General features: G+C 43.8%; 2 protein-coding genes across 3 annotated transcripts; both read left to right on the top strand.

The window, feature by feature from the left end:
• Positions 1–65,281: 65,281 nt before the first annotated feature.
• On the top strand, positions 65,282–103,702 carry CPNE1 (copine 1). Of its 2 annotated transcripts, none has more exons than XM_066587215.1 (16): positions 65,282–65,417; positions 84,430–84,558; positions 87,170–87,349; positions 88,889–88,963; positions 89,470–89,541; positions 90,426–90,509; positions 91,781–91,870; positions 93,690–93,788; positions 94,002–94,088; positions 94,314–94,373; positions 94,723–94,856; positions 96,713–96,767; positions 98,880–98,931; positions 99,177–99,310; positions 100,422–100,658; positions 102,156–103,702. In XM_066587215.1, the coding sequence occupies exons 2-16, from the start codon at positions 84,430–84,432 to the stop codon at positions 102,270–102,272; spliced, it is 1,605 nt and encodes a 534-aa protein (XP_066443312.1). In that variant the 5' UTR covers positions 65,282–65,417; the 3' UTR covers positions 102,273–103,702. The 2 variants fall into 2 exon arrangements, with proteins under 2 accessions (XP_066443312.1, XP_066443313.1); XM_066587216.1 differs by lacking the exon at positions 93,690–93,788 and adding an exon at positions 93,549–93,644.
• A 19,722-nt stretch (positions 103,703–123,424) lies between these two features.
• On the top strand, positions 123,425–247,179 carry LOC136588664 (fer-1-like protein 4). Its single transcript, XM_066588059.1, has 45 exons — positions 123,425–123,649; positions 144,299–144,354; positions 147,772–147,860; positions 150,364–150,463; positions 154,215–154,306; positions 157,407–157,451; positions 161,220–161,375; positions 161,600–161,657; positions 163,124–163,255; positions 164,708–164,770; positions 166,276–166,360; positions 168,119–168,275; positions 168,624–168,807; positions 170,013–170,199; positions 176,116–176,483; positions 176,932–177,040; positions 179,414–179,615; positions 182,008–182,128; positions 182,246–182,346; positions 182,879–182,966; positions 186,454–186,570; positions 196,308–196,460; positions 198,011–198,194; positions 199,317–199,441; positions 208,130–208,264; positions 210,312–210,512; positions 210,768–210,881; positions 213,335–213,496; positions 214,375–214,543; positions 216,905–217,002; positions 217,341–217,466; positions 218,578–218,626; positions 219,564–219,661; positions 221,594–221,725; positions 221,803–221,913; positions 225,722–225,849; positions 227,793–227,963; positions 228,969–229,123; positions 231,429–231,607; positions 233,832–233,917; positions 234,991–235,089; positions 236,431–236,672; positions 238,555–238,835; positions 240,826–240,926; positions 241,987–247,179. Exons 1-45 carry the CDS (start codon positions 123,571–123,573, stop codon positions 242,165–242,167), a joined length of 6,069 nt encoding a protein of 2,022 aa, XP_066444156.1. The 5' UTR covers positions 123,425–123,570; the 3' UTR covers positions 242,168–247,179.
• The last annotated feature ends 8,649 nt before the right edge of the window (positions 247,180–255,828 follow it).

The following is a 255,828-nucleotide window of genomic DNA, read 5'->3' as shown; positions in this document are numbered from 1 at the left end:
TTTTTTTTTAAAAATGCTGGCCATGTGGAGAAATAAACTATATTGCCTTGTCATGTTCCCTGCGGCTCCAATGCTGCCGTTGCTTTCTCCCCCTATTTTCACCAGATGCTACTGCAGCTTGTATGGTACATCACAGGCTGCTGCAGCTAATCATTCACCAGTGGGGAGACTGCTGAGGCTTGTGTTTGCTGGAGGGCACAGAGTGTTGCAGCCAAACAGGTTGACTGTAGCCTGTAAACAGCACGTTGGTGGAGTGAATGGAAAAATGGCACTGGAGCTGGGATGTGCGAGTATAGTTTGTTTCTGCATGGCTGGTACTCTTATATCGATGTATCCTCGAATTGACGGGATCCCTGCTGATCAACTGACTGAAGAGGCTGCAGCACTTGGGTCACATTGATCCGTTACATGGCCTGAGAGCAGCTCTGTCCCCTTCAAGCGGATACAGTAGCTCTGTCCCCGTCAAGCGGATGCGAAGTATGTTGCTATGCCTCAGAATCACGAGTGGTGGACCCCCATTGACCAACTATTGATGACCTATCCTGAGGATAATGTAAAGCTACAAAAGGAGCACTATTTTATGAAACACTGAGATATAAAGTATCAACAGTTTAAATAATCGCAGTTGCTGTGTCCATGCACAACAGAGAATTGTCTGAGCAAATGGCCTGGCTGTAGCTCTAGGACCACTCAGAGGGCTTTTAATTTTGTATTGCGCTGAAGAGGTCACATGCAATGTGTTGCATACCACAAGTAGGCAAGTATAATGCCTAGTTTAGGAGAGAATAAAACAGCGTTTTAGGGCCATTACAGCCCCCTTTCTCATGTCGCCTACTAAAATGAGGGTTTATACTTCTTGAGGTGTGCACTAATCGTCTGGTGTGAGCCCCCCCTCCCGGGAATAAATGAGGTTGATTTATACCCTTCAGTACCGTTTCAAGGTATGTTAGGCTATCCTTTGCTGCATGATCCTTTTGTTGGTGATAACGTACATCCTCCTACAATGGCCGGGATAGAAGATGACTGATCCCAGCTGTATATCCTCTTGGAAGCCATGCTCATCGGCGTCTGCAGCATCTAAAGATGTTGAATGAAGTGGGTGCATGCCCATTGCTGATAAGGTTGCCATGGCAGCATAAGGCCTCCCTCATACAGGCATTTTTGTACAGCGTTTAATGCTGCCTTTTCAGTGCTGTGCTAAACACGGCAACGCTCCCATTCATTTCAATGGGGCTGCTCACACAAGCGTCAATGTTGCGCATTGACAGCTATGCATGTTCTATCTTTGGCAGTTTTCAGCTGTGCATCTCCTATTGAAATGAATGGGCAGAGGTTTTGACGCTGCCGAAAACGTGGCACAACTTGGTACTGTGTTCTTGACAGCGCTTAACACAAGCACTAGCTACACTACATGAAAAAAAAGAATCAATACCTATCTGGGTCCCTGCAGCTGCTCTCCAGAGATCTGGGCAGGCTTCTGGGCACTTGTCATCGCCGACAGAACGTCTTTTGCTAGTGAAGGGGTTTGAAGACCCCGCCTCCAGCAAGAGATTGTTCTGATTGCCTAAGCCAGCACTGGGTGCACCAATCACAGCCATTCAATGAATGACTGTGATTGGCTCAGCCAATCGGAGCTTTTTTTTTTTTGATAAAGGCACGGTCTGTTGGCTTGACAAGTGCTGGGAGCTCCGGATGACAGCGGCAGGGACCAGACAGCAGCAGGTAGGTGTGTACAACGCTAATTGTGGTACACCGCCTCCATTGATTTCATTGGGGCCTTGCAGACTAGCGCTCAAATGTGGCATTTTGAGAGTGGTCTGCTTTTATTTTTTTGTGCGTTTTAGCACTTAACACACCTAATCACCCATTACCATGATGGGGTGCATTAAACTCTGTATCGTTCGTTTGAAAACGCTGGGCGAAATTGCATGTGCGAGAGCGGTGTAAGGGTTCGTTAAGACGAGCGGATTTCTCATTTGAACAAGCGAGGTATGGTAGAGGTCACTCATGCTGCCTGTTTATACGGACAGATAAATCGTTGGCTCATTCAAACTAGACATCATTCAGTTATCATTCACTGTATTAGTGAATGAGAACAACTAAACGATAAGTGAACGAGTCAATGATTATTTTTAGTCCTGCGTAAAATTAACGGCAAATGAAAAGTAAACGCAGTCACCAAAGAATTGTTAAGACTGAAAGAGTATAGTTTGTTTTCACCTGTTTAAATGTTTTATTATGAATAAGCTTTTTGTGTATTGAGGACCTTTAACAAAAGTCCTCCATATCTGCCGTGTGTAGGCTTTAAAACGACTGAATATCCGAGCCAACTAATTGGTCTAAAATATTTGTGAGAAGGGGGGTGTACACCAAAATAAAATAATGAAAATAAAAATTCCAAAGTTAACTTTTTTTTTTCTTTCTCGCTCCCAAAAAAAGGAATAAAAGTTAAACCCTAAGTAAATGGTACCTATAAAAATGAGTGCAAAAAGCAAATCCTCATAAATTCCTGTTGACTGTTTTACCTTCTCATGGCTTAGAAGGCACTGCCTCAAAGATAATTGATAGTGTTTCTATTGTGCAAAACTATAGTTTTGGTAGTTAATATAATTTATAACACACGTTAAACCCTGTAAAAACACAACCCCAAAAACCAATATTGGAACTCCTGGTTGTTTGGGGTTTTTTTTCTTCTCCACATTTCCTCTACCCCCACAAAATAAAGTTTTACAATGCGTTCCACGTACCCTGAAGTGGTGTAATTAAAATAATTCAACTGACAAGAAATGAGCCTTCCTACAGCTAGGTCAACTGAAAAAGTAAAGTTGGGGGTTCTCAGAATATGGTGAAAAGCGGCTGTGTTCTTAAGGCCTAAAATTGCTCCTCAAGGGTTCGCTCACATGGGCGAATGTCGTTTGTGTATCACTTTGGTGCTAAAAGACCATTTATTTGTTGGCCAACTTTTGTTTTTTGTCACGTGTGTAGTATGCATGGGAAAGTGCAAGAATATTTAATTTTTTTGTGTGTATTTCACACAAATATAGGCTACAGGGATTGAACATATGCAGGAAACATGCATGTGTACTATGTATTTTATGCACAAAATATGCTGGACATGCGTGAGCTAAGGTGTTAGTGTACTAATTATTGGCAGACTGCCTTGCTTGTTTAGGGTCCTTGTCTTATTGGCTGCCTCTTCATTGCCCACTTTGGTTCGGCATCATTTTACATCTGCTGCATTGATACTTTCATTTTGAAGATTACACCACTTTGGGCTTTTTGGTTCTTTAAAGGGGCTTTCTGAAACTTAAAATCTGGTGAGAAAACAGGTGTGTGTACAAATAGATGGGAGAATACAAAAAAATCCCTTTTTCTAAACTTCCTGTCAGCTGCAGCAGACAGTCTCCAGCCTCTGCTGGAGCAGCGGGCCATTTAAAAGGTTGCTAGTGGTTATTTCTTTGTCTGGTCCACTTGTCTGCTCTCTTGCCAAATTTAGAAAATCTCGGACCTTTTGTTTGGAAAAAGTAAAATGTTTCATTCCAACATAAGAATCTCAACATCTAGTGATTTATTCATCCGTTTAAATTTCTGGTGCTTTGAAGTTTGCTAGGCAATGTTGTTGGACGGTAGTTCTTGACTGTCATCCTATGTGCACACTTTTGAGGGTTTGCCTGATGGGGAACTCATTTACCGATTCTTATCTAGCAAAAAAAGTTCCTTCAATGCTACGCTAAAGCTTTTGTGATTGACTTTTACACTTTGCTCTGTGTTTTATTCGGTGACCACTCCTTGAGATTAAAAGAATGGAGCTAAAGTTTTTGGCATGTTTACAATGTTTTTCAAGTTATATCTGCTGCAGTGATGAAATTTTCTCATCGAATGGTGCGAATTTGCTAAACTTTTAGCTGCATAAAATCCAAAGCAAAATGGCTAAGTGTGAACACCTAACTCTGTAACACATACAGAGCAATGGTATTATTGTATCTTGACGCCACAGGGAAAACTCCCCACTCACACCCCTAGCTCCCGATTTGGTGGAATAGCTAAAGGTCCTACAACGTGCCAGAATGGTTGAGGGGCTGAAGCGGTGTCCCATGTAAGTGAGCGTCCCTCCCTTTCTCTTACCCGCCGCTGTGCTGCACCTCTCTTACCCGTCTCCGTGTCACCGTCCTGCCGCTTTTGCCTCCCTGCTCCAGGGAGCTGCGATCTATGTGCCACTTCCCATGACTATGTTGGATCCCTTTGTCTTATCCATGCAAGTGAGTGGGCCGCGGTCCTGGACCGTGCGGCCGTGAGTGTCTCGCCGGCGGCAATGTAAAACTAACATTATTAGGTGGGGATCGTGGAGTGATGGGGTGGCCGCTTCTGGCTCGGCCCCGGAGTCTGCTCCTGGAGTGTGCGTCGCCAGCTCTGTGCCTCTGCAGCGAGCCCTGTTGCATCCCTGCAGCGGGCTGAAAGTAACATCGGCTGGGAGATGGAGGGGGCGGCGGCGCAAGACAAGACTCTTCACACTGAGGGGTATTCCGGCTTCTGGGTCGGTGCTGAAGAAGCCCCTTGGAGCTGCTGCTGCAGCGGGAGCTGCTCTATGCCTTTTCCAGCTTTACAGGACCTACAGCCCAGCCTGCTGTGCATCCAATCAACATCAGGGGGCATCACCCCCTGTCAACCTTGGCTCCACTAGGACTTCCTGCTGGCATCAAGATACAATAATACCCAGGGCAATAACCTCCAGCATGGAGGACACGAGAAGTACAAAGCAGTGTAGATGTGATTCTAGTAGCTGTACCAACCAATGTCTGTGTGAGTGTCTCTCCCTCCGCCTTTCCCTTACCTGTACTCCCCATAAACTTCTATTGGAACATTAACCCTTACTTGCCCCAACTTTCGGTAACACTTGACGATGGGCAGTGGACGGCAAATTGGGAAGGGAGACTCCTAGAAGCTAGCACTTTAGAGATCTTTTTCAGCACAAAACTCAATTTTAGATGACGAGCAAAATCAGAAATCAGTTTATCACAATGGCAATCATATTAACACAAGTTGTTTGCGTCAGTGAACATTTAACCATAGAACATGCTTCTGATGAGCAAATGTGTCAAGGTTCATAAACCAGACTTAACATGCCGAAGACTCATGTTTAATAGGCCGCCTAACCAACATATTGGGTTTAATGGGAATTTTGGATACCGGTGAAGGACCTTAGAGAAGTCAGAAGCATTTGAAAAATGTTTGTTTTTCTTCACGGTTCTTAAATTGATATGATTGAGTCCATAAACTGGTTAAGGTATTTGTTACAAATTAAAATATTTTCTGACTCAGGCGGGTGTTTGCTGTGGGTTTATTATGTTGAAAATAATTTTAACTATTCAACTGCATTGTACGAGCTCAACTAAATCGGTCTGACATGGGTGTTGTTTTTTTTAACCACTTAATGTTATGGCAGAAAGCACCAGAAATTGAGCCTGCTCAACATATAGTGGGTGGCAGCTGTATATTATAACTGACACCCTGATGCCGTGGCTGGGATTGAAGATGACTCCAATCTCGGCTACTGTATTTATCCGCTTAGATGCTGATGGGTTTATTGAAGGTTCTCGGGCAGGGCTTAATAGGATAATGCTGACAGGCGCAATGCACAAATAGTGTTACCATATTTATTATACAGGGTGATTCAAAAGTCTGGGCCACCCAGCATATCTTCTGAACAAAACAATACAAGTAGAAGACTTTGTAGAACACTTGAGGCCCATTTACACAGGCATATTTTCTGATGTGGCATTAAAATGCCCCGACTTTGGAATTTTGGGGGACCCGAATGGTTCTACCGCAGTGAGGTCACTGTTTCAAGCAATATTAAAGGCAATCAAAAAATCATATGTACTTAAAAATGGCACCAGCTGAAAAAACAGGGCATCCTGCAAAAAGCAAGCCTTTATACAACTGATATAAAAATAAGTTATAGCTGTTGGAAAATTGCTGAAAATTTTTAATTTTTTCCCCAAAGATTTTATTAAAATAGTGCAGCAAAAACAAAAAATGGTAGAATTCGAGTTTTTTTTTTTCTATTTAACTCCACTTAAAACATTTTAAGTTACTCAGTACATTATATCGCACATTATATAGTACAACTTGTCCTGCAAAAAAAAAAAGCCTTCAGACGGCTATTTTGATGGATAAATAAGAGTTATGATTTTTTGCAGAGAAGACAAAAAATGCTGTGTCCGTTGAAATCTGTAGTGTCCTGGACACTAACAGTTTTCCTGAACTTCTGAATCCATTTCTTGACCGTTCTGTGTCTTCACTGGTTGTCTTCCTGGGTGTTCTCGATTTTGAAAGCCTCAGTCACCTCCCATGAACTTTGTCGACTATCCGAATCGTCCTGGATTGTTAACGAGCTCTTCTCGTACCTAAAAGATATGTGATTACTGCTATCAATACCACATAATTCAACATAAAAACTTTATTACTCAACATATCTGTAATTCAAAAATGGTTGCAGGTATTGGAAAAATGGCTGTACCTATCAATTTCTGATTAAATTCTACCTTTAAATAATGTAGTCTAGAACTCCTTTTTTATTGAAATTTCTTGGACTGAATGGAAGATGGCTGCCACCAGGGTGGCAGCCAGGCACCTTCAGAGTGCTAACATTCTTTTATTCCACCAAAGATATATTCTGGATGGCCCTGACTTTTTTTTTTTTTTTTTTTTAAGTACCATGTACAAGGGATCACATGATAAAGTCTGCCAGTGGAACAAAAAACTAAATATTTAACTTTTTTCCAAATTTTAATACTGTAAAAAATATTTAAACCTTTTTAGTAGGAATTTTCCAAATAACTACTCGGCAAAATTCCTTACAAGGTTCAATTAATGGAAAAATAAAGCTAGGATTCGAAGGCTGGGTTCACACAGCTCTGATTTGCTGCAGAATTTCTGTGCAGCAAATCCGCCCACAGTTCCTAATCTCAGGATTAGCCAGCTATGTGGACGAGATTTTGCAAAAATCTCGTCCACATGGGTTGGCCAATCCGTCGCGGCAAAGCCGTATGGAACCAGCGATGCGGTGCAGAATTGACAGCCACATCATGTCAATTTTTTTTTTTCTTGCGTTGCGGCCTCACTCCTTTTATCTTAGGAGAGAAGGCTGCAACGGAATGCCAACGCCCAAACCACTCCAAAACCCGCTACGAAATGCCGCGGGCTTTGAAACTGCGGAAATCTTGCGGCTTTTCGGTGCCGCCAAGCCGCAATATTTCTGTCCCATGGGATCCCAGCCTAAAGGCTCATTCCCACAGTCTTATGCGTAAAATACTGTGTGGCCCATGCATCGCTTTGCCGATGGTGAGCACTCTGCATATTTCATGCATGCGGTCATGTGCAGTGAGAGTTTCTTTTTTCTTTTTAAATTCCCCGCAATGTCTCCTAGCTTTGCGTATGTACAGCGTTTAATATGCATGTAATATGTAGTGAAATAAAACGTGATATATTATTTTTCCCCATGCACCTATTATACGCATCGTAGATATGCTAATGTGAACAGATCAATGAAAATCAATGTACTTCCATTTGACTACATTCACCGCATAATACATGGTGAAAATACGTTTAGCGGAATGAACCCTAAGAATATGGTGGCATAAAGTAATTTTTCATTTTATAATTTTTTTGACCCGTTCTTTATAATGAGTGCATGTACATGTGTGATTTCCCACACGCAGTGATGCATGAGAAAAATGTTACCAGTTCCAATTTTGGTGTAAATTGCCTATCCTTCCTTATGGGAGCATGGGGGAAAAAAATTGCATCGCTCTCACCCATACATGTAAGTTTCCTACGAGTGTGATACGTTTTTGCACCTCTAGGAAATGTTCAATTTTCGCTCGTGTGAAGACAAAGTGCAGCGCTGTGATTCTCACAAAACGCCTTGCACTCGCATAAACATCAGGGCTTTGAAAGTGTGATAACTGACTGATATTGGACTCGCTCATTTAAATGTACCATAAGATTGATATCTGAAAGACGCACTTAGATGTTCCAAGAGTAACGAGAGTGGAGAGCTGAAGCAACATATAGTGCCCATATCAGTCAGTGTGGATCTTTGTAATATTGGGATTAGAAAGATTTTCTAGAGCAATATTTTTCAACTCCAGTCCTCGTGTACCCCTAATTTGAGGTGGTCCTATATTGAGAGAACACATTTGCAAAATTTTAATGCACTGACAATCTCCTCACCTGTACAATACTAAAGCTATCCTGGAAACTCAACCTCTTTTGGAAGTGAACTTTTCCAGGCCTCCTAGTTGATCTAAGGCTTGGGTCACATCATCTTATAACCTATAAATCGGAGAATAGAACTTGGGACAGAAGTGATAAGATGCTGTAACTTTCTCTGTCTGAGGCTGAGGCTCATTTCACAGTTTTAGAAGTGCTGCTCTATTGTGAAAGCTGCACTGTGGAATTGCTTTCCTCTTGGACAAATTAGATGGTGGTACCATATTTCCACTCACGTGCTCTGATGGGGCGCACACAATGGATTGTTTATGGCATACAAGCACTTTTTGCTCAAAGGCTCTTTGAAGGGAAGATGAAAAGCGGAAGCTCTGGAGTGGAGTTTCATCCTGCGTTAAACTGGTTTGTATTAGCAGAGAAATTGGGACCTATTTAGATAAGTAGGTAAACTTTAAGGTTGTGCTCACAAGTTATGGCTGTATGCTGCACAGAACGGCTTTTCGGTGTGGCTTTACACTTTTTGAGATCTAGATTAAACCCCAAGAAACCATCTGAGGTGGTCTAATTTCCCATTGCTTACATGCTGCCAAAAAATTAGCATTGACAGTGTCCCCCAAAGGTTTTTTTAATTTCCCCATCTTGAATATACACATTGGGACCAATTACATATGAAGTTATCTTATTAGGCCTTGTTCACATGGGTTACAAAATCATCGCTATGTTTTGTAGCCTGAAAGACCCTATTGGAAACCATGGGCTTCACCATACAGGGGTTTTTGTTATGCTGAATTATTTTTCCTATTACTATATATCAATTTGCTCAACACTGCCTGCTCTATAACACGGATGTCTGCAGTTTGGAAAGCTTTGAGCTGACATTCCCTTAACTTTCCATCAGATGCAATGCCAAAGCCCGCCAGTTCGGGCACAAAGTGTTAATTAAAGCAATCTGCAACCAACTTAAGAAAACTAATATAATTTTAATAGAAAATTAAGTAAATCTGATACTCAATACCAAATGCCATTGTCATGTAAAAAAAATTAAAGTTATGAAAACTGTAAAAAAAAAAGAAGAGAAAATCTGAAATCATGAACTACAGATCCACTGGAAGGCAAATCACTCGACATTTTAAATGTTGTTCTTGAAGCATAGTTCACACCCCATATTTGCATGGGATAGGCAGATTGCGGCCTGACATTTTTTGCCCTCAATTTTATTTTCAGTTTCAGCCTCAGCTCCCTGCGCCCAACAACTAATTTTACTATTCCTCATCATTAATGAGGTGTGATAAACGCTAAAAAATAGAACAGACTCCGGTCGAAAATTTGTAGCTCTGGAAAGCGCTGCGATCAAGTGGCTGTCTGAGAGCCTCCATTGAAAACAGTGGGAGTGTTATACTGTAATAATTCATGGGGGGAAAAAGCCCCCTGTGTGAGGGAGCCCCAAGTCCAATTTCGGTGGTTCAGATTGAGCATCGAAGTCTTTTTGGAGATAATGGGGATGTTTGTTCTCTTTCTTGGGTAGGAAGACAAAATCTCTTCAGCTTGTTTTGGAGATCAGTGGGCATTCCAACGGTTTTCATGCTTCTTTGTGATAACTCTTTAATCATCAGTTCATGGGCCAATTTTTATTTTTTTATTTTTTTTTAGGAATAGTCTTCTGCACAATGGTTCTAATTGCTGACTGATGTAAATGGCTTGTGTGTTGGCAACCCTGGATTGACTACCTCAAAGTCCCAGGACTGTGTCATTTTATCTCAATTTCCACAAATTCTGCATTGGAAACCAGCTCCAGTTAGTTACTATCCTTATACCAGCGGATGCTGATCCTTGATGACCTTTGTTTTTTATACCCTTTGTCACCCCTTCCCAATAGTCCGTACTAGGAGTAAGATGTTGGATTAAAAACTAGTGTGTTTTTAAGATGGCAATAATTGGCCCCCTGTGTGGGGACGTAACAATGTTATGCATTTGTACCACATTTGGAGATGTCCTAATAAAATCTGTTGAAACTAAATAACTTGAGTGTTGAATAAATGAATAAAATAATTTTTTGATACATTTTTAAAATGCACACCTTCAAAAATATGACGTGGGCTGCATTCACACGAACGTATATCGGCTCGGTTTTCACGCCGAGCCGATATACGTCATCCTCATCTGCAGGGGGAGGGGAGGATGGAAGAGCCAGGAGCAGGAACTGAGCTTCTGTCCCCTCTCTGCCTCCTCTCCACCCCCTCTCCGCCCCTCTGTACTATTTGCAATGGGGAGGGGCAGGGGTGGGGCTAATTCTCGGAACTTAGCTCCGCCTCGCCTCCTTTCATTGCAAATAGTGGAGAGGAGGTAGAGAGGGGGTGGGAGCTCAGTTCCTGCTGGCTCTTCCATCCCCCCCCCCCCCCCCCCCCGCGCAGATGAGGATGACGTATATCGGCTAAGTGTGAAAACTGAGCCGATATACGGTCGTGTGAATGCAGCCCACAGGCCCATTTACACCAGCAGATCGCTCAAACGATGTTTTGAGTGACAGCTTTGAGCGATCATTTTGCATAAAGTATTAAGTAGCTACTCAGCTAAAGTACCAATTAGGTGTGTAAATGAAGCCTTCACTGAACGCAGTTAATAGCTAACTACTGATAAAAATGAAGGACGATTTTTAGGTTGGATTGAATTTAACGATGAGCTAACAGTGCCCGAAAAGCGCACGATGGGTGCTCGTTTACACGCACCGATTATCGCTAAAACGATAGCCGATTTATCTTAGTTTTTTGTTTTGTTTTTTTAAAGCGATCTCGTGTAAATAAGCCTTCATTCAGGTGCAATGTGCTTGGCAGATCAAAACTCAAATTCTCCTGGGAAAGATCGATGAGACTAGACACAACGGCCGCCAACACTGCCTAGCGTGGGAAGACTAAACTAAAATGCGCACGCTGTGCATGACAAATCTATTGCGCCTGACAAAAGGTTAAAGCTGTTACGAGTGATCTCAATAGCACCCAATAGACCCTGTTGGCTTATAATGGGGTTCTTTGGCTACTATTATATCATTTTAGAACAAGAAATACAGCTGTGCTGGTTTTTCCATTGAATTTGACGGAATCTGTCACGGAGGCTCCGACATTGATGTTAACACCTAACTCCTTCACCACTCTAAGTTACTAGCAAAATTTACCACAAATTCCATTACCCTTAAATCGCCCTTTTTAAAGATATGTAATAAGAAAGAAAATTGGCAAAGAGGGAAAGCATTTTGCTATTTTGACTGAGGACACCGATTGATTTGGAAACTCCTCGTTTTGCCCATACCTCTTGCAAATAACTATTTTTATGTGTAAGTGTAGTAGTATAGTTTACATATTGATATCCTCTTCATAAGAAATGTTTCACAGCTTAGCAAATAACAAAATGTTCAGGTGTTTTTTAGCTCTACAATGTCCTTCACCATTTCCCCAGCATGTAGGGCTCTTTCCATCTTGGCTTTTCGTGGCTGATCTAGGCAAATTCAGAAGCTCTGTTTTGGCCACTTGTGCTTGGCACAGCTCTTTTCGCATAGCTTTCGCTGAAGTAAATGGAAGCTACAGAAACTGCGTGCTACACTGTTTCCTTAACTTGGGAAGTTACGGAAACTGTGCCAAGCGCTTGGCTCTGTGCGCAGGCTTCGGCTAAGTGGCCGGTAGTCTTGGCAGCAGTGTCCCAGCTTGGCTATGGAAAGCTGAAATGGTAATACCCCTTTAAGTTTTCATGTATGTATCTAGCTTTTTCATGCTAGTCTTGACTGTAGTATACAGTAATTGATGTAGGAAAAATGAATTAACCCAATATGCAGTGCATTAGCGAACAATCCCTCTTGGGACATCTACTGGGATGTTAGGAGTGGTGTGGCTACAGCCTTGTCGAGTCCTGCTCAGGGCTTTAACGCACCTTACGGCTCAGGACCAGTATGATGATGTGTGGAGCTGTTTTTAATGCTTTATGTAGATTATATATAAGCTGTAAACTTATGGTCAGAGGTGAACGACGGTTAAAACTAGTTTCTGGGGAAGTCCTGCTGTGCTGCAGAACCGATAGATGTATGTATAATTGTCAGAGCTGGAAACTGCTAAGCAGGTATGCAAATGCTAGAAAATGAAATATCCAGACAATCCTTTTAGTAAATAATGTAGAGCTGGCTCTTTGCTAGATCCAGCGGTCAGAGGAAAATATTCAGTGGTCCATCTCTAGAATAGAGGAGTCGTATTAATGACAAGAACTTCAGCTGCTTCTCTTCCCAGCCAATTGATGCAATGTTGCAGTTCTAAATGTTTGCCATTGATGACCTAAATTCAGTGAGGGGACTAATCCTAATGCCCCTGTTCAAATATATGCTTTGTTGGATCTGTACAGAGCCAAATTGGCATCGGGCAGCCTCCTGAACACCGAAGCATAAAAGTAGGCCATGGACATTAGGCTTTTTTTGTTGATAAATCCTGCTGACTTTGACTGCATCCATTGATGATCTAATGTCTGACCAGACTCCCTTTTTTCCATCCATTCAGTTTTTCACATTACTGTTTTACTTAAAGATTGAGCAAACCTGTCCAATGCTTCTATACCCAAACTGTGCAGGATCCATTATATGGCAGATTCTATCCTGGTCAGTACAAACCATTGGGCATGCTGAAATAATATGGAGTCATTTACCCTGCTGTCTGAGTTTAGTTTTTATCTTTTTTAACCTCCTTGTACGTAACTTTGTTTAAAATTAAAGTTTTTAACAGTGAAATGACTTTTTGGAAGGTGCAGATATTAGGAATTATATAGCAATCCTATGTTTCTAAACAATTATATCATCTTCAATGCTGGTTGTCTTTTACTGTTGAATTCTGATGACCTGTATGAAGCAAAAAGCTTTTGCATTTTTGGAAACTAGTATATCCAGTGACTTTTTGAGCATTATATTTTTGGCACATTGCTGCATTGATTTCTGGGGTTTTCACACATCTAGGAATTGTTTGCTAATCACAACAAAAAAAAAATGCATCTCATCATTGTAGTTTGGAAATGGACTCGGAGTCAAGTCAATTTAGTTTGTCAGGCACCAGTGGTATCCGTTGTGTGACATCAGCTATGCATTGTGGTTTCTGTCATAAAACATGATGACTTGACCCTTTTAAAAAAACAAAAAAAAAACTTTTAACCAATTCCTCTGTTAGATGGGTTTTTTTTTTATTGTTCTATAGCGCATACATATTCTGCTGCACTGCACATTGCTTACATTGGTCCCTGTCCCCATTGGATTGTTGGTGGAGACCAGAGTACCCAGCTGACACCCATGCTGACCTGGGAAGAACATACAAATGCAAATGGTTGGATTTTGAAGTCAAGAACTGCAAGCCACCAATGCTGGCCACTGAGCCACTGTGCAGTTTTACTGAACAAGAGCTCCACCCACCTCGGAAGTCACTTTTTAGCATCTGTGATCAGTATGTAACTGATCTCCAGTATGCTGAAAAAAGCTATATGCAATTGTACAGTACATTGTCTGACGGGCTCAATCATTGTATAATATATTGGGATTCTCGCCATTCAGGACTGGAAGACTATAAAAGCAGTTTGCAGCACTAGTGCCATCGCAAATTCCAGAAACCTGATAAAAGCCATTACAAGCAAGTGGGATCCATCAGGAATTGTTGGGATTTGTGCAAGAAATTGATTGATTTAGTTTGCAAAACAGGACAGCTATGGCGGGTCAATCATGGATCTGCTTTTGACAGGAAGCCACAAAACCACTTTAAATAGAGCTGTATAGGGAGAGAAGAGGTCTAAGATTGAACCAGCTATAATATTTTACTCTCGAAAATGCATAATTCTCCACTACTTAGCACAGCAAATGTTTACTGCCCAATGATACAATGTATTAAGTGAACAGTCTCCTTTTTAAGGTGCCTATACACTTTCAATATTTCTCTCAACTCCCCTATTACACATGAATGCACAGTTCTGCTGAGCAGCGTGAAGAAAGCCTCTGCCAGACAGCTTTGGCAGCAGCTTATCACCACAGGGAGATACATGCTTGGTTCTCCATATCCCTGACAGGGGAGAGTAGACAGGCTCCCGTACACATACTAGAGGCAGCTAGTCTTTTTTTTAGAAGTCAATGTGTTGAGTGGAACTCGTCCTATTGTGTATGACTGTCTTTGTTTTATCTGTATCTCCCTCAGTTATCGTTTTGTATAACCACTCCATACGGGTCATAGTGTCATTTCAGATACAAAAGCAGGTAGGGATAAAGTAGAACAGATATTTTCTTAATTGTTTGGGGGGTCTTCTGTGTGATTAAAAACTATCCAAAAATGGACTAGATAACGACTGCAAATCTTTTCGACCCGGTGTATGCTGCTGTTGTGCGAGTCTGGCCCAAGCCTCTGCTCTGTAGTTGGTGTAAGCAGGTTGACAAGTAGTGCAAATGCTGTAGATTCTCCACAGCAGAATTGGCTGATAGAGACCCCAGTTGTCTCAAACATGCGATTTTTGTCTTTGGATTGTTATAAGGTATAATGGAATGGATTGCATTTTTGCGTGTGTAATTCTAAAAAGACCTCCAGGAGATATGGGAGTATGTGTGACGTTCATGGTGTAATAACAATTGGACTTCTGTGTTTTATTTGCTTTACATGATTCATCCTGCTGGTTCTATTGGTTGAATACTTTTTGGTTCTGCATTATTTTTCATTTTTCCACTTTTTATATTGAAACAGGTCTTTTATTACTGAAAAAGCTGGTGTCTGGTTTTATCTCAATTATCTTAATGACAACCAGTTTTAGTGACAACTGAGTTATTACAAGCTTCTGCTTTTAATGTGTAGTATTCATAATATTTATGATGCAGTTGATCCAATAATGAGTTCTATGCGTCTATTGTACGTGGCTTTACAAATGGACGGGGCTACATGATGGCATTGGACGGTGTTCTTGCTTATGGCTTTTACAATTCCTATTTTAAAATTTTGTAATGAAGGTTTATGGGAGAAATATGCATTTATGGACCATATATATAAAGCATGTGTTTTATTTTATGTACTAGGTGTAAAGAATATCTGACTGCGTGGAAAAGCATGTAAACATGGCATGCAAGTTATCTGCAGCAATTAACATGTATTCAGCTTTTTTGTCTTCTCAGTTTGGTTTAGCAGTTTGTGTTGATTCATATAACCACATATTTAAATGGTTCATCTTATTTTCGGTTGGAGCTCCTTTGATACTCTTGAGTCAGGCTTCATGTCCACGGCACATGCGGATTCCGTGCATGCAATCTGCCCGCGGCCAGTGAGCCATACTTACCTGATTTCCCCGGCAGTGGCGTCTGCGTGGATCCCTCCACTTCCGGGTTCGCTGTACTGCGCATGGTCCACACGTCTCGCCATTGGACATTTGCAGTATAGTTCTAAATCTCCTGCTTGTGTCTCCATGCAGTGTCAGCTGCACTTGTGCCATGGATCGGTCGGCTTCTAATGACTTCAATGGAGCATGCTGCATTTTGTTTTCTGGACCAAAAGGTCCGCAAATTAAATCTGCATGCTTTTAATCCGTTTACGGACACCCATGGTTCTTTATGGATGGCTTGATTTGCGGATCTCCTGCACGGATTCCACAAATCAAATTTGCCCGTGGACATTCGGCCTTAGTGGTTGACCTATCAGCACAGCCCCTGGCATATATTCTATTAAAGTAGATTTTCCCAAAATTGACTATCCTCTGAATAGGTGATAAGTCTGATTTGGTGGGGGTCTCACTGCTGAAACAGTGATGGCGCATGCGTGGGCTGACTGAACTAGCCAAGTGCTTGTACTCTGATATTTCCATCAGCCCCACTAAAATTAATTTTGGGAATACCCCTGTAAGCACATGAACGCTATAAAAGATGATCGCCTGGCCAAGGAAGCGCTGTCTGTTTCATGATAGTGGTGACCATCATCTATCCAGGTTTGACAAGTGGCTTCCTTGTAAGACGGTGTTGTCAAGCTTACAGTAATAAAATTGTCTCCCTGCATCAAGACACTAGAGGTATTTTAAGAGCTCAGGCAGGACCTGTTCACGGGGGCCTAAGTAAAAAAAAATAAATAAAAAAATTTACGATTTAGGAAAAAATTGAGTTAATAAGAAAAAACTTTTTCTTTTTCCCTATAAAATATCTAAACTACTAAACTTGAAATATTTCATAATCCCTCTACCTAAAAGTCCAGACTAACAAAATATCACAATATTTAACCCGCACAATGAGAGACGTAAAAAAAACACAATTTTTTTTTTTTTTTTCTTTTTTGCTATCCCGGCTCCCCCAAAATTTGAATAGTGATCAAAAATACATGTTTCCCAAAATGGTAGCATGGTAATAAAAACTGCAGTTCATCCCGCAAAGAATGAGCCCCCACATGGCCCAATTGCCAAAAAAAATAAGTTACGACGACTGAAAGCAATTTGTGTAAAAAAAAATAAAAAAAAAAATGTTTACTTTTGAAAATAGAATGAGATTAAACTGTATAAATTTGTTATCCCCTAATTGTACTGACCCATACAACAAAGTTTATGTTGTTTTTAGGGCCCATTCACACGACCGTGATTTCACAATGTGTTACAGACGCGATGAATGGAGTCAATGAAAGTACATAGACTTTAATTGACCCATTCATATTGGCATGTAAACACATGTGAAAATGTATCACGCCGTGTGAGCCATATACTTTTGTATGGGTTGTGTATGGCCGATGATACCTATGCAGCTCCACTATAAGACAGAACGGGAATAAAAATAAAGACAAAAGCCACACTGCTCATACCGCCTGTGTGAGATATGCAGTCATGCACAGTGCACTCGCTGCCATATGCGATAGCTGGCTCTGCCCCGGCACACACAGACCGGTAAAGCGCTGCGTGACCCACGCAGAGTTTTACGCATTCGGTCGTGTGACTAATCCTTTACTGTACCGTGAATGCTATAAACAAAAACTCAAAATTGTGTAATTCTATATATATATATATATAATTTTTTTTTTTTTTTTTTATTTAATTTCTCCCCACTTTAAAATTATTTTTTTCTTTACATTATATATGATAAATGGTGCCACTAAAAAATACAACTTATCCCGCAAAAAAAAAAAACAAGCCCTTATCCGGCCATGTCAATGGAAAAATTTAAATGTAATGGCTCTTGGAAAGTGGAGATGAAGAAACAAAAAATATAAAACCTGAAAAAATCTCTAGTCCTTTAGTGGTTAACATTTATGTAAATGAATCTACATTTTCCACTTTAACGTTACACAACACATACACAAAACCTTGGATTTCTGCTTACTGACTTCGCTTTTATATTAGTCACAGTGGGGCTTATTTGCTATTAAAAAATTGACGCAAGTATTAGTAGCTAGCAATGAAATTAAAATACCTAATAATAATTTTCTCTCCACAATACCTGACAGTGCGTACAGAATGATCATTGAATGGTGACTGAGATTGTTTAATTTAACTCCTTAACAGCCGTCCATTCATCTTTTGATGATTGTCGTGAAGTGACTTTAATTTGCAGTGCTGTAAAAAAAAAAACTGCATTAGAAGCCTTGCTCGGATCTCCCACCCCAGGAAAAGCAGGTGCTTAGCTGTCTGATAACAGCTGGGCACTTGCTCTAATATAGGAGCCGTAGAGACCTTCAATTCCTGCTTTTTAACCCTTTACATGCCACAGTCAGTGTGACCTCAGCTTGTAAAAGGCGGACGGGGGGGTATTATTGTATCTTGTCACCAAGAAGCTAGGGGTTTGACAGGGCAGGGATGCAGGAATGCCCCTGTCACACCCCTAGCTCCTGATTGGTGACTTCTGTAAGGTCCTTGAAGGGCCTATAGCTGCAGCCTCTGTAGTGCTTGTTGCCTGCCGTAGAGGGTTAGGTTAAGGGGTTAGTTTTCCAGTTAGGCTTACATTATTAAATGTAAGCCTAATAGGAAAACTAACCCCTAAACCTCTACGGCAGGCAAAAACCAGTACAGAGGCTGCAGCTGTCCCTGGGCTTCCTAGGTGCTCGTGTGGCCATTGATTTACCCCCCGCTGTGATGGCTGTGAGCTTCCTCCCCGGCCGAAATAGGCCTGGTGAGTAACACATGGGGTCCTGTGTCCGCGTGTGTGAACCGCCGCTTCTGTCTCATCCGGCGCTCGCCCTGTTGCCGTGGTCGTCTGTAGGTCTAAGGACACAACCTGCAGTATAGAAGAGGCCGTCGCTCTGGGCTCTGCCGCCGCCTCTGTGTTTTCTGGCACTCCCTGCCTCGGCGCTGTCTTCATGCCGTGGCAGTGCCCCGTGTCCTCGGGCACCTCTGCATGTGGCGCTCCCTGGCTCGGCGCAGTCCTTCTGCACTGTCTCAATGTAGGAACGCGCCCCCCCCCTCCAGCCAATTACAAGCTGGGGGCGTTAATAATTTGTTTGACAGCTTCTACCTTGTCACCACCCTTAACTTCCAGTGGTGACAAGGTGCAAGAAACCTGACAGAGGGAAGGGGCTCCCTCCCTTTCTCACTCATTGGACCCCCTTGATGTGATCGCCGAGTCCCAATGGTTTGCTATGGCACGGTGACCTATGAGGCTCCGTTTCTGGCTGACCTCATAGGCTTACTAATACACTACTATACCAATGTATAGTAGTGAATTAAAAGAATGAAAGAAGATGCATATGCAAGTAATCCAGTGGTCTAAAATAAAAAGTTAAAATATAAAACAAATGGTACTTATGGGTTATCTGTCACCACTTTTTTTTAATATATAACTTTTTTTTTTTTTCAGCTTCAGCCTAGTAATGGATCTTTGGGATCTCCCGGGAACTGAAGAGGAAGCAGTCCACCCACTTCAAGATAAAGGAATCCTTCCAAATGATAAGTGCTGCAAAAATGGCCATCGTATGAAGCTCTATTTCGGTTCCAGGATATCTTGGAAATGTAACACTACGAACTGTAAGCAGCACATTCGTCTCCGTAACAGAAACTGGCTCTCAAACTTCCGTCTTGATTTAGTTATTCTTCGTTTCATTTACGCCTGGTGCTGGGAAACATGCGCCCTAAAATGGTGCGAACGCGAATTGGGAATAATTGCGTTGTCGACTGGAATAATTACATGAGAGGTTTGTCAACAGCCTAAAAAAACGACAAAAATCCAAGATTGATAGTGAAGGAATGGTAGCTGAAATGAATGAGTATAGTTACAAGGAGTAGGAACAATGCTGAGCGCATTTTACCACAACAGTAGATCTTTGGAGGAATTTGCCACAAAACATAAGAGTGTTTCATTGCCCAAGTTTCCATCCGCTCTGTTTCAACTCGCTGGTCTGACATTGTGGAAAACCTCGTAGAAGATTCTATCATGGCTGGCGAGGGTATAAAACAGAGCTCGAAGTGGCTGACTTCCAGCATTTCAAGGTTAAGTATCAGTATAATGTCAATGCGATCTTGCAGGCTCTTGCCGCATTTATACCACCTGAATAATATTATACACTTTAATGTTTTGGAGAAATAGTTTTAGAATTTTTTTTTTCTTACAGATCGGTGAAACATTTGGGAAATTTAAGTGGTGACAGATAACCCACAAGTACCAAAAAAATTAGTTAGAAATAAAAACTACAAAACCCCACCACTCCAGTGTGCGTAGAAAAAAAAAATTTTTTTAAATCACATGTGGTATCTCTGCATTTGTAATGCTCCAGAGAAAATTATTTAACCCACACAGCGCACAAAAACACAGAATAGAATGTGATCAAAACATTGCCTGGATCAACAAATGGTACTAATAAAAAGTACAACTCGTCCTGCAAAAAGAAAACCTCATGTAACACAATTGACTAAAAGAAAAATGTTAGGGGTCCTTGAATGCAGCGATTAAACAAAAAATACATTTTCACACTTTTAAAGGGAAAAAAAAAGTTATATAGAAATTTGGTATTGGTGTATTTATACGGGCGTGTAGAATGAGTTTAAGAAACCATTTATACCGCACGGTGAACGCCGTTAAAAAGATGCCAGATAGTTTAGATTTTGTTAGTGTTGCCTTTAGAAAAAAAATTGAATAAAATACAATCAAAATGTTATATATTCCAAAACGTTGACTAAATAAAGACTAGAGTTCATCCCGCAAAAAGCAAGCCCTCATAGAGCTCAGTCAATGGAAAAATAAAAATGTTCAGGCTCTTGGAATGCGGAAACACAAAAGCAAATATTTAAAAAAATATACATATAAATTTTGTGTACACAAATGGCAAAACCTAAAAAAAAACTTGCTGCCAGAATCGTGCTGATCCAGAGAAGAATGTTATCACATAATTTAGTTTTTTTTTCCCCAACTGCCCTAAAAAAAAAAATTAATAAAGCTTCTACAATACATTTATATGTACCCAAAAATGATGTCATTAGAAAATACAACTTGTCCCGCCAAAAACAAGCCCTCATATGGATATGTCGACGGAAAAATTCAAAATTACGGCTCTAGGAATAGGACAATAAAGAAAGCTGAAAAATTAGTTGGTCATTAAGGGGCAAAAGGGCTTCGTCAGTAAGGGATTAAATAAAGTAGTTGCAAATCTTTAAAAAAAAAAAATTAAATGCAATCTTGGTAGCTAGCTGTCGAAACTAGACCTAAAATGTTCCACCACAGCAGTATACCACGTGTTCCTAAATTCTCTTCTATGGAAAACCACATTGTGGTAATGTATATACAGTGGGGAAAAGTATTTAGTCAGATACCAATTGTACAAGTTCTCCAACTTAAGATGAGAGAGGCCTGTAATTGACATCATAGGTAGACCTCAACTATGAGAGACAACATGAGAAAACACATCCAGAAATTCATTGTCTGATTTTTTTTTTTTTTAACGAATTTATTTGCAAATTTTGGTGGAAAATAAGTATTTGGTCACCTCCAAACAAGCAAGATGGGTCTCACAGACCTGTAACTTCTTCTTTAAGAGGCTCCTCTGTCCTCCACTCATTACCTGTAGTAATGGCACCTGTTTGAACTTGTTATCAGTATAAAAGACACCTGTCCACAACCTCAAGCAGTCACACTCCAAACTCCACTATGGTGAAGACCAAAGAGCTGTCGAAGGACACCAGAAACAAAATTGTAGCCCTGCACCAGACTGGGAAGACTGAATCTGCAATAGGCAAGCAGCTTGGTGTGAAGAAATCAACTGGGGGAGTAATAATTAGAAAATGGAAGAGATACGATACAAGACCACTGATCTCCCTCGATCTGGGGCTCCACACAAGATCTTACCCCATGGGGTCCAAATGATCTCAAGAACGGTGAGCAAAAATCCCAGAACCACACGGGGGAACCTAGTGAATGACCTGCAGAGAGATGGGACCAACGTAACACAGGCTACCATCAGTAACACACTATGCCGCCAGGGACTCAGATCCTGCAGTGCCAGACGTGTCCCCCTGCTTAAGCCAGTAGATGTCCGGGGCCGACTGAAGTTTGCTAGATGATCCAGAAGAGTATTGGGAGAATGTCATATGGTCAGATGAAACCAAAGTATAACTGTTTGGCAGAAACACAACTCGTCGTGTTTGGAGGAGAAAGAATGCTGAGTTACATCCAAAGAACACCATACCTACTGTGAAGCATGGGGGCGGCAACATCATGCTTTGGGGCTGTTTCTCTGCAAAGGGACCAGGACGACTGATCCGTATACATGAAAGAATGAATGGAGTCATGTATCGTGAGATTTTGAGAGCAAACCTCCTTCCATCAGCAAGGACACTGAAGATGAAACGTGGCTGGGTCTTTCAGCATGACAATGATCCCAAGCACACCGCCAGGGCAACGAAGGAGTGGCTTCGTAAGAAGCAGTTCAAGGTCCTGGAGTGGCCTAGCCAGTCTCAAGATCTCAACCCTATAGAAAACCTTTGGAGGGAGTTAAAAGTCCATGTTGCCCAGCGACAGCCCCAAAACATCACTGCTCTTGAGGAGATCTGCATGGAGGAATGGGCCAACATACCAGCAACAGTGTGTGCCAACCTTGTGAGGACTTACAGAAAACATTTGACCGCTGTCATTGCCAATAAAGAATATATATCAAAATATTGAGATGAACTTTTGTTATTGACTAAATACTTATTTTCCACCATAATTTGCAAATTCATTAAAAATCAGACAATGTGATTTTCTGGATGTGTTTTCTCATGTTGTCTCTCATAGTTGAGGTCTACCTATGATGTCAATTACAGGCCTCTCTCCTCTTTTTTAAGTGGGAGAACTTGTACAATTGGTATCTGACTAAAAACTTTTTTTTCCCCACTGTACAATGGATATAAAAAGTCTACACACCCCTGTTAAAATGCCATTATTTTTTGTCCTGTTTAGGATTCATCTTTATTTATTTCCACCTTCAGTGTGACCCGCTATCTGTACAATTCCATTGCAAAAGAAATTGAAATCGTTCAGGGTGAAAAATTAAATCTAACAAAACTAAAATTATGTGGTTGCATAAGTGTGAACAACTTCTTATATCTGGGGATGTGTTTGCGTTCAGAATTAGCCAATCACATTTAAACTCATGCTAAATAATATTCAGCACTCTGCTGCCATTATTTACAGTGATTCTGGTGTACTCCATATAAAGTTAGGCTCTTCTGCTAGCATTTTTCAGCACAAGCTGTGGTCCGAAAAGAACTTGCGACACATCAAAGGGATCTGATGGGGTAGAAATTTTTTTTCCAAAGCATTACATATGCCATGAAACAGTGAAGACTGTCATCCAGAAATACATTAAATTTGGTACAACAGTGACATTACCAATAACTGAACGTCTCTCAAAAATTGATGAAAAGACTAAAAAAAAATTGGTTCAGGAGGCCACCAAGAGGCCTACAGTCACATGAAAAGAGCAGCAGGAACTTTTAGCAAGTCCTGGTTGTGTAGTACATATGACAACCATCTTCTGTATTCTTTACGTATCTGGGCTATGGTGTAGGGTGGCAAGATGGAAGCCTTTTCTCATTAGGAAACATCCAAGCCCGGTTATGTGTTGTCAAAACTTTTATATCAAATCTGGCACAAAGCTAGTACAGCGCATCACCAAAAGAACACCATACCACTATGAAGATGTTGCAGGCAGCATTATGCTTTGGGGCTGTTTTTTTTTTCTGCTGCTGGAACTGAGGCTTTAGTCAAGGTGGAGGGAATTGTGGACCGTTCCAATTAATCCTTTTTTGACACAAAACCCTCAGGCCTCGGCTAAAAGGATGAAGAGTAGAGATGAGCGAGTATACTCGCTAAGGCACATTACTCGAGTGAGTAGTGCCTTAGCCGAGTATCTCCCCGCTTGTCTCAAGATTCGGGGGCCGGCGGGGGAGAGCGGGGAGGAACGGAGGGGAGATCTCTCTTCCCCCCCCCCCTTCCCCGCTCCCCCCTGCTTCCCGACGCAACTCATCTGTCACCCGCGCCGGCCCCCGACTCTTTAGAGACGAGCGGGGAGATACTCGGCTAAGGCACTACTCGCTCGAGTAATGTGCCTTAGCGAGTATACTCGCTCATCTCTAATGAAGAGGAATTTAGCTTTTCAGCATAACAACCGCCCAAAGCATACCTTCAAATCAAAAAAAGGAATGGCTTTGCCAGAGGAAGATGAAACATTTTGGAATAGCCCAGACCTGAATCCTATTGAAAATCCATGGATTGACCTGAAGAGGGCACTGCACACAAGATGTCCTTGCAATCTGACAGATTTGGAGCACTTTTGCAAGGAAGAGTGGGCAAAGATGGCCAATTCAAGATGTGCCATGCTGATAGACACCTACCCAAAAAGACTGAATGCTGTCATAAATGCAAAGGGCGCATCAACAAAGTATTTGTCTTAGGATGTGCATAGTTACGCAACCACATTATTTTAATGTTTTGGGTTTTTTTGCTTCCCCCCCCCCCCCCCTAAGAGATTTCGGTTTAGTGTTTTTAGGGGAATTGTACAGATAAAGGGTTACATTGAAGTTGGAAATATATCTGAAAGAATTCATCTTTGTTGTTTTTCTTAGCAAGACAAATGCATTGCATTATAACGGGTGTGTAGACGTTTTATATGGCTGTAAAGCTGATGATTGCATTTACTTGCGTGTGCTTTTATGTTCGTGTCATTTGGGAAAAAATATGGCAAATTTACGTAAACAGAAGATAGTGCAATTAAACAAAGAGCTGCTTCCCATTTGAACAGAAGAGTAAGCCAGTGCCTGAGGGAGTTTTCCATATACAAATGTCCTATTTTCACCTAGAGAGGTGCATGGGAGCAGATTGACTGCATCTAACTTGGCATGCAAAGCTAGCACTGCCTTTTAGAGAAAACAGAGGTAGCTGCTTTATACAGACCTTCACCTTAGGAAATGGATAGTATGTATATGCATGAGTTATCTGCTTGTGTAGTACAAGGAATCAAATATTTTTATGATGGGTCACAGTTATGTTTTTACAGATCTCCGTTGGGATTTTCTTAACGTGTCATTCCATAAACAACTTCTTTTGAAAACGCACATTCCAAAATGAGGTTACCTCTTACAGGTACGTTAGATGATGTAGGTAGATATTTCTGTAATAGTCTGAATTTCTATTTTCAATATTTATATACTGGAACTATTAATAAAGTTTGTTTTTTTTTAAATACTTTTTTGTCTGAGTATTCTGTATCTCTGTGTGGTTGTCTTCACTTGTGCATATCAAACTACGAACAACCACTTGTCAGTGAGTATATGGGAGTGCTTCTCATTCTCCGCCTCTGGTGATGTCATTGCTCTGCTCCCTGGTGACGTCATCGAAGGTCCTATAACATATATAAAACACAGAGCCTGATCGATAGAAGAACAACAAAAGTTAGGGCTCTTGAAAAGGGAAGGGGAAAAAAAACAACAAAATGAGAATACATTATGCTGTTAGTCAGTGAGGGCCTATCATAGAGAAGAGAGATTTCTTTGATGGGTAGAGATTATTACTCTTCAGTTCCAGGCTTCTACTGACCAGCCAAGCAATAACCTCTAACAGGTTTTATATAGTTAAAAGACAAACATTCCATCCACAATTCCAATTCATTTTTGCATATAAATGTACATAATTTGTATTTAAACACAGGACAGATATAATACCCAAATGTCTTAGTCTGGGTTCACATGGGACGGATTTGCTGCACAGAAATTCCGTGCGGCAAATCCGAGCGCGGCTCCTAATCCCAGGAATAGCCAGCCATGTGAATGAGATTTTGCAAAAATCTCGTCCACAGGGGGCGGCCAATCTGTTGCGGCAAAGTGGGAGCCAAAGGAGCCTTGGGTGATACTCTTTTAAGGCCCTTTTACACACAACGATTATCACTCAAAAGCCATCTTTTGAGCGATGATTGTTGCTTATAAATGTGTGCACTTTTCGTTCATCGCTGTGTTCAGCTCCGCTTAACCCTTTCCAATCCACTGTCGGGGCTGTCCCGACATAATCATTTTTCTCTATAGCTCCGATGTCGAGACAGACCCGACATGCTGTTTCTGCACTGCCTCCTTCCCCGCTCTGCTGCCGGAGGCCACCCGACACACTTGCGTGAATAGGTGAGCTGGAAACACCACTAAACAGCGCTGGATTCTTCATTTACTGAAAGCCAGATGTTCCTTCTCCTCTGCCCTGCTGGTCTGTATTCTCCGGCAATACAGGAGGGAAGAAAGAACATGAGTGCAGTCAGTAAATGAAGAGCCCAGCGCTTATCAGTGCTGATAGTGAATGCCCGAATGTGCTTCCCTCCCCCACTCTGCTGCTGGAGGACACCCGACACACTTTTATGTCAGTAAGTGAGCTGGAAACAGCACTGGACAGCGCTCCATTCTTCATTTACTGAATCCCCCCGCCCCCCCTTCCTGTTTTCGGCTCACTTACTGACAAAAGTGTGTCGCGTGTCCTCCGGCAGCAAAGTGGGGGAGAGAAGCACATTCGGGCATTCACTATCAGCACTGATAAGCGCTGGGCTCTTCATTTACTGACTGCACTCATGTTCTTTCTCCCGTCCTGTATTGACAGAGAATACACAGCAGCAGAGGAGAAGGAACATCTGACTTTCAGTAAATGAAGAATCCAGCGCTGTTTAGTGCTGTTTCCAGCTCACTTACTCACTTAATAGTGAGCAAAAGAAATGAGAAAGGGGGAAGGAGAGAAACCACCTTTTACTGTGAAACATGTCACAAGTAGAGATGAGCGAGCACCAAAATGCTCGGGTGCTCGTTACGCGGGACGAAAATTTCGCGATGCTCGAGGGTTTGTTTCGAATAACGAACCCCATTGAAGTCAATGGGCGACCCGAGCATTTTTGTATATCGCCGATGCTCGCTAAGGTTTCCATTTGTGAAAATCTGGGCAATTCAAGAAAGTGATGGGAACGACACAGCAACGGATAGGGCAGGTGAGGGGCTTTTCTGCTAGAATTTTTCAGACTTTTTCTTAGTTGCATTTTTCAGCACAAGCTGTGGTCCGAAAAGCACTTGCAACACGTCAAAGGGATCTGATGGGGTAGAAATTTTTTTTCCAAAGCATTACATATGCCATGAAACACAGTGAAGACTGTCATCCAGAAATCCATTAAATTTGGTACAACAGTGATATTACCAATAACTGAACGTCTCTCAAAAATTGATGAAAAGACTAAAAAAAAATTGGTTCAGGAGGCCACCAAGAGGCCTACAGTCACATGAAAAGAGCAGCAGGAACTTTTAGCAAGTCCTGGTTGTGTAGTACATATGACAACCATCTTCTGTATTCTTTACGTATCTGGGTTATGGTGTAGGGTGGCAAGATGGAAGCCTTTTCTCATTAGGAAACATCCAAGCCCGGTTATGTGTTGTCAAAACTTTTATATCAAATCTGGCACAAAGCTAGTACAACGCATCACCAAAAGAACACCATACCACTATGAAGATGTTGCAGGCAGCATTATGCTTTGGGGCTGTTTTTTTTTCTGCTGCTGGAACTGAGGCTTTAGTCAAGGTGGAGGGAATTATGGACCGTTCCAATTAATCCTTTTTTTGACACAAAACCCTCAGGCCTCGGCTAAAAGGATGAAGAGTAGAGATGAGCGAGTATACTCGCTAAGGCACATTACTCGAGTGAGTAGTGCCTTAGCCGAGTATCTCCCCGCTCGTCTCTAAAGATTCGGGGGCCGGCGGGGGAGAGCGGGGAGGAACTGAGGGGAGATATCTCTTCCCGCCGCAACTCATCTGTCACCCGCGTTGGCCCCCGACTCTTTAGAGACAAGCGGGGAGATACTCGGCTAAGGCACTACTCGCTCGAGTAATGTGCCTTAGCGAGTATACTCGCTCATCTCTAATAAAGAGGAATTTAGCCTTTCAGCATAACAACCGGTGAGCTGGAAACACCACCAAACAGCGCTGGATTCTTCATTTACTGAAAGCCAGATGTTCCTTCTCCTCTGCCCTGCTGGCCTGTATTCTCCGGCAATACAGGAGGCAAGAAAGAACATGAGTGCAGTCAGTAAATGAAGAGCCCAGCGCTTATCAGTGCTGATGGTGAATGCCCGAATGTGCTTCCCTCCCCCACTCTGCTGCTGGAGGACACCCGACACACTTTTATGTCAGTAAGTGAGCTGGAAACAGCACTGGACAGCGCTCCATTCTTCATTTACTGAATCACCCCCCCCCCCCTTCCTGTTTTCGGCTCACTTACTGACATAAAAGTGTGTCGCGTGTCCTCCGGCAGCAAAGTGGGGGAGAGAAGCACATTCGGGCATTCACTATCAGCTCTGATAGGCGCTGGGCTCTTCATTTACTGACTGCACTCATGTTCTTTCTCCCGTCCTGTATTGACAGAGAATACACAGCAGCAGAGGAGAAGGAACATCTGACTTTCAGTAAATGAAGAATCCAGCGCTGTTTAGTGCTGTTTCCAGCTCACTTACTCACTTAATAGTGAGCAAAAGAAATGAGAAAGGGGGAAGGAGAGAAACCACCTTTTACTGTGAAACATGTCACAAGTAGAGATGAGCGAGTACCAAAATGCTCGGGTGCTCGTTACTCGGGACGAAAATTTCGCGATGCTCGAGTGTTCGTTTCGAATAACGAACCCCATTGAAGTCAATGGGCGACCCGAGCATTTTTGTATATCGCCGATGCTCGCTAAGGTTTCCATTTGTGAAAATCTGGGCAATTCAAGAAAGTGATGGGAACGACACAGCAACGGATAGGGCAGGTGAGGGGCTACATGTTGGGCTGCATTTCAAGTTCCCAAGTCCCACTATTAAGCCACAATAGCGGCAAGAGTGGGCCCCCCCCCCTCCCAACAATTTTTACTTCTGAAAAGCCCTCATTAGCAATGCATACCTTAGCTAAGCACCACACTACCTCCAACAAAGCACAATCACTGCCTGCATGACACTCCGCTGCCACTTCTCCTGGGTTACATGCTGCCCAACCCCCCCCCCCCCCCCCCGCACGACCCAGTGTCCACAGCACACACCAAAGTGTCCCTGCGCAGCCTTCAGCTGCCCTCATGCCATGCCACCCTCATGTCTATTTAGAAGTGCGTCTGCCATGAGGAGGAACCGCAGGCACACACTGCAGAGGGGTGGCACGGCTAGGCAGCGACCCTCTTTAAAAGGGGCGGGGCGATAGCCCACAATGCTGTACAGAAGCAGTGAGAAATATAATCCTGTGCCACCGCCATCAGGAGCTGCACACGTGGGTATAGCAATGGGGAACCTATGTGCCACACACTATTCATTCTGTCAAGGTGTCTGCATGCCCCAGTCAGACCGCGTTTTTTTATAAATAGTCACAGGCAGGTACAACTCCGCAATGGGAATTCCGTGTGCACCCACAGCATGGGTGGCTCCCTGGAACCCACCGGCTGTACATAAATGTATCCCATTGCAGTGCCCTGGACAGCAGAGCTAACGTCAGATTAAATGCAGGTGGGCTTCGGCCCACACTGCATACCCCAACCTGACCGGGGTTTTTAATTCATAGACACAGGCAGGTACAACTCCCTATTGTGAAGTCCCTGTGGACCGACAGCATGGGTGGGTGCCAGGAAGCCACCGGCGGCACATAAATATATCCCATTGCATTGCCCATCACAGCTGAGGTAATGTCATGTTTAATGCAGGTGGGCTTCGGCCCACACTGCATGCCCCAGTCAGACTGGGGTTCTTTAGAAGTGGACACATGCAGTTACAACTCCGTGTGGACCGACAGCATGGGTGGCTCCCTGGAACCCACCGGCGGTACATAAATATATCCCATTGCAGTGCCCAGCACAGCTGAGGTAACGTCAGCTTTAATGCAGGTGGGCAAAAAATTAATTGGATTACACTGTAGGCGAGGGCCCCAAAAAATTGGTGTACCAACAGTACTAATGTACCTCAGAAAAATTGCCCATGCCCAACCAAGAGGGCAGGTGAAACCCATTAATCGCTTTGGTTAATGTGGCTTAATTTGTAACTAGGCCTGGAGGCAGCCCAGTTAAAATAAAAATTGGTTCAGGTGCAAGTTTCAACGCTTTAATGAGCATTGAAACGTATAAAAATTGTTTACAAAAATTATATGACTGAGCCTTGTGGGCCTAAGAAAAATTGCCCGTTCGGCGTGATTACGTGAGGTTTCAGGAGGAGGAGCAGGAGGAGGAATATTATACACAGATTGATGAAGCAAAAATGTCCCCGTTTTTGATGGTGATAGAGAACGATGCTTCCATCCGCGGGTGCAGCCTGCGTATTGCTTAGGTATCGCTGCTGTCCGCTGGTGGAGAAATCTGGGGAAATCCAGGCTTTGTTCATCTTGATGAGTGTACGCCTGTCGGCACTGTCGGTTGACAGGCGGGTACGCTTATCTGTGATGATTCCCCCAGCCGCACTAAACACCCTCTCTGACAAGACACTAGCCACAGGACAAGCAAGCACCTCCAGGGCATACAGCGCGAGTTCAGGCCACGTGTCCAGCTTCGACACCCAGTAGTTGTAGGGGGCAGAGGCGTCACGGAGGACGGTCGTGCGATCGGCTACGTACTCCCTCACCATCCTTTTACAGTGCTCCCGCCGACTCAGCCTTGACTGGGGAGCCAGAAAGCTGTCAAAGGCCTTAGAGAGTGTTCCCCTGCCTGTGCTGTACATGCTGCCTGATCTCCGCGCCTCCCCTGCTACCTGGCCCTCGGAACTGCGCCTTCTGCCACTAGCGCTGTCGGATGGGAAGTTTACCATCAGCTTGTCTGCCAGGGTCCTGTGGTATAGCATCACTCTCGAACCCCTTTCCTCTTCGGGTATCAGAGTGGAAAGGTTCTCCTTATACCGTGGGTCGAGCAGTGTGTACATCCAGTAATCCGTTGTGGCCAGAATGCGTGTAACGCGAGGGTCACGAGAAAGGCATCCTAACATGAAGTCCGCCATGTGTGCCAGGATATCTGTACGCAACACATGGCTGTCCTCACTAGGAAGATCACTTTCAGGATCCTCCTCCTCCTCAGGCCATACACACTGAAAGGATGAGATAAGCAGCATGGGTACCCTCAGCAGTGGACCAAGCTGTCTCTTCCCCCTCCTCCTCATCCTCCTCATGCTCCTCCTCCTCCTTAACGCGCTGAGATATAGACAGGAGGGTGCTCTGACTATCCAGCGACATACTGTCTTCCCCCGGCTCTGTTTCCGAGCGCAAAGCGTCTGCCTTTATGCTTTGCAGGGAACTTCTCAAGAGGCATAGCAGAGGAATGGTGACGATAATGATTGCAGCATCCCCGCTCACCATCTGGGTAGACTCCTCAAAGTTTCCAAGGACCTGGCAGATGTCTGCCAACCAGGCCCACTCTTCTGTAAAGAATTGAGGAGGCATGACTCCCACTGGCCAACATGTGGAGCGTAGAGTTCCACCGTGTGGGCACGTCGCACAGCAGTCGGTGCACTGGCAGATTAAACTGATGTTGCAGGGTGCGCAGGGTGGCAGCGTCCGTGTGGGACTTGCGGAAATGTGCGCAGAGTCGGCGCACCATTCCGAGCAGGTCTGACAAGCGTGGGTAGCTTTTCAGAAAGCGCTGAACCACCAAATTAAAGACGTGGGCCAGGCATGGCACGTGCGTGAGGCTGCCGAGCTGCAGAGCCGCCACCAGGTTACGGCCGTTGTCACACACGACCATGCCCGGTTGGAGGCTCAGCGGCGCAAGCCAGCGGTCGGTCTGCTCTGTCAGACCCTGCAGCAGTTCGTGGGCCGTGTGCCTCTTATCTCCTAAGCTGAGTTGTTTCAGCACGGCCTGCTGACACTTGCCCACCGCTGTGCTGCCACGCCGCGCGACACCGACTGCTGCCGACGTGCTGCTGCTGACACATCTTGATTGCGAGACAGAGGTTGCGGAGGAAGAGGAGGAGGGTGGTTTAGTGGAGGAAGCATACACCGCCGCAGATACCACCACCGAGCTGGGGCCCGCAATTCTGGGGGTGGGTAGGACGTGAGCAGTCCCAGGCTCTGACTCTGTCCCAGCCTCCACTAAATTCACCCAATGTGCCGTCAGGGAGATATAGTGGCCCTGCCCGCCTGTGCTTGTCCACGTGTCCGTTGTTAAGTGGACCTTGGCAGTAACCGCGTTGGTGAGGGCGCGTACAATGTTGCGGGAGACGTGGTCGTGCAGGGCTGGGACGGCACATCGGGAAAAGTAGTGGCGACTGGGAACTGATTAGCGCGGGGCCGCCGCCGCCATCATACCTTTGAAAGCCTCCGTTTCCACAACCCTATACGGCAGCATCTCCAGGCTGATAAATTTGGCTATGTGCAAGTTTAACTCTTGAGCGTGCGGGTGCGTGGCGGCGTACTTGCGCTTGCGCTCCAACACTTGCGCTAGCGACGGCTGGACGGTGCGCTGAGAGACATTGGTAGATGGGGCCGAGCACAGCGGAGGTGAGGGTGTGGGTGCAGGCCAGGAGACGGTAGTGCCTGTGTCCTGAGAGGGGGGTTGGATCTCAGTGGCAGGTTGGGGCACAGGGGGAGAGGCAGCGTTGCAAACCGGAGGCGGTGAACGGCCTTCGTCCCACCTTGTGGGGTGCTTGGCCATCATATGTCTGCGCATGCTGGTGGTGGTGAGGCTGGTGGTGGTGGCTCCCCGGCTGATCTTGGCGCGACACAGGTTGCACACCACTGTTCGTCGGTTGTCTGCACTCTCAGTGAAAAACTGCCAGACCTTTGAGCACCTCAGCCTCTGCAGGGTGGCATGGTGCGAGGGGGCGCTTTGGGAAACAGTTGGTGGATTATTCGGTCTGGCCCTGCCTCTACCCCTGGCCACCGCACTGCCTCTTCCAACCTGCCCTGCTGCTGCCCTTGCCTCCCCCTCTGAAGACCTGTCCTCAGTGGGCGTAGCAAACCAGGTGGGGTCAGTCACCTCACCGTCCTGCTGCTCTTCCTCCAAATCCTCTGTGCGCTCCTCCCTCGGACTTACTGCCCTTACTACTACCTCACTGATAGACAACTGTGTCTCATCGTCATCGTCCTCCTCACCCACTGAAAGCTCTTGAGACAGTTGCCGGAAGTCCCCAGCCTCATCTCTCGGACCCCGGGAACTTTCCAAAGGTTGGGCATCGGTCACGACAAACTCCTCCAGTGGGAGAGGATTCGGAACCATTGCTGCCCATTCTGGGCAGGGGCCCGAGAACAGTTCCTGAGAGTCTGCCTGCTCCTCAGAATGTGTCGTTGTAATGGAGTGAGGAGGCTGGGAGGAAGGAGGAGCAGCAGCCAGAGGATTCAGAGTTGCAGCAGTGGACGGCGCAGAACTCTGGGTGGTCGATAGATTGTTGGATGCACTTTCTGCCATCCACGACAGGACCTGCTCACACTGCTCATTTTCTAATAAAGGTCTACCGCGTGGACCCATTCATTGTAAGATGAATGTGGGGACGCCAGAAACGTGCCTCTCTCCTAATCCCGCAGCAGTCGGCTGCGATACACCTGGATCCGGAGCTCGGCCTGTGCCCACACCCTGACTTGGGCCTCCGCGTCCTCGGCCGCGTCCACGTCCTCTAGGCCTACCCCTACCCCTCAGCATGGTGTATTACCAGTAGTGCAGAAACAGAACGCTGTAATTACATGTGCCGTTTATTGGCCTGTGGTTGGAGGCTGACTTCGCTTACGGAACGCACAGCAGAGCCAGGAAAGAATTTTGCGCAAGCCTGCTGTAACACTTAGCTGGCTGCGTATGAATTAGGACAACTACCCACAGCAGAGACCCAGTACACTGAGGACGGTCACAGGCAGCCCAAATAGATTTTTTTTCCAAAATGTTTTTGGAAAGGCCCACTGCCTATATACACTAAATATGTCTTCTGTCCCTGCCTCACCACTACTGGCCCTGGACAATGTAAAATTACTGCAGACTGTTTCACTGTGGACAGGAATACAGCGGTGATGTAACAGGCAACACAGAGCCAGGAAAGAATTTTGCGCAAGCCTGCTGTAACACTTAGCTGGCTGCGTATGAATTACGACAACTACCCCCAGCAGAAACCCAGTACACTGAGGACGGTCACAGGCAGCCCAAATAGATTTTTTTTTCCCAAATGTTTTTGGAAAGGCCCACTGCCTATATACACTAAATATGTCTTTTGTCCCTGCCTCACCACTACTGGCCCTGGACAATGTAAAATTACTGCAGGACGCAATGCTCTGCACGGCCGATATACAAAAAAAAAAAAAGTGCAACACTGCAAAAAGCAGCCTCCACACTACTGCACACGGTTAGATGTGGCCCTAAGAAGGACCGTTGGGGTTCTTGAAGCCTAAAATAACTCCTAACACTCTCCCTATAGCAACTCCAGCAAGACAGCACTTTCCTTGAACTATGTCAGAATGCATCTGTGGCGAGCCGCGGGAGGGGCCGATTTATATACTCGGGTGACACCTGACCTCGCCAGCCACTCACTGCAGGGGGGTGGTATAGGGCTTGAACGTCGCAGGGGGAAGTTGTAGAGATGAAAGTGAAAGTAACTCGAACATCGCGTGGTGCTCGTTTCGAATAACGAGCATCTCGAACACGCTAATACTCGAACGAGCATCAAGCTCGGACGAGTACATTCGCTCATCTCTAGTCACAAGTCAAAATAAATAAAAACATTTTAATTTATCTAAAAGTGCTAATAAAATCATTAGGTTAATTTATTTGTGTGGTTTTCTATGTTATTGTTCCAAGTAACCCACCAACCTCTTTCCCGCACAAAATAAATTGGAGCTGGGAAAAATGCACATGGCAAAAAAATTGGATTGGAAAGTGTTAAAATACGTGGCCCCTGATTAGATGGACTGCACGCTGAGTTCTCAGCGCTGATGACCTTCTTTAACAGCTGCTGTCCCACTGGAGAAAAATAGCAATCTATTTAGAGAACAGCCCACCCCTTGTTCTCTAAGTATATGCAAATGAAGCTAGTCAGCTAATAATGGGCTGATTAGTCCATTAGTAGCTAATGCAAAATGAGCGCTCAAAACTGTCAGGATTTTGAGCGATCATCTGTGTGTGTGTGTAAATGGGACTTTAGTTTGCAGATGATGATTCTACAAGAATATCCACTCCCTATGCTAAGGAGAATTGTATGGTGCTTACTAGATTAATGGTTTAGCATTCTTCATTGGCACTAAAGTGTTTGCTAGATCATCCTAGGCTTAATGTCCAGCATTCTTCGCTAGCACTGAGAAGAGCTTGCTAGACTAGCTATCTAAAGCTCTATAAGAAGTTGTCTTTCTTGAATTGAGTGATCAGGTGTTATCAGCAGAGCTGGCTGTTATCACAGCTGGCTGCACTGATAAGATTCTCTCTGCCTGTGTCCCACTGTTCACAGCAGGGCACAAGCAGTAAACGAAAAGAACACTACAGCTGTTTGCTTATGCAAAACAGCTGTATTGTTTGGCAAGAGATAGCGGCAGTGTCCCGCTATGCCTGCATAGCTCTATAATAGCTACTATCCAGTATGCAAAGATGATCGCTCAAAACTGTCACTCAAACTGTTTGAACGACTTTTGAGCAATCATCTGTCAGTGTAAATGGGGTATTAGGTAGGCCGGTCTTTAAGTATCCATAATCCCACCCTCCCTTCATGGGGGCTGGTCCATGCTACTCAAATCAGTAATGATCTGTCAGTACAGGGCTCGCTCCACTCATCTTTCGATAGTAGCGGGGGTATGTGCATGTGCACTGGGTGACTGTCCGCGGCAGATTGCAAGTGCGTCATCCCCCTCTGCTTATGGTATGGTAATCAGAATTTTGCCTAGATACTACACATACCTTGATTGTATCATGTGGAAACATATAACCTTTTCCACATCAAACCGCAAGCTAACGCATGCGCTCTAAATATCTCTAAGAGGCAATGATATACAGCATTAGATACATAGCTCTGTCTGTGTGTCATACTTGATAGAAGTACAGCACAATATGGCATATATTTATATTTCAGCACTGAGAAGTGATACCTTGGGTTGCGAGTGCCTCAGCTTGCGAGCTTCTTGACTTGCGAACAGGCTTTCTCCCAAATTTTTGCTCTGATTTAAGAGCAAAAACTCTGGTTACAAACTTGCTTCCTCATTGCAGCAGTGCTTTCAATGGGGCCGCCGCTGCTGCCGGCGGCCTCATTGAATGCAACAGGCCGACGACAACCCCTGCAGGGATTTTGGGGGAATGGCTTTAAATAAAAGCATTCCATGAAAATCATCCCTACCATGTGAAAAAAAAATATACTCTCCTCTCCACTGCTGCCGTGGCTCAGTCGCGTGTAGCTGCTTGTTCTCCCTGCACTGCTCTGAAGTTCTTTCGTCAGGTGAAAAGAGCTGTATCTGATTGGCTGAAGACTGAATGAATGGCAGCCGAGCGTTGCTGTGATTGGTCATAGTGCTCAGCCAATCACAGGCAGCACTTGGCCATTCATTGACTGCAGCAGACATAAAGCTGTAGATGGCAACATAGGTAACTATTAGTCACTGAAGTAATCCCCTAAAAATTAACTTTTATTAATTTGCTTAAAATATGATGCCCCAAAGACAAACGAAACGAAGAAAACGTAACACACACAACGTAGATGTTTTGGTCTGATGGACTAGAAGAAACAATTCTAACAGTCCTCTGGAATAAAAAAAGGGGATGTATGCACAAGGCTTATTTAATGGGGGAACCGGTAGAGATAGTCCCCGTGATATGCAAATAGATGGGTCATACAAGACCTGGGTATGATTTATATGGGTAACCGATGGTGTAACACTAGAGATGAGCGAACGTACTCGTCCGAGCTTGATGCTCGGGCGAATATTAGCGTGTTCGGGATGCTCGTTACTCGTAATGAGTACCACGCGATGTTCGGGTTACTTTCAGTTTCCTGTCTGAGACGTTAGCGCGCTTTTCTGGCCAATTGAAAGACAGGGAAGGCATTACAACTTCCCCCTGTGATGTTCCAGCCCTATACCACCCCCCTGCTGTGAGTGGCTGGGGAGATCAGATGTCACCCGAGTATAAAAGTCGCCTCAGATGCCTTGTGAGATAGCTGAGGGACAGTGCTGCTGGTGCCGGAGCTGCTGTAGGGAGAGCGTTAGGAGTTAGTGTAGGCTTCAAGAACCCCAACGGTCCTTCTTAGGGCCACATCTAACAGTGTGCAGTACTGTGGAGGCTGCCTTTTGCAGTGGTGCACTTTTTTTTTTTTTCCAAATCGGCCGTGCAGAGCATTGCGCCCTGCAGTAATACTACAGGGACAGAATTGTGTAGGCAGGGCCAGAAGACATATTTTATTGATTGAATATACGCAGTGGGCCTTTCCTTGAAAAAAAAGGGAAAACATTCTATTTGGCCTGCCTCTGACAGTCCTCAGCGTTCTGGGTACGTGTGTGGTGGGTGGAGAACGTAAACAAAAATCATACGCAGCCAGCTAAGTTTAACAGCAGGCTTGCGCCAATTTATTTCCTGCCTGGGAAATCACCGCTCTGCTGTAGTTAATAACTCTGCAACACTGCAGTTCTGTGACACATTTGCAGGGCCAGAAGACATATTTATTATTGATTGAATATACGCAGTGGGCCTTTCCTTGAAACAAAAGGGAAAACATTCTATTTGGCCTGCCTCTGACAGTCCTCAGCGTTCTGGGTACGTGTGTGGTGGGTGGAGAACGTAAACAAAAATCATACGCAGCCAGCTAAGTTTAACAGCAGGCTTGCGCCAATTTATTTCCTGCCTGGGAAATCACCGCTCTGCTATAGTTAATAACTCTGCAACACTGCAGTTCTGTGACACATTTGCAGGGCCAGAAGACATATTTATTATTGATTGAATATACGCAGTGGGCCTTTCCTTGAAAAAAAAGGGAAAACATTCTATTTGGCCTGCAGGCTTGCGCCAATTTATTTCCTGCCTGGGAAATCACCGCTCTGCTGTAGTTATAACTCTGCAACACTGCAGTTCTGTGACACATTTGCAGGGCCAGAAGACATATTTATTATTGATTGAATATACGCAGTGGGCCTTTCCTTGAAAAAAAAAGGGCAACAACTACTATTCTATTTGGCCTGCCTCTGACAGTCCTCAGCGTTCTGGGTACGTGTGTGCTGGGTGGAGAACGTAAAAAAAATCAAACGCAGCCAGCTAAGTTTAACAGCAGGCTTGCGCCAATTTATTTCCTGCCTGGGAAATCAAATCACTGGTAATACAGCATGCTGAGGGGTAGGGGTAGGCCTAGAGGACGTGGACGCGGCCGAGGATGCGGAGGGCCAAGTGAGGGTGTGGGCACAGGCCGAACTCCTGATCCAGGTGTATCGCAGCCGACTGCTGCGCGATTACGAGAGAGGCACGTTTCTGGCGTCCCCACATTCATCGCACAATTAATGGGTCCACGCGGGAGACCTTTATTAGAAAATGAGCAGTGTGAGCAGGTCCTGTCGTGGATGGCAGAAAGTGCTTCGAGCAACCTATCGTCCACCCACAGTTCTGCGCCGTCCACTGCTGCAACTCTGAATCCTCTGTCTGCGGCTCCTCCTTCCTCCCAGCCTCCTCACTCCACTACAATGACACATGCTCAGGAGCGGGAAGACTTCCAAGAACTGTTCTCGGGCCCCTGCTCAGATTGGGCAGCAGTGGTTCCTCTCCCACCAGAGGAGTTTATCGTCACTGATGCCCAACCATTGGAAAGTTCCTGGGGTCCGGGGGATGAGGCTGGGGACTTCCGGCAACTGTCTCAAGACCTTTCAGTGGGTGAGGAGGACGATGACGATGAGACACAGTTGTCTATCACTGAGGTAGTAGTAAGGGCAGTAAGTCCGAGGGAGGAGCGCACAGAGGATTCTGAGGAAGAGCAGCAGGACGATGAGGTGACTGACCCCACCTGGTTTGCAACGCCTACTCAGGACAGGTCTTCAGAGGGGGAGGCAAGGGCAGCAGCAGGGCAGGTTGGAAGAGGCAGTGCGGTGGCCAGGGGTAGAGGCAGGGCCAGACCGAATAATCCACCAACTGTTTCCCAAAGCGCACCCTCGCGCCATGCCACCCTGCAGAGGCCAAGGTGCTCTAAGGTCTGGCAGTTTTTCACAGAGACGCCTGACGACCGACGAACAGTGGTGTGCAACCTTTGTCGCGCCAAGATCAGCCGGGGAGCCACCACCAACAGCCTCACCACCACCAGCATGCGCAGACATATGATGGCCAAGCACCCCACAAGGTGGGACGAAGGCCGTTCACCGCCTCCGGTTTGCACCGCTGCCTCTCCCCCTGTGCCCCAACCTGCCACTGAGATCCAACCCCGCTCTGAGGACACAGGCACTACCGTCTCCTGGCCTGCACCCACACCCTCACCTCCGCTGTCCTCGGCCCAATCCACCAATGTCTCGCACCGCACCGTCCAGCCGTCGCTAGCGCAAGTGTTTGAGCGCAAGCACAAGTACGCCGCCACACACCCGCACGCTCAAGCGTTAACCGTCCAGATAGCCAAATTTATCAGCCTTGAGATGCTGCCGTATAGGGTTGTGGAAACGGAGTCCTTCAAAAGTATGATGGCGGCGGCGGCCCCGCGCTACTCAGTTCCCAGTCGCCACTACTTTTCCCGATGTGCCGTCCCAGCCCTGCACGACCACGTCTCCCGCAACATTGTACGCGCCCTCACCAACGCGGTTACTGCCAAGGTCCACTTAACAACGGACACGTGGACAAGCACAGGCGGGCAGGGCCACTACATCTCCCTGACGGCACATTGGGTGAATTTAGTGGAGGCTGGGACAGAGTCAGAGCCTGGGACCGCTCACGTCCTACCCACCCCCAGAATTGCGGGCCCCAGCTCGGTGGTGGTATCTGCGGCGGTGTATGCTTCCTCCACTAAAGCACCCTCCTCCTCCTCCAACGCAACCTCTGTCTCGCAATCAAGATGTGTCAGCAGCAGCAGCACGTCGGCAGCAGTCGGTGTCGCGCGGCGTGGCAGCACAGCGGTGGGCAAGCGTCAGCAGGCCGTGCTGAAACTACTCAGCTTAGGAGATAAGAGGCACACGGCCCACGAACTGCTGCAGGGTCTGACAGAGCAGACCGACCGCTGGCTTGCGCCGCTGAGCCTCCAACCAGGCATGGTCGTGTGTGACAACGGCCGTAACCTGGTGGCGGCTCGGCAGCCTCACGCACGTGCCATGCCTGGCCCACGTCTTTAATTTAGTGGTTCAGCGCTTTCTGAAAAGCTACCCACGCTTGTCAGACCTGCTCGTAAAGGTGCGCCGGCTCTGCGCACATTTCCGCAAGTCCCACACGGACGCTGCCACCCTGCGGACCCTGCAACATCAGTTTAATCTGCCAGTGCACCGACTGCTGTGCGACGTGCCCACACGGTGGAACTCTACGCTCCACATGTTGGCCAGGCTCTATGAGCAGCGTAGAGCTATAGTGGAATACCAACTCCAACATGGGCGGCGCAGTGGGAGTCAGCCTCCTCAATTATTTTCAGAAGAGTGGGCCTGGTTGGCAGACATCTGCCAGGTCCTTCGAAACTTTGAGCAGTCTACCCAGGTGGTGAGCGGCGATGCTGCAATCATTAGCGTCACCATTCCTCTGCTATGCATCTTGAGAAGCTCCCTGCAAAGCATAAAGGCAGACGCTTTGCGCTCGGAAACAGAGCCGGGGGAAGACAGTATGTCGCTGGATAGTCAGAGCACCCTCCTGTCTATATCTCAGCGCGTTCAGGAGGAGCAGGAGGAGCATGAGGAGGATGAGGAGGAGGGGGAAGAGACAGCTTGGCCCACTGCTGACGGTACCCATGCTGCTTGCCTGTCATCCTTTCAGCGTGTATGGCCTGAGGAGGAGGAGGAGGATCCTGAAAGTGATCTTCCTAGTGAAGACAGCCGTGTGTTGCGTACAGGTACCCTGGCACACATGGCTGACTTCATGTTAGGATGCCTTTCTCGTGACCCTCGCGTTACACGCATTCTGGCCACTACGGATTACTGGGTGTACACACTGCTCGACCCACGGTATAAGGAGAACCTTTCCACTCTCATTCCCGAAGAGGAAAGGGGCTCGAGAGTGTTGCTATACCACAGGACCCTGGCGGACAAGCTGATGGTAAAATTCCCATCCGACAGCGCTAGTGGCAGAAGGCGCAGTTCCGAGGGCCAGGTAGCAGGGGAGGTGCGGAGATCGAGCAGCATGTACAGCACAGGCAGTGCAACAGTCTTTAAGGCCCTGGACAGCTTTATGGCTCCCCAGCAAGACTGTGTCACCGCTCCCCAGTCAAGGCTGAGTCGGCGGGAGCACTGTAAAAGGATGGTGAGGGAGTACGTAGCCGATCGCACGACCGTCCTCCGTGACGCCTCTGCCACCTACAACTACTGGGTGTCGAAGCTGGACACGTGGCCTGAACTCGCGCTGTATGCCCTGGAGGTTCTTGCTTGTCCTGCGGCTAGCGTCTTGTCAGAGAGGGTGTTTAGTGCGGCTGGGGGAATCATCACAGATAAGCGTACCCGCCTGTCAACCGACAGTGCCGACAGGCTTACACTCATCAAGATGAACAAAGCCTGGATTTCCCCAGACTTCTCTTCTCCACCAGCGGACAGCAGCGATACCTAAGCAATACGTAGGCTGCACCCGCGGATGGAAGCATCGTTCTCTCTCACCATCCAAAACGGGGACATTTCTGCTTCATCAATCTGTGTATAATATTCCTCCTCCTCCTCCTGCTCCTCCTCCTGAAACCTCACGTAATCACGCCGAACGGGCAATTTTTCTTAGGGCCACAAGGCTCATTCATATAATTTTTCTAAACAATTTTTATACGTTTCAATGCTCTTAAAAGCGTTGAAACTTTAACTTGAACCAATTTTTCGTTAAACTGGGCTGCCTCCAGGCCTAGTTACCACTTAAGCCACATTAACCAAAGCGATTAATGGGTTTCACCTGCCATCTTGGTTGGGCATGGCCATTTTTTTCTGAGGTACATTACTACTGTTGGTACACCAATTTTTTTGGGCCCTCACCTACAGTGTAATCATAGTAATTTCTATGTTCTTCGCCTGCACTCATGGTACAGAAAGGTGTGTGGGGTTGGCCTACACTTTAGCTACATAAATGTAACTGGGGCCTTGTCTATACTGCAGCTACTGAAATGTGAAAGAGACTGTTATCTCCCTAAACTGCTGCAATGGGAATGTTACTGGGGCCTGTCTTGAGTGCTACTATTACTGAAATGGAACTAAGACTGCGCTCCCCCTATACTACTGCTAGTGATATGTTAGTGGGGCCTGTCTCTAATGCTACCGCTGAAATGTTAATAATTCTGGGCTCTGCCTATACCGCTGCTAATGGTATGTCACTGGGGTGTGGAAACAGAGGCTTCACAAAGACATGATGGCGGCGAGGCCATTTCCCACCAACGCTGTTACTGTTAAGGTGCATATAACCACGGACACGTGTAGAGGACACATAGTGCCTCCAAAACATCCCCCTCCTCCTCCAACAATGAAAACATTCTTGGCAAATACCTTTGCATTGGTCCGTCTGGTGGCAGTCCAAGAATTTCACCTTTAACGACACAACAAGAGAGCACCACCACCATCCCCCCACCACGGCCCACTTAATCCTGGCCACATTCCGAAAACCAACTACATAAAACCGCGCTACCAGGTCCGCAGTCACCACCACATTACCACCAACGAGGTTACTGTTAAGGTACATATTACCAGTCAGACTGGGGCATGCAGTGTGGGCCGAAGCCCACCTGTATTAAGCACCACATTACTACCTCAGCTGTGTTGGGCAATGCAATGGGATATATTTATGTACCGCCGGTGGGTTCCAGGGAGCCACCCATGCTGTGGGTCCACAGGGAATTATAAATGCATCTGTTTCCACTTCTAAAGAACCCCAGTCTGACTGGGGCATGCAGTGTGGGCTGAAGCCCACCTGTATTAAGCACGACATTACTACCTCAGCTGTGTTGGGCAATGCAATGGGATATTTTTATGTACCGCCGGTGGCTTCCTGGCACCCACCCATGCTGTGGGTCCACAGGGAATTATAAATGCATCTGTTTCCACTTCTAAAGAACCCCAGTCAGACTGGGGCATGCAGTGTGGGCTGAAGCCCACCTGCATAAAGCACGACATTACTACCTCAGCTGCGTTGGGCAATGCAATGGGATATATTTATGTACCGCCGGTGGGTTCCAGGGAGCCACCCATGCTGTGGGTCCACAGGGAATTATAAATGCATCTGTTTCCACTTCTAAAGAACCCCAGTCTGACTGGGGCATGCAGTGTGGGCCGAAGCCCACCTGTATTAAGCACGACATTACTACCTCAGCTGTGTTGGGCAATGCAATGGGATATTTTTATGTACCGCCGGTGGCTTCCTGGCACCCACCTATGCTGTGGGTCCACAGGGAATTATAAATGCATCTGTTTCCACTTCTAAAGAACCCCAGTCAGACTGGGGCATGCAGTGTGGGCCGAAGCCCACCTGCATTAAGCACGACATTACTACCTCAGCTGTGTTGGGCAATGCAATGGGATATTTTTATGTACCGCCGGTGGCTTCCTGGCACCTACCCATGCTGTGGGTCCACAGGGAATTATAAATGCATCTGTTTCCACTTCTAAAGAACCCCAGTCTGACTGGGGCATGCAGTGTGGGCCGAAGCCCACCTGTATTAAGCACGACATTACTACCTCAGCTGTGTTGGGCAATGCAATGGGATATTTTTATGTACCGCCGGTGGGTTCCAGGGAGCCACCCATGCTGTCGGTCCACAGGGACTTCACAATAGGGAGTTGTACCTGCCTGTGTCTATGAATTAAAAACCGCGGTCTGACTGGGGCATGCAGACACCTTGACAGAATGAATAGTGTGTGGCACATAGGTTCCCCATTGCTATGCCCACGTGTGCAGCTCCTGATGGCGGTGGCACAGGATTATATTTCTCATTGCTTCTGTACAGCATTGTGGGCTATCGCCCCGCCCCTTTTAAAGAGGGTCGCTGCCTAGCCGTGCCAACTATCTGCAGTGTGTGCCTGCGGTTCCTCCTCATGGCAGACGCACTTATAAATAGACATGAGGGTGGTGTGGCATGAGGGCAGCTGAAGGCTGCGCAGGGACACTTTGGTGTGCGCTGTGGGGGTTGGGCAGCATGTAACCCAGGAGAAGTGGCAGTGGAGTGTCATGCAGGCAGTGATTGTGCTTTGTTGGAGGTAGTGTGGTGCTTAGCTAAGGTATGCATTGCTAATGAGGGCTTTTCAGAAGTAAAAGTTGTTGGGAGGGGGGGGGGCACTCTTGCCGCTATTGTGGCTTAATAGTGGGACCTGTGAACTTGAGATGCAGCCCAACATGTAGCCCCTCGCCTGCCCTATCCGTTGCTGTGTCGTTCCCATCATTTTCTTGAATTGCCCAGATTTTCACAAATGGAAACCTTAGCGAGCATCGGCGAAATACAAAAATGCTCGGGTCGCCCATTGACTTCAATGGGGTTCGTTACTCGAAACGAACCCCCGAGCATCGCGATAATTTCGTCCCGAGTAACGAGCACCCGAGCATTTTGGTGCTCGCTCATCTCTATGTAACACCCAACAAAAAAATCAATTTAGCATATCTAGCCTCCAGTCTACCATCTGGGCTGGAGAGGCTGCCATGCTCTGTATTCCTCTACCTTGAGAGGCATTATTTAGGACCTATTTAGGGTATTATCTCTGCTACATTAGGCCTTATTGAATCCTGTATGCCTCTAGCTATTATCTTAGTTTTAGGTAGTGGTAGTATGAAGGGCAAGGACCATTGTTACATTAGCCTAGTTATCTAACCTGGGGCTATATTTGTCCATTCCCTTAGTACTAGTAGTTCTAGGAGGTGCCACAGCGCTTGAAGTGACCACGTAGATGCATCTAAAGTGATCTCCCCCTTAGCTGTTGGGCACACTCCTATATACGTGGCTTAGGCTACATTCCTTCTTTCAGAACTTCTTTTCTGGTTCGAGGGCAGTATCTAGCGTGGTAGGTGCTTCTCGAATACACCAAGAGAGAACATATACAGTTTTATCATAAATGCACACTGCTCTTTGCCTTACTTTCTCCAAGCAGTATTTGGCAGGAGAGATAAGTACTTGATTCTACACGTTTTTGCGCATCTATGATAACGTTCCTGATGAGTCAATCATATGATGGAAACGCGTTGAACATATAAAATTTAATATTTTCTTCGTCTGAATCAAACCTGCGGTTTCTTTCTGAACCTACTGTATCTACCCTCTGCATAGTAGTACTTCGATTGATAATCCTGCTGTATAATAGGATATAATAGAATAAAATCAGCACATTCATTTTGGATAGATGATTTGGGTGTTCATTGTTCAGGGACATCAATAAACCCTAATTGAGCATCACATTGGAATTTGGCCATTATCATTATCAATCAGCTACCACTATATTTTGCATTTCTTGGTCTGTTTAGGTACCTCTAGATATGCTAAATTGATTTTTTGTTGGGTGTTACACCATCAGTTACCCATATAAATCATACCCAGGTCTTGTATGACCCATCTATTTGCATATCACGGGGACTATCTCTACCGGTTCCCCCATGGAATAAGCCTTGTGCATACATCCCCTTTTTTTTATTCCAGAGGACCGTTAGAATTGTTTCTTCTAGTCCATCAGACCAAAACATCTACGTTGTGTGTGTTACGTTTTCTTCGTTTCGTGTGTCTTTGGGGCATCATATATTTTAAGCAAATTAATAAAAGTTAATTTTTAGGGGATTACTTCAGTGACTAATTTTTCCGTCTTCGGTGACCCCTCTGCCGCAGTGATTTGCAACATAGGTAACTAACATTGTAACCGAGGCTAGTTATCAATCAGCATTTGGAAATGCTTAACTAGTTCTAGTAATTCACTACCATCTAGTTCTAATGACTAGAAGACTGAAATCTATTGTGTATATATCATATGGGAATATACTAGTAGCCAATGAAAGGAGCTGTCACAATATGCCTAATATTGTCGGACACCATTTGGGGAATAATGTGGAGACATACATTGCATTGCATTACATAAATACACGTATTTCCATGAATAAACAAAACTACCCTTACTGTGTACACAGATGATAGAGCTTTGTCCCTACATATACCGGTATATTTTCCCTCATATTGGATCAGACCAATCACACTTAGTTTGGGTGAACATCCATAAACCCATACTGTGTTAATATGGTCTTGTAATATGGACATGTACAAGATTAATAAGTTAACTTTTAGTTCTTGTTCGGTGATTGACCTAGTTAAAGTAATTTTTGCTGCCCCTGTGATTTACTAGAGGTACTACAATAGTACAGAGAGTTTGTACACTGTTCACAAAGGTATTGGGGCACCCATCAATACTGTGCTGTCAGGTGAAGGGGATATGCAAATAGGATGTGTGGGCACTAGACAAACAGACCCGCTCAGGAAGTCTCCTAGGCCATCGGAACATCCATTAGCACCAAATTCATCTGTAAGGAACTGCATGGAAAGGGTCAACATGGACAAGTGGCTGCACATAAGCTCCACAGATCAGCAGTCGCCTGCGAAGGTGTTTGCAGCATCCTTGTACTGTAAATGAGTGAAAGCAAGTGCTGTTGCTAGCTGATTTACAGTACACCATCTTAAAAGCAGCTCTTCAGACAACCGCCACACCCGGCCATCCGATTCTAAGTGCACCATCCCCACAGTGAAGTTTGGAAAAGTTTCTGTTATGGTGAGAAGGGTTCAGCTAGGAAGTACAAGGGCCATTAGTTATAGTGAAGTCTATTTTCAATGCTAATGGGTACAGAGATATTCAGGATAATGAGGCATTACCTACCTTGTGGCAATACTTTGATACAGGGCCGTGTCTCTACCAACATGATAGAGCACCATTGTAACGATCAGGTGCAAATTCTGAGCCTCTTATTGTGACCAGTGCAGGCTGGTAGTGTGGTCAAGGGAAGCCAGAGGTTGGTACATGGGTAGTATCAGTTACGTTACAGAGGAGCAGGCAGGTAGCACAGTCAAGGGGAGCTAGTGGCCGCTACATGGGTAGTACTGGTGGTACAAAGGAACAGGCATGTAGCGTAGTTGGGGGAAGCCAGAGGTCTGTTTATGTGTAGTATCAGTTACAGTACAAAGGAGCATGCAGATGGTGAAGCTTGACTATAGGTCTGAAGCACAATAATCACGCAACAAGTAAGTGGAAGAGACAGGCTTTTATAGAACGTCTATACTCGGAGAACAGGGTGGAACCAAACGGGAACCAAGGACAAGGTCATGTAGGGAAGCTATCCATGGGGCTGGATAGCTCAGCAGGTAGAGCCACAGGCTGGAGAACAGGAGCTCCTGGGTTTTAGTCCTGACAACCATGTTATACCACGTATAACCATGTCAGTGGTGAGACTTGGTTTGAGGAGCAGAATTTCTGCAAACTTCATTGTTCAGCCCAAAGTCTGTATCAATCGCATTGAGCATCTCTGGGATGAACTAGAATGCCATATCCATACATGCCGAACACGCTTATCCCCTGCATCACTATCTCTGAAACGCTGCTTGAGCAATGGAGGCAAATCCCTCCACATATCTATCAGAATTTTGGTGGAAAGCATGCCTTGGTAGGGTTACTGCAGTCATTGAAGCCAAAGGTGCCCCAACACTAGTGAAAAAATGTGAATAAAATCGAATTTCATTGACTTCTATGTGTGTCCCAATACGTTTGTCAACATGGTGTATACAATCCTGCGCATGAGGCCTTACTCCAATTGCAAATATGTGCATTTTCCACAGAAAACTTTCCTTCTGCATATTTCGATGACCTCCTTTCTGTCGAGAAAAAGTCAATGAATAATGAACACAATACATATCTAAAAACAATACATTGGCTGTCAGCAACAACTCAAAACGGCACAGACCTCATCTGCATGCTAGTAGAGAATAGCAAGGGATTTTCTTAAAGGGGTTGTCTCGCGAAAGCAAGTGGGGTTATACACTTCTGTATGGCCATATTAATGCACTTTGTAATATACATCATGCATTAAATATGAGCCATACAGAAGTTATTCACTTACCTGTTCCGTTGCTAGCGTCCCCGTCGCCATGGATCCGTCTAATTCTGATGTCTTCTGGCGTTTTTAGACGCGCTTGCGCAGTCCGGTCTTCTGCCTGGTGAATGGGGCCGCTCGTGCCGGAGAGCTGCTCACTGCGTCGTCATCGTAGCTCCGCCCCGTCACGTGTGCCGATTCCAGCCAATCAGGAGGCTGCAATCGGCAATGGAACGCAAGGAAGGAGAAGAAAATCCACGGTGCACCATGGGAGAAGACCCGCGGTGCACCATGGGAGAAGACCAGCGGCGCCATCTTTAAAAGAAGAATAGAAGAAGCTGCAGAACGCTGATGCAGGTAAGCGCAATGTGCTTTTTAAAAACTAACCTATGCTTTCTTTTTAACAGGGCAGAATGCGGGGGTAAGTGAAAAAAATTTTTTTTCGCTTTCGCCGCGAGACAACCCCTTTAAGTCTGCCATTCTGGTAAGTACATGTAAAACTGCAGTGTCAATCTGAAGGTTTTTTTTTCCCTGTGCTGAACTTAGGAAATGTGTCTTAAGAAAATGACCTAGTGTATAAGTCACGTTTATAAAACATTTTGGTGAATTTTCAATTTCAATGTTATGTTAAAACAATCAAAATCCTGCAATTTTTGTAAACCTAATAACATGATCCTTTTCTGTAGATCAAACTTTTCAGCAGCCATCTCATTACCGGTATCCTTACAGGCAGAGTTGCAATGAAAGTTAAAGGAGATGTCCCGAGGCAGCAAGTGGGGTTATACACTTCTGTATGGCCATAATAATGCACTTTGTAATATACATTGTGCATTAATTATGAGCCATACAGAAGTTATAAAAAGTTTTTTACTTACCTGCTCCGTTGCTAGCGTCCTCGTCTCCATGGTGCCGACTAATTTTTGGCCTCCGATGGCCAAATTAGCCGCGCTTGCGCAGTCCGGGTCTTCTGCTGTTCTCTATGGGGCTCCGTGTAGCTCCGTGTAGCTCCGCCCCGTCACGTGCCGATTCCAGCCAATCAGGAGGCTGGAATCGGCAGTGGACCGCACAGAAGAGCTGCGGTCCACGAAGATAGAGGATCCCGGCGGCCATCTTCAGCGGTAAGTATTGAAGTCACCGGACCGCCGGGATTCAGGTAAGCGCTGTGCGGGTGGTTTTTTTAACCCCTGCATCGGGGTTGTCTCGCGCCGAACGGGGGGGGTGTTTAAAAAAAAAAAAACCCGTTTCGGCGCGGGACATCTCCTTTAATGCTTACACTAATATATATGAGGTTCCCAATAAGTGATGGTCACGGCTCATCTCCTTCCCGCCCAATTACCTCTGCACAGGTTACAACATGCTCACAACACTCCCATAGAATTTGAGTCTCCTTAACTCCATTGTTTCTATGGTCCAGTTCATGCTGCTGCTGTACAGAACAGGAAGTGTCTGCTTATTATTAATCACTAGCTTACCCGTCGCGCGTTGCTGCGGAGACAGACAGACATACATACATTCGTTTATATATATAACCAATTACAGCGCAGCTTTTATGTTACCTCAGTGGTATAATATATAACAACCAATCGCAGTGCAGCTTACATGTTACCTCAGCTTTATAATATATAACACCCAGCCACAGCGCAGCTTTCATGTTACCTCAGCAGTATAATATATAACAACCAATCACAGCGCAGCTTTCATGTTACCTCAGCAGTAAGAGAAATAACAACCAATCAGAGCGCAACTTCTATTCTGCCTCAGCAATATAAAAAATAGCAACCAATCACAGCGCAGCATTCATTTTACCTCAGCGGTATAATATATAGCAACCTAACACAGCTTTCATGTTACCTCAGCAGTATAAGAAATAGCAACCAATCACAGCACAGCTTTCATGTTGCCTCAGCAGTATAATATATAGCAACCAATTACAGCACAACTTTCATGTTACCTCAGCAGTATAAGAAATAGCAACCAATCACAGCACAGCTTTCATGTTGCCTCAGCAGTATAATATATAGCAACCAATTACAGCACAACCTCCAAGTTACCTCAGCAGTATAAGAAATAGCAACCAATCACAGCACAGCTTTCATTTTACCTCAGCATTCTCAATATCCAGCATTGGCTTGTAAAATGTTCGGCGGATGCATCATTTTGTAGTTGAACATGCTTGCTCATAATGCCTTTTGCTTTCGTGCTTGAGATGGAAATCAAACGATCTTTGTCTGGGGGGCATAACTGTCGACAATGCTCACACGCGCGGCACCTATCGTAGAATAGTTGTACTGTGCCAGTAATCTTTCCAGGAGTGTACTCAACAACTTCCCAAAGTTTCATGGCGATTGGATGAATGGTGTAGTAGCGTATAAAGGACAAACAGACATTCATTTTTATATATATAGATGACATCAGGAAGTGAGAGAATTAGATTCCGTACGTAAAATTTGGACGCTAATTCTTTTGTGCTAGAATTGAATAATCGAGTTGGGATCCAATAACTTTTCCTATTTATGACATAATCAATGCTCGTGCCAAATTTTAAGTTTTTATGACATCGGGAAGTGAGAGAATTAGATTTTGTACGTAAAATTTGGACGCTAATTCTTTTGCGCTTAGAATTGATTAATCGAGTTGGGACCCATTAGCTTTTCCTATTTATGACATAATCAATGCTTGTGCCAAATTTCAAGTTTCTATGACATTGGGAAGTGAGAAAATTATTTTCTGTATGTAAAATTTGGACGCAAATTCTTTGGCGCTTAGAATTGAATATTCGAGTTGGGACCCATTAACTTTTCCTATTTATGACATAATCAATGCCCGTGCCAAATTTCAAGTTTCTATGACATTGGAAAGTGAGAGAATTAGATTCCGTACGTAAAATTTGGACGCTAATTCTTTTGCACTTAAAATTGAATAATCGAGTTGGGACCCATTAATTTTTGCTATTTATGACATAATCAATGCTCGTGCCAAATTTCATGTTTCTACGACATCGGGAAGTGAGAGAATTAGTGGCAATGATGGAAATCGAACGATCTAACGGGGGGGGGGGCATAACTGTTGACGATGCTCGCACGTGCGCCATTTATCATATGATAGATGTACTGTGCCAGTAATCTTACCAGGAGTGTACTTAACAACTTCCCAAAGTTTCATGGCGATCGGATGAATGGTGTAGTAGCGCATAAAGGACAAAGAGACAAACATACATACATTCATTTTTATATATATAGGCTAGCTTACCCATTGCGCATTGCTGCGAAGACAGACAGACATACATTCGTTTTTATATATCTAGATAACAACCAATCACAGCACAGCTTTCATGTTACCTCAGCAGTATAATATGTAACAACCAATCACAGCGCAGCTTTCATGTTACCTCAGCAGTAAGAGAAATAACAACCAATAACAGCGCAACTTTTATTCTGCCTCAGCAATATAAAAAATAGCAACCAATCACAGCGCAGCATTCATTTTACCCCAGCGGTATAATATATAGCAACAAATCGCAGCACAGCTTTCATGTAACCTCAGTAGTATAAGAAGTAGCAACCAATCACAGCACAGCTTTCATGTTGCCTCAGCAGTATAATATATAGCAACCAATCACTGCACAGCTTTCATGTTACCTCAGCAGTATAAGAAATAGCAACCAATCACAGCACAGCTTTAATTTTACCTCAGCATTCTCAATATCCAGCAATTGTCTTGCAAAACGTTCGGCGGATGCATCATTTTGTAGTCGAACGCGCTTGCTCGTAATGCCTTTTGCTTTCGTGCTTGAGATGGAAATCAAAGATCTTTGTCTGGGGGCATAACTGTCGACGACGCTCGCACACGTGCCACCTATCGTAGGATAGTTGTACTATTCCAGTAATCTTCCCAGGAGTGTACTCGGCAACTTCCCAAAGTCTCATGGCAATTGGATGAATGGTGTAGTAATGCATAAAGGACAAACAGACAGACATTCATTTTTATATATATAGATGACATCAGGAAGTGGGAGAATTAGATTCCGTACGTAAAATTTGGACGCTAATTCTTTTGCGCTAGAAATGAATAATCGAGTTGGGATCCAATAACTTTTCCTATTTATGACATAGTCAATGCTTGTGCCAAATTTCAAGTTTTAATGACATCGGGAAGTGAGAGAATTAGATTCCGTACATAAAATTTGGACGCTAATTCTATTGCGCTTAGAATTGAGTAATCGAGTTGGGACCCATTACCTTTTCCTATTTATGACAATCAATGCTCTTGCCAAATTTCAAGTTTCTATTACATTGCGAAGTGAGAGAATTAGATTCCGTACGTAAAATTTGGACGCTAATTCTTTTGCGCTTAGAATTCAATTAAGTTGGGACCCATCAGCTTTTCCTATTTATGGTTCAAAAGTTTTTTATTTTGTCTGTTATGCAAATACGAAAGTTACAAAGTTGTGGTATCATTTTCATCAAATAAACATTTTTACATTAACCGAGAGTAACTTTCTTTGCCTGACCTTTTTTCTTAAAGGGGTTGTCCCGCGCCGAAACGTTTTTTGTTTTTTTTTCAACCCCCCCCCCGTTCGGCGCGAGACAACCCCGATGCAGGGGTTAAAAAAGAACACCGCACAGCGCTTACCTGAATCCCCGCGCTCCGGTGACTTCTTACTTACCGGTTGAAGATGGCCGCCGGGATCTTCTCCCTCCGTGGACCGCAGCTCTTCTGTGCGGTCCATTGCCGATTCCAGCCTCCTGATTGGCTGGAATCGGCACGTGACGGGGCGGAGCTACACGGAGCCCCATTGAGAAGAGAAGAAGACCCGGACTGCGCAAGCACGTCTAATTTGGCCATTAGACGGCGAAAATTAGACGGCAACCATGGAGACGAGGACGCCAGCAACGGAACAGGTAAGTGAATAACTTTTGATAACTTCTGTATGGCTCATAATTAATGCACAATGTACATTACAAAGTGCATTAATATGGCCATACAGAAGTGTATAGACCCACTTGCTTTCGCGGGACAACCCCTTTAAACAGACTATTTAAGCATTAACCCCTTAGTGACGGAGCTTTTTTGCTTTTTTTCCATTTTTGTTTTTTCCTACTCCCTTTTAAAAAATCGTAGCTCCTTTATTTATCCATTGACGTCGCTGTATGAGGGCTTGTTTTTTGCGGGACGAGTTGTATTTTTCAATGGCACTATTTATTGTACCATATAATTTACTGAAAACTTTTAAAAAATTCTTAGCGGAGAGAAATGGAAAAAAAACCCGACATTCCACCATCTTTCGGTGCGTCCTGTTTCTACGGCGCACAAACTGCAACAAAAACGACCTGATATTTTTATTCTATGGGTCAGTATGATTACTACGATACCAAACTTATATAGTTTTTTTTTTGCTGTAGTACTTGTATTTTTTTTTAAAGATATTTAATTTTTTTCAATTATTTTCTGCGGTCATTTTGTGCGCGCAATAACTTTTTTACTTTTCTGTCGACGTAGTTGTGCGAGGGCTCAATTTTTGCGGGATGTCCTGTAGTTTCCGATCGTATTGATTTGGAATGCATACGACTTTTTGATCGCTTTTTATTGCATTTTTTCTGGAAGACAGGGTAACTAAAAAAGTGTATTTCTGGCGTTCTTTATTTTTTTTTTTCGGACGACGTTCACTGTGCAGGAAAAATAATGCACTACTTTGATAGATCGGACTTTTACGGACGCGGCGATACCAAATACATATTTTTATTTTATGATTTAGATTTTTTAATAATTGATATGGCAAAAGGGGGGTGATTTAAACTTTTATAACTTTTTTTTTTTACAATTTAAAAAACTTTATTGATCTTTTTTCTTACTTTACTTTGAAGTCCCCCTGGGGGACTTTAACATGCGATGCTTTGATAGCTCCTGCAGTATGACGTAATGCTGTAGCATTACGTCATACTGCTTTTTTACAGGCAGTCTATCAAGCCACCCTGTGTGGATGGCTTGATAGGCAGTCTGCTAAGGCAGCCCTGGGGCCATTCATTAGGCCCCCGGCTGCCATGACACCTGCACGACTCCCCCGATCACACCGCGGGGGGGCCGTGCGGGACCGCCAGACAGCGTTCGGGGGATTTAAATGCCGCTGTCAGAATTGACAGCGGCATTTAAAGGGTTAATAGCCACGATCAGCCGAACAGCCGAGCGCGGCTATTGCCCGCGGGTGTCAGCTGTAATAAACAGCTGACGCCTGCGCTGTATGGAGGGAGATAACGGCGCTACCTCCCTCCATAGACGTCCTGCAACAGCAGGACGTAGTTTTACGATAGCGCCGTCACTAAGGGGTTAACATTAACTATAATTCTATCAACATTTATAGCTTGTAACTCTTTAATACTTTTCTAAAGTCTCTGGTTCTAGTTACTGATTGGTTGAGATAAGAGAAGGAGTAAAATTTAACAAGTCTAATATGGTAACTTCCTATGAAGAAAATTGTGGAAATAGAAAGAGGGATAGGGAGGGTTGGGATGTTAAGAATAGAAAGGGGAGGAGAGGGTTGGTCGGGGGACGTGAGAGAGGGGAGGGGGGGAGGGAAGTCGTTTCGCACCTCGAGATGAGGGTTACGGTTCAAGGTCTAATGGTGTCGGAGGGGTTATTGACTGTATTTGTGTTGGGGAGTAACCCTCTTTCGAGCCATGGGTCCAAGTCACGTGAGAAACGGAACTGATTCCACAACATCCATGTGGCTTGGTGTTTGTCAAGTTTCATCTCGTCTCTGGCACAGAGCTCCTCCATGTATTTTATGTGATCTAACTTCTCTAGCCACATTAGTCTGGAGGGGGGTGTTGGAGATTTCCATTTTTTAGGGATTATCAGGCGCATTTCCAGGATGAAAAATCTCAGCAGGGAACATTTTGACTGTGTCAAGGGGCCCGGGAGCATTGACAGTAATGCGATTTCGGGGGTTAGCTGTATTTGGTTTCTGCTAACTGCGGTGTAGAGGGAGTTGATTTCCCGCCAAAGGGGACAGTTCAAAGGACAGCCCCACCAGATGTGTGTGTTCCAGTTCCCGTCATACATCTCCAGCAGGTATCCGGATACTGGGGGAATATCTTCGCCAGTCTTGCTGGTGTCTGATACAATCTAGTCAAGATTTTATAATTTAGTTCTTGTAGCTTGCTGGATATATTCATTTTGTGGGTTAAAATATAGGCCTTTGCCCATTACTCCTCTGAGGGTGTGATATTCAGTTCACCCTCCCACTCCCGCTCCAGCACTCTGTTACAATGTTGTGTGTCTTCAATTAAGAGCATCCGATATAGATGTGAGATTTTGTGATGATCTGTGGGTGTTGAAATGCATAGATTCTCGAAGGGGGTGGTGGGGCGCCTCAGCTGTTGTGTGTCCCCTAATGAGCCTACATAGTGACACAGTTGTAGGTACTGAAACCACGCTCCGGGATGGGGCCGCTGCTCCCCCACCATCTCATGCAACGGTTTAATGCCAGTGTCGGAGATCACGTTTCGTACTCTTGGGATTGTGTTCGTGATCGTGTTAGTTAACGTGGATCCCTGCAGGAAAGAGGGAGCATCTGGATTTCCTACCAGGGGTGTGAGTGGGCCTGGCCTGTGGATCAAGCCCGTCTTGGTTGCAGGGCCTATCCAAGCCGTCACCATGTCTTCTATGAATGGGGATAGTCCCAGCCCTCTATGCTTCCCCTTGCCGGGTAGCCATATAATCCCTTTGCCTTGAAAATGCGTCATGTCTTGCTCCGTCTCCACCCATAGTTTCTGTGATCTACTGTGGAGAAGATCGAGTATACGTTTGGATAATGTCGCTTTATAGTATAGGGTTATGTTCGGGACCCCCATGCCCCCTGACTCTCTTGGGCTGGTTAGGGCTTCCCACCTACGCCTAGGTTTGGTACCTCCCCATATGAAGCTCATGATCACCTTCCTGACCCGTGCCAAAAATGAGCCCGGTAGGGCGATTGGAACTGTCTGGAGGATATAAAGGAACCTCGGAAGCGCATTCATTTTTACTGTGCTGATCCTTCCGAACCACGATAGGTAGAAAGGTAGACGCCCTTCCACCTGTCAAAGTCTGACTCTAGTTTAGTTAAGAGAGGTGTGTAGTTTTTTGTAAAGAGTTTGTCTGGGTCCGTGGAAAGTACTGTTTCCAGATATGTTATTTCTTCCGATTTCCATTGGAATGGGAGAGATGGTTTTAAGATCTCGACTTCTGTGTTTGGTAGAGTTACATTGAGGATCAGTGATTTGTTTAAATTGACTTTAAAGTTGGATAGTCTACCAAATCTTTTAAATTCTTCTAGCGTGTTGGGGAGTGCTATTCTTGGGTTTCTTATATAGATCAGTAGATCATCTGCATATAGAGCTACCTTATGCTCATTTTCTCCTGTTCTAATTCCTTGCAGATTGGGGTTTGTCCTGAGTGCACTTGCCAGCGTCTCCATTACTAGGATGTACAGGGAGGGGGACAGGGGACAGCCCTGCCGGGTGCCGTTATGGATACTAATTGGGCGTGATAGTAGGCCGTTAACCCTCACACGAGCTGAGGGGTCTCTATAGAGTGCCATCACCCATTCCATGAACCTGGGACTGAGGCCGGTGCGTTATAGGGTTGCCTCCATGAATCCCCAACTCACTCTATCAAACGCCTTCTCGGCGTCCACCGAGAGTAGGCACACGGGCTCCCCGGTTTTGCGGGCCCTAGACATAAGGGCCAATGTTCTTATTGTGCTGTTCCCTGCCTCCCTCCCCATGACAAAGCCCACTTGGTCCCTGTGTACCAGCATCGGGATACATGTCTGGAGACGCGTAGCCAAAATTTTTGCAAATATTTTCGTGTCTATATTTAAGAGGGATATTGGCCTATAGCTACCACAGGCAGCTGGGTCCTTACCTGGTTTAGGTATTACGGTTATTACTGCCTGTAGTGCCTGGGCGGGGAAGGGGCAGGTCTTTGATACAGAGTTAAATGCATTAAGCATCAAGGGGGCTAATTTTTCTCCCATTAATTTGAAGAAGCGTGGGGTATAGCCGTCGGGCCCTGGGCTTTTGCCATTTTTGAGGGAGTGGATCGCTTCTTTTATTTCCTGGAGAGAGATGTCTTCCTCCAGGGCCTCTTGTGTGGTCTCTGATATCCTTTTGTGATAGACATAATAATTATTTAGTATAAAATGTCTATTGATTTGTATAAACCAAATGTGTTATGCTGTTGTAATGACTTTTAGCTCTGGAGTTTTAATGGACACACACACACACTCTAATCATGGTATTTACTAGACAATGGGATGGTGAAGGATGTATTATGTAATGTTAGCTAAGTACATAGGGATTGCACAAGAAGCCTCTAAGAGTTAAGGGCCATAGTGTTATGTGTAGATCTGTGTTCAATACTGAGTGTTTACCTAGGCCCCCTTCCACTCCTCACACAATCTATTTAAACAATGATTTGTCAACTACACAGAATTCCTTAAGGTTGTCTGCATGCTAAAGCAGACAAAGTCCACACTATGGCGGACGTGAGGAAGGGTGGGTAGGGAGGCGGGAGATTCTATATAATCCAGCGAATAAGAATATATATATGTTACTGATGTAATCTGTTAAACGCCCATAAAGGGCAGGTGTTATCCTTTCCAATAAAAAGGCCTGTCTGGATGTCTCTCCCAGGAGAGCCATTTTGAGCATGAGACTGATACCTCGTGTTTGACTTGGTCAGTGTGCGCATACTGCTTCTACACAATTTGGAAGCTACAAAATACCCCGAAACCTGCTGGAGAAAACTATAATCCAGATCACTTTTTTGGGCGTAATTATTTAGATACTCGTCTCTGTCTTGAATCAAATCTTTATTTTGTTCCCTGTATTTGTCTGATAAATTGTACAGGTTGTGGTAGTAGTTATAAAAATTGTCTATTATACCCGTATTGGTGTGGGTCAGTTGTCCCTCTGGGGTTTGAGTTGCGAAAATATATGTCTGAGGTGCTTGGGGATTCAGGGCCCTGGCTAGGCCTCTGCTGCATTTGTTGCCATACTCGTAAAATTTCCCGTGGGCTCTATCCCGTTGACATAATGAAATCTGGTCCATAAGGAGGAGTATTTTGTTTCGGGTGGCAGATATTTCCGCTGTCCTGGTGTCTAGGGTTGCTTTTTTGTTTAGGTTCTCTAAGTGACTTAGATGGTCAAGGAGACCTTTTAAGCTCATACTTGTGTAGTTACTGTTCCTGATTTTGGGAATTTAGTTGGCCTGAAAATGTGTCTCTTGCAAGAGAGCTATCTTAATTTAGTGTCTATGGAGGTGGTCCAATATCTGTCCCCTCTTGGCGGGACTGTTCATCCCCCTCACGTTATATGTGCCAAACGAGATGTCGTCCATTTGTAGCCTCAGTTACTGCTGTTGCTTTTAGGTTAGGTAGGGGTTGTAAAGGTAGCTTCGGAGGGGAGAGGGGAAGGGTAGGGAGAAAGAGAGAGCTGGGGGGGGGGGGAATAGAGAAAGATAAAGGTGAGGTTTTGTTTATCAAACCTTATGCAGCTAGAGACAGCTGCAAGTGACTTCTTGGTGAAGTGTTAGCAATAATGCTAATAGTCGCTGTGTTAAGCGACGGTTCACCCTGGGTGGGAAGTGGAGGGAGGTCGGCAAGAATGGGGTCGGTCTCAGGTCATCCTTCCCCCCAGAGTGAATATGAATAAGCTGAGCTACCCACAAGGGGTCCTTGTTGTGTATGATTCCTTCGAATTTTTGGCGAGCTTAAACTGTAATAAATTCTGAGTCAAAACTTTAAACGAGCGTAAACAAAATAATCAACGGGCAAATAGTGTCATCAGTAGTCCTGAGCTATTCAGTTGTGGGGTGCGGGCCGCTGGTCAAAGTCCTGCAGCTATGTAGGTCATATGGAGTGCCGTAATGCGTTTTCAGGTGTCTGCTACGTGCCCTCTGCGTCGATCACGGCGATGCTTAGGTTGTGCTGTTTGCCACTGGTCTTTGGTCCTCTGTGTGAGTAGGTTCGGCATTGTGGGCCAGTCTGGGAGATTGATCTGCGGGAGCTGAAATGTTCCTAAGAACTTGGGCAGATCTCCTAGTGAACGTATTGTGGATGTTTTGCCTTCTTTTGTGGCCGTCAGGGAGAACGGGAACCCCCAGCGATATGGTATGTTATTGTCTTTAAGTGCTGTCAAGAGCGGTCTCAGGGCTCCTCTGAGCCGGAGTGTATGGCGCGCAAGATCTTGTAGTATAATTATCGGTCTGTCCTTATGTAGGAGTTCTCCCTTCTCCCTAGCGGCGCGCAGGATTGCATCTTTTTCTCTGTAGAAATGAATTCTGCAGATTATATCCTGGGGCCGTTTTGGATCTGTTGCTCTGGGTCCTAGTGCCCTATGGATTATGTCCATCATGATGGGGTTCCCGGGTGAGCGGCCCAGGAGTTGTGAGAAGAATGTTTGTGCCCAGTCTTCTAATTGATGACCCTCGATTTCCTCTGTTAGACCTCGGATACATAAGTTGTTTCTTCTATTTCTATTCTCGAGGTCATTGAGATGCATTGTAAGATTGTGGATCTGGTCTGCCTGATGTTGAATGGCCTGCCTATTTGATTCGAGTATAGCTGTTTCTTCCTGGGCTTCTTCTACCTCTATGAGTCTGTGGCCCATTTGCTGTATATCTGTATGTATCCGCCCTAGCGCTTCTTTGTTAAATGACTCAAATCTGGCGAATAAGGCGTGTAATTCGTCTTTAGTGGGTATGGACATAACGCACTCTTTCCATGCATCATTTTCCTCTCTGCTTGCGCTTTTTGTGTTTGTGGTGCTTTCTGGGCTTCTGTAGGGGCTTGGGTCTGGTGAGATTGACCACCCCGTAATGTCTGCCTTCTTGTTTACTTTGGGGACTGCTTGTGGTTCCCTGTGGGGTGTTTTGTGCAGCATGAGTGTAGGTGGGCTGCTGTGCCCTTTACTCACTGTTTTGCTGCTCTCTGGCGTTGTTTGTGGGGTCTCTTGGTCCTCATTGCCTGCTTCTTGCTGTCCCCTCTGCTCATCTTCTCCTGATGATCTGCCTGTCAGTGAGCGCTGCAGGGGTGAGTGCTGCTGTTCTATCTGCTCAGCAGGGAGCTCCACTCTACGTGTGCTCTCTGGAGCCGGCGCCATCTTTATCTTGTGAGCTCTCTTCTGTGGGGTATCGGCGCTGTGGTCCGCTGCTGCCGCTCCCCTCATCGCTTTTGTCTGCGGGGGTTGCGGTGGTGAGCGATGCTGTAGTGAGCCGGCAGCCTGTGGGAGGGAAGTCTCGGAGCTCTCTGGCGCCATCTTGCTCTTCCTCACATGTGGCCCCGGCGCTCCGAGATAGCGTTCCATGCCGCTTTTCTTCCTGCTCTCCACCGGTGCCTTAGCCTCTGCTGTCGCCCGCTTCTTTGTCTGGCTCATTTGTGTGACTTTCGGCGTTTTTCGAAGGTAAATGGTGATTTCTGGGGGAGTTCTGACCGGGAGCGCTCTCCTTATGCGTCCTGCTCAGCCATCCGCTAGCCACGCCCCTGTCAGCTTTTCCTATTTATGACAATCAATGCTCGTGCCAAATTTCAAGTTTCTATGACATCGGGAAGTGAGAGAATTAGTTTCAATGATGGAAATCGAATGATCTACGTGGGGGGGGGGGGTGTAACTGTCGACGACGCTCGCACGTGCACCATTTATCATAGGATAGATGTACTATGCCAGTAATCTTCCCAGGAGTGTACTCAACAACTTCCCAAAGTTTCATGGCGATCGGATGAATGGTGTAGTAGCGCATAAAGGACAAACAGACAGACAGACACACACGCATACATTCAATTTTATATATATAGATAATAATCATAAATTATTTTTTCCACAAGTTTCCTGATTACACATTCCCTTTAGGCTAACTTCACACGGGCGAGGGCGATATCGCACCGTAAATTACAGCCCAATATCGCTCTTGCCATCCATGTGAAATCCCTGAGGATTTGAGACAGTTTCATGTGTAAACAGCGTTGCATCACTTTGGGGATGCAGAGAACCTCCACCGCGGCTGATAGGTTCGTAGAGTTTCTCCCATTGTTTTCAATAGGTGACCTTGCATTGCGTGCATCTAGCATGCAGTGTGATGCTGCCACCAGCCCCATTGACAATAATGGATGCTGCGATGCGAGAACATGCAGCATGATAGAACGTGCCGTGATGTGTTTCCCGCATAGCATTGCATCACGGTACCATGCAGGGAAACATCGCTCATGTGTATGAACCCATTCAAAAGAATGGGGTTCATAGTAGTGTATCTCGCAATCTCATGCAATTATAATGACCATGTGAAGCTGTCCTTAATGGGTAACACCTCCATGAAGACAAGTAATATAGGACATTGCAGCAAGCCCTAAAACCTTACAAATCTTAATACACCAAAATCTGGAAAAAAAACCTAGTATGCTAAGTTTCTAATAAAAAAAAAATAAAAAATCAATGAAACCAAAAACAACCAGCGAGCTAAAACAAATTTTGACCGGCAGCTAAAATCTGTCCTACAGGTGCCTAACACTTAGGTTCCAGGCTTGCCAAATGGTCTCTAGTGTGACTGAGATGCTAGCCATGTTCCAGTCATATTTTAAGGACATCCATTGCTCTAGACTGGTTTATAGGGATGTGGATGTAAATGTATGTTGATGGGATTTCACTTCCTGTTTTGAAGGAAGAACGACAATCACTATTAGATAAACCATTGTTACTCAAGGAATTGGACAATGCCATTTTTTTATGTGCTGAGAAAGAATCACTTCTCCCTTCTATGTAAGAGGCAATAATAGTTGTCCAGCCAAAATCAGAAAAGAAGTTAATAAGGTTTTAGCTAAAGTATTGGCCAATAGGCTTGTACAGGTGATCTCTCAGGTAGCTCATGATGACCATTTGGGTTTTATGCCCAATTAATCTACTTTCATAAATATTAGACTATATCTTAACATGGGACATGAAACAGATGGTTGTCGGGTGTTCCTCTCACTTTATGCTGCCCAGGCATTTGACAAATGAATATTATGTTCTTCATTTGAGTTGGGGAGGGAATACCATAGGGTTGCCCCCGATCCCCCTCCAGTTTGCTTTTGACTATTGAGCCTGCTTTTTTGGTCCTCCTCTGAAATAGTAGGTCTGCCTGATAGAGAGCGCGAGGAAAGAATATATCTGTATGCAGATGATATATTGCTATATACAGGGTATCTTGAAAAGTCAATAGGTCCTATTATGTCTATAATTACAAATTTTGGTGAAAGGTCAGGATTAGAGATGAGCGAGTATACTCGCTAAGGCACATTACTCGAGCAAGTAGTGCCTTAGCAGAGTATCTCCCCTGCTCCCCGCCGCAACTCACCTGTCAGCCGCGGCGGTCCCCGAATCTTTAGAGACGAGCGGGGAGATACTCGGCTAAGGCACTACTCACTTGAGTAATGTGCCTTAGCGAGTATACTCGCTCATCTCTAGTCAGGATTGATTAGGGGAAAGTTATTTCTTCTTCCATTGGACTTGATCCCAGCTAGTCTGCAACTGGATCATACCCAACTTAAAAAAGTTCGGGAATTTTAATATTTAGGTGTTAACATTTCACCCAGGCCAAAGGAATACATAGAAAATAATCTGACCCCTTTGATGGAGAAATTCATCAGTGTAAACTGCCCATGTCTCCTAGTGGGTGTGCTAGTGCTCTCTAGTGTTGATTCCACTACATAATTTTTACAAAATGCAAGGAATCTTCAGAGACTTAATATGTAAAAATCCTAAACTAGAATCGAACCAGAAACGTAGAGAGGTAAGACTATGGGGGGACTCTCTGTCCGTGACCTTTTGTTTTTATTTTTTGGTTTCTCTACTGCAACATATTTAGGGCTGGGTCAGCGATCTAATAAGTCTTGGAGCTACAATGAGGCTGGTGGCATCTATGATAAGATACTAGGATCCTATGGTGGTTTTGGAGATTGGTGTAGTGGGCTGAAGCAAGCGATCTTACCCTACAATTAATCTAATGGTGAAAGTATGGAGTGAAGTAAAGGATGGATTTTATGGTTGAATGAAGTACATACTGTGGCTAATTTTGTCTCCTTGAGTATGATCTGCCCAATAAATGTCTTACAATTTTTACAATTGGGGCATGCATTTCAAACTTGGGCCAAGGCCAAGTCCATTTCTATGGCAATTTTTCCTCATCCATTGATGGATTATATGACTACAGCAGGGAGCACAAAGGGGGCAATTTCATATATTTATAATCCGTTAACTCTAGGTGTTAAGGTCCATTTAAACGGGACAAATGTCTGGGCAAATGATGCCCGACACTCGTCCCTGTCCTCGCTCCTATGCTGTTGCATGGGAGCTAGTATTGCTGGCTCGCTCACAGAGCAGCCAGCAGAGGGGCGGTGAGGCTGCAGGAGATTTCTCTCCTCGCTCTCCCCCGACCCTCTCCTCTGACTTAACATAGCGGCTGTTCAGTACTGAATGGGTGCTATTTATACTGAGCGATCAGCTCATCGTCCATCGTTTTTGCTGAGTTTTTACAAGAGCGAGTATGTGCGGGGATGAGTGTCGGGCATCGTTTGCCCGACATTCGTCCAGTCTAAATGGGCCTTTAGAAGTAAATGGGAGTTAAGGTGCACACACAGATGATTGCTCAAAATTCATCAGAAACTGACAGTTTTGACTGATCATTTTGCATTAGCTACTAATGGGCTAATTAGCTCATTAGAAGCAAACTAGCTTCATTTACATGTATTAAGAGAACAGCGGGTGGTCTGCTCTCTAAATACATCACTATTGTTCTCCAGTGGCACAGCTGCTGAAAGAATGTTATCAGTGCTGCCCCTGGAGAACTCAGCAATCAGTCGTGGATTTTAAGCTGAGCTGAACTTAGCGATGGACGAAAAGTGCACGGTTAGTGCATGATGGGCACACGTTTACACACAACGATGGCTTTTGAGCGAATTTTGAGCTATAATCATTGTGTGTAAAAGGGCCTTTAGACTTGGGGCCTATATCTGATAAACAATTGGATGGTATCCTAGAAAGAGTAGTCTTGTTATGTGAAGCTCAGCGATCGTCTCAATTATATTTTCGGTACAGAATATATAAAACTCCTTTGACATTACACAAAATGGGGGTTAGAGAAGACTCTAGATGTCCATCTGTTGCACATGGTATGGAAATGTACTAGTGGGTTGGGAACATTTTGGTTAAAGCTCCTGGATCTTATAAAAAGGGTATTTGTTATAGGTATCTCAGCTGATCCAAGAGATTGCCTATTGAGGATACTAGATACTATTAATATGGATGATTATACAGCCTTGGGGGTTCATATAGAATGCTGTAAGAAGCAAGAAAAGCCGTAGCTGCCTACTGGACCTAGTCTAATCCACCAACTATAGGAGAGTACTTGTATATTTCAAAAATGAATAATGTAATTGGATTAGAAAGAGGATACAGTACTTGGGTAAGGTTCGTGGTTTTTTGTTTGTGTTGTGTGTAAATGTTAAGTAAAAATGAAAACTATTAGGCTGGGTTCACACAGGGCGGATTCCCGCCGGAAATCTCACGGTTTGGCCGCAGCAAAAACCGCGAGATTTCCGCCGGGAGAACTGCCGCGGAAAAACCCACGGCGGCTTTGAAGCGGCCCGGCCACTCGCTCTTCTGCTGCGGCCGGCGCTCCCATAGAGGAGAGCGCGGCCGCAGCGGAAAGAAAAAATAAATAGACATGCTGCATATTGTAAAGCCGCGGCTGCGATCGCTGCAGCTGCGGTTCCTGCCTGACTTACCGCAGCGGATTGGCCGTCCCGTGTGGACGAGATTTCTGAGAAATCTCGTCCACATGGCTGGCTAATACTGAGATTAGCGGCCGCAGGCGGATTCGCCGCGGCGGAATTCCGCGGCAAATCCACCCTGTGTGAACCCAGCCTTAAGATTATCTGATTTAAAAAGAAAAAAAAAACAGGTCCCAAGGATTTCTCCTGCCTTCGGGCTTATTTACATGAGCGTATATTCAATTACATTGCATATGTGCGGTGTTTATACGCAATGTCACTAAGTGACAGAGCAGGAGATTAAAAGAAATAAGGAAGACTGTGCATGCCAGCGTGCGTGAGATATTGTCAAGTGCAGTGAACTATTGGTGCCATATGTGGCGATACGCCAGCTCACATAGTGGAAAACGCTGTATTATACATGCAGCGTTTGCAACCCACTCATGTGAGCCCGACCTTAGTGACATTTAAAGACATATCATTGCAAAGGGAAAAATCAACTCAAATGTCACTGCCATCAGCCATATTTACCTATATACTAATGCAAAGATATAAGACAGCAGGTATACACCACTTCCCAATATTTACAAGTAGAAAAGCTTAAAGTTAGGTCTCTCTTGGTAGCTTCTACTTTGCTTTCTGCTGTCATGATTGCATGTAGGTTTCCTTACAGGGTCCTGCAGTAAAACTTGCCATCCATTTTCCCTGCTGTGTGTATGCAGATACTGGCTGGTTGCAGCAGTGCAGAAGGGTGTAACCTGGGTGTGACTGACAGTGCAATCATCCACTTCTGTCTGTGCAGAAGAAACCGCCTCTTCCAGGGAGGAAGGTGCCTCACCCCTTCCAGAAGCAGCAGTGGAGTAGTTTTGTGCGGTTTCTGATAGTAAGGTAAGAAAGCACGCTGTAAGTCTTCTTTATTCTTATTTCTGGTGGTTTAATGATCTTTTCATTGTGTTACATGGGGTTTAGGTCCAACATACTGCAGTCCCCACCCTGCTCTGGTTTAAATTATGTGTCTGTTTTTAGCCGGACCTTCCTAATCCTCCTCATTTTGGATGTTCTTTCTGTTTTTACTTAGCTCTGTTACTATTGTATGTGTTGGCAAACAAAGTTTTGCATTAACCTCTTGTTGTAACTTGCTTACTTTTTCCTGAAACATTCTTGCTTTTAACTTGCATCTTCTGCTCATTGTAGCGATTTGTAGGCATATGTTGCCTGTTTATGAGCCTGCACTCATTTGTTATGATATTAAATACACTTTTTGTGTTTATTAATTTGATCTATATTCAGAAAAGCTGGGTAACAACCAATGTACTTGTGTAAGGCCTTCTACAAGGCTTATCCTCCCAGTTTTCCTAAAGTCTTGAGTGGTAAAGCTGCCTAGTTATGCAACGTTCTATCCCCGTTCCTGTGCTCCTGCAAAACTTGTAAGGTTTGCCATTCAGGAGTTTGGTAAAGCTGGGTAAGGAATCAACAGCTGTATTGCTAACCATATTGGTTGTCACTCGGCTTTTCTTGATGGTGATATTAAAAATATTTTCAGTAGTTTTTTTTTCTTTAGCAAAGCCATATAAAGGCTATTAACTCCTGCAGAGTTGGCATGATTTTTCGCATCTGGCAGAGAAACTTGCATCAAAATCTGAATATCTTGCATATGGATTTTGTCACAGATTTGCTGTCAAAAAGCAAAATTTGTAGCCATTTAAATAGATTTTTCCACCACTTGTGAAAGCATGCTAGTACGCGAGTCTTAGGCCACACTCGCGCACACACCATCTGTAAAACGCCGCTTTTATAGCATGTTCGAGGTTATATAACGCACCCCATCATTGCAATGAGTGATGAGATGCGTTAAAAATCGCTGAAATGCACTAAAATAGAGCAAGCAGCGTTAGAAATGTCACACTTGTACGCTCATCTGCGAAGCCCTATTAAAAACAATGAAAAACAATTATTTTCCTGCACATTTCCTAAGCAAAGGTCCCCATAGAAGTCTATGGGAGGTGCACAAATATGCAATGTACTGTGCAATTCCATGAAAATAAACATATCGACCTCATTAGCTTTTAAATTTGGGTGTTGTGTGCATATGTGAACAGGCCTTTCTTGCGCAAGAAAGTACAGAACACTGTGCCAATAAACCTCTTTCATGCGCAAATATGTTGCGCTTAAGTGTACGCATTCGCACATACACCCGTGGGAAGGAGCCCTTACACTAATGATTTACCACTATCTACTATACTCCACTGTAAAGTTAAGCCTCCTTCACATGGCGTATTTGCGCTCCATATTACGTGAGAGCTGAAACCCCCTTGATTTACATTGAGTTATTTATACATCCGTTTTGCACAGCATGGCCTATTATGGATTGATATAGTCCATTAAAGTCAATGGCACTGGCGTACGGTGAGGGGAAGCAGGGGTCGCAACGGCGACCCGGCCCTTGAGCTGAGGGGGCCCAGGGGACCAGCGCTGTCGGCTGCATGATGGCTGAGAAGGGAGGAGGGAGTGGAGAGGAGGGAGACAGGAGGCAGCGCCACAGGTCGGCAAGGGCAGAGGGGAGGGCTGTTACACGTGGAGTCGGCAGCCAATTACAGGCTGCAGACTCCCATGGCGCGCGGCCCTCCCACTGATAGGCTGCAGCTGTGAGTGGTCACAGCTGCAGTCTATCAGTCTCTGCCGGCCAGCGATTACCAGGGGAAGGGGCTAGTGCTCCTCTACTCACCTCCGGAGAGCTGGATGCACAGGACCTGCAGGAGGACCTGTGGCTGCAGATCACATGACCAGGCTCTGGTCATGTGATCAAAGGACGGGGGACTTTCCATTACAGGCTGCCCAGAGACTGCTGCAGAGGTGAGTAGAGAAGGAATTGTAATTATATATGTATAGCAAGTATAAGTTATACCAGCTGTATATATATATAATTATATACAGGAGATACACAGGTTACACCAGCATGGGACATACCACTATATACAGGGATATAGGGGGATATACATCCTGCATATAGTGATATGTACCATGCTGGTGTAACCTGGAGCTCTCCTGTATATAATTATATATGTACAGCTGGTATAGCCTGAATATATACTGTATATAATTATATATGTACAGCTGGTATAGGTTATACCTCTCCTGTATATAATTATATATGTACAGCTGGTATAACCTGGGTATATACTGTATATTTGAACACTTTACACACAACTGAAAAATGCATCAGAAACCTGCATGCAGTTTAAAAACCCGCATGTACTGTTTGAATCCACGTGCGGTTTATAATACTGCATGCGGCTTTTGGATGGGATTTTAATTGTGGTTCAAAAATGCAACAAAATCCATGAACACAGTGTTAGGGCGGCTGCACACGACCGGGTTGGATTCTGCATGCGGGAGCCCGCGGCGGAATCCAACCCTGTGCCCCGCTGGTATCGGCGTGTACCTGTAATTTCTTTCTTTTTTCTGTACTGCAGATGGTCCACAAGGCGAGCCGTCGGACCCGCGCAGTACAGTTTTTCTTCTTTTAATCACTGACTTTCCAGCGCCGTCGCCTGGTGCCTGTCGACTTTTCTGCAATGTCAGGGCAGCGGGTCGCACGGCTTACATTGAGTTCAACGGAGGCAGTCTGTGCAGAATCTGCACTAAAATACAGCATGTCGTGATTTTTCATCCGTGAGCGGAAAACCACAATTGCTTTCTGCTCGTGTACAGGAAAAAACGCTTTTTCATAGCATGCTATGGGCGGTACATGCTGCGGAATCCGTAGGCGGATGCCCGCTCCATATTCCGCAATGCAAATCCAGCCGTGTGCAGCCGGCCTTAGGCTAATTTCACACGAGTGAGTCTGATATTGGGAAGTGAATCTATGCCCCATATCGCACTCGCCAACGTGTGCTGTGCACATTGATGTGAGGGGTTGTTGTGTTAAAATCAGCTCGCATCACATCATCATATTCTCATGCGATGCAGAGAAAAACAAAACATCGCTCCTGTGTATGATCGTATTCAAAACAATGAGGTTCATATTCATGTGCGATTTGTGCGTCTTGTAACGCACAAATCTCGCGCAATTTTTGCAGCCGTGTGAAAGAAGCCTAAGACATTACTAACGGGTTTTTACGTAGTCAAGGAAAGGAGTCCTGATGAGAAGGCTTACGCCAAGGGGCTACATCATGTTTGTAAATTAGCACAGTTTAGGTATAGGTACGGGTACAGATGGAGGGGGAGGGGGGGGGCCCAGCTGAACTTTAGCACCCGAGCCCCTTAGCCTTTAGGTACGCCCCTGGTCAATGGGATTGCGCAAATCTGCATGATATATACATATTGACTGTATATTTAATGCATGAAATCAATGGGTCAGCTCTGTTTTTCTATTTGGGCGTGTGAAAAATGAAATGAATATGGAACAACACTGCATATTTTACAGACCGAAACTGAATACCTGTGTGAACCCTTTTGCTGCAAATGATGAGCAGCTAGACAACTAAGGCCCGTTTACATGCAACGATTATCGCTTAAAATTTGTTCAAACGATCACAGATGAGCAATAATTGTTGCTTGTAAATGCGCACATCGTGCACTTTTCGTCTGAATGATGATTTTAAAGTGAGCTTAAAATCTATTGTTCAGCTGCAGAGAGATAAAATATCTCTCAACAGACATCATGCTGTGCTCTCAGCGCGAGCCAGGAGATTACATTGTATTCTGCTGACAGCCCTTATGAGAACAATGCAGCTGTGTGTGGAGCTCATCACACATGCTGGGCTCTGCAAACAGCTCCCAGAAGCCCTTTTACATGCAAATGAAGATGATAATGGACATCAGTGTCCATTAACACTTTATACAAAATGATCTATAAAATCAATAGTTTTAAAGATTGTCTTTGCATGTAAACGGGCCTTTACGGTAAAATACGCACTGCAGCCCTGTACTAGCATTCCACAGGGAATATAGCAGCAATTGTATTCCCCATGGAGCGAAGGACCTCTTCACAATCAATTAATTTTGGGGAGGAGCAGCAGGATGTTACTTTGGATACGAAGACCGAAGTGAACAAAAGTATACAATCTTTTGCATCCCAAACCCCTGTCCTCATGACTCCCCAGCAGGTCAGGGTTTCCATAATATAACACAGGTGATGTAATTATTGTCAATCTATCAGACATCGCCACAGGTGTTTCTATTATACAATATTCTCAAATCATGCCTTGTTGGGCCGTCGTGAGGTTTGGAGTTTGGGAAACGCTGGACGAGGTTTTCACAGTGTAAAGCTGGATTCACGCGGGCGAGCGCAATATTGGGCTTGCCAAAAGACTTTTTTTTTCACGCCGATGCAAAGCATTTTTCAATCAGAAATGCTCCGCGTTGCTTTTGTGAAATTTCGATCTTCAGGCGCGCGTTTCACGCGTGTCAGAGTTTCACAAGTGTTTCTCATTGAGCAAGTGCTATGTGATGTCTTGTAGATTCTTATTGAAAATAATGGGCAAGGCGTTCCAAGAGAATGCCAAAGATAGAAAATGTTGCAATGATTTGTCTTTTCCTCGCAGCTTTGCTGTAAAAGACAAAGAAAATCGTTCATCTGAAAATATGCTTATTCAAAAGAATAAAGTTCGTATATGTGCGCGTTTTGTGTGTCTCGCAATGCACAAAACTCGTGTGAGATTCTCGCCCGTGTGAATGTAGTCCAAAAATGCTGTAACACTAAGTTCATTCATCGCAGATATGCTGTGAATTTCACACCGAACTTCTGCAGCAATGTAGAGTAGCATGTAGGGTTATGGGGCTTTAACAAATGTTATTCACTTAGGGTATGGTTATACGATGGAATTCGCTATGGAATTTTCTGTGTGAACTTCGCCTCTGAAAAACTACGGCAAAATCCCCGCCTGTCTGCTGCGGATCCACTTGTGGATTTAGCCCGGTCAATGGGCAAAGTCTACGTATGGAAAATCGCATTTTTGCATCAAGGAGTAAAATACCGCTTTTTGACATGGAAATGAGAGGAAACTAATCTGAATTCCGCATGTGAATTTTGCACATTGAAAGGGCTAAATCCGCGCTCAGATCCACGGCAGAGAGGTGCAGATTTTATGTGGTCTTTAGCGGTGGAATTCGTCACGGTAATGGAGTTTACAGGTCTGACAGTCACCAACCTGTGACGTACGGCACTTAGTAAAGACAGCAGGGTCTATTTATCTGCGGATCCTGCAAGATGGAACCCAAACCATACTCTGTTTCTGACAGGTGGGTCAGTGGTGGCCTCTTTATTTTGGGGTTATGAATCGATTAAATGCACCAAAATCTACAAATACACTATCATTGCTGATTCAAAATCCGTGGTGAATTCCGCCATGTGAACAGGCCCTTGCAGTAGACAAAATCCACATTGGTAAAGTCATACCGTGGATTTCAATATCCGCTGCATGCTCTATTACAGAAACGGCGCAGATTTTCACTGTGGAATTAGTTCTTTAGTTTACAGTGCATGAATTCCATGGTCAAAATCCGCATCACTAACCACATGTAGAATTGCTCTGCGATGTGCGCACTTACCCAAGGTGGCAATAGCTGCAGAATTTACTCTTTGTATGGCAATGAATGAAATCTGCAATATTTTTGCAACAGTGCGTACTTCGGATTTAAATATGCAGTAGATTCTAGGAATGCTGTGGATTTTTATTGTGCTGCGAATTGGGTTTTTGAACTTCCATTATACTGTACTTTATTCCGCACTCCACAACCAATACCCGATGTCTAGCCACCACCTGCACATCTGCAATAGAAATCTGTCAGACCCTTTGGTAAATCCAATGTGTGAACATACACTTAGGCTGGGTTCACAAAGGGTGGATTTGCCGTGTAAATTCCATGCAGTATTTCGCTGCAGCAGACCCGCCTGCGGCCGCTAATCCCGTGATTAGCCAGCCATGTGGACGAGATTTGTCGAAAATCTCGTCCACACAGGATGGCCAATCCATTCGCGGCAAAGCCGGCAGAAACCGGCGCTGGGGAGCGGATTCCCCGGCCACAGCATGTCAATTTTTGGGGTTTTTTTTTCTGCGGCGGCCGCAACAGGAAAGCATGTGGCCAAGCCGCTGTAAAACCCGTGGCTAGGTTCCTGGCGGAAATTTTGTGGTTTTTGGCTGTGGCAAAACCGTGAGATTTCCGTCAGGATTCCGCCCAGTGAGAACCTAGCCTTCGACTTTAAAGAAACTTTGTCATCTCCTCCAAGCTCCATAAGCTAAAGTAATTGGCTCCTAGAAGAAGGCATGCTGAGTCCTATGAGGTTGTTGGGTCGTATTTACACGTCTGAGAGCGAGTTGTGCCAGAGATTGTCGGGCACAACTCGCAATGCACATGGCTAAATTGACCCCATCATCTGGATTAACTCATGGTTGGAAGCTTCTTCAATCCAGTGTAATGCTTTCAGTGGGAAATGTGCTTTCTGTGATATTTCAGAGGCATTTTAAAAGGTAAAAGAACTAAAGTAAATTTTTGGCATCTCACCAGCATGGAGAGAATCACATAATTGTTTTTGGAAAAACATTTCAGGAATGTATTAGCTACTTGCTCAGGAGAGAAATGTATCTTGCCCCTCAGCAAATGGCCATGTCAGGATCAAATGAAGAACTTAAGAAAAATAAAATCAGATATAATTTCCCAGTATAAGACGGCCAGCAGAATACTCATTCAGCTGATTGATAGCCCACCGTGCCCTCCTCCATATGCATGCATGCATGCACCACTCATGCACAGTAAATGCTTGCCTGGTCCCATTAAAATTGGTGGTTTCGGCTGATTTGTTTGGCAAGGGCGAGGCCACATGTGGTGGTGGCATAGTTTAGTAAAACTACAGTGTTTTGTTTGCCAAAAAATGCCAATAAAACCACCGCAAAGTCATTACATGTGAACCCTCCTCTAAAGGGGTTTTATATTGATAGTCTAAGGATAGGCCTGGTCCATATGTAATCCATCAGTGGAGCTCCCTGATGGCCTGGTCTCAAGCCACTCCAGGCTTCTCATGTAATCTTATCTTAGATGTATTCTGCTGAAAGTAGCTGAACCGCAGATTCTGGGGATGTATGTTTATACTTGCCTTCCCTGCCGTACCCCGGTGTTGGCGCTCAGTGCATTGCATTGAGTGTAGCGGCCTGTTAAGTAGCCCTCTCGTGATAAGTTTAGAATGGGAGGACTACTTAAGGTGCCACAATGTAAAACTGACTTCCTCGGACTTATCGAGTTAGCTACTTTGAGCCCATAAGCCTAGCTCACAGTCTCTTGATCAACTTTGATTTGATGAAAATACTGAGCTGTTCAGGAAGTTCACAGACAGATTGCACATTAAGCAGCCTGCGATGTATGAGAATATATGCACACTGCAGGAAACTAAGGCCGATTTCACACAGCCGAGAATCTCGCTCGACTTTTGTGCGTTGGAAGACTTACAAAACTTTGTACAGATATGAACTCTGAGTCTTACACATGAGCAATGTTTTCCCTCACTGCAATGCGGCAAGGAAAAAATCGTGGCATGTTCTATTTTTTTTTTTTTAGCATTCCTCGGACTCCATCGACCATTGATTTCAATGGGACATTGCATTGATACATCGCACGGCTCTCACATTCCGTGTGATGTGCGATACAAGGTTTCATTGAAATCCATAGGAAACACTTCCGATCCACTATTGCACCTGAAATTTGCCCAAGAGGAACATAATTTCACAGATGGGATGCAAGGCGTTTTTGGTGGAAAATCGCCTTGCATGCACGGGTAAAACGCTGACTTACGAGTGCAATATCTGGCCAAGTTTCTCAGCCCAATATTGCACTCACCCCTGGTGTGTAGGTGGCCTAAGGCTATGTTCACGTGTGCATTAGGGGATTCCGTTTTCCTGCTCTGTTATGGGAGTAGGAAACTGTATCCCTTGGCCAACGGACCCCATTGACTACCTTCCGCCCTGTCCGGCATTTTATAGGATGAGCAAGTCCGTAGTGTAGATGTGACTCTTTTTTTTTTTTTCTTTATAAACTAAAAAGAGGTATAAGGCCTCTTTCACACGGGCAACAGGTACATCACCGCAACAAAATCACAGCGGTATTGCTGCGTTTTCTTGTGGCGATTTTGTGGCAATACAGAGTCGCACGACTTTGTAGCGCTCTTTTGCTGGGATTTTTGGGGTGCTTAAAATGTAAGCCCTACCCAGAAATTAAGCCCTGGCTACCTTTAAAACAAAAACAAAAAACAATACATTACCTAACGGGCACTGTTTGCTCCATCACACTTCTCCTTCTGAAGCTTTGACACACTTGTCTGTAGTCCTCAGCCAGCGCTTCCTGGTGAAAGGATTCAAAAATCGCACCTCCCAGGAAGCACTCGCTTTGATTTGCCTAAGCTGCAGCACTCCAGAACCGAGTGCTGCATTGATTGGCTGAGCCGCGGCGCTCGAACCAATCAGAACCAGCGCTTCCTGGAAGCAGGATTTTTGAGCCCCCTCACCAGGAAGCTCGGGCTGAAGACTACAGACCAGTGTGCCAAAGCTTTAGAAGGAGAAGTGCAGCAGAGCGAACAGCGCCTGTTAGGTAATATATTTTGGGGGGTTTTCTTTTTAATGCAGGTAGGGCTTATTTTAGGGACAAACAGGATTCCCTACTGTAAAAGTTGCATCACATGAAAACCGCAATACAAATGGTACTCTGTGGATTCACTTTCTAAAATATAACCATTGTGTCGCTGATATACATTGTTATAGCATGCACAGAACGAGAACTGTATGATTGAGGTGTATTATTTAGTACTACAAAACAGTGTGAAAGTATTAATTATCTTACCAGGTATAATGTAAACAGAATATATAAACTTCAGGGCAAAGTTTAGGCGGTTTGTTTGTCCTGTCATGTTGCAATAGCTTCACTGGAGTACGCCTCAATTTCCCTTTAATGCAGTTCATACTAGAATGAAATACGGTGGACAACTTGGAAATAACTAGTCCTCATGACTGTATGCCACAATGTAGATGACAGTAAAATGACTTGTCTCCAATTAATATTAAAAGTTCATGCTATCTTGGTTATCACAATGCGTGGGGAAGACTAATAACGGTATTTGCAGAGTTGTGTTCAATGTCTACTTGGTCAATAAGACTAGGATGTGGCACACAAAGGCTATTTCTTGCACAGCCCATGAGAAAATAAATGTGGCTTGTAATATTGCATGCCATATTATGTATTCTGTACTCATTGCTTCTAGGGAAGGACATAGAGTCTCATAGTGCACCATAATGGGTACTCTGTGCATATAGCGATGTCTTTATAGAAAGGCTGTCTGTTTACATACATTCCCTGCCCACTTGTGCAAACAATCATCTCTGTGTGCAGCAGGTCAAAGATAGTTTCCTGATGCCACAATTTTGATGCACAGTATATTATAAAAGGGGATGGCCGCCGGTGGTTTAGAAAGTTCACCTGCAGCTGATTTGTTCCAGAAACCTATGGTAATCCATTCCACACATCTGAATGGTATTCTTCATTCAGTGACTGGTTTTAAAGGGAACCTGTCACCTGCCTAAAGCACCATAAATTGCCTGTGTGAAAGGTCCTCAAGGATGTATCCACACATACCGGTACTAAAAATGCTGTGGATTTCCCATGTAGATCCGTGCTCAGAAATCTACAGCAGAATATAGTGCCAGCAAAATAGATGAGATTTTTAACTAAGTTGAACAGATATCCCGATTTAGGAGAGACAGTTCCTCTTTGGGACCCTGTGTCCTGCTATCGCCAGGGTCCCAAGTGGGACAGCCATTTGTCCTGGTTTCAGGATGTCTGTCCCATTTTTTTTTTTTTTTCCCCCCGCTTTCGGGATGCGGGGTCACCATTAAAGTGATTACCAGCCAGGAAGCCGTGCCTCCCCGGCTGGTAATCTCACTGCTGCGCCGCTGCTGGATGCACACATTTGACAGCAGTGTGTACATCCGGGATCTTCCTCCCCTGACCTCTCATCTTTGGTTCTGCAAGAAAAAAGAAGGAAGGAGGTGCTGGTGCGGGAGCACACACTTCCGTTCTCAACAGTGCTGAGAAGAGGAGCAGCAGCGGTGCTCTGAAGACCGGGAGTGGAAGTATATGGTTTTCAGGGGGTGGGTCTATTAGTACTGGAGCTACTGTGGGGTCACTGCTACTACTGGCACTACTGTAATAGTGTCCCTTATATCAGCATCAGTAGTAATAGTATTACTACTGAGGCCACTGTGGGGTGGGTCACTATTACCACTGGGGTAATGTAGGGGGTCACTATTACTACTGTGGAGGGGGGTCACTATTATTACTGGGGCTACTGTGGGGGGCCACTCTGCACATGGCAGCATACCTCTAGCTGACTTAGGGTATGTTTACACGTGGTGAAAATGCTGCAGAATGTCCGCAGCAAAAATTTCTGCTGCAAATTACACAGCACTTCCGCATCCAAAACCAGGCAAAATCCATATCGTTGGTGCGGATTCTGACTGGAAATCAGCCGCATATCCGCAGCTGATTTCATACTATGCGGCACTCCCCCCTCACCTCCTGGGATCCTGTTCACAGTGGCCTGGTCAGGTGCAGCGCCGCTGGTCAGGTCAGGCCACTACAAGTCGCTGGGGAGGGCTGACGACGGGAAGTCTTCAAAGGATGTGATGGGGAATGCCACATACTATAAAATCGGCTGCGGATACGGAGCTGATTTCCAGTCAAAATTCGCACTAATGGTGAAGAATTTGACAGGGTTTTTTTTTTTTTCTTGGATACAGAAATGCTGCGAAATTTGCTCCCTGGCTTTTTTGAAACGGCCCTGGACATTTTATAATGACAGAGGTAAAATCTTGCCATGGATAAGGCACCCATGGCTTTTTTTTTTGTTTTTCATTGATGGAGCGGTGTAAGGCTGAGGTCACATGGGACAGAAATCCTGCAGAATGCCTGCACCGAAAAACCACCAGACTTCCATGGGATAAGCGGTTTTGAAGCGGCTTCACCGCCTGCATTTCCGTTGCAGCCATCTCTCCCCATAGAGAGGAGAGAGGACGCTGCAGAAATGGAAAAAAAAATTGACATGCTGCGTCTTTGTTTTCCATGCTGCATCTACATTTTTGCGCGGCTTGGCCGTAGTGTGTGGATGAGGTTTTTGCAAAATCTTATCCACTTTGCTGGCTTTACCGGGCCAATTGAAAGCAATGGGAGAACATTGCAATCTCCTGTTTCCTCGCAGGGAGTCCCCTCATCACTGAACACCCTGTCCCTGATGTCACAGTATTCAGTGATGAGTGGACAGCAGAGCAGGAGATCACGATCTTCTCCCATTGCTTTCAATGGGGCTGGTGCTGCAGCATCACAGGCTTGAAAACATTGCAAATGAGAATGGAACCATTGAAGTTTATTGGTTTCATAATCATGCGTTTTCACTCCCTCTCGCAACGCAAAAAAATAGCCGATTTTCTTGCCAGTGTAAAGGAGCCCTTATGGTAACATAAAAATAAAGTACACACCAGTACGATTGTATGAAATGAGATGTAGAGATATCTTTAAGGGTGGGCTCACACCTACACCGGGGTTCTGCTTACCAGCTCCATTTAGGAATATCTGTGGTTGATTGGCTCTGCCTCAGGACTGAGCTGAACGGTCCGCTTGACTATAATGGGGTCTATTCAGTTTTCACTTGGCTTTTAGATGGAAGAAAAGGTGCTGCATATTGCGCTTTTTTACTTCAGGCACTTTGATCTGGAACTGCAGTGGGACTTCCGACCGGACGTTCCAACACAGATGTGAAACCACCCGAAGTCCTGAATGAGGGAGGAATGAACAAGACTATTATGTTTAGATTTTGGAAAGAGATCCTAACACCATGGAACAAGACAAGTGATTGGTTGAAGCCTAACGTACAAATCTCATTTGAAAATCTTCAGTATAAGAATAGCAAATCCTAATAAAGACAGAAAGAGTCCTAGTAAAAGAGGAAAAAAACACTTTGCAAATGGGAAAAAAATGTGAGAAATGGTCCTCCTTTTTTTTTTTTTTTTTTTTCCCCCGCCCAGTTCTGGATGGAAAGGTGGGTGGTTTGTGTTAGTACATCTCGCTAAATTATTTTTTCTTTCTGTGTGATATTTGATTTTAAAAAGGATATGCAAAGTCACTGGGCAACAATTCTGCATGCTGTCACATCTCACACTAGCATAATCCTTGTTAAGTTATGTAAATTGGCTTCTGTGGAAACTACGGTATCTTTAATTCTGAACTGGTTTTTCTGATCCCTACCACTTTTACTAGTACCAACATGCCAAAGACACAAGCGCTCGCATCACACATGGGTGATCTTATGGTAAACTGATCATGAGAAAATTGTTCAAGTAGGTGCTTTGTGTTACTCTGAGTATTAATGGGAATTGGTATGGATACAAATGATCACTTCTGTCTGCTGAAGTATTGGTCTACGGTTAGCTTCAAGCCTCCTGCCCATTGTCCTACTGGTTTCCGAAGAACATATAAATTCTATGGAGCCATTATAGGACAACTATAGTCCTCTTGGGAATCTTCCAGTTCTGATGTATGCTTCTAATTCCATTTATGTGTCAGGAAAAGTACGATCCCGAAAATATGGCAGTACAATGTGACCCTTTGACTCCATAGTATGGTGCCTCAGAGGCTTCAAGTACCAAAGCCTTCGAGTAGGGTCAGAAAGTACAAGAGTGCATCTGCAATTGTGTCCATCCTTGATTGCCAAGCAGAACTATTTAGCCCTTCCTAGGGGTAGTTTATGTAAGAATGGGTTTGCACGGGCTAATTCTTGTTTCAATAGTCACTGGAAATAGTTGCTACAGCAAGTTGTTGGCCTCTGAACATCTGCTCATATGCTCCTTTTGGATGAGGCTAACGTGTTCTGACTCGTGCAGTCATAGGCCGAGGCATCGGGGCTTGTTCAAATGAGAATCGATCAGGCCCTGTGTAACCGAGTACAGATACTGAATGATTGCGGTATAAACTGACTGATAAGTGAACAAGCCAACGATTGCATAGAATGAGCAACAGACGAAAAGTGACCCGTTCGTCGTTGGCTAGTGTTTAAACTGAACCATTATCGTTCGCCTTCACTTGTTTGAACATTTTTTTTTACTTTAATCGTTCCGCCTTGAATCGTTGCGCCTGAAAACAGCATTACGGACTGATGTTCGCGGTTGCTGAAGCGCGCACCTCTCTGTAGAGTTTATTAGTCATTAAAAGACTAATAATTGCCTGTTCACACCGGACGATCATTTAATCAACCAGCAGCTATCTCTTTTTTCTCTAGGCACACTCAAACAAAATGACTCTTGGCGTTCTGTGCTCCTGGCAGCTGTGTAGTAAGGCTACTCTCACACGACCTTCAAACAGCGTGCAGAGCTGCGTTTTCGTGTGAGTTTTTAAATAGTAAAAACGCCGGCTAGCTAGTGAAAGGTGTCTCAATTTTTGTTTTCCCACCCGTGGGCATAGCAACATGTGTAAAAATAAAAATGCGTAAAACGTAGTATTAGGGCTCGTTCACAGGGGCGTATTGTCACCTCGTATTACGCACGTGTGTGTCCCGCGGTGAATGGAGTCAGTGAATGTCTACAGACTTTTATTGTTGCATGCACACCTGCGTGTGGACACTTCGTATCAATACGCAAGGGAAATAAATGGCAGCATGAGCCCTACAAGCAGTATGAGCAACGTATGATACGCAGTCCATACGCATTTTTATTTATTTTTTAAAGGCACACAGCGTATGTCGGTATGCGAGTGGTACCCGGCCATTCGCAGTGCACTCGCAGCTCCTACATGGTCTTTGCCAGCTCCTGCCTGCAGAGTGTATGTGGGAGACACTGCGGGTGTACCCACAGCTTTTTATGCATACACCCTTGTGAATGAGCCCTTAAGTGTGCAATTGTGTATTTACTGCGTTTTTTACGCACTCCATTCATTTCAATGGACGATGTATGCAGCACTAAACCTCCATGTATTTCAATGGGGCCTCATGTAGCATGTTCTATTTTCTGCATTTTAACATGTATATCCCTCACAAATCACCTATTTAAATGGGGTGCTTAAAAAAAAAAACCAAAAAAAAAACCCCACTGTCAATACGCAATTGCATGGATAATACTGCGTTTTACTGTATATTTTATGCAGGTCGCTATGCCACCCGGAGGGGGAAAAAGTTGCCGTCGGCTTGCTTGTTTGCATTTTTGCGACACAAAAATACGCTGTAAATCGCATGCTAATGCGCATAAAAATGCAGCTCTGCAGGCAGTAAAACACTGCGCCAAAAAAATGCAGCATTTTTACATACGGACATGTGATTTTGGCAGAATCTGGCTCTCGTAGCAATGGCGTCCGCACTTATCTGCTCCGTCGCCGTCTTTTCTGTACTGCGGAAGGACCCAATGGGCTCACTGTCGCACATGCGCAGTAGAGATTTTTTTTTCCTTTTCAAATTTTTTTTTTTTTACCCTGCACTGTTACTAGATGACGACGTGGAATCTGCGGCCGGTCCGCAATGTTCATTGCGGATGGGCCGCGAGTTGGGCGGCTTTCATTGACTTCAATAACCGTAAAGTTATTTCTAGGACATCTTTTCTAGGTGTCTAAGAAATATCTGATATATATCGCCAAATTGTATTTTCTTCACCACTTCCAGCAAGAGGTGCACAGAGGCTGTGCCATACCACAAGAACTGCTAAAGGTAGTCCCTGTGCCTGCTGTATAACACACCAGTCAGTGGAAGAGCCGCAGCAAGATCTTGTAAGATGCTGAGATTTGTGACAACATATATTCGCTGTGGGCATCAGTGTGGTTTGATGCTGTAGTCAAGATTCAGGAAATGCAAACATTAAAGATTCTGTATTTGCACACCATCCTGTGGTATACATAAGACTACATGTGAATCGGTTTACTATTTACTTATGTAGTAGTTAGACATTTATTCAAGTTGGGTAGCAAATGTGAGTCTCTTACAAGAAGTGGCAACACATTTATGCACATCCATTGCTGGAATTGGCATAAGCAGCTCTTAAGAAATGTACCAAATGACATCAACTAACGCTCTCATAGTTATATTCATATCAAAGTCCTTAAGATCTTCTTTTACAAGTTTAAAAACATAAATAAATTCTGTTCAGCCATAGCGGTTTCATAAAAAGTTGGGGTAAACCACCCAGCTTTTCTTGACTCCAGGAAAGTAAACTTGACAGAAGACATTATAAAAACTAATTACAATCAGAAGATATGGAAGGAAATCTGCTATTTACTTAAAGGGGGTAGGGCTACACTTTTGACCACAGCACACGTTGTTCAAAAAGATTGCTACGTTGCGCCCTAATGTAAATGAATCTGGTAGCGTTGTGATTCGCAAATGGCTGGGACTACAGGGCCATTTACACGCAAAGATAATCTTTCAAATGATTGAACGTTTTAGCAATCTTTTTGCATAAAGTGTTAATGGACACTAATGGCCATTAACATGTTATCTTCATTTGCATGTAAAAGGACCTCCAGGAGCTGTTTGTAGAGCCCAGCATGTGCAAACAGCTGCATTGTTCACGTTAGGGCTGCCGGCTGAATACAATGTAATGTCCCGACTCCCGCAGAGAACACAGCATGCGGTCTGTTGAGAGATCCTTTATCCAAGTTCACCTTAAAATTATCATTCAGACGAGAGGGTGCATGATTAGCATTCGTTTTTGGTCATTTGAACGAATTTTGAGCGATAATTGTTACATAAATGGGCCTTTATGCTTACTGTAACTTGTGAGTCACAATGAGACTGCATTGATTTACATTAGGATGCAATTGTAGTAAGGCCATAGTGCAATCTTTGGCCATGCGACTTGTATTGCTGCCAAAGTCGCTGTGTACCTTTTTTAACATTATGGCAAAATATGCCCTAAATGTCTGTTGGATGGGAACTTTGCATCTATTTCTTCCCTATCCTGTCTGAAGTGGCTGTTCTACACTGTTTCCATAGGTCCCATTCACTTCTACGGGAGTTACAGAAATGGTACAGGGCGGCCACTTCAGCTGTTTCTGTAATCCTGGCCACTGGTAGCGCCGGTAGTCCCACTGTCTTTCTGGATATAAATATAGGTTACAGTTCTAAACTCGCATCAATTAGATATTTCTGTGCAATGATAACCGTATTGAAACATGACTGTGTATGCAAATGACTGTAATTGATAAGTAATATTACTGCCTCTGGGGTCATGTATTCATTAGTTATGCTGGCCTAGTGTACCACCGTGACAATAGTTTTCATTGTCCGTCCTCTTCTGTTATTACACCACACCTTGTACTATTTCCGTAATCCTGTGCAAATGCTTCTTCAGCACACATGGCCCAAATACAAAAGCGGCATTAGATTCACTTTGTGGACATGAGTCACGGTAGGGGAATGTGCTGGGAGAAGATACTGCAGTTATCGGATATGCTGGAATGAGCAGGACAGTAGTAGCGGGCTGTTAACGCTCCTCCGATACATTGTTCTTGGGCTCCACTAGAAGGACATGTTTGGTGATATAAAAGTATACTGTGGTCTGATGAACATCCGTGTCCTTGTAGCGTGTGCTTTCAGAGAATTCGGACTACTTGCAGCATAGAATACTGTAGAATGGCTATCAAGTGCTTTCTTTTGTTCCCTACACACTGTAGTGGAGCGACACCTCATGAGGCTTTTTATTGTAAGGAAGCTAAAGTTACATTTTGAGTTAAAAACAGAAACTTTTTTTTTCTCTGTCCAGTTAGGCTCTTGTTCGGCCCTTCCATTGCGGATCAGGTGTAAAATCACAGGTAAAATGCACAGCTTGCTGCTCTGCTTCAGCTGGTAAAAGTCCTTTGGCATGTAGTGATTGATCCAGGGATTAGTCTGATTGCCATTAGGGAGTCGGGAAGGAATTTTTCCCCCAAAAGGGCTAATTGGCTTCTGCTCTTGGGGTTTTTGCCTTCCTCTGGATCAACAACACAGGAGGATAACAGGCTGAACTAGATGGGCATTGTCTTCATTCAGCCTTACGAACTATGTTACTATGTAAACCTGACGGACCCCTAATAACTGCCACGAACAGTGCTCAATAGACCCCATAATAGTTGAGTTGTGGGTTTATCCTTCTGTTGTCATTGTTCGGCTCCTATGGCTTGAGGTACCTTTTACATAAGCGCCTATCAGCCATCCCACGAACTATCGCTCCAATGCTTCACACAGGAACAAAAGGCGTTCTGTGAATGGAGACTGAGCAGGCCGGAAATCGTTCCAGCCCGCCCACATCCAATTACCATGAACAGGCAGTCATTTATAGTTGAACGACTGCCTGTCTACACAAGCTGATTGGGTTTTAGTTGTGCTAAAAACTAAGTGACTCTGACAAGTGAGTGATTTCTCGCTCAGTGCCATGTCGGCGGCTGCGTGTACATAGGATGATTGCCCAAATTTGCGTTTTTCAGTTTTAATCACCCCATTAAAAAGGTACCTTAAGGCCTCTTTCACACCAGCTACAAAATTGCCAGATTTTGTAGCAATGCGACATCACTACAAAACGCATGGATGTGCAGCTCATGGTTTCCAATGTTTTTTTTCTCTCCTCAGTACAGTTTCCTACTACCCAAATTATTTGATTATAGCTATAGAACAGATTTCACATCAGTGTTATGACATTCCCATGATAAAAACTGAATAGGAAAACCGAATGACAGCCTGGGTGAAATCTATCCTATGACAGAAACAAATGGCACTCAGTGGACCCCATTGACCACAATAGAGTCCGTCAGGCTGTTCTCTTGCCGCGTGGCATCATTTTTCCTGAACAAATCAGCACAGCGTTCTGCACTGGTTTGTCTGGGATTTTGTTCTGGATTTGCACTGGAGGCTCCAATGTTGATGTGAACAGAGCTTTAGATTCAGTTGATCTCCTACTTCAAGAATCTTGAATTTTGGGGGGTCCACATGATATGGAGCAGCTGTAACTAGATTATTGCTGGAACTGAGCGGTGTCTTCATCCAGACCTTTCTCTTAATGTATCAATTTCACTGTTTTCTAGAACATCTAGTAGGGAATTTCTGCAGTTGATGTGGTGGACAGAGCTCCGATGACACCACAGGACTGACAATTAGGTTGTCATGTGCCAGAGAAGGCATCTAAAACCCCAGTACAATCTAAACTCTTGACCATAACCTCGGCAAAGATGGAACTTGTGAAATAGATTATATAGTTATTCTTTTCATAGTCTTTAAATTGATACAGATACTTCTGAATTTGGGCATTAAATGCATAAACTTCCTATTCTTGATTGTTGTATAGGCAGTATATTTGACTTTTATGAATAAGCAAACTTTTTCTCCTTTGTTCCATGCTTCCCCTTGGAAACGGCATTACTGCGTTTTGAATGGGTGTTTTGTTTTTCTTTTTGTCGGTTATTAGACCAATTTGGTTTTGTATTTGCCTCAGTCAGTGGATCTCAACATTTCTAGGTGCTTGCTTGTCAATTTTCTGTGTTTCCTACTATGAGCCATTTTGGTCTGCATAATAGCGGACTGTATCAGTCATATTCCCACCATAGTAAGTTATGGTATGATCTGTGGGGGTCCACCGATCCTCAAAATGAAGGACCCTACACTGCAACTCTCCCAGCAATGTACTGTTCCATTAATGAAGCAGTGTTGGACCTCCGTGCAGTGCAGATTGCTGAGACTGCAATCTCGGGACTGTGTGGATCCTGACAATAAGTGAACTCCTATGCTCCGGTTCTAAGCCACCAAAGGAACTTCTACATGTGTGTTTGTGACTGCTCTATTTATCAGCTTTACTCTTCTTCAAGCTTTGTATTTTATGTTAAGTTTTACTCAAAAACTATGGTCTTCCTTCTTTTCCAGATGGCTCAGTGTGTCACCAAGGTCCAGTTGTCCATTTCTTGCTCAGATCTCTTGGATAAGGATATTGGGTCCAAATCAGATCCATTATGTGTCGTTCTCCAAAGCATTGGTGATGGAAAATGGTCAGAGGTACAATGTAACATTTTTCATTATAATGTCTTACAATGCATGTGTGGAAAGATTTGGGCCAGAAAAGCCTCTACAATAACTCTAACCCCGTGGGTTTAATAGGAGCTACTAAACTGACCCCTAGAATGCAGAACAATATAACTTTGCAAATCGTATAGAAGACCGGTTTTACACAAGCGTATTACGGATGCATCCCTGCGTCTGTAATATGGATGAGTGTCCTGGCCCGACCACAGGTATCCTGAGCCTTATAGATGCCTATGATGCTGGGCTGTCAGGCCGGGACACTTGTGTGAAACTGGCCCAAGGGCTCCTTCACACGGGCTATTTTGCACCTGGTTGCTTGTGCAAACTGCATCTATTAAAACCCATTGATTTCAATGGGTTCCCTCACATGGATTGTTTTTGCACATGAAGTTCGGTCACTCGAAAAAATACGCAACATGCTCTATTATGTGCATTTGCACAACGGAGGCCCCATAGGAGTCTATGGAGTTCGCAACAAACGAAATCGCACACGGAACTGTGTGATTTTTTTGCGGTGTTAATTGAGAACTCCGAGGAATAAGTCGTCTTGCCCGCCTACTAAGACAGCGGGCCCTGTCTGTCCCAACATGGTGTGGTTATGTCTGTGCCTATATGAAAAGGTCCGGCAGTGCAAAAAAGTACAGAAAAGGAGCGTGGTTATGCTCGCGAGAGGATGTTATAGCGCTGCATTCGGAGCACAATTGTGTCACGCTCATGTGAAGGAGCCGTAAAGGAGAATAAAGGTGCTTTGGGGTCAAGTCACGTAATCTTCTTGATACTGATTCTATAAGAGGAATTGTTGAAGAAAGAAAATTGCCATTGTAGGAAACTTTTATTTCCTTCCCAGTCAATGAATGGGGGATTTATGAGGACAGACTTTTGCCAAAACTGACCAGCCCGCTGTAGTAATATAACAGAAGACACACTCACCTTCCTTGTTCCCCTGGTCTTCACTTCCAGGTGCAGGTAGCTGGTGATGACCTCCAGCGCCATGTGACTGCTGCAGCGATCAGTGCCTTCCTTCAGCCAGTGATGAGCTGCAGTGATCACATAACAGGGGGTCATGTCATCTGCACCCGCCTCCCGAATGTGTAGATTACTGGGGACTGAGGGTAGTGGATCGGCAACAGCAAGGAAGTTGAATGTCGTCTTCTATATTACTAGAGCAGGCTAGGCCAGTTTGGGCAAAAAAACGTTTGTCCCCAGATAAAACCTTTCTGGTGCTTTCAGACAGACGGAATTATTCTAGATTCCACCTGTAGATTTTGATGCAGAATTGAAATTGCTCGGATCAGCAGGCAATTTAAAATCTGCAATGAGACTTTGTGGGTTTCAGTGTGCAAATTGTCAGTGGCAGTATAAGCTGCAGATTTTGGTGTGGAATGTGGAATAAGACCGCCCGTGTGAAAGCACCCTTTAAGAGTTATCTCATAAAGGCCTTTTTTTTTTTCATTGATTTAGTTGACAATTTTTATTGTTGACTATAGCTCAGTCCACCTATATATTTCAGCTACTGCACAGGAAGTGAAGCGTTACCCATTCAAATGAATGGCTGACCATGTATTACATGGATAGACTGTCTGCTAAAGCGAGAGCTGCTTTTACATAATGTGTCTCCATGCTGGCTCACAGTGGGTGTCCTACATGTTGGTCCATGTCCCCTATACCCTTAGTGCTACTTGATGCTTGTTTGGGTAAGCGCTACAGATGGAGCCTCGCAAAGCAGCCAAAACCCACACTGGCTTTAACCACAAATCAGTGTAGCTTTCAAATCATGATGACCATGTGGTGGTTGTGCAGGTAAAATGGCAGTAGTATTCATAAAATACACCATTTTGAAGTAAAACTGCATGCTGGCGAGGCAGCTGCCACTTGCCATTCCCTTTGGAGACCATTCTTGCACATTCCTGACTTAACAATTACGTTGCTGCTAAATGTTTCCAGTTTTCTCTGCTTGTTCAGTGTCTGTACAGAATAGTATTTGCACAATGGGAGGAATTCATAAAAACGTTTACACCAGAATTCTGGCATTAGGTTGGCAATATTTTAGCGCAAATTTTTTTTGTGCTTTTTATGCTGCCCCCTGAGAAAAGTGGGCATGGCTTAGTGGGAGGAGGTGGGGCAACCTGTCGCCTGTCAAATTCGCTCTAATTTGTCATGCATCAGAAACTGGTGTAAATTTATGGTGCAAATCTATAGAAGGTTTAGCCTGCCGTAGAGTTCAGCAAGTGGTGCACTACCAGCCTGAGATCTAAGAAGTCTTCTGCCTCTTATTATAGTTCACGCATCTTGGTCGATCACTTATTTAGGACCGGCGCGCCATCCTAGATAAATGTTCCCCATGTGTCTTGGGGGACATTGCAAATTGCGTTTTTATAGATGTTCGGTTGAGCAAAGATATAATTTATGTTTTAGATAAACTGTAAAATTATGTTCAAAGGGAAATCCATTATTTTATGCTTCAGGGTTATATTTTATCCAGAACTTTAAAGTCCTACAAAGCTCTTGTATTGCAGGAATCTTGCTACAAATCTTCTTGGCTGGCTTAAAAAGTAGTAAATGTTGTTTTCTATTTTCTCTCTAGTTGTCTCGAACAGAGAGGGTGAAGAACTGTCAGAGTCCGGAGTTCTCCACAAAACCTGTCATTGATTATTACTTCGAGAAAGTACAAAACATAAAGTTTGGTGTTTATGACATTGACAACAAGTCTGTGGACCTGAATGATGATGATTATCTTGGAGGGTTTGAGTGCACACTTGGTCAGGTATGAAGTTCTATGTAACCTTACAATGATTTGACACCCCCACCGCTAATCTTCACCTACTCCATTTCCATAGACCGACCTTGAAAGTTTTAATTGCATACTGCTTTCAAATCACATTGGCTCTTATCACAAGATGGACTTGAGCTAGGGCTACACAGGTGACACGGCCAAAGATCGCAGTGTAGCCCTGAATCTCACAATTTAAGGCTTTATTCAAACGAGCGTATATCGGGCATGTTTTCACAGACAGACGATATACGCTACTATCTGAGCCATTGGTTTCCAATGCATTCGTTCACACGGGCAAATTTACGACGTGTAAAAACATTGTGCCGTAAAAAATGGAATATACGTGACCGAAATACGGGCAAGCTATTATACGGTGGGTAAAAAGATAGTTCTGGTTTCATCTTTTGACCGATACACAACGACGGCCCCCATAGGCTCCTATGAAAGCTGTAAAAAAAAAAAAGGGGCAGGGGAAGGCATTTTTGCAGCGTCCAACACTGCCTCTATGTAGGCATTTAAAGTCATTCCGAGGATTTATGCTGAGCGTTGGCTTTCCGGGTTCCGGTTTTTTTTTAATTTTTTTTTCAGTGGTCCTGGTCGGCTGAGGATCACAGGGATGTATGCTTCATGACAGTTATAGTATAGCTAATAGGTACACAATGCAATAAACAGCACTATGTGCCCATGACGTAAGGAATGATTTTTTTCCCACTGGCAGTAAACATAGGGTACTGTTAAATTACTGCAAGCAGAGATCATAGACTTGTAAAGTTGGAAGGGACCTCCAGGGTCATCGGGTCCAACCCCCTGCTCAGTGCAGGATTCACTAAATCATCCCAGATAGATATTTTTCCAGCCTTTGAACAATTCTATTGAAGGAGAACTCACCACCTCCTGTGGTAACCTGTTCCACTCATTGATCACCCTCACTGTCAAAGTTTTTTTTCTAATATCTAATCTGTGTCTCCTTTCTTTCAGTTTCATCCCATTGCTTCTAGTCTTTCCTTTTACAAATGAGGATAAGGCTGATCCCTCTGCAGTGTGACAGCCCTTCAGATATTTGTAGACCGCTATTAAGTCTCCTCTCGTTCTTCTTTTTTGCAAGCTAAGCAAAGAATAATCTCTTCTAAAAACTTTAGACTAGATTTTTCTTAAATCTTGACCTTCCACTCTCCATCTCCAGGATTTTTCCCAAGCTGCAACCTGCCCCCCTTCCTCCCACTGCATCCCCCTACATCTCACACAAGCTAATACACTTCATATCTGTATAGATATTGGCTGGTGACTGCTCATACTGCTTTATGCATCGTACCCAATTTATATAAGAGATGGATGGACAGTAGTACAGAACAAGCCCTTGCACCTCTTGTGTCACCCCTGTTTCTTCATAGGACCCTCACTCTATTGTTCACATTGTCTGTTGGCTTAATATTTTATTTTGTCCATGTTCCCATTGATTTGTAAAGTGTTGTGGAATGTGTTGGTGCTACATAAATTACTATGTAACATGTTCTTGTAATGTACTTTTAGATTGTGTCCAATCGCAAACTGAAAGGGTTACTGGAGCTGAAAAAGGGAAAGCCTGCTGGGAAAGGAACAATAACTGTAAGTAGTTTAGGCATTTGTACTTGCAAATCTGTTTTAATGTAACCACAGATAATGGATGGTGAGCCGAGTCTTTTATGTGCTTTTGAATGCAGCTTTTAATGCGGCTGTTGGCTTGTCTCCCAGTGGTGGGGGTCATCAGACTCTTATCTTACTGGGCCTCCTGGCAGCTTAATAATTGCTAGAGGAACACTACAGTTAAACACTAAAATACTCCATTAGGGAGCATTCATATGTAGTGGATTTTGGTGCAGATTTCACCCTTTCATTTCAATTCTAATTGAAGGGATGAAATCTGCTGCAGATCTGTACGAAAGCATGCAACAAAATCCAAAACGAATCGTCTGCAACCAGCGTTTCAAACCTCTTGTTGCAATACATTGTGAGGCTCGATTTCAGTTCTTGCTGTTGGTATGATTAGTTGATACAAGAATATATCTGCATACTACTAGAAATGTGTTTCGGGGTTCTTTTGTGTTATAATTTGAAATTTCCCCTCTTACTAGATCATTGCTGAAGAAATCAAGGACACTCGAGTTGCAAATCTTGAAGTAGAAGCTAGGAATCTAGATAAAAAGGTATCTATCTAATCCTCCTTATGAACTGAGATGATAATAAGCTGATTTGAATTGAAGCAGATGGCCCTACTGATTCCAGTGCCACACGTGGTGTCTACTATAATCAGTAGAAGGAAAATAATACACTTGGATGTTCAAATGAATTTTGTACAGATACTCAGTTAAAGGGGTTGTGCAAGTTGAGGAGAATTTTTTTTCTCTCTCCGTGTCGTGTTCTAGAATAACGAGGTGCTATACAATTGCCTATTTAGATGCGCCATCATTCTGAGCTTTCCTTCCAGGCTTTGCTTACCTGGCCGCAGTGGTGATGTGGCCTTGTACACAACTGGCCTCTGCAGCCAATCACTGGCTTCAGGTCTAATGCCATAAACCACTAAATTATCTGAAATGGTCATGTATGTATATATGGCCACACCATAACTACAGCATGTTAGCAAAGTGAGGTGGGGAAGACTGGAATGATGGCTCTGTGGTGAAATGTGAGGGTCCTTAACCTAATATTAGAAGTAGCCTCTTCTCATTTTTATTTGATCTATGTGAGATCTTTTCCCAAAAGGTGACCGCTATTTGTAGGGAATCTAATTCAGAACCCCTCTGGCTGTATCCATGTTTCAGTATCTAATGACGAGATACAAGCTAGGGTCCGTTTTTTCAAAAATACTAAACCTCCACTGTTTTCACACACATTTTAATGTTTCCATTACGTGGACTACCACATTTCTCACAATAATGCTACTACAGAGTTGGCTTCCTGGTCCATTTTATACATTACAAAACTTGGAAATTGGCATGCTAACATTTTTGTTCTTTGATTTTTTTTTTTTTTTTTTATTTAAAAATATTTGCATTCTTTTTAACTTTTTTGCTTTGTTGACCCGCTATAGGATTTTCTTGGCAAGTCTGATCCATTCCTGGAGTTCTTTAGGCAAGGAGATGATGGATCCTGGCAGTTGGCTTACAGATCAGAGGTACAGTAATGTGTCCGCTCTCCCTTTCTACCATTCTGTTTCTTCATACAGACCCTCATGTACATTAAATATCTGCATTTATACAGATACATTATGCAATTGTCTCATGATAATGGCAACTGCCCATGTGTATCACTTTGGAACCCCTTTCCAAGAGTAAGTGTTCTGGCATACTTAAGTCACTTATGCAATGACATTATTTGCCATTCATCTAAATAGCCACCAAGTAATATGTTTTCTGACTAAAATGCCATGCCTATCCTTGCAATCTCAGCAGTAGAACCCTTTCCAATCAGCTCTTTATTTTGGGGTGGAAAACGCATTGGGGATTCCTTGGAATTACTCAAGACCAACACATGATATAGTAGAAGTAAAAAAAATCTATCCTTGCACTACTAGTACAGTGAAGGACCAAATACTAAAAAAATGTTGAAAAGTTATGACTTACTTCACTGAGGGGGATTAGACTACAGCCAACTCCCCCTCAAGTCCAGGTTTGCCAGAAAGTGGAGAAGGAGGATCATGTCACAAGTCTTCATCCAACAGATTTATTTGGCAATACACGGCAGTTTACATATACATATAGTACATGCACTGGCTATAATGGAAACTCGTTTCGGGGCGTACTATGCCCCTTTTTTAAGCCTTACACAAGGGGATAATTTATTCACATTTCTAGCACTGTGTTCCTGATAATTTGTCTCATTTAGATGACGTACTGGGCTCCGTGGGGTCAGCTAGCGGTGTGGGACGCTATGCATTCCATTTGCGATCCACTTTCTAAACCAGTGTCATCCCCCGTCCAACATTTAAGATTTCTCTGCATAGCTCCGATGTCTGAGGAGGGATGACACGTTTCTAATACTATGCAGGACAGTCCTCTGTAACAAACCTATGCAGAACAGCCTCCGACATCGGAGAGCTGGCCTGCATACTGTTAGACACATAGGTCGTCCCTCTTCCCAAAATAAATAGGAACTGAGAAGTGTGTGGGTAGCAGGGAAATTGAATTGCAAAGGATTAATGGAGATGCCAGGAGCGATACCTCTGATCACCCGAATAGCTCTGAATAGGCGTTTTGTCTGTAACTGGAAATTATCAGACAAAAGAAAACAAATTTTTCCTGTCCACCCCCCCCCCCCCACCTCTATGCTGAAATCTGCTAATCTCATCGTTCTTGGTATGCAGAATGATCCTATTATAGTTTTTGCTGCCAAATTATCCATGAATTATGTTTTACTCCAATGTACTTAAACATATATTTGCTATAGGTTATCAAGAACAATCTCAATCCCTGCTGGAAGAAGTTCAGTGTTTCCCTGCAAAGCTTATGTGGCGGGGACTTGAGCAAGCCCATCAAGGTAAGTACTAGCCATACTTGGTACTATTTGGGCATTTCACCAAGAGTTATTTGTCAGGGTGGAACATTTGGAGGGAAGGGGACTGTCGCATAAGGCTAGTTTCACATGGCCAAGAGCTCAGGAACATGGTGTGTACCCGCGGGTGCGAGGTGTTTTTGTATCAAACGCCTCCCATCACTTCAGTACAATTTCCTCGGCAGTGTGAAGGGGCCTAAGGGCTGCATTCAGAATGGAAAATCCAAAAAATGGGACCCATAGTTCTCAGGCAATGAAGCATTATTAGGAAACAATGCTAGACTTCAAAACTCTCCAGAAGCAGGTTAGAGAGGAAAATCAGTCTGGTTACCAATAATAGAGTTCAGCACTTAGGCATTAAATGCACTGAAAATTCAGACATTTGCGCACCAAAAGTCCCTATAGAAGTCAATGGGGATGAGTACATGCATGTGCAATACACCAGGAGATGCATGCAACTCTGTAATTGCTCAGGACAAAGAACATATCTGGAACTCATTAGACAAATTGGCCATTCAGCATAGCCTAATATTTTTTTTCATGCGCCCTGCAAATATGCATACGCTCACCCTAATAGGGGATCTGTCAGTGTGGCTACTCTGATGGCTTGGTTTTCTGCCCTTGTTTTTTCTCTGTCAACCCACCTTCACTGAGAGACCACCCACTGAGACATGGGGCCCATTCACATCTGCAACGAGGCTCTGTTAGGGCTTTCTGTCTCTCTGTTCTGTTTTTTTGAACAGAGCAATGGAGTTAAAATAAAAATAAACTTGCCCTCATTTTTCCCCATTAATCTCTATGGGTTTAAAGAAAACAAAAACTGAGCAGATAACTTAGCCTGCAGCGCTATTTGTTCAGTCAACACAGAAGCAGAACCTAATAGTAGCTGGAAGCTTTCTATTTACGTTCCTTTTTAAATTTTGTTTTTTCGAACACCCATTGAAATCAATGGATAAAAACAGAACAGAGACTGAAAGCCTTAATGGAAACCTAACATAGATGTGAATGGGCCCCAAGACTGCAGTTTCTAAACATGGTGATACGTAGAGGCTGCAGTAAACAAATGGTGCAGAATTTTTAATTAAACCCTATTTCATAAATGATTGTTAGTCTTAAATACATGCAATCAGGTGGAAAAAAGTGTCCGCCAAAGGTGTTTATAGCATTTAGTGAAATTTGGCAACTCTGCTCAAAGAATAATTAGGGCTAATTCACCTTTAATATGGAGCCATGCATTTTTGCACAGGCTCCTTTTGTGTTCTGTTTACAGAAGAATTCATCCAATACCTCTGTAGATATGGAATCTGTCAGAGTACTCTTCTGTATGACTCAATATGAAAACTTGAACATATGGAAATACACCAAATACTTCATGCACTTCTATGGAGGCTCCATAGAAAGCAAAGTCATAGTACTGTATAGTTTTGTTCATCGGGCCAAAATAAAGTTTAACTTGATGTGTGTAATTGCTGTAGACTGAATACTTTGCTTTTTAACTTAAGGATTGTGCAGGTTAAAATTTAAAGGGGTTCTTCAGGTCTAAAATAAATAAAAAAAATAGGTAGTCCTCCAATTTTGTTTTTCCTTAGAGCTTGAAAACCCCTTTAAAGAAAAAAAAATAAGAAAATGAGTGCTGAGGTTCACTAATGTGTTTTAATGTCAGGTCTCAGTTAGCGATCATGATGACAGCTCCAGCTCTGATCTGATAGGAGAATTCGAGTGCATCACATCCAAGCTGCTGGGAGCTCAGGAGCAAGCGGTGAGCCCGATAACCTCTTCTCACTGCGTACCTTTCTTCCTCTAGGTGCACTGTTCTGATTATGATAGCGATGGCTCTCATGACTTAATAGGGATATTTGAGACTAACTTGTCTCAGCTACAGAAAGCAGGAGGAGGTTCGCCGGTGAGCTGTTAAATATTTTTTCTCCTAATTTAATCTTTGCTGCAGGGCCACTGGGCAGTCTAATTACTGCTTTAATTCTTAAATCTTCACTTAATCATGCAAATACGTGACTATCTCTGATTTTATGGTGCTGGTTTAGCATTTGCGTAAACTCAATAAATGCATCTTGTTATTTAGCTTACTAGAGCTCATTGGAATCCCATTTTTGTGTAGGTGGAATTCGAATGTATTAATCCCCAGAAGAAGCAGAAGAAGAAGGGTTATAAGAACTCTGGGGTTGTGCGGGTCAAGTCGTGCAAAGTAAGTTAATTTTATCTGTTCAACTGAGGAGATCTGTGGTGTCCGTTGTATCCTCAAAAATGTGCTCCGTAGTACCTGGTATTCTACACTGAGGAGGAGTGTACTATATTGGACATTACATAAGTGTAAACATACCAGATGGAATATTTCAGGATGGCAAGATATGGCATAGTGATTTTTTTTTTTTGTGCAATTCCACTTTAACCTCCTATTTTCCCTTTTTAGATAGATGTAGAGTATTCCTTCCTGGATTATGTGATGGGCGGTTGCCAGATCAACTTCACAGTAAGTAAAGTCACACATATAATCGGTTTTAAAATGTAACTAAGTGTTTTAAAAACCTTTTGTCATAGTGACATGTCAAAAGTTTTGTAGAGTTAGGCAATGGCAGCAACAGCGGTGTATCAGAGTATAAAATACGAAACTTTATTGCTCCATGTTAAAAAGAACAGGCAACGTTTCAACCTTGCGGTCTTTCTCTAGGCTTGAGAAACGGCACCTCTTGTGTCCTTGGGTATTATCATGCCTTATTGGTGTATAGTTCCATATGTGCCACCCCCAATATCCTTTAGTGGTTTGTTGATCGTTCTTTGTTTATGTTTCAGATGTGTGTTTTTGTTTTCTCTCTTTTTAGGTAGGAGTTGATTTCACTGGCTCCAATGGGGATCCCAAGTCCCCGGACTCCTTACACTACATCAGCCCAAATGGTGTCAACGAATATCTTACCGCAATATGGTGCGTGGGTAACGTGGTTCAGGACTACGACACGTAAGATTCTTCCCTGCTGCTTATGATTCACTTATGTCTGCCTTGTGTCCTTACAAGAGATTTACACCCAAAATGTATTAGGCAAAAAAAAAAATCTTTTATATAGTTATGGCTTGGAAAAAAATGCAATGCAGTGATAGATAAACAAACCAATAGAAAAAAAAACATCTCAAAGGGATTCAAAGCTCTGTTCCCAATTATATTATATGTAAGGGTAGGGTACACCGACTCAAAATCACAGTTGGTGGAAAGTTATTGACTGCCAGTAAGCTGGCTGTAGTTGTGGCGCTTTTAGACAGAGTGAGAAATCGTTCACCCAAGTGAATGAGCAAACTATGTCAAAGTTCGCTCATTCAGTTTAAACACAGATAAATTACTTTTATTAGTTTTTTTTTTTTTTTTTTTTTTTACAGGCTCCTTCAGTTTACTGTATAAGTGAATGAGAACGACTGAACAATCTGTATTTATACTGAATGATTAGCGAATGAGCCAACAATGATTTTCATGTTTGCATGAGCGAATGAATCATTGTTCGATGATTGGTTGTGTTTAGGCAGAACGATTATCGCATAAATTCGAATGATCCAGCAATTTTCATTTTTTGACAATTGTTCCTTGTTAAATCTCCTTTAGGGCTTATTTAGACGACCGTATATCAGCTCTGTTTTCACGCTGAGCCGATATACGGTGTCTTTGTCTGCAGGAAGGGGGGAGGATGGAAGAGTCAGGAGCAGAAACTGAGCTCCCGCCCCTTGCCACTATTTGCAATAGGAGGGGACGAGACGGGGTGGAGCTAAGTCCCGGCGCTTAGCTCCACCCCCGCCCCTCCCATTACAAATAGTGGTGAGGGGCGGGAGCTCAGTTCCTGCTCCTGGCTCTTCCATCCTCCCTCCCCTTCCCGCAGACAAGGACACCGTATATCGGCTCGGCGTGAAAACCGAGCCGATAGAAGGTTGTCTAAATAAGCCCTTAGCAAGCTACTTATTTAAAGGCTCTGTTTCAAATAACACATCTGGACTCCAAAGAAAATGGAGGGATCCTGGACTTAACCCCTTAGTCACAGGGCCTATTTTGGTCCTAAGGACGTGACTATGTTTGAGGGATTTTTATCTCCTCCTTTCAAAAGCCTATAACTTATTTTCATACAAGGCCTTGTTTTTTGCATGGGTTGGTTTTTCCACTATTGTACAAAAAACTTTGGGAATTTTTTTTTTTTGCATTGCTGCATTCAAAGTCCCAAAACTTTTTCATTTTTCAATCGACTAGGTTCTGTGAGAACTTTTTTTTCTTTTTTTCGTTGTGTGATGAGCTGCAGTTTTTATTAGTGCCACTTTAGGGTACATATGGCTTTTTTGATCACTTCTATTGCATTTTTTGGGGATGCTAAGTGAACAAAAAAAAAAAACTCTTGCTCCTACTTACTTTTTTCTGTGCAGGACAAAAAAAAAAAAAAAAATGTGTAATTTATTGTACAAGTTGTGGGGATGCGACAATGCCAAACGTGGGTTTTTCATTTTTCAAAATGTACTTTATGTCCCTCCTGCACCTCCCACGCTCCTTTTTTGTTTATGCTTATGTCATGACTCTTGGTTAGATTAGAAGTAAATCACTCTTTAAAAGTTAATTTAATGGCCAAGTACACAAATTTTTCCAGTTTATGGTTAAGAAGGCAGGCCATGGCCACATTTTAACACCTGCAGGTTGTTTGTGTCTTTTTATATTCTTGATATTGGGCTTTATAGATGATTATGCATGAGTTATAATCCCTTTCTGATTTTTCTGCTAGTGTCTCTCTATTTTTGTACGTGAACTAGTTTTGTGTGATATTAAACGCTGTTGTAATATTTTCTATTTAGAGACAAACAGTTCCCAGCTTTTGGGTTTGGAGCCCAGGTCCCACCAAACTGGCAGGTACGAGGCTTTAGTTGCTTACTAGAGATGAGCGAGCATACTCGCTAAGGGCAATTACTCGATCGAGCATTGCTCTTAGCGAGTACATGCCGACTCGGAAGAAAAGGTTCGGCTGCCGGCGGCGGGGAAGAGCGGGGAGGAACGGAGGGGAGATCTCTGTCTCCCCTTCTCCCCCCCTCCCCTCCCCCCTGCTCACTGCCGCAACTCACCTCCCACCTCTTAATGTAATTTCCATCATTTGCAGATCAGAGGTGACTAGAGATGAGCGAGCATACTCGCTAAGGGCAATTACTCGATCGAGCATTGTCCTTAGCGAGTACCTGCCTGCTCGGAAGAAGAGGTTCGGCTGCTGGCAGCGGCGGGGAAGCGGGGAGGAACGGAGGGGAGATCTCTCTCTCCCCCCTGCAACTCGCCTCTCACCCGCACCAGCAGTCGAACCTTTTCTTCCGAGCAGGGAGGTACTCGCTAAGGACAATGCTCGATCGAGTAATTGTCCTTAGCGAGTATGCTCGCTCATCTCTATTGCTTACTCCATTCTTTATAATACTGTACTCGAGATTGTATTTATCTGTTTTGCATGGCATTGTTCCAATGAAAAGGTGTTCTGACATTTTATATCTTATGGAATATTAAAGGGAATCCGTCAGCTCAAACCTGCTGTCCAAACTGCGGGCAGCGTGTTATAGAGCAGGAGGAGCTGAACAGACTGATATATGGTTTTATGGGGAAAAATTCAATGTAACTTGTGTTTTTATTCATTTACATCTCTGTACATTCTAAACTGAACAGTCCAATGGGCGGTCCTATCAGTGACGGACAGCTGTGTATGACTGTACATACAGGGTAGCTGTCAATCACTGATAGGACCACCATTGGACTGTTCAGCTGAAACTAAATAGAGGTTTAAATGAATAAAATAATAATACTGAATCTTTCTCCATAAAACTATATATCAATCTGCTCGGCTCCTCCTGCTCTATAACACGATGCCTGCAGTATGGACAACCTGTTCTAGCTGACAGAGTCCCTTCTAAGACCCCCTATTACATAGGGCAACCGAGCAGGTCAGGCATGTGTCCTTTCTCCATTAAAGTCTGTACAGATAGTCCCCTACTTGCGACTGTTCGAGTTACAAACTTCACTACATACGAACAAAATTGTCCGCGATCGGACAGGCATTCTATCAAGCCGTGCTATAGGCACTCTGCATAGGCAGCCCTTGGACCTTTTTAGAAGGACCCCCGGCTGCTGTGGCAACCTCACGGCAACCAGAGCAAGACCCCCAAACAACATGTGCCGGCTGTTACAGCCGACACCTGCCAGCAACAACTCCGATAAGCCGTGCTGCTCATCGGATCTGTTAACCCTTTAAATACTGCTGTTGATTCTAACAGCATTTAAAATGTTAACAGCTCTAATGAGCGACACGGATTATCGGAACTGTTGCAAGCGGTTGTCGGCTGTAAGAAACAGCCGGCACCTGTGTTGTATGGAGCGGGATCCACCCGTGATCCCCCTACATAGAAACATTTGTTCGGACACACGAACAAATGCACTTATGAACAGCTTCCTGGAACAGAACCTGTTTGTAAGTAGGGGACTATCTGTATGTCACAGAAACTGCCAAACTTGTTTTTTTTCCCTTACTCCCATAGACATACAACTGAATGTTCCTGTAAAATAAAAATAAAAAATTAATAATTATCTATGATTTTTTTTTTTCCCTCTGTTTCTAAACTGACTGCCTGAGTAAATGGAAATCGTTTGCTTGTTTACTTGGGCGAATGATAATTGTTCCCTGTAACAGCACCCTAAGAGAAGGCCTTAAATGCATCAAATTAAAAATGTGTGCCATCCTCTTTTTGGTGTAAAGTAGGCTAGGAAGAGGAACGTTTTTAACAAGTTGCACCATTTTAATTTACCAAAATCTGCACCACCATAAAAATTATACAACTTTTGAGAATAATGATAAACTTCCCCCATTTTATTTTATTTTTTGTGTTACTGCACACTTAAATCTTCTGTAGCAAGATACGTCCCACCATCAAGACTCCTTGATTCTTTTTGAGCTCAGTCTTAATACATTGACTCCAAGCTGTATTTAATTTTCAGGTATCTCACGAGTTTGCCTTAAACTTCGACCCCAGCAATCCTTATTGTGCAGGTAAGATGCTTGAATGTATACTCATAGGAGCACAAGCCTCTTCCAACAACACATTTTACGAGCTTAAAGTACAGATGTAGCTTATGTTTAACTTGACATTTAACAAGCTATAATAACTTAGTTTACAGCATTGTAGTACATTGTAATTATCATGATGCGCAGGTCATGTTAAGGTTTGCTACATCCGTACTTAACATTTAAAAGTTGTTTTCTAATGCCAATTTATTTTTTTTTTTTCTTATCAGGCATACAGGGCATTGTGGATGCATACCGTCAAGCTTTGCCACAGGTCCGTCTATATGGACCAACCAACTTCTCACCCATTATCAACCATGTAACCAGGTTTGCGGCTGCTGTTGCACAGCAGAAAACTGCAGCTGTGAGTATAGCTAATTAAACAACACTTGCAAAAAGTTAGTATTTTGAGAGTTTATACTTAAAATGGTTTGTTTTCAATACCTGCGCCGCTCGTCCATTCTTTGTGTCTGGTAGTGCAGCTAAATCCTATTCACTTAAATGAGGATGAGCTACAATACCATTCACAGTCAATAGATAAGGCTGGCAGGGTCTCTGGGGAAAAAATCTAAATTGCCTTTCTTTATGTACAAGTTGGAGATGAGCGAGCATAGTCGTTAAGGACAAATACTTGAGCGAGTATCGTCCTTTTCGAGTATCTGCCTGCTCGTCCGCAAAGATTCGGATACCGGTGGGGGTGAGCGGTGAGTTGCGGGAGTGAGTGGGGAGGGGAGAGAGAAAAAGATCCGCCCCCCGCCAGTACCCGAATCTTTGCGGACAAGCAGGCAGATGCTCGAAAAGGACGATACTCGCTCGAGTATTTGTCCTTAACGACTATGCTCGCTCATCTCTAGTACTAATCTATGTGTATCATATAATCCAAATGCTACCTGAAAGCCTGCTGCTTTTAATTGCTGTTGGCAGGGTGGGATGCTTCTGCAGACCCTTTTGAAGTAGTTATTGTCTATTACCAAGGACACGCAAATGTTCTATTGCTTGAATGTTTGCGGAATACCGTGGATCGTCCATGTGGGTGACTATCGTGGATTCCGCAATTCATATCCGTTCGTGTGAGACCGGCCTTTGGACACTTTCACACGGCCGAGGAAATTGCATGAGATTTGTTTGCTGCGAGACGCACAAATCTGAACCCCGTTCTTTTAAACGCGGTTATGCATATGTACGATTTCTTTTTTGGTTTTTTTTCCCCGCGACACAGGAAAAAATTGCGGCATGTCCGTGTTAAAAAAGCATGGTTTGTTTGACTGTATAATGTGTCTGTGTGAAGTCCATGAATTAAACTGGCTTGATACATGCCCCTCTGAATTGAAGTAAAATACCTTCTCTTCAGCATTAGATGTTTGGCCAAATCTAATTGTCTCCAGACTCTCAAAATGAATTTACCTTTTAAAATTATGAATAATGTAAGATTTTTCCATAGATTCTTCATTAATTTTGCTGAGTTTTTCCCCCAGCAATACTTTGTACTCTTAATCATCACTGATGGGGAGATTACAGATCTTAATGACACCAGGAATGCCATTGTTCACGCCTCTAAGCTCCCCATGTCTATCATCATCATTGGTGTGGGAAGTGCAGATTTCAAAGCCATGGAGTTCCTTGATGGAGACAACGGAGTTCTGAAATCTTCAAGCGGGGAGCCTGCTGCCAGAGACATCGTCCAGTTTGTGCCATTCAGACAATTCCAAAACGTAAGTTGAGATTTATCGTCTTAACCCCTTCCAATCCAATTTGTATCCTGGTTTTCCTAGGGGGCTTACTCTTTTTCTGCCGTTATACAATGGCGCTATCTGCTGGCTAAAGCCAGTACTGCATGAGGTCACACGCTGGATAGGCTCCGACAGCAGAGAGGCTGGCAATATACAGTAAGAGAACTCCGACAGACGTCTTCCAACATCGGAGCTGTACAGCCTTAAATGATAATGTCTTCAGATGTCAGACAGTGGATTGGAGAGGGTTAAGGCCCTCTCAAACGGAACGAGTAACAAACTTTCAATCAAGCAAAAATGAATGATAATTGTTTTGAGTAAAATCAGCGAACAATAAATTTGTTTTTCGTTCATCGCTCCTTTTGTGCTGGCATAAAAATCCTTGTTGGCTCATTCACTAATCGGTTTAAATATCGATCATTCTCATTCACCTATACAGTGAATGTGAACGATTTTGCGTTTGAACAAGCCAACAATGTATCTGCGTGCATGAACTCTGACATCACTCTCTTAAACAAGAAATCGGCAGGTCTAAATTAACCCTGAGTTCTAATATATTGGTTTATTTGCTCTTTTAGAATTTTGTAAGTGTTTAGCATCATCTTCCAACATTGTACAACCAAAACGGAAATTTAAACCATTGACATAATAATATGAGCATGCTTTTGTAGGTATGGACTTTCACAACATGATGTAGGATCAGCCTGTTGTGCCATTTTATATGGGATTCAAACGCCTACAGAACTACTGTACAACCACATGGGCCCATAATGTACCTCCTTTATCTCAATTTTATACTGGGATTTCTAATTTTGCATGTATCTGAAAAAGTTTCCCTCCTCCCCTCCATAAGAACTATTCATAATTATGGTACCAGAACTAAGCCACACTATTACAGAACCGCAATGAAGCTTATAACGTGTATACTATACCAGAATCAAGATCAGTTTACAAATGCCTAAACCTAAGCATGGTCAATAAATGTGGTTCCAGAATCAAGCTTGGTAGAATATAGTATTAGAACAAAGCTTGTTACAGAAATCTTGTATCAAAACTAAGCTCAGGATATACACAGTATCATAATTAAGTTTGGCAAATAGTGTATCATAATAAAGCATATTAAATACAGTACAAAAACTAAGGCTAGGAGACTCTTATAACCCATGTCAGTTGTATATGTACCTATGGATACACTTGACGTATGTACTGGGAGCATACATAAAATGCGTGGTGGGAATTCGGCCTCGGAGATGGAAAAAGAAAATTGGCATCCAATGACTCACGGGTGACATCTTGTTTAATTTGAGATGTCGTATTACCCATAATAGTATTTTGTTAAAGACACCCAGAGCCCTTTTTTAGAAGGGACAGATTTATGAAATACATGTATATATTAGTTCCTCTCCTACCAACAATGAAGTTAATTTTCCATGTTGTCGCCACTTTATACAAATCTGTCTCTATTTCCTCCTTCTACAGGCCCCACGTGAAGCACTTACTCAGGCTGTTCTTGCCGAGATCCCTAAACAACTGGTCTCTTATTTCAAATTTTTGGGCATGCCCCCTGTGAATCCCCCACAGCAGAAAACTGCATAGAAATACGGATAACCCCACATACATAAGGAGCTGCTACAACCAGAAGAAGTTGCCATACAGAGTCTATCACCTTCGTCTGTATTTAAAGACTCTCCTCAGAATATGATCTGTTACTCGTTTGTTCTATCTGAGGTGGCAGGACGATCTTCAAGCAGTCTGTGAACTTTCCTAATGACAATCCAACACTGAAGCGGCGGAGCTCCTGCCTTTTTTGCTTTTCTTCTGCTTTTCACAGTGTAGTATTTTTAGTAGATGCATCTCATGCTCCAGTTATTCTATAGAATAGGTGTCAGACATTCCACAGCCGCAGGAGACCAAGAAAACCTCTTCTATGCCAGTACATCTTCCAGTTTGATTCCAGGCTGTGCCATTTATGACGAGAGGACTACTTTAGCAAGTACATTCAGAAATTAACATAAAGCTTTTCTGTGTAGGAAAGGTAGGGGCATTCCTATAATCCATATGACACCAACCTCATTGGCAAGAACCACAATCCAAAAAGTATTAAAATAGGAGATTAATTTTCCAGTTAGCGGTCTGTAATAAACGCCTAAAACATGCCTGACTGGTTTATGATATCGGTTTACTAAAATCAAATAGAATATGGATACTGGACTAAACAATAAAACTCTGTAATCCTTCAGATTAGGAAAGGATTTGTTTGTACTTTGTGGTCATGCTGAGGTTTTTATGTAATATCTGAAAAATGGCCACATGATCGCCACGTGTGAACAACGGCTTGTGGCAGCATTTTCTGCTATGATACCCCTATTTAGATGGTATAATGACTGATACTTTTTGATGATCTAAAGAATATACTTGCTGTATATCTTTAATGCAATCTGAAAACATTTGTATTTAAGCATGTCCTAAGAATCCCAATATTCTGTAGTGATCATTAATGAAATGCAAATAATGGGCAATCAAAACTTTAATTCCCCTTTTGTAGATGAAATGAATGAAAAATTAGCTTTGCTTAAATCTTTGATCCTCATGCCGCTAAAAAAAAAAATAAAAAAAAAATTGTTGAACTTTTGAATATGCAGAAGTAGAAGAAAACTTCCTATGCTTGCTATGCATTGGCTTGTGCCTTTTTCCTCGCTTTCAGGTAATAGACTGCACTTTTGGGGTATGCTTTGTGCCTTTTTGCTGTCAAATGATCTCTTGAAAAAAATTTGTAACCCTTCTTGCTTTTCCTTTATAGTCATGGGACGTATATATAGTTATTGCCACTTGTTTAAATGTGTCAAATGTACCAATACTTAGTGATTTTATTATTCAAGTTCACTTAATACTGTCATCTGGCACTAGACTTATTAACTAGACTGCGAAGAATAAGGAATTTTTTTTTCAATTTTGTAGTATCCTAATATTGATTTTGTGGTATTTTTTTCATAGAATTGTTCAATAAAATATTTAAATATAACAAACTGTGTGTTGGTTTGTAGAGCATACAAGAAGAATACTACTTATGACTCTCACGTTTCTATATAAACACAATATCATGGTGTGCCGCCGCTGCTCACCTGCTTCTGGGGTTGCGGTCAGACGCCACCGCCTGTTACATGCTCCACACCACCGCCTGTTACATGCTCCACACCACCGCCTGTTACATGCTCCACACCACACCTCTGCTTCGGCTCACTTTCACTACTCTGCCTGTATGGCTCATGTGCCTTCCCACCCACTTTCTTAAAGGGACGATGCATTCTTCCTATCCTGTCCCCACCAATCACCAGCTATTTTCTGCTATATTAGACATCCTCCCCTTATTGTGAATGTTTAAGCAATTGATCTCATTAGCCATTTGTGACAAAGCCCCTGTTTATGTAATCTAGTTCTGACCCTTGCCAGATTCTGACTATCTTGACTTCTGTGTTCCCTGACCTCAACTTTTATATTCTGGATCTTAGTGCTTGCTGCCTGCCCTGACCTTCAGGCTGGATCTTGTTGCACCTTCGCTGCCAGCGCTGACTACAGCCTGTTTCTCCACTACAATTCTAGTGAGACGTTCAGGTACTGCGCCTCAGCCCAATGCATAGGCGGCAGCCACATTACCAGGGCTATCTGTGTGTAACTGCTTGTGGACCCCTCAGCAAAGACTGTATCCGACTTAAAGGGTTCAAGTGTGAAAACCAAAGTTTCCTAGGTGCTGCCACCTTAGCCCAAAGTGAAACCAGTGTGGGGCAAGGTGGATCCATATCTGCCTGCCTGACACACAGTGGTTTATCTCTTACCATGAACATTGTGTACACATCTACCAGTTCACGCAAACCTTGTTTTAGTGTCCATGTCTTGTCTTTAATGTAACTGCAAAAGGGAATCGGTTCTTCCGTTGCGCAAATAAACATGGAATTTCCACTAATATAAACTGTACATATAATTTATGTATTGCCCCCAGTTTAGATCTTGAAGAATTTATTTAACCTCTTGGTTTTTTAGGGATTTTCATCTCCACTTTTCAGAAGCTTAAACTTTTTTTTTTCTTTTCCAATCAACCGGACCATATGAGGGCTTGGTCTGTTTTTTTTTTTACGGGTCTCTTGGAAAGGCTGCATTGCCGTTATTATGTTATTGCTCCCTAAAAACTTTTTTACTCCGCAACCTACCTGTGGTTATACCTAATACGATTTTTAATCGAATGCAATGCCTATTAACACATTATATTTGGTGCAACCAAAGGGCAAGGATATCCTCCAAAATATTTTCTCTCCGCCCTTCACAGGGAGGCCTAGGCTGCCCCTAATAATGCATTATTTTACCATCTAAAAAGCTGATGGCTGGACGACTTATCCAAACATTGGATCCAGATTGAATCCAATATCGCTGGGTAATCTGAAGTGTCAAACCGATTATGGGTTTCCAGATAGATGTGGGAAATTTCTTAGTCCATCCCCCCTACAGTACCTGCAACAATGTACATCTGGAAAAAATATCCTTTCTTCAAATTATCAACATACTCCGTGATCCAATTTTTAATCTCTGATATAAACCTAGACACATGGCATACCAAAGGCATCACCAAGGTTTGAAGATTTCTTTGAAGAACTAGCCCTGAAACCCTTTACCCAACTAGTTGAATCATGTTATTTACCACACAAAGAATTCTATAAGTACCTACAGCTATGACATTTTCTCTCGTCATTTGCTCCCCTGGCCACAACCTTACTCCCTAAATGGGAGTCCTTTTTATGTAACACTGGAATTCACGCTAAAGGCATTACTAAAGCCTATATAATGTTAACATTGGAAACTTTTCCATCTACCCCCCACTTTCAAAGACCTCCAAGAATCATTCAGTGCGGACAAGTGGTCATTGGCATTTCAACTCAATCTTAAAGGTTCCTATTGTATAAACCACTAGAAAGTTTCTGTACAAATGGTATTTGACTCCCTATCGTTTAGCCAAAATTTCGTCCCAACACTCAAGTGTTTGCTGGACTGCAATAGGATGTGTCAGCAGCACTCACCACCACCACATAAGGGAAGCTCTGAAGGAGATGCACGCTCAGTCCAAGATCCTGACCCTGGATCCTATATCAATGCACGTCCAAATAATTGTTGGCTGAGTAGCAAATATGCGCAATAAGCTGGTTCACATCCAACGGATGTCTTTATTGAATCCACACACCAACAACGTTTCGGCTACCCATGTAGCCTTTGTCAAGTTACATGGGTAGGAACTTGACAAAGGCTACATGGGTAGCCGAAACGTTGTTTATGTGTGGTTACTAGAGATGAGCGAACGTATTCGTCCAAGCTTGATATTCGTGCGAATATTAGGGTGTTCGGGATGTTCGTTATTCGTAACGAACACCATGCGGTGTTCTGGTTACTTTCACTTTCCTCTCTGAGACGTTAGCGCGCTTTTCTGGCCAATTGAAAGACAGGGAAGGCATTACAACTTCCCCCTGTGACGTTCAAGCCCTATACCACCCCCCTGCTGTGAGTGGCTGGGGAGATCAGATGTCACCCGAATATAAAAGTCGGCCCCTCCCGCGGCTCGCCTCAGATGCCTTGTGAGTTAGATGAGGGACAGTGCTGCTGGTACCGGAGCTGCTGTAGGGAGAGAAATAGCAGTTAGTGTAGGCTTCAAGAACCCCAAAGGTCCTTATTAGGGCCAGTAATACCTGTGTGTTGGCTGCTGTTAGCAGTGACTTTTTTTTTTTTCCTCAAAATCGCCTCTGCAGAGCGTTGCACCCGGCATTAGGGACAGAAGTGTTGGATAGGCAGGGAGAGTGTTAGGAGTGAGTGTAGCCTTCAAGAACCTCAACGGTCCTTTCTAGGGCCATATTTAACCGTGTGCAGTACTGTGCTGGCTGCTGTTAGCTGTGCTGCATTTTTTTTTCTTTCTCAAAATCGCCTCTGCAGAGCGTTGCACCCGGCATTAGGGACAGAAGTGTTGGATAGGCAGGGAGAGTGTTAGGAGTGAGTGTAGCCTTCAAGAACCTCAACGGTCCTTTCTAGGGCCATATTTAACCGTGTGCAGTACTGTGCTGGCTGCTGTTAGCTGTGCTGCATATTTTTTTTCTTCTCAAAATCGCCTCTGCAGAGCATTGCACCCTCCATTGATACTACAGGGAAAGAATTGTGTAGGCAGGGCCACAACACAGTTATTATTCATTGAATATACGCAGTGGGTCCTTTTGGTGTAAAAAAAGGGAAACGAAATCTATTTGTCCTGCCTCTGTCCGTCCTAAGGGCTGTGGACACGTGTGAGCTGCGTGTACAACGTTAAAAAATCAGACGCACCCAGCTACGGTTTACTGCTGGCTTCGCCATTTGCTTTCCTTAATTGGGAAAAAAATACCTGCTCTGCCAGAGTTAATAACTCTGCTACCCTCAAGTTCTGTGACACATTAGCAGGGACACAGCACAGTTATTAAACTTAGATTATTCATTCACTAGAGGCAGTGGGGCCTTTCGTTTTCAAAAAAGGGAAAAAATTATATTTGGCCTGCAGTCTTGCGCCAATTTATTTCCTGCCTGTGAAATCAAATCACTGGTAATACAGCATGCTGAGGGGTAGGGGTAGGCCTAGAGGACGTGGACGCGGCCGAGGACGCGGAGGGCCAAGTCAGGGTGTGGGCACAGGCCGAGCTCCTGATCCCGGTGTGTCGCAGCCGACTGCTGCGCGATTAGGAGAGAGGCACGTTTCTGGCGTCCCCACATTCATCGCCCAATTAATGGGTCCACGCGGGAGACGGTTATTAGAAAATGAGCAGTGTGAGCAGGTCCTGTCCTGGATGGCAGAAAGTGCTTCGAGCAACGTATCGTCCACCCGCAGTTCTGCGCCGTCCACTGCTGCAAATCAGAATCCTCTGTCTGCTGCTCCTCCTTCCTCCCAGCCTCCTCACTCCACTCCAATGACACCTGCTCAGCTGCGTGAAGACTCCCAGGAACTGTTCTCTGGCCCCTGCTCAGATTGGGCAGCAGTGGTTCCTCTCCCACCAGAGGAGTTTATCGTCACTGATGCCCAACCATTGCAAAGTTCCCGGGGTCCGGGGGATGAGGCTGGGGAATTCCGCCAACTGTCTCAAGAACTTTCTGTGAGTGAGGAGGACGATGACGATGAGACACAGTTGTCTTGCAGTCAGGTAGTAGTGAGGGCAGTAAGTGCGAGGGAGGAGCGCACAGAGGATTCTGAGGAAGAGCAGCAGGACGATGAGGTGACTGACCCCACCTGGTTTGCAACGCGTACTCAGGACAGGTCTTCAGAGGGGGAGGCAGGGGCAGCAGCAGGGCAGGTTGCAAGAGGCAGTGCGGTGGCCAGGGGTAGAGGCAGGGCCAGACCGAATAATCCACCAACTGTTTCCCAAAGCGCACCCTCGCGCCATGCCACCCTGCAGAGGCCGAGGTGCTCTAAGGTCTGGCAGTTTTTCACAGAGACGACCGACGAACAGTGGTGTGCAACCTTTGTCGCGCAAAGCTCAGCCGGGGAGCCAACACCAACAGCCTCACCACCACCAGCATGCGCAGACATATGATGGCCAAGCACCCCACAAGGTGGGACGAAGGCCGTTCACCGCCTCCGGTTTGCACCCCTGCCTCTCCCCCTGTGCCCCAACCTGCCACTGAGATGCAACCCCCCTCTCAGGACACGGGCACTACCGCCTCATGGCCTGCACCCACACCCTCACCTCCGCTGTCCTCGGCCCCATCCACCAGTGTAGTTCAGCGCACCGTCCAGCCGTCGCTTGCGCAACTGTTGGAGCGCAAGCGCAAGTACGCCGCCACGCACCCGCACGCTCAAACGTTAACCGTCAGCATAGCAAAATTCATCAGCCTTGAGATGCTGCCGTATAGGGTTGTGGAAACGGAGTCCTTCAAAAGTATCATGGAGGCGGCGGCCCCGCGCTACTCAGTTCCCAGTCGCCACTACTTTTCCCGATGTGCCGTCCCAGCCCTGCACGACCACGTCTCCCGCAACATTGTACGCGCCCTCACCAACGCGGTTACTGCCACGGTCCACTTAACAACGGACACGTGGACAAGCACAGGCGGGCAGGGCCACTACATCTCCCTGACGGCACATTGGGTGAATTTAGTGGAGGCTGGGACAGAGTCAGAGCCTGGGACCGCTCACGTCCTACCCATCCCCAGAATTGCGGGCCCCAGCTCGGTGGTGGTATCTGCGGAGGTGTATGCTTCCTCCACTAAAGCACACTCCTCCTCCTCCTCCTCCTCCGCAACCTCTGTCTCGCAATCAAGATGTGTTAGCAGCAGCACGTCGCCAGCAGTCGGTGTCGCGCGGTGTGGCAGCACAGCGGTGGGCAAGCGTCAGCAGGCCGTGCTGAAACTACTCAGCTTAGGAGATAAGAGGCACACGGCCCACGAACTGCTGCAGGGTCTGACACAGCAGACCGACCGCTGGCTTGCGCCGCTGAGCCTCCAACCGGGCATGGTCGTGTGTGACAACGGCCGTAACCTGGTGGCGGCTCTGCAGCTCGGCAGCCTCACGCACGTGTCATGCCTGGCCCACGTCTTTAATTTGGTGGTTCAGCGCTTTCTGAAAAGCTACCCACGCTTGTCAGACCTGCTCGTAAAGGCGCGCCGGCTCTGCGCACATTTCCGCAAGTCCCACACGGACGCTGCCACCCTGCGCACCCTGCAACATCGCTTTAAGCTGCCAGTGCACCGACTGCTGTGCGACGTGCCCACACGGTTGAACTCTACGCTCCACATGTTGGCCAGGCTCTATGAACAGCGTAGAGCTATAGTCGAATTCCAACTCCAACATGGGCGGCGCAGTGGGAGTCAGCCTCCTCAATTCTTTTCAGAAGAGTGGGCCTGGTTGGCAGACATCTGCCATGTCCTTGGTAATTTTGAGGAGTCTACCCAGGTGGTGAGTGGCGATGCTGCAATCATTAGCGTCACCATTCCTCTGCTATGCATCTTGAGAAATTCCCTGCAAAGCATAAAGGCAGCTGCTTTGCGCTCGGAAACGGGGGCGGTGGAAGACAGTATGCTGCTGGATAGTCAGGGCACCCTCCTGTCTATTTCTCAGCGCATACAGGAGGAGGAGGAGCATGAGGAGGATGAGGAGGAGGGGGAAGAGACAGCTTGGCCCGCTGCTGACGGTACACCGGCTGATTGCCTGTCATCCTTTCAGCGTGTATGGCCTGAGGAGGAGGAGGAGGAGGAGGAGGATCCTGAAAGTGATCTTCCTAGTGAAGACAGCCATGTGTTGCGTACAGGTACCCTGGCACACATGGCTGACTTCATGTTAGGATGCCTTTCTCGTGACCCTCGCGTTGCACGCATTCTGGCCACAACGGATTACTGGGTGTACACACTGCTCGACCCACGCTATAAGGAGAACCTGCCCACTCTCATTCCCGAAGAGGAAAGGGGTTCGAGAGTGTTGCTATACCACAGGACCCTTGCGGACAAGCTGATGGTAAAATTCCCAGCCAACAGCGCTAGTGGCAGAAGGCGCAGTACCGAGGGCAAGGTAGCAGGGGAGGTGCGGAGTTCGAGCAGCATGTACATCCCAGGCAGTGCAACAGTCTTTAAGGGCCTGGACAGCTTTATGGCTCCCCACCAAGACTGTGTCACCGCTCCCCAGTCAAGGCTGAGTCGGCGGGAGCACTGTAAAAGGATGGTGAGGGAGTACGTAGCCGATCGCACGACCGTCCTCCGTGACGCCTCTGCCACCTACAACTACTGGGTGTCGAAGCTGGACACGTGGCCTGAACTAGCGCTGTATGCCCTGGAGGTGCTTGCTTGTCCTGCGGCTAGCGTCTTGTCGGAGAGGGTGTTTAGTGCGGCTGGGGGAATCATCACAGATAAGCGTACACGCTTGTCAACCGACAGTGCCGACAGGCTAACACTCATCAAGATCAACAAAGCCTGGATTTCGCCAGACTTCTCTTCTCCACCAGCGGACAGCAAGGATACGTAAGCAATACGTAGGCTGCACCCGCGGATGGAAGCTACGTTCTCTCTCACCATCCAAAACGGGGACATTTCTGCTTCATCAATCTGTGTCTAATATTCCTCCTCCTCCTCCTGCTCCTCCTCCTGAAACCTCACGTAATCACGCTGAACGGGCAATTTTTCTTAGGGCCACAAGGCTCACTCAAATAATTTTTCTGAACAATTTTTAAAAGTTTCAATGCGCTTAAAAGCGTTGGAACTTTAACTTGAACCAATTTTTCGTTACACTGGGCTGCCTCCAGGCCTAGTTACCACTTAAGCCACATTAACCAAAGCGATTAATGGGTTTCACCTGCCCTCTTGGCTGGCCATGGCCAATTTTTTGGATGTACATTAGTACTGTTGATACAGCAATTTTTGGGGGCCCTCGCCTACAGTGTAATCAAATTAATTTTTAGCCCACCTGCATTACAGCTGACGTTACTTCAGCTGTGTTGGGCAATGCAATGGGATATTTCTATGTACCGCCGGTGGCTTCCTGGCACCCACCCATGCTGTGGGTCCACAGGGAATTATAAATGCATGTGTTTCCACTTGTAAAGAACCCCAGTCTGACTGGGGCATGCAGTGTGGGCCGAAGCCCACCTGTATTACGCACAACATTACTACCTCAGCTGTGTTGGGCAATGCAATGGGATATTTTTGTGTACCGCCGGTGGGTTCCAGGGAGCCACCCATGCTGTAGGTGCACACGGAGTGTAACCTACATGTGTCCACTTGTAAAGAACCCCAGTCTGACTGGGGCATGCAGTGTGGGCCGAAGCCCACCTGTATTACGCACGACATTACTACCTCAGCTGTGTTGGGCAATGCAATGGGATATTTCTATGTACCGCCGGTGGCTTCCTGGCACCCACCCATGCTGTGGGTCCACAGGGAATTATAAATGCATGTGTTTCCACTTGTAAAGAACCTCAGTCTGACTGGGGCATGCAGTGTGGGCCGAAGCCCACCTGTATTACGCACAACATTACTACCTCAGCTGTGTTGGGCAATGCAATGGGATATTTTTGTGTACCGCCAGTGGGTTCCAGGGAGCCACCCATGCTGTGGGTCCACAGGGACTTCACAATAGGGAGTTGTACCTGCCTGTGTCTATGAATTAAAAACCGCGGTCTGACTGGGGCATGCAGACACCTTGACAGAATGAATAGTGTGTGGCACATAGGTTCCCCATTGCTATGCCCACGTGTGCAGCTCCAGATGGCGGTGGCACAGGATTCTATTTCTCATTGCTTCTGTACAGCATTGTGGGCTATCGCCCCGCCCCTTTCAAAGAGGGTCGCTGCCTAGCCGTGCCAACCCTGTGCAGTGTGTGCCTGCGGTCCCTCGTCATGGCAGACGCACTTCTAAATAGACATGAGGGTGGTGTGGCATGAGGGCAGCTGAAGGCTGCGCAGGGACAGTTTGGTGTGCGCTGTGGGGGGGAGGGGGTGCGGTTGGACAGCATGTAACCCAGGAGAAGTGGCAGCGGAGTGTCATGCAGGCAGTGATTGTGCTTTGTTGGAGGTAGTGTGGTGCTTAGCAAAGGTATGCCATGCTAATGAGGGCTTTTCAGAAGTAAAAGTTGTTGGGAGGGGGGGGGGGGGCACTCTTGCCGGTATTGTGGCTTAATAGTGGGACCTGTGAACTTGAGATGCAGCCCAACATGTAGCCCCTCGCCTGCCCTATCCGTTGCTGTGTCGTTCCCATCACTTTCTTGAATTGCCCAGATTTTCACACATGAAAACCTTAGCGAGCATCGGCGAAATACAAAAATGCTCGGGTCGCCCATTGACTTCAATGGGGTTCGTTATTCGAAACGAACCCTCGAACATCGCGGGAAGTTCGTTTCGAATAACGAACACCCGAGCATTTTGGTGTTCGCTCATCTCTAGTGGTTACAATAAAGACATCTGTTGGATGTGAACCAGCTTTTTGCACCTATTGGCTGCTCAGCCTACAATTATTTGCAAGTGTTTGCTGGAGATGCCGCAAACAAATTGGTTCACTGATACATATATGGTGGTCATGTAAATTTCTTAATGCTAGGTGTACTTGATCCCATAGTAGTTTGTTTGATTCTGCATATCAACCTTAATTAGAGCCCAGGTGTGGCCCTATTATCATTGGTCATAGAAAAGTACACTGAGTAATGCATTGTTAGTTTTTTTTTTTAATTTTTAATCATTTTTTTCCTATTGAACTTGACCCATTCTTCACAAACCACAGAGTGACCTACTATGGTCAACACAACCAAATATATACATAATTGAAAAAGGAGTAATCATCCGGCTACCATGGAATCTATTATTGCAACTGTATCTACATGCATAATGTAGTAAATAGGATAAAGTAAGTCCTGACTCCAAAAAATGTTGACCAATACAAACAAGATCCAAGTCTCATTGTATGTTGGATTATAAACCACATGTTGACTTACTTTATTGTCTATATTAGAGCTGTGGACTAAACTGCATAGTGTATAATAATCTATGCACTAGGTAAATATTGTACTCTGTATTACATTTGCTCTCCTCCTTTGGAAAATTCAATAAAATACTTATTTACAAAGTCCCATAACTTTTTTTTCCCATCAATGCTGCTCTGTGAGGGCTCATTTGTTTGCATGACGAGCTGTTCCTTTTATTGGTAACATAGTGGAGAACATACAGCTTTTTTGCTAACTTTTTTAATGTGGGGTTTTTGGAGGCTAAATGAACAAAATAAGTACTTTTGGCTCCAATCTTAGTCTTGCTTTGGTTTGTTTTTTTCTTTTTCCCTTGCAGTTTTTGCCATGCAGAAGAAAGTGTGTTCATTTTATCATAAGGTTGTTATGGTACCAAATGTTTTGGGTGGGTTTTTATACAAAGATGGGAAAGTGTGCAAAAAGTGTTTTTTTTTACTATTTTTTATAAATTTTTTGTTCTTTACTGCAATGCATTATCACTTAGGCTGGATTCACACGAACGTATATCGGCTCGGTTTTCACGCCGAGCCGATATACGTCGTCCTCATCTGCGGGGGGGGGGGGGGGGAGGATGGAAGAGCCAGGAGCAGGAACTGAACTCCCGCCCCCTCTCTGCCTCCTCTCCGCCCCTCTGCACTATTTGCAATAAAAGGCAGGGCGGGGCTAAGTTCCGAGAATTAGCCCTGTCCCGCCTCTCCCCATTGCAAATAGTGCAGAGGAGCAGAGAGGGGGCGGGAGCTCAATTCCTGCTCCTGGCTCTTCCATCTTCTCCCTCCCCCCCCGCAGATGAGGACGACGTATATCGGCTCGGCGTGAAAACCGAGCCGATATACGTACGTGTGAATGCAGCCTTACAATAACAATCACAGGCTATGGCAGGTCAGAAAGCCATTGTCTGGTCTGATTGCCATGGCAACCCATCAACCCTCCAGGATTCCATAGTAGAGGGCCGATGAACTCGCACAGGGAGCTCACTCCCTAAATTAAATTGTAGCATGTAAGGGGTTAACAATGGGCATCAGGGTTCTGACCGATCTCTGCTATTGCAGCAGGCGGCTCGCTGTCAGTTATAGGTGCCTCCTGCTGTGAGTTGGCGCATGCTGACTTCTGAGCCCATGCCTTCCACAGGACATAAAGTGTCCTGTTACATTAAGTACCATGGCCATAAACTTATGTCCTGTGGCATTAATGGGTTAATAAAATAGACACAAATTGAAAATCAATCCTAATTGTATGTTCACACCATGTCGACTGCGCTGTGACTTCTAGGTTAGTCTGGGACATGATGTGCCTGGCACACATGCATGTTTCACTTGGCCTTGGCACTCGAGGATTAATCAGCCATTCTGCTCTTTAGCTGCTGACATGACTGATAGCTCAGCCAGCCAGTTACTAATTACAGTAAAACCTCTAGTTTTGTTGGTAATCCGTCTGAAAGCAATCGGCTAAACTTGACACCAATGAAACTCGAGGCAATTCTTTCCATAGGAATTAATGTAAATCCAATTAATTCATTCTAGACATTCCAAAAAACACACCAAACCACACTTTTGTACAACGTTTAGCGCTGCGCTAAACACTGTACAACGCTCCCATTCATTTCAGTGGGTCTGTTCACACAAGCGGTTTCAGCCCTGAGTCGCCCATTGAAATGAATGGGCAGCGGTTTCAGCGCTCTCGAAAACGCTGCACAACTTGGTACTGCATTTTTCGCAGCGCTAAACGCTCTAGCTACACTGCCTGAGAGGGAAAAAAATCAATACTCGCCCTACAGGTGCCGTCTGTGAGCCGAGGACCGCTTTTCGGACCTCTGTGCAGGCTGCTGGACACTTGTCAAGCCGGCAGAGCATCTTGCTAGTGATGGGGATTCAAATCCCCCGCCTCCAGCAAAAGATCGCTCTGATTGGCTGAGTCAGCTGAGTGACAGCCTGCTCGGCCAATCACAGCCAGCACTGGATGCTCCAATCACAGCCATTCATCCATGAATATTTAGCAAATGTTAACTTGACACTTAATGTGTAATGATAACTTTACTGTATTATACTGTGCTGTACATCCAAGTTCTCACATTGTGCTAGTCATGTTAAAGGGGTTATCCAGGCAGCGCCCTATGGGATACACCGGGGTCAGAGCGGAAGCACTGCTGCTACCCCTGTGTAGTGGCTGGTGCTTGTAATTGCAGCCACAGTTCTTATTGAATTCAATGGGAACCCAACCTGGAATCACAAGAGCAGCTCCCATTGATTTCAGTGAGAGCTGCGCTTGCAATTTCGAGCCCCGGCCACTACTCTGGTGTATCCCGGCAGGCGCTGCCTGTCTTTGTTGACAGAATTCAGTGGTGGTCTGTCTGTATACACACCTGACTGTCTCAAGCTGTATACTGCTGAGGTCAGCAGTTGGCTACAGTAATGTGTGTCTATACAGAATGTCACAGCTGTAGCCAAATAAAGACTGCCAGGGCATAAAGCGATAAGTATGGCTTAGGGTGGGCTTACATAGGACGACTGTCGAGTGCTTAGCCATCTGACAGTCCTCCTAAAAATTATTGCTCCTATGCTTTCACAAGGGATCAAAATTCGCTCAGTGAATGGAGGTGAGCGCACTGGAGATCTCTTCCGGCCACCCGCCTCCACAGTAAAAAGGCGGTCGTTCACAGATGAATGACTGACTGTTTACATGGCCTGATAGTCTTTTGGTTTTTATACCTCCCTAAAATGAAGGATAAGTGAATTAGTTATCATTAATTGTTCAATCATTGGCCATGTTTACACTGAACAATTCCGTTTTGCCCGATCTAACAATTATTTGAACGATAATATTCGTTTTGTGTAAAAGGGACCTTGTTTCTTTTCTTTTTTTTTTTTTTAACTCTCTGCTGTCCTCTAGCCAAGTTTACTATAACTTTGAGGTGTCCACCATCAGATAATTTACATTTTTCGCAATATATTATAACTAATATAGAAACATTTCCTATAATTTTGTCAATCGCTATGTTTTTGTTTAAAACTGTTCGCCATAAAGCCGTGAGGATACTTGACTTGTGTGAAACTGTATTATTTTGGTAGAACTGTTACTATTTGTCTCATCTTCTTGGATTAAAGAAGCAAAAGTAGTGCAAGCAGCCAAAACTAGTGTATTTTGGAGCTGAAATATAGTCCTGTGAATCACCCATTCCTCTAGCATGCATTATTTTTTACCATCTTGATGCTAGGTGGCGCTGCTCACCCACACTACAAATCAGTACAAGTAACCAGTACAAAAAATGCCGGGTTGCAATCCTGAGTAGGATACGTAAAATGCGCATTGTTTGATTTCCCTCGTGTAGAAAAGTAAAGGGAATTTGTCATCATAAAATGACCTATGTATATCAAGTTTTTGCTTTTTAGTTGTTTTTTTTATGTCACATTCCTTATTTAAAGCCTAATAGTCTGACACGTCCTGTTCTATGGAGAGAACTTTTCAGAAGCCATCTCCTCATCATCACAGGCAGGATTACAATGAAAGTTGACACCAGGGGTGTAACTATAGGGGTTGCAGGGCATGCAGTCACTACCAGGCTCAGGAGCTTAAGGGGGCCCAAAGGCCCCCTGTTACATACCAAGACACCAGTATTATAAATGGCACATGGTAGATAGGGGGCCCTGTTACAGATTTCGCATCGTGGCCTAAGGGCTCTTAGTTACACCTCTGGTTGATACCTATAACTAGCTAACACTAGATCCGCAATTTACCACAGATAATGGTCACAACTTACCTCTTCTCCCTCCATTAACAAAGACTTCTGCACAGGTCATGCCCACAGCACTCACCCATAGAAGTCAATGGATGCCTTTCTGTCCAGTGGGTCTATAGCACATGAGCCCCTGTAAGGCCGGTGACACACTACTGTAGTTCAGCCTCAGTTTTGTGTCCTTAATATGGAAGTGTGTCTTGGCCTGACCCTGGGGCTCCTGACCTAAACTCCAAACATCATAGGAACGTATGATGCTCCGAGTTCAGGTCAGGAGCCCCAGCGTCAGGCCAAGACACACTTATTAAGGACACAAAACTGGGGCTGAACTACGGTAGTTAGTCACTGGCCTAAAGCATCTCTCAAGTACTAATAACTACAGCTCAGACAAGATGGCAGGTCCCATAGTTATGTAGAGGAATAGAATAAACAAAATCTACAATTAGAAAGTGAAAACAGATTAGAAAAATGGAAAAAAAGATTCACTATCTGATTTTCAACTAGTAAAAAAATACAGGTGATACGTTTCTTTTACAGCAGGCTCTCTTGTAACTTTCCATAGCTTTTGCTAGATTCACATTAAAGAAGAAACGGTGCATTGTACCTTGAAATGTATGGCATTATATTGGATGGTGCCCTGTACATCACTTTCTTTTGGAACTTCCTCTTCCCATAAAAAAAATTGGCCTAATGATGCCATATATGGTTGCATTAAGACTGCTATACTGTACCCCAAAACACTTCCAATGACCTAAGCAATCACAATAAGCAGTTTTGCTACCATTATATACAGTTCTAGAATATACCATGCCGTGATGAAGTAGCCATAAAAGCACACCATGAAATGCTTAAATAATAGCAACATATAGTGACCAAAAAATACTGTCGTACAGTGGTTAAATAATATATAGTGGTCTAATAGCAATGAAATAGATTGTGTGACTATTCAGGCTGGCTCTGGTTAGATGGATGGTGGTGGCTTTTTTTTAACATAACATGTATACTGGTTATTCTCTTTGAGAAGACCACCGCTTTTCAATGCAATTTTGGGTGGTCGTATCAAAGAAGTTTTAGGCCTCGGTCACACGACCGTTTTTTGGTCCGATCTGCAGACGCGCTTGCGATCTGCAGATCTATAGACCAAATGCATCCCAATGGAATCGGTCACATGTCCGCTTTTTATGCGGATGTGCGATCAATTATAGGACACAACAATTCGCAGAACGCACCTATCTGCGTTCTGCGCATCCCTGTGTTCTATATATGCGCTCAATGGGGCCGGCGGCAGCAGCGCCGACCCCATTGAGAACATATACTTAAAGATCATTCTCCTCTGTTACAGCTGTGGCAGAGAAGAACGATGTTCGCCCATTAAATTCAATGTAGCCGGTAATACAGCCGGCTCAATTGAAAGCAATGGGATGATGGCAAGCACTAGATGAATTTTTGGGGAAGGGCTTAAAATATAAGCTCTTTCCTGAAAAACATCCTGAAAATGTGTAAAAAATTTTTTTAAAAGTATACTCACCTTTTCCCTGCAGCCGGAGTTCAGCCGCGTCCGGCCGGCAGTTCTCCTGAACTGCTCTGTGTAGTATTCAGCAGGCGGGGATTTAAAATCCCCGCCTGCTGAATGGGCTGCCTCTGATTGATCACCAATCAGAGGCAGCTCTCACTCACCCATTCATGAATTCAGGACGGGTGAGTGAGTGCTGCCTCTGATTGGCTGAGCGCAGGGACCAATCAGAGGCAGCTCTCAGCTATTGAATGACATTGAAATCCTCGCCTGCTGAATACTACACAGAGCAGTTCAGGAGAACTGCCGGCTGGACGTGGCTGAACTCCGGCTGCAGGGAAAAGGTAAGTATCCTTTTTTTTTATTTTTACACATTTTAGGATGGTTTTCAGGGAAGGGCTTATATTTTTAAGCCCTTCCCAAAAATTCATCCCGCGCTCACCGGCAGCCTATTGCTTTCAATGGAGCCGGCTATATTGCCGGCTCCATTGAATTCAATGGGCGAACATCGTTCTCCTCTGCCACAGCTGTGGCAGAGGATAGCTGGCAGTGCGGGGCGGTTTCACTGAAAACGCTGCTAGGTGCAGCTTTTTCAGCGAATCGTTGGCCCCGTTCACGCGATTTGCAGATGCGCATCCGTTATGCAATCCGCAAATTGTGGGAAAAAACGCCCGTGTGACCGAGCTGCAGAGCACAATGCCACAAGCTGTGACAATGCGCTCTGCCTGCACAGTCCCACAGAGAACAAAGCAAGGGCTTTGAAAAACCAGCAGAAGATATTGCCGATATGCCGGCAATCTCCTGCTTTGTTTACAGGTTGCCATAGAGACCATCGGCTTGTCAGAAGCAATGACAAGCCGATGGTCTCTGTGGCAGGGAGAGCTTGGTGCTTGGCTGTCAGAGGACAGCTAGGTACCTGCTCTTACAGCAGAGATCAGAGAAAACCTCTGATCTCTGCTGTGTTAACCCTTTACATGCTGCAGTCTATGTGACTGCAACATGTAAAGGGCTGTCACTGCAGCATGTAAAGGGCTGTCACCATCGGACCCCCAGAATGTGATCAGGGGGTCCTGATGGGTCCCTGTGGAAGTCCCCTAAAGGGACAAAAAAAAAATTAAAATTAAAAAAAAAAGGTTAAAAATTATTTTAAAAAAAATTACAAAAACACTTGTCTTCCTTTGCTTTGTAAAAAATCAAAAATACAAATCACACATGTGGTATCCGTGTGCGTCGTAATGACCCAGAGAAGGAAGTTAATGCATTATTTAACCTCTTAATGACATGGCCCCTTTTTTTCTTTTTTCCCCATTTCTTTTTTTCCTCCCCCCTGTTTAAAAAAAATCACAACTTGTCCCGCAAAAAACAAGCCCTTATATGGCCGTGTCAATGGAAAAATGAAAAAGTTATGGCTCTTGAGACGCAACTGCAAAATTAGTTGAAATTCAATGATTAGACCATTTTAAAAAACCTGCCCTGGTGGGCACGACAGGGTGGTAGGAAACCCGCCACTCAAGGGGTTAATACACTTCTCCAGTTGTATGCAATATTGTGACCCAAGCTCATATTTCTTTGTAGACCTTGGTGTGTCCTCCTATGTACTTGTGGGAAAGTGTTAAGCACTATTTGCAAACTATCAGCAGTGTGGGCGTGATGTCATAAAGATCTTAAAAGCAGAAAAAGTAATGTGTGCACAGAAGCAGGTATTCAACCATCCAGCGGCAACGTGAAAGCTCACCCATGGAGCTTAGAATCCCCAGAAAGCTGCATTTGGACATTATAGGATCTTTCAATACGAGAGCTGTTTCCAAGAGCTTTGCACTATTTGCAATATTTTGGAGTTAAGAAAGTTGCAAGTTTTGGTGCACACAATTTTTGTGCTTGGCACTTTTTGACCAGTAGTAATGAGCCAGGTTTAGTGGCGTTAGGGGGGGCATGGCTAAGAGTTATCTGGTAAATTTATTATGTTTTAAGATAGAAAATGGCACAAAAGGCAGTGCAAATCTATACCAGCCATGAGTATTTTCTGCACTGCAAGATTCGCCACATTTATTATGCTGGTCATGTGTAAAAATAATAAAGTAGCCTTCACTCACCAGTCCTGGTTTCCTACGGCTCCAGCACTGCCTCTTCAGTCACCCAGTGAACAGAACATCACAGGCTGCTGCAGCCAATCACAGACCTCAGCGGTCAACGGCAGGAATGTATGAACATACACTTTGGGAGCTTTTAGGTGTTAAATGGAAGTCATCAACATAATGCAAGCATAGTTTAAACTGTATATTTAGTGCCAAGGAAGATATTCGATCCCATTCATGGCAATAAAGTAAACATATGGCTTATTCACACAAGTGATATTCTTTCACAGGTTTTGTGCGATGCACACAAACTCAGACAAATATTAAATCCATTCTTTTGCATGGATTCATTCACACAAGTGATTTTTTTCTCGCAGCATGTTCTATCTTTGGGCGTTCCCATGGAATGCCCCGCTCATTGTTTACAATGGGACCTTAAAAGCCATCGCATGGCGCTTGAATGCTGTGAGATGTGCATGCGAGTGCGATGTGATGTTCCCCAATGAAGTCAATGGCAAACACTTATGATCCTATCGGCATGCAGATCGCAATTTCTCAGAAGCAACGTAATTTTGAATCAAAAACGCTTTGCATTGCCGTGAAAACCGCACGATTTCTCGCCCTAATATTGAGCTTGCCCTTGTGAAATTAGCCTAAGGCTCATACAATAATAATATGGTCATGTATATGAGCTGTAATAGTTATATTATTGCAGCAGCACGCAGCATATCTACCACTCAGCCTCTGACCAACAATCCCCCTATCTTTGGAGGACATTAGTAAAGACAGATATGCTAGATGACTGCAACATGCGCAGGTTACAAGTCATTTCAGTAGATGAGTTAGCCAGGATCAATGTACAAGAAGCCAATGATATTATAGCCTTGTCACAACAACTAGACTAGATGTACAACCCCGCTCAGGCTCTGCATATAAATGGCTGATGTGATAGAAGACTGCTAGACGAGAGCCGTAGCCGTCTGACAAATAGTAGTTTAGAGGAACAACATCTGTGAGCAAAAATGAGTGAAACAGTTCAGCGGAAGTGTAATTAAATTTCCTTCAAACTATCCACCATACAAAAGGTGATGAGATTTCAAAGTGTAGTCTTTACTAATATACCTGTCACAGTACACCGACCATGCCGGACCAGGACAGGGTGTCGTAAACCGGATCTCCTATTTTGGTGGTGTATTTCATCTAGTTCATTGCATGCATGCTTTCATCTATATCCTATCCCTTGTTTGTCTCTGCAGCAAACATCATCCCTATTTTCAAACTAGGGAAAGTCAGTATCACTCCAGGTTCCTGATGTAGGGTCGCCCTCATCAGGGCAAGTGTCCCATTTTTACTTAGGGTCAGATTTCCAGTTCCTCAACTTTTTGAGTTTGTTACTCATAGTTTTGTTCTCTACATTAATAAATTGTGTGTCTATCTATCCTTCCAATCTGGACGATGTTTTTTGCATCCAGCTCAGACGTAACAATAATTTAGTAATCTTCCCTTTATTACCATCCCTGAAGGCCCATGGTAAAACCACTAATTCAGTTTTACTCATAGCCACACTCTTCTTATAAAGTTATATTTCAACCAAGAACAAATGGATGTACTTTACCCATAAAACAGAGGACAGTAAAAAATGAGTCATACTGTCACTTATCGCTAGTGATATTCTGCCACGGGGGACGAGGGGGGGAGTGCTGACTTGTTTCAGCGGTGAGCCTATCTAACACATAGGCTCACCGCGGCAAATCGGGGCATGCCGTGATTTAGATCCCGCGAGCGGAGAATTGCTATGATTCTCCGCTCATGGACGTCAGCGCTGCGCTTTCCATAGCAACGCTATGGAAAGCTTCACACAGCGTGATCCACCAGCGATTTATCGCCGGTGGATCATTGTCTGTGGACATGCGGCCTTAGGCTGATTTTATACAAGGTAGTAAAGCTCGCCTCGCACAAATCGGCATGTCTTACATTTGGTGTGAATTTGTTAATGGAAGATTTTATCCCCATGTGTGAAAGCACTCTTATTATTAAGCAACATTGGAAATTGTGGGCCATTGTTTCATGGTGCATTAATGACTTGGGAAGTTTGTGCTAATCCAGGCATAAATAATGGTCCATTTACATGTAATGATTATTGCTCAAAATTTGTTCAAACAAACAAATTTGAGTGATAATCGTTCAGTGTAAACACACACAAAAAAGAAATCACTCACTATTCAATTCACGGTTGTTTATCGCTGACTTTCAAACTTCTCGTTGCGTGTAAACACTCCCTGCTCAGCGCTTCACATATGTATGCCTTACCTATGTGTGAGTATAAGGCCTTGTTCACATGAGCGCTGTTTTCGCACATTAGAGGCGTGTGAAAAGATCACATCTGAATAGAACCAATAGTTTCCGATAGAAGCGTTCACATAAAGGAATTTTAGACACGCAAAAAGCTTGCACCAATCAAAGATAGGACATGGACTGCAAACTCGCATCTAAGGTCCGTGGTGCGAGAAAAGATAGGACCTGACCTATCTTTGGTGCGTGCTTTCCATAGAGTCCTATGGGAGCTGGATAACACTCAACACGCACCTCCGATCGTGTGAAAATAGCTGGACTTCACCCGTTCACGTGATCTTTAGTGCACTATAGCCGCGGAACCATTCGGCCGCGGGGATTCCCCTTTCCTGCTCCCCGAAAAGAGCAGGGACGCGGAATCACCAGTGCAGATGTGAAGCCACCCTAACTTGCCCAGATGAGGCTTGAATTGCCAAATTGGATATTAGCATTACACTGCTGAAGAAGGTATGAATAATGCTAAGGAAAGATAATCTGTGTACATATAGTGCTGTATGAATGCCTGCACCAGAGTGATAAGACGGGCAGCCCATGAATGAGGTGTGTGGAACCTGCTCTACAGGTATACTGTGTTATGAGGAACTTGCAGAGTCAGTATGTGACCAAGGCACAGCTGCATGGGGTGAGAGGACACGGCTTCTACATGCAAGAGGTCTACCCTACACCTTTCAACGCTGGAATGATACTACCGTAAATTACATTTTGGACCTCTATATGTTAAATTTTTAACCGAGGGTACCATGGCCCTCAGCGTCAGCCTAAAGAGGGTGACCAATCTCCCAGGCAAGCATGAGAGGCAAGCGACCCTAACCTTTAGAGGTAAGTCACAGCTCTACATCTAATATACATTACCAAGTAGCCTATATCTGTCATGGTAAATTACATATTTATATACCGTCTCTAGTCCCTTTCTTTCTCTCATTTATTCATTTCTAGATTTTCATTGATTTCTTTTTTTTCCAAATTATAAACCACACAAGTATTTCTGTTAGATGTTAAAAAAGATTATAGTGAAAGGTTTTTGAGATAACCAGAAAAAAAACGGCATTGAAAAGTGATCTCTTGGGGCGGTGGCCTTTTCAAAGTATATATAATATATGGTGGACCTGAAATCTGTCACAGGAAATCTGGTCTGGATTAGGGGCTTGTCTTCTAAAGAATGGTCTACTGGAGAGGTTTCTCTATACATAAAGTCTTATCGAGGATGAGGTGGGAGATCTCAACTATCATTTATGGTTGTTTTCTATGGGCTAAGTTCCCGGCCCAATGCAATAAGCTCTGATCGACGTGCAGGTTGATGGGCGATCGGTTCATTTTCTTTTACACTGGCTTAGCTTATGGGGATGACTGATCACTACTATGGTCATTCGTCCCTATAGCCTTGCTGTACATCTCCCCGTTCACAGAGGGAGATATACTGTTGATCAGCAAGCATTTTTATGCTCACAGTAAGTGAATGATTAGCCGACGAACAAGCGTTTGCTCGTTCATCAGCTAATCATTGGTCCCTTTACACAACCCGATTGTCAGGCAAACGAGTCTTCGGAGGAATATTCGAGCACAATATTTGGCACGTGTAAAAGGACCTTAATGCATACATGTAGTAATGACCAAATTGTATATTTTCATTCTCACAGTTTGTAAAACATACTGTCTGTGAAATAGGTACCAGTCAAAACTCTCCAGTGTGATTAATGAAATATATAGGGTATTATAAGAGTCAAATGCAATCTATTGCTGCTTGTTAGCACTGTTAAAGTAGCCCTCCGGTCCTGGACAAACAAAGATGGTTGCCCTGCTTCTCTGACTACCTGATGCACATGGTGTATTAGTATGCTAACTGACCTCTGTTTAGCTATGCAGCTAGGTGAAGACGTTGCTAAGAAGCTGCTAGCAAAAACCATATTTACCTAGCAGCATAGCAGAAAAGGGCGTTTCAGCTGTGCCTGCAGTGCCCTAACTAGAGCTGGTGCAGACACAGCTGTTCCCATTATAACATTGTAATAATAAATCTTTGTTTTATTAACCCCTGCGCTGGTGTTATTCTCCTGGCGCTGCAAAAGGAGAAGCTGTTTTATGCTGCAGACAGCTTCTCCTCTTTACAGCGCCCACTCCCCGCTAGACCCGATGCACAGTCTGTGTCTCATTGCATCAGGTGGTGACATATTGTGCTGTACACCCTATGCAATGAGGCAAAGACAATATATATCGAGTTCGGCGAAGAGTGGGTGTTGTGAAGAGGAGAAGTTGTCTGCAGAGTAGAAGAGCTAGCTTTCCTTCACGGCATGCCACTGGAGACAGAGCCACCGCTGGAGAGGAATAACACCAGCATAGGTGGACAGAGCAGGAGGGCAGGGAAGGCTACATGGTGAAAAATTAATAAAATATGAAATAAAGATTTATTAATACAGTGTTATAATGTAGATTATTGAAGAAATTAGAAGGCAGCTTCCAAAATTGCACATTTTGGAAGCTGTCTTCTACTTTCTGCAGTCTTTGATGAGCTACATGGTTGAGTAATCAGGATTATTCCCACAGAGGAGGCATGCATCCATGTTCTTCATAGGTTTTCTTACTTTATACAGTGTTATAAAGGGAACAGCTATGTCTGCAGCGGCACTAGTGAGAACAGTGCAGGCACAGCTGGAGCACTCTCTTCTGCTATTCTGTTAGTTGAATACAGATTTGTCTAAAAACTTCCAAGCAATGTCTTCACCTAGCTGCATAGCAAAAGAGGAGTTTTGAAGGGAAAATGTAAAGACTAGACTAATAAAACATATTGCAAAATTGCTTAGAATCGCCTATCCTTAACATTAAAGAAAAAAAAATTAATTGACAGTTACACTTGAGAGTTTTGTAGCCCTAGTGGTAATCTGTACATCTACAATGACTAAAGATGTCCCTTGTTACCTTCATCCACATCCTCTCCCTTCTGAGGGAACACAGTGTCATTTTTATTTTTTACTATCTTACTATATACAGTAGAAATACCTAAGAAGTTGTGTCAAAAACACAACCCTTATTCATATGCCCTAATAGGCGTAAGAAGAAGCATACGTCACATAACAGGATCCGTCCCTCGGGACCCCTCTCTATAATCTAGAATGGAAAGCCACTCTTTAAGAATGGTTTAGTTAATATACAAATGGAACCAGGAAGGGAAGGGTGGATGGTAGCAATAGCACTGTGTGCACCCAGCCTTATTAAACACAGAATCTTTGATTGCATAGCTTTTCACCTCTTTCAGGTTGATGTTTAATGTAGTATTTGGCAGTCACTGCATTGTGGACAGGTCTCAGCCTTGCTCATATGCAGTCTGCAATTTATCCATACTATTCTTTACATAACTGTTCACGTTACATCTGACTGCGAGAGAACAGCTATTTTCAAGTTCATCCACAAATTGTCATCTGGATTGAGGTGCAAAGTCTAAATTGACCACTCCAGAGTATTGACACTGTTGTATCTTAAAGTGTACCTGCATTTAAACAGAAAAATGATGATATGCTTATAGCATAGACTGTGCTACAAAACTGTTTTTATTAATCATTCGATTGGTTGATGCTGCTAAAAGCTTGTGGTCCATGCTTGTGGATATTCTTACCTTTGTAGTTCCCGTCTTCAGTATGGGATCCAGTGCTATAGGATCATACTGCTTATTACAAGAAGAAAGGTTTCAAGTAATTAAAACAAACTATTATGCTACTTTTGTCATGGGTAGTGATATCGCAATGCTGATTCGGGATACAATGCAACAGAGGGAGTTACAGAAATATGCAAAATGTATTTACGAACAAAGAAATGCAAGTAAAATAACAGTATCTTAACAAGTAAACAGCTAGCTGTAGTTAGTGACAGGTAAATCTACAGCAAACAATGTTAGGATTAATAATACATTAAGCACAAGAAGAAACAATAATGCTTTGTACTTAGCATGAAATAATAACAATGCTGGCAAAACAATATCAACTTCGGTATCAGTCTCTGGGATTTTCAGGCTCAACTCTTATTATTATGACTCAGTCCACACCCGAGTGCTCAAACCCAGAAATTGCACAATGTTAATGTCCACAATGTTAGCCCTTCCTATAGCAGACCTGCTATTGTATTGTCCCTGTGCGGCTTTACTGATGCTGGCCTCACGACTTGGTATCAACAAACTCTGTGCTGTCCACTTTGGTCCTGATCCATTGCTGTGCAGCACAGTGCCACACACCCTCTGTCCTCCAGACTTCTCTTCTTCGTGGATCCTAGTGTTTACCCAGGCAGTACCGCAACAACTCAAACAGCCCCATTCTTGGCAGCAGCAGCTGCTCTGCAATCCATTGCATCTCTTTCTAATGGGGCTCCCACAGCACCTACTGCTCGCTGTCAATGCCCCTTGCACTATTTTTCCTGTGGCACAAAATAAATTCCTTTTAGAGGGCACCTGCAGGGTGCTGAGAAGGTCTGGGTTCCTGCAGGGGGTTTGGGACTTCTTTACATAATGCTTACGGCGCTGCAACTTTCTAGCACTCCCTAAGCCTAAATCTTCCTCCATTCACCCTGAAAGTGCTGCATGGCCAGTCTCTCTTTCACTCTATAATAATAATATTTATTTATATTGCGCCAACATATTCCACAGCGCTTACAAAAGAGGGAAAGAACAGATGCAAAAAACAAAGATATGTAAACCACTGTTACATGTAGTAATTGATTGATGGAAACAATAGGGGTGAGGGTCCTGCTCCAACAAGCTTACATACTACAAATAATGGGGTGATACAGAAGGTAAAGGGGCTGGAGATGTGCACGGTATGGCGAGGTGGAGAGTGTGGGATGCTATACACATTGACAATGGTCAAACTTAAACCGTATAGTGGCTGAATCAGTATGACTGGAGGGGGTGGTTGATTACGGCTAGCAGGGATTGCAGTCAGTAGGACAGGGAGCATGTTATCAGGTGGAGTAAAGAGGGGTTTGGTTTAGGAGATATGGTATGCCTCCCGGAAGAGATACGTTTTTAGAGCACGTCTGAAGTTTTGTGCGTCAGGGGTTGCCCAGATAGTTTGGGGTAGCGCGTCCCAGAGGACTGGTGCTGCTCTGGAAAAGTCTTGGAGGCGGGAATAAGAGGTTCGAATTAAAGCAGCACTTAATCTGATTTAGTTAGTGGAACAGAGGGCGCGGACTGGGTGGTGAATTGAGATGAGGGAGGCAATGTAGGGCAGATCTGTGCTATGGAGAGCTTTATGGATGAAGGTAGTGAGTTTGAATTGAATTCTATATTTGACGGGCAACCAGTGCAATGACTGGCACAGGGCAGAGGCGTCCGAGTAGCAGCTGGATAGGAAGATAAGCCTAGCTGCTACATCCAGGATGGATAGGAAAGGGAAGAGTCTGATGTCAGGGAGGTGAATCAGCAGCGAGTTGCAGTAATCGAGCCGAGAGTGGATGAGGGCAACAGTGAGCATTTTAGCGTGTCCACGGTGAGAAAAGAGCGAATTCTTGCAATGTTCTTGAGGTACAGCTGACATGTTCGGACAAGAGATTGGATGTAGGGGGTAAAGAGAGATCAGAGTCGAATATGACCCCAAAGCAGCGGGGGTGCCGTCTGGGAGTTATGATGGTGCCACATACTGAGATGGAGATGTCAGGATGAGGTCGGTTAGTAGAAGGCGGAAACACCAGTAGGTCAGTTTTTGAAAGGTTCAGTTTTAGGTAGAGGGAGGACATAGTGTTAGAGACAGCAGACAGGCAGTTGGTGATGCTTTGGAGGAAAGGTGCAGAGATGTCATGGGAAGAGGTGTATAACTGGGTGTCATCAGCATACAGATGGTACTGAAAGCGAAATCTCCTAATGGTTTGTCCAATAGGGGCTGTGTAGATGGAGAAGAGGAGGGGGCTGATGACCGAGTCCTGGGGGACCCCAACAGCAAGGGGAAGAAGAGGAAAGGTAGAGCCAGCAAAGAAGATGCTAAAGGAGCAGTCAGATAGGTAGGAGGAGAACCAGGAGAGAGGATTTTCCTTTAGGTCGATGGAGCAAAGCATATTGAGGAGGAGTTTGTGGTCAACAATGTCAAATGCTGCAGAGAGGTTGAGGAGGATCAGTAGGTAGTAGTCGCCCTTCAATTTGGCTGTCAGGAGGTCGTTTGACACTTTTGTAAGGCTGGTTTCTTTACTTTACTCCCCTATCTGACAGAAAAGGGCGAAGCTTAAAATAGCAAAAGCTGCCACTCGTCAAATTGGCTGGGGGCAGTTACAGCAAGAGAGGGGAGCGGGGCATCACACCCCCTCTTACACTTTCACACAGGCCAAATGGCACTGCCACTTTTTAGTGTCGCTAATTTCCATGGAGCAACACTGTTTTGTTTTTTCTTTTGTATTAATTTTTGAGGTTTATAGCAAAGAGGTATATGCTAAGTACAAAATAATGTGTTTACAGTATTATCAAACAGTATTCCAAATTAGCAAAATGAAAATTCAATTAATGTTGTTCTAAATGATGAGATCTCTTAGATTATGTCTTCGTACAAGAGATCCCTAATTCAATAATAGCCTGGCCAGGGCCAACCTGCTTAAGGATGAAGAGGACGGGAAATCGGGATGACGAGAAAGGGGGAGGGAGGAAAGGGAAATCCTGTCTCATGGGGTTAGTGTCTGGTAGAGGAGTACATGGCTATTTAGTTGTGTTTTTACATGGTAACTTATACAGTGTTTTGGGGACCACTATTTTGGGAAGGAAGGGTATAGTTTATCCATGGTGTCCACATTTTCTGAAAACCTATTTTCGACTATTGATGTTAATTTGTCCTTAATTAAATGCCAATCCATTCAGCGTTTTACTGCTGAGAGTAGCCTTTTTCCATGATTGGGCGATGATTTGTTTTGTAGCTAATGTAGTGGCCCAGAAGGTCCTCCAGGATAGTCACACAATCATCAGTTCTGTAACACCTAGCTATGTGCTCCTAGGAGACATATAAGGTGCTGTACATCGGAAAAAAACTGTTTTCCCCTCTCTTTACAAGGTAAAGCCAACTGCTTGGCAACCGCTGGCTGCTGATTGGCTGCTTGTCATCCAAACCCTGATTGGTAGAGGGGAATGGTGTGAGAGTCCAGAGCGGGAAAATAGCAGGGTGAGGCAGGATGTTAGGGGGAGGTGTAGAGAGAAAGTGCGGAGGTTAGGACAGGAAGTGAAAGAGGAGTTTGAGGGAGTTGTGAGGAGGCAGTTGGAGGAGGAGGACATGAGAGGAGGTGCCGAAGCATGGAGTTAATCTAACGTGCTCCAGTAGGAGAAGACGAGTTTTCACAAAGCTTCCTAACTAACTGCAGTGTGGAGGATAAAGTGTGGGACCCATCAACACAACAGTGAGTTGCACGAGCCCCTGTTTATAGGGAAGCCAGGGAAGTGTAAAAAGGCCCATTACTAAAATATCTTCAGCAGCTGCATAGCAATGCCAGAGTAACCCAACAGATAACTAGGACTGTGGGAATCCTTCTGATTTTAATGCAAATAGAGAGAGAGAGAAAGCGTTGAAATTACAAATTATCTTACCTCCTAAATGAAAATGTGGAGCAACGCTGATGTCTACTGTAAAGCAATACCACTGCCATTGCCGATGAACTGTACCTGTTGTTTTTCAAACATTTTCCCAAAAGCTGAAGTAAACTGTATCTCCACATCAAGGCTACAAGGACTCATGTCAATTTTTTCTACACTCATTCTAGGAGTCCATTAACATAGAGATTCTGACACATGACAAACCACTGTTAATAATTGTTGAGTGTAATAACCCTTTTTGCCACTGTGTGCGACCGAGCCAGGCATCTTTGCCGCCATTGTAGGGACAGATCGCAGCGCCACCCGTGACATCCATCTTGTTCTCCTGTGGTCTTACCAACATTTGCGTGCTCCGCTAGAATGCTGCACTAGGAAGAAGGAGGATATTAGTTTCCAGGAGGAGCAAGACTGTTTTTGGTGGAAACTACTGCAGTTTTCTGATGCAATTTTTTGCTGCATGGCTTCTGCAGGTGATCTAAGTTCTTTCAACTGGTTTTAGTACATTCTTAAGTAGAACAACCCACTATTGCTGCTGGCGCCGCTCTGGGGGGGGGGGGGGGGGGCACTATTAACGTTGGCGCTGCTCTGGGGGGGAGGTCACTATTACCGCTGGCGCCGCTCTTGGGGGACACTATCAATGCTGGCGCTGCTCTGCGGGGTCACTATTATAGCTGGCGCCACTCTGGAGGGTCATTATCAACGCTGGCACTGCTCTGGGGGGGCCATTATTAACGCTGGCGCTGCTTTGCGGGGGTCACTATTACCGCTGGCGCCACTCTGGGGGGGGGGGGGTCACTATTAACGCTGGCGGCGCTCTGGTGGGGTCACTATTAACGCTGCTGATGCTCTGGTGGGGTCACTATTAACACTGGCGCCACTCTTGTGGGGGGTCACTATTAACGCTAGGGCCGTTCTGGAGTGTTCACTATTACCGCTGGGGCCACCCTGGGGGGTCACTATCACTGCTGGAATATGTTTACACGAGGTGGAAATGCTGCAGAATGTCCTCAGCGGAAATTTCCGTGTCAAATTCCACAGCATTTCCGCATCCAAAAGCAGTCAAAATCTGCACCAAGTCTAATTTGAAACAGCCTTGTCCTTTTAAGAATGACAGATGTAAAAATCATATGTCGTGATAAGCCCCGCCCCCTGTCGTGTTGGCACTTTACGATAAATAAGTGGGTTTTTAGTTGCAGTTTGGGCACTCGGTCTCTAAAAGGTTCACCATCACTGTCCTAGGGTAAGATCACTGTAGAGATTTGTTTTTACTTTGATTTAAAAGAAATATTTTTACTTTTAAACAAAGTAAAAAATAAATAAATGCAATGTAAACAATACAACATGAGAAAAATTTAGAGATGAAGATTTATAGTCTTTGTATAAACAGGTTTGCCTCCTGGGCAGGATGGTTACAGAATGGCAGAAGTGTAACACAGGCATTGTCTTCCTGGTCTATGTGCGCAGTGAGACAGATAGAGATCTGCACAGGTGGCGGAAATGTTTGAGCGTTAAGGAAGAACACATAAAAGATATGACCCATGTAAAGCACCTGCTCAATCTCTGCACTAGTTTCATTATCCGATCTACTAAATGTCTGAGATTTCTAGGTGAAAGCCAAAATATGATTCATCCAGGAAAGAACAACCCAACTAGGCTAAAAGGTATTTTTATGACCTTTCCTTAGCACCTACCTGAACTGGTCATATTTCAGAAAGGTGCACACCTATGTATAGGTGAAATAAAAGCAAAGGTAAAGCAAAACACAGAAAGGGATAAGTATAATAATAGTAGAGGTAAAAACATATCAGTCAATCAGATCCTGCCTTTGTGGCTAATACATACTAAGCTCAAAGTGAGTCTTTCGTGAACGTCATCTATGTGTGATCGGTGAGGGTTCAAATGACCACTGTCCGCACAGTGATTATCCTAAGCACATATCTAGTAGTGTGGTAAAGAGTAAAAATGTATGTATGTGTGTGGGGGAGTTTAGTGGTGTTGATGGTCACTCTCATATGTACAGGTGGAAAAAGAGACAAAGCAGGGATTCTGATGACCAACAGTAAGCTTTACTTGGCGGCTAACTCAGTGATACATTTACTAATTGGAAATAATTAGGACTTTACTTGAATTTCACAACTGAATTCATTACATTGAATCCAATGCGAACTGCAACTGCAATACCACAATGGGCCACTGTGCTACGGTCAGCACAATGTACTTCCTGTGCTTTCCACAGTGATAGCAGCATCAGTAATCAGATAATTGGCAGGGTTCCAAGGGGTGGACGTAAGGACAAGTCATCAATAGAAAATCTAAAAAAAAAAAGTCTTGGGCAACCGTTTAAGTTTAAGCACAGGCCCCTTGTATATGGTTACATATCTTAAAAATGCACTTATTTATGCCATAGGCCACTCTAGTTACATACAGTCTCTCACTTTACACAGACCTCTCGTGGCTTTGTAGAGACATGACACATTATTCAGTGTTTTAACACTCATAGTCCTTGCAGTGGAAGTCTCTCTCACTTTGTTAGCAAAGTGGAAGAAACTGACCTGAGGCATCTTAGCTTCTATGGTGACTATCTGGGCATACTCTTCTGGACAGGAGGCTCCAGGGACTCCTGCACAGCTCACGATCCAGCGAGAATCTGAATGATAGTTGTTCCATATAAAAGCGCCCTCATACTTTAGCCTTTAGTTGCACAATACACGGTTACACTATACCATTCCCTAATGGCTTCAGCTGAACTACCCAACTCTACAGCATTTGTTGCATACTCTGTGACATTTGCATGCTACACACATATTATTAAAGGCATTCCTATCACACTGCCTGCAGCTAAATACGTCTCATCTATTACTGCAGGGGCTTTCCTACGATACAATGACGTCTGCCTAATACAGTCTATGTATAAGGCATGTGTACCTGACGCTCTTATCGTTTAAGGACATTTCTATTTAATAAACTCTAAGCATGAAAACATGTCTCTTAGTATATATGTATATACACTCTTTTAAAAAAATCAAACACCTAGGAGTTGTCATTTTATTGCAAAACTCTGCTTGTAGTTACATCTCAGCCAAATATGCCAATGATTAGAGTGGCAGCATGATTAGATAAATGGTCTTGCTACCGGAGGTCCTAAAAGTGGTTCCCCCCTTGGCCTATAAAAGGCTCTCATAGGCTCCTTGTATGTAGTGATCTCTTCTTCCGCTTGTGTAGGGCTTGATGACCACTAGACATGCCTTTACAATGCAATAAAAGACATTTTGCCCAGTTAACGGCATCCATTACGTGTACTGTCTTTGACACCCACTGTCGCCGCCATTTGCAGTGGTGTTGCGAACGACAAAACTTAACTACTACGGTGGGTTGCCTTCAGCGATGAATCCAGGTTTAGTTTGGGTACTAACGATGGCTGTGCAGTGTATACCTGTCTTGAAACCTATCAGTGAGCGCCTCAATCCTGCCTTTGCTGTTGATGTCCTGACCGCCTAGACCATCACACTAGCACACTGCCCCTACTGCTGCTGTTATGACCTGGGGGGGGGGCATCGGATATGACAGTCAGTCAAGTCTTGTAGTGATATGAGGAACAATAACAGCTCAGTGATATGTTCAGGACATCCTGCAGCCACTTGTGTTACTTTCATGGCGGCTTCCAAGAGGCATTTTCGCAGTAAGGTAATGCTCGGCTGCACACACAAGGTTGTCCCAGGAATGCCTCCACAACATTGCCACACTTCCGTGGCTTGCCTGGACATCAGATTTTTCACATCTTGTATCCAAGCTAGAGGTGGCCCAACAGATTACTAGAGCCTCCATGTCTGCCTGTATTACATATTACATTCAAGCTAGAGGAGGCTCAACAGGGTATTAGCGCTTCCATGCCTGTCTGTATCATAGCTTGCATCCAAGCTACAGGAGGTACAACAGGGTACTAGAGCCTCCATGCCCCGCCGTATCACATCTTGCATCCACGCTAGAGGTGGTACAACAGGGTACTAGAACCTCCATGCCTGCCCATATCACATCTTGTATCCAAGCTAGAGGCAGTACAACAGGGTACTAGAGAGCCTCCATGCCTGCCCATATCACATCTTTTATCCAAGCTAGAGGCAGGCCATCAAGGTACTAGAGAGCCTCCATGCCTGCCCATATCACATCTTTTATCCAAGCTAGAGGCAGGCCATCAAGGTACTAGAGCCTCCATGCCTGCCCATATCACATCTTTTATCCAAGCTAGAGGCAGGCCATCAAGGCACTAGAGCCTCCATGCCTGTCCATATTATATCTTGCATCTAAGCTAGAGGCAGCGCAACAGAGTACTAGAGCCTCCATGCCTGCCCGTATCACATCTTGTATCCTAGCTAGAGGTGGTACAACAGGACACTATAGCCTCCATGCCCACCTGTATCACATCTTGTATCCAAGTTAGAGGCAGTACAACAGGGTACTAGAGCCTCCATGCCCACCCGTATCACATCTTGTATCCAAGTTAGAGGCAGTACAACAGGGTACTAGAGCCTCCATGCCTGCCCGTATCACATCTTGTATCCAAGTTAGAGCCAGTACAACAGGGTACTAGAGCCTCCATGCCCGCCCGTATCACATCTTGTATCCAAGCTAGAGGCGGTATGACAGGGTACTATAGCCTCCATGCCTGCCCTTATCACATCTTGTATCCAAGTTAGAGGCAGTACAACAGGGTACTAGAGCCTCCATGCCCGCCCGTATCACATCTTGTATCCAAGCTAGAGGCGGTACAACACGGTACTAAAGCCTTCATGCCCACCTGTATTACATCTTGTATCCAAGCTAGAGATGGTACAACAGGATACTAGAGCTTCCCTTCAAGGGGTCAGTTTTGCTCTGCTATTGTAATCACTCACTTATATCAACATTACAATCACACAAAGTTTCATTCGATTCCGACAACTCCTTCTAGGTGCTTGACTTTTTTAAACCATGAGTATACCTATCCTCCATTAGCATACACTGACTCTGTCTAGCTAATTATCAGTAAACATTTCTAACATTAGTCCTAGTAACTAGCAGCATTACTCACCTTTACGCCAACATTCTCTGGAATTATGACATTATCCTGTCAATAGTAAACATTCTATACATTCTACCAACCTAGACCCGATCGAATGTAACAATTTTGTCATTCACAGGGTTAATTTTTTTGGCCCCCTTATACATATAGTGTCACTCATCATCACAATATACATAGGTATATCCCTCTGAACTAATCCAGGTAGACCTACACAATCTTTCCTCTCTGTAAACTGCTGCAGATGTTGGGTTGGATTTGCAGGAATCACCCCTCAGAGGTGAAATCCGCACTGAAAATCTGCAGTATAAATTGACCTTCTAATAATCTCATCCCCAGCATTGCTACTGTAAAATGCTGCATAATTACTGCATGCAATTCTGTAGCATTTCTGCATAGATGAGGGGCTGCCAGTTTACACAGGCCGATCGTCGTTGATTTTATGCATGCACAAACTGAATGAGGAACCAATTATTATTGTTCATCGTTGAGCCGCTGCCAGCTTTGACACGATTATTATTCAGATTCCCACGATCCAGCAAGAACCGAAATGCTAATCATTCTGTGTAATTGGAACCCTTATCCTGCACCTTGTGCAAGTAAGCAGAGAAGAGTCATGAGCTGCACTGTAGAGGTAACCAGACCCCGTTTCTCATGATAGACAGGAGGATTTTTTTATTATGGGAGATGCATCAAGCTGCCTATCATGAGAAAGACGTTGCGGTTATCTCGACAGCACATGAAGCAGCATGACTCTTCTTGGCAGGGTGACTCTTCTCTGCTCATTTGCATATAGCACTAGATAACTTTGAAATGTAATTTTAGACACACATGGGCTCATGAGGACAAGAGAAGGCATTAAAAGGGATTAGTATTTCATCAACTGATGGCCAATGAAGTTAAATTTGAGGGTGAAATGATGGTGAAATTTTCGCTTGAAGTATTTTGCAAGTATGCCCTGCTTTATACTGGTGGTTTTATACCTTGTGTCACTACGTATAAAGTCGATTAGACACAGCTGTGTAAGATTATAAAACATCTGATTATTACAGTTCCTCGGCAGCCACAAAACTCCTGTGATTGATGTGTATTGCTCGAAGCATCGTTGTTTCCTTCGGAATTGTGTGCGCTCTATGGAACATTAGGGAAGATTAGTGGATGAGTCAGGTTTGCAACTGTAATTAAAATATGAGGCACTCGCAGATAATGATCCTTTTATCCAGCTGCTTCACATAACAGTATAGGAAATAACTCAGATGATCCCTAATGACTTTACGAAATTAAATGAGATTACGTCCCCTGATTGCCTGGATTACTAAAAGCATCTGCAAGTTTTGTACTGGAACTATCCGAGCTTTACATTCAGCATATAGGTATGCCGACCATAATTGGATCAAAATATGCAGAAGAAAGTCATTTTCTTCCACCTCATAACAAAAATTATGCAGCACACCAAAGTGAGACATGCAATAAGACTTGACGTCTCCTCTGTGTCAAGATTGAAAGCCCAATTCTACGAAAAACCCACACTGGTCCAGATCAGGACATCTTTTTTTTTCCCTGGGGCGGCCCCGACAGATGTTGTGCTTCCTCATAGCAGAAGCTTGGGAATTGAGTTGTCAGAACTCAGCTCTATGCCAGGTTACTGCCTGCATAAATTAGGACTTGAAATTGCAAAAAACAAAAGAGCTGTGTGGGAAGCGCTGCCCGGTAGCAGGAGAATGGAGTTGTAAAGGGGTAATGAATGTTGGCCCTGGAGAATGTTTTATTGTGTAAGTGCGACCTCTAATTGTTGTGCATTATTGTGGTTTTCCTGTATATTTTGTATAGTGTTATGATATCTTGATCCTAATCATTGTGGTGGGTCATTGGGGAAATCAGGACGTCTGGGGCACACAGGTGTCATGAATACATACACACACACTAGGTAGGCATAGTCTATCCAAGGAGTTGTCGAGGTGGGAACTCAGCTGGGTGCTATAATAGGCTCTCCGCAGGCTGGAGGCCAACTAAGAAGGACTAATTAAGTATTTACTCCTCTGCTCATCCTGTTCTGGTATTTTTGCTCAAATTAATCACACTATGTCTGTGCCTTTTTATATGTATTTGTGTATGGTATTATGAAGTAGGGTTACTTATGGCAAAGGCCTATTTTTTCTCGCGCATAGTAATATTGGGTGAGAATCACGCTAGTGAAAATGAAACCATTGAATCAATGGCTTCATTTTGTCACGTTTTGCCGGTGTGATTTTCTCGCCCGCAAAACGTGACAAAAACGCAATCATCTGTTTAAGCCCTAAGATTGCACTGTATTTTATTGAGAAACTTTTTCAAACTCGCACAATGGCACAGAGTTTAAATAATTAAAAAAACACAAAAAAAACCCGGTTCAGGCAGTAATACGCTCCACAGCGGGGAGTTTATTAGCGCATGCGCCAACCTGTTTAGGCTCTAACACATAACTAAATATCTGCACCAAAATCTGTGTCAAAATCCACATGTAACACTCGAATTTTGATGGGGATGTTGCCTCCTCATTTGAAAAGGTGACATCTGTATTGAAAATGTGCAACATAGGTTGAGATGCTGCATATTTAGGATCCGCACTACAGGTCAATTTACAACATTTCTTGAAATTTCATCCATACTGTTAGTACTGTAAAATACTGCTAATTTTCCGCTGTGGAACATCTGCAGCATTTGCGCTACATGTAAACATAAGTTTAGGCTATTGCTAGTCCTAGACGTTTTATCTCAATACAAACAAGTGCTGTGATATCCCCATCTACAGGAATATATAGAGTAGATGCAGTAATTGCGGCAAAATTGCTGCAGTAAAGTGAGTTACTAACGATTTAGTTTAATTGCTAAAAGCTGGGATTTTGGAGCTATTTTAAAACATAGTTGCTACTTTTTTCCTCAGAGTATAATGAGAATTGCTTGCAAATCTCTCTTTAACCCTTTCCAATCCAATTTGTATCCTGGTTTTCCTAGGGGGCTTACTCTTTTTCTGCCGTTATACAGCGGTGCTATCTGCTGGCTAAAGCCAGTACTGCATGAGGTGACACGTTGGATAGGCTCCAACTGCAGAGAGGCTGGCAATATACAGTAAGAGAACCCCGACGGACGTCTTCCAACATCAGAGCTGTACAGCCTTAGGGTGCATTCACACGAACGTATATCGGCTTGGTTTTCACGCCAAGCCGATATACGTTGTCCTCATGTCCAGGGGGTAGAGGCTGGAAGAGCCCAGGAGCAGGAACTGAGCTCCCGCCCCCTCTCTGCCTCCTCTCTGCCCCTCTGCACTATTTACAATGAGAGGAGGCGGAACGGGGCCGGGGCTAAGTTACGGGAATTAGCCCCGCCCCCGTTCCACCTCTCCCCATTGCAAATAGTGCAGAGGGGTGGAGAGGAGGCAGAGAGGGGGCGGGAGCTCTGTTTCTGCTCCTGGGCTCTTCCAGCCTCCCCCCCTGCACATGAGGACAACGTATATCGGCTCGGCGTGAAAACCGAGCCGATATACGTTCGTGTGAATGCACCCTGAAATCATAATGTCTTCAGAGGTCAGACAGTGGATTGGAAAGGGTTAAGTTTTGGATTACTCTGTAGAGTCTAGCCCAAGGTTGGAGCACTTTTATGCGTGCCAAGGTTAAAAGTTATCCCTTATTCATAAGATAGAGGATAACTATCTGCCTGCTTGGACCCCAACTGATCATGAGAATGGGAGTCCTCAAGGTTCCAAAATTAAGTTCAAACAATCGATTATCTCCGGCAGTCCATTGAAGTCAATGAAGTGATCATGCATCCTTGTCTACTGCTCTATTCATACAGTGGGAGATGAGATTCCCTCGTCATTGTAGGGGCTCCAGCAGTCAGATTAGGTATAACATTGAATCTTGATACAACCCCTGTGAAGGTATTGCCTCTCAAAGACCCTTTTTTAAACAGTCAACGCGGCTATCAGCTGCAAGGATAATTTGGCATTACATGCTATATAGGCTTTATTCCCACAAGTGTATATCGGCCATCGTTTTCATAGGAGCCCATGCAGCGGCCAACATATTCTGGCCCAAAAGATAGTTCCAGGACTATCTTTTGGGCCTGACGTAGAAACACCCGGCGCTATATTGGCCAGCTGGGCGCTTTTACGTTATGGTAAAACAGCCAAATGATCTGATGCTTTGGAATACAATGCATCAGATCACAGCGTATATCGGCCGACTGTGAAAGCGGCCGATATACGCTCGTGGGAAAGAAGCCTTACATAGAGGATCGCTGTTCTGGCTTCCCCACTGCAAATCTCAGAATCAGCAAAGTCTCAGTAATTAAGGTCACTTATTAGGAAGTTCTTATCTGTGAATAAAAGTTTAGATGTTAGGCTGCATCTACAAGGGTGATTTTCTCGCAATGCGACAGCCATGTTTTGTAGCCTGCTACAAAATCGTGGCATGCTCTATACAACGGCAATTTGCGATTTTTTTTTTGTAGCCCATGTTTTCCTATGGAGCCTTCCTATGTGTTGCATCGCATAAAAACGTGGTTTTCGTGCAGTGCAGTGCAAGTCCTACCATAAAATCCCTAGCTGCAGTAAAAAAAAATAAAAAAAAATACATCAGCTCTCTGGCGCTAATAGGTTCCGGCACGGGTCTTCTCTTCAGCCCGAGTCTTCAGTCTCCTGCCAGCCTTTCCTGTATTGGAGATTGAACAAAATCGTGTGTACGTAGCAGCGATATTGCCATCGCCCGTGTGAAAGAGGCCTTATTCTTTTGCTACTCAAACATTTTTTGCAATTCGTTGTGCAACCTTCATAAGAAAGTATGTATCTATGGTAGTGCATGGTTCTAATGGGTGGGACTGTATACACAATTCCAGGATAAAGCTGGCCATACACATAAGATAAAAATATCTAATTGCATAGGGGCCTATGACTGTCATGGAATGGGGGAAAGGAGAATCTGACTTGTTGAAATACATCCTTTGGCTTGCAGGACATAAACCCTAGCCCGATGTGTTTTATTCCCTCTCTACAATGAAAATTACAAGCCAGTAGTAGACTTTGGCCATATACAGGAGTGAGGTAGCCGGCGTAGAACACTTTAGCCTGCATTTGCTGACAAATTATAATTCTCACAGTTGCTGCTTGACATCTTTTGGCAGACTGTTTCTTTCTCAAAAATGTTTAATAGCAAGGTGACATGTCATTGTCGGACACTAAGGAGCGGCTGTCAGCATTTTATACGGTGCACAGCACATCCCATCATAAAGACGGCAACTGTGTATTGATTTATATAAAGTCTGTCCCTTCACTGGGGCACCACCAAGTCACAATGCAACATGTCAAGTTACTAAGAAGCCATTATGTACCAATGACATCGCTTAGGCACTTTAATTAGCAAGGGACAATTGAAATTCTTCAGTAGGCTTTTATTGCATAATTTGTACACGCCAGTTTCAATGGGAAACTCTCCAGTGATTGCAAACTGTGATACAGTCAGTTAGAATATCCTCCTGCACTTCAAGAAGGTAACTGATGACATTGTGTTCTGCAATTGTTTTTGTGCAATTCTCTATTATGTTCTATCCCTTTAACCCCTACCTGCTTCAGACTTTGTTATTTTGTCATTTTGTTTTTTAATTCCCCGCTGTCAAAAAATCATAACTGTTTTATTTGTCCCCTGACATAACTACATGAGGGCTTGTCTCTAGCAGGATGAGTTGTATTTTTCAATGATACCATTTAATGTACCATATAAATGGTCTAAACATATAATACATATACCATGTATTGGAAAACTTAAAAAAATTTCTAAGTGGGGAAAAATGAAAAAAAACTTGATCTCAGCAGTAAGTCCCACACGATCATCAAGTTGTCCCCTATCCTGCAGAAAGGGGATAACTTATAATTGTGACCCCTCCAGGGTCATCTGGTCCAACCCCCTGCTCAGTGCAGAATTCACTAAATTAACCCAGATAGATATTTGTCCAGCCCTTGTTTGAACACTTCCATTGAAGGAGAACTCACCACCTCCCGTGGTAACCTGTTCCACTCATTCATCACCCTCACTGTCAGAAAGTTTTTTGCTAATATCTAATCTGTGTCTCCTCCCTTTCAGTTTCATCTCGTTGCTACTAGTCTTTCCTTGTACAAATGAGAATAGGTCTGATCCCTCTGCACTGTGAAAGCCCTTCAGATATTTGTAGACAGCTATTAAGTCTCAGTGGCCTCAGTACTAATAGTGTCCCCTATATCAGTCCCAGGAGTAATAGTGACCTCCACAGTAGCCCCAGTAGTAATAGCACCCCACCTGAAACCCATATACTTACCTCCTCCTTGTGGTCTATAAGTAGCTGCTCCTCTTCTCGGCGCTGCTGCAAGCGGAAGTGTGTGCGCCTAGTTGCCTCCTCCCTTCTCCTCTCCTCCTGCAGAACCAAGGAGGAGAGGTCTGAGGAGGAGGATCCTGTGTGCAGGATCCTCAAATGACAAATTGGATTGGAAAGGGTTAAAGCAGCACAGACCTGATTGAGCTATACTCACTAATGTGGGAGTCTCAACATTCCCTAGAGACCATATTTAGTCATTGTATCCGCATTCTTGTACTCTTATCGGTAAAATATAATGTATTCATTTGTAAGTGTAAAGGCCCTTTTACATCGGCCAAGAATCTCACAATTCCCGTTTGCCCGAGCGGACGAGCTATTGATGCCATCACCAGCTTGTCAACGCTTGTGCAGTCACAGGCATAAGTCGTTCAGTGTTTAACATTTCTATGTGAAACACGAACAATCAGTGTTTAAACTGCACGATACGTACAACGTACACGAGCCGGCGCTGGTTTTTATGCTGGCTGAAACTGAACGATGAGCAAGAGCTTCCCGATTCTCATTCATCGTTGGCCTACATTGAAAACTGAACAATTTTCATTCGGTTTTGCTCATTTGAATGACCTTTTCAATGATAATGGTTCCGTCTAAACAGGCTATTAGACTTTTGTAGGATTTATCACTTTTTACAAAATTAGGTTTTAACCCCTTAATGACATGGCCTATTTTGGCGTTGAGGACCAAGCGATTTTTTCGTATTTTTCCATCTCCATTTTTCAAAAGCCATAACTTTTTTATTTTTCCGTGGACGCGGCCGTATAAGGGCTTGTTTTTTGCGTGGCGAGCTGTAGTTTTTATCGGTGCCACTTTTGGGTACATAGACAATATCGTAAAATTAAAAAAATTTTTTTTTATGATAACATGGAGATAAACCGCATTAATTCTGCCATAGATTTCTTTTTCTTTTTTTTACAGCGTTAATCATGCAGCATAAATGACACACAAAAGTTTTTCTGCGGGTCGGTACGGTAACAACGATACCAAAATTGTTATATTTTTTTAGGTTTTTACACTTTTTTGCAATAAAACCCCCTTTTTTTTTGGAAATCTTTTTTTTTTCTCTATAGCTGCATTCAAAGTCCTGTAACTTTTTTATTTTTCTATGTACGGAGCTCTATGAGGGCTTATTTTTTCGAGGCGAGCTGTAGTTTTTATTGGTACCATTTTGGTGAATGTACGTCTTTTTTGATCACTTTTATTGCACTTTTTGGGAGGCAAAATGCTAAAAATTAGCATTTTGCCTCTGTTTTTTAGCTTTTTCTTTTACGCTTTTTGTCGTACAAAATGAAAAGTGTGTTCAACTTTTTGTACACGTCGTTACGGACGCGTCAATACCAAATATGTGGGGTTTTCATTTTTTTCCCCTTTTTTTATGCTAATATTAGAAAAAGCATAAAAAAGGGTTTTTTTTACATTTTTTTTTTACATTTTTCTTTTTTTTACATTTTTCTTTTCTTTTTTTTACACTATTTGAGTCCCTCTGAGGGACTTGCAGCACTGTGCCTATGATCGCTGTCATAAGGCATGGCAGAGCTACTGCTCTCCCATGCCTTATCGCCTATACAGCGATTATAGGCACAGGCAATACAGGACGCCAGTGTCTGGCGTCCTGTTGCCATGGCGACAGGCCGGGCTCTCGCGATGACATCGCAAGAGCCGGCCGGAGACACAGAGGGATCGCGATCCCTCTGTGAACTCTTTCCCTGCCGCGATCTACTTAGATCGCGCCGCAGGGAAGGGGTTAACAGCGGGGGGCGCATCTCCGATGTCTCCCCGCTGTTGCAGCGGGAACGCCAGCTGTGAGTGACAGCCGGCTCCCGCTGCGGGATAGCTCGGGATCTTATGTGATCTCGCGCTATCCCCAGGACGTACCGGTACGTCCTGTTGCGGGAAGTACCAGGCTCCCAGGACGTACCGGTACATCCTGGAGCGGGAAGGGGTTATGGCAATTGTGCCGCAATAAAACACCGTCCGAAAATCGCGACCGTGTGAAGCATTGGATTCCAATGAATTTGTTCAGATGGGCAATTTTTGGGAGCGTAAAATCATCCGCATGGAAAACATAGCGCACACGGTGCGCATTCCGGCTGTCTGCTTTTGGGCTGACCGAAAAAGATATATTTGGCCAGAATATGGCAGCCGTTCCCATAGACTCGTATGGGAGCAGCTGGAAAAGGGAGGTGGGAGGGAGTTTAGCAGCGGCTCTGCTAAACTCCCTCCCTTTCTCCACCACTTGCTGGCTGCTGGCAAATGTAGGTGGCGGGATGGGGTGGAAGTTTAGCACACTAGCCCCCGCTCTGTCGTTCCCCCTTCCCTTGCCGGCTGTTCTAAATGTCTTGGCGTGACAGTAGCTACATATTTTGTCCATTTGTCCAGTAATAACATTTGCATGTTGATCATAGTCCTTGTGAGGACCATATTGAAACCTTTGAGCAACAAATACCTTGCCTCCCTTGATGCACTGACTGTTTCACTCTCTTTTTTTACCCTAAAGGTTTTACTCATAAGACCACAAAACTCAATGCTGGATCTATAGCAGATTTTGGTGAGGTAAGTCTGTTATTTGCAATTGCTTACAGGAAAGCCTTTGCCTTGTGTAAAATGGAACTGAAGCAATGGGGCCTACAATCATCAGAAGACAAAACAGTCACAAAATAACCCTGTGCAATCTGCCTTCTACCATATTTCACTGTAATGCATACCAATCATTAAACTGTAACTGCAGGGTGGGGTCTCATTAAAATCAATGCTGGCCACTACACAGCGGTTGGAGTAGCAGCTTCTGCTCTGTAGCTCTGTGTAGTGTGGCATCGACAATGGGCACCCAATCAGCTGATTGGCCAGGGTCCCTAGTGGTGGACCCCGGCAGATGAACTATTGATGACCTATCCTAAGGATAGGTCAATAGGAAAAACTTGGAAAACCTTGTGGGCTACCTAATAAACTGGGGACTTGGGGGGGGGGGTAATGGTTCATTACTCAAAACCATTCAGAGCAAGATGGTCACTTTCATTTTTTATTACACATTAGATGAAGGACAGTTGGAATCTGGTTAGCTATTATCCGACACCCCAAATATTTCTTTGTCACAAGCCAAAGAATTTTTTTTGTGAAACTTTAGTATTAGCAATGCATACAAAGCATTGGGTAATCCTTTGCCTTAATGTAAGGTTAAACAAAGGCTTAAGGACTCAGGTATGTCATATACATCACTTTTGTGCCAAGCAAAGAAAGCTTTGAACTCGTTTCCTCTTTGAGGACTGTGATGTTTTCATGTTGTAATGCTTTCTTTGTTTAGTTGGGTAGGTCAAGAATGACGGCGCTGTAAAACTAAAATAGCCTCCAGCGACACTCCTTGCACAGTCAGAGAAGTTCTATTTGGGCTCGTTCACATCTGCAATTGAGGTTCTGTTCAGAGCCCCATCACAGGTTTCTGTTAAAATCCAGTATAAAATATATGCATTATCCTGTAAATTACCATAGAGGATAACAGAATCCAGACAGACCCCCATAATAGTCAATAGGGTCTGTCTGGTGCCGTTCAGGTCCAGTATGAGCCGGATCTGGCATTTCCAGTTTTACTGTTATTCGGCTCCAAGGCAGAGCTGAACAACAGTACTACTTAGCACCAACGTGAATGAGCCTTAACCCTTTCCAATCCACTGTCTGACCTCTGAAGACATTATGATTTAAGGCTGTACAGGTCTGATGTTGGAAGACATCCGTTGGGGTTCTCTTACTGTATATTGCCAGCCTCACTGCTGTTGGAGCCTATCCAACGTGTCACGTCATGTAGTACTGGCTTTAACCAGCATATAGCGCCGTTGCATAACGGCAGAAAAAGAGTAAGCCCCCTAGGAAAACCAGGATGCAAATTGGATTGGAAAGGCTTAAACCCTTGCTCAGCCGGCTGCTCTCTTTTCCAACTCCGTGGTTGCTTCTTTATATCCGTAAAGAAAAATCAATATTTCCCATGACAATAAAATCTATATTGCCGGATCCTACTGTTCCCCGAAATTGTTTTCCAATCCAGCCACCTATGTTTGGCCAGTGTGCAGCTACCAATGTAACTGTGAGATCAAGTATATGTGCTATTTGATATAGGTTTAACAGTTGTCACTACAAGGAAATAAGTTAGAAGGGAATGTCTCGTTTTAAGTAAATAAAGCTTAGTCCTTCAGTTCTATGATGAAAATTTATACAACTTTCTTATATACTTTGAGGTCCATGTATGAAAATTAAAAATAGACAAGAATAATCTTGAACGGGTTTTCCGAGTTATTGATATAGCTTTGGGTTCCCTGTGCCCAAAACTATATAAAATCAATATACTTGCCGTGGTGCCGGACTGCCACTTTGGCATCTGAAAAGTGACATCACCCACCAGAAAGCCTTGTGATGTCCCATAAACATGTCATGTGGGCTTCTAATGTAGAAGCCCCAAGGCAGATTTACAGGATGTAACTGATAACGTCCCTGTTCGACCTCCTATTGGCCATATCAGTCATGTTCGTAAACAACCCATGTGACCGCAGCAGCGTTTGTGTAAAAAGAAAACCAGAGCAGCGGTAAACAGCAGTGGGGAAGGGGAGTATTTTTTCTTAATAGACAATGGATTCCCCCCAGGGGCGTAACTATAGAGGATGCAGGGGATGCGGTTGCACCCGGGCCCAGGAGCCTTAGGGGGCCCATAAGGCCTCTCTTCTCCATATAGGGAGCCCAGTACTATGAGTAAAGCATTATAGTTGGTGGCCCCGTTACAGGTTTTGCATTGGGGCCTGGGAACTTCAAGTTACGCCTCTGGTTCCCCCCACTCCCACCAATGTTAGGAGTAGTCAGAAACCCCCATTTTTAAGATCTCTGTTTTCTATCAAAGCTATCATGTAGCATTCTTGTTTTCCCTTAAACTTATCATAGCTGTCCTTTTTCTACAATTGTATCTAGTGTAGGTAATCGTTCATGAGTTATGGAAAAACAGCTACCTCATTTAATAAAGGGTAACTAAATATTCCAAACACTTTTGATATCTCATAGTGACATTTCTCAGCACCCATATTACAAACATACAGATAGGGTGTAACAGCACACAAGTGCAAAGAAATATGAGCAAAAGCAAATATGTCATGCAAATACATTCACTACTGCTACGGTGTATCTGCCAAAGATGAATCATTTCAGATTTATCTCCATCTTGAATGTGACCCGTTATCTGTACAATCCCATGGAAAAAAAGGAAATCTTTTAGGGTGAAAAAGAAAAATTAAAATAATGTGGTTGCATTAGTGTACATTTTAATAAAGTTCTGAAAGTCCATCTACCCCTACAAGGCAACCTCTTCATACAGGACTCTATCTCTAAGGGTGGCTTCACACAAGCGTGTTTTGGTGCGTACATAAGTGCGCACCCATGTATGTGCAAAAACACGCATGAATGCAGGTCCGTGCATTGTTTCTAATTGAGCCACAGCTGCTGCTCCATTGAAAACAATGCTCTGCTGGCACCCCTGCATTGTTTTTCAGGGAAGGGCATTACATGTAAGCCCTTCCCTTAAAAACAAAGATTTTAGTGTAAAAAAAATAAAATAAAAAATAAACTTATCCTCCGCCGCTGCCGTGTTCCCCGCGGGGATGAAGATGTTTCCTTCATCCCTTCTAGTAAAAAGAATTCCCTGCTGCTACATCTGTGACAGATGCAGCAGAGGAATTCTTCAATTCTCTACCGCAGCTGTCACACGTCAGCTGCGGTAGAAGATTCTGCTGCTGGCACCCTGTCAATTGCTTTCAGGGAAGGGCTTTAAATATAAGCCCTTCCCTGAAAATCCTGTAAAAGTGCTGTTAAAAAAACAAAAACAAAAAATCCTCTCGCTGCCTGTGATTGGCTGAATGAAATCCTAAAATAAGAAATAATATGATTGAACTGCATACACAGCATGAAACTCTAATGCAAAATGGTTGTATTTCTATGCAGCATTTTCGTTGGCCTCACTATGGGAAAGTTGAATATGAGGAAGTTCTTACAGTAAAGGTTTACAATTGTAGCAAGGTTTTCTCCAACAGGTAAATTTCCACTCTACCGTATAATTAATATTGATGAAAGTGTTAAATAGGTTTACCTATAACTTTCAGTCCTATCTTTTAAAAGGGTTGTACCAGAATCACAAGGATTGGGGATAATTTTCTGATTGGAGGGGATCTCACTAATCCCACCGATCTTGAGAATAAGGGACCCATGTCCCTCTCTGCCTGTCATCATGGGGTTGCTTCTCCCCTCGTAGTTGTGTCAGGGTGAATGGGGCGCTGGCTGAGTATGTGCAGTCGGCACGCCACTCATTTCAATGAATCTGACAGAGATACCCAAATGCTTGCTGCCTGGCTATCTCCAGCAGGTGCATTGAAAATGAATGGATCGCCAGCACACTTGGGTGACCAGCACTCCGTTCAGTCCCTTCCTCACTACAGGGGGTGCAGTAAGCTAGCAGTGAGGATGAAAGGGGACATAGGACCCTGTTCCTTGGATTGGCGGGGGTCTCAGTGGTGACACCCCTGCCGATCAGCAAGTTCTCCCATATCCTGTGGATAGGAGATAGCCTGCGATTCTGGTACAACCCTTTTAAGGGACGATCCCCTGCATAGTTATGTTTTCTACTGATCCAATACATGTAAAATGAAGCAAATTTGCAAACAATTTTTGCAAAAATCTATCATTTTAGTTCTACGGATTTTGTGCAGATCTATATGTTTCTATTGTATCTCTTTCATTTTAACTCAAAATCTTATTAACATACATTGAGTAAATTAGCAAAAAGTAGAAGACAGATGGATGGGAATAGGAAACAGCAGTAAGCTTGTAAAAAGTTAATCAGCCTGTAGAGTGAAATGAACTTTTGCACAATTCTTTATGACAAATAACACTGCTAGAAATATGAGAGTCCATTTGAAATCTCAATTTTTGGCCTCTTTCCATGCACAATTATTCAGTTGAGCAGTTTAATTTAAATGTATTTCATACTGATGAGACAGATAGAATAAGTTACTGCTCAGGGGATGAAAAATGGTGTGAGAGGAAAAATTCCATTTGCGAAAAAAAAATTCTTATTCCAAGTTTCCTTATGTTTCAGTATTTCTAACTTATTTATTGTAGATAAAACAGTACTTGACAGGCTTTTTGCGGTGATTTTTTTTCTAGTTTGTAAAAAAAAAAAGTCAAGAAATTCTTGGGTGCTCTACAAGATTTTTTTGTAGCAATTTTTGGTCAATATTTTGTTCCTGCTGATTTTCTTCACTATAGAAAATCAAAAAAGAATAGGTCAGCACGCAAAGCTTCCATAAAAAAAAACAACTTTTCTATATTTTATTACAGTTAAAAAGATGTTACAGTACAAAAGAGATGAGTATCCAACGTGCAGCAGGCAGGCGGAAGGAAGGGATGCAACATTTGATATATGATTTTGCATGCATGCAGTTTTTGAGCATATACTTAATTCTATCAACTTGATATGTTGTATGCCTTCCTTCTGCCTGTCTGCTGCACATTAACACCAGCCTGAGGGCTTAGACTAATGTGTTTTTCTCCCCTTATGCGGCTGTGACTGTCACAGCTGCATAACGGGACAAAACAAAACCACTGAGTTCAATGGTTTCGTTTTCAATAACTCTTCTCTCAGCCATTAATACTACGGCTGAGAAAAGATAGGACCTGCCCTATCTTACCCACACATAGTGAATACTACATGTGGGAAAGATAGTGCAGGACCTAACTTCCTACGTTTTTCTTTTTCAAACTCCTGCACTATGGAGTCGAAACGTTGCTGCCTATTTTATGTCTGTAGAAGACGAAAGCACATCCCAGTTGGGAAGATTTTGCACCTCTAATGCTGCCAGACATCCTTCTTTTTAAAGGCACGAAGTTTGAACAGCCAGCGAAGGGGAAGAAATTTACCCCATTCAGGCACAATTACGCTTCGTGCCGGCGAGCGTTGTTTTTCATACTTCCGACTGAAACTGCCCTAAGGCAGGTTTTCGTAGTTTTTTTTAAACAAAAAACAGAAATGGAATCAGCAGGAAGCAGAAGTATAGGTCCTTCTTTTATATTCCCCACTCCTTTTGAACCTACTCTGATTTTTGCTAAAAAAAAAAAACATAAGAAAACATGAAAAACTGCTCCAAAACCTTGTTCTAGCCTGTATGTGAAATCAACCTCAAGTTGTTCAGTTATGACCAAAAGGTCATGCAGGTATGGCGTCAACCATTAATTTAGTAAGCACCATTTATGGTAGGAAGATGAGCTATTGCTTCATCCCCTTCCGTACAACATTGCCTCACATGAAATAAGACTTCTGTGAGGCATAAAGTCCCCTTAAAGGTGTTGGTTTGGTTTAATAAAGATGTGACCTGCTGCCAGTACACTGGAATTCATGGGCCTAGCCAAAGGCCATAGAAAAGATCTGACCTATATGATCTAGTATTTAAAGAGGGGGGAGTGAAAATACATATATAACATGGTGTAAGCTTTTCAGAAGACATTTTTTTAAACTGCACCATTCTTGCTGTTCAATTCTAGATTATTGGGAAAATTGATAATCAGTCTTCAGCATCTCCCAAAGAGTGGCCGACTCATCCTTACCGAAGCTCTAGTGGACAAGAATTACAGCATAACTGGGGTAAGACTTGGGTGATATAAGACAATTCTTGAAACATGTCTACATTTGGGCAGGCAAAAAATACAACTCATAATCATTGTCATTGGTTACACGGATAGGACGTGTTTCTCATAGCAAGCAGATTATGGGTTTTACATCCTTTTCTGCACTTAAAGAAGTTTCCACCTAAGGGTCCTTTAACATGAGCCGATTCTCGTTTGAATGAGCGAGTGACGTCATCGCTGGCTCGTTTATTCTAATGCAGCCTGTTTAGATAGGCAAAGGCATCGTTGACTGGTTCAAACGAGAATTGTTCAGTATTTCACTGTATAAGCAAATGAGAGGCACTGAATATTTGCAATTTAAACCGAACAATAATGAACGATCTAACGAGCCTGCATAAAATGAACCACGAACGAAAAGCAAATGATTCTCGTTCGTCGTTCAGTCGTTGGCTTGCGTTTAGATTTGAACGATTTTTGGAATGATAATTGTTCTATCTAAAAGCAGATAAGGCCGCCTGCACACAAACAGATTTTTGCTATGAAATCCACGGTCGGCGTCCACACCGCAGATCCGCACCAAATGCCGTTTGTTACATGCTATGGAAAAACGATTCTTACTGCACACGAGCGGAAGCAAATTTCGGTTTCCACTCATGGAGGAAAAATCACAGCATGCTCCATTTTTGTGTGGATTCTGCATGGATGGCTTCCATTGAAGTCAATGGAAAAAATTGAAAAAAAAAATTGTACTGCCCATGTCCAACAGCGAGCTATGCGGATCATGCGCAGTACAGATGAAAAAAAAGCAGGTATGCAGGGTTGCCGGTAGAGTTGAGCGAACGTACTCTTCTGAGCTTGATGCTCGTTCGAGTATTAGCATCTCTCTCTCTCTCTCTCTCTCTCTCTCTCTCTCTCTCTCTCGAGAGAGAGAGAGAGAGAGAGAGAGAGAGAGAGAGAGAGAGAAACACGAACACAGAAAAAAAAAGAAGGGTTGGCAACCGGCGGGTCCCATACAAAAATGTTTGAGTCTCCCATTGAAGTCAATGGGGTTCATTACTCAAATAGAGCTCTCGAATTTTATGAAAAGCTCGACTCGAATAACGAGGACCCGAGCATTTTGGTGCTCGCTCATCTCTAGTCGCCGGCCATGGTCAGGACCCCATTCTGCTGTGAGTTCCCACTTGCGGAATCCAGCTCTGCCGTGTGCATGCAGCCTTAAGCTGTCTAAGGTAAAGTTAAAGTCACCTGGTGCAAGCACCGAGTCATGACTGACTCTTCGGGTGACATCAGATCGTGACGTTTTCTTGGCAGACTGTTTGTGCGGGGTGGTTTGCCATTGCCTTCCCCAGTCATCTTTAGCCCTCAGTAAGCTGGGTACTAATTTTACCGAAAGATGGAAGGCTGAGTCAACCTTGAGACGGCTACCTGAACCACCCGCAACCTTAAGGTCATGAGTGAGAGCTTAGGACTGCATTCTGCTGCCCTAATACTCTGCACCACACGTGACCCTCTAGGCCTCATGCACACGGGCAAATTGAGCAGTGGATTCCACGCTTGTCAGCAGGCGCAGGAGATCCACTGCTCAATGTGCCTATTGATGTGTGTGGACAGTCCTCTCTCCACGCACACCAGCGGATTTTATTTGCGGGCGCTACGTGCCCGAAATAAAATCGCAGAATGCTCTATTTTTAGAGCGGATACGCAGGGACAGCTTCCATTAAAGTCAATGGAAGCAGTCCCTCCCGCGGCACTTCTGCAATGAGCATTGCAGAAGTGTCGCGGATCCGCGTCATTGCCTAGGCGATGGCGCGGTGTCCTCTGTACTGCGTATGTGCACCGGGGTGCCAGCAGCACATCCGCATACAGAAAGAAGAAGACTTCTGACAGGTATGCAGGGTTGCAGGCAGCAGGCACGGGAGGATTCTGTGTGGGATTCCCCACACAGAATCCGTGCGTGCCTGTGTGCATGAGGCCTTAAGCTGTCTAAAATATACCATTTTTAAGATCCCTGACTTTTGTTGCCATTCCAGTGACAGCAGCAAGAGTTAATTACCATCCATTGCACACCGTGTCCTACAGACAAAGCCCTAGGGACTGTCTCTTTCTGTGATGACTAACAAAGTCCCATGACTCACTGTTGATCAGCTTTTCACTTACGCATAGCAGTACAATCACATCATGATCTTACCTGTTTCTTGCTCAACAGTAATTTTCATAGGCCTGTTTCTGGTCTCTTTTGATTGTGGCATATGGTTATTGTGGGGTATAGTTTTATTGTGGTACATTCTTCTCTAATTTATTTCATGGCTGCTCGGAAGCATAAAGCTGGCAACAGAAAATGCAACAGTATTGTCTTACAAAGATGTAATGATGTCTTAAGTAATGGACAAGATTCTTTACTACCTGTTTATCTAGTCTCGCTTCTTCCTCAAAAGATAACGAGAAGGAACATATGGATTTATTGTAACATTGAAACTACCTGCCTAATATTGTGTAGGTCACTCTCAGGCCGCCAAAACAGCTCTAACCTGTGTAAACAACGACTCTATAAAACTTCTGAAGGTGTCTTGTGGTATCTGGTACCAAGACGTTAGTAGCAAATCCTTAAAGTCCTGAAAGTTGGGAGCCTCCAGAGATTGGACTTATTTTTCCAGGATATCCTACACATGCTCAATCAGATCAAGATCTGGGGAACTTGGAGGCCAAGTTATTCTTTGTCATGGTCTTCCAACCATTTCAATCATATGCTTTATCTGGCTACTTCCATTAGGGAATACTGTTACAATGAAAGTGAATACTTGGCATGCAACAATGTTTTGGTAGATGGTACATATCTAACTAACATTCACATCATGTAAACAGAAAGGTGATTTATCAGACCAGGTCACTTTCTTCCATTACTCCATGGGTGAGTTCTGATGCTCACGTCCCCATTGTAGATGCTTTGCTTTTGGCAATGGACAGGAGTCAACATGGGTACTCCGCCTGGTCGGACGTGCCACAGACCCATATGCAGCAGGTTGCAATGCCCTATGTGTTCTGATACCTTTCCATCATAGCCACCAGTAGCTTTTTAGCAATTTGTGTTACAGTAGCTCTTCTGTGGAATTTCAGCAGGTGGCTAGCCTTTGCTCCTCATGTGTTCACTGGTTGTCCTTAGTTGTTCACTGGTTGTCCTTAGTTGTTCACTCGTTGTCCTTAGTTGTTCCCTGGTTGTCCTTAGTTGTTCCCTGGTTGTCCTTAGTTGTTCACTGGTTGTCCTTAGTTGTTCACTGGTTGTCCTTAGTTGTTCACTTGTTGTCCTTAGTTGTTCACTCGTTGTCCTTAGTTTGGCGACGTTTGCTAGGTACTAACCTGACTCATCTAATCATTACAATTTTACCTTTGTTAAAGTTTCTCCAAACCTTATACTTGTTATTCACTTCACTTGTCACTGGTTTAATGTTATGGCTATTCCATGCATGCCCAAAGATACGGTAAGGGTATATTAATATACAGTGTTTTTGCAGCATTTCTGTCAAAACATTTTTCCTGGATTTACAGAAAAAACTCTACATGTGAACCCTAGATGTATAAAATATATAGATATACTCTGTAATTTATAAATGAATATCAGAAATTATAGCTGAAATGTTGTCTTATGTTCCATTTTTTTACTATACATATATTACAGTTCTCTTTATTACACTATAGGTTTAAAAGGCAGTAAATCCCAATAATCTTTGTGTATAACGAATGTCTCTTTAACTTGCACCCCTCTACTGCAGATTAATGTTGAGTTGGATATCCGTTATCAACCCGCACAAGGTGCAGTTGGCGCATGGGTTGGAGATGACTTTTTTGCCGCAGTGGAAGATAGGTAAGATGGACTTTGGATTTCTTTATATTACAATACATTTAATGTCAATGCCCACCATTTGCAGATCAGAGGTGACCACTAGAGATGAGCGAGCGTACTCGCTAAGGCAAACTACTCGAGCGAGTAGTGCCTTATGCGAGTACCTGCCCGCTAGTCCCTAAAGATTCGGGTGCCAGCGGGAGAGAGCGGGGAGGAACGAGGGGAAATCTCTCTCTCACTCTCTCCCCCCTGCTCCCTCCTGCAACTCACTGCTCTCCCCCGCCGGCACCCGAATCTTTAGAGACGAGCGGGCAGGTACTCGCATAAGACACTACTCGCTCGAGTAGTTTGCCTTAGCGAGTACGCTCGCTCATCTCTAGTGACCACTAATGGACAATCACATTCCACTGTAGTCTGCAGGAGGTTCAGGAATATCCTAGTGAGCACTCTCATCTGTTTTCATATCTCCTGTTCACCATGGAAACGGACTGTGGACATTGAAAATTGGCTCATAGTCAGCAGAATGAGCATTTAAGGACAAAATACAGTGCTGTGTAAAAGTTTTAGGCAGGTGTGGAAGAAATGCTACAAACAAAAAATGCTTTCAGAAATAGAAGTCTAAATAGTTTTCCGGTCAATTAATAAAATTGACTGAAACAAAAGTGAGTGAACAAAAGAGAGATCTAAATCAAATCAATAATTTGCTGTGATCACCCTTTACCTTCAACACAGCATCAATTCTTCTAGGTACACTTGCACACTATTTGTGAAGGAACTCAGCAGGGCAGTTTTTTTTCAAACATCTTGGAAAATTAAGCACAGATCTTCTGTGGATGTCTGCTTGCTCAAATCCTTCTGTCTTTGTATGTAATCCCAAACAGACTGGATGATGTTGAGAACAGAGCTCTGTGGAGCCATATCATCACTTCCAGGACTCCACGTTCTTCTTTACGCAAAAGATCGTTCTTAATGACATTGACTGTATGTTTAGGGTCATTGTTCTGCTGTGGAATACATTTGGATTCAGACACCTATTTTGAAAATAAAATATTTGCGCACCTGCCTAAAACTTTTACACAGTACTGTACATTCCCCAGGCTGTCATTTACCCACCATTATTTTAAAGCTAAACATGACCCAAGCTCCATTCCCAGGTTAACAGCAGTTACAGATATGTTTTACAGCAGCCTCATAGGCCATGGACACAATGGACAGGAGGGAACCTATTGACTTCTATGGCAGAGTGTTCTAGACATGCTCTGTGACCTCTGTAGGGGTCATTTTGCAGGGAGGGGGAGTAGATTAAAAAAATCATGTTATTTGTATAGCACCAACTTATTCACCAGTGCTTTCAAGTAATTTATTTATTACCCCCCACCAAGCCGAGTACTCATTTTACCGACCTCGGATGGATGGAGGGTGAGCTGTGACCTATTATGAATGGTGGATGCTTTATTATCTATATATAGGTGTTACCTTTAATTCTAATTCTACCTGTGGTGATAATGAGACGACTACTGAAAAATGTTGTCTACATAAAAAGAAGCCTATCATTTGTCTTAGTGGTCAGTGTGAAAACTGTAGATTTTTTTCTTTATTTTTATAAATATAGGTCATGACATCGAAAATAAAAAAAAATCTTTAAAAATATGTTTAACACAAGGGTTTGATTTATACAATAGGCATTCCATTTAACAAATGACAACACAGCATAAAATGCTATAAAAAGAAGAATCATCGATGATTGACTAGTTCAGTCCCCTGCTGACACTCTGGTGGTCTTTGCTTATTTTCCTGCAGTGATGACACTCTATGGTTCCTTATGACCTCTGTTACCAATCACAGACTTCAGAAGTCTCATGCAGGATATGCGAGCATCACCGCTGATGTCAGTGATTGTCTGTAGCGGTCATGAGGATGTAGACCACGCCATAGCTGCAGCAAAGACCAGTGGGGAATACCAGAGCATTGCACCACAGCAGCGGGGAATTCTACAAGTGGGCAATGATGTTTTTTAATACCAATTCCTGAAGTTAGGTCAGTTTCTTCAACTCCCAAACAACCCTTTAAAGCAACCCCCTGGTCCTGGACAAAAAAAGATGGCTGAAGCGTTTTTTCTGATTACCTGATGCACACTGCGAATTAGTATTGATCATTAGTCTAAGACACTTCACCTGCTTTGATTGACCGGTGGCTCACATGGGCAGTACTGGCCAGTCACAGCAGCATGTAGTGTCTTAGACTACCCATGCGTACTAATGGACAGTGTGCATCAGGTAGTCAGAGAAATAATTCAACCATCTTTGCTTGTCAAGGACTGGAAGGTCACTTTAATCTTTCGGATGATGACTAGATAAGGCTCTGTTCACATTACCGTTCAGTGGTTCTGTCCAGGCTAACGTTATAAATGGTGAAAAAAAAATAGTGCAGCATGCTCTGCTACTTTTACTGGTAAAATAATGAAAACCATTACAGAAACCAGATGGAATCCACTATAGTCAATGGGTTTCATCAAGCACCGTTGGTTTCCATTATGTGACAGATACAGCATGCTGTTTTTGTTTTTTTTTCATTTCTCTCTCACTTGGAGGAAAAGAGCAAAAATATAACAGAAATGTGAACAGAGCCTTATATAGACAGATGTACAGTTTCTCATTACCAATTTCCTGATTGGCTGGAATCGGCACATGTGACGGGGGCGGAGCTACGCAATGACGCATACAAGGGGTGGAGCCAAAACGCCGCTGCTGCCGAGCCGAGCCGAAGGGAGAAGACCCATCTGCGCAAGCGCATCTAAAAAAGCAAGAAGACACCGAAATTAGACGGAGCCATGGAGACGGGGACGCCAGCAACAGAGCAGGTAAGTGAATAACTTCTGTATGGCTCATATTTAATGCACGATGTATATTACAAAGTGCATTAATATGGCCACACAGAAGTACTTAACCCCACTTGCTTTCGCGAGACAACCCCTTTAAGCATATTAAGATTCTAAAGCAATAGGAGACTGGCAGCCTGTTCCTACAATTTCAAGGCACACAGTAGAGTTTTATGACTATTTCAATAAATGCTATACGATGTTCGTTAATATTACATTATAACACTTATTATGTTTTGACAGCTCTGCACTGATTATTCGAAATGTTGCCTTTCAAGATGAAAAGGTGTAAGTATGGTAATAACCTCAGTAACAAAGTTTTCCTGAATAGTATGGCCTGTCCATATAATACCATATTTTGCTACGGCAATCATGAATGGAGGGGGGGTAGTGACTCCTGATGTACAGCAATTAGCTTATTGTCAGAACAGTTGCAATAAGTGGTAGAATTAGTTGTCATTTATGTAACTTCCATTCCAAAAACACGTGTTACACTTGATCTGAATGCAAATTACCTAATCTGGATCAGACTTAATTTATTGTCCTAAAAAGACACAATAATCTAACGCACCAAGAAGGGGGTAGATGGGGAAACCTGACCCTAACTTACCAATGCGATTAGACGCTACCTAAAAGCAGAGCACTCACCCTGATGAGGACGACCCCACATCAGGAACCTGGAGCAACCCTAACTCTCTAGTTGGAAACACGGAATATAGCAATAATACTGTATAATAATAGAGTTAGATGTTATTCAAGCACTCTGTGAACAAGATGGTACACCGCTGCATAAATAGAAAAAAGTCAGGAGATAGATGGAAATTCACCCCAGATTACACTGAAGCCAGACAGACTTATCTAAACTGTATAACAAGACAGGAGCCGCCAACTAGACGAGAAACACCTTCATGCTAGAAGTATAACCAACATCCTCTGTGAGGAGGAGCCAGAAAAAATGTGTAAAGACAAGTGCCGATTGGCTGCCTGGGACACAAACCTCCCAGCCAACCAATCCATCCACACCACCAGAGAAGAGTTCAGGTCAGCGTCCAACGCTAGAATGACACTGGGCATGCACCGGTGCGTAGATCATATTGGTTGGAGCTGACACCATGACGCACCCTGGGCCCAATCCAACATGGCCGGTGACCTGTGACAACATGCACATGTATGTACAGTAAGTTTTAGTACATGTTATAGAAGTCTATAAATCACATATCTACTGTTGATGAGGAGATCGCTTTCAGGGTAAATAGAAAGCAATCCATTGAGAGAACACTAATGAACAGAGATTGTAACATATTGTCTTTCTGCTAAAAGGTACATATGGTCTCAGTTCTTTGCGTATTATTGATGACTACATGCAATAAGTAAATATTTTCACATAGAGATCAAAATAATATTGCTTCAAATATAATTTAACTATTAGGCTTCCTTGACGCACTTTGTTTCAGCTCTTTTGCATTGCTTATAAATACCATGAATTTCCACGGTTTTTAACAAGTGTTTTGGTGACACTGTGTTGTTATAATTGTACTATGCTTTTTTCTAGTGTTCGTTATTTTCTATAGAGAAGTCTAGGGAAAAAATGCCAGAAAAATTGTCAGACCTGTCACATGTTGCATTTTGAAAAAACACAAACCCAAAACATTAAAAAGCACCATTAAAATGTCACAATTTGGCCCATCACCACAATGGTAGTGCGTTTCATATTTCACTCTCATGTAACGTCTCACTGCAGCTTATCCGGGCAAGCAAAAACACATGAAAAACTCCAGGAAAAAAAACGCCATGTGTGAAACCACTTTTACAATGTTGTTTAACTCTTTCCAATCCACTGTCTGACGTCTTCCTACATTCTGATTGAAGCTTGTACAGCTCCAATGTCAAAAGACATCCGACAGGGTATTCTTACCGTCTGTTGCCAGACACTCTGCTGTTGGAGCCTCGCTGGTGCACTCACACTGGATTTAGCCAGCAGATGGCACCGTTGTATGACAGCAAAAAGAGAAAGTCGTTTAGGAAACCCTGAATCCAAAATTGGATTGGAAAGAGTTAAAGTTTACTGTTGCAGTACGCCAGACAAAACCAGCCTACAGGTTTGTGGTGATGTCACGATGTCAGCTCTGGCCCATGTGACTACACTATCAATGCATGCACCCTGTCATTCTGCGCTAGACTTATACACATCATCACTGGTGTGGGGCTAGATTGATCGGCGGTTCTCCAAGCCAGCCAATCAACTGTTAGTGTTGTACATTTATGCCAGCCCCTCCGCTCACATGGTGCCAGTTATTCCTCTGCACGGTGGGTTCTGGTCCGGTCTGTGTCCTCTTGGTGTCATCTCATTTTCAGTTAAGTCCCTAGTGCAAGGTTAGGCTTAAGTGGGGCTTTTGGTCCTTTGGGTGTTTATTGATCTGGACACAATTTCTTGTCCAGACTATTTTTGTTTCAGTTATTCAACACTTGTTCAGCCATCAGCTATTCCTCCAAAATCTCAATCACACATGCATACTCCATTCAGCTGAGCCTTCATTTACACACAATGAGAAGAGGGGAATTTGCTGCTGTCAGACACCTCTAACACCTCTAGCAACTACTTATCACATGTGAGAAAAAAGGATTGAGCTTGTTAAAATCCAAATGTACCCAACCCTAATTTCCCCTGACATTGGCCATCACCACTGCCCAATACACATAGGGTAGGTGGCCAGTCCCACTCTATTTGGAAGGTTTGGCTACATACATAGTGTGTCTTTACATATGTCTATCTAGTTCAGTCTATTACGCACCGCCTTCCCCCGCCAATGTCGACCTAGAGGAAGGCAAAAAACCCTATGAGGTAGAAGACAATTTTCCTCCCGTTAGGGGAAAAAATTCCTTCCCAACTCCAATCTACTAATTAAGATAGCTAGAAACAGATCATGGGAGAAATCTTTGTATTGTCCCCTTATATATTTATACATAGTTATTAAGTCACACCTCAGACGTCTTTTTTCTAAACTAAATAACCCCAATTTTAATAACCTCTCTGGGTATTGTAATCCACCAAATTTATTAACTTACTTGCCCGTCTTTGAACCCGCTCAAGCTCTGATATGTCCTGCTTGCAGACCGGTGCCCAGAACTGTACACAATATTCCATGTGTGGTCTGACCAGTGATTTGTAAAGAGGAAAACAATGTTCTCATCATGTGTATACAGTTTACTAAAATTCCCAAGTCCTTTACCATGTCAGTGTTCCCCTAGTGGTTTTCCATTTAGTATGTAATGGTGACATGGATTTTCCTCGCCATAACCTTACATTTATCAGTGTTCCTTTTATCACTATCAATAACTTTGCTTTTATTTGAATGGCCACTTTAGAATCTAATATTGTAGGGGCAATTTTACATTTCGGGTTGAAACATTCTTTAATTAGAAACGACTAGAAGCACATCCTAGACAACCAGTGTCTGGAAAAGACAACAAAGTAACAAAAATAATTAAGCTGTACAATACCTGCTAATAAAGGCAATACAGAATATATTTGGTATGAGAATTACAGTGACCGTAATATGTGAGAATACAGATATTTAACAGGATTTTTCCATCTTGACTAACATGGCCATGATGGGACTCTGCTCTATATGAGATGGCTAGTTGGTTAGGATGATTGGCCTTGTAAAAATCCAAACAGCTGAGTACGGTTGGGCTTTGCCGTTTTTGTCCGTTTCATAGCTCTTTGCATAACTTCCATTGACTTCTGTGGGAGTTATAAAAACAGCATAGCAAAGTTTGCTGGGCTGTTTCTGTAATCCTAACCATGTACTGCTGAGCTGGGGGTGGTGGGAACCCAAGCTAGAGATATGGATAGGTCATTAAACTCTGAGATGAGGATACCCCTTTAAGAACGAAAATGATTATATTCAACCTGTTTATTACCTACAATAACAGGCAAATGCTTCATCTCCAAATGCCAAAAATATTGTTAATACTAAATAAAAGTTAAAGTTAGTTCATCTCCATCTAGATTGCAGCTGGTATAGTATTAACCATCATAACTATTGTTTCCAGGGTGATTACAGAAGAAGAGGCTCGCAAAAAAGATATTGCTGCTGTACGCATAGGAAAGAAACTAGTGAAAAACTCTGAGGAGGATGATGATGATGACGATTCCTATGACGAGACTGACATAGAAATTTCTGGGGTCAGTTTTACCCCTGTTTTGAGGTATGCAGAAACCAAGATTTATAAAGGTCATCCTAAGGATGTATTTACAATAAAAAACAGAATCAAACTAAATTCCCATGCCTGGGAATCTCACTGAATTTACTAGAAAACTCAAATTCTGACTTTACAATGACCTCCCTGCTGGTGGGATGATTGATGTAGACGAGAATCTTATGATATTAATCACATCCATAATCACTTTTCCTTCTGCTCATCTTTTACAGTCGGTGCACAGTTGCTGTTAGGGATTTAGCAGGGAATCCTAAGCCAAGACACTTCCAGGTATGGGAAATGTAATAGTGCAAGTTTCTGTTTTGCTACCTATCTCCCATGGACATCCTGTCTACCATGATATGCTCTTTTAGTCTCGGAGCTTTGCAGAGGAAACTTGCAATATAATGTGTATTTTGTAATTATTCTTACTCAGTTTTTTAAAAAGAAAACGGCAGCTTTTGATGCAGTTTTTGAACCCACAACCAGCTGGAAGGAGAACTATAAGTCATTCCTTTAAATTTCTCATTCCTTTTAGCTCCAAAAACTGCATCAAAAACTGTGTATGTGAAAGCACCATTCGGGGAGCACTTGTCAGTAGAGTATGGGCTATGTAATGTAAAAAGTCACTGACATAGGCCATAGGTCATATAGACATATCAAAAGTTGTGATTAGTGAGGACCCAGGCACTGACACCTTCATCAGTCTTTACAATTAACCCTTTCCAGTCCAATTTGTATCCTGGTTTTCCTAGGGGGCTTACTCTTTTTACTGCCGTTGTAAAACGGCGCTATCTGCTGGCTAAAGCCAGTACTGCATGAGGTGACATGTTGGATAGGCTCTGACAGCAGAGAGGCTGGCAATATATAGTAAGAGAACCACGACGGACGTCTTCCAACATTGGAGCTGTACAGCCTTAAATCATAATGTCTTCTGAGGTCAGACAGTGGATTGGAAAGGGTTAAAAGGATTCTGTCATCAACTTCATGCTGCTGATGGTAGCCAAAGTGGTACAGTGCCCAGAGCCATCTGGATTCTGTCATCAGGTTCATGCTGCCTGAACCACACGCAGCATGAACCCATCACCGGGAGGCCTGTTACCCCTGCGGCTGCATGCAGAGTGACAGCTCTGTCCCTATACCCAAGCATGGACAGGAGCGATTACTCTTCATGCAGTAGGCTGGGAGAGGTCGACGTGGTCCACCCCCCCTTAGTCTGTGACTTGGAGCTCAACTCCGAATAAAACTTCAAGTATATTTATTTCTGAAATGCCGCAGCATTTCTGAATAAAACACCTACAAGGGCAACAGGCTTCCCCCAGGTTCATGCTGGATGTAGTTCAGGCAGCATAAACCTAACAAATTTGCTTTGGGCACTGTGCCACTTTGGCTACCATCGGCTTTTCTTGGCTGTCTTGACTGAGTAAGCCACGAGGGGGGGGGGGCAACGGTGAAAAAAAAAAATAACTCAAAGAAATATATTTCAATTTCATATCATTTTACATAGTTAAGGGGGTAGTAAATAGCTTTTCCTGCTAGGTTTTCAATATAAATCAATACACTGTATTTTGCAGAGAGGGGCATTGCTCCAGGGTGTGTGTGTGTGTGTATGTGTGGGAGGGGGGGGGGGTTAGCAAATTTCTTTGTACATTCTGAACTCGCAGAATTTCTGGAAATTTCATTAACACTGGGTTCAGCATTACAATTTAATAAAAAGCATTTTATTATATTGTTGACCAAGGCACATCTCTTTAAAGGTTACAGTTACAATCATACAAGCTCAGAAACTTGTTGGAGTAAATATTAATCCAGTGGTTCATGTGAAGGTTGGGGATGAGAAGAGACACACGGTAACCCAGAAGTCAACTAACACTCCCTACTATAATCAGGTAAGCGAGAAGTCTTATAAACTAGCATTTTTCATTCTTCTATTCTCATTTAATATTCCACCAACACATTCTCCTACACTGGACACAATACACTCCAATAAATCTGATCATTCTCAGTAAGAGAAACCAAGTAATCTTATAGATATGATACCTTTTAATGGCTAACAAAAATACATGATGTTATAGTGAGCCCCTCCTCAGGCATAGGGAAATAGATTTGGGTGGGACAGATATATACTGTGTGTGTATATATAGTACTAATTTGTACTTTAAACAATACCAGACAAGATGAGCAGAGAAGTAAATACTTAATCAGTCCACTGGCAGGGAATGTGACAGTTTTATGATCTCTACATTGGTGCTAGGAAGTGACAGGCCTGTGTGTTATCTCTCCTTCATACCTGCACATAAGGAAGATGAAACAATACCTCTGCAGCGCCACCTATTGGATGGCAGCATTCCTTCAAATCAATGTATGACTTTTTACAAAATCTTTAAAACAATGATTGGGAAAAGCACCCCTTCAGGGCGCCCCCCCCCTAGGGACAGACAGTACCATTTTCCGACCTACCCACCCCCAGGCATCCCCACACAACCCCTGGGCACCCTCCCCAAGGACACCCCTATTTACCTCCTTCAGATCATTCATATTCTCCACTGATGCCAGAACCCCGCTCTGAGGTTCATTCCATTCTTGAGAGTATCAAAAATGGTCATAAATTTATACTCCCAAAGAAATGACATACATAAGTATGTGAAAAACCTTTAGATAGTTTCTAAAAGGTACAACTACATGACTGTCAGAGGCTTCCGCTGACACTTGTAATTTGCCAGTAATTGACCGGCTGAACTTGCAATGCAGCTGCACACTGGCAATTAAAAGGTAAATCATGGTACAGGCTCTCATGTAATAGCACCCTCGGGGACCTTTCACATGAGAATAGGCTGGTGGAGGCACTGCAAGCCGTTGTTATTTCCACACCAAAATCCGTAGGCTACCTGCATATTTTAATGCAGAATCAAAAATGGCCTAAAACCTGCCTGCAATTTTGCATCAATATCTGCACTTAGACCTGTGGATTTGGTGTGTTCTGCAGCGTAATTCCATCCTGTGTGAAAGGTTTCCCATAGTTTTCACAAGGCTTATTGAAATAGACACGGTCAAGTTCTGTAATATTTGTTATGCACTAATACTGGCATAATTTATGGTGCAAAGCTACGCCAGCTGATAGCTGGCAAGATATAATATCCTGGCACATGGCACATGACAAATGTGCCAGACTGATTAAGAAGTATGCACCTCCTTATAAATTTGGCACATCTTACTCTAGCACATTTTATATGGAGAGGTATATGAAACTAACTTGCTGATTGCCAGAACTAATTAAGAAACTAATTATTCATAAACTGTTATCTGGTTTTTCTAATTCAAAGTATGTTTTCCCCCAATAGTATTTCCTGTTTGAATTCCAGGAGCCACGTGATCTTGTGTTTGATAAACTGATAGAGATATATGTAAGTACTTCTTATTTAAAGATTGTTTATCTATTATCCATATCAATTCATTAAGTATATTTTCTTAAAAGCATTGTGTCAAGATGCACAACTCATTTGAGAATAAGGGGCTTGGGTCCTGATCTCAGGATACCAGGCAAACAGCTGATTTTACTTGGGGAAGCCTGATATTTTCTATATTTCAGATATTTAAGGGAAAATGTAATATTTCAGGATGGTAAATCTATGAATAGCCATGGCCGGCCTTAGCTATGTACCACCTGTGTGGTTGCACAGAGCACCCACCATCAGTGGGTGCACCAGACAGATGTAGGCTGGCCTCAACTGTTCCAACCAGCAATACGTTTTTCTTCCTCTGTGGATCAGCGTGTTGTGGAGCTACACGAATCATCTTCCTCCTGGCTCTGCTTCCTGCCTTCTGATATTCCAAAGCACCAGAGTCACCCTATTGGCGCCCCCACAACACAATTACTTAATTCTGCTACTGTATTTATGTTATGAGCTTGGTTCTGGGGCTTTATTTATGTTATGAGTTTGGTTCTGGAATTGTATCTATGTACTGAGGTTGGTTTATGCTGTATTTATGTTGTAAGCTCAGATCTGATGTTGTCTGTATGTACTGAGCTTGGTTCTCGTGCTGCATTTATGTTATGAGCTTAGTTCTGGTAATTTATGTTATAAGCTTGGTTCTGGTACAATATTTCTTTACCAAGCTGCTCTGGTGTGGGTATGCTGTAATCTTACTGCTCTCTACACAAGCAGAATACAGGTGGGCTGCTTATCAGTACAATATATAGTGTGTTTTTTTCTTATGGAGGAGGGGTGGAAGGGGTGTCAGATGAAAAAAAATTCCACAGGGTGCACATTGATGTTCAGCAATATCCTATACAATAACCTGAATAATGTTTATGTAGGTTGTATGAATCACTGGATATATTTATGAACGTTCTTAAATAGAGATGAGCGAACGTGCTCGTTTAGGACAATTACTCGATCGAGCATCGCTTTTTTTGAGTAACTGCCTACTAGGGCGAAAAGATTCCAGGGGGAAGGGGGGGGGTGGAGCTGGGGGTAGCGGGGGGAACAGGAGGGAGCTCTCTCTCTCTTCCCCCCCCCCACTCCCCACCGCAACAACAGGGCGCACCCGAATCTTTTCACCCGATTAGGCAGTTACTCGAAAAAAGCGATGCTTGATCAAGTAATTGCTCTAAACGAGCCACACGTTCTCTTATCTCTATTCTTAAAGGAATATTTTTATTGTCTTGAATATATAAAATGGTAGAAGATTTTTTAATCAATTCAATTAATTCAGTTAAATTATTGCAAAAGTGCACAAAGCCGCTAAATTGATGCAGTTTGCAACAACCTTGCTGTTGAAGCCTAGACTTCCTCATGTCTGACCTACTTAACATCCACATTATAGACCGTAATGTAGAATAAGAAATATGTTTTTCAAGAACTGAGATTTTGTGGATTAACTATTTAAGAATCTGTTTTCTTTGAAGGTTGTTCATTCCAAGAAGATTCCATTTCTGGGCTCCCGTCTTGGGACATTTAAAATTGATGTGGGAACTGTCTATAACCACAAAGGTACAGATATGGATGTACTTTATGTTATTACGGATTATACTTCTAGTCTAAATATAGTCCAAGTAATAGAATGCTTAAACCAGTGTTAAATTTAATTTTTTTTACTTATACCGCATTTTGTGACATTTTTTTTAGCAGTTTTTCATTTGATTACTTCATACTTCCTTTGATCTTTCAATTTACCTGCTTTTACACAGTTTTCCCCAGAATTTTTCAGAGAAACATCATTTTACTAATATACTATTTGATCTTGAAGGATCATAACAAAGTAGTGCCAATATTTGGCCATAAATACCATAATGACAGACCATGTGACTGAAATTGGGGCTTAGAGAGAAGAAGGTGCCATCCCTGTTTGGTCCCATCCCTTTAATGTGGGGTGACATGAGCCTGTGTATGTCTCCCATCACCAGAGGAAATGTATTGTTAGCAGGCCAGTGGGTGGGGAATTGGTCCAAGCCTCACAGAAAGGGCTTGGAGGGGAACACAGATCAGACCTTTTTTCTGGGGTGTCAAAATCCAATACCACAACGAGGAGCCCAGTTTGGTGTTTGCCATGGGCTTCCTCTTTTCTGTGCACACCACTGGCGCTTAATGTATGCACTCCTCAGAGATCACTACTGTTATGGGCCTGCAACGTCTAGTTCTCATATTTAAGCAGAAATCGTATGAAAAAATTTTTTTTACATTTTATTTTGATAAGTCTCCTGTGCAAACATTTGTCCATATACATTAGATATAGATCAGCCAAACATTTCTATTTTATTACAGCCAGTGATGATGGCCGGCAGCCCTTCCTACATTCCTTGTTCACTAGTCGTGGCTGTTGCCTTTCTTCAGCTCTCAGTTGCTGCAGATGCCGCCACATATGTCATAGCTGGGCTCTTGTCACTGCCATCTGTGGGGTGTATATGTGCTCCCCCCTTCGCTTAAATTGCCAACATATGCACCCTACCTTTCCATCCCAAGCCAATTCAGTTGTTGGTTATCTAAGGCATCCTCCACCCAAGTGGGTACCTGTGTATTTAGTTCAGGCTTCTGAAAAGGTGCCGTTGTATCCTGACCATATTGGATCTGTGCCTCATGACCCAGTTTTCCCATCTTTTTCTTTACTTTGACCATAATATATATGTTTGCTTCCTGTCCTGACTCTCTGCCTATTTTACACAAGAACTCCCTCTGTCCTAATCCAAGCTTTATTATATATCAATTATGTCTCTACCTGCTCCACTGTTCCATGCCACAGTGCTCCTGACCTATCAGTGTCGCAGAACTGCAACTACCCTTGGGGTAATGGCCTGGGGGTCCCTGCAGCAAAAACCAGATCCCAATTGTTGGGGTTAAACGGTGAAAGCCAGGGGACTCTAGATTCTGCTATTAGGAGTAGTCCACAGTCAGATCAGTCTGTGCATGGTGGGTTCACAACCGCTGTTGTGTCAGATTTTAGCTGGACCGGACAATAACCAAACGTGTATGGGGGCCTCCCATCTCTTCCCCGATGGCAAATGTTGGGGGAGATAAAGATTAGGCAGTTGGATTTCACCTGCTTGATCCTTATGTTCTTGGCTTTCTTTAACCTCTATATTCAAAACACATGCCAGATTGGTGGAGTGTGCATATACCTGGGGGTGTCAGGCAAAACAGCTGTCTGAAATGTAGGAGTATCCTAAATTGTAGAAATTCTTCTTAGAGACTCTTGAAAGATTTTATTTTTTAACCCATAACTCAAATTTCATGATTGGTCTTCATTCTCTCCAGATCATAGATTTCTGCATAAATGGGCAGTTATCACAGATCCAAAAGACACCCGAGCGGGCATAAAAGGGTTTGTAAAATGCAACTTGTCTGTATTAACAAGGGGAGATTCCACGACAGCTCCTCAATCTACTGGCAGCCAAAATGATGATGTGGAAAAGTAAGTGTAATTTACAAATATCTCCTTGAATATCAAAAGCCATTTTGTATTGTCAAGATTTTCTATTGCTGCTAAATATGCAGTGCCCATAGTTTGTATAATCGAGAACAACAGTAAATCTGACAAGCCAAACATCTCCTTACAAAAGCAGAAGGAACTGTAGTCAAAGGGCAATGGCCATAAATGTAAAATCCTGCATAACCTCTTAAGTAATAATTATAGGTGTAACCTTGACTTTTATGTAGCAAATTCAGAAGAGAACCGAAGATATGCAAACATTATGATATAACCAAAAAATGCAAATAACCTCTTATTGTTGTCTACTTTGTGTAAACTTTATTTCTCTAGAAATTTGCTGCTTCCCAAGAGGATTCCAGCTGAGAGGCCATGGTCAAGACTATGTGTTAAAATCTACAAGGCAGAGGGACTGCCCAGTATGAGTGATGGCATTATGGGCAGCTTCTCCAAAATGATGGGAGAGAAGAAAGTGTTTATTGATCCCTACGTCCAAGTTACATTTGCTGGACAACAGGTATATAACATTACATTTACTATGGCTCACATATGACTGGGCTTAATATATAACACAAAGCTATGCAAGACACCTTATCGGATAGTCTGCTGTCAATGGACCATATATAATGTCAGCATCTAAAAAATACCTTACAGAGGCGCTAACTTTTCAGACAATTTATGCTCACCTAATAGCTCATGTTATTCTAATTTCTGTAATATACTTTCATTAAAAATGTTGTTGTTTTACAACTGTACATCAAGTTTGAAGTGGCTGCCGATAGGGGCCTCCCTTCCAGCTCCTCTGCAATCCACTGGCTGTTATTATGTATTAAAATTCTGTAGTTATTGAGACACTAAGATGTGGGGGAGGGGCTATCTTCACATGCTGCTCCCTTGCACCCACTTGCTAACATACCTGCAGACCCTGTGTTTGCACTCTCAACAATTTCTGACCCTATTGCTATTATAGCATCTGTGTGTGTGTGTGTGTGTAAATATATACACACATTATATTGGCTTTACTATTTGGCAGAGTATTTCTGAATGCATGAATAATCCTGGGAGAGCAGAGGGGTTGGCATTCAGATACTGTCTTCCTGCTGCTTGGACTAGAGGCAGAGCAATACAGCATGGGAAATCAGGGAAAGGAAGTGCAGGACAGTGAACTACTGCCAGAGTGGTAGCCTTGTGACATGCCCTCTGCCTGAAAGTGGATTGAAAACAGCAGGACAGCAGAGAAATGGGGAATATTACCTGAAAATAAGAACTTAAAGACATGAAACAGGGTAAAAACAACAGGAAATGAGTGGGTAAAGAAAACCTGGTATTTAATAAAAAAAAACTTGTTGAAAATTTATAGAAAAACAGAAATCAGCGCCTACTCACTCAAAACAAATTTCAAAAATGTGAGATACTTTTAGCACTCACCTAGTGCTCGGCCGGACCTCCTGCCTAGAAGGTCCACCGGCACCCTGTATCCTAGCAGGCTTATAGCGTTCCTGAAGTCCTGAATCCGATCTCCGGAGAGCGTCAATGGGATTACAGCCGTGAACAGGCTGTGCGCATATACGTTGTTGAAAATTTAGGTATACTTTAAATGCTAATATTTTAATGGAAATTTAGACTAGTGGTAGCTTACATTATAATTTAGAATTAACTTAAGAAATATCACAAGATCAGTAGTTTTCTAATTATATTTTCTCCTAACGTTTTAACTTCTAGGGAGAAACGTCTGTAGAAAGTGACACCAATATACCTGAATGGAATGAACAAATTAGTTTCATTGAGCTTTTCCCACCCCTTGTTCGTAAAATGAAGATTCAGGTCCTAGATGATGCTCATATTGGAGATATTGCTCTAGTCACTCATTTTATTGACCTTCAACAGATATCGGACCCAAGTAAAAATGGTGAGACTAAAAACAATTCATAACATTTAACTTATACAATATATAAAAATTACATATACAGTAGTTCTTGCAGGTCTGTGGCTTTGTTTTAACCAGGCCAAGGATTGTAAATTGTCAAGGGATTATGGCATAGGGCCTACTGTTACGCCTCAGAAAAAATAATACAACCCTAATTCAAAAAAAGTTAGGATGCTGTGTGAAATGTAAAGAAGAAAAGAATGCAATAATTTGGAAATCTCATATAACCATATTTTATTCACAATTGAATGTAGAACACACATCAGAATTAAAAAGTGAGACATTTTTCTATTTCTTTTGAAAAAATCAACTTCTTTAGAAATTAATGGCAGCAACACATTTCTAAAAACTTGAGAAAAGGGTAACAAAAGGCTAGAAATGGAAGTACCGGTAATTCTAATGAAAAACAGCTTGAGAGTCAATTTCCTACTAAGTCACTGTGTATAAAAAGAGCATATTAGAGAGGCACAGTAAAGATGGTCAGTGGTTCACCAATCTGTGAAAAACTGTCTGAAAATTGTGGAACAATTTCAGAAAAATGTTCATCAATGTAAAATTGTGAAGACGTTGAATATACCACCATATACAGTATACAGTGGGGAAAAAAGTATTTAGTCAGATACAAATTGTACAAGTTCTCCCACTTAAAAAGCTGATAGAGGCCTGTAATTGGCATCAGAGGTAGACCTCAACTATGAGAGACAACATGAGAAAACACATCCAGAAAATCACATTGTCTGATTTTTAACGGATTTATTTGCAAATTATGGTGGAAAATAAGTATTTGGTCAATAACAAAAGTGCATCTCAATACTTTGTTATATATCCTTTATTGGCAATGACAGAGGATAAAAATGTTTTCTGTAAGTCCTCACAAGTTTGGCACACACTGTTGCTGGTATGTTGGCCCATTCCTCCATGCAGATCTCCTCAAGAGCAGTGATGCTTTGGGGCTGTCGCTGGGCAACACTGACTGTCAACTCCCTCCAAAGGTTTTCTATAGGGTTGAGATCTGGAGAGGGGCTAGGTCACTCCAGGACCTTGAAATGCTTCTTACAAAGCCACTCCACCATTGCTCTGGCAGTGTGCGTCGGATCATTGTTATGCTGAAAGACCCAGCCATGTTTCATCTTAAGTGCCCTTGCTGCTGGAAATCACACGATACATGGCCCCATTTATTCTTTCATGTATACGGATCAGTCGTCCTGGTCCCTTTGCAGAGAAACAGCCCCAAAGCATGATGTTGCCACCCCCATGCTTCACAGTAGGTATGGTGCTCTTTGGATGCAACTCAGCTTTCTTTCTCCTGTAAACAGGACGATTTGTGTTTCTGCCAAACAGTTCTATTTTGGTTTCATCTGACCATATGACATTCTCCCTATACTCTTCTGGATCATCCAAATGCTCTCTAGCAAACTTCAGTCGGCCCCGGACATGTACTGGCTTAAGCAAAGGGACACGTCTGGCACTGCAGGATCTGACTCCCTGGCAGCGTAGTGTGTTACTGATGATAGCCTTTGTTACGTTGGTCCCAGCTCTCTGCATGTCATTCTCTAGGTTCCCCCGTGTTGTTCTGGGATTTTTGCTCACCGCCTTTGTGATCATTTCGACCCCACAGGGTGAGATCTTGCATGTAGCCCCAGATCGAGGGAGATCATCAGTGGTCTTGTATCTCTTCCATTTTCTAATTATTGCTCACACAGTTGATTTCTTCACACCAAGCTGCTTGCCTTATGCAGATTCAGTCTTCCCAGTCTGGTGCAGAGCTACAATATTGTTTCTGGTGTCCTTCGACAGCTCTTTGGTCTTCACCATAGTGGAGTTTGGAGTGTGACTGCTTGAGGTTGTGGACAGGTGTCTTTTATACTGAAAACAAGCTCAAACATGTGCCATTACTACAGGTAATGAGTGAAGGACAGAGGAGCCTCTTAAAGAAGAAGTTACAGGTCTGTGAGACCCAGAAATCTTGCTTGTTTGTAGGTGACCAAATACTTATTTTCCACCATAATTTGCAAATAAATTCGTTAAAAATCAGACAATGTGATTTTCTGGATGCGTTTTCTCATGTTGTCTCTCATAGTTGAGGTCTACGTATGATGCCAATTACAGGCCCTTCTCATCTTTTTAAGTGGGAGAACTTGTACAATTGGTATCTGACTAAATACTTTTTTCCCCCACTGTATAATACCATCAAAAGATTCAGAGAATCTTGAGAAATTCATGTGCACAAAGAACAATGCCAACAGTCAATATTGGATGCTTGAAATCTATGAGCCCTCAAGTCGCACTGCATTAAAAACAGGCATGATTTTGTAATGCAAATCACATGATAGGCTCAGGAATACTTTCAGAAATCATTGTCTGCAAACACAGTTCGTTCTGCAATCCACAAATGCAAGTTAAAGGAGATGTCTCGAGGAAGCAGTTAATTTTTTTTTTTGCCCAGTCCCCCCCCATTAAACATACATTACTAAGCCCCCCTGTAAATGACATTTCTAGCTGGTTCGTACTTACCGTTCCAGCGTTTCAGCAACTTATAAAAGTTTCCTCAAGATGGCCGCCGGCTCTTTCCCCGTCGCTTGCTGTAGCCCGACGTGCGCGCTCCCGAGACGCCGCCAGCTGTGTCTCCATGGCAACCGGACGCCCCGCAGCCGCCGACCAGACGCCCACCGCCAGGCAGCAGGTAAGCGGCGCTAGCCCCCGGCTCCCCAGCGCTAGACCCTCAGCCCAGGTGAAGGCCCCGGAGCCCAGCGCTAGGTTCCGGAGCCCAGCGCTAGTTCCCCCGGCCTAGCGGCAGCCCCCCCCGGCCTAGCGACAGCCCCCCCGGCGCAGCCCGGCGCAGCGGCAGCCCCCCCCCCCCATCGCAGCGACAGCCCCCCCATCGCAGCGACAGCCCCCCCGGCCTAGCGACAGCCCCCCCCATCGCAGCGACAGCCCCCCCGGCCTAGTGCTAGTTCCCCCATCGCAGCGACAGCCCCCCCGGCCTAGCGACAGCCCCCCCATCGCAGCGACAGCCCCCCCGGCCTAGCGACAGCCCCCCCATCGCAGCGACAGCCCCCCCGGCCTAGCGACAGCCCCCCCATCGCAGCGACAGCCCCCCCGGCCTAGCGACAGCCCCCCCCCATCGCAGCGACAGCCCCCCTGGCCTAGCGCTAGTTCCCCCATCGCAGCGACAGCCCCCCCGGCCTAGCGACAGCCCCCCCCGGCGCAGCGACAGCCCCCCCGGCGCAGCCCGGCGCAGCGGCAGCCCCCCCCGACCCATCACTTACCTGGGAGGCTTCTCGGGGCTGCTGGGCTGGGCTGGGCTTCTCCGCTGGGCAGCTCCAGTTTCTGCACCTTCCTCTAACAGAGGATGGTGCAGAATGGCCGCTCCAGCGCGCTCCCGAGCAGTGACAGCTCGTCTGCGCATGCGCAGAAGAGCTGTAGCGGGGAGCACACTGAAGCGGCTCGTGCTGAATGGAGAAGACCGGACTGCGCAAGCGCGTCTAAAAAAGCAAGCTGCCAGCGAATTTAGACGGAACCATGGAGACGAGGACGCTAGCAACGGAGCAGGTAAGTGGAATAACTTCTGTATGGCTCATATTTAATGCACAATGTACATTACAAAGTGCATTAATATGGCCATACGGAAGTGTATAACCCCACTTGGTTTCGCGAGACCACCCCTTTAAAGCTGCATCATGCAAAGAAAAAGCCCTATATTAACACAATCCAGAAATGCTGACATCTTCTTTGGGCCAAAGCTCATTTAAAATGGATGAAGGCAAAATGAAAAACTGTTCTGTGGTCCGATAAATCAAAACGTTAAATTCTTTTTGGAAACCACAGATGCTGTGTCCTGCGGACTCAAGAAGACAGGGATTGTCCAGCTTGCTATCAAAAGTCTGCATCACTGATGGTATGGGGTTACATGAGTTCCAATGGCATGGACAGCTTACACATCTTGAAAGACACTATCAATTCTGAGCAGTATACAGAGGTTTTAGAACAACATATGCTCCCATCCAGACAATGCCCCTTTCAGGGAATGCCTTGCATATTTCAGTAACACAATGCTGAACTACATTCTGCATCTATCACAACAGCATGGCTTCACAGAAGAAGGGTCTGGGTGCTGAATTGGCCACCCGCAGTCCAGACCTTTCAGAAATAGAAAATATTGGTGCATTATGCAATTAAAAATCTGGCAAAAACAACCCAGGACTGTTGAGCAGATTGAATCTTATATGAGAAAAGATGGGACAACATTCCTCTCCCAAAACTCCAGAATTGGTTTCCTCACTTCCCAGACATTTACAGACTGTTGTAAAAGAAGAGGGGATGCTAAACAAGGTTAGACATGGCTCTGTCCCAATTTTTGTTAGATGTGTTGCTGCCATCAATCTCTAAAGGAGTTAATTTTTCAAATGAAATAGAAAGCTGTCTCACTTTTCCCATCTGATATGTTTTCTGTGTTCTATTGTGAATAAAATATGGCTATATGAGATTTCCAAATCATCACATTCTTTTTTTCCTTTACATTTTACACAATGTCCCACCATTTTTGGAAATGGGGTTGTAAAATAAATGGAGACTACTTTACTTACTATTGAGGCAAATTTCTAAAAGTCATTAACTTTAATAGTCATACTTTTGACATAAGTGATAACAATGAAAATGTATAGCTTTATCTTCCAGAAGCTTTTAGCAAATGTTTTAAATCAACAGTTTAATGTGGCATGAACTTTAGGTCTTGGTAGAAAAAACAGATAATTAAGTAACAACAGAAATGATAGATACATAAAATATAGTATATTTCCAAACAAGGAAGCATTTCTTTCTTTACAGTCAAAAAAAGATCAGCAAATGCAATAGGATACATATTTCAAATACAAGAACCTTACTCAGGTCTAGAAATGAGCGAGCACGCTCGGGTAAGGCTGATACTCGAGCGAGCATCGGTCTTCTCGAGTAACTGCATACTCGTCCGAGCAATTGCGGGAAGGGGGGGGAGTGAGAGAGATCTCTCTCTTCTTCCCCCCACTGCCCCCCCACACTGTTAGTTTATTGCGTTATCTGCGGCTATAATCAAGCCGCGGGTAGTGCAGTGAACGCTTTACACAGAGTTGATATGGAAAGCACAGCCCCCTGTCCACAAGCGGAGAATCATAGCAATTCTCCGCTCACGGGATTCAAATCGCGGCATGCTGCGATTTGCCGCGGTGAGCCTATCTGTCAGATAGGCTCAGTGTGGAGACCTGACAGATCTTCCCCCTGTTCCCCTGCAGCAGAACATCACTAGCGATATTCCGTCATGGCCGTGGACAGGGGGCCTAAGTTCACATCAGCGTTTTGTTCTCCGTTTTTGTTTCTCATTCTAAGAGTAGAATTTAAGGGGGTTAAACAAGTTTTTCAACTTCTGGCTATATTCATTTTAGTTGCTATTAAAATAAAATGTATCCCTTTCCTGGTACTTCTGAGATTAGGAATAGAGGGATTCAATAACAGATGGTTAGAGGGGATGTCCAGTTGAAAATAGTAGACTGGTGAGGGTCTGCGACCTATATTGTCAGGTACTGGCAAAACAAAGTTTCTGAAGTGGCTTTCCAGTGTTTGATTCATGGGTGTCAGACCCATAGGAACTCTACTGGTTGTCGGTATCAGGGGCCCCTATGTTTTAATAATCAGCAGAGTTCCCAGAGATCGGACCACCTGCGATCAAACACTGATTGCCTGTTTCAAGAATAGGCCTTTAATGTTTTAGCTTTAGAAATCGCTATTAAATAGTTTAAATCTTTGCAGCGAACGGGAAATAAACAAAGACAAATGACATTGTATTGGATAACATTTGTGAATTACTAATATGTATCATCCACACAAATGTATTTATGGATTAACTCTACGATGTATTATATTTAGCTGGCTTCAACCCAACATTTGGACCGGCTTGGGTTAACCTTTATGGCTCTCCGCAAAATTACACCTTGAGAGATGTACACAAGGATCTCAATGAAGGTCTTGGCGAAGGAATATTCTATCGAGGTCGCATCCTTGTGGCGGTGACTGTAGAACTATTTACAAACAACATGATTCAGGAGAAGAAACCTCTTCAAGCTCTCAAAAATGCTTTCAGTAAGCTGAAAATGAAGAAGAAAAGCAAAAGGTCAAAGGAAAAAGAGAAAGAAAATGCGACTGCTGAGAGCGCTGAAGACGCAGAAGACGAAGAGCAGAAGGAGCAGCCTAGTGCTGTAACAGTGGAGGTGGATGATATCCTACCCTTGCCAGAGGTATCTATGCAAGACACATATTTGGAAAAGCCCTCCAGGCGGGAAAAAAAAGTTCTTTGCATCCATTTGTAAAGTACATCAAGTAAAAGATTACATTTCCTTACCAGGCACTTTTCCGCTCTGTATGCAAGCCTATGAGATGTTCCTTATGGGTCTAATAGGAATGTATAGAGAAACTGACTTCTGATTTAAAGGGAACCTGTAAAGTGTCTGGTACAAGAACTGCCTTCGCTATCTGATGTACTGTACTTTCCAAATGGGGCAACAATGAAGAATTTTACCAGAGTGCTTCTTTAAGCTTTACATTTCCTAAGCTTCATTATAGTAGAGCACCATAATTACTCATAATTCTACATCTTTATAGCTTATTATTATAGTTTAAAACATTGAACATCATGGTCCTTTATATAATAATTTTTGCATTTTGTGCCAATTGTTTGATCTGTAGCATGCATTAGGTGTTAAGGAAGAATTCCTTCTATTTGGAGTACTGTTTGAAGTTACAATGATTGACCAAAGTATTGGGAATAAGCCAGTGAAGTTGGAGTTTTCCATAGGTAAGTCTGTATGTAATCTCGTTTTTACTGCTACTTCAGTATTTTAAAGACATTTACACAAGTTCTATACAGAACTGAGAGACTAGACGTAGACATAGCTTCAGATTTCCACTCCGTAACCCACATATATACAAGCAGATTTTGGTGCAGAATTCTCTGCACCTTTAGGTGAGTATTGCAGAAATATTCAGCATGTGTGAAAGGTCCCTAACATTGTCCGTTACTGCTCTAGAGATAGAACAACCCCCCCCCCCCACCACTAATTTGTGTTATGCCAGATGGAATGATCAGATTGGCAAACATTAAAGGAGTTTTCCCATGCTCTAACATAACAAATAGGCTTGTACTCACCTCTCTCTCCGCTCCCGTTATGTCCCATACCGGTGTCCAGTCCTCCGCTCCTCTTTTGTTTATAGGCTGCAATCTTGCCTGGTATATCGGACCTTACAAGATTTGAAACCAATAACAGAGCTCAGCGATCAAGCCCTGGGTACTGTGATTGGTTGCAGCGCTTGTGACGCTCTGTATATAGGCTGGGGCAGCCATAAACATGATGTCAGAGGGTAAGTGGCATTGGACATAGAGGGAGTGGAGAGGGGTGAGTATTGCCTATTTTTTATGTTACAGCATAGGTAGCTGGTTATACACAAATTTCACAATTTGGTAAACCCCTTTAAGTTTTCCTGTCTAACAATGATGGCCAGATTACATCATAGCAAGACATCATAGCGTAAAAAAAACCCAATTGCCTTCTACCTGGAAGATAGTTGTCTTCTTAAGGCCAGTTTCAGATGAGTGTATTGTAACACGTCCATAATACAGATCGGTATTCCAGCGTTACTGAGAGATGACACTACAACCATGTCATCAGTATTTGATCTGTATTTGCCTCTGCATATTTTATATTCTACTGGCCAAATAATGATCTGTATTTGCACAATAGAAAACAATAGCATTATAGAGGCAAAAAATTGGCCATGCTCTTTTTTTAAAAAAAATGGCCGTGACAAATACAGCCACCTTAATAGATACATAGATTTACATTAGCTCTGTATTACAATCTGCTGAACGCAGACCAAATATGAAACTAAAATACACTTGGCTGAAACCGGCCTAATTTTGTGGTTGACACTAGAATTGAACGAATCTACTCGGTTTGGGTGTTTTTGAACTCGAAAAAAAAGATTCGGGGGGCGCTGGGGGTGAGCGGGGGGTTGCAGAGGGGAGTGGGGGGGGAGGGAGAGAGAGCTCCTCCCTGTTCCCCACTGCTACCCCCCGCTCCAGCACGCTGCCCCCCACCCCCCGAATCTTTTCGTCCGAGTAGTGAGTTACTCGGAAAAAGTGGTGCTCGAGTTCAAACCATCCGAACCGAGTAGATTCGCTCATCTCTAGTTGACACTTAAATTCATGTTGGCCATTCTGCCTAGCACCTTTCTTATAATAACACATATCCACAGTATATTCATGCCGGGTTCCCATGTATCCAGCCATCCTGCTTTTTTCATTTTAGTAAAACACCATAGGAAAACCGATTTCAAAACTAATCCCATAGTTTTCTATGGGCTCATTCATGACATCTGGTGCATCAATTTTGATGCTTCCTTTGTAAAATGTTGCATGCGGATGCCGGATCAGTACATGAAATGCAGACAAACGTCATCAATTATATCTGCCCCCAGCATACAACAACTAACCAGACTCTACCAATGTATGTGAACCCAGACTTGACAAAGACCCGTGTAACTTGGGGTTGAAACGTTGTTTGTGGGCACAATAAATATATCTGTGTGATATAATTCCCTGGAGTGCTGCTCTTCTCCTTTCGGTGTGGCTTTACATTACATCGGATCCGGGATCCAGGATCTTGTTGGGCGTGCACCGTTCATTCAGAACTATCCTTCCTTTCAATACAAGGTGTCGTGTGTGCTGTGACCAATTGGCTATTGTTTACTACGTTTACTATGAACCCAGCATTAGATATCTATTAGAGATGAGCGAGCGTACTCGGATAAGCACTACTCGTCCGAGTAATGTGCTTTATCCGAGTACCTCCCCGCTCGTCCTGAAAGATTCGGGACGCGCTGCGGAGCGGGGAGCTGCAGGGGAGAGTGGGGAGGAACAGAGGGGAGATCTTTCTCTCCTTCTCTCCCGCCCGCTCTGCCCCGCTCCCCGCTGCGACTCACCTGTCAGCAGCGGAGCGCCCCGAATCTTTCATGACGAGCGGCGAGATACTCGGATAAAGCACATTACTCGGACGAGTAGTGCTTATCCGAGTACGTTCGCTCATCTCTAATATCTATTAATAGTATTGGAGCTTTTAACAGTCCGCTTATTTATATATTTATTTTGTATATTTGTGTTTTTTTTGTATAGGGAACTATGGAAAAACTGCAGAAATAATCACAAAATCGTCTAAGAAGAAAGGGGATGCAGTCCCTGAAGAGCGTCAGGGTCTGCTTGATGCAGGTTCAGAAGATGAACTCAGTGTGGAAATGGAGGAGGAACCAATAAATAATGAACAGAGGAACAAGTCTGTAACCCCGCCTAAGAAGCCAGATCATACAGAACCAGACGAGTAATATAAGCTTATAACACTTCATATATCGAAATGTACAAAGCTTTTATTACAGTCAAAAGAAAAGCCTTAATTATAGAACAGTGGTATTTTTTCTTAAAAATGTAAAAAAAAAAACTAACCAAGACCTCTAGCCAAGTCTGTCTTATCTGCATTGGCTGCAAGAAGCCATTTCATGCTGGGGAAAACCTGACTAGCGCTATGATCATTAGCTTATATCACGTATCTCCAGTTCAGTGGAGTCCAATGTTTCATACACCAGTCTTAGGGCTCATTCACATAGGCATAGTGTACCTTGGTCCATAAATATGTAGCATATTGCATGCATATTGCAGACAGAAAATCGCCTATTCCCTGCGTATTTTGGACATTCTTTTTTTTTTTTTTAGTGTTTTTTGTATGTGTAAATGCTGCGTATTTCCGCATTCAGAAACCATTGTTTTAATGGGCAATTACGCAATAAATACACGTTTCATGTGAATTCACTGTGTTTTCACTCCTTTAGACCATTTGGGTGTGTAATATGCACCAAAATAGGACATGCTGTTTTTTTTTCCTCACACGACCAAAAATTGCGTAAATAATACACTGACAATAAATACACCCATTGAAAGCAATGGGTTTTACACAATCCATATTTACGCTTGTGTGAATGAGGCCTTAATTTTACTTGCACTGGAGTATGATGCAGCTTAATAAATTAGGCACATCTCTGGCCTCCATGCTACAGTCAGTCCAATGTAGTTCAGCTATGAGCGGGTGTAGATTTCAGCTACTATTTATGTCAGTTTTTAGTACTGAATGTTATGATTCCTCCTGTTAAGCCCCCACGGTTTTCAGCAAACAGGCAAGCGCAGCATAAAAATTTGCAAATCTTTATGCACACTACGTATGCACCAAAATTTGTGATTTTCTTCTGCCACAATTCTGGGGCAAAACCAGTGATAAATAGCCCTTTAAGGCCTTAGTCACACGGGCTTTTTTTTGCACGATTTGCGCATCGCATGACGGATGCGCATGCGCAAATCGCGTGACCGGCGCCGAAAAATCGGCCGAAAAAACGCCCGAAAATCTGCTCCTAGCCGCGTTTCATTAGAAACGGGCCGGAGCTGTCCAGCGCATTGCATTCAATGGAGCCGGCAATACAGCCGTCTCCATTGAAAGCAATGCGCTGCGGGCGAGCCCGGGATGAATTGTCAGGAAGGGCTTAAATATATAAGCCCTTCCCTGCAATTCATCCTAAAATGTGTTAAAATAAAAAAAAATTGTATACTCACCTTTCCGCTGCAGCCGGAGTCCAGCCGCAGCCGCTGTCAGTTCTCCTGAACTGCTTCTCGGCACTATTCAGCCTGCGGGGCTTTAAAATCCCCGCCTGCTGAATGAGTTGCCTCTGATTGGTCACAGCCTGACCAATCAGAGGCAGGTTTCACTCACACACCCATTCATGAATTCATGAATGGGTGAGTGACTGCTGCCTCTCATTGGCTCAGCGGGACCAATCAGGGGCAGCTCCCGTTGAGCCAATGAGAGGCAGCAGTCACTCACCCATTCATGAATTCATGAATGGGTGTGTGAGTGAAACCTGCCTCTGATTGGTCAGGCTGTGACCAATCAGAGGCAGATCATTCAGCAGGCGGGGATTTTAAAGCCCCGCCGGCTGAATAGTGCCGAGAAGCAGTTCAGGAGAACTGACAGCGGCCGCGGTAGAACTCCGGCTGCAGCGGAAAGGTGAGTATACAATTTTTTTTTATTTTAACACATTTTAGGATGAATTGCAGGGAAGGGCTTATATATTTAAGCCCTTCCCGACAATTCATCCAGCGCTCGCCGGCAGCCCATTGCTTTCAATGGAGACGGTTGTATTGCCGTCTCCATTGAATTCAATGGGCAAACATCGTTCTTCTCTGCCACAGCTGTTACAGCTGTGGCAGAGAAGAATGATTTGTATTCTATATGTTCTCAATGGGGTCAGCGCTGCTGCCGCCGGCCCCATTGAGCGCATATACAGAAGAGAACAGGAATCGCAGATCGCACATAGGTGCGATCTGCGATTTCTGTTCTATAATTTATCGGACGAGTGCATAAAAAGCGCTCATGTGTCCGATACCATTGCAAAGCAATGGTTTTATAAAATCGCCGGACGCATGCGCATGCGCAAATCGCGGCTAAAAACGCCCGTCTGACTAAGGCCTCAGAGTTTGTCACTGCACGGCTGTGGTGGTGGCAACACAGAAGCAGGTCTGGGCTGATGTCACAATGTCAGCCTGGCCCATGTGACAGGTTAGCAAGAAGTAATATCTGTGTGTAGCCCCCATATTGCAGTGACATGTATGCATGAAATAAATATATATATATCCATCTAATGCCACAAAATGTACTTATCTATCTGCAGTTCTTACTACTATATACAATTGGGCACTGACAGACCTTGTGTGCATGTGTGGAGCTACTGGGAGGACCACAGCTGGAGGTTGTACAATTCTAACTGGATAGTGAAGATTGGTGAGCGTTTGGTAAGCATAAAGCCCCGACATATACCTCCTCCTCCTGTGAACATGTTTTTTAAGAAACAAAATCCCCTTGAATGTACGTCTTTAGTCAATTAATGAGTCTGTAACAATTCCTTACAGGATCGTGGACTTGATGAGGTGGAGAAATTAACAAGAAGACCTAAATCAAAACCAGAAATTCGTCTGAAACAAGTTCTTGAAGAATTTGTTGCCGGTTGCAGGTATATGATTTTTGTCTAAGTTACGTGAACTACATAGAAAGGGGTCCCCCATAGTGAAAAAACCTCACCTGCTTTCCGCTCGTCACCCACTGGTGATGTAATGTTTACAGGTTGCAGTCAGCCCACGATGTCCTATAAACGTGCTGCTGGAGCCAATGACAGCGCTCGGTGATAACTGCTGAGCTCTGTCATTGGCTGCAGCAGCCTGTTTATGAGACAGCTCAAGCTGGTTGCAGCCCGTATACATTACATCAGCGAGGAGATCTGTCTACACCGGCGGGAAAAGAGTGGGTAGCGGCGAGAGAGGAGTAGGAGCTGATTTGTTATTTTTACCATTGGGGACCCCTTTACTTGCAGTTTACATAACTCAGGCAACCTCTTTAACTTTTACTTCCGACTCAATAAAAACTAAATTTCATAGGGTCTATGAGCTCTATTGCTTTTGGCAATAATTGGTTAACATTCATATTACATTTTTTAATGAAATGCATAATTTTTAAAGTTAATTTTGTTTTCCACATGTTACTTGCAGGCAATTCTCTCTCAATTGTGGAAAGAGAACCATGGCTCGACCCAACAACCTAGATCGATGCAGGATGAAATCTCTTCCCCACAACATTGTAAGTCTCAGTTTCATCATATGCACACCATCCATATCAATAATTTCCAAATCCAGCATTATTAGAACAACCAGACTTCTGTCACATTAGGTACGACTAGTCTGAACAACTAGAGTTGACAAATTTCAGAACACAAAGCTAAACTGGTTGCAGGTTTTACAGATCTTATTGGACTGACTAATAATATTAGTACTGAGTATAATGAAATACAGAGGACCTCATGGACAAGTAAACTAGCACCAGCCAAACCAGATCGGTCCTTGAAGTGGAGCACCCACCCTGAAAAGGGTGACCTACTACGTGAGAGAAATCGGAAATAAGTTCAAGACTAAATGGGGGCTACTATACTAACCACTAACCTTAAAGACTAAATAGACCCGAAGTACTAACCTGACTGAAACACTACTTCTGGACACTAAAGTAACCATGAACAGTACTACAGGAAACTCCAGCACAGCTCGTGGCCAGAGCACAAACAGTATAACCAGCGCCCTTAAAACCAAAGGGACAGCTTATTTACTTTACAATTGCCACTGATAGGCTGACTCCGTTAATAGACAACCCAGGCGGCCTATTAGCACTGGTACCAGAGGGAGATGTTACTTCCTCAGTGTCCAATGCTGAAAGACAGCACTCATGCTTCACATGTGAGAACCCAGGTGTCACGCCACTATTGGCACTGACCAGAGGTTGATGGATGAAGGCTCCTTCAGTGTGGCGAAGGCTGCCAACACAACGTGAATAAACTTTGTAACAGAAACAAACGTCATGTAGATATTCATATCTGGTCTGATTATTCTAAACCTATTGGATTTGGAAATTACGGATATGGATGGAGTGCATATGATGGTGTATACCTTTCTATAAAAACCATCCCTTTTTGCAAAAGAAAAGTTAGAAGCGTGCTGTGGCTTTTTCTATAGTTATATGTCGGGGATGAATAATCCTACAATTAAGCACCTCATGAGCACAGTTTCATTGTGTTGCGTCAGGCTCCATTTCAGGCATAAAAAAGATTTCAACCTCTCTAAAAAAAAAATAGTCAGTCAAAGAAAAGTCAACAGCTAAACTAAAAAGGAAACAAAAAATAGGACAGAAAGAAAGCAACTTCTTATCATTAGAGATGAGCGAGCGTACTCGCTAAGGCAAACTACTCGAGCGAGTAGTGCCTTATGCGAGTACCTGCCCGCTCGTCTCAAAAGAGTCGGGGGGCGGCAGGGGGCGGGGAGAGCGGAGAGGAACGGGGGGGGGGGGGGGGGGGGGAGATCTCTCTTTCACCCTCTCCTTCCCCCCGCTCCCCCCTGCTCACCGCCGCAACTCACCGCTCTCCCTCGCCGGCACCCGAATCTTTAGAGACGAGCGGGCAGGTACTCGCAGAAGGCACTACTCGCTCGAGTAGTTTGCCTTAGCGACTACGCTCGCTCATCTCTACTTATCATCACATGCAATCTATACAATATTTTAAGAGCGGCGCTGCTAACTAAACTCGATTTTTCACATTTCTTTGTTAAAGAATGATTATTCTTTTTAAAAGCATGTCAATCTCAACAAAATTAATTGGCAACAAGAGTTTCAACACATTAATAAGCAGTTAAGTGCAGTGTGTGAAGGATCTGAGTGTGGGTCAATAGAACTGCGGGGGTCCGAATGCTAATGCCATGATACAGACAATAAAATGTACTTGTAGAAAACCAGCCCTACTCCGTATATGTACTGTATGTGTGTGTGAATATATTCTTTAACAGTCTGAGAGACTAATGTACAGTAAATCAAGCCACTTCATTTACCTCATAGAAATGTTAAATTTTTGGCATAGTCCTAGTCTTTTTTTTCTTTTTAAGTGGACAACTTATATAAAGGAAATTACACTATCCTACGGAAAGTAATTGGACACCTGAGCAAGAATCAAAAGTAGTACTGATTAACATATGTTAATACGTAGTAGGGCCTGATTTGGCCCTAATGACATCAGATACTCTCCATGGCATTCTTTCTACTAACTTCTGATACACTTCAGCTGGCATTTCCCTCCATTCATCCTGCAAATGTCTGGCGAGTTCAAAAAACACGGATGATGTTCATATTCCCTGACCTGGAAGTATTGCTGACTACCCACAGAGTATTGCCACATTGTTAGAAGCGCATTATTGTCTAAAATGTCAAGGTACACCTCCATGTTCAAGGTTCTTGATACTACAACCAAGAGACTGAGACCATGCCACATAAAACATCCCTAGATCATAACGGACCTTTACTGTACTTAAAGGGGTTGTCTCGAGGCAACAGTGATTTTTTTTTTCCCAGACCCCCTTCTTAAGCATACATTACTATGCACCAGTGTAAATGGCTTTTAAAGCAGGTTTCTACTCACAGTTCTTGTGCTTCATCAACTTATAAAACGTTTCCAAAAGATGGCCGCCGATTCTTTTTCCAAGGATGCACTGCGGTTTTCTCCCATGGTGCACCGCGGGTCTTCTCCCATGGTGCACCATGGGCTCTGTGCATTCCATTGCCGATTCCAGCCTCCTGATTGGCTGGAATCGGCACACGTGGTGGGGGCGGAGCTACGTGATGACGCGTAGAAGGGGGCGGAGCCAAAACACCGCTCGTGCCCGGACGAACCAGAAGAAGACGACCCTTCTGCGCAAGCGCATCTAAAAAAGCGAGCAGACAGCGAAATTAGACGGAGCCATGGAGATGAGGACGCTAGCAACAGAGCAGGTAAGTGAATAACTTCTGTATGGCTCATATTTAATGCACGATGTATATTACAAAGTGCATTAATATGGCCATACAGAAGTGTATAACCCCCCTTGCTTTCGCGAGACAACCCCTTTAACTGTTGGCACAACACACTCAGGCAAAAGGTGTTCTCCAAGCATCCTCTGCACCCAGGTACCTCCATCTGATGTGAAGATGGAGAAGCATGATTCGTCACTGCATGTAACGTTCTTCCATTGCTCAACTGTAAATGACAACGCTCGTTGCACCACTGTAGATGGGCAGATGCCTTGCTTTTCGTGATGGACTGCTTGTGCGCAGCAGGATAATCTATGTATGCAATACAGTTCCCTATGGCTGACACAAACTATGGCTTACACCTCCGAGGATCTACATCTTTTGTAGCATGTTTTAGGTCACGCGACATACTATTAGTCACGATCCAATCTACTGATAGGGGTGTCCAAATACTTTTGGTAGGACAGAGTATTAACATATAGATGTTATTTATTAAGCAATTTTTTTGTTCTTATGCTTAGAGTTAAAAATCTATGGTTAAATTATTGTACATTCGGGGTTTATAAAACTGCAAATTAGTAAATGAACTTAGAATCAAAACTAAGAACCTGCTCTATAAACACTTTACATAGGTGTTATGTATTATTTTGCATTAGTGATGTCACAGTGTTGCCTTTTTTGCATCATCTGGATGTTACCCCCACACCTTTAACTGATGGGCTGCTGCCTCTAATCATTGTCTTTTTAGATTCTCTATGCAAAACAAGCACTAAGAGCCAGCCGGAGACTGACTAAGTACAACGTGAAGGAGAAGATTAATGATGGCAGGAAAATTCTAGCAAAAGTTCGCTTTTTGACTAAAGAGGTAGATTTACGCTTTAAGTAGTGGGAATGTGTCCTAACTTTGAACCACTTGCTTACATTGAAACATTATTGTAGACTGAACTTATGAGTGATGTGTGAGCTGTCAGTGTTGTCCATGAGAGTTTGTTTAGAGATTTGCATCCTTATGGCTCATATTGATTTTACACGGCAGTGTAATATTTGTCCAGCAGTATAATCAATCCTTAAAGTGACTCTCACGGCCTGGGAAACAAAGATGGCTGCAGCAGCTTCTCTGGATACACACTGTGCCTTAACCCTTTCCAATCCACTGTCTGACCTCTGAAGACATTATGGTTTAAGGCTGTACAGCTCCGATGTTGGAAGACGTCCGTTGGGGTTCTCTTACTGTATATTGCCAGCCTCTCTGCTGTCGGAGCCTATCCAACGTGTCACCTTATGCAGTACTGGCTTTAGCCAGCAGAAAGGCCGTTATATAATGGCAGAAAAAGAGTAAACCCCCTAGGAAAACCAGGATACAAATTGGATTGGAAAGGGTTAAGTATTAGAGATGAGCGAGCACCAAAATGCTCGGGTGCTCGTTACTTGGGATAAACTTTTCGCGATGCTCGAGGGTTCGTTTCGAGTAACGAACCCCATTGAAGTCAATGGGCGACCAGAGCATTTTTGTATTTCGCCGATGCTCGCTAAGGTTTCCTTGTGTGAAAATCTGGGCAATTCAAGAAAGTGATGGGAACGACACAGCAACGGATAGGGCAGGTGAGGGGCTACATGTTGGGCTGCATCTCAAGTTCACAGGTCCCACTATTAAGCCACAATAGCGGCAAGAGTGGGCCCCCCCCTCCCAAAAACTTTTACTTCTGTAAAGCCCTCATTAGCAATGCATACCTTAGCTAAGCACCACACTACCTCCAACAAAGCACAATCACTGCCTGCATGACACTCCGCTGCCACTTCTCCTGGGTTACATGCTGACCAACCGCCCCCCCTCCCCCCCACAGCGCACACCAAACTGTCCCTGCCCAGCCTTCAGCTGCCCTCATGCCACACCACCCTCATGTCTATTTAGAAGTGCGTCTGCCATGAGGAGGAACCGCAGGCACACACTGCAGAGGTTGGCACGGCTAGGCAGCGACCCTCTTTAAAAGGGGCGGGGCGATAGCCCACAATGCTGTACAGAAGCAATGAGAAATAGAATCCTGTGCCACCGCCATCAGGAGCTGCACACGTGGGCATAGCAATGGGGAACCTATGTGCCACACACTATTCATTATGTCAAGGTGTCTCTGCATACCCCAGTCAGACCGGGCTTTTTAATTCATAGACACAGGCAGGTACAACTCCCTATTGTGAAGTCCCTGTCGACCGACAGCATGGGTGGCTCCCTGGAACCCACCGGCGATACACAAAAATATCCCATTGCATTGCCCAACACAGCTGAGGTAGTAATGTCGTGCTTAAAGGGGTTGTCCCGCGGCAGCAAGTGGGTCTATACACTTCTGTATGGCCATATTAATGCACTTTGTAATGTACATTGTGCATTAATTATGAGCCATACAGAAGTTATAAGAAGTTTTTCACTTACCTGCTCCGTTGCTAGCGTCCTCGTTCCCATGGAGCCGACTAATTTTCGCCGTCTAATGGCCAAATTAGCCGCGCTTGCGCAGTCCGGGTCTTCTTCTGTTCTCAATGGGGCTCCGTGTAGCTCCGTGTAGCTCCGCCCCGTCATGTGCCGATTCCAGCCAATCAGGAGGCTGGAATCGGCAATGGACCGCACAGAAGCCCTGCGGTCCACGGAGAGAGAAGATCCCGGCGGCCATCTTCAGCAGGTAAGTAAGAAGTCACCGGAGCGCGGGGATTCAGGTAAGCACTCTCCGGTGTTCTTTTTTAACCCCTGCATCGGGGTTGTCTCGCGCTGAACGGGGGGGGGGGGGGGGGGGGGGGTTGAAAAAAAAACAAACCCGTTTCAGCGCGGGACAACCCCTTTAATGCAGGTGGGCTTCGGCCCACACTGCATGCCCCAGTCAGACTGGGGTTCTTTACAAGTGGACACATGTAGGTTAAACTCTGTGTGCACCTACAGCATGGGTGGCTCCCTGGAACCCACCGGCGATACACAAAAATATCCCATTGCATTGCCCAACACAGCTGAGGTAGTAATGTTGTACTTAATGCAGGTGGGCTTCGACCCACACTGCATGCCCCAGTCTGACTGGGGTTCTTTACAAGTGGAAACAGATGCATTTATAATTCCCTGTGGACCCACAGCATGGGTGGGTGCCAGGAAGCCACCGGCGGTACATAAAAATATCCCTTTGCATTGCCCAACACAGCTGAGGTAGTAATGTCGTGCTTAATACAGGTGGGCTTCGGCCCACACTGCATGCCCCAGTCTGACTGGTAATATGTACCTTAACAGTAACCTCGTTGGTGGTAATGTGGTGGTGACTGCGGACCTGGTAGCGCGGTTTAATGTAGTTGGTTTTCGGAATGTGGCCACTGGCCAGGATTAAGTGGGATGTGGCGGGGGATGATTTGGAGGCACTACGTGTGCTCTCCACGTGTCCGTGGTTATATGCACCTTAACAGTAACAGCGTTGGTGGGAAATGGCCTCGCCGCCATCATGTCTTTGGGAAGCCTCTGTTTCCACACCCCAGAGACATACCATTAGCAGCGGTATAGGCAGAGCCCAGAATTAGTAACATTTCAGCCGTAGCATTAGCGACAGGCCCCACTAACATATCACTAGCAGCATTATAGGGGGAGCACAGTCTTAGTTCCATTTCAGTAATAGTAGCAGCCTACACAGGCCCCAGTAACAATTCCGAAGCAGCAGTATAGTGGGAGCGCAGTCTTCGTTCCATTTCAGTAATAGTAGCAGCCTACACAGGCCCCAGGAACAATTCCGAAGAAGCAGTATAGGAGGAGCACAGTCTTAGTTCCATTTAAGTCATTGTAGCAGCCTACACAGGCCCCAGGAACAATTCCGAAGCAGCAGTATAGTGGGAGCGCAGTCTTAGTTCCATTTCAGTAGCTGCAGTATAGCCAAGGCCCAAGTTACATTTATGTAGCTAAAGTGTAGGCCAACCCCACACACACTTCTGTACCATGAGTGCAGGCGAAGAACATAGAAATTGCTATGATTACACTGTAGGTGAGGGCCCCAAAACACATTGGTGTACCAACAGTACTAATGTACCTCAGTAAAAATTGGCCATGCCCAACCAAGATGGCAGGTGAAACCCATTAATCGCTTTGGTTAATGTGGCTTAAGTGGTGACTAGGCCTGGAGGCAGCCCAGTTTAACGAAAAATTGGTTCAAGTTAAAGTTTCAACGCTTTTAAGAGCATTGAAACATATAAAAATTGTTTAGAAAAATTAGATGAGTGAGCCTTGTGGCCCTAAGAAAAATTGCCCGTTCAGCGTGATTACGTGAGGTTTCAGGAGGAGGAGCAGGAGGAGGAATATTAGACACAGATTGATGAAGCAGAAATGTCCCCGTTTTGGATGGTGAGAGAGAACGTAGCTTCCATCCGCGGCTGCAGCCTACGTATTGCTTACGTATCGCTGCTGTCCGCTGGTGGAGAAGAGAAGTCTGGGGAAATCCAGGCTTTGTTCATCTTGATGAGTGTTAGCCTGTCGGCACTGTCGGTTGACAGGCGGGTACGCTTATCTGTGATGATTCCCCCAGCCGCACTAAACACCCTTTCCGACAAGACGCTAGCCGCAGGACAAGCAAGCACCTCCAGGGCATACAGCGCTAGTTCAGGCCACGTGTCCAGCTTCGACACCCAGTAGTTGTAGGTGGCAGAGGCTTCACGGAGGACGGTCGTGCGATCAGCTACGTACTCCCTCACCATCCTTTTACAGTGCTCCCGCCGACTCAGCCTTGACTGGGGAGCGGTGACACAGTCTTGCTGGGGAGCCATAAAGCTGGCCAGGCCCTTAAAGACTGTTGCACTGCCTGGGCTGTACATGCTGCTCGATCTACGCACCTCCCCTGGTACCTGGCCCTCGGAACTGCGCCTTCTGCCACTAGCGCTGTCGGATGGGAATTTTACCATCAGCTTGTCCGCCAGGGTCCTGTGGTATAGCAACACTCTCGAACCCCTTTCCTCTTCGGGAATGAGAGTGGGAAGGTTCTCCTTATAGCGTGGGTCGAGCAGTGTGTACACCCAGTAATCCGTAGTGGCCAGAATGCGTGTAACGCGAGGGTCACGAGAAAGGCATCCTAACATGAAGTCAGCCATGTGTGCCAGGGTACCTGTACGCAACACATGGCTGTCCGCACTAGGAAGATCACTTTCAGGATCCTCCTCCTCCTCCTCCTCCTCAGGCCATACACGCTGAAATGATGACAGGCAAGCAGCATGGGTACCGTCAGCAGTGGGCCAAGTTGTCTCTTCCCCCTCCTCCTCATCCTCCTCATGCTCCTCCTCCTCCTCCTGAACGCGCTGAGATATAGACAGGAGGGTGCTCTGACTATCCAGCGACATACTGTCTTCCCCCGGCTCTGTTTCCGAGCGCAAAGCGGCTGCCTTTATGGTTTGCACGGAACTTCTCAAGATGCATAGCAGAGGAATGGTGACACTAATGATTGCAGCATCGCCGCTCACCACCTGGGTAGACTGCTCAAAGTTTCGAAGGACCTGGCAGATGTCTGCCAACCAGGCCCACTCTTCTGAAAAGAATTGAGGAGGCTGACTCCCACTGCGCCGCCCATGTTGGAGTTGGTATTCCACTATAGCTCTACGCTGCTCATAGAGCCTAGCCAACATGTGGAGCGTAGAGTTCCACCGTGTGGGCACGTCGCACAGCAGTCGGTGCACTGGCAGATTAAACCGATGTTGCAGGGTGCGCAGGGTGGCAGCGTCCGTGTGGGACTTGCGGAAATGTGCGCAGAGCCGGCGCACCTTTACGAGCAGGTCTGACAAGCGTGGGTAGCTTTTCAGAAAGCGCTGAACCACCAAATTAAAGACGTGGGCCAGGCATGGCACGTGCGTGAGGCTGCCGAGCTGCAGAGCCGCCACCAGGTTACGGCCGTTGTCACACACGACCATGCCCGGTTGGAGGCTCAGCGGCGCAAGCCAACGGTCGGTCTGCTCTGTCAGACCCTGCAGCAGTTCGTGGGCCGTGTGCCTCCTATCTCCTAAGCTGAGTAGTTTCAGCACGGCCTGCTGACGCTTGCCCACCGCTGTGCTGCCACGCCGCGCGACACCGACTGCTGGCGACGTCCTGCTGCTGCTGACACATCTAGATTGCGAGACAGAGGTTGAGGAGGAGGAGGGTGCTTTAGTGGAGGAAGCATACACCGCCGAACATACCACCACCGAGCTGGGGCCCGCAATTCTGGGGGTGGGTAGGACGTGAGCGGTCCCAGGCTCTGACTCTGTCCCAGCCTCCACTAAATTCACCCAATGTGCCATCAGGGAGATGTAGTGGCCCTGCCCGCCTGTGCTTGTCCACGTGTCCGTAGTTAAGTGGACCTTGCCACTAACCGCATTGGTGAGGGCGCGTACAATGTTGCGGGAGACGTGGTCGTGCAGGGCTGGGACGTCACATCGGGAAAAGTAGTGGCGACTGGGAACTGAGTATCGCGGGGCCGCCGCCATCATAGCTTTGAAAGCCTCCGTTTCCACAACCCTATACGGCAGCATTTCAAGTCTGATAAATTTGGCTATGTGGACGGTTAACGATTGAGCGTGCGGGTGCGTGGCGGCGTACTTGCGCTTGCGCTCCAACACTTGCGCTAGCGACGGCTGGACTGTGCGGTGCGAGACATTGGTGGATGGGGCCGAGGACAGCGGAGGTGAGGGTGTGGGTGTACGCCATGAGACGGTAGTGCCTGTGTCCTGAGAGGGGGGTTGGATCTCAGTGGCAGGTTGGGGCACAGGGGGAGAGGCAGCGGTGCAAACCGGAGGTGGTGAACGGCCTTCGTCCCACCTTGTGGGGTGCTTGGCCATCATATGTCTGCGCATGCTGGTGGTGGTGAGGCTGTTGGTGGTGGCTCCCCGGCTGATCTTGGCGCGACAAAGGTTGCACACCACTGTTCGTCGGTCATCAGGCGTCTCGGTGAAAAACTGCCAGACCTTAGAGCACCTCGGCCTCTGCAGGGTGGCATGGCGCGAGGGTGTGCTTTGGGAAACAGTTGGTGGATTATTTGGTCTTGCCCTGCCTCTACCCCTGGACACCGCACTGCCTCTTGCAACCTGCCCTGCTGCTGCCCGTGCCTCCCCCTCTGAAGACCTGTCCTGTGTAGGCGTTGCACACCAGGTGGGGTCAGTCACCTCATCGTCCTGCTGCTCTTCCTCCGAATCCTCTGTGCGCTCCTCCCTCGGACTTACTGCCCTTACTACTACCTCACCGATAGACAACTGTGTCTCATCGTCATCGTCCTCCTCACCCACTGAAAGGTCTTGAGACAGTTGCCGGAAGTCCCCAGCCTCATCCCCCGGACCCCGGGAACTTTCCAATGGTTGTGCATCAGTGACGATAAACTCATCTGGTGGGAGAGGAACCACTGCTGCCCAATCTGAGCAGGGGCCCGAGAACAATTCCTGGGAGTCTTCCCGCTCCTGAGCATGTGTCATTGTAGTGGAGTGAGGAGGCTGGGAGGAAGGAGGAGCAGCAGACAGAGGATTCGGATTTGCAGCAGTGGACGGCGCAGAACTGTGGCTGGATGATAGCTTGCTCGAAGCACTTTCTGCCATCCAGGACAGGACCTGCTCACACTGCTCATTTTCTAATAAAGGTCTCCCGCGTGGACCCATTAATTGGGCGATGAATGTGGGGACGCCAGAAATGTGCCTCTCTCCTAATCGCGCAGCAGTCGGGTGCGACACACCTGGATCAGGAGCTCGGCCTGTGCCCACACCCTCACTTGGCCCTCCGCGTCCTCGGCCGCGTCCACGTCCTCTAGGCCTACCCCTACCCCTCAGCATGCTGTATTACCAGTGATTTGATTTCACATGCAGGAAATAAATTGGCGCAAGCCTGCAGGCCAATATAATTTTTTAACTTTTTTTTAAAAAGGAAAGGCCCACTGCCTCTAGTGAATGAATAATAAGTTTAATAACTGTGTTGCGGCCCTGCAAAAGTGTCACAGAACTTTACTGTTGCAGAGTTATTAACTGTGGCAGAGCAGGTATTTCCCAGGCAGGAAAGAAATTGGCGCAAGGCTGCACTCAACCGTAGCTGGTTGCGTCTGATTTTTTGACGTTCTCCACGCAGCACACACGTACACAGAGCCCTTAGGACTGACAGAGGCAGGGCAAATATACTTTTTTCCCTTTTGTTTAAAAGGAAAGGCCCACTGTGCCTATTCAATGACTAATAACTGTGTTGTGGCCCTGCCTACACAATTCTGTGCCTGTAGTATCAATGCAGGGTGCAATGCTCTGCACCGCCGATTTTGAGAAAAAAAAAAAAAAAGCAACACAGCTAACAGCAGCCTGCACAGTACTCCACACAGTTAAATGTGGCCCTAGAAAGGACCGTTGAGGTTCTTGAAGGCTACACTCACTCCTAACACTCTCCCTGCCTAAGCACCACTTCTGTCCCTAATGCCAGGTGCAATGCTCTGCACCGCCGATTTTGAGAAAAAAAAAAAAAGCAACACAGCTAACAGCAGCCTGCACAGTACTCCACACAGTTAAATGTGGCCCTAGAAAGGACCGTTGAGGTTCTTGAAGGCTACACTCACTCCTAACACTCTCCCTGCCTAAGCACCACTTCTGTCCCTAATGCCAGGTGCAATGCTCTGCACTGCCGATTTTGAGAGAAAAAAAAAATTTCTCCACTGCTAACAGCAGCCTGCACACACGTAGATGTGGCCCTAAGAAGGACCGTTGGGGTTCTTGAAGCCTACACTCACTACAAACACTCTCCCTACAGCAACTCCAATAGAACAGCACTTTCCCTCAGCTAACTCACAAGGCATGTGTGGCGAGCCGCGGGAGGGGCTGACTTTTATACTCGGGTGACACCTGATCTCCCCAGCCACTCACAGCAGGGGGGTGGTATAGGGCTTGAACGTCACAGGGGGAAGTTGTAATGCCTTCCCTGTCTTTTAATTGGCCAGAAAAGCGCGCTAACGACTCAGAGAGGAAACTGAAAGTAACCCGAACACCGCGTGGTACTCGTTACGAGTAACGAGCATCCCGAACACCCTAATATTCGCCCGAGCATCAAGCTCGGACGAGTACGTTCGCTCATCTCTATTAAGTATGCATCATTAGTCTAAGAGACTAAACCTGTTTTGATTAACCAGTGCTGCCCACGTGAGCAACGCTGACCAGTCAGAGCAGCATGTAGTGTCTTAGACTACTATTACATACTACGCACAGTGTGCATCAAGTAGTCAGAGAAGCGGTTAGGCCATCTTTAATGGTCCAGGCTTGGAGAATCGCATTTAATGACTTATTAGCATTGCAATACCTGACAATTAGAGCTTTTGAACACGGCTTGTGAATATTCATGGTAAAACAAAATGTTTTTGCGAAATAACTTTGTACTTTTAGGCACAATAACCTAATATGATTTCAGCACTGCAATTGAAAACAATCCAATATTAGTTTGCAAGGATATGGGAAACTTTAACATTTCCTGTAGTTGCCAGGCTACAATAAAGTTTTAAAGTAAGGTGCACCAAAAAGTGCTTCAAATCGTCCTGTGCACCAAAATTTGCAAAGTTTTGCAAAAACAACTGAGCATGCTCTCTGGTATAGAATTAATTGGCTGAAGCTCTGGAATAAGAAGTACAATCTTGTGCTGCACCACAGGAGAGCACACGTACTCTGACAGAGAGCTGAGATGCTGCTGGAACTTTTGCCAAGAGAGGTGCAATAATCTGCAGAAGGAGCTGCTGGAGAGTGGCCAATGGCCACTAAACTGAGGGACCAGAGTCAACCTGGAGCTGTAAAAAGAGAAAGTCTAAGTTAAACCATCAATCTGATGAAAGTATCAGAGCTGCTACAAGGATCCAATGAAACTGTCACAGAGTTTTCCTTCTGACCTTGGACTAGCCTGGGGCAGTGGTAGTGGCAATTCCCACATGACAAACTGTAAGTGAGGCCGACCGCAATACCAACTCTATATGTGCACACAACAAGGGATGCTAGCAGGTGGTCAACAGACCTACTGGAGTATCCACAAACTGCACTGAGGAGATTATACTATTAGGCAAACTGCTATTACATGCACTGTCGCTTCTGAACTGAGATGTTATACAGAGGACCATGCATGAACTGGCGATTAGAAAGACATTTTCATCAGATATCAAACCCTGTGTTTTTAAGCAGTGATAAGGATAGAGTGTTAACCCTTTAAAGATGAACTCTGTTAAATGGGATTTGTATTTATGTCTAACAGGACTGATTTTTGTACTGCACCGTTGATCCTGGTTTCCAGCATATTATTACATATTGTATACAGAGTATTGTTTATCCTAGGTTATATTTAGCCTTAGTTAGTGATAAGTTCCTTGAAGGTCAAGGTTTAATTGCATAACAGTTCTTGCCATATTATTATCATTCATTTTTATTCCTGTGCTTATAAATAAATATTGTAAATGATGGTTACTCCATCTGCTGCATCGTATCCCAACTCCTACAATGCACCACCACTACCTGCGACACAGACTCATTAGACAGCCGTTTATACTGCATTGACAGAGTATATTCTAGAACAACAGCGTGCATAGCATAGAGTTTTTCTTCTAACATAAGGATGACATATAATATAATTTCCTTGTTTTACAGCCACAGTGCACACTTCCAGATGTGCTCATATGGATGTTCAGCAATGACAAGAGGGTGGCATATGCACGAATCCCAGCTCAAAATATCTTTTATTCTGTAGTAGAAGAGGAGAAAGGGAAGGACTGCAGCAAAATCTCTACAGTATATTTCAAGGTGAAAAAAAATATTCACATGTCATTGAAAATGATTTTGATATCTGAGTTCTATAATTGTAATTTACATTGCTTGTTTCAATTCTGAAGCCCAAGACTTAATATTGCTTACAACTCAGATGGGCAATATCAAGTTAATGAGAAAAAATGTGCATTCAAATTAATAAGTGGATATAAGATAGGAAAGAAACATTGCAAAATTGGATTTCTTTTCCATAGCAACAGTGACATTACAATTCACTTCTAGTAGAACTAATGTAGCATGGGCAATTGGAAAAACAACTGCCCCAATAGACCTCTTGCCATTTTATAATACTCCTTAAAGGATTAACTACAGTTTTAGTGGTTTGAGCAAAATTTTTTATAATGCAAAACCTAAAAAACTCCTACATAGACATAGAAACAACAGATAATCTGGCATGCATTATAATATCAATCTAATAGTATGCTTAAACTTCGAGTGGGTTTCGTGTGGCCTACTGAATGTAATACTAATTACCATATATACTTGAGTATAAGCCTAGTTTTTCAGCACATTTTGTTGTGCTGAAACCCCCCCCCCCCCCCCCTCGGCTTATACTCGAATCAGGGAAGCGTTAAAACCCCCCCCCCACCATACTCACCTCCCAGCCAGCGTCTGTGTCCCCAGCGGTGGTGCGGCAAGCTGCTTGAATTCCTGTGTTCCCGGCGGTGATGCGGTAAGCTGCTTGAATTCTCCCTGCTGTCATCCCCTGCTGTACTCTCTGCTCGGCTCTGTCATTCCCCGCTGTCAACGCTGTGATTGGATCGAGCGCCAGCCAATCACAGCCGACGCTGGATCATTCACAATTAGTGAATGGCATTCACTGATTGGCTGTGAATGATCGAGCGCCGGTTGTTATTGGCTGGCACTCGATCCAATCACAGTGCTTACTTACAAAGTACTGACAGATGACAGCCGAGCAGAGAGGACAGCGGGGAGAATTCAAACAGCTTGCCACACAGACACAGATCCCAGCTGGGAGGTGAGTATGGAGGGGTTTTTTTTTACCCAGTATATACTCGAGTATAGCTAGGCTTATACTCGAGTCAATACGTTTTACCAGTTATTTGTGGTAAAACTTATTGACTCGGCTTATACTCGGGAAGGCTAATACTCGAGTATATATGGTAATTTTTAACCCATTAAATTTCATTTTAACAGGAAGTGAACATTTACTTTAATTATCATGTAGAACAATAAAAAGGGCGGCACTCACCGAAACTCTATAACAATACAACAATTTATTACATATAGAAGCAGGAACACATGGAACGGCACGGTGAAATAGTCTGTTGCACCATGTCCTTCTATGTATTCTTGCTTCTATGTGAAAATAAAGAAATTGATGCATTTTTAAGGAGTTTCGGTGAATGCTGCACTTTCATTCTTCTGCATGAGGTTTGTCTGCTTTTCTAGTTCGGCTGAGCACCGCCGGTTACCGCATCAAGCCACTTTTTGAATAGATTTTCATCCATTGGGATCTGCCATCTGCTTCTTCCTTTACAAGGATTTACCTTAATTATTCTTAGATCCCAGGATCATACAATGGTGAAATCTTTGCAAAAGCTGAAATCTATCTGTGGCTTGGTGTGACCAAGTATTCAAAAAACAGCACCGCAGATCTACCAGATGATTACAAGCTCCTCTATGAAAGAAATGGGCAACTTATGGAATCTCCCACCCCCAGTCCACCAGTCCTGCTTCGGAGGGATGGTAAGTGAATCAATTTAGTATAATTGCATCCCCGTGAGATAGAAAGTAAGGTGCACTAGACTAAATATCTCCATAAATATTATGGAAAAGTCACCTAAGCACATTGATTTTGGCAGGATAGGTCAACTGTCGCATGCTTATGAGGGTTTATTTAATTTTGCTTTTGGTAACCTTTTCTATTATGGCCACTGGCCAAGGAAGGCAGTGCCATATCTCCCCTCTCATGGTCAGGGCTGTCGGCATTTCCTGTCCTCCTTACTCAACAGATGCCTCTCTCTCCACCCTGCTGTCAGTTCTGCCCATAAGTCTGCATGTGTGTGCTCCGTATGCCTCCTAACAGGTCATTGAGTTCACCCAGCTTTTTCATTCACAACCAATCTGGTTGCTTTCCTAGTTATTTATAGCACCCACCCTTCATTGGAGGGTGCCTAAGCAATAGGCTTTGTTAGGTTCTCCAAGGATGCTGTTTGATTCCTGGTTCGACCTGTGCCCGTTTACTCAGCTTTCCTGACTTCTCCTATCTTGACCTCGACTTATTCATTGACAACATTTTGCCTCATTGCCACTTGCCCTGACCCTCTGCTGTCTCTCCATTTTGTATGAACCATGGCTGTCCCGACCTTCCTATGTTATCGACTATGTCTCTGCCTATCCCTTCAGTACCTCACTATGGTGCCTCTGATCTGTCCGTGTCAGCTGCCACTGCACTAAGACTACTCTTGGGGTAATGGCCTAGGAGCTTCTACAGCTAAGACCAGATCCCTGAAAAGGGGGTTAAAGGGTGAAAACCAAGGGACCCCTAAATGCAGCCCTCAGTAGTAGTCCAAAGTCAAATCGGTCAGTGGTACAATGGGTCCACACCTGCTGCATGAAACTTTACCAGTGTCATGTGCATTAAAATTAAGTCATTAGTTGTCTTGTGAAGCATCAAATACTATGTATGTCAATTCTTCCAAGAAAAAATCCCATAGCTGTCAAGCAAATGCAACAGATTTACAAAATGCATTTGTTAATTCACTTCAACACATCAGTCTCCAGTTCTTACAGCTATTGTTTTCATCGTATAGTGCTCAGTAGGTGCCAAAGTAGCCAAATCATAATAAAACAGTTTTCATGTTCCAGATTACCGGTATTTCCAGCTACGAGCTCACATATACCAGGCTCGTGGCATTCTTCCTGCTGATGACAATGGTTTGTCTGATCCATTTGCTAGAGTCATATTTGGAAACTTTTGTCAGACTACTCAGGTAAGAATGAATAATGTGCTATGGTCAGTGGAAACATCATCAAAATTAATGAAAAAAAACAGAAAGTAAAGTGCAAAATTGAAATTTGTAATTGAAAAGGGGAATGTGTGTGTATGCCTCAATTTCCTTACCTGACTGGAATGAAAGGCGTAGCCTGGACCATGATGGCCACACTAACTTTTTACTTTCTTCAGACTGAAAATCAAGCTGATATATGTATGTAGAGATACCTACCCCATGTTATGACTAAGGAGAAGTGTATTAGGAATAATATTGACAATTCATAAAATCCAGCTCAGTTAATTACTAGAGATGAGCGAACACCAAAATGCTCGGGTGTTCGTTATTCGAAACGAACTTCCCGCGATGTTCGAGGGTTCGTTTCGAATAATGAACCCCATTGAAGTCAATGGGCGACCAGAGCATTTTTGTATTTCGCCAATGCTCGCTAAGGTTTTCATGTGTGAAAATCTGGGCAATTCAACAAAGTGATGGGAACGACACAGCAACGGATAGGGCAGGCGAGGGGCTACGTGTTGGGCTGCATCTCAAGTTCACAGGTCCCACTATTAAGCCACAATAGCGGCAAGAGTGGGCCCCCCCCCCTCCCAAAAACTTTTACTTCTGAAAAGCCCTCATTAGCATGGCATACCTTTGCTAAGCACCACACTACCTCCAACAAAGCACAATCACTGCCTGCATGACACTCCACTGCCACTTCTCCTGGGTTACATGCTGACCAACCGCCCCCCCTCCCCCCCACAGCGCACACCAAAGTGTCCCTGCGCAGCCTTCAGCTGCCCTCATGCCACACCACGCTCATGTCTATTTAGAAGTGCGTCTGCCATGAGGAGGAACCGCAGGCACACACTGCAGAGGGTTGGCACGGCTAGGCAGCGACCCTCTTTAAAAGGGGCGGGGCGATAGCCCACAATGCTGTACAGAAGCAATGAGAAATAGAATCCTGTGCCACCGCCATCAGGAGCTGCACACGTGGGCATAGCAATGGGGAACCTATGTGCCACACACTATTCATTCTGTCAAGGTGTCTGCATGCCCCAGTCAGACTGGTAATATGTACCTTAACAGTAACCGCGTTGGTGGTAATGTGGTGGTGACTGCGGACCTAGTAGCGCGGTTGTATTTTGTTGGTTTTCGGAATGTGGCCAGGATTAAGTTGGCCGTGGCGGGGGATGTTTTTGAGGCACTACGTGTCCTCTCCACGTGTCCGTGGTTATATGCACCTTATCAGTAACCGCGTTGGTGGTAATGTGGTGGTGACTGCGGACCTAGTAGCGCGGTTTTATTTTGTTGGTTTTCGGAATGTGGCCAGGATTAAGTGGGCCGTGGCGGGGGGATGGTGGGGGGGTCTCTTGTAGTGTCGGTAAAGGTGAAATTCTTGGACTGCTACCAGACGAACCAATGCAAAGGCATTTGCCAAGAATGTTTTCCCTGTTGGAGGAGGAGGGGGATGTTTTTGAGGCACTACGTGTCCTCTCCACGTGTCCGTGGTTATATGCACCTTAACAGTAACCGCGTTGGTGGGAAATGGCCTCGCCGCCATCATGTCTTTGGGAAGCCTCTGTTTCCACACCCCAGAGACATACCATTAGCAGCGGTATAGGCAGAGCCCATAATTCGTCACATTTCAGCCGTAGCATTAGGACAGGCCCCACTAACATATCACTAGCAGCATTATAGGAGGAGCGCAGTCTTCGTTCCATGTCAGCAATAGTAGCACTCAAGACAGGCCCCAGTAACAATTCCGAAGCAGCAGTATAGCGGGAGCACAGTCTTCGTTCCATGTCAGCAATAGTAGCACTCAAGACAGGCCCCAGTAACAATTCCGAAGCAGCAGTATAGCGGGAGCGCAGTCTTAGTTCCATTTCAGTAGCCTTAGTATAGCCAAGGCCCAAGTTACATTTATGTAGCTAAAGTGTAGGCCAACCCCACACACACTTCTGTACCATGAGTGCAGGCGAAGAACATACAAATTGCTATGATTACACTGTAGGTGAGGGCCCCAAAAAATTGGTGTACCAATAGTACTAATGTACCTCAGTAAACATTGGCCATGCCCAACCAAGATGGCAGGTGAAACCCATTAATCGCTTTGGTTAATGTGGCTTAAGTGGTAACTAGGCCTGGAGGCAGCCCAGTTTAACGAAAAATTGGTTCAAGTTAAAGTTTCAACGCTTTTAAGAGCATTGAAACATATAAAAATTGTTTCGAAAAATTAGATGAGTGAGCCTTGTGGCCCTAAGAAAAATTGCCCGTTCAGCGTGATTACGTGAGGTTTCAGGAGGAGGAGCAGGAGGAGGAGGAGGAATATTAGACACAGATTGATGAAGCAGAAATGTCCCCGTTTTGGATGGTGAGAGAGAACGTAGCTTCCATCCGCAGGTGCAGCCTACGTATTGCTTATGTATCCTTGCTGTCCGCTGGTGGAGAAGAGAAGTCTGGGGAAATCCAGGCTTTGTTCATCTTGATGAGTGTTAGCCTGTCGGCACTGTCGGTTGACAGGCGGGTATGCTTATCTGTGATGATTCCCCCAGCCGCACTAAACACCCTCTCCGACAAGACGCTAGCCGCAGGACAAGCAAGCACCTCCAGGGCATACAGCGCGAGTTCAGGCCACGTGTCCAGCTTCGACACCCAGTAGTTGTAGGTGGCAGAGGCGTCACGGAGGACGGTCGTGCGATCGGCTACGTACTCCCTCACCATCCTTTTACAGTGCTCCCGCCGACTCAGCCTTGACTGGGGAGCGGTGACACAGTCTTGGTGGGGAGCCATAAAGCTGTCCAGGCCCTTAAAGACTGTTGCACTGCCTGGGATGTACATGCTGCTCGATCTCCGCACCTCCCCTGCTACCTTGCCCTCGGTACTGCGCCTTCTGCCACTAGCGCTGTCGGATGGGAATTTTACCATCAGCTTGTCCGCAAGGGTCCTGTGGTATAGCAACACTCTCGAACCCCTTTCCTCTTCGGGAATGAGAGTGGGCAGGTTCTCCTTATAGCGTGGGTCGAGCAGTGTGTACACCCAGTAATCCGTTGTGGCCAGAATGCGTGCAACGCGAGGGTCACGAGAAAGGCATCCTAACATGAAGTCAGCCATGTGTGCCAGGGTACCTGTACGCAACACATGGCTGTCTTCACTAGGAAGATCACTTTCAGGATCCTCCTCCTCCTCCTCAGGCCATACACGCTGAAAGGATGACAGGCAATCAGCCGGTGTACCGTCAGCAGCGGGCCAAGCTGTCTCTTCCCCCTCCTCCTCATCCTCCTCATGCTCCTCCTCCTCCTCCTCTACGCGCTGAGAAATAGACAGGAGGGTGCTCTGACTATCCAGCGACATACTGTCTTCCACCGCCCCTGTTTCCGAGCGCAAAGCAGCTGCCTTTATGCTTTGCAGGGAATTTCTCAAGATGCATAGCAGAGGAATGGTGACGCTAATGATTGCAGCATCGCCGCTCACCACCTGGGTAGACTCCTCAAAATTACCAAGGACATGGCAGATGTCTGCCAACCAGGCCCACTCTTCTGAAAAGAATTGAGGAGGCTGACTCCCACTGCGCCGCCCATGTTGGAGTTGGAATTCGACTATAGCTCTACGCTGTCCATAGAGCCTGGCCAACATGTGGAGCGTAGAGTTCCACCGTGTGGGCACGTCGCACAGCAGTCGGTGCACTGGCAGCTTAAAGCGATGTTGCAGGGTGCGCAGGGTGGCAGCGTCCGTGTGGGACTTGCGGAAATGTGCGCAGATCCGGCGCGCCTTTACGAGCAGGTCTGACAAGCGTGGGTAGCTTTTCAGAAAGCGCTGAACCACCAAATTAAAGACGTGGGCCAGGCATGGCACGTGCGTGAGGCTGCCAAACTGCAGAGCCGCCACCAGGTTACGGCCGTTGTCACACACGACCATGCCCGGTTGGAGGCTCAGCGGCGCAAGCCAGCGGTCGGTCTGCTGTGTCAGACCCTGCAGCAGTTCGTGGGCCGTGTGCCTCTTATCTCCTAAGCTGAGTAGTTTCAGCACGGCCTGCTGACGCTTGCCCACCGCTGTGCTGCCACACCGCGCGACACCGACTGCTGGCGACATGCTGCTGCTAACACATCTTGATTGCGAGACAGAGGTTGCGGAGGAGGAGGAGGAGGAGGGTGCTTTAGTGGAGGAAGCATACACCTCCGCAGATACCACCACCGAGCTGGGGCCCGCAATTCTGGGGGTGGGTAGGACGTGAGCGGTCCCAGGCTCTGACTCTGTCCCAGCCTCCACTAAATTCACCCAATGTGCCGTCAGGGAGATGTAGTGGCCCTGCCCGCCTGTGCTTGTCCACGTGTCCGTTGTTAAGTGGACCGTGGCAGTAACCGCGTTGGTGAGGGCGCGTACAATGTTGCGGGAGACGTGGTCGTGCAGGGCTGGGACGGCACATCGGGAAAAGTAGTGGCGACTGGGAACTGAGTAGCGCGGGGCCGCCGCCTCCATGATACTTTTGAAGGACTCCGTTTCCACAACCCTATACGGCAGCATCTCAAGGCTGATGAATTTTGCTATGCGGACGGTTAACGTTTGAGCGTGCGGGTGCGTGGCGGCGTACTTGCGCTTGCGCTCCAACAGTTGCGCAAGCGACAGCTGGACGGTGCGCTGAACTACACTGGTGGATGGGGCCGAGGACAGCGGAGGTGAGGGTGTGGGTGCAGGCCAGGAGACGGTAGTGCCTGTGTCCTGAGAGGGGGGTTGCATCTCAGTGGCAGGTTGGGGCACAGGGGGAGAGGCAGGGGTGCAAACCGGAGGTGGTGAACGGCCTTCGTCCCACCTTGTGGGGTGCTTGGCCATCATATGTCTGCGCATGGTGGTGGTGGTGAGGCTGTTGGTGTTGGCTTCCCGGCTGAGCTTTGCGCGACAAAGGTTGCACACCACTGTTCGTCGGTCGTCAGGCGTCTCTGTGAAAAACTGCCAGACCTTAGAGCACCTCGGCCTCTGCAGGGTGGCATGGCGCGAGGGTACGCTTTGGGAAACAGTTGGTGGATTATTCGGTCTGGCCCTGCCTCTACCCCTGGCCACCGCACTGCCTCTTGCAACCTGCCCTGCTGCTGCCCGTGCCTCCCCCTCTGAAGACCTGTCCTGTGTAGGCGTTGCACACCAGGTGGGGTCAGTCACCTCATCGTCCTGCTGCTCTTCCTCCGAATCCTCTGTGCGCTGCTCCCTCGGACTTACTGCCCTTACTACTACCTCACTGCAAGACAACTGTGTCTCATCGTCATCGTCCTCCTCACACACAGAAAGTTCTTGAGACAGTTGGCGGAAGTCCCCAGCCTCTTCCCCCGGACCCCGGGAACTTTCGAATGGTTGGGCATCAGTGACGATAAACTCCTCTGGTGGGAGAGGAACCACTCCTGCCCAATCTAAGCAGGGGCCCGAGAACAGTTCCTGGGAGTGTTCCCGCTCCTGAGCAGGTGTCATTGTAGTGGAGTGAGGAGGCTGGGAAGAAGGAGGAGCAGCAGACAGAGGATTCGGATTTGCAGCAGTGGACGGCGCAGAACTGCGGGTGGACGATAGGTTGCTCGAAGCACTTTCTGCCATCCAGGACAGGACCTGCTCACACTGCTCATTTTCTAATAACCGTCTCCCGCGTGGACCCATTAATTGGGCGATGAATGTGGGGACGCCAGAAACGTGCCTCTCTCCTAATCGCGCAGCAGTCGGCTGCGACACACCTGGATCAGGAGCTCGGCCTGTGCCCACACCCTGACTTGGCCCTCCGCGTCCTCGGCCGCGTCCACGTCCTCTAGGCCTACCCCTACCCCTCAGCATGCTGTATTATCAGTGATTTGATTTCACAGGCAGGAAATAAATTGGCGCAAGACTGCAGGCCAAATATAATTTTTTCCCTTTTTTTACACCAAAAGGACCCACTGCGTATATTCAATGAATAATCTAAGTTTAATAACTGTGCTGTGTCCCTGCTAATGTGTCACAGAACTTGAGGGTAGCAGAGTTATTAACTCTGGCAGAGCAGGTATTTTTTTCCCAATTAAGGAAAGCAAATGGCGAAGCCAGCAGTAAACTGTAGCTGGGTGCGTCTGATTTTTTAACGTTGTACACGCAGCTCACACGTGTCCACAGCCCTTAGGACGGACAGAGGCAGGACAAATAGATTTCGGTTCCCTTTTTTTACACCAAAAGGACCCACTGCGTATATTCAATGAATAATAACTGTGTTGTGGCCCTGCCTACACAATTCTTTCCCTGTAGTATCAATGGAGGGTGCAATGCTCTGCAGAGGCGATTTTGAGAAAAAAAAAATATGCAGCACAGCTAACAGCAGCCTGGACAGTACTGCACACGGTTAAATATGGCCCTAGAAAGGACCGTTGAGGTTCTTGAAGGCTACACTCACTCCTAACACTCTCCCTGCCTATCCAACACTTCTGTCCCTAATGCCGGGTGCAACGCTCTGCAGAGGCGATTTTGAGAAAAAAAAAAAAAAGGCACTGCTAACAGCAGCCAACACACAGGTATTACTGGCCCTAATAAGGACCTTTGGGGTTCTTGAAGCCTACACTAACTGCTATTTCTCTCCCTACAGCAGCTCCGGTACCAGCAGCACTGTCCCTCATCTAACTCACAAGGCATCTGAGGCGAGCCGTGGGAGGGGCCGACTTTTATGTTCGGGTGACATCTGATCTTCCCAGCCACTCACAGCAGGGGGGTGGTATAGGGCTTGAACGTCACAGGGGGAAGTTGTAATGCCTTCCCTGTCTTTCAATTGGCCAGAAATGCGCGCTAACGTCTCAGGGAAGGAAGTGAAAGTAACCCGAATACCGCATGGTGTTCGTTACGAATAACGAACATCCCGAACACCCTAATATTCGCACGAATATCAAGCTCGGACGAACACGTTCGCTCATCTCTATTAATTACCTGTCCAGATTTGTAATGTAAGGTCTACACTAGAGATGAGCGAGTATACTGGCTAAGGCACATTGCTCGAGTGAGTAGTGCCTTAGCCGAGTATCTACCCGCTCCTCCCTAAAGATTCGGGGGGCGGTGGGGGGCGGGGAGCGGCGGGGGAGAGTGAGGAGGAACGGAGGGGAGATCTCCCTCTCCCTCGCCTGCTTCCCCCCGCTCCCCGCCGCAACTCACCTGTCACCCGCGCCGGCCTCCGAATTTTTAGAGACGAGCGGGGAGATACTCGGCTAAGGCACTACTCACTCGAGTAATGTGCCTTAGTGAGTATACTCGCTCATCTCTAGTCTACAGCATGTTACCTAACAATTATCTCTTCAAGCAGCAATTGACAGCAACTTAGATCTAGACTAGTCTAGATTGCTAAGCAGAATTTTCACTCCTGAAGCTTGGGTCTTCCTTAGCTTAGAAAATTGTTTTTAACTAGAAATCCTCTACAAACTTAGCTTGTTCAATTTTTCGCAGCATTGCAGTATAGACCATTTCAATTCTGTCTTCCATATTTACATGGAATGGTTAAAACAGATATAAATAATGTCCATTAAATTCAACCAAATGACAGGAGAGGATGTGGAAGAAAGGACTTAGATAAAATTTAGAAGTGTGTTTTTACCCTTATTAATCCCATGTAAGGTAATTAACCAGCCTCCTTATTCCAAGTGGTGAGGAGACTGGATCAACATTAAAAAAATTATTCTACAAATTATGTAAGCATTAATGTTGTTTTCTCTAAGAAAGCATCTAAGCCTTTTTTGAATCCATTAACTTTTACTACTGTGATTGGTTCCTAAGATAGACTATCCCAGAAATACACAGTTCTTATAGTAAAGAATCCTTATCGCCTCTAGAAATTGAAGCTTTTCTTCTGAAAATGGAGGAAGTGCCCCATGTCTTTTGAGAGTTTTTCTTTCATAAGGAAGAACTTTTCTCCATATTTTTGTATGGGCCATTTATATGCTTATACGGGTTAATCATGTCCAACTTATGCCCCATTTAGACAGAACAATTATCATTTAGAAATCATTCAAATGAGCGAAACTGAATGCTGATTGTTCAGTTTAAATGCAGGTAAATGACTGAATGCCGAGCGTCAATCGTGAGGTTATTGCTCATCATTCACTTTCAGCCGGCATAATCATCATGACTAGTGCAAAAGAACTACACAATTCTCAACTAGAATTGTACAGTTTAAACAGGCTGCACAAGCTGGTGTTGATGTTACCAGTAGAGATGAGTGAGCATACTCGCTAAGGGCAATTATTCGATCGAGCATTGTCCTTAGCGAGTACCTGCCTGCTCGGAAGAAACGGTTCGGCTGCCGGCGGCGGGCGGGGAGCGTCGGGGGAGAGCGGGGAGGAACGGAGGGGAGATCTCTCTATCCCTCTCTTCCCCCGCTCCCCCCTGCTCACTGCCACAACTCACCTCTCACTCACGCCGGCAGCCGAACCTTATCTTCCGAGTTGGCAGGTACTCGCTAAGGACAATGCTCGATCAAGTAATTGTCCTTAGCGAGTATGAGCGCTCATCTCTAATTACCAGCTCATCTATTCAGGCAAACGAGAATCGTGAGTTTCTCGGCCCATGTAAAGGGACCTGTAGACATATCTTCTCAAGACTAAATAAATGTAATTATTTTATGCTTTCCCTATAATTAATATCCTCCATACACTTTATCAGTTTCATTGTATTTCTTTGTACTCTTTTTAATATAATAATCTTCCTTAGGTGATTAATGAGACTCTAGCCCCAATGTGGAATGAATTGTTACTCTATGACAATCTCCTGATGGATGGGAATAAGGAAGACTTGAAGAATGACCCTCCAGTTATCATTATTAATATATTTGACCAAGATACATTTGTAAGTATAATGTACTGGATTAAAGTTAAAAGCTTCAGACACTTTAGGGAGGAAGGGGAGATTTTTTTTTTCACTTTAAGAGTGTATGTTGGGCTGACAATTTTTGCAGTAGGACTTCATTAAAAATGTTTCACTTTTGCCTTCTGTAGCATTTACTGTTACGTCCATGCTTAGTATTTACCCCCAGAATGGACACAAGGCAATGTTCACAGTGGACAAATTAACACCTGTAACTCCCACGTAAAACACTACCCAAACACAAACAACAGGGAAAAAGTGGAAATCTAGCCCTAACAGCCAGAAAAGGAAAAAAAACCCTGCCTAAAGTTGGGCAATCGCCCTGATAGGGACAGCCCTACGCTGGAACCTAGGGGCCACCTACACTTTCCCTAGATGGAAACAGGAAAATCTAAAAAACAGATGGTAACAACTATAGGCATCAGCGGTGATAACAGTACTCAAATATACAAATAATGCACCAGCTGCTTAACTGAATCAGGATGACAACTCCAAGGGAAATGTGGACTAGACCAACTTCATCACATGAGATAATCAGCGTTTAGTGAGAGCAGGGGTTGAAATATATAAACCCCCTCTCAAATAGATTGGCCAGCCAAGGAAAACACAGACCACCTAGGGGAATTTTAACATACGACTCCCAATAATCCTGAATCAATGACAAGGGAAAACAAGGAGATGACAAACGTACAACCACAAAATGTCATAACATAGCTCAGACTGACCTAGTACTGCCAGTCTGTTTCCGGCTCATGGACGGTATACTATGGACCTATCGTGGCCATCGAGCCATGGCATCTACATATCACTTTATTTAAACACTGTAGTCTAAATCTCAGTAACAGATCTGTTAGTGTGCTGGACTCATGAAGCCTTATCTCTTCTCTCCTGCACTTTTTCAGTAGCTAGTTTATGACACAGCACAGATAAACGTTGTTCTTAAGTTAGCTTATAAAAATGTGCAGGAGAGGAGAGATGCGGGCTGAATACCAAGTGTCAGTCCAGCACACAAACTGATCTCTTATTGGTCTGCAGTTTCTATACACAGTGATATGTAGAAACTGCAGAAGACAAATGGTGCAGCATAATTAAACCCCACTGTAAAAATGATTGTCAGCTGAAAATACATGCATTTAAGTGAAATCAAGACCATCCAAAAGGTGTATATAGCCTTCAACCCAATGGATGTGGAAGGCTGCATTTTTTAAATTTTCAGTGTGGAAGGACTGACATCCTCTAGGTCCAAGTAATAGGTTTAGAACTAATAATTAACTATTGTAACAACACGGGGGTTAGTGAGTACGCCAAGGGTCACTTTTACTTCTTGGTTAGTTTATTCACATAAACTTTAGCGGAACAGAAACGTCTGGGTCTCCAGAAAAATGATAACATTTGCAAAGTCCTTTCAATATAATCCTCCACAGTCCCCAGGAGGAGCAATTAAGTCCACAGCTGCCAAACAGTAACAAGTCTGTTCACCTTCACAGACCTGTAGTAGTCCAGAAGCGCAGCTCATCACCATGCCGTAGCGTCTCCAGACCTCAATCCCAGGGCCAGAGTTCTCCAAGCGTCCCACCAGGACAATGTCTCTCCCCCTGGTCACAGCGTCTCTCTCTGCTTGCAACAGGAGTCAGGTTGACCAGAAGTCTGGTCACAACACAAGTCTGGTTCTCCCAGACACACACACCTCCTTACTTACTTCCACCTGTCCCTTTACATAGCTTGCTGGTTCAGGTGGAAGAACTGGCCTGGAGTATTATTGGACCGATCTACATCCCAGAAGCTAACAACCACTGTGACATACATCTTCCATTCCATACCATACCTGTGGGTTTTTTTCCTCTTGTCTCAGGCACCAGACTGACTGTCTGCTGCCCCCTACAGGCCATTCTCTGTAGCGCACCCCTACACTATTTAAACAATTAATGCAATAATCTTGTTCTTTGAAATCTTTGTTTTCTAATGAATAATGAGTAATGATGATTTTCATAACATGAAATTTGTATAAGAATTTTTCTACAAATTGTAGGGGTCACCTGAGTTTTTGGGTCGTGCCTTCGCTACTCCTACTGTAACACTGGTAGAAGATGAAGATATTGAAGGAGAAGGTCCTAAATATACCCTACCACAATTGCAATTCTTTGACATCTTTAAGGGTAACATGGCTGCTGGAGAGCTAATAGCTGCTTTTGAACTTATAGAACTGGAAAACAGAACATATATGAAAGAGGTAAGTCATATACTTGGAGTATGGGTGTGCCTTTGTCGAGTAAAATGCGAACATTTTATTAATGTTGTTTGCCAGTTTCTTGGCACAAAATCATGCACCAAGATGTGCCAAAGTATTCGAAACAACATACTCCTCAGTCATATATTTGGCACTTCTTCAGCCTAGCTGCTTTAGCTTTAGGCTATCTTTATTTAAACCATTACAATCTGTAACAATTTTTAATAGTTTTCTTTCCTGTACATTTAATCACTGTAGCCAGCAATACCGGAGTATGTGAAACCAACAGAACCTGAGTTTATGGATGAAACAATGGAGCGTTACATCATTCCAGCAGGAATTCGTCCAGTCCTTAAGGAATTCAGAATAGAGGTAAATATTACATTATTATCCATGAATCCATAGAGCAGACACTATATTCCACATGTAGAAGAATTTTGGACATCTTCTTCATCTCTCATTTATTTCAACTTTGTGTTGATTGTAAGAATGCTCTAAAAATAAATTGAGTCAGCGCTTCATTACAAGTAAATTAAATGATGTCTGTAAGCCCTGGTTGCGACAATATAGGACAAGCAAAAACATGTAGCCTTAGCACTAGCATTGAGTGAGCCGAACCAGTTGAAGTTCTGTAAAAGTTCGATTTGTAGCAAACCTTCACCTCAGGTGGTGATCCCTTTTCTCCCATGGCTTAGCAGTTAGCTCTATTGCTTTGCCATGCTGGGGTTCTAGGTTCAAATCTGACAACCTCTGCATGGAGATTTTATGTTTTCCCTGTGTTTCATAGTAATAACCTTTATTCATATAGCAGATGCATATTACATAGTGCTAACCACTGAGCCACCATGCTTCTTCTTTCTCCTTATCCTAAATAATGTATGCACGATATAAATAAAAGGTGATTATTATTATGAAGAAACCCACAGAAACACAAGGAGAGCGTAGAAACTCCATGCAGATGTTGTCCTTGGTCAGATTTGAATCTAAGACCCCAGCACTGCAAGGCAACAGTGCTAACTGCTGAGCCATAGGAGGAAAGGAGCAACTAACAGCACATCATTGTTTATGGGGCATTGGTGAAGTTCCCTTTCAATTCAAAGTAATTCGGTTCGGACTGAACATTTTTCCAAAATTCAGCGAATCGGCTAAACCATACTTTTCGGAAGTTCTCCTATCTCTACTCAGCACTCATATAGATTCAATATATGCATAAAATTGCACAACTTTCCTATTTATTAACTGTATAAAGATACAAGGTTCTTACTGCAAATTTTACTTCCAATAATTTTTACTGAGATGACAGGTCATGCATCACAGTACAAAGTTTTACAGTCTGTAATTTGAAACCAAAACCTATAATTCAAACTTATTCTCCTACAACCCAAATACAAGCTAAACATAGCTTAAAAGGATAAAGAAGAGATGGGTTGGGAGAGCAGGGAAGTGAAGGGGGGGGTTGGAAGAAAATCAAGACACATTCCCAAGGAACTCGACACAAGTTATGAAATGGCATCCTTTTGTATTTCAGACCATTCCTAGCATAAGGCTAGATTTTATTATTTCCTATTTTTTTTCTCTATCCGAGTATTCCTTTTTTAACACAGTTTGACCACGGTTGCCAAGTCTCTCCAAAATCTCGCATTCCGTCTTGCCTCAGGGCATACAGTTTTTTGTATGAACAATGCTCTGTAATCATATTAATTAAACTTTGTATTGAGGGTACATTTGGAGATTTCCACCTTTTTTGCTATCAGTAGTTTAACACTAAGCAAGATGTGTGCTACAATTTTCCTGCTCTGTGGGGGAATCTCCTCCAAGCCCAACAACAATAATGCTAATTGCGGTTTTGGTTTGATCTTTAAGCTCGTGACTTTAAAAATTGTCGAGAACACCAATTTCCAAAGGAAAAGGATAGGTGGACATTCCCAAAATATATGAAAGAGGGTGCCTGATTCTTCACAGCCTCTATAACATGTTTCTGGTAGTGCCCGGAAATAATCTTGTAGGAGAATAATACCATTTTGTAATCACCTTTTGGTGTACCTCTAATAGGCTTAATTTTGATTAAAACATGTGAGCCCATCTGCCATTTGAAGGTGACCTTTATTCGGATGGGAACCTACTAAACAGACACCTCTTTTTGGGCAGAAGCCTAATGTGTTCAGAGAAAGTAGGATTCTAATTAAAGGTTTCGGACAGATGGGCAAATAAGAATCTTGCATTTTTATGCTTTTTGTAATTATACCAGTTATGCAGTTTTATTCAGAAACTGAATGTGTAGAAGTGCTGAGCAATGTGTTTTTGATTGTAAAATGGCCAACTCAACTATTAAGCCTAAAATATGGAGATAGCAAAAAAATGGAAGAGAATAGAAAACACCCTGCCATTCCTTATGCCTTTTAATAGTATGTAGTGTCAACAGGGATGAGAACAGTTATTGTAGATGGGGCATTACTGGTCAAGATGGCCTGAGCATCCAGTGATTGTAGCCATAATCCCACACTTGGTGCACATATCAATACAAAGGCAGCTGCAGCTGTCTTCCTTAGTTCTCTAGATTAAAGGGGTATTTCCAAAATCACCATTTATTACCTATCCACAGGATCAGAAGGATCAGGACTAGAGATGAGCGAGTATACTAGCTAAGGGCAATTTAGCATCTAAAGCAAATGAGGCAAAGAAAGCAAACATTTAGATTATGGACTATATGCATATTTGCATTTTCCACACAGGTGACAAGTTTAAGGCAAAGTCAATGTTCTGCATGTTAACAAACTTGGTTTTAAAGTTTGTAATATATTTGCATAATGTATATATGTTTTGAGGTTCTTTTCTGGGGACTGCGAGACTTACGGAGGATAAACTTATTTGAAGTTGAGCAGCCGCAGGTGCGGATCGAATGTGCCGGAAAAATAGTGGAATCGGAAGTTATATTGAGCTATAAAGAATTCCCCAATTTCACTGAACTTGCAAAATGTGTGAACGTGGTGAGTGGAACAAAATTTTTTTATAAATCTCTTAGATCATATAGATTGAGTCCAATGTACGAAAAGGCAATAAATGTTTTTTCCGATTGGATTTGGAAGGCAAACATCAGTTAATAATGTAATGTGTTGTACAGTAAATCCTGATATTCCTCCATTCATCTTTCCATCTGTCTTGGTCTATCTATCCATCTGTCTGCTTTTCTACTCATCTGTCTATTATTTTAAAGGGAGTCCGTCAACAGTTTTGCTGATGCAGAACTGCTAATAGCTTAGAGCATGGCACAGGAATACCTATGTGACAGATGTCATTATGTGCAGTGCCGATAAAATCAACTTGTATTCCCAGCTTCCTGTTGCCACGAGTGTTCTTGGGTAGCGCTTCTTCCTCCGATGCGCTCTCTCTATGTCCAATGAGCTGTGGAAGCGCTTTAATTGACATGTGCACGGTCTCCTGGTTGGACACTGCAGCTATCAATGCTTTCCAATTCAGATTTTTCTTTTTTTACTATGGGAGTCAAAAAGTGAAGTGGACATGTAACTGTATAGACACCAACATTTGGCATATATTTTGGGAGATTTTTCTGGCAGACTCATTGAATGTAGTGTAAAAAATGGGAACGAAAACTCTTGTTTTTTTACATTCATCAATTTCCATTTATAAAATTCTAATAGGAAGTCTAAATTAACAAAAAAAAACTATTGATACCACAGATGTTGAAATCCTGAATGCTTCCAGTAATGCACATTCCAGGAAACATATTTTAATTATATTCTATTGGCCAGTACATATACGTATCTGTAAGAGATTTGTTGTGTAGCTCTCTAATAAATCCTTCAATTCTGTAAAAACTAAATAAATACTATGAATGCAATCCCAGTTGCTTCCAGAACAAGTGTATCTTCACCCACCACTGAGTATCTTTGTGATGGAAAAACGAGCATTTGGCCGCTCTGTCGTGGTTGGCTCTGCAATAGTGTCTGATCTTATGAAGTTTGCGCCAAAGGAACTGGAAGAGATGTGTGAAGAAGCCGAAGATAAACCCAAGCGTAAGATTTGCATTGCCGTGAAAACCTAAAAATATGACACTTGGCTTAGAATAACTTATATTTTTATGGCTTAAGCGTTTTTTAATTCTCTTGAAAAAAATCATGTGTCCATAAGCGAGGGTTATGTAAAAATTGTTGGCAGCATCTTGCTACATTTGCGATATAGCAAATTCTGAGAAAATGTGTGTCATACGAAAATAGAGGTCATGATTATCTATAGTAGCGTTCATACTTCTTCTGCCAACCGGAAGGTCTCAGCACCTGTCAAATGTTGCCACCTCACTAAATACTTCCCTACAAGATAATATTCTCAGATTTTTCATGAAAATTCAGGTTGCTAGTGGTAGGAACTCACAAAAGTGTCACAAAGGACTTCGAGCAACACGTGGCAAACAGGAACTGCCATATCGGCGCGTGGCGAGGTGGGTTGTGGTGTTTAAGGAAGGACGTGAAAGTTTTGAATAAAAGATCAGAACAGACAGGCCTATGATGGCTACGGATGAATCTCACATTGTTTAATTCTGCCTGCTGCTGGAAGAAGACCACCAACAATGGATATGTGAAGATTTGGCTGTGGAAATAAACATTTCATCCAAATCTGTGAATACAATTCTTGCAGTACACCTGAAAATGCAAAAAGTCGCTAGCAGATGGGTTCCACAAGCCTTTCCAAGGTTCAAGCTTGGCACCGAATGGAAGAGTCTGCATCCCATCTGGCTCGATATGAAAGAATACGTCTCATAAAAGATTCTCCTTATCACAATTGAGGAAACATGGGCACGGAGTTGCATTCCTGAATTGAAACAGCAGTCTGCTAAGTGGAGGCACCAAGATATATTTCGGCTTAAGAAGTTCAATAAAGCAGCAAACCATGAATGCTTAGTGTAGCTTATCACTATGAGGGTGTGATACTGTCGCACAATGTCCCTCCTTAGGTTACTATGAACACCAAGTATTACCAACTGTTTCAAAGGTTTTGGAGGTGTTGGAGCATCCCCCTTACTCTCCAGACAGGAGTCCGTGTGACTTTGACTTGTTCCAAAAGATGACGGAACTCCTGCATGGATGCGGTTTCAAAATGAGGGAAGAAATTGCGGTTGCTGTAGAGCGCTTTCTGAGGACCATTGATAACAGTGAGAATTTAGAAATCTAGAAGTGGGTTCAGGACAAGGCAGGGGAATATTGGTGCACAGTATATTCTGTGCAAATAAAAACATAGTTGCCAATACTTTTTACATGATCCTCGTATGAAAATTGTGAATCATCACTGCTTTAATTAAAATGTTCAGCAATATAAGAGACTTATTATAAAGCCTGCAGCAATGCTCCTAGTTTAGTTTTACACATGAGTAATCGCTAAAGAATTTTTAATTTGGATTATATCGACTTTATAGCTTACCCACACCTTCAGCTAACTTTTCAGAATACATTTCCATGTCTGTGGATATGAGGACTAACACTAGTTCTCATCATAATATTACTTATATGCTGCATTTCTTCCTATGCAGACTGTTTGTCTGATTTTCAGTTGTCTCTGGGCTGGTGGGTGGAAACTGCTGTTATGATGTCTCTATGGGCAGCATGAGACAACACTCTCCTACACTTCAGTGTTATCTCTGTTACAAGAGATAGACTCTACTTAACAGGCAGTTTACAGCAAATTAAAACTAAGGGAGACCCCTAATTACCAGTATTTTTGAGAGATTTTTTAAAGGCTCATTTAGACCACAATTAATCGCTCAAATTTTGCTCAAAAGCTATCTTTTGAGCGATAATCATTGTATGTAACTGCGCTGACATTGTGCAGTTTTCGTTAAGCAGTTGCTAATCGTTGTCTTACAGCATGCTGAAAGACAACGATCAGCCTCATCAGTAATTTACAGTGGGATACAACTGATATTATTGTTTTAGCTGTATCCCGCTAAAACTCCGCACGAAGCGCACTGCTGTATACCAGCTGAGCGCTCCATGAACAGCCGGGGTATGAAGAACACAGTGGTCCAGCTATGTTCTGCATACCCCGTTTTGAGCGCTCGGCTGTATAATAGCCGGGCGCTCCGAGCAGAGAACAGCTGGATGCAGAAGACAAGCGGCCCTGCTTGTCTTCTGCATCCCCCGCTCGGAGCACAAAGTGATTGCTCAACGTTTGAGCGATCACCTTGCACACAACAATTAACGCTCAAAAAAAGACATCTTTTGAACCATAATCGTGTCTAAATGTGCCTTAACGCAAAAATGTAATTTTAGGTAAATGAAGTGATTTGCAATTTTGTTAATCATATTGGCTAGCATTCACAAGATGTCTCAAAATTCGGTAACCATTTCAAGAAATATGAAAAAATGCATTTTGTGTTTTTGCAGAAAAAAAATTCTTTCCTCGGTTGAGTGCCCCAGCAGCGATTATCAATGTGGTGCAGGATGATAATGATGGCAAATTCAACCCTCTTAACCTAGTAAAGGTAATATAGGACCTCCAGATTATGTTATAGTTCTGTATATAATTGATACAAAGACATATAATCAGAATTTTTATTTATATAGCACCAGCATATTCCACAGCACTTGACCTAAGGACAAATAAAACATAAATAAAATGACATGTAATTGACAAAAACTAGAGATGAGTGAGCATACTCACTAAGGCAAACTACCCGAGCGAGTCGTGCCTTATGCGAGTATCTGCCCGCTCATCTCTAAAGATTCGGGTGCCGGCGGGGAAGGAGAGGCGAGTTGCGGGAGTGAGCAGGGAGGAGATGTATATTATGTATTATATGCTAATTACAGCTGTATATTTCAGAACCCGTTAAAGAGCTTGGGAAAAACAGTTACAAAAGATGAAGAACTAGAGGAAGAACGACCGGACCCTGAAGAGCTGGACTGGTGGTCAAAATACTATGAATCTCTAAGGGAAATAGCAGATAATGTATGTGCCTACCACTTCATTATAACTACATTTAGGGATGAAGAAAATAATTACTATCTTTAAAAAAGATTTTATATATGACGAGAGCCTAGGTTCTGAGAAGTGGACAGGGCACAGCCTCAATAGAGTTCATGAATATGATTTAAAAGCAAAACCGTGACGAGTCAACAGTGAAGTATGCAACTTAGGACCAGGACAAGGTGATTTGGAGCCCTAGACAGGTTAGGCAAATTGCACCTCCCCCCCCCGCAAACCCCAGAATCAATAAAAGCCACCTTACTCTCTAATAAATGAGATTTAAACACCTAAAAGAAACAGATACAGTCAGACTATATTTTTAATCTACTGGCTCACTTTTCTTCTCTATTCAGCCCAGACCGTTATAGCAATTTCTCCTGAAGACTGCTGAGTTTGCTGTCAAAACATCTTTGGGATGGGGCATAGTAGTAGTGGGGGGAAGAGGTGGCAGCCGCACCTGGAGCCTGATGAAGCCCAAAGACCTCTCTGTCACAAAAGAAGGCACTAGTTTTATAAATGACACATGGTAGCTGGGAGGTCTTGTTGTAGATTTTGCATTGGTCTGTAGATCAGATTCCATAGTGAACATAGTTCCAGCCCTTTCAGACATCACAGAAGACAATAACAAAATGACTCCCCTTTTCTCGCTCATCTCCCACTGCTCTTTGCATGCTATGTGTGCCGTTACTGATGCCGTTCCACTCTCCTGGGTCACTCATATGGGACCTTTCATACAGCATGGAATATTCTCTAGCATATTCAACACCAAAATACCCAAATCTGCACTGCTAATGTGGAGATTTTGATGCAGAATTAAAAGTAGCAGAATTCTGCTGGCAATTTTGCATCAAAATCTGCAATTATCATTTTGGTGCGAAATATTCTGCCCCATATAAAAGGTCTCTATAATTTATTATATAGGTTTCTCATGCGTCATACAGTACGATGGAATATACTATAGCGTGTGCTCCATGGACAATAGTCCTAGGTCTAGAAAAGATGCTCTTGTTTATGCTTATACAGAAGATCTTCTAGTGCCCCTTTTGCAGTTTATCTATATTACTATTAATATACAACTTTTATTTAATTGTAGATGGATGCTGCTGATGAGGATGAAGAAGGTGAAAATGAGGAAGGTGGAGGTAAACATCAATGTAATCTAATTGGTCTTGGCAAGCAGTGACACATACCTGTGAAGAAACACTAAAATGACAAGAAGGAATAAATAGCACTAAACACACTGCCAAAAAGCTATTCTGTTTTTATGTAAAAGGAGTATAGAGGACATTTTATTATTGATGGTTTTCCACCAGAACTTTTATCATCTATCCATAGGATTACTGCTGAGACCCCCACTGATCCCGAGATTGGGGGACCTGTGTCTCCCTCTTCTCATTATTGTAGGGATTAGAGATGAGCGAGCATACTCGCTACGCTAACTCTCTCCTTCTCCCCCCCCCCCCCCCCCCCCGCTCACTGCCGCAACTCACCTGTCACCCCCGCCGGCAGCCGAACCTTTTCTTCTGAGCGGGGAGATACTCACTAAGGACAATGCTCGATTGTCCCTCGCTCATCTCTAGTAGGGATGCTTCTCCCACCCACAATGACATCACATTGAATGGATCGATGGCCGCACATGTACAGCCACTGATCCATTCTCTTTAATCAGGCTGATGGAAAGAGCCAAGAGCTTGTACTCGGCTATCTCCGGCAATCCTACCGTAAATTAAAAAAGTGGCACCACACATAAGTGACATCCGCTCCATTAAGTCTCCTCCTCGAAGTGAGCCAGCAATGAGGAGGATGAGGGAAACTTAATAAAAGCTAATTCTGGTGCAATCCCTTGAAGATAGGTCATCTATATCAGATCAGTGGGGATCCAACACCCAGTTCCCCTGCCGATCAGCTGTTTGTCGTAATTGCAGTGCACCAAGATTAGCACAGCTCCATACCGTATGCATTGGCTCGAAATGGTACTGCAAGCTTAGTCGTATTGACTCATGTCTGGATATGGACAAATGAAAGGATGTCCTGTAATTTGCACAATATCTTACTAAGTATAATGAATCTTATTTTTAGAGACAATCAATATCAACGCCTTAGATGTTGCTGGTGAGGAAGAAATAGTGGAGATCGAGATTGTTAAACCAAAGAGGAAAGTCATTTCCACTTTAAAGGTACGTTTGCATTATGACACACAGATATGGTAGCTATTTTAAAAAGATCAAGCATTAATGAAATTTGGCCACAACAGAAACATTTGTTATCTCCGCTTTTGGATATACTAACAGGCTGATATAGCAGTATCTATATGTCCAGTGTATGCATCCAGTGCCATGAACATATAGAGCAAGGTGCATCTATGCAAAGATGCCAAAGTGTGCACAGACCAAAGAGGGCAAGTAATTTTATAAGGAGTAGCAGTGTCTGATGTATGATCAGTATGCAGGACCTAGAGAGAAACTGCTCTTTGTAACATTTTTTTTTAATTCTTTTTCCCACAAAACAAAAGATCATGAGTAGAGATGAGCGAGCACGCTCGGATAAGGCAGTTACTTGAGCGAGCATTGCATTCTCGTCCGAGCAGGCTCGGGCGTGCGGCGGGGGTGAGCAGGAGCGGCGGTGGGTAGCAGGGGGGAAAGAGGAATCTCTCTCACTCTTCCCCCCCCCCCCCGAGCCTGCTCAGACAAGAATGCAGTTACTCGAGAAGAGCGATGCTCGCTCGAGTAACTGCCTTATCCGAGCGTGCTCGATCATCTCTAATCATGAGGCAATGGGACTGAAAGTGGTGATAAAGGTATTAGTTTACATTAAAGGGGTTATTCCGCCAAAATGCTGTATGATCGCTGAGGTTCCAACCGCTATAACCTATAGAAATCATGTCAAAGGTGGTCCATTCACAGTTCATTGAGATAGCCAAGCATTATAGTTAAAAAAAAACAACTTACTTTTCAGAAAATAACTTGTTTATTTCCATAGATATATTGGTTTATCTCCAATGGCGAATTCCATTATTTGGCTTCAAAACATAGAGGTTGCATGTTGTGGATAAAGATTAATCAAAGTAGATTTCCCACCTTAAATAATTAAGATATATCCACAGAATGCTCCACCAATATCTTACAGGTGGGGATCCAATCAGGACAATTGGGGTCAACAATCACCTTGCCTGGTGAAACAGGGAGTGAGGAGATGCTGATTCTCTTAATAGGTGGGAGTTGCAGAGATGGGGCCAACACCAATCAGGCATTTATGGCATAGTTGTAAAAAAGTTTATGGTACAAAATCCTATTGAAGTATAGTTTTTCTATTGTATTGACGTCACTTGAATGCTGATAAGCAGCTATATAATATTAAGGGCTTGCAGAAGAGCAGCAGTTTTAGAACCATTCTTGATTTTTATCCAATTTTAAAAGAACCGGTCACATTTAACATGCAGTTCAAGCTGTAGGCATCGTTATAGAGCAGGAGAAGCTAAGCAGATTGATTTATAGTTTTATGGGGAAAGATTCAGTAGAACTTGTATTTTATTTCAATTTCTGCTCATGCTGAGCTCAGAAGTCCAGTGGGAGGTCCTATCAGTGACCTTCCGGCTACCTGAGCCAAGCGGGGAGTGAAGAGATTCATCCTTCTGAGGTCGGTAAAATGAGTACACAGCTTGCTGGAGGGTAAAGATGACTGGAGAAGGCAATTGCAAACCACCCTGCAAAAATAGTCTGCCAAGAAAACGTCCCAATGTGACGTCAGCCTATGAGTCAGTCATGACTCAGTGCTTGCACCAGGGGACTTTACCTTTTACCTTGCCTAATACAGGATAGACACAATGTTGAGGTCATTAAAGCTAGTCCATCTGAAAGCAGGGGGAGTGTCTCAGACTACCAAAGCACTCTGTACAGAGGGAACTGGAATTGGATGAACCAATGCAGCAACATTAAGAAGGAAGACACCACATATGTTAACCACATATTCAGCATGTATAACGAATTATTTACTGTGAATCGGAGGGCCTCTTTAAATACTTAAAAGTTTGCCAAAAATTAAATTTTTGGAAATTCCAATTTGTAAACTCTGATTTGCCAGTTCAGAATAACTGAGCTACTTTCCAACAGATTTATGCAGGAGAACTTGAAAATGAATTTGACAAGTTTGAAGATTGGTTGTATGTATTTCCTCTGCATCGGGGCAAAGTAATGGATGATGAAGATGGCAATGACGAAGATAACCTTATGGGAAAGTACAAGGTACTTTTTATTGTTAGTCTATGCATTACTGGTTTGGGAATAGAAGATCTCTTTAACTTCATAAATTTGTTTTCTAGGGTTCCTTCTACATCTATCCTTCAAGTGAGGCCACTGAGGAGTTTAAGATAATGGAGGGGGTGCCGAGGAACCGGCCAGTGAAATTACTTGTGAGAATTTACATTGTCAAAGTGAGTAATAGTTAGGTTTTCTGTAAACCGTCAGTTTCCTCATGATAAACAGCTACACATTAGCAATTTGTACAATGATTGTTAATATGACACTACAAACTATACAACTGCCTCACCATGCATTTCATGTAACCATAAGTAATCAGTCATGCATTTAAAAAGCTTAAGAATGGTGGTAAAATCTTTACTTTCCTTATTTCTGTTGGAAATCAAAGGTTCTTTTAAAAAGTTATTGTACTTTAATAGCAATTCAATATGATCCCATGTTGATCCAGTGCGTTAAAGTGATGTGTAATCAGATAGTGACCTTTTCTATAAATGCATTTTTTATGTTAAACATATATTTTTTTGTAATTTGTGGGGATTTTTTTCTTTTTAATTTCTGATCATTATTTATATTTTGTAAAAAGTCTTAAAATTCTGCATTTGTCACACTGACCACAGAGCCTAATAATAGGCTGATACTTCCTGATCTGTAGAAAAAAAAACTTTGCAGCAGTCATCTCACTATTACCACAGGCAGGATTACAGTGAAAGATAAACAACTACATATAGTTAACACAGGGTCCATCCTTCAATGGGTGTAAGTTGTGTTCAGAGGCGTAACTTGAAGCTCCTGGGCCCCAATGCAAAACGTGTAACAGGGCCCCCAACTATAATGCTTTATTCATAGTACTGGGCTCCCTATATGGAGAAGACAGGCCTTATGGGCCCCCTAAGGCTCCTGGGCCCGGGTGCAACCGCATCCCCTGCATCCTCTATAGTTACGCCCCTGGTTGTGTTATCTACTTCCCCTCCTGGCACAATGACCCCTGCAATGGTAACAGAACATGGCTAGAACAGTCTCCCATACAAGTCAATGGGTCAGCTCTTGTCCATTGTGTGAAAAGCCAATGAAGCTGCTGTGAAACATATCTCTAAAGGCCCATTTACACTGGACGAATGTCAGGCAAACGATGCCCGACACTCGTTCCTGTGTGTACTCGCTCCCATGCTGCTGCACAGGAGCGAGTATCGCTAGATCTCTCAGCAGGGAGGCAGGGATGCTAGAGGAGATTTCAATCCTCGCTCTCCCCCGCACTTCTCCATTCACTTAACACAGCGGCCGTTCAGTACTGAACCACTGCTGTGTTAAGTGAATGGACAGAGGCAGAGGAGAGCGAGGAGTGAACTCTACTCCAACCGTCCCAACCTCCTGCTGGCCACTCTGTCAAAGAGCCAGCGATACTTGCTCCTGTATAACAGCACAGGAGCGAGTATATGCAGGGATGAGTACCAGTGAAAATGGGCCTTAAGTGCTGTGAAATGTAGCTCAGGCAAGATGACCATCCTCCATAGTCGTGTACAGATCATAGAATGAAAAAAAACTACAATCATAAAATAAAAAATAGATTATAAAAGTGGAAAATGTTTCACTATGTGGTTTAATTAGTAAAAAAATATAGGTGATACATTGTCTTTAATACAATCTCCATTGATCCAGCAGCTACTGATCTGTCTCCTGGATCCATCATATTAATTTATTTCTATATAGCACCAAGCTATTCTGCTGGTAAAAAAACAAGTTAAAAGACAAATAATCAAAATAAACAATCAAACCAGGAGACAAAAACACAGAGGTCCCACTTGTAAACAGCGTGCAAACTAAATGATGCAAAACCAAAACTAATATGAAGCAGAGTCTGTTACTGGACATACATAATTGCTCCTACCCAGTTATTAAGTCATGTGAAAGCCACTGTCCTTCCTAGATTTGAGTCATTCGGGACAAACACATATCCTATGTTTAGGATCCACCATATATCTTCCTTCTACACTCATCTAGGGGCATAGAAGAGGCAGAAAGCTGAGCAGTGTAGTTTTCTGCTACAGTGGGATGTAAGACTATGTAAGAGGGGGCACGGGAAGCAGTCTGTGTGTGTGTGGGGTGGGGGCATAGGAAGCAGTCTTCATGAGCGGGGGGACATGGGGAGCTGTCTGTGCAGCAGAGGATGTTATAGAGAACAGTCTATATGAGAGGGGCTATGGAAAACAGTCTGTGTATGAGAGGGGACCATGAGGAGCAGCCTGTGTAAGAAGATATCATGGGGAGCAGTTTGTGTAACTGAAGCAGTCTGTGTGAAAAAAAGGGTTATCAAGACCAGTCTGTGTGAGAGATGGAACCAATCTAGAATAAGCTTACTTAGGGGGTACTATCACTATGTAGGGGAACTAAAGTGCCATTTTTACAGCCCTGGGGCTTACCTAGAGAGCAACATTACTATATGAGGGCATTAAACAGGATATTGTACTGAATTACGGGCAGCATGAACATGGGACAGTTATGCACATTGCACCCATGTATGTGATGTTCTGAAATACTAGGGCATAGAAACAGAGTTTAAAGTTTGCTTCTTTGCCTCAGGAATGAAGCACTTGAGTCAAGGAGGCAGGCTGCATCTCGCTCTCCCCAGCTGCAGCATGTTGACTGACAGCTTTCCACCTGCTTGTGGATAAGGAGAGAGCTGTCTGTCAATATTCTGCAGATGGGGAAAGCTGGCGCAGCTTGTCTTTTTAACTTGAGAAATCTTTTCCCAAGTCAAACAGGCAAATTTCAAAGTGTGTTTATTGCCACAGCATTTCAAAACAACACATACATGGGGCAATGTGCATGCATATCTGTCATGGTTTTATGTTGTCTGTGGTTTAGGCAGCATGATCCTGATGAAAAGTTCCCATTGATAGATGAAGTAGCAGGATAGTACTAGTAAAAGGACATCGGAATGGGAAGTATGTGCAGAGGATGGGGAATGGGTTGGAAGAGTTTTGGAAAAGAGAGAAGTCAAAAATATCTAGACAGCAAACTCTGTACAGATGTAGCATTTCAGGCACTAGGTTGGAGTCGCTAGTATAGTAGTGGTATAGTAGACGTGCAGATCAAGGGAGTAGTCAGGGGAGAGCCAGGAGTCAGCAACAGTGGATCTCAGTTCGCAGTAGAAGGGAGGAGGTGGGTAACGTTGTCAGGAGGAATGCCAGTGGTCGGTTACAGGAGATCTTGGTTTGCAGTATAAGCGAGGAGGTGGGTAACCTATTCAGGAGGAATGCCAGTGGTCGGTAACAAGAAGTTTTCATTCGTTTGTAGAGGAGTAGGCTGGTTGTGGAGCTTGACTATGGTTGTGTAGCACAATAATCACACACTTGTGAAGTGGCAGAGTCAGGCTTTTATAGTTATCCTAATCAGGACCAGGGAGGAGCTAGAACAGAGACTGGATTGCAGGATCTGGGAACAAGGCTAAGGTAATGCAGGGGAGCTGTCCAAAGGGCTGGATGGCTCAACAGGGAGAGCTCCTGACTGAAGTACAGGAGTCCTGGGTTCGATCACTCACAACAGATAAGTCATGGATGGGACAAACTCATTAAGGTTATCTGGGTCCAGGGGCATAGCTAAAGGCTCATAGGCCTGGGTGCAAAAGTTTATCTTGGGGCCCCCCAACTTCTCTTAACCCCCTAATGCAGAGGCATAACTTGAAGCTCCTGGGGCCCAATGCAAAACCTGTAACAGGGCCCCCAACTATATTTCTCACTATATGGAGAAGAGAGGCCTTATGGGCCCCATAGGGCTCCTGGGCCTGGGTGCAACCGCATCCCCTATAGTTACGCCAGTGTCTGGATCAGATGAAGAAAAAAAGGGGAAAGTGAATGAAGATGTCGCTTGTGAGTCACTGGACTTAACTGTACTGTGCAAATCGGTCTTTTTCAGATATTATAATCCTCACTTTTTTAAGGATGATGTTCCTGCGTATAATACACATTCAATATTTCACTATAGGCAACAAACTTATCCCCTTCTGATCCAAATGGGAAGGCAGATCCATATGTCGTAGTAAATGTGGGACAACAGACAAAGGACAGCAAAGACAGATATATTCCCAAGCAGCTAAACCCAGTGTTTGGAGAGTAAGTAACTCTTAATTGAAGGTTCTACCAAATTCAATTTAATTCTGGACAATGATTGGGAAATGCATTTAGCACATGAGATCATCATCATATATTACAACAGGTCATGGATACATTTAATAATTTCTTGAAATATGAATCAAGTAATACAAGAGAGACACAGCAAGGACCAGAAGACCTGTGGTGTAATTTGGTTGAGTAAATTCATCGTCATGGCTAAGAAATAAATTGTTTTTATAAGCTTTCTTCTATAGCAATAACAGATGACAGTTTTACAATGCCATGGGCAAAAATATATAGTATATCATAAAGTAGTTTTCCAGAACTAAACTATTGATGACCTATTCTCACAGTTGATTGCTGGGGACCACCACTTGGGATCGCTGCCGATCAGCTGTCTGCACTCAAGTGAATGGGAATGAGCTGTTATACCAGGCACAACTGCCATGCAACGTATGGTGCTGTGTCTCGTATGGAATTTAGTAGCCACAGCACTTACCTGTGTGGCGCTGTCACTTCAATCAGCCAATTTGCCAGATTTCTGGGCAGCGGATTCTTGCTGGCCAACTATTAATATTCTGTCTTGAGGATAGGTCATCATAGTTAAAGGGAATCTGTCACATGCTTTTAGCCCTACAGGCTAATCTTATGGGCTGAAAATAGGTGACTCGCTGAGTCTGGGGGTGTAAGGGTTATACTTGCCTCCCTGTCATTCCCCTGATGCGAGTGCTAAAATTACACTTAATGCATTCAGTGGCACTGCTAAGTAGTCCATCTGTTCTAATTTTACAATAAATGGACTACTTAACAGCATTGCCGTGGCAGCTTTCACCACTGACACCAGGGGAATGACAGGGAAGGTAAGTCTAGCAGACCACCCCACTTAAGGGCTTAGTCACATGGGCGTTTTTTCGCCCGATTTGCAGATGCGTGTGCGATTTGCATCTATATATACCCAATGCTTTGCAATGGGAGCAGTCACATGTCCGATTTTTTATGCGGTTGGGCGGAAAATTATATGACAACGATTCGCAGAACGCATGTAACTGTGTTCTGCGCAAATCGGTGTTCGTGTATGTGCGCTCAATGGGGCCGGCGGCAAACATATACTAAAGATCGTTCTCCTCTGCCACAGCTGTCATAGCTGTGGCAGAGGAGAATGATGTTCTCCCATTAAATTCAATGGAGCCAGTAATACATCCGGCTCCATTGAAAGCAATGGGCTGCCGGCAATCGCTGTATTAATTTTCGGTGAAGGGCTTCAAATATAAGCCCTTACCTGAAAACCATCCCAAAAAAGTTAAAAAAAAATAAAAAATATTTATATATGTGTATATATATATATATATATATATATATATATATATATATATATATATATACACATACATACACACATACATACACACACACATACATACACACATACATACACACACACACACACACACTCACCTTTTTGCAGCTGCTAGGGCTCAGCCTTGTCCACCCGGATCCTCTCCTGAACTGCTTTCAGTAGTATTCAGCAGGCGGGGATTTAAAATCCCCGCCTGCTGAATGGGCTGCCTCTGATTGGTCACAGTGCTCAGCCATTCAGAGGCAGCACTCACTCATCTATTCATAAATTCAGTCTATTTGGATCCAAGCACTTGCTGCTAGAAAGAATTCTTTTGGGTCGAGTCACAAATAGAATATATAGATGATGCTCTCTGTGTGCAAAATGGTAACAGCCTCATTTAAGATGCCACTAGAAAAACTGATTCATTAGATGGTCTGAAACAAAGGATTCCTATTTCCTCCAAAGAATTCCTATTTTCTAGAATTGTATTTTATTTCTAATATCTAAGTTTCCTATTTCTGTTATGCATTATCTTGTTTCTCACTATATAACAATGTGCTATGGGAGTCTACTTACTAGCTTTTCTACTTTTTGTTTCATACAGAGTGTTTGAAACAACCATCTCATTCCCTGTAGAGTCAGAACTAACAATCTCTGTGTTTGATCATGACCTTGTTGGGTCAGATGATTTGATTGGCGAGACCAAGTTGGACCTAGAAAATCGTTTCTATAGTAAACACCGGCCGAACTGCGGAATAGCGCTACAATACGATGTGTAAGTGTAACAGAGAAAAAATGACATCAAACTTTGTGAAGTTTATAATGCCTTTACATTTGTGGTTCCAACACCCATTGATGTCAATCTGCTGGGTCCTCTTATCCTTATTATGCCAGCTTTTGATCCAGTGCAGACATCATTTACAAATCTGAGACACCCAGTATATGCTTATACAGGGGGACTGGGGCATATCACATTTTAAAACTTGATAATATGGACAAAGGAAAATTACATATGTCTCTTCAAGGGAAAATTGATTTCCCTCCTTCTGAGTTTTTTTTTTTTTGTAATTACAACTTAACTCTTTCATGAGCAAAAGTCATTCATGCACTTGAGTCCAGGTCACATTCTGCAGTTCTGGTATCCTTGAGTTCAGAAAAATCATAACTCTTAGGTTTTTTGGGTGACATCTGCATGAGGGCTTGTTTTTTTATCGCAGAAGTTCTATTTTTCAATTGTGCCATTTAACATATCATTTAATGTATCAGAAGATTTTTTAAAATTCTGCGTTTTTACTCACTCTTGCATCATACAAAAATCGTGCAATTTTACTGCAAATGTGAAACTGGCCTTTGAGTTTACTCTCAGAAACGTTTTTTCTTTCTTGACCCCAAGCAGGTCATTCCCAGTCTTGAAAGACTACCCCCCATCCTTTTTCTCAACTATACATTTTTGGCCATAGACAGGCCACTGTTTTACTGTTGACCCTCCCTACATGTGGACTTGTACTGTTTTCAGTATACTTATGGTCTGTTAAGTTTATTACATAAATCTACTGTCTATGGCTTATGCTGGCCACTTGTCTATAAGTCACCTTATTACGGTTTTGTTCTTCTTCAGTCTAAAATCTTCATTTTATATTTTGGCTAAGACTTTTCCCATTTATTGTAATACACAAGAGTTCAATAAAAAGGAACGTAAAACATAGAAAATATTTTAGAATATACATTATGTATGAAATGTAAAATAGCATATATAAAGTAAATTATTTTTATCCTACAGGGAGGGTTATAATGAATGGAGAGATGCCTTCAAACCTTCACAGATTCTAAGCTCATTATGTAAGAAGCATGACCTACCAGCCCCAGAATATAGAAGAGAGGAGGTGAAAGTAAATAACAAGATCTTTAAGATTCCCAGTGAGGCATTTCCGGATGGTAAGAGAATAAAAAAGGGATTTCCAGCTATTGTGATAGTGTGTCTATGTAAACATGCAGAAATTACAGCACTCAATACAAACCATGTACATATATCTAGGGCACTGGCATAACTATAGGGCATACAGGGGATGCGGTTGCACCTAGGCCCAGGAGCCTTAGGGGGCCCATAAGGCCTCTTCTCCATATAGGGAGCCCAGTACTATAAATAAAACATTCTAGTTGGGGGCCCTGTTACAGATTTTACATTGGGGCCCAGGAGCTTCAAGTTACACCTCTGATCTAGGGTATAAAGCCGATAGCATGGCAATTAACAGAAACATAGAAGATTGATGGCAGAAAGAGACCATGTATCCAGCTACTGTACTATTATATTATTTCCTTAGTATTTCCCTCCAATGGTAGACAGATGCTTATCTCAGACATACTAGATTCACTTACTGTTGAATTTTCAACCACATTAGTTGGAAGTTTGCTCCAAGCATCTACTACTCTGTGCTTTAAGAAAATTATGCATAAAAGACACATCATTGCCTCAATTTTATTTGTGTTTGTCAATTTAGAACACCCCTTTACAAGTTATACATTCAATTAAAGAGATTATCTCAGATTAATGGGGGTCCAACTGCTGGGACCCACACCGATCCTGAGAATTAGGCTTCGGCTTGTCTTTAAGTGATGGCAGCTTCAGTCATACATGCATTGCTCACCACTGCTCCATTCACTTCAATGGGACAGCTGGGGACATGCACTTCAATGGGACTGCTGGGGAGAGCTAGGCACTTGAACTTTGCCATCTCTAGTGGTCCCTTTGAAATGAAAGGAGTGACAACTCTTGGAATTGGTGGGTGTCCAAGTAGTCAGACCCCAATCAATCCATCGATAGCAGATGTATTTCATACATGACACAACCCCACAATTAAATGTTGACTACTTTACTCAACTTTATCCTGAATTACAGTCTGTATTATAGTCTAGAGGTGAATTCACAATTCTGCAGGCTTAAAGGGATTATCCAGCCTTTAAAAATACCTATATGAGGGCGTGGTCGGAATAAATAATACATACACAACAGTTATGGCTGATTGGCTGGCTAGGATATACACCTCCTTATCGGCCAATTAGTGGACACACCACAGAAGATATTGAAGGGAAGAGAGGAAGGGTTTGTTATGGAATGCCCAACAGTTGACACCAAAGGAACCCTTTGCAGTGTCAGGGGATTTCCGACAGATGACACTCAAGGGACCTTCTGCAGTGACAAGAAAGAGGCATTCAACTACGCCCAAGGCGTGGTCATGTGGACCAGGTTAATAAAGAAAGATGTCTACCAGGTTCCACTTCCCGGTTGTAGTTGGCTGGCTGCAGGACTCAGGTTCCCCGCCGACCAGCTGATTGAAGGGGTCGAGGCACAGGTACGAGAGCTGCAGCCTCTTCAATGTTCCTACTCATAATGCCGTATTATTTATAGGGGTCATTACTACTCCGAATCATTGCTGTAAATAGTACGGTATTGTGAGTGCAAACAGGTTGAAAAGGCTGCAGCACTCGCACCCCAGCGCTTCCAATAAGCTGATCAGTGGGGATCCTGAGCTCTAGACCATCACCGATCAGATATTGACATCCAATCCTAAGGATAGGTCATTAGTTTTTAAAGGTTGGATAACCCCTTTAGGAGCTGCAATCTCCTAGCATTCCTCACTGGGTGCTTTTACCTCTGTTTTCCTACCCTCTGTTTGCTATATGGAGAGCAATAGCAGCCCTGAGTACTGAAAAAGATTGCAAGACTATTCAATGGAAATAATGAACACATTGAAAGTTTGTCAATTACAATGGATGCTGCGCTATGCAGAGGAATAAACACGGCATCGCATGCCAAAAATGTGGCTTTTTATTATTAAAAGTCTATAGAGTATATTTCTTCTTTATTTGGAAGGGAAATATGATCTTAGATGTACTGTACATCTTGCATGGCCCTGCAGAATGGTGGTGCATTATTCTTCAGTGTGCAGATACTTCTTTCCCTGTTATACCTACATAATAACTGGTCAGCAATGTGCTAACCGCCGTGTAATTTGATTTGGTTTAGAGATTGCAAAAACAATATCTTTGAAATCTAATGCATAGACAAAATGGGACGGCATTGATAAAACCAGCCAGATTGCAGTATTTAATTTTTCCAATCCCATTTAGAGAATAAAAACACTGACTCGTCTCCTTGCTATGGCAAGCTCATCCACTTTATCTTGGATCTAATCTTAATAAATTTCCCACATTGTGTACATTTTTAATGTATGGTTTTCAGAGGCCTTCCAAAGAGATAAGAACAGAGAAGAAGATGAGATGCTTTCAGGTTATGATGAACATAAAGCGCTTCATGTCCTTCAGCATTGGGATGAGATGCCTCAGTACGGCACCACACTCGTTCCAGAACATGTAGAAGTGAGAACCTTGTACAACCCAGAAAACCCGGGCTTGGGACAGGTAATTAAATTGCATCCAAACTAAGTGTTTGTCGGATGATTTAGGTGACAATATTGAAAATATAATGACAGTGTACCAACAAAGTGAATCTCCATCTTTTATCATCGTGTCATTTTTAGGTACAAAATTCTGTGCCAAGTAATTTCTTCATATATCTTTAAAGCAGTCGGAGCTTTATTTTCTGATACAGATCTCCAAGTTCTCTGTATAGACGCAGAGATAAAGGAAAGCGGTCATGAACTATAAGCACCGTAAACTACAGTGGAAAAAAAAAGTATTTAGTCATATACCAATTGTACAAGTTCTCCCACTTAAATAGATGAGGGAGGCCTGTAATTGACGTCATAGGTAGACCTCAACTATGAGAGACAACATGAGAAAACACATCCAGAAAATCACATTGTCTGATTTTTAACAAATTTATTTGCCAATTATGGTGGAAAATAAGTATTTGGTCAATAACAAAAGTTCATCTCAATATTTTGTTATATATCCTTTATTGGCAATGACAGAGGTCAAACGGTTTCTGTAAGTCCTCACAAGGTTGGCACACACTGTTGCTGGTATGTTGGCCCATTCCTCCATGCAGATCTCCTCAAGAGCAGTGATGTTTTGGGACTGTCGCTGGGCAACACGGACTTTCAACTCCCTCCAAAGGTTTTTTATTGGGTTGAGATTTGGAGACTGGCTAGGCCACTCCAGGACCTTGAACTGCTTCTTACGAAGCCACTCCTTCGTTGCCCTGGCGGTGTGCTTGGGATCATTGTCCTGCTGAAAGACCCAGCCACGTTTCATCTTCAGTGCCCTTGCTGATGGAAGGAGGTTTGCACTCAAAATCTCACAATACATGGCCCCATTCATTCTTTCATGTATACGGATCAGTTGTCCTGATCCCTTTGCAGAGAAACAGCCCCAAAGCATGATGTTGCCACCCCCATGCTTTGCAGTAGGTATGGTGTTCGTTGGATGCAACTCAGCATTCTTTCTTCTCCAAACACGAAGAGTTGTGTTTCTGCCAAACAGTTCTACTTTGGTTTCATCTGACCATATGACATTCTCCCAATACTTTTCTGGATAATCCAAATGCTCTCTAGCAAACTTCAGTCGGCCCCGGACATGTACTGGCTTAAGCAGGGGGACACGTCTGGCACTGCAGGATCTGAGTCCCTGGCGGCGTAGTGTGTTAATGATGATAGCCTTTGTTACGTTGGTCCCAGCTCTCTGCAGGTCATTCACTACGTTACCCCATGTGGTTCTGGGATTTTTGCTCACTGTTATTGTGATCATTTTGACCCCACGGGGTGAGATCTTGTGTGGAGCCCCAGATCGAGGGAGATTATCAGTGGTCTTGTATCGCTTCCATTTTCTAATGATTGCTCCCACAGTTGATTTCTTCACACCAAGCTGCTTGCCTATTGCAGATTCAGTCTTTCCAGTCTGGTGCAGGGCTACAATTTTGTTTCTGGTGTCCTTCGACAGCTCTTTGGTCTTCACCATAGTGGAGTTTGGAGTGTGACTGCTTGAGGTTGTGGACAGGTGTCTTTAATACTGATAACAAGTTCAAACAGGTGCCATTACTACAGGTAATGAGTGGAGAACAGAGGAGCCTCTTAAAGAAGAAGTTACAGGTCTGTGAGACCCAGAAATCTTGCTTGTCTGTAGGTGACCAAATACTTATTTTCCACCATAATTTGCAAATAAATTTGTTAAAAATCAGACAATGTGATTTTCTGGATGTGTTTTCTCATGTTGTCTCTCATAGTTGAGGTCTACCTATGATGTCAATTACAGGCTTCTCATCTTTTTAAGTGGGAGAACTTGTACAATTGGTATCTGACTAAATACTTTTTTTCCCCACTGTAAGCTATGGTGCTTAAAGTTTAGGTGATGTGGAGTCCAGGGGGCCTCTTTTCATACTCACATCTCCCGTTGCTGTAGTGTCCACTGGCAAAGTCAACACATGCACAACCGGATTGACTCTCTTCAGAAGGCTGTGAGGACTCAAAAAGAGATGGCTGGGAATGCATGCACATCATTTTTAAAAGAGTCAAGCTTGCTATGCGTGTGCTGGTGTTGCAGGGGACACCACAGGAACGGGTGACGGGAAGTATGAAAAGAGGCTCCTCGGGTTCAACATCACCTAAACGATAAGCACCATAACTAGTTAAACGTAGTTAGCACCATGACAGGTTCCCTTTAAAAGATAACATTCTGGATTTTCTAGGGGTCTCTTCACATGTGGATTGACATGTTCCCAAACGATGTTCCTGCCCCACCACCTGTAAACATCAAACCACGTGAACCGGTTAGGTAAATATGGCAAATAGTTTGCATTTGATATTTTGATGGATTGAAAAAAAAAATAGTCTCATTATTAGAGATAAGCGAACGTACTCGGTAAGGGCGATTTCGCAATCGAGCACCGCGATTTTCGAGTACTTCACTACTCGGGTGAAAAGTACTCGGGTGCACTGTGGGGCGGGGGGTTGCAGAGGGGAGTGGGGGGTAGCAGCAGGGAACAGGGGGGGAGCCCTCTCTCTCTCCCTCTCCCCCATACTCCCCTCTGCAACACCCCGCTCACCCACAGCGCACCCGAGTACTTTTCACCCGAGTAGTGAAGTACTCGAAAATCGCTGTGCTCGATTGTGAAATCGCCCTTACCGAGTACGTTCTTCCACAAATAATAGGATCAGATCTTGGCATTAAACTTGCAACACTATATAAAGAGAGGGGGTCCCCATGCAACAATGTTTCATATTAAGACCTCTTTCAGATGGGAAATTCATTTTTCGGACAGGGTGAAAAACGTGCACCAAGTCGCGGCCAAAACTCACGTTTTCTTGTCCATTCATACAGCAGGGTGCGCGGTATAGATGCCGCAGCCCAGAATTCCTTCGGTCGGCATAAATCTTCTAAATACAATAAAGCAGCTGCTAAACTCCCTCCCCCTCCCTTTGCCAGCAGCTCCTATAGCCTATGGGATCAGACAGCTCATCACTGCCGAAAGATAGGGCAAGACCTATATCTTTTTTGTCCGCGTCAAAACATCGGCTGGCATGAACATTGGCTGGCTGGTTGGTTGAATCTTAATTGGCTAATTCTTTCGAGGAGATAAGACACTCTGATGGCAGCTTTCTCCCCTCTCTATATTCAGAGCAGACATGCGAAACGTGCATGTGTATGGGAGTGTCGGGTGAGATAACTGTACGGTGACCAACTATCTAATGTGTATGGTCACCCTAATAGCCAATTCTTATAGGGCCAAAAATCTTCTTAAAGATGAATACATAAAGATGTGTTTTGTGTAGAATCCTTATATAAAACTATTCTAGAATGTTTGTCTTATCTATTAGTTTCATTTAACTCTGGACCGTTTTTTCTAGTTACGAACTACGTGTTATTATTTGGAATACCGATAATGTAATTCTAGATGATGTCAATCCATTTACCGGGGAGCCTTCAAGTGATATCTACGTGAAAGGGTAAGTGCTGTGTTTCCATTCACTTCCGAATTTTTTTGGCTACAGTATTATAAAATAGCTGCCATTAAGTATCCAACTTGAAAGTTCACATTTGTCTGTCTACCTCATTAATCTAGTTCATCTTACAGTGGCACTTTAAATACAGAAAACTATGCTGCCTGCTGCTTTCACAGCCTCTGTGAAAAGGCTGTATTGTCAATGAGTATCCTCTTTTCACTGAAGTCAAGTAGTTAAGCAACACCATGGACTGGAGAGTTCTAAGTCTGCTGTTCTAACTATATATTTGCATCTTAAAAATGATTGCATTTAAAATATTTTCCGACCCCTTACAAGGCCACTTAAAAAAAAAAGTTGTCCAACTTTTTTTTGCAGATTAAATCCCATTCGGTATTAACATTATTTTTGCAAATAATGAACCTTTTAGGTGCTAATTGCAGCTGGAAGGGGCTTATGTTCTGAATGTGGACAGGGGGAAAGCCACTGCTCGAGCAGCTGATCTCCCCGAGAACAAAAAAATTGAGCAATTGAAATCCAACTTCCGATCCTTATTTCCCTCAAGTAGGGGAGATTTAGGAAGTAGTGTTCAGTGATTATTGACACTATTTTCAAAAAATAGTGAATTGGCACAGCTGATTCAGACTCCCATTAAAACTAATGGGACTAAAAAATTGCTTCCCTAGAGGGGTGTGATGTGTGCGTGTTCCTCCATGAATGTGGGGAAATATATAAAATAAAATATCTCATCTGGATGAGGTTTTTATATTCTCTATGTATTTATTCTTCTCTTCCTCTTGTCCAGAGCAAATGTGGTGGCTTAGTTTTGAGCACTTCGGCTTTGCAGTGCTGGAGTTTCAGGTTCAAATCCAACCAAGAGCAACATTTGAATGGAGTTTTTCGAAGTCCATACAGATGTCATCCTTAAATGAATTTGAGCCTATGACCACAGCACTGAAAGGCAACAGTGTTAACAGCTGAGCCACATTTATGGAAAAAAAAAAAAAAAAAAAAAAAAAAAAATCACACACTTCTCTACCTTTTATTTTTAAAACAATTTTCTAGCGATTTTTGTTAAATGTTGGGTTGGGATGACTCGATCAGATTTAGCAAAAATCAGCCCAATTTTATCGCCTGGCCATAATTAGGAAGCCTCCATTACATAATTGTCTAGTCTCTCTAAAATATGCAGGTTTGCTTGCTCCACATCTAATGTGTATGGCCAGCCATTATATTCCAGTGCAACAACAGCAGGGCAACACAAGGCAGCGGCTCTATCTAATGAGTCTCTGCACAGTTATTTATTACTATATCCGATAGGTTCTAATAAAAACTTCTCTTTTATAGGTGGATAAGAGGCTTAGACGGCGACAAGCAGGAGACTGATGTACATTTTAATTCCCTCACCGGTGAAGGGAATTTCAACTGGAGGTTTGTCTACCAGTTCGACTACCTTCCCACTGAGAAAGAGATCACATACAAAAAGAAAGAGTCTATCTTCTCTTTAGAAGAGTCAGAATTCAGAGAGCCAGCTGTGCTTGCCCTCCAAGTCTGGGATTACGATCGCATATCTGCCAATGACTTCTTAGGTATGTTGCTTTTTTTATTTTTTAACAGATAACCCAGTTTTGTTGTCCATGGAAATTCATTTTAGTAATTTTTCATAACATCAACTAATTACTAGAGATGAGCGAGCACCCAAATGCTCGAGTCCGTGTTATTCGAGTCGAGCTTTTCGTAAAATTTGAGAGCTCTACTGGAATAACGAACCCCATTGACTACAATGGGAGACTCGAGCATTTTTGTATGTGGGAGCCGGGTGCCGAACTTTTTTTTTTTCTCTCTCTCTCTCTCTCTCTCTCTCCCCCTCGACAAAAAATTTGCAAATGACGTGCGCTGCAGTAGGGAGGGGAGAAAACAGGCACGTCACAGCGGCAAGGAGCCAAAAGCTGGGGCAGGGTCGAACACGGCTTGATGCTCATTCGAGTAACGAGCACCATCGAGTACTCAAATACTCGAACGCACATCAAGCTTGGCAGAGTATGCTCACTCAACTCTACTAATTACCCATTAATAAATTATCCCCTACATCCATGATTTGACTGATTCATCTGACATGTTGATGGTCATATTGTTTGTAGGAACTATTTGATGTACACTTGATCAGCCCTCTACTTGCAGATCCTACTCTTAAGTGTATGGCAGCTTTATAGTTGCATAGTTGATGTTCTATATATCATATTTTGGAGATATGCATGTTATGTGGGTATGATATCTTATATTTCATGCAATTGTTGGCTTCTGAACATGCATAAGTCAAAGTAACTGATAAGTTTACAATTTAATTATAAGTTATGAATTAAGGGATCACCAGATATCTTTTAATATTCAATATTATGAGCCACTGTTTAAAGCTGGTAATGGGCTACTGAGCAAGTCTGTCAGTGTTATGTGATACTTATTGAGACTGCCAATTTTATAGGCTACTTAATGTAGTGACAATGACATACGAACACTGATGGAGACTGGCAATGTTATAGGATACTTATTGAGATTGGCAATTTTAGACTACTTGTCATGGCATGCTGGCAGTGCCAATATCACGGTGCAATGTCCGCAACATGGAAGGGAGTTCAGGTTGGCATGATTACATCAGCTTGGCCCATGTGACAGTGGTGCCAGCGAGCGCATGTGCACGGTCATTCGGTGCTTAACGTTGACCAGTTCACATCCATCTGTTGGTATGTAGTCTGCTGGTCAGTGGGAAGATGATGCCCCCAACTGGCCAATAAGCCACTATTATATAATTCAGTCCCTCCTCCTAGAGTGTTCCAGTTATTCCCTTCATGCTTGAGTTTTGGTCCGGTCCACATTCTCTGCGTACCAACCCTGTCTCAGATAAAGTCCTTGCTGTCAATTGTACCATTTTACCTTCAGAGACAGTCTAGGTACCCCACAGGTTTCAGATGTGGTGCCGTCCTCATCAGGGCGATGACTTTGCTTTTAGGCAGAGGTTTCCTGTATTAGTATGATACTTACGTTATATATTGTTTTGTTTTCTGAGTTATTACTAGTGAATATATCCACCCTGCTGGACATCTATTACGTCTGATCCAGACAAGGTATTTTGGCGTCCACCTCAGACGTAATACTACTTATTGTAGGGACAATGATATGGGTGGCAATGGAGGCTGACAATGTTAACTTACAGGGTCTCTAAAATTCCTGCAACCACAGAGCACCAAATTCTTTGGTCAGTCTAGTGGAAACAGTTTTACAGTGTCAAATTAATGTCATCGGCAGCATGGATGACAATTGGATCTCTATGTCTGATGTTAATATTTATTTACTTAATTTGAAAAAAGCTGCATATTCTAATAAATTTCTATAGCAGCTGTAAATATTTAGAATGAATCAAAAAAGAAATACACATCTAAAGGTTCTAGAAATATATATGTTTTTTCGCTGCAGGTTCAATTGAATTGAAATTAAGTGATATGGTGCGAGGAGTCAAGGCAGCTGAACAGTGCACCATAAAAATGGCCAAAGATAAAGCCACTCCGCGCTTCTCTATCTTTAGAAACAAGCGTATGAGAGGGTGGTGGCCTTTTGTGAAACTCAAGAGCGAAGAAGATATTGAGAGAGAAGAACGAGAGGCCCAAGATAAAAAGAAGAAGAAAAAGAGGAAAAAAAATGTTAAACTGGAGGATGTGCAGTACACAGATTCAAGTGGGAATATTTACATCCTGGCAGTAAGTAAAGCGATGTAGAATGGAGAATAAAATAAATATAAATATATATGTACTTAATAGAAATTGTGATATTCTATGTAGTAACTTAACATTTTTTAAGGTCCAGGTTAGTAAAACTGGGATGTTTTTAGAATTTGACCTGTTTATGACTTTTTCATTTTAGGTAATATTTTTATAATAGGGGTTTGAAATTTATAGAATTTATTTAATAAAAACCTATTACTCATAGGATGTATATAGCTAACGTACCATGGTGCATCAAACCTTGATGAACCAGTTCCTGACTCTGCCCTTAGACCATGAACGTCCTGGTGGCCCATGCCTGGTAAGGAAGTGTGTGTATGTGGGGGTTAAAACATCTGGTCAAGAAGTGGTTAAAAATGTAATTCTATTCTAAGGCTTATATTTGAATTCTTTAAATGTATATTACCACTAGACATAGTTTTATTTGATAATAGTCCTATGACATGAACGATAAAAAAAAAACTGCTCAAAATTAAAGCTAAATTCCAGACAAGTGAACACTGTAATATCCCTTTAAAAAGCTTTTCCGGAACTTCAATATTAATGACCTATAACTTAGGGTTAGTGTTGAGCAATCCGTACCTATAGAACCCTGTTTCGGGTCGAACTTTGCTAAAAGTTTCGTTCGGTACAAACCCGAACTGAGTTTTTAGGAAAGTTTTACCCGAAACATGCATCTACTGGCTAGGTTCACTCAACACTAGGCCTGAACACTCTCAGAGTTTTATACAGGGCTTTTGTGGCTTTTATACAGTCTAATACATCCCTTTTAGGGGTTTTGATAAAAGTTTGGATCACTTCGAACTCATTTGAACCAATCCAAATTTTTTCAAAAGTTTGCTCATCACTACTTAGAATATTTGATCAGTGAAGGTCCGCCACTCGAGACAACTGCTGATCAATTGTTTGAAGAGACCATGGTGCTGAGTCAAGCTTTGCATCCTATTCACTGCATACCAGGCACAGTGCTGTACGTTTTCTAGCAGCAGTTCCTATTAAAACAGCTCAATCCCATTTATGGGACGGAGCTGATTTAATCTCCATTCACCCATCTGTCCCATGTGTATTAATGAGGGTATATAGTCAGGTATCCTATTTTCCCTGAATCCATTTGGAGGCATTTGGCTCAAAGAGAGGTGTCTTTTAGAGTTTGGAAGCTGTCCAATAAGGTTCACCTGGAAATGGCAGATGGGCCCACATGTTTTGATCAAAATATGCACAAAATATGTTCTCACCTTACATTTTTAGGTTGTTAGTATAAACAGTTGTGCAATTTTATTCAGATATTAAATGAGTATGAGTGCTGAAGCACATGTTTCTGTTACTGTAGTTGTTGAAAGGATAGGTCATTACTATTGGAGTTCTAGAAATCCCCTTTTATATAGCCATTTTTCCAATACATGGAGCGATATAGGCCCTACTCTCTATATTGTACTACTTTAACCACAAGGGTTCTATTCTTATAGAAAGAAAACAAATGCAAATGGAGGGCACGTAGCATCTTTCTATCTATTTTATGGAATAAATATAGGTCATACGTAAATATAGGTGGTTTAGGCAGAGCTTTAAGGAAAAAAAATTCAACCTTTGACTACATGATGAAATACAAAGCAGGAGCATTACTTATGTTCTGCCATAGCTCTGCGCTGGGAGAGAGATAGATGATATGTGGCAACAGCCATTCATCAACTGCAGGGGACAAGAAGCGGCCTACAGGATTCATCAGTGCTGTTGTCACCCAAATGCATGCATGGACTCTCGGTATGCAAGGACACATGCCAGATATCTTATTATTCTGTAAACTGTAAAAATGTACTGGCTACAGATATCATAATTCCAAGTAAGATTTCACTATGGTAATGAGTCACTTATTTTCTGTTATGATGATATGCAGTTGCTCAGAAGATAAAAAACATACTATGTATAATATTACCATTTCAATAAATCCATGATTGTTTGGCTATAGGGGAAAGTTGAAGCAGAATTTCAGCTGTTAACTGTTGAAGAGGCAGAAAAGAGCCCAGTAGGAAGGGCGCGCAAGGAACCAGAACCTCTGGAGAAGCCAAAGTAAGCCATATATGAGAGATTTATTTTCCAAATGTTTTTTCCCAACGCCTTTTGTGCTCTGGAAAACCTAATATGTGCCAGCCAGAAGTATGCTATAGTGTTCTATGGAACCCAGTCTATGAGAGATAGTTCTACACCGGTGAGAAATTACAGTGTACAGTGACCAGTTATTAACAGGACTGTAACTCCACAAGATATGTAATGGAATTTAAAGGGGTTGTGCCAGAATTGTAAATTACCCCTTATTCACAGGATAGGGAATAACTTGCTGACCAGTGGAGTTCTCACCACTGATACCCCCACCAATCTCAACAACAGGGGTTCTGTGCCCACCGTCCTGCTCACTGTGGGGTTACTGCACTCCCCACTGTGAGAAGGAGGCTGCATAAAGGCCTGGTAGTGCAAGCCCACCAGCACTCCATTCCCTTTCAGATTTTTACACACCATGAATAAAGATGATCCTGATTGTAGAATGCAGTACAGAGTGGTTTCGACACAGAGGATGAGAAGTTTGTGGAGAAAATGGTTTGGTCTGATGAAGCACAACTTAACCCTTTGCAATCCAATTTTGGATTCAGTGTTTCCTAGGGGGCTTTCTCTTTCTGCCATTATACAATGGCGCCATCCGCTGGCTAGAGCCAGTACTGTGGTATGTGACATGCTGGAGAGGCCACTGACAACAGAACGGCCAGTAATATACAGTAAGAATACCCTGCCTGACACCTTCCGACATCAGAGCTGTACAGCCTTCAATCAGAATGTCTTTAGACGTCAGACAGTGGATTGGAAAGGGTTAAATTAAATGGTATAGTAAATCCACATGCATTGAGCTCCAGAAAGAATTCTCATATTCATGTGGACAAAAGCAGTCAATTTACCAGGGGTCAATGTCTGGTGTGGAAGGTCATCCATACAACTTTTGGGATACCCTGTATTTTGTCCCGTGTGTTGCATTGTTGTATGTAGTATATTCTGTGTAATCTTATATTGTAAAGCTTATCATTATTGTATAAGCTGCCTATGAATAGCTCAGTATTGATTCTTTTCATTCATTTTGCAGCCGCCCAAAAACGTCATTCAACTGGTTTGTGAACCCACTGAAAACATTTGTCTTCTTCATCTGGAAGAGATATAAGAAGTATATCATTGCTCTGCTCATCATCGCTATTCTCACCATTTTCTTGGTCCTCATTCTGTATACCATGCCGGGATATATCAGTGAGAAGATTATCAATGGATAGACATTATCAATACTATGCACAATGTAAATAATGTGATTAGAATCTGTATATACTTGTCTGGATTGTCTTATGTCAAGGAGATGTGTGGTATCTGTTTACATAATGTCACTGCTCAACAAGATCATGAACCCCAAATTTCAAATAGCAAGTCATATTTTCTTTTTTTTCCCCAAGAATTGTGAATTAAATCAATCTTCATTTCTAAATTTCTATGCCTTGAGATAAATCAGTATGCACCTAATTTATTTTAATTGTGACATGTACGGCAGTGCCATATATTAGCTCATTGGAAATTTGTATGTGCCTTTTATATAAATGCAAGGAAACCGCTTACTAGAGGTATAATTAGAAGCTTTTGGGCCCCAATGCAAAATCTGTAACTGGATCCCCGACCTACCATTTACACTGACCAATCACTGCATTAGGAACAGCTAGTGTGCAGCATTTGGTCATCAGTAATGCCATACTACATGATGACCGGGTCAAGCTCTGCTATCAGATAACATGCTGATCTCTCCTTTGTGCAGCAGAAGGCAACATGTGACAGTCATGAGTAAATGTTGTGACTTGAGTGACTTTGACCACAGGCAGATTGTTGGCAGTGTTGAGCGATTATTGAAATAATCAGGTCGGGAGTGCAAATCAGACTCCCAGTTTAGACTTCCATTAAAATCAATAGAAGCAAAAATCAAGTTTTCTTATTTGGCCTAGCAGTGGAAGAGGTGGTGGTGGTGGTGGCAACAGCCCGGTGGTCAACACTGCTACCCTGCAGCGGCAAGGCCCCAGGCTCAAATCCCCATCAAGGTCAGATTTGAACTCATAACTCTAGCAGTGTAAGACAGCAGCACTAAGCCAGCACACAAGCAGATATTTTTCATAAAAATTGTTTTGGACTTATCTGATCCAATTTGGTGATAATACGGACGATTTTATCACTCGGACGGTCAAGACGAGCAACACTAATTGTTGGTGCCTGGAGGTATGGTGCCAATATTTCTGAAACAGTCGCACTTTTTGACTGTTTCTGAACCATGGTATCAAGAGTGTGCCAAGACTGGTTGGAACCATGGACAGACATCTGACAGAAGATCACACAGTGGCAGGCCACGTGTGGTTGATTCTAGAGGTGGGCAGCGGGTGTCACATCTGGTATCTCAGCAATGATGTGCCATAGTGAACCAACTGACCCAATAGTATAATAGCAGGAAAGTTAGTCAAATTTCCACAATGATTTCCCCTGATAACCTTGCATCATTGCCAACAATGCCTAGCATGAGCCCAGGAAAGTCATCAATGGAAACATGGCAGAAGGTTGTCTGGAGGGACAAGTCCCATTTCTTTCAGAACCATACAGATGGCCAGGTCAGCATCTGGTACAAATGGCATGAAGCCATATCCCATAGGTGCCCCTTTGGGATTCAACAAGCCAGGTGGTGGCAATGTCATGGCTGGAGGAATGGATTCCTGGCATGTTTTAGGACCATTGGTTATCATAGAGCAATCCATCAATGGTGACCTCTACAGGGACCTAGTAGCTGACAATCTGTACCTATATATATTCAGGAAGTCTTATGTGACCATAGTGCCATGTTGAAACAGGAAAATGCTCCATGTCATTTAGCTTGGATCACTAGGTAGTGGTTGGAGGAACATGACAATGAATTCTCCACATTGCCTTGGTCCCCAAACTGACCAGCCTGTAACCCCAAAGAACATGTTTTGAATATGCTGGAAAGTGTTGTAGGATCTCTTCCCACTTAGCCACAAAATGTGCACCAACTGATGGATCTGGTGTAGTGGGCAAGTGTTGGGTTGAGTATGGCGGATGTTCACCACCTTGTGGAATCTGTTCCTTTATGTTTGAAAGCCGTAATCACCCGAAAAGCTGGACCAAACCATTATTGAGTTGGTGTTCCACAGGCACTGCTCATTCAGTGTTTAATACTGGTTTATCCTTATGTGAGAGTGGCCTTTATGCCCCCTAAGGCTCCAGGGCCCATAAGCGGCTGCTACCTTTGCTACCCTATGACTTCGCCCCCACTACTTACATATTTCCTAAGATAAATTTTACTATCCTCAAGCAAGGATTTTCTACAGGATTAATGACTATCTGGTGTTGGTTTTTAACAAGGATCTCTCAGCGAAGGAAAAAAAAGGGAGGAAAGAATATATGTTAAGGATGATTTCAGATAGCTGTCCTTGCGGTACATCACAAATGTAGTTCGCATTCATTTACAAATGGGAATGACATGAGAAAATAGTAACAAGTAGGGAATTCTTGCTGTGAGGTTGAGTGGGGTTATGCAAATGTTCATTGCACTACTTTCATCAATTCAGTACATCTGCCCTGATTGCCTCATGATTGCTAGAACTTCAACTAGATAAGTATATAACCCCAGAGATAGCCTATAAAGACAAAACATGCAGTGCCAGCACCATCTGCAGTATGCCAGAGCAAATTACATACTTGACATCAACTAGAGGATACGATAATATTAGGATGCTAATCATTTCAATATATATGGACTGTATAAAGTGAAACCTCTAAAAGACCACCAGACTAGTTTTCATGTGACAACTTTTCGGTTCCACCATATACTGGCTATTTTCTTTGAGAAGACCACTTCCCTAGAATACCATTTTTCAATGCAATTTTGGATAGTCATCTCAAAGAGATTCCCCTATATATGTATGTAATAAAATCACATAGAACCTTTTCTGAACTTCATGTTTCTGTAAGACTTCTTTCACATTAGGTTCTACCATCTAACATCAGTTCCATTTTTGCATTCCATCTTCTATGCAGAAAAGTACAGAGTGATAGAAAACAAGACTGAACTGGGCTGAAACCATAGGGTTCATTATGTAAGATGGAGATCTCCGTGTAGGTGGGAGCAAGTGCCAGTAACATCTCATGACCAGGCTCTGTCCAGACCGGGTTGATGTTGGGCCTTGACTGAAAGTAGACTTGGGTGTAGCAGTGTATTGAAGGCTCTGAGTAAACATAGTAGATGGTCCGAAGGTGGACATTGCTGCTTGAACTTTTAATAATGAGATTAAACAGAAAAACTTGAGTGTGTTTGGGCTGCAGTATAAGGCAACGGTTCACCTAGATACCGGGTACAACAAAAATTACAGTCCCCATTCACTGTAAAGAAGTTTCAGAATAAAGTGTCCTTTAGTCCTCCCTTATTCGTCCGATGTGTAACCTATGCACAGTCTATGTTGCAGATGCCTCCCCATAACTGGTTTGCTCTTGCAGTTGTTTGCTTCGACGAGGCGGCAAGACACAAAGGCCCAAGGAAACGGCCGACTCAGTATATTTACAGAAGTGAAGCTCTAGGTACACTATTCCACCCAAAGGACAATTCTAGCTCTGTGCCACCACAGAACTCTGGAGAGACTCAGTTTACCTCTGCCCAGCTCTCTTTCTTAGCCTGCTCTGCCCATCTTCCAGTCTCTAGTCTGTGATTGCATGCCAGCCATTCCTCGAGTCCTCCCCCTCTAAAGGCATACATCTCACAATAAGGCCTCATGTCCACTAGCTAAATGGAATTGCGGATTTAGCAGCGGATTTCCGCCGCAGATTTTGCCCATAGGGAATCATTGGCCATCCGCGGTCCATTAAATTGATTTTTGCACCCGTGGATGGCATTTTAAAAGAATTGCGTTTTTCACACGCGGGAGAAAAAACGCGGCATGCTCCATTCTGCCGCGGATTCCGCGCGGATCGGCAACATTGCTAGCAATGTGTGCGGATATCTACATACAAAAAAATACCATTTAAAGCAAATCCGCTGCAGATTCTGCGTGGATTGTATTTTTCTAGTGGACATGAGGCCTAAGTCATTTACAAATACATTATAAACAAACATTAATAATAAAACAGTAAAAGCAAAAGTACCCTCCTTACATAATGAACCCTATAACGCAGTTCCGGTTCCATCCGGCTTTCTGTGCCTACACAGTTTTCTGCATAGAAGACAGAGCTGAAATGGAACCAACGCTGGATGGCAGAACATAATGTAAAACAAGCCTCATCTCCTGGACCCTGGCAGCTGCTGTAGTTTATGTCTACATAATCTCGCTTTTTGATCAAATTACATGAACCAGATATTTTTAGCATGAAGATTAACGTTTAACCAAAAGGAATCCCATCTTATGTTCCCAATGAATTGGAATAAGCACAGAGAATCTTGGGAACCAAGCACAATGGCAGATTTGCTCATGTTTTTGAAAAAAAATGTAGGACCTCAGTTCCATTAAGATCATAAGAAAATAGTATTTTTTTTGGTGGTGGGGTGAATCTAACCTTTCTGCTACTTGAAATAAATTAATAGCATTGGCTTTACAATTCTTGCAAGTTTAGTCAATTGTCCTGTTGATTCATGTATGCAGCAGTAGACCTCAGCTGTGGCACAGACCACTCTCAACACAATCACAGTAATAATAGTGACCCGGTAGGCGGAAATTCTAATTCTTCATAGGATAGGTCTATTGCAGGAGGGTGGCATGTAATGGCATGAACTGGCAGTCTATTTAGATTTTTGCTATTGAGACTTCCAGAATCTACAAGCATGCGCCCCAATAGATAACGTATATATGCTGCCATACGGATTCAGTGATGTCTTAATGGTCAGGCTGTGACCTTGTGATTTGTGTTGTTAGACTTGGCTGCTTTTCATAGCAAATGTGATCTGAAAAGCCAACAGAAGTTGTAAATACAGATGTGTAACCTGCCACAAGTGAGAAGCAAGATGTGTGAGTGCAGTACAGGCTGCTTCTAGGTGCAAGACGTATGCTATTATATAACATATTTATAATATATATAGTAAAGGGAATCTGGAATTCTCTTAATTTGTTTTAGCTATAAAAAAACTTTACGAAACAAAGTTCTGAATTTGTAAATCTTCTAACAATATATGTTTTTCTTTATGGATAAAAGATTGTAAAATGACACAATGTTTGTACATGCAAATAGTCAAATGAATACATGTAAATAATAAATGTTAACAGACATCATAAATACTGAATGAAGATTATTTTTCATAAGACGGGCATTCGTAAAGCGTAGAAAAATGAGAAAAATTGTTGTGAAAGTTTTGGTAGTTGTCTGCGGCAACTCATACATTTAGTATTACATGCTGGTCATTGCAAGGATGTTCTGACCGATCGGATGAACTCTGATACATAAAGGGTGGCTCTGAGTGGATAACTCTTCTCTGCAATGTCCGAGTGCATTGCTAAGACACATGAATAGGGGTTTTTACAGTAAGAGAACCCATTTAAAGGTATCTTTACACACTTGGTTTTTAGCACAACTTGAAATCAAGTGATCATTGACTCGTGTAAACAGGCAGTTGTTCAACTATGAGAAAATGCCTAGAGACTCCGGTGATGCAGGTAGCCTAGTAACCAAATAGGTTGTGATTGGCTGCAGACATACTAGTCAGGTGACTGAGGTGAGATATAGGGAAACACAACAGTCGCAGGAGGGAGAAGAAAGGGAGAAGCAGAGAAACAGAGAAGCCGAGAAGGAGAGTTAGCTGTGACAGTGAGTAGAGGGGAATCTGCTGTCATAGGGAGAGTGAGCTGTCACAGTGAGGAGTAGAGGAGACCCTGAGATGCAGAGGACAGGAGAGATAAGAGAGTGAGAGCTGATGGCTTGATGGGCAGTCTGCCAAGACAACCATGGGGCCTTTTAGAAGGCCCCTGGCTGCCATAACACCTGCACGGCTCCCCCGATCTCACCGCAGGGGGGGGGCGTACAGGACCCCCGAACATCGATCGGGGGATTTAAATGCCATTGTCAGATTTGACAGTGGCATTTAAAGGGTTAATAGCTATGATCAGACGCGCGGCCGACTGCAGCTATTGCCCACCCGTGTCAGCTGTAATAAACAGCTGATGCCCGCGCTGTACGGAGGGAGATAGCGCCACTATCTCCCTCCATACACGTCCTGCAATGGCAGGACGTAAAAACACTATTGGGCTGTCACTAAGGGGTTAAACACAGGGAAAAGTTCGGGGAGACATCTGTGGCAGAGGAAGAAAATGCTCATACATAGAACATTTGTAACGTGGTCAATCATACAAATGTAATACAAACCTAATATTTACATGGTCATACAAAAATATACTAAAAAAACATAAGTATTTGGGCTTTATCAACTTGTGCTAAATGTGCTCAATTTATCCCAGTAGCTCATAATAATAAGTTTGCCCACCTGTAGACACTTAACTAACTTTATATAACTTATTTACCAGCTTAGTTTGTGCCTAAGGGTTCTTTAAGACTATTATCGTTTGAACAAGCGAGTGTCGTCATCGATAACGCATTGGCTCTCATGCAGTCGGTTTATACAAGCAGACACATCGTTGGCTCGTTCAAAGGAGAAGCGTTCAGTCTCTCACATTCGCTGTATACATGATTGAGAATGACTGAACGAGCGCTGCTTAAACCAAGCGAAGGCGCCAATAATGTTTTTTACGCCTGCAGAAAATGAGCAACGAGCGAAAAGCGAACGATTCGTGTTCGTTGTTCAGTCATTGACTGCATTTAGACTGAACGATTACACTGCTCAACAGCATTTTTGCATCTGGTGTGCGATATATATCAATTCTTATGGAGTTTTGGGTGTAGAATCTGAATTTACCTTTAGAAATGATGTAAGGTTTTTATGTAATTTAGATTTTTTCAATTTTTAAAAAAAGGTTTTTGTGTTTTTGCTCATTTTCTGGTCAATTATTTATATAAAATTAAATCAGTGACTAAGCTAAACTCTTTATTTGAATGTAATACACAGTGGGTGAAGTTCTAAAAATGGTCACTAGATGGCAGAACAATGTGGTTGAGCAGGAAGGTTACCGACCTGAGCCTCTCTGTACTGCTGTTTAGTGTTTGTTGTAATCTGCATGAAGCATTTCTCTTCATTCTTACCTCAGCATATCGGTATTTTTTGAGTTTCATTCACAAATACATGACCAGAAAAACATTATTGAGTCCTAAGTGGTATTTTTTTTGTATTTAAAACCAGACAATATTTGTCAATACTGTATTATTGTCCATGTAATAGTGCTATGTATCTCAGAAATGTGACAGGATAGACAGAATCTGATTCTTCCACTGACTTCAGCACCCCAAAATTAGTTCGCTCAACCTCTCTCCAAACCAGATACAGATTTTTATTTGTTGACCAGTGTTATCGTTCGCTTTCTCTCGTTTGAGCTATTTTTTCAGCGATAATCGCTCTGTCTAAAAGCATCTTAAATCTTGTGCCAAAATCTCAATCCAATTTCGGCATACAATGCGCAATTTAGGCCATGCCCTTACCTGCTCAACCACTCCCATTTGTGCCAAGCTATGCCCCTTCCTGCTAAGTTACACCCCTGTCGAGTGAAGAATAGATTACTCTTTTCGTCGTAATTGCTTTGTAAATAGGACTAAAAGTTGATGCGACATTCTGCACCAGAATTGCGCCAAATGTTTGGTGCATTTAACAACTAAGTCTGGACACAATCACATTAATAAAGCTATCCCATACTGTTAAAGTCTTGCCCATGTAATCAGGCACACCATGTGCAGGGGAGCCAGGACCTGTTAATGCGGCGAGGTCTGCCGTTGTGAGCTGCTGCATGGTAGAACGTATTGAATCCATTAGAGAGAGGAGGAACAAAGAAAGTAGGATATGTACTGTATATAGTTTATATGATATGGATATGTATATAGTTTTATCATTGGATGAAACTATTGCAGATCTTCCTTAAATTTTGCATTTAATATTTCGGTAACCTTTGTGTTTTGGAGTTCTGTATAACAAAAAGTGCCATGGTGCCACCCATAAAAAACAGTGAGGCGCTGTGGTTAATTTTGAAAGCGATTTTTGAACGATTGATTCTATAGTATTCTTCAGACACCAACCATTTCCTTCTATATGCAATCATTTTTAAAGAGATGCCACAGCTCTGATATAAACAATCTACATAGATTTTGTAAAAACAGAAATGCAGCAAAGATCAGAGATTAAGAGAATTCTGATAAAAGTTATTGCAGGAGTGTTGTATTCAGAAGATGAATGAAAATGATCAATGGGTCCAAGAAAACAGACATCTGGTGGTGCAAGTAAATAAATGGTAAGTGAATGCAAGGCTCATTCCACCTAGAGTAAGAGATATAATCAATGGCCGCTCATGTACGATATAGCAGGATATGCACTTCGATTGTTTGGGCAGAAAACCTAAGCCTGATGAGAAGACCATTCTGAAAAGTATTCTTTCATAATGTCGTATGCCAAGCATTACCCAGACATGTACATGTAAGATCAGTACTGATATACTGAAGGTCATTGTGCTGTAATTAGCTACACAGAGGAAATACTTTAAACGTATTGGAAATAACCTCTTTAATTTAAGATAACACATTCCTTTAAAGAATTTCCAAAAATAATTAGGATAATCCAAAGGTGCAGCATATATAAAAAGCAGTCTATCCGGCTTGCTGGCTCAATGAATCAGCTCAAGGGTACGTTCACACATAGCGGTAATGGTGCAGATTTTCCAAATCGGCAACTCTTTCTGTACTGAAAGCCATGTTAAGATCCACACCATCAAGGCTTAAACTGATAGGCACATGCGCTATGCTCACAGCTACGGAGCGTATACCGGGATTTTTTTAAACTATTCAAACACTGTGCTATTGCACATGAAAAAAAAAAGGGAAGATGGGTCCTGTATTTTTTCTACGTGTGAGATCGATAGGGCAAATCCTATCTTTTCTCACACGTAGTATTAACATGGCCAAACAGAGCTCAGCGCTCCATTGCTGAGATCTGCTACTAGCTGCAGCGCCTGTGGAGTCCCGTAAACAGGCAGGATGGTAGCGTGTAAATAAGCAGAGCAGCGGAGAACTGAGAAGCGGCGTGGGACACAGCAGGAGCAGGAAGAGGCGGGTATATACTGATTAGTTATTTTACTGCAAGGGAACATAATTTTACTGTAAAAGGACCACCTTGGACCACCCCTTTGGCCTCGTTCAGACCAGCGTGATTATGTGCGCACATACATCTATTAGAACCATTGGTTTCCTATTAGGTGTTCACAAGTCCATGTTTTACAGGCATGCAAATGGTCGCACCTGCAAAAGATAGGATATGCGTGCACCAAAGGTCCGTGGTGCGTGTAAATATTCCCTGTGGGGAGTCCCCTCATCACTGAACACTGTGACAGCACTGTCACAGTGTTCAGTAATGATGGCACTCCCAGCGGAGAGTAAAGAATTCCCTGCCACAGCTGTGGCAGAGGATCGCGATGTTCTCCCATTGCTTTCAATGGGGCTGCTACTGCTGGCGGCCCTATTAAAAGCAATGGACTGCCGGCAACCCCTGCAGTGATTTTCAGGTAAGGGCTGTAAATCTAAGCCCTTCACTGAAAATCATCCCTAGCTTGTGTAAAAAAATAAATATACACTCACCTCTCTGCCGCTGCTGGGGCTCAGGCCCGTCTAGCTGCTTGGTTCTCCTGCACTACACTGAAGCTCTTTCAGCAGGTGGGGATTTAAAATCCCGGCCTGCTGAAAGGGCTGTGTCTGATTGGCTGAGCACTCAGCCAATCACAGGCAGTGCTCGTCCATTCATTGAATTATGAATGGCTAAGCACTGCCTGTGACTGGCCGAATACGGTGACCAATGCTTGACAAAGATCTGACTTCAGATCGAAACGTTGCACAGAGGAATAAAGACGACACTTTGCTAACTCCTGCATCTTTATTGCTGCTGCGGCTCACTACTTTGTACGACCATATTATTTGGAGTCTACGGATCCAGACTCCCGCTGTGGCTGGCAGCCTGTGTTCTGCAGGTCCCACCTTACTGGTCGTGTGGAGAAGTGCTGTTCCCATACCACTTCTACAGCCAATCACAGGCAGTGCTCGTCCATTCATTGAATTATGAATGGCTAAGCGCTGCCTGTGACTGGCCGAATACTGTGACCAATCACAGGCAGCGCTCAGCTGTCATTCAACCAAAGCTCAGCTAATCAGACACAGCCCTTTCAGCAGGCAGGGGTTTTAAATCTCTGTCTGCTGATAGAGCTTCAGAGCAGTGCAGGGGGACCAAGTGGCTATACTTTTAAAAATGTTTTACACAAGCTAGGGATGATTAACAGGGAAGAACTTATATTTAAAGCCCTTCCCTGAAAATTACTGCGGCGGCCCCATTGAAAGCAATTGGCACGGATCTTCATTCACCGTGTTTTGCGCAGCATGGATGCGTTCAAAACAACGCTCGTGTGAACGAGGCCTTAAAGGGGTTGTCCTGCGCCGAAACGGCTTTTTTTTTTTTTCAATGGGCCCCCCATTCGGCATGAAACAAACACAAGGGATGAATTTAAAAAAAAAAAAAAGTTTAGTACTTACCCGAATCCCCGCTCTGCAGCGACGTCTTACTTACCTTACCAAGATGGCCGCCGGGATCTTCACCCACGATGCACCGCGGGTCTTCTCCCATGGTGCACCGTGGGCTCTGTGCGGTCCATTGCCGATTCCAGCCTCCTGATTGGCTGGAATCGGCACACGTGACGGGGCGGAGCTACGCGATGATGCGTAGAAGGGGGCGGAGCCAGAATGCCGCTCGTGTCGAGACCCAAGAGAAGGGAGAAGACCCTTCTGCGCAAGTGCGTCTAATCGGGAGATTAGACGCTGAAATTAGACGGCACCATGGAGACGGGGACGCCAGCAACGGAGCAGGTAAGTGAATAACTTCTGTATGGCTCATATTTAATGCACGATGTATATTACAAAGTGCATTAATATGGCCATACAGAAGTGCTTACCCCCACTTGCTTTCGCGGGACAACCCCTTTAATAGTCATATTCATGTAAAAATTAAGACAATTTAAACATCTCTTCAAATATTTTTTGTCGTTTTAAACTTTCATCAGTTTTGACATCCTAACTATCCGCTTTCCTAAAATGGTCCCTTTCCCAGGTGCTTTTTAATCCGGAAGAGGAAAAAGATATTGTATAGTACATGCAATAATAAAAGCATCCATCTTTTCTACCTCCAGCTGAATCAATGTTTCAGAATTGATTTTTTTCCTCAAAGGATATAGTGAATTTCATGATGGATACAGAATCCCTTTAAATCCCACTGACCCCAGTCGTATCATTTTATGACAGTGATTAAATGGGGATAGAGAAAATTTTAAAAAATGTTCCTGTTTAAATGGTTTCCCTGGGAAGCTATAAATACCTGTGGAAGAGCGGAGCACCGGATGTGCTTTATTTTCCAAATATACTTTCTGTCTGTGTCTATACACCGCTCAGTCATAGCAATAAACCCACTGACAGGTGAAGTGAATAACTGATTATTTTGTGACAAGATCACTTGTCAAGGGGTAAAGCTTTATGCCAAGCGCCAACAGCACGTTCTCAGCAGGGTGTGTAGGTGGTGCATGTCCTAGGGCACGTCAGCTGTGCACATTTTGGGGCTGAATATTCCCCAGCAGCGAATATTCTGAAACTCTGTTGCAAACCATTCCATCCTGTGAGAAAGGTCCCACAAACAGATTCTTCAACTGAAGAACAATTTTTTTAAAAGGGGTTTTCCAGGACATCAAAAATAGTTACATGGGTTTAAAATGAAGAAAAAAAAATGAAAACTCACTTACTCTAATGGCTCCTTGACCAACACTGCGGCCCCAGTGCCCGCCGCACAGAAGCTGGCGAGTGGTCACGTGCCATTCATTGTGCATGTGACCCCTCAACTAGTCACAGGCTTTGGGCTTATTCACATGAGCGTATATCCCCATGTATTCCCACAGCGTAAAAGCGCCCGGCCGGGTGCTTTTATGCCGAGCAGGAAGCTGTCTTTCTGACTGGACTATGGCCGCTGCCATTGACTCCTATAGGAGCCAATGACGGCAGCTGGAGAAGGGAGGTAGTTTAGCAACATGACTGCTAAACTCCCTTCCCCTTCTTCGCCCCTTGCTGCTGTTTCCAATGGGAAGGGGCAGGACCGGCAGAGCTAAGCCCCGCCCCTTCTTGCTGGCTGGTTGGGAGCTTAGCTCCGCCCTGTCCACCCACGCCCAATTCAAACAGCTGGAGGGGAGGAGAGAGGAGGTGAGCTGGCGAGGGGAAGGGAAGAGGGAGATGACTTAGCCCTTAAGATAGGGTAGGACCTATCTACCCCCTTTTTTTCAAACTTACATGGAGTTTGAAAGGTAAGACAAAGGATTTTTAACTAATTCATGCACAACTACACTCTGTTGCGGCGAGAGTAGTTGCACATATGCCCATCTGAAGAAGCCCTAAGGATGCGTCCCTGTGAGTGGCTGAGTGGTCACATGCGGTGAACGGCACATGATTGCTCACCGCTTCTTCTGGGTTCTGTGCAGCAGGCACCAGGGCTGCCAGAACAGGTGAGTATTCAAGTTTTCTTCATTTGAAGCCCATTTAACTTTTTCTTGTACTGGAAAACCTTCGGCATACAGCATAAAATAAAAGGGTATTATTCATGTGTCCGTAGCCTCAATGATGTCATGCACATGTGCCAAAGCCAGAAGTGTAGCACGGGCATAGTCTTTCAAGAACACACAGCGTCTCCAGCAAGTACATGGATTTGTGCAAACACCGTTCAGATGAAGGTGACAGTTGCAGAAAATTTTACAACAAATTTGTGACATCTAAGTGATCCTTCAGATTACCATATGCGCAATTGCGCACGCTATTTGTGCCTAGAACGAGTTTGGTTTGTGCATGTATCCTGGCATAGTACTGTACTTTTTGCATACGCAGGGCCTGTTCACGTGCATACGCAGGGCCTGTTCACGCGCCAATAACCCCGCACTGATTTAAAAGACTATTTAGCATAATGAGGTCCAGATGTGTTTTTTCCCCCAGAATTGCATAGAACAGCGTTTCCCAAACTGTGCTCCGTGGAGCCATTTGACTCCGCAAGCGATTGAGGGTCTAGGTCCCCGCTATTCTCGCCGCTGAACTGAGAAAAGCAATGTCCAAGACCTGGGGTCGGCATAGCAACTTGGATCACATGACCCAGCTCCGGTCATGTGATCCGCGTTGCTATGCCGACCACATATTCTAAAACTCTGTAGCCAAACATTCCATCCTGTGTGAAAGGTCCCTCATACACATTCCTTAACTGGAATGAAGTAAGATAGGACATGCTGCAATGTGTATCCCGCATAGCATTGCATTGCGGTGCCATACAGGAAAACATCGCTAATGGGAATAAATCTTTTCAAAAGAATGGGGCTGATATGAGAAGGTTAATGATAAAGAATACCTTTTTCTTGTCGCTTGTAAACATGCTGGGCTGAATTTGAAAATTAATTTGAGCATTGATTGAAGAAGTCTCTATTCTGACGGCGATCCCCACTGAACTTTGTTGGCAATGGCATGCGGACTTCAGAGCCTGAGTGATGGAAGTCCAGAAGTTGCTTATGTAGACTGATGATTTCCTTCTGTAGATCTAGCACCAGTGTCTGTAATCCAGCGAACTTCTCTTGGTAGGAGGCACAAAATTCCCGCAGCTCTTTCACTGTGGGCTCCATGTTTGTGAGTGATTATTTTATGTCCTGTCTTACCGACGCTGGACTGAAACTGCAGGTGTAGTAGCCAATGCCGGTCACTGGAAAGTAGTTAAGAT

This window comes from Eleutherodactylus coqui, chromosome 13 (assembly GCF_035609145.1).
Source record: "Eleutherodactylus coqui strain aEleCoq1 chromosome 13, aEleCoq1.hap1, whole genome shotgun sequence".
Classification (NCBI taxonomy): domain Eukaryota; kingdom Metazoa; phylum Chordata; class Amphibia; order Anura; family Eleutherodactylidae; genus Eleutherodactylus; species Eleutherodactylus coqui.
The sequence above is the reverse complement of the archived record's forward strand: the minus strand, read 5'-3'. Positions and strand labels throughout refer to the sequence as shown.

Bases quoted from the DNA above. Each gene is read 5' to 3' on its own strand.
- CPNE1 (XM_066587215.1), top strand. From the start codon at position 84,430: ATGGCTCAGTGTGTCACCAAGGTCCAGTTGTCCATTTCTTGCTCAGAT. The intron at 84,559-87,169 runs GTACAATGTAAC...TTTTCTCTCTAG, and splicing joins GTGATGGAAAATGGTCAGAG to TTGTCTCGAACAGAGAGGGT. The intron at 94,857-96,712 runs GTAAGATTCTTC...TTTTCTATTTAG, and splicing joins GTGGTTCAGGACTACGACAC to AGACAAACAGTTCCCAGCTT.
- LOC136588664 (XM_066588059.1), top strand. From the start codon at position 123,571: ATGGCCCTCAGCGTCAGCCTAAAGAGGGTGACCAATCTCCCAGGCAAG. The intron at 150,464-154,214 runs GTAAGACTTGGG...CCTCTACTGCAG, and splicing joins AGAATTACAGCATAACTGGG to ATTAATGTTGAGTTGGATAT. The intron at 231,608-233,831 runs GTAATTAAATTG...TGGATTTTCTAG, and splicing joins AAAACCCGGGCTTGGGACAG to GGGTCTCTTCACATGTGGAT.